This window comes from Hypanus sabinus, chromosome 10 (genome assembly GCF_030144855.1).
Source record: "Hypanus sabinus isolate sHypSab1 chromosome 10, sHypSab1.hap1, whole genome shotgun sequence".
Lineage (NCBI taxonomy): Eukaryota > Metazoa > Chordata > Chondrichthyes > Myliobatiformes > Dasyatidae > Hypanus > Hypanus sabinus.
The window spans coordinates 145,964,980-146,253,337 of record NC_082715.1 but is presented as its reverse complement, the minus strand read 5'-3'; the positions used below and the strand labels follow the sequence as shown (position 1 = coordinate 146,253,337).

At 41.0% G+C, this 288,358-nt stretch overlaps 7 protein-coding genes across 8 annotated transcripts; 2 read left to right on the top strand and 5 right to left on the bottom strand.

Annotated features, from left to right (window-relative positions):
* Positions 1-3,030: 3,030 nt before the first annotated feature.
* LOC132401208 (immunoglobulin lambda-1 light chain-like) lies at positions 3,031-8,711 on the bottom strand. Its single transcript, XM_059983195.1, has 3 exons — positions 8,608-8,711; positions 8,156-8,506; positions 3,031-3,555 (listed from the first exon to the last, which is right to left on the bottom strand). Exons 1-3 carry the CDS (start codon positions 8,648-8,650, stop codon positions 3,227-3,229), a joined length of 723 nt encoding a protein of 240 aa, XP_059839178.1. The 5' UTR covers positions 8,651-8,711; the 3' UTR covers positions 3,031-3,226.
* Positions 8,712-36,033: 27,322 nt separating this feature from the next.
* LOC132401207 (immunoglobulin lambda-1 light chain-like) lies at positions 36,034-41,713 on the bottom strand. The gene is made up of 3 exons (XM_059983194.1): positions 41,610-41,713; positions 41,158-41,508; positions 36,034-36,558 (listed from the first exon to the last, which is right to left on the bottom strand). Exons 1-3 carry the CDS (start codon positions 41,650-41,652, stop codon positions 36,230-36,232), a joined length of 723 nt encoding a protein of 240 aa, XP_059839177.1. The 5' UTR covers positions 41,653-41,713; the 3' UTR covers positions 36,034-36,229.
* A 16,627-nt stretch (positions 41,714-58,340) lies between these two features.
* On the bottom strand, positions 58,341-63,870 carry LOC132401371 (immunoglobulin lambda-1 light chain-like). The gene is made up of 3 exons (XM_059983498.1): positions 63,812-63,870; positions 63,468-63,710; positions 58,341-58,753 (listed from the first exon to the last, which is right to left on the bottom strand). Exons 1-3 carry the CDS (start codon positions 63,852-63,854, stop codon positions 58,437-58,439), a joined length of 603 nt encoding a protein of 200 aa, XP_059839481.1. The 5' UTR covers positions 63,855-63,870; the 3' UTR covers positions 58,341-58,436.
* Positions 63,871-77,960: 14,090 nt separating this feature from the next.
* On the top strand, positions 77,961-82,651 carry LOC132400384 (immunoglobulin lambda-1 light chain-like). Its single transcript, XM_059981329.1, has 3 exons — positions 77,961-78,072; positions 78,182-78,541; positions 82,141-82,651. Exons 1-3 carry the CDS (start codon positions 77,991-77,993, stop codon positions 82,473-82,475), a joined length of 777 nt encoding a protein of 258 aa, XP_059837312.1. The 5' UTR covers positions 77,961-77,990; the 3' UTR covers positions 82,476-82,651.
* A 25,476-nt stretch (positions 82,652-108,127) lies between these two features.
* Positions 108,128-248,096, bottom strand: LOC132401206 (protein HIRA). Its single transcript, XM_059983193.1, has 25 exons — positions 247,947-248,096; positions 204,952-205,014; positions 201,567-201,677; positions 199,375-199,465; positions 198,571-198,665; positions 189,686-189,781; positions 188,706-188,866; positions 178,525-178,692; positions 170,446-170,559; positions 169,397-169,467; positions 163,393-163,498; positions 161,410-161,622; positions 157,441-157,526; positions 147,194-147,385; positions 137,387-137,557; positions 135,808-136,012; positions 132,738-132,836; positions 132,142-132,290; positions 127,350-127,511; positions 124,208-124,266; positions 119,003-119,108; positions 114,682-114,804; positions 111,103-111,266; positions 110,934-111,022; positions 108,128-109,018 (listed from the first exon to the last, which is right to left on the bottom strand). Exons 1-25 carry the CDS (start codon positions 247,981-247,983, stop codon positions 108,902-108,904), a joined length of 3,048 nt encoding a protein of 1,015 aa, XP_059839176.1. The 5' UTR covers positions 247,984-248,096; the 3' UTR covers positions 108,128-108,901.
* Positions 248,097-249,296: 1,200 nt separating this feature from the next.
* Positions 249,297-261,016, top strand: mrpl40 (mitochondrial ribosomal protein L40). The gene is made up of 4 exons (XM_059983190.1): positions 249,297-249,438; positions 252,175-252,258; positions 257,719-257,874; positions 260,629-261,016. The coding sequence occupies exons 1-4, from the start codon at positions 249,404-249,406 to the stop codon at positions 260,936-260,938; spliced, it is 585 nt and encodes a 194-aa protein (XP_059839173.1). The 5' UTR covers positions 249,297-249,403; the 3' UTR covers positions 260,939-261,016.
* A 1,463-nt stretch (positions 261,017-262,479) lies between these two features.
* Positions 262,480-276,284, bottom strand: c10h22orf39 (chromosome 10 C22orf39 homolog). Of its 2 annotated transcripts, none has more exons than XM_059983191.1 (3): positions 276,088-276,284; positions 266,671-266,838; positions 262,480-262,881 (listed from the first exon to the last, which is right to left on the bottom strand). In XM_059983191.1, the coding sequence occupies exons 1-3, from the start codon at positions 276,256-276,258 to the stop codon at positions 262,756-262,758; spliced, it is 465 nt and encodes a 154-aa protein (XP_059839174.1). In that variant the 5' UTR covers positions 276,259-276,284; the 3' UTR covers positions 262,480-262,755. The 2 variants fall into 2 exon arrangements, with proteins under 2 accessions (XP_059839174.1, XP_059839175.1); XM_059983192.1 differs by lacking the exon at positions 276,088-276,284 and adding an exon at positions 275,522-275,622.
* Positions 276,285-288,358: the final 12,074 nt, after the last annotated feature.

The following is a 288,358-nucleotide window of genomic DNA, read 5'->3' as shown; positions in this document are numbered from 1 at the left end:
CTAAGGTGAAAACAATTTCCATTAAACAGATATTTAAGAAAACTGGAGGAAGGTTACTGTAGTTTCACAGTATGTGAGATGATCTCTGTTAAAATTCCTCAATTGGTTTGAGAAACCAGATATTGGGAAACCTTTTCTCTAGCTGTCAAAACTAGGTCTGGAGTCAACCGTCTTTGAGTGAAGATTTGGATAATCTTAGAACTGAAATGTTTCTTTTTATATGAAGCATTCCCAACTTTCTCCTCAGAGATCAGACATATATGGTGTTCGTCGGTGACACTGATAGGATTTTAGAACACCTCGTAAAGCACGGTGTACGAGGATTAGCAGTACAATGGGTAAGAGACGTGGTCCTACTGGAGCAGGGATAGGCGGTCGGTGGAGCTAGGTGGTCCAATGTTGGTACTGCTGCATCTTTCTTCCGTCCTTGATTTGTTAGATGCGACCAAATTGTTACTAATTTACAGCAAGGATCCTATAATATAATCAGATATTTAATCAAATCAAATATTGCATGCTTACAGAAATGCTGATTTGTGTCAGCTTACTTTTATTTCAAAGATGACTGCAAATATCTGCAGAAATATTAAACCTAAGAACAGACAAAGGTGGTCATTGGAGAATTGACTGGGATTACCTTCGGGGAATTCTTATAGACTTCGCTTTATTATGCATTATCAGAAGAGCCACGTTTAAGCAAAGCCTAACAGGCAAGCATAAAATGGACATTTAAATGAGGATTGCTTTGGCAATGACGGGGAGGTGGGCGAGATGAATTCAATAGGCCTGGGCCAAGGAATCCATTCAGGTTACTGAAAGTACCAGTCTCAAACTATTGATGATGATCTCAGTGACAAGGAGGAAACATCCTACATTTAAATACACTGTTGAGAAATATTTACTCGCCTCACAGGCATTCTCAGGATCGATAAACAGCTGGACAAATCCAAACTCTAAATAATCCCAAAATGAGCACAATTAATGTCTTCTCGTTACGTACATTGATCACTGCTCTCATAAGAATCCTTGTCAACGATTACTTCTACCTAATATCGTCACACCCCAGCAATGGTAGCCCGAGTGCGACAACCACCAGAACATCTGACGCCTTGTATCTTCGTCCACTAATCAAACATAGCAATCGTTGATCCAAAGCGCAATATGCTTATATTCTATTAAAAAGTCGAACGTCGGTGGAAAAAATGGTTTATTTTTAGCGATTTTCAGTATATATAATCGTATGTTAACAGTTGTACGGAAAATTTCTGACTAGATCAGCACTGCCTTTTTGATTAAGTTTTCTTTCGACCACATGGAATTGGTAATTCTTTGTACAGTGCGCAGTTTCAAGCTTTGAGGACGATTTATTGAAAACTATCTGCATGCTGGTCAGTTTTTGTTGCTATACCAAATGCTGCGCTGTAGTAGAACCGAAAAGACAGGACCCAGCATTGCACTGTTATTGACACTTGTATCTTGGGCCAGGTTCACACTTCAATCCATAAGAGACAGCATTGCTTGTGGGGTGTAGCGAACAGGACAGTTGTATAAAAAGAAAGATAGATTGTTTAAATCTGGCTTATTTTCATGTATTATTTTAACTATTTGTGTATCTGTTTCACGAACTAATCTTGATTAAAACTTTAGTTTAATTGTCTGATAACCCGTTCCAAATTTAAAATATTTTACAAATATCTCAATATCAGAGTATATTACATTCACGGTGGTGCTGCTAAATAGGTTTCGGCTTCCTGAGCGCCGAAGTGCCGGAAGAACAGACCACGTGGAAGACAAATGTTATTTTAGCCTTTGTCATGACAGAGATTTATGTACACGAATAGTGACGTCATTGACTAGTTTTGATATCACCGCTTAAAGAGATGAAGGAGTTGCAACAAATATTCACCAAACTAGTTCCAGTGACAGTGGACTCACTGAGAATAATATGGGAATAATTTGCATAGTTTGGTCTGTTTTTTCGAGAACTTACGAGTATGAGGGGAGATTTCAATGAAATTAAAAATCCCAACAGATCTTAACACGCTGCATGAAAACAAGAGACTTTCCAAGATGAGGAGTCCACTATCATGGCTCCAGTCTCAGACGAAGCGGTTGTTACTTGAAAATGAAGTGAGAAGCACTCCCGGCCTTTTCGCGGAATTCTGACTTTGGGGCGTTCCGTCTTGTTCCCGTAAATGGCAACATGGCACAACCTGCTCCTCAGTCAAGAACACGCACTTAATGTGCATTCGGTGGTGGAATTCTCCACCCTTTCAAGGGACAGTTATTAAAATCGACGCATATCTGCATATTAAGGCAGAGTCAGGAACATGGTGCTGAGGTCGAATATTAACTACAACTTGATTATATATATCTGAACATGTTAGGAGGATAAAATGCCCTTTTCCTCATTCCAGTTTTATGGTTAATAACCGACACAACCAGAGTCACATCATCAGCTGTCAAAGAATTTTGACAGCAGTTCATGATGGAACTTTCTTACTGCTCTGCTTGCATTGGAAAAAATGCCGAGCAGTTCTGAGATGGTGTTTTGTGGTACCGTTCCGAGTCTACGAAGCGAGCTAAAGGATATAACAGCAAACATAGCCTTTACAAATTTTTGCCTTCTTTCTCTGAGATTGCATGAGTGCGAATTCCATCTGTACCGAACTACTGCTGCTCATTTCTGACTGTGGGCATTAACATACGGAGCGGAATAGGATCTGATTGTCCCTTTTTTGTATTCCCTGTTAACATATGTTACCTTCGTTAGCTAGTGACTACAGGAATCGCTGCTATAAATCAACGCCCGTAGCCGCTGTTTTTGTACCGCGGCATCTCCACTCATGTGATAACCTGTAACCTCATGTCCGCTCATGTGATAACCTGTAACCTCATGTCCGCTTTTAGTATCCCAAGCTGTTTTACGCACAAAGACGACGTTAAAAGATGGCGTTCGTCATCTCAATGAATTTAGCGATTTACAGGCCTATGGTTATACTCAATTGCTGACATACAAAATATACAGGCTGCCAGAAGAAACATCTTTTACTTTATTTAAACAAACGATTGTAGGACTCAATTACAAAGTGAATTTTTGTTGTAATGTAAATATTGTTAAAGTTCTACTTTTCGGGATCCGCTCGCCAATAGAAAGGAAACAATCATAGAACGTTGCTGTCCCCGACCACAAGTAACACCACGCACCCAGCCTGCCGGCTCTCTCTTACGCACAGCCCGATTTCTGGATGCTTCGCTTCAGTGGAGACCCGAGAGACTGGTGTGTCACCCCGCAAGTGTACTCTTCGTGTGAGTTCCACTCCGAGGCGGTCAGGGTGAGGTAACTGCTGAGGCTGTAGGTCTGGTCGCTATTCTGGACGGTTCGAGTTGTCAGGACACCAGCCTTCACGGTTTTGCCGTCCATTTCCCAGGAAACCTCCGCCGATCTAGGGGAAAAGTTATTGACCAGACACACCAGAGTCGCCTTCTGTCCTTCACTGATCTGTTTTGACGCGGGTGGAAGAAGAGTAATCGAAGGACGGGTCAGTTTTCCACCTGGAATGAAATAAAATGTCCATATTAAAGAACGATAACAAATCGTGTGTGAATCAATTAATACTTAGTGACGTAGTGACTCAGATGGCAAGTTGCGGTTCAAGTTCAACACCAACGACGAGCGGAAAAAGTGGACAGACTTTGTACAACGGTGCCGAATGCGTGTTAAGCAATCGGCAATAGGTCGGTGCGGTGACTGGAAACGACCGGTGAGGTTATTTTCAAGAGCATCAGGACTCAAAAATATCGCAATTACATTGCCGCAATGCAATTACTCCCGTGCTAGAATAGGCTGCGCAGTTCCAATTATAGTTCGATTATTTCTTTTGTCCATAAATGCTCATATATCTGAGGGTGATTTATTTTATCCGTTGCAGAGCGTCTACCTCGCGGTCTTCACAGAGAGATGTCATGCTCTAAATGCGTGACTATGCAAGAAGACTGAGGATCGCTCTGCTGCATGGGTTTTAAACAAATCACCCAGGATACCTGAGTAAACATGGAGCGCTACTCGCACACTTCCAAATTCTAGCGGCATCTTCTCCACTTTCCACCTTCAGCTTTCTCCGCATCCAATGCGATGAAGGCAGAAATGGAGACTTTCATACAATCTCCCTCTGCTGTGCAGTCCTGAGTTATGAGCCACTGATGCAATAACTGATCCATAAACACATTTACTACTCTAAGGCGATCAATACTCTATGGAAATACGAGCCACACACTGGAGTCACAGAATTATGCAACAAGAAAACAAGTTCTTCGTCGATGCCGAATAAGGCGTCTTCTTCAGCTGGACCCATTCACCTGCATTTGCTCCGTATCTCTTTGAACATTACCTCTCCGTGTACATCTCTAAACGTATTTTAAACTTAATAACAGTTGCAACACCTGACAGGTGTTTCGTCTGGCACGTGTTGCCATATAACCACCCACTTTGTGGAAATAAATATAACCTTCAATTTTCCTCCATCTCCCTAAATCCATGCCCTCCAGTTTTAAGAACCGTGACAATTGGGAATAGACTTTGACCAAAGAGAATCTGGTGCGTTCCCGGCGTATATGCCGAAAAAACACTTCTCGGGTTTCCTGCCAGGTACAGTGATCTATTTTAACCGACGCTTCGATGACAGACTCCACCTTCATGATAAAGATGGCAGAGTTTGTCATCGAAACGTCGGTTAAAAGTGATACACGTACCCGTCTGGAAGCCCGAGAGGGGTTAATTATAGACTTTGACCATTCATCCTAATGTCACCCTTCAGCCTCTATGCGTTCAAAGAAAAGCAATCCCAGTTTATCCCAGCCGTTCATTATAATCCACGATGTCCCTTCCATGTGGTCAACTACGGCCCTACCCATGTCATTTGCTTTGGTCGCCTTTTCAAAACAGCCAAGAAAATTTCGGAGACGTGATTTCTCACACACAAAATCATGGTGACTATTCCTAATCTCTTGCCTTTCCAAATGTTTCTAGAGCTTGTCTCGCAGAATCGCCTGTAGTACCCCTCGACTAATGTTAGGCTCGTCAACCTGTAGTTCCTTAGTTTATCCTTGCAGTCTCTCAAGTAAAAATGATACATTAGCCAAACTTTAGATTTCCAAGAACTTGCGTGTGGCTAACAAAGATACAAAAGTCTCGGCAAAGATCCCCGCAAATTGTTCCCAAGCTTGCTACACATTTGGGGATATAGAGAGCAAGTCCTCGAGATTTATCAACTGTTACTCTCCTCAAAAATCCCAACAGCCCATTTTACATAATATCATTATGCTTCAGGGCATCGCATTGTTTGTCTCTGAATTTCCTAGCTTCTGTGACTTTTCCACTGTAAAGTAGATTGGAAGTATCGATTTCATTCCACGTCAGTCTCCTGAGGCTCCACACATCCTCTATCAAACTAATCCTTACGTGGACCTTTTCTCTCCCTCGCTGCTCTTAATATATTCAAAGAATCTCTTCGGATCAACTTATCTGCTAAGGATATGTCCACAATTGTTCCTACCTTCTTCATCAACTGAATTGCAAAATTCCATTTAATGTGTGTTGTTTGAATTTCCAGCATCTGCAGATTTCCTCGTGTTTGCCCCAAAACTCCTTATTCTCTCAACAGATTTTGCTTGATCCCAATTAGCTCTACATCACATTTTCTGTATCCTGAGCAGAACCTCTGTACATTTCCATCAGGAAGCGCTCCTCAATCCTACCTACCTTGCCGTTAACTCTGACAGAAACATATTTGCCCTGAATTCTCTGCATCACACTTTCAAAAGCTTCCGACTTGCCAAACGTCACTGCACCTGCTAACAGCTTCTCCGAATCAATCCTTGAGAGTTCTGGTCTAATCCCATCAAATTTTGCTTTATTCCAATTTAGGCTCCAACTTGCGAACTAATCCTATTTGTTTTTCAAAACTTACTTAAAAACTAATAGATTTATGATGACTGGAACCAAAACACCCATTCAATCGCTTGCCAAGCCTCATGTCCTAAATAGAGATTGATCCTGAGGCTGGAGATGAAACAGTGGATCTCTTTAACTAAATTCTATATATTGTTCCATGGTACGGTTCTACTGCAAAATTCCCATAACCTGTTGAGGGTTAATACGAACGGATAGGCAGTGTAGGAGCTTTTTTTCTATCTAACTCATGATGTCCTGGCCTTGCCACTGTTTATCGCGATATTGTAAGTGAAATCAATTTGTTTTTAACTCATCATACTCATACCCTTGAAGGGTTTGAAAGGAGAACGTACGGGAATGAATTTTACTATCGCAAACCCAGCGAGATAATAACGGAATGAAGTCAATTAGCTTAACTCTGTGTTTAATTCATGTACTAACTTCTTTCGTGTCGCATGAAACATTTTCAGCAACGTACACAATTCGGTCAAATATTCCCAGGTCAGAAACGGTCCAGTATAGAAAAAGTAACCTGAACCCTGCAGCATCGATTACTTGAGGAACCCATTCTGATCATACAGAGCAGAGGGAGGAGCTACCAGCCATGTAAACTCAATGCAGCAGTTAATGTGCATAGAAATAGCCCAAATCAGGTCATTTGCGCTTTCAAGATAACTGCAGAATGATTGCTACAAATACAAATTAGGTTACTGCCAACCATTTAATCTTGTTGCCGGTTATGCTCATTAACGTTACTGTAAAAACAAAGAGAATTCGCAGCATGTAAGCTTTTCAGTGTTTGCAGTGTTCATGCAATCTATGGTAGGGTTATAGAAAGCTCCGTGAAAAGTCAATCGTTTTTGGGTTCATCATCCTAATACATGATTGCAATTGTTCACTTCAAACCGTTTTGTAACAACGATGTTCTTATTTCCACTAGCGCTCTGGGTTAAAATATGGCTGTTGTTTTCGTATCTGATGTTACGTTAAGGTGGCTATAGATGGAACTAAGTTTCAAGCAATAAATCCCAGTAGACTTAAGTTTAGAAAATAACGAAAGCATGCTGGTGATAGATTATTCCAAAAGAGTTCTGCTTCTATTCTATTGTTCGAATTAGTTCATTGACTCCCTTTCTCATGTAAAAATCTGATGCAACGAGGACGTGAATTTCTAGCGTTCGAAACTAATCCTTAAATTCTGTGTTGGTTTGGGAGATTTGGGGGAGATTCTGGTTATCAGACTCAAATTCTCGGTCCAAAAGGAATTGAGAGATATTTCCTTATCACAGGGTCCCTCCAGTGTTATAACTACAATAGCGCATACACAAACCACTGGAGGAACTCGGCAGACCATGCAGCAACTATTCTAACCGTTCCTTTCAATTTCTTTGAGTCAAACAGGCTCTTCTTTCCACCCCCCCCCCCCCCAAGTGACACAGGTTTACAGAATTTGGCCTCATATGCTTTAAAGAATAAGTGAACCCCTAAATAGGACAATAACACTCATGGATCAAATATTTTAACTAAAATTACTTTTCCTGCTAATACCTCCTCACGTCTCTAAGTTAAATATTTCGTAATTTACCATGTGCGATGTTTTGCCTATTAGTGAAAGCTGGGAATTATTCTCTCTGTTTACTCCTTTTGCATGAACCGTGAGACGAATAAAAGTTGTAGCTTTTACGTCCAGAATGCTGCTGAATGCGGGCAAACGCATGATCGGCGTTATGTGCAAAGCTGTTATGACGCGGGCAATGACCATGATTGCTCTTGGCAAATATTTCTACAGAAGTAGTCTGCCATTGCCTTCTTCTTGGCAGTGCCTTCACAAGCCATTATCAATACACTTCAGAGATCAGCTGTCTGGCGTCAGTGGTCGCATAATCAGAAATTCTGATTGTACGTCCATGCACCACTTGCTCACATGGTTTCAAGTAACCCTGATCAGGGAGCTGAGACGGTAATATACCTTGCTCAAGGGTAACATGCAGGCTACATAGGGAAGCAACGTATTATACCTCCACTGGTAGAGATGTATCTCCACCCTACCACCCAAATACAATCACAAAATAGATTAAATTCCATTTTTAAAGTGCCATCTTCACATAATTGTTGCAGCTATAATCCAATTGACTTTTAAAAATTAGATCAATAAAATGATAAAGAAATTCAACTGCACAAAATACAATAAGCGCTGCTTACCTGTTACAGTTAACTGGGTGCCTCCGCCGAAGTGCAACGCGTCTGATTTCCACCAGCCACAGTAGTAATCGGCGTCGTCCTCCAGTTGAACATTGCTAATAGTTAAAAATGCGGCGTTACTCGAAGACTGAGACCTTCCAGAGAATCTATCGGGAATGCCAGTACCCTTTGAGTCCCGGTTGAGATCATGATAGAGGAGAAATCGGGGAGCGCCATCAGGTTTCTGCTGATACCATGCTATATCAGAATTTCCCAAGCTGGTGCCCGACACTCTACAGCCGATCTTCACAGTTCCTCTCGGCTGAACGGACAACGATCCCTCCTGATTTAATGTGATCTCTGCATTTGAATCTAGAAAAATAAAACAATATGTGATGGCAGACTTCATGTGATTAATTATCTGCAACATAAAAGCGCTCTAAAAATCCAAATAACTGTTCTTAGATACTTACAGGCTACGCAAATTATCAAGATGACTCCCACCCTCCCGGACATGGTGAATTCGGATGAGTTCTGCAAAGTGCACGGTTTGCAAACAGAGTATAACGCTGGCCGGCTCTCCTTGCCTTATCAGTGCAACGAAGAGGACCACGTGATTATGTGCTCTACATTTATGCAAATTAACGCTGAGATTCCGAGACTGAATGGAGCAGCTGTGTTCAGGTTGCCATCTCGTAAGATTTCCCAGCTCGAAATGGCGACATTGACGAACTATCCGATAGTGATTTTGCACGTTATACGTGTTCACAAATTTTTATCTGTAACCGCATAAACGTCGCAGTATCTGTCAGTTAATCTGTCTAAATGTTTAACCTTCCCTTTACACGTATCAGAAATCAGAAAATCAATCACCTTACTAACCTTGCAACAAACCCGATACTCTTCAATAAAGAAACCTATCCATGAGTTTCAGCTATGTGTACCGTGCATCGTGATCATGCGTGATCCTCACAATTAGTAGATTTTTAATGAAAACTCCAAAAATCCTTGAATATCTCGGTTACTTTGAGATGTATCCAAGCGCCACGAGTAAGCGAGAAATTAACAGAATAAATCAAAAGTGTACGACCTGCTAAAAATGCTATATTCGGTGATGACATTGGGTGATTCAACATGCAAAATCAAATATATCGATCATGATTGTGTTTATTACTTTAACTAGGTTGCCAGGCACATAGCATATGTACGGATTCGGAATACAGTATTGTCAGGACACAAATACTTACGTCAGCTGAGAGACTATATAAAAATTATTGATCAGCTGAAAGAGTGACTTTGACAGTAAGCTTGACAAAGACATTAAACGTTTTGAATTTAATTTTATTATAGGCATCTGTTAGTTTCGATAGCCCATGGATTTCCGCCTTGGAAAGTTTCCAGGGTGCAGGCTGGATAGGTTTGTATGGAAGACCGGCAGTTGCCCATGCTGCAAGTATCCCCTCTCCACGCGACCGATGTTGTCCAAAGGAAGGGCAAGGGCCGATACAGATTGGCACAGGTGTCGTCGCAGAGCAATGTGTGGTGACGACCCTTGCTCAAGGGCACAATACGGTGCCTTGGTTGATTTTATTTTAGCTTTGTATATAAAGAAAAATATTTATGGCAAAGTATTTGTACCCATAAAACACTAACATAAGTAGTTGGCGAAACAAGACAGCAATAAAGAATAACACTGCAGAAATTTGTTGTGGAATATTTTGCAGGAGATGGTGTTGGGGAAAAAAAGACTTTTTAAAATACTAGATAAATAATTGAAAAAGATAAAGCTGTGAACTCCTTCTCAATTTGATGATCCTCCAAACCACGGAAACTTTTGCGTAGAAATATGCAATCTATTCCCCTCGTTAAAGTAACTTAAACGATCGATTCACTCTTAAACGGGAATAACTCTTGGCAATCAACGATTGAACGCAAAGCGACATGCAGTCCGCCCATCGGGTTCTTTTAACTTCCTCTTATTCACGTCATTACAGTTAGTTAGGTATGTATATCTAAATTGGAAAAGACCAATTTTAATGGCATCAGAAAGGATCTGGCAAGTGTGGATTGGGACAGGCTGCCTTCTGGTAAGGGTGTACTTGATAAGTAGGAGGCCTTCAAGCGTGAAAATCTGAGAGTAAAAGCCTTGTATGTGCCTGTCGAAACAAAAGTTAAAGAAAACGTGTTCAGGGTTTTCAAGAGATATTGAGGCCATGTCTAAGGAGAAAAAGGAAGAGCATCGCAGGTGCTGGCAGGTAGGGACAAATGAGGTACTTCTAGAGTATATGAATTGCAAGAGGACACATAAGGAAGAAATCAGGAGGGCAAAAGGAAGGTCTGATGTTTGCAAAGTGAATGAGAATCCTAAGGGTGACTAGAGATATATTGCGATCAAAAGGATTGCAAGGGACAGAAGTGGTCCTATGGAAGATCAGAATGCTAAACTGTGTGTGGAGCCAGAAGAGATGGGAAGATCTTAAATCTTTATTTTTGTTGCAACTCTATTCACTCGAGAGACGGACACAGAATCTATAGAAACGAGGGAAAGAGGAAGCGAGATCGAGGACCCTATGCAGACTTCAGAAGAAGAGGTGTTGCTATCCTGAGGCAAATTAGGGTGATAAATCCCCAGGCCTAACAAAGTGTTCCCTTGAACTCTGTGGAAGGCAATTGCAGAAACTACAGGAGCCCTAACAGCATGATTCTTAAGGACAGGAGAAGTACCGGAATATTACAGGATAGCCAATGTTCTCCCGCTGTTTAAGAAAAGCTCTAAACATGCACCAGGTAATTGAAGGCGAGTGAACCTGACATCAGTGTTGGGAGGTATTCTAAGAGATAGGATCGATGAGTATTTGGATAGAGAGAGATTGATCAGGGATGATCAGCATGGCTTTCTGCTTGGTAAGTCGAGACGAACCAAGTTTTTCGAGGAAATTACCAGGAAAGTGGATGAAGGCAACGTAGTGGATGGTGTCTACATGGACTTCAGCAAGGCATTTGAAAAGGTCCCACATGGGAGGCTGGTCAAGAAGTTTAAGTTGCTCAGCATGAAAGTTGAGGTCATCAAATAGCTCAGACATAGGCTTTGGGGGAGAAACCAGAGAATGACAGGAGATGGTTAGCTCTCTTACTGGAGGCCTGTAACTGGTGGAGTGTCCGTGCGAGCCGACCTGGGTTCGTTGTTGTTTGTCATCTATATCATTGATCTGGTTGATAACCTGGTTACCTAGATCAGCACCTTTCTGGTTGACACCAAGATTGGGGGTATAGTGGACAGCGAGGAAGACTATCAGTCCTTCTGGGGCGATCTGGCCCAGTTCGAAATCTAGGCTGAAAAATGACAGATGGAATTTAATGCTGACAAGTGCAAGCTGTTCACCTTTGGTAGGGCCAATCAGGGCAGGTGTTACACAGTGAACGGAAGGGCACTGAATAATGTCGGGATTGCTATTGACAACCCTTACCCTTCTTTCAAAGTTCAAAGTACATTTATGTCAGTGTTTACTATATACAACATTGATATCCTTCTCCTGACAAGCAGCTACCCAATAGAACCCATTAAAAAGGAAGATCGTCAAACATCCAATGTGCATGAAAAAACACAAGTCCTACAAACAATAAAAGTACGTAAGTTGCATTCAATACTGAAGTCGAGGAACAGCCACAAAGCCAGTCAGAAAGCTATAGCTGCAAGCCCAACGGTCTCCTGTGTCGTTTCTAACCATCTACATGAACTGAAAATGAAAGCAATAGATTAAATAGTAATGTCAGTATTAGAAGACAACGTAGTTTCTATAAGTAAATCACAGCGAGTCAGTGTGAGTGAACAACAGTCAGCTGGGAAGGCAAGAGGCTTTGTTTATATTGGTAAGTAAACCAATAGTGTACTCACATCCAATCTTAATAATCTTAATTTTTGATTTATTTACATGGCCCTTCCGACCCAAAGAGCCGCACAGCCCAGAAACCCACTTATTTATCCTATCCTAATTACAGGACAAATTATAATATGGATCTTTGGAACGTGGGAGGAAATCGTACCACCGGGTAGAAACTCGCGCTTCACGGGAAGAATGTTTAAATTTTTTACGGAGGACGTCAAGATTGACATCCGAACTCCGCTGCCGCGAGCTGTAGTTATTTCATTTTAGCAGTTCTGTAAGAGCAGTCTGTTCTGCTTTCAGCTTGTTTCGGTTTGAGCTAAGATAAAGGGCTGTTATTCAACTTGGGAATAAGCTACCAGCTAATCAGGATAGTGGAATTGGGGGAAGGAACTGACAAACGCTGGGTTGGCGGGAGCCAGAAGAAGACAATGGCCAAAGATGGCTGAGGATGCTCTACCTGTTGCACAAGGTGCTTTGTGTAGATGAAATGACTTCAAAAGGAAGAACCAATACTCCCGTGGGAGACCCGTTTGTTCGAAATGGATTTCAAGCGATGTTCAGATGGTGGTGTGTGCTTTCACGCAGACGGAGGGTCCAGCGCATGAGTGGCAGACAAGTTCAAGATAAGCTCCAACCTAACTGCACATTTGACTGTTTAAGAGTAATGGGCCCTTTTTTGTTTTTTTTTTCTTACTTTCATTTAATAACAGTTTGCTTAAATTAACATTCTTAAATATACTTTATAAATTGTATATTCATTTACGATCTGTTATTTCCTGCCGTAGGCAATAAATTACAAAGCATTCGCAAAACCAGTGTTTGGCTGGGCCAGCATTGCAGACACCGGAGATGCACGAAGCTGGAGAAAGGAGGTTTATCACCGCGGAATCCAATGGCTGTTAGCGAGGTGCTAACAAGCCCGTTTTCCAGAGACGGCCAGAAAATGCGGTTTTCTCAAGAGAAAGGAAAGATCTCATAGAACCAACCATTGATGGGGCACCGTCAGTACTGATGTCAACACAGTTCCTCCAAGACAGACACTTTTTTCCAATATGAAGATCAAACATCAGATCTATCTTGGCCTGTTCTTGTTTCGGGAAGCTCTTTGCAACGCAAAAAGTTTTCTTGGATTTCACCATCACTTATAAATTTTACAAATACCACAACATGACATTTATTGGTCAATTTTTTGACTCGTCAACCTGGATAGAGAAGCTGTTGTTTTTCAGCTTATCACACAAAATCTTTTCAGCATCCTGTGACTTGTCATCAATACATCGATTATCGTAATTTTGTGGGTGAAATCTTTGCAATTTCTCGTACTGAATCTTGTCCTAGCAATTCACCCATGATAATTTTACATGCTGGCATTGTTAGGTCCTCAACAACTGTGTGATATTTTCGTTTCAGGATAATAGCTTAATTCTGAATCTTTTACTGACTGTGACTTTATTAACCAAAGCTTTAGTCTGTTTTGAGATTCCAATAGCCGATTAGAATAATCAACATTATTACATGTCTAATGACTGTGATTAGTAGTTAGGTGCCTTTTCAATTTTGCTGGAGACATTGCTGGATTTCTACGTTGTTTGCCACAGACTGGACACAATGGAATAGGACAACCTGAATCACCAGACCATGTAAAACCCACTGAAAAGTTGCTTCCTTTGCAAAGACGGACTGTATGCGAAGAACGGCTTAATAAATAACTGAACCAGAAAACCGAAATCTAGACTAGACTTCTAGGCTAGAAAACTAGACTTCCTGACTGGGAGACCTCAGTCAGTCCGGATCGGAGCCAGCATCTCCAACACCATCACACTGCGCACGCGGGCCCCCATGGCTGTGTGTTCAGTCCACTGCTGTTCACTCTGCTGACCCATAACTACGCTGCAACACACAGCTGCAACCATATCATCAATTTCGCCGATGGCACGACCGTGCTGGGTCTCATCTGCAAGAACGACGAGTCAGCTTACAGAGAGGAGGTGCAGCGGCTAACGGACTGGTTCAGAGCCAACAACCTGTCTCTGAATGTGAAGAAAACAAAAGAGATGGTTGTTGACTTCAGGATGGCACGAAGCGACCACTCCCCGCTAGTCATTGACGGCTCCTGAGTATAAATCGTTAAGAGCACCAAATCTCTTGGTGTTCACCTGGCGGAGAATCTCACCTGGTCCCTCAACACCAGCTCCATAGCAAATAAAGCCCAATAGCGTCTTTACTTTCTGCGAAGGTTGAGGAAAATCCATCTCCCACCCCCTATCCTCATCACATTCTGCAGGAGTTGTATTGAGAGCATCCTGGGCAGCTGCATCACTATCTGATTCGGAAATTGCACCATCTTGGATCGCAAGACCCTGCAGCGGATAGTGAGGTCAGCTGAGAAGATCATCGGTGTCCCTCTTACCGCCATTACGGACATTTTCGCTACACGCTCCATCCGCAAGGCAAGCCGCATCATGAAGGATCCCACGCACCCCTCATATAAACTCTTCTCCCTCCTGCCATCTGGGAAAAGGCCCCGTAGCTTTCTCGCTCTCACGACCAGACTATATAACAGTTTCTTCCCGCAAGCTATCAGACTCCTCAATACCCAGAGCCTGGACTGCACCGGCATACTGCCCTCTACTGTGCCTATTGCCTTGTTTATTATTTATTGTTATGCCTGCACTGTTTTGTGCACTTTATGCGGTCCTGGGTAGGCCTGTAGTCTAGTGTAGTTTTTTATCTGTGTTTTTTTTTACGTAGTTCAGTGTAGTTTTTGTACAATTTTATTTAGTATCATGATCCTGAAAAACGTTGTCTCGTTTTTACTGTGTAGTGTACCAGCAGTTATGGTCGAAATGACAATAAAAAGTGATTTGACTTGAAATAAGATATGAAAATTTCGCAACACACGAACCAGACAAAATCTGAGCAACACACACAAAATACTGGAGGAACTCATCAGGCCGGGCAGCATCTGTGGAAAAAAGTACAGTCGATGAGCCGAAACCCTTCAGCAGGACGGTTCACAATGCAATTCACTTCTAATCTACCCAATCCACCTTTTCCAACGTTTACCACAACAGCAAAGCAAGTAGCTGAGACTCAATTTTCCTTCTTTACAAAGAAAAGTTATCTCCAATTGCCTCTACACTCGTAGTTTGTTCGCTCCCGTCGGTAAAGGGAAGTTGGGGGAGTTAATTCGTAAGGAAGAGACTGGCGTCACAACCCAAGTTGGGTGAATCCCATTCAATACTCGGAAAACGCACTTCGCGTTCCTCATCAGTCAGCCGTCGTCCCTCCGTGTAATACAGCACTCACCAATTATCAGCCTACAGTCCTCCCGTCCGTGTAATACAGTGATCACCAATTGTCAGCCTACCATCCTCCGCTCCGTGTAATACAGTGATCATCAATTGGCAGCCTACCATCCTCCGCTCTGTGTAATACAGTGATCATCAATTATCAGCCTACCGTCCTCTCGTCTGTGGAATACAGCGTTCACAAATAATCAACGCCCCCCACCCATTTCGCGTCAAAAACTGAGAAAAGCCTCAATATATTAAACATGGCCCTGCTGCGCACTGCCATACTGGAGTATGTGTATGGAGAAAGTGTATGGGACACTGGAAAAATGATGAATTTCCCCTTGGGGATGAATAATTTATCTATCTATCTATCTATCTATCTATCTATCTATCTATCTATCTATCTATCTATCTATCTATCTATCTATCTATCTATCTATCTATCTATCTATCTATCTATCTACCTATCTATCTATCTATCTATCTATCTATCTAAATAAAGCAATAACTAACTATAATTATTGAACAAGGAAGAAGGCCCTTGGAAAGTAATTATGGAAATGGGCAGTATCAGCAAGTATTTATAAATGGGAATTAACATTGAGCTGGCTTATTCATGGCTGTTAGCAGCAGAATACAGAAGATATAATCGGTGTCATTGTGTATATGAACTTCCAGAAGGCCTTCGAATGGAAGCATAACAACGGGCTAATTTATATAGGCATCCGTTAGTCCGTGAGACCAGGGATTTGCGCCTTGGAAGGTTTCTTTTTCCAGGGCGTAGGCCTGAGCAGGGCTGTATGGGTGACCGGCAGTTGCCCATGCTGCAAGTCACACTTCTCTACGCCACCGATGTTGTCCAAGGGAAGGGCACTAAGACCCAAACAGCTTGACACCGGTGTCATCGCAGAGCAATGTGTTGTTAAGTGCCTTGCTCAAGGACACAACGCTCTGCCTCAGCTGAGGCTCGAACTAGTGACCTTCAGATCACAAGACCGATGCCTTATACACTTGCCCACGCGCCAAAGCAACGGGTTAATAGTCAAGATTTTTTAAAATAACACCGTATTAGAAACAATATTTTGACAGGGGCTAAGGGTTAAAGGCTCGTTTTGTTTGGGTAATTGTGATATTCAGATAGTTTCAGAGAAACCACGACTGCTGTTCACAATCTACGTCAATGATCTGTATACAGAGTCCAAATGCAGCACTTCCAAATTGTTTGCTTTGTGGATTCCGAGGAAGAGACAGTAAAGTGCCGGGTGAATATACAAGTCTGGTGGAAATAAGCCTATGAGAAATCTCTCCTTATCTGATAGATGGAAACGGAGGATGACTAACTTAACAGACTCCTAGAGAATATCATGGAACTAATGAAATTGGCAACATTGGAAATATGGTGATTCCAAACCCTTCCTTCGCTCTTCTGATATTTATCACTCGTTTCCAATTTCTGGGCATTTATTAGTTTCTGCATAAACCTGAACTGATTTTGAAAACCTGAATCAGAATATGGTGGATCCTGGAGCCCAAAACGCTCAAAATACTGAATAGCTATTGAAGAATGAATATCATTTGATGTTAGTGATTTTACGAATTATTTCAGCATTCACAATTGCGTTAAGGCACCCATTCCTTCTGTATTGCTAATCTAGAGAAGTTAGCCTTACATGGAAGACAGGATAAATATTGTGATATTGCAAAGTTGAATGTTAATGTGTGACATTTCAAATTAAAAGTCGATATTCTGACATCTTCTCCGATGCGCTTTTTTGCTCTTCCCTCTTTAGTTTAACAGCAAGCATATTCAATATTTAATACGAAGGGTCTCGGCCCGAAACGTCCACAGTGTTTCTCCCTATTGATGCTGCCTGGCCTGCTGCGTTCCACCAGCGTTTTGTATGTGTTGCTTCAATTTCTGACATCTGCAGATTTCCTCGTGTTTGATATTTAATATTAATTTGGCTCATATTATTTAATGTTCCGTTGTTTATATTGACCATTGCTCCAGGTGTTGCTGAAATTCTACAGGCTGCTCCTACGGTACATGTGGAATACTGATTGCAGTCTGTTTCTCTTTCCACAGTATAGCTTACACATGATTTGGAATGAATAAAACATAATTTTACTGGTGTTCTTCTGTAGCGATGACCCATTATAAGACACTTAATAAGTCTGGTGTAAAGTTACCGGATTTCAGCAAAATGAGAGATGATCTTATTGCGACATGCAAAATATATAGGTCTGACAAGATGAATTTTAGAATACATTTCATCTTGTTCATTCGGATCTATAAATGATTCACCGAAAATTAATGGAAACAATCTGCGGGAAGAGCAGTAGGACATGATTATAATGGTAAAATAGCATAGTGGATTCGCAGTCGAACTTTAACAGGACGGAAACTGAAGATTTTATTTACTTATTTAGAGACATAGCGTGGAAAACCACCTTCCGACCCAATGAGCCTCACAGCCGAGCAGCACCCTCCCCGCACACCCCCGCTATGAGCCCTACCCTAAGCATAGGACAACATGCAATACATATCTTTAGAATCTGGCAGGAAACCGGAACACCCGGAGGAAACCCACGAGATCAAGGGGAGGAACATAGAAACTCCTTACGAATTACGTAGGGATTCAACTCCGAACTCCGGTACCGCTCAGGTTCACGCTACTATCGTTGAAATTGAATTTCACTCTCCAAGGAGAGGTTAATTCCATGTGGAGAGTTGTGAATGTTATATCAAAATTCTCCACTGTTCAGAACAGAGGGGTCATCTCATTGAAATAGTGAACACCCTTACAACACTGTGAACGTGTGAATGTAATATTGAAGTAGTTTCCGACGAGAGCGGATAAATCGAACGGAAATGGGGAAACCTGGAGTGGTGATATTTCATAAAATATATTGCGCCATACGTTGAGGTGTTGCAGAGCAATAAGTCAGAAGTAATGTTTTGACAATTATTATTAATTAACAGTAAGTGATGAGCCCATATTTTGATGCTTTCATGACCTTTTGTTTCTGATCTTTCAGTTTTGATTTGCCAAATGCAATAGAAAGTGTTTACAATATTACTTTTACGCATTATAGTTTGGCTTAGTATAGTGGAGGTAAGTGGTATGCTTAAATGACTTCTTCATATTTTACAGGAAGTTTCAGAGACCACGATTTTTTCTACCTAGTCCATATTTTCTGTGTCTAAGACACGATATATTTGCTTGGTGTCAGTGCAGCATAGTAGACTGAATTAATTCCTAAGGAGAAAACAATATCCATTCAACAGATATTTAAGAAAACTGGAGTAAATTTATTATAGTTTAACAGAATGTGAAGCAATCTCTGTGCAAAATCATCAATTGTTTTGATAAACCAAACATTGGGACGCCTTTTCCGTAGCTGTTAAAACTTGATCTGGAGTCAACCGTCTTTGACTGAAGATTTGCATAAAATGAGGACTAAAAGCTTCTTTTTATATGAAGCATTCCCAACTTTCTCCTCAAAGATCAGTCATATACGGTATTCATCGGTGCCTCTGCTGGGCGTTAGAAGACCTTATGAAGCACAGCGTATGAGGAATAGCAGAACAACGGGTCAGGACATGGAGCAGTGATAGGTAGTGGGTGGAGTTAGGTTGTCCTGTGTTGGTAATGCTGCAGCTTTCTTCGGTCTTTGACTTTTTAGATGCCAACAAAATATTACTAATTTACAACAAGGATATAATCAGATATTTCATAAAATCAAAGGTTGCATGCTTACGGAAATGCTGAACTGTGTCAGCTAACTTTTATCTCAAAGATGATTATAAATTCCTGGAGAAATATTAAACCTAGGACTGAGCGAAGGTGGTGATTAGAGATTTGACTTGGATTCACTTCGGAGAGTACTTATTGACGTCATTTTCCGGTGGAATTTTAATGCACCATAGGATGGACCAAGTTTAAGCAAAGCATAACATGCAAGCATAAAATGGACGTTTATTTAAGAATTGCTTCGACAATGAGGGGGAGATGGGCTGGAGGGATTCTGTATGCCTGGACCACGGAATCTATGCAGGTTACACAAAGTACCAGTCTCACACTATTGTGGATGATCTCAGTGGTAGGGAGGAAACATCCGCCACTTAAATGCACTGTTGAGAAATATTACTGGTCTCAGCCTCACACGCATGCTCCGGATCAATAAACACCTGGACAAATCCTAACTCGAAGTCATCCCAAAATGAGCATAATTAATGTCTTCTCGTCACGCATATTGATCACTGCTCTAATAAGAATCCTTGCTAACGATGATTTCTACCTAATATTGTCACACCCCAGCAACGTTACCCCGACTGCAACAACCAACAGAATATCCGACACCTTGTACCTTCGTTCGCTAATCAAACATTAAAATCGTTCATACAACGGGCAATCTGTTTACTTTCAGTAAAAAGGTGGAACAGAGGTTGAAAAGATGGTTTTTTATCTATTAATCAATGCATATAATCCGAAACGTTAGCAGTTAAAAGCAAATTCAATGACGAGATCAGCACTCCCTGTTTTCATTAAATCTTCTTTCGACCAGATGGAATTGGTCATTCTTTGGAAGGTGCGCATTTTCAAGCTCTGAGAACGATTTTTTGAAAACTATCTGCATGCCGGTCAGTTTTTGTTGTGGAGTACCAAATACTGCGCTGTAGCAGAACCGAAAGGACCCCACCCAGCATTGCACTGTTATTCACCCTTGTGCCTTGGGCCATGTTCACCACCTCAAACCACTGGAAACACCATTGTTGCAAGAGTGTAGGGAAAAGATGAGTTGTATGAAAAGAAAGACAGATTGTAAAGATTGATTGATAGATTGTAAGATCGGCTTAAGTTAATTTATTACTTTAACTATTTGTGTATTTATCAGTTTCACGAACTATTTTTAGTTTGAACGCTAGTTTAGTTGTTTAATATCATGTTCCAATTTGAATATATTTTACAAATATTTCAATGTCAGAGTACTGTATATTACTTTCATGGTAGTGTTGTTTCAAGCTTAACGGGTTTCGGGTTTCTGAAATCGGAAGAGCCAGAACAACAGACCACAAGGAGGGCAAATGTTATTTTAGCCTTTGTAATGATAGAGATCTAAGTAGACGAATGGTGACGTCATTTTGTAGTTTTGATATCGCCGCTTAAAAAGATGGAGGGGTTTCAACAAACATTCACCAGGCTAGTTCCAGGGACGGTGGACTCACTATATGAGAATAATTTACGTAGTCTGGGCCTGTTTTCTCCAGAACTTACGAGAGTAAGGGGAGACCTCGATGAAGTTTAAAATTCCAACGGAGTTTAACACGCTGCGTGAAGACAAGAGACTTTCCAATATGTTGGTCCACAGCCACGGCTCCAGTCTCAGACTGAGCGGTTGCTATTAGGAACTGAAGTGAGAAGCACTCCGTGCTTTTTTCGCGGAATTCTGACTAGGGGTGTTCCGTCACGTTCCCGTCAATGGCAACTTGGCACAACCTGCTCCTCAGTCAAGAACACGCACTTACTGTGTACTCGGTGGTGCAATTCTCCACCCTTTCAAAGCACAGTTATTAAATTCGGTCATAAAATCGACGGGTTTCTGAATATTAAGGCATAAGGCAGTAACATGACGCTACGCTCGAATCTCAACTACAACTTGATGAATGTCTGAACATGTTGGGAGGACAAAATGCCCTTTTCCTCGTCTCAATTATATGGTTAATAACGATACAACCAGGGTCGCATCATCAGCTGTCAAAGAATTTTGACGACATTTCAGGACGTAACTTTCTTACTGCTCCGCCTGCATTGGGAAAAGTGCAGAGCAGTTCTGGGATGGTATTTTGCGGTACCATTCCGAGTCTAGGTCGAGACCTAAATGAAATAGCTGCAATCATAGCCTTTATAGCCTTTTGGTTTCTTAATCTGGATTCCATGAGTACAAATTCCATCTGTAGCGAATTACTGCTGTTCATTTCCGACCATGGTTATCAACAAACGGATCGGAGTAGGAACTGTCCCTTTTTTTGTATCCCCAACATCGCTCCTGCAAATCAACGTCCGTAGCTGTTGTTTTTGTACAGCGGCATCTCCACTCAACGCATTCTGTTAATGTGAAAACCTGTAACGATATCGCCGCTTTTCGAATTCCGGGCGGTGTTGCATTAAAAAACTGGCGATGTTGGGACTGAGTTTAAGAGCTGAGAGGACCCTGGTCAGACCCCACTTGGACAACTGTGCTCAATTCTGGTCGCCTCACTACAGCAAGGACGTGGACACCATAGAAAGGGTGCAGAGCAGATTTACAAGGATGTTGTTTGGATTGGAGAGCATACCTTATGAGAATAGGTTGAGTAAACTCAGCTTTTTCTGCTTGTAGCGACGGTGGATGAGAGGTGACCTGATAAACGTTGTCAGGATAATGAAACTCATTGATCGTACGGCTAGTCAGAGGCTTTTTCCCAGGGCTGAAATGGCTTACACGAGAGGGCATAGTTTTACGGTGCTTGGAAGGAGGTACAGGGGAGATGTCAAGGGTAAGTTTTTTTTTTACGCAGGAAGTGGTGATGGCGTGGAATGGGCGGCCGGCGGCGGTGGTGGAGGAGGAACCGATAGGGTCTTTTAGGAGACTCCTGGATAACTACATGGAGCTTAGAAGAATGGAGTGCCATGGGTAACCCCAGGTAATTTCTAAAATTAGGACATGATCGACACAGCTTTGCGGCCGAAAGGGCTTATATTGTGCTGCCGGTTTTTCTGTGTTTCTATGTTAAAAGATGGCGTACGTAATCTCAATGTATTTAGGGATTTATAGGCCCCACTCCTCTGTTTATACTCAACTATTGACATACAAGATTTACAGGTTGCCAGAAGAAAATGTGTTTTATTTTATTTAAACAAAGGATTCAATGACTCAATTACAAAGTGATAATTTTCTCATAATGTAAATATTGTTGAAGTTCTGCTTTTCGAAAGCCGCTCGCCAATAGAAAGGAAACAATCATAGAACGTTGCTGTCCCCGACCACAAGTAACACCACGCACCCAGCCTGCCGGCTCTGTCTTACGCACAGCCGGATTTCTGAATGCTTCGCTTCAGTGGAGACCCGAGAGACTGGTGTGCAACCCCGCAAGTGTACTCTTCGTGGGAGTTCCACTCCGAGGCGGTCAGGGTGAGGCATTGATTGTGTGGACAGTCAGAGGCTTTTTCTCAGGACAGAAATGGTTGCCACAAGAGGATACAGGTTTAAGGTGCTGGGGAGTGGATACAGGGGAGATGTCAAGGAAAGGTTTTTTACTCAGAAGGTGGTGAGTGCGTGGAATGAGCTCCCAGCAACTGTGGTGAGGGGGATACGCTAGGGTCTTTTAAGAGTCTTTTAGATAGGTACATGAAGCTTAGTAAAATAGAGGGCTACACGTAAGCCTAGTAATTTCTAAGATACAACTTTGTGGGCCGAAAGGCCTGTATTGGGCTGTAGGTTTTCTACATTTCCATGTAAATGCAGCTCTATTGATGTCTATTGATCTATGTTGAACATTCTCAACCTTTGAGCACCTGACCCATCTTGGATAGAGAATTCCTAAAATCCATTGTCCACTGAGTAAAGAAAATTGTCCTCACGTCAACACTGAATCGTAGATCCTTACACTTCAGACAATAGCCCTAAAATATTCGCCCAGATGTACGGTTGAAAGGGTGACTATTTATACAGCCATGGTATCTGAAGACAACACCGAATTGCGAGACGCTATTATATTTCCCGTTTTATTACATCCATTAACTTTACATCTTGCCCATCGCGACCGGAATCGGCCTTAAAAGGCAGAACGAATCTATAACTCCACCGACTGCTACCAATTCTACACAAAAGGGAGGATTTATGAAGAAATGGAATTGCTTTAAAGTAAATGTTCTGCCCTGTTAATTTCTACGGATAGTAATTGCTATATTTTCATTCATATTGACTAATAGAATACAGAGCTTCCTTCCAGCGTGTCAACCCCTGACCTAAAATGATGGAGTCTTGTTGCATTTGCTCAACGTTTCCATAGCGTCTTGTTATACCAACATTAAACAAAAATATATGCAGTGTTTTGTATTGGTGCCCTTTTCGCATGTGTAAGAATTGGAATAGATATTGAACTTGACAAAGTAGACTTCATCTGCACTGTTAGTCTGGATTATTTTGTGATCCTTTCAGGTGAATCGAGCTGATCGATCTGCACTTTTTGCCCCAGCCCTTCGGTTTGACCGATAATATTGAACTCTAAATGGTATTCGAGGACAAAATAGTTATGTGAATTTCATATTGCTAATGTTCAGCTCACAATGTTGCCAACCAATTAATAACAACATGAACATAATTGTATTTAATTGTCTTCTGTCATTTTACATTTTTCTACGATTGCAAAATAGGTGAAACACAGTTGCCGCCGCTTCTGGGAGTTGGCAAAAACTACTGTGATCTGTGGTTGAAACATCCCCGGTAGATAACTGCAGTTCAGCTTACTTGGGCTCAGAGGTGAGAGGTTGAAACCGGGGATTCAAATGCAGTGTTACAGGTGGCGGTTTTGCTCCCAGAGATTCTCATGGCTATTAGATTTAAGCGTTGCAGAAATAGACGAGAAATATTTGACTATCTGTGAGGCAGTTGCAAATGTCAGGCAAGTTGTGCTACTGAGATCCTGTAATTAAATTTAACAGTTGTGATATCCTTACTATCTATGTGGATAGAATTAGCAAACGGGCCAGGGCACTGTTATACAGGCTTCATACTACTTCGGGAAGTGTAGAGGCATAGAGGCATGAGGATGCGTGCGGTAGGAATTTGCAACTCAGACGCAAGTCCCCACATAAATGCGGCCTATGTTAAAAGCGTCTATGTCGTCTGAAGGGCATTTAAGTGTCAAGGAGACATAAACAAACCGCCGGCCCACCGTCCACCCCGTCATACAACCACACACTTTTGTTAATTTTACATTGGCCCTATCTTCATTCTTCGCACAGCTTCCGTACATACTATCACCCACCAACACATTTGGTGCAATTTACGGAGCCCTAGTAAACTACAGGTAACGCACGTCTTTGGCGTAAGGCGGAAAACCGATGTGCCTTAAGAAAACTCACGCGATCATAAGGAGACATTGCAAACTCCACATAGATAGCAGTGGCTTTCATCTCCGGGGTCACTGGTATCAGTACAAGGAAAGGAGAGAGCGGTCGCCGTCCTCTGTAAGAAGTTTCTACGTCCTCCCCGAAGAATGTGTGGCTATCCCCTGGATGCTCCGGAATTAAATCAGGATTGTCAGAGGATACTGGATGGTACGGCTCGAAGAGGCAGAGGGGTCTATTCTGCACTGAATCAATTAATTTATCAATCAATCAATCAATTGATTAATTAATGGATATAGATTGATAGATAGATGGACAGATAAATGAATGAGCTTGAATCGGGCTATCATCTTTTTCTTAGTAAATTAAGTAACAAGAACTCTAGATAATGCTGTAAATTAAATATTTGTAGTAGTGCTGGTGGCGGGGATGGAGTGGGTGGCAATAAGTTTTTGAATGGGGGTCTTATTTTGCTGCAAGTACTGAAGGAACAGATCTAGGACAGCGGTATAGTTATATCCGCACCGGACTTCAGAACACGAGGAGCCGGTGTCGAAATCGGCGGGCCCTTTACACGCTTTCCATCCGTGCGGAGTTGAGCGTTGAGTAAGTAACTTAGCCTCATAAACCAGACAACTGCTAAAGAAACGGCAAGGTTGCCGCCCGATGAGCCAAACAAGGAGCGGGGAGGATACTTAACCTTTTTTTTTTCCTTTTATTGAAGGAAAAGTAGTCATTGGTTCAGGTTGTGATGTAATGATAACAGGAACATAGGAATATAGTCAGAAACGGAGAGAGCATAGCAAGCCAATACTATTCACTTGAATGCACGCAACATTTGTAATAAGATAGATGATTTCATGACAGTTTTATACATAAACTGATACAAACTACCTAACATGACTGGAAGCTTATTAGTAAATTTAACAGAAAGTTTAGAAAATTGCAGAGCATTGGAACATGTTAGTACTATATATCTATATAATATAATGAATATATAATAATATATTTCATTTAATATACAATGTGAAGCGTGCTCTACATACAATAAAATTTTATTTTAAAAGTTTAAGGCAACTTATTCAATTTCACATCAGTGTATGAACGAAATCTGAAATCTGAAATCTCCATGGAAATTTGGGAAACGGCACCGAAAAGTATAACAGGGGGGTGGAGTTTCAAGATGGCGACGTAAGCATCTGCCTTTTAGGCGCTCTTTATTTTTTCAACTATAATCACCCTTTAATTAGATCTTTTCGAACTTAATCATATGAGTTGCTACCTTTGATTGACCCTTTTTTCCTAAAATAATAGTTGATCTAATCTTGTCAAACCTAAAATGGCTACAAGTAAGAAATCGGCTAAGGATCCTGTATCCATCGACGCAATTTCTGGTCTTTTGGACATTAAACTGGATGTTAAATTTGCGGGTATGGAAGGTAAATTGGACAGTAAACTGGATGCTAAATTTGCGGGTCTGGAAGGCAGACTAGAAGGTAAATTGGACAGTAAACTGTTAAGTTTGGAAAGGAGGATTACTACGAAAATATCCGATCTTGAAGGAGTTGTTAAATCGCTTGAAACTAAGTTTCAGTCGCAGGCGTTAGAGGTTCAACAGCATGGAAATAAGATCACGACTCTTGAACAATCAATTTGTGAAAAAGCACGTACAATTGAAGTGTTAGAGAAGAAGATAGAGTCGACTGCTAAAACTTTAGATCAGTATAAGTTTAAAATTACTGATCTTGAAAATCGTTCTCGCAGACAGAATTTGCGCATCATCGGAATTCCCGAAAAAGTTGAGTCCGGTGATTTAACTGAATTTTTCTCTAAATTACTGTGGGAAATTTTCGGTGGTGAAGGTTTGAAAAATGAACCTGTTATCGACCGTGCTCATAGAGTTGCGAGGTTTTCGTCTGTGTCTGATAAACCACGAGCGGTGATTGTTCGCCTTCATTATCCTCGTGAGAAAGAGCTTCTAATTCGATTAGTTCGTAAAAAAGGTATGATCTCCTACAAAAATTACTCATTTCGAATTGTTGAGGATTATTCGTATGAAGTAATGAAAGCCAGGATCGCTTTTAAATCAGTGATGGCAGAGATTCATTCGATTGGATTTAAACAAGCTTTAATGTATCCAGCGAAGCTTAGAATTGTGCTGCCCGACAACAGTCTACGGTTTTTTAACACTCCGGAAGAAGCGAAGAAATTTGTTGAAGAATATCGATCCTCTAGTGCAACTTGAACTATGAGTTACATTGAAGATTTTTTTTTGGAGAGAGGATGCCATTTCATTTTAAGTTTTAACCCTGGAAGTTGGGTTATAACTTTTTATTTTGAACTATGGGTCTGGGTCTTTTTTTTACTACTATTATTATTGCTTATAGATGCTGTTTTAATTTTTATAATATCCTTTTTTATACACGTTTGTATTTTGTAATAATGAATTATTTTTTCAAAATGTCGTTTCTTCTTCCCATAAGTCTTTACTTTTTATAAGCGTTTATTTGCTTGCCTGTATTTAGAAATGGAACAAAGGTTTTGAATTCTTTTTTTTAGTCTTTTTTTATATATGTTGTAGTGTCTATTAAATCTTTTTTTTAAAAAAAAATTCTATTTTGATAACTTTTTTTACTAAATTTTCTTATTAGATTGCTGAATTTATATTCATATTTTGTAATATGGCTTTCTCAAAATGTCGTTTCTTCTTCCCATAAGTCTTGGCTTGTGAAACGTCATCTTTGTATCTGAATATGGAATTTCTTTTTTAAAGGTGTATTACATTTTTAAACTTTAATGTTCATTTTTTTTTATTAATGATTTTTCTGGTTTTACTATTTTAGTTTTTTTTTGACTTGTCTGATGTGTGTGTGTATGTGTATGTATATATATATATATATGTAGGTATATATATATATATTTTTTTTTTTGCAACTCTTCATTTTAATTAGGGTGTTATATAGTTTTTTCTTAAAAACATTTTCTTATGGAGCTGCCATCTTGAAATGGGGGTAATATTAGTATTAGTTTATGCGCCTGCCGCTTGGCTTTCTTTCAAAGGGTCGGGGGAGGGGGGAGGGATCTTTTTTCACGCTTTTGCTTTTTATTTTTTTGCTTTTAGTTTATGGGCTGACTTTAAATTGTTAATATTGTTGAGGTGTCAGGATCTCCGGTTGCTCCTGAATCAATTTTCCTTCTTCCTAAATTGTGGGTTATGTGTCTTTTTAACCTTTTATGATACACACAATTAATATTGGTATGATGGATAAATCTATTAACTTTATCTCGTGGAATACTAATGGTTTAAATCATCCGATTAAACGTAAAAAAATATTTAAAGTATTCCATAGATTGAACGCTAATATTATTTTTGCACAGGAGACCCATATTAGGAGGGAGGATAATCAACATTTTTTTAGGTTCTGGAAAGGTCAACAATTTCACTCAATTTGTACCGCTAAAATTAGGGGTGTGTCTATTTTTATAGACGCCTCAATTTCGTTTACACATTATGAAATTATTTCGGATCCACAGGGTAGATTTTTATTGATAACTGGTTCACTTTTTAATCGGAAAGTTGTTTTAGTTAATATTTATGCTCCAAACTTTGATTGTCCTGAATTTTTTAAACGTTTATTTACTTCTCTTCCTAATTTGAATGAATATATGTTGATTATGGGTGGAGACTTTAATTGTTGTTTGAATCCTTCGATGGATAGATCTAAACCTATTCGAACTCTTCCGAATAGATCAGCTTTACTTATTAATTCTTTTATGGTTGATTCTGGAATTACTGAAATATGGCGGTTTTTGAACCCTAAAGATAAAGAATTTTCATTTTTTTCACATGTATATCATAGTTATTCTAGAATTGATTATTTCCTTATTGATCATCGTTTATTAACAGATGTTATTGATTGTAAATACGATTCTATTGCTATTTCGGATCATGCGCCTTTGAAGTTATCTATCAAGATTCCGGACTCTTCTATCAATACTAGATCTTGGAGACTTAATGCTACTTTGCTTCAAGATCCAGAATTTATTACCTTCATAAAACAACAAATTGACTTATTTTTTTCAACAAACTATAATGAAGAGATTGATAAAGGAATACTTTGGGACTCTTTCAAGGCTTTTATTCGTGGACAAATTATTTCATATTCCGCTGGTAAAAGAAAACAAAGATATTCAGATATAGCTTTATTGGTGGAAAAAATTAAAGAAATTGATAAGATTTATTCCGTTACTCCTACCAAAGAACTTTATAAGAAGAGAGTTGAGCTTCAAATGGAACATAGTTTATTATTATCTTCTTCAATTGAGAATCAATTAATTAAGACTAGGGCTCAATTTTATATTCATAGTGATCGAACTGGTAAATTGTTAGCTAATCAATTAAAAGCTATTTCGACTAAGCGACAAATTATTAAAATTCGTAAACAAGACGGTAATTTAACTACTGATTATAAAGAAATCAATAACACTTTTCAAGATTTTTATAAATCTTTATATCAATCAGAATTTGACGGTGACCGGTTTACGATGGATAATTTTTTTAATAACTTGAATATTCCTAAACTGATAGATGAAGATTGTAGCTTGCTTGATGCTCCTATTTCTATGGATGAAATAAGAGAGGCTATCTCATCAATGAATTCAGGGAAAGCTCCTGGTCCTGATGGTTTTATTGTAGAATTTTTTAAAACTTTTTCTTTATTGCTTTCTCCTTGGCTATGTGAAATTTTTAATGATGCGTTTGTTAAGAAGAGACTACCTCAATCGTTTTATGAAGCTACTATCTCTCTAATTCTTAAAAAAGATAAAGATCCTACTTTATGTGCATCTTATCGCCCTATATCATTATTAAATGTAGACTCTAAGATTCTTACAAAAATTTTAGCCATTAGATTAGAAAAGGTATTACCACAGATTATTTCAGAAGATCAAACTGGTTTTATTAGAATCGGTATTCCTTTTTTAATATTAGAAAATTGATTAACATAATTTATACTTCATCACCTACAACCCCAGAATGTGTTATCTCATTAGATGCTGAAAAAGCCTTTGATAGAGTTGAATGGATATATTTATTTAATGCATTGAGAAACTTTAATTTTAGTCCTAATTTTATATCATGGATTAAATTAATATATTATAAACCTGTTGCTTCTGTTCTTACAAATAATTATAGATCCTCTTTTTTTCAATTATCTCGTGGTACGAGACAAGGTTGTCCTTTAAGTCCTTTATTATTTAATATTGCATTAGAACCTTTAGCTATTGCTATTCGTGAGTCTCCTAATATTTTTGGTATTACCCGTAATGAGAAGTTATACAAATTATCGCTTTATGCTGATGATTTGTTGTTATATATTTCTAATCCTAGTAGGTCTATTCCTGCTATTTTATCCTTGTTGGCTCAATTTGGTAGCTTTTCTGGTTATAAGTTAAACTTAGATAAGAGTGAGTTATTCCCTTTAAACGCGCAAACTTTATTGAGTGATAGGATGCCATTTAAAGTTGTTACTGATAACTTTATCTATTTAGGTATAAAAATCACCAAGAAATATAAAGATTTATTTGGACTGAATTTTTTACCTATGCTTCATCAAATTCAGCAACTTACTACAAGATGGTCTCCCATATTTTTATCATTAGTTGGTCGGATTAATGCTATTAAAATGATGATTTTACCGAAATTTTTATATTTATTCCAAGCTTTACCAATTTTTATTCCTAAATTTTTTTTTGATAATATTGATTCAAAAATTTCCTCATTTGTGTGGCAAAATAAAAATCCTAGGTTAAGCAAAAGGCAATTACAAAAGTCTAAAAAAGATGGTGGTCTAGCTTTACCTAACTTTAGATTTTATTATTGGGCGAATAATATTCGTAACCTAATGTACTGGAAACTAGATTTGGATTCACCTGTGTGCCCACAGTGGGTAAATTTGGAATGTAGTGAGGTTAAGGGATATTCTATATTTTCCGTTCTTGGTTCTTTTCTTCCTATTGATTTAGCCAAATTCAATAAACAGATATCTAACCCTGTTGTTAAACATACACTACGAATTTGGTTTCAATTTCGCAAATTCTTTAATCTGAAAAACTTTGCTCTGGACAGCCCTATTTTATGTAATTTCTTTTTCAAACCTTCATTGACAGATCAAGCTTTTAGTATATGGAAAAGGAAAGGTATAAATTGTTTTCGTGATCTTTTTTTTGAAGGTACTTTGATGTCTTTTGATCAACTATCCAACAAATTTGAATTACCTAAATCTAATTTTTTTAGATACTTACAAATTAGAAATTTCTTACATAAAATTCTTCCATCTTTTCCTAATTCAACTCCATCGGATTTTTCAGATTTGATTTTTACTTTTAATCCTTGTCAGAAGGGATTAGTAGCTTTTATTTATAACATGATTATGAAGATACAGCCAGAAATGTCGGATAGAATTAGACAAGAATGGGAAAAAGAACTTCGATGTAATATATCAACAGATAAATGGGAAAAAATTTTACAAATGGTTAATTCCTCCTCTATTTGTGCTAAACATGCTTTAATACAATTTAAAATTGTACATAGAGCTTATATGTCTAAAGATAAGCTTGCCCGATTTTACTCGCATATTAATCCTCAATGTGACAGATGTCACTTAGAAGTGGCTTCATTGACCCACATGTTTTGGACATGTCCCACTTTACATAACTATTGGAAGGACATTTTTGATGTCATTTCCTCAGTATGGAATATCGATTTACAACCCCATTTTATTACTGCAATTTTCGGTATACCAAATGAAGATGGCAATCAGCTTTCCCCTTCAATCAGACGAATGATTGCCTTTGTAACATTAATTGCCAGAAGGTCTATATTACAAAACTGGAAAGAAGTAAATCCTCCTACTACATTTCAGTGGTTCTCCCAAACTATTTCTTATTTGAGTTTGGAAAAAATCAGAAGCACTATCTTTGATTCTTCAATTAAATTTGAAGAAACCTGGGGACCATTTATTCGACACTTTCATATGAATTAATTTGGCCTATTTCAGATCCTTTTCTCTACTTATCCTTGTTCAGGTATGGAGTTCCGGAGTTCTTTTCTTGACACCTTCATATATTTATAAAGTGCTATTATTGCCCATGTTAGTTTTAGTTTAGTATTTTTTTTCAATATATATTTTTTCTCATATATAATTTCAATTTTTTTTTCTTTTTTCGATGATTATTTTTGTTTTTTTTTCATATATATTTATATAGACTTGATTGATTTATGTACCTTTTGTTGATGGACGTTTTAATAGGATATTATTATCCTATTACTAATGTAATCTCAAGTTTATTGAATTTGTAATCTATTCATTATTATGTGTTGTTTTTTTTTATATATATGAAATTCAATAAAAAGATTGAAAAAGAAAGAAAAGGAAAAGTATAACATTAAACAAGTTGATTGTCCTTTAGGAACATGAAGTAACCATCTATACGAATTGAAAATCAAAGCAATAGATTACAACGTCAGTATTAGAAGACAATTTAGGATCTACAAATGAATCACCTAAAGTCGATGTAAATGAAAGCAATCAGCGGGAAGGGCAATAGGACATGATTATAATGGTAAAATAGCATAGTGGGCTCACAGACCCACCTTAACGGGACGGCATCAGAAGATTTTATTTATTTATTTCGAGACAGAGCGTGGAACAGGCCCTTCCGACCCAATGAACCTCACAGCCCAGCAACCCACCTATGAATCCTAGCCTTATCACAGGACAACTTACAATACAGATCTTTGGAACGTGCGAGGAAAACGGAACACCCGGAGGAAACCCGCGAGTTCACGGGGAGGAGTATACAAACTACTGACGAAAGACGTCGGGATTGAACTCCGGTACCCCTCCGGCTCGTACTGCTACCGTGCTGTCCAATTTGAAGAGGTTGTAATTCTCTCACCAAGGATGGATACGAATGCGAAGAAATGAAGAGGATTCGCCCGTTTAGCATGCAGGAGTAGGGGTTAATTCTATGTGGAGAGTTATAAATACTATACCTTAATTCTCCAGTGTTTAGAAGAGTGGCACCTCACTGAAATACTGAAAGCCCCTACTGCACTTGTCGATGTGGCTGTGTGAAACTAATATAGAAGTAGTTTCCGACGAGATCGGATAAGTCAAACGGAAATGGGGAAAACTGGAGTGATGATATTTCATACAACATATTGCGCCGTAGGTTGCGGTGTTGCAGAGCAATACGTCAAAAGTGATGACTTTTATAATTAATTAGCGGGAAGTGATGAGTCCATATTTTGATGCTTTGCTGACCTTTTGTTTCTGATCTTTTAGTTTTGATTTTCAAATGGAATGGAAAGTGTTTACAATATTACTTTCACGCATTATCATTTGGCTTCGCATTGAGGAGGTAGGTTGTATATATAACTGACTTGTTCATATTTTACAGGAAGTTCCAGAGACCACAATTTTTGTTCTACCTAGTGTGCATTTTCAATGTCTAAGACACGATATATTTGCTTGTAGTCAGTGCGGCATAGTGGACAGAATCAATTCCTAAGGTGAAAACAATTTCCATTAAACAGATATTTAAGAAAACTGGAGGAAGGTTACTGTAGTTTCACAGTATGTGAGATGATCTCTGTTAAAATTCCTCAATTGGTTTGAGATACCAGATATTGGGAAACCTTTTCTCTAGCTGTCAAAACTAGGTCTGGAGTCAACCGTCTTTGAGTGAAGATTTGGATAATCTTAGAACTGAAATGTTTCTTTTTATATGAAGCATTCCCAACTTTCTCCTCAGAGATCAGACATATATGGTGTTCGTCGGTGACACTGATAGGATTTTAGAACACCTCGTAAAGCACGGTGTACGAGGATTAGCAGTACAATGGGTAAGAGACGTGGTCCTACTGGAGCAGGGATAGGCGGTCGGTGGAGCTAGGTGGTCCAATGTTGGTACTGCTGCATCTTTCTTCCGTCCTTGATTTGTTAGATGCGACCAAATTGTTACTAATTTACAGCAAGGATCCTATAATATAATCAGATATTTAATCAAATCAAATATTGCATGCTTACAGAAATGCTGATTTGTGTCAGCTTACTTTTATTTCAAAGATGACTGCAAATATCTGCAGAAATATTAAACCTAAGAACAGACAAAGGTGGTCATTGGAGAATTGACTGGGATTACCTTCGGGGAATTCTTATAGACTTCGCTTTATTATGCATTATCAGAAGAGCCACGTTTAAGCAAAGCCTAACAGGCAAGCATAAAATGGACATTTAAATGAGGATTGCTTTGGCAATGACGGGGAGGTGGGCGAGATGAATTCAATAGGCCTGGGCCAAGGAATCCATTCAGGTTACTGAAAGTACCAGTCTCAAACTATTGATGATGATCTCAGTGACAAGGAGGAAACATCCTACATTTAAATACACTGTTGAGAAATATTTACTCGCCTCACAGGCATTCTCAGGATCGATAAACAGCTGGACAAATCCAAACTCTAAATAATCCCAAAATGAGCACAATTAATGTCTTCTCGTTACGTACATTGATCACTGCTCTCATAAGAATCCTTGTCAACGATTACTTCTACCTAATATCGTCACACCCCAGCAATGGTAGCCCGAGTGCGACAACCACCAGAACATCTGACGCCTTGTATCTTCGTCCACTAATCAAACATAGCAATCGTTGATCCAAAGCGCAATATGCTTATATTCTATTAAAAAGTCGAACGTCGGTGGAAAAAATGGTTTATTTTTAGCGATTTTCAGTATATATAATCGTATGTTAACAGTTGTACGGAAAATTTCTGACTAGATCAGCACTGCCTTTTTGATTAAGTTTTCTTTCGACCACATGGAATTGGTAATTCTTTGTACAGTGCGCAGTTTCAAGCTTTGAGGACGATTTATTGAAAACTATCTGCATGCTGGTCAGTTTTTGTTGCTATACCAAATGCTGCGCTGTAGTAGAACCGAAAAGACAGGACCCAGCATTGCACTGTTATTGACACTTGTATCTTGGGCCAGGTTCACACTTCAATCCATAAGAGACAGCATTGCTTGTGGGGTGTAGCGAACAGGACAGTTGTATAAAAAGAAAGATAGATTGTTTAAATCTGGCTTATTTTCATGTATTATTTTAACTATTTGTGTATCTGTTTCACGAACTAATCTTGATTAAAACTTTAGTTTAATTGTCTGATAACCCGTTCCAAATTTAAAATATTTTACAAATATCTCAATATCAGAGTATATTACATTCACGGTGGTGCTGCTAAATAGGTTTCGGCTTCCTGAGCGCCGAAGTGCCGGAAGAACAGACCACGTGGAAGACAAATGTTATTTTAGCCTTTGTCATGACAGAGATTTATGTACACGAATAGTGACGTCATTGACTAGTTTTGATATCACCGCTTAAAGAGATGAAGGAGTTGCAACAAATATTCACCAAACTAGTTCCAGTGACAGTGGACTCACTGAGAATAATATGGGAATAATTTGCATAGTTTGGTCTGTTTTTTCGAGAACTTACGAGTATGAGGGGAGATTTCAATGAAATTAAAAATCCCAACAGATCTTAACACGCTGCATGAAAACAAGAGACTTTCCAAGATGAGGAGTCCACTATCATGGCTCCAGTCTCAGACGAAGCGGTTGTTACTTGAAAATGAAGTGAGAAGCACTCCCGGCCTTTTCGCGGAATTCTGACTTTGGGGCGTTCCGTCTTGTTCCCGTAAATGGCAACATGGCACAACCTGCTCCTCAGTCAAGAACACGCACTTAATGTGCATTCGGTGGTGGAATTCTCCACCCTTTCAAGGGACAGTTATTAAAATCGACGCATATCTGCATATTAAGGCAGAGTCAGGAACATGGTGCTGAGGTCGAATATTAACTACAACTTGATTATATATATCTGAACATGTTAGGAGGATAAAATGCCCTTTTCCTCATTCCAGTTTTATGGTTAATAACCGACACAACCAGAGTCACATCATCAGCTGTCAAAGAATTTTGACAGCAGTTCATGATGGAACTTTCTTACTGCTCTGCTTGCATTGGAAAAAATGCCGAGCAGTTCTGAGATGGTGTTTTGTGGTACCGTTCCGAGTCTACGAAGCGAGCTAAAGGATATAACAGCAAACATAGCCTTTACAAATTTTTGCCTTCTTTCTCTGAGATTGCATGAGTGCGAATTCCATCTGTACCGAACTACTGCTGCTCATTTCTGACTGTGGGCATTAACATACGGAGCGGAATAGGATCTGATTGTCCCTTTTTTGTATTCCCTGTTAACATATGTTACCTTCGTTAGCTAGTGACTACAGGAATCGCTGCTATAAATCAACGCCCGTAGCCGCTGTTTTTGTACCGCGGCATCTCCACTCATGTGATAACCTGTAACCTCATGTCCGCTCATGTGATAACCTGTAACCTCATGTCCGCTTTTAGTATCCCAAGCTGTTTTACGCACAAAGACGACGTTAAAAGATGGCGTTCGTCATCTCAATGAATTTAGCTATTTACAGGCCTATGGTTATACTCAATTGCTGACATACAAAATATACAGGCTGCCAGAAGAAACATCTTTTACTTTATTTAAACAAACGATTGTAGGACTCAATTACAAAGTGAATTTTTGTTGTAATGTAAATATTGTTAAAGTTCTACTTTTCGGGATCCGCTCGCCAATAGAAAGGAAACAATCATAGAACGTTGCTGTCCCCGACCACAAGTAACACCACGCACCCAGCCTGCCGGCTCTCTCTTACGCACAGCCCGATTTCTGGATGCTTCGCTTCAGTGGAGACCCGAGAGACTGGTGTGTCACCCCGCAAGTGTACTCTTCGTGTGAGTTCCACTCCGAGGCGGTCAGGGTGAGGTAACTGCTGAGGCTGTAGGTCTGGTCGCTATTCTGGACGGTTCGAGTTGTCAGGACACCAGCCTTCACGGTTTTGCCGTCCATTTCCCAGGAAACCTCCGCCGATCTAGGGGAAAAGTTATTGACCAGACACACCAGAGTCGCCTTCTGTCCTTCACTGATCTGTTTTGACGCGGGTGGAAGAAGAGTAATCGAAGGACGGGTCAGTTTTCCACCTGGAATGAAATAAAATGTCCATATTAAAGAACGATAACAAATCGTGTGTGAATCAATTAATACTTAGTGACGTAGTGACTCAGATGGCAAGTTGCGGTTCAAGTTCAACACCAACGACGAGCGGAAAAAGTGGACAGACTTTGTACAACGGTGCCGAATGCGTGTTAAGCAATCGGCAATAGGTCGGTGCGGTGACTGGAAACGACCGGTGAGGTTATTTTCAAGAGCATCAGGACTCAAAAATATCGCAATTACATTGCCGCAATGCAATTACTCCCGTGCTAGAATAGGCTGCGCAGTTCCAATTATAGTTCGATTATTTCTTTTGTCCATAAATGCTCATATATCTGAGGGTGATTTATTTTATCCGTTGCAGAGCGTCTACCTCGCGGTCTTCACAGAGAGATGTCATGCTCTAAATGCGTGACTATGCAAGAAGACTGAGGATCGCTCTGCTGCATGGGTTTTAAACAAATCACCCAGGATACCTGAGTAAACATGGAGCGCTACTCGCACACTTCCAAATTCTAGCGGCATCTTCTCCACTTTCCACCTTCAGCTTTCTCCGCATCCAATGCGATGAAGGCAGAAATGGAGACTTTCATACAATCTCCCTCTGCTGTGCAGTCCTGAGTTATGAGCCACTGATGCAATAACTGATCCATAAACACATTTACTACTCTAAGGCGATCAATACTCTATGGAAATACGAGCCACACACTGGAGTCACAGAATTATGCAACAAGAAAACAAGTTCTTCGTCGATGCCGAATAAGGCGTCTTCTTCAGCTGGACCCATTCACCTGCATTTGCTCCGTATCTCTTTGAACATTACCTCTCCGTGTACATCTCTAAACGTATTTTAAACTTAATAACAGTTGCAACACCTGACAGGTGTTTCGTCTGGCACGTGTTGCCATATAACCACCCACTTTGTGGAAATAAATATAACCTTCAATTTTCCTCCATCTCCCTAAATCCATGCCCTCCAGTTTTAAGAACCGTGACAATTGGGAATAGACTTTGACCAAAGAGAATCTGGTGCGTTCCCGGCGTATATGCCGAAAAAACACTTCTCGGGTTTCCTGCCAGGTACAGTGATCTATTTTAACCGACGCTTCGATGACAGACTCCACCTTCATGATAAAGATGGCAGAGTTTGTCATCGAAACGTCGGTTAAAAGTGATACACGTACCCGTCTGGAAGCCCGAGAGGGGTTAATTATAGACTTTGACCATTCATCCTAATGTCACCCTTCAGCCTCTATGCGTTCAAAGAAAAGCAATCCCAGTTTATCCCAGCCGTTCATTATAATCCACGATGTCCCTTCCATGTGGTCAACTACGGCCCTACCCATGTCATTTGCTTTGGTCGCCTTTTCAAAACAGCCAAGAAAATTTCGGAGACGTGATTTCTCACACACAAAATCATGGTGACTATTCCTAATCTCTTGCCTTTCCAAATGTTTCTAGAGCTTGTCTCGCAGAATCGCCTGTAGTACCCCTCGACTAATGTTAGGCTCGTCAACCTGTAGTTCCTTAGTTTATCCTTGCAGTCTCTCAAGTAAAAATGATACATTAGCCAAACTTTAGATTTCCAAGAACTTGCGTGTGGCTAACAAAGATACAAAAGTCTCGGCAAAGATCCCCGCAAATTGTTCCCAAGCTTGCTACACATTTGGGGATATAGAGAGCAAGTCCTCGAGATTTATCAACTGTTACTCTCCTCAAAAATCCCAACAGCCCATTTTACATAATATCATTATGCTTCAGGGCATCGCATTGTTTGTCTCTGAATTTCCTAGCTTCTGTGACTTTTCCACTGTAAAGTAGATTGGAAGTATCGATTTCATTCCACGTCAGTCTCCTGAGGCTCCACACATCCTCTATCAAACTAATCCTTACGTGGACCTTTTCTCTCCCTCGCTGCTCTTAATATATTCAAAGAATCTCTTCGGATCAACTTATCTGCTAAGGATATGTCCACAATTGTTCCTACCTTCTTCATCAACTGAATTGCAAAATTCCATTTAATGTGTGTTGTTTGAATTTCCAGCATCTGCAGATTTCCTCGTGTTTGCCCCAAAACTCCTTATTCTCTCAACAGATTTTGCTTGATCCCAATTAGCTCTACATCACATTTTCTGTATCCTGAGCAGAACCTCTGTACATTTCCATCAGGAAGCGCTCCTCAATCCTACCTACCTTGCCGTTAACTCTGACAGAAACATATTTGCCCTGAATTCTCTGCATCACACTTTCAAAAGCTTCCGACTTGCCAAACGTCACTGCACCTGCTAACAGCTTCTCCGAATCAATCCTTGAGAGTTCTGGTCTAATCCCATCAAATTTTGCTTTATTCCAATTTAGGCTCCAACTTGCGAACTAATCCTATTTGTTTTTCAAAACTTCCTTAAAAACTAATAGATTTATGATGACTGGAACCAAAACACCCATTCAATCGCTTGCCAAGCCTCATGTCCTAAATAGAGATTGATCCTGAGGCTGGAGATGAAACAGTGGATCTCTTTAACTAAATTCTATATATTGTTCCATGGTACGGTTCTACTGCAAAATTCCCATAACCTGTTGAGGGTTAATACGAACGGATAGGCAGTGTAGGAGCTTTTTTTCTATCTAACTCATGATGTCCTGGCCTTGCCACTGTTTATCGCGATATTGTAAGTGAAATCAATTTGTTTTTAACTCATCATACTCATACCCTTGAAGGGTTTGAAAGGAGAACGTACGGGAATGAATTTTACTATCGCAAACCCAGCGAGATAATAACGGAATGAAGTCAATTAGCTTAACTCTGTGTTTAATTCATGTACTAACTTCTTTCGTGTCGCATGAAACATTTTCAGCAACGTACACAATTCGGTCAAATATTCCCAGGTCAGAAACGGTCCAGTATAGAAAAAGTAACCTGAACCCTGCAGCATCGATTACTTGAGGAACCCATTCTGATCATACAGAGCAGAGGGAGGAGCTACCAGCCATGTAAACTCAATGCAGCAGTTAATGTGCATAGAAATAGCCCAAATCAGGTCATTTGCGCTTTCAAGATAACTGCAGAATGATTGCTACAAATACAAATTAGGTTACTGCCAACCATTTAATCTTGTTGCCGGTTATGCTCATTAACGTTACTGTAAAAACAAAGAGAATTCGCAGCATGTAAGCTTTTCAGTGTTTGCAGTGTTCATGCAATCTATGGTAGGGTTATAGAAAGCTCCGTGAAAAGTCAATCGTTTTTGGGTTCATCATCCTAATACATGATTGCAATTGTTCACTTCAAACCGTTTTGTAACAACGATGTTCTTATTTCCACTAGCGCTCTGGGTTAAAATATGGCTGTTGTTTTCGTATCTGATGTTACGTTAAGGTGGCTATAGATGGAACTAAGTTTCAAGCAATAAATCCCAGTAGACTTAAGTTTAGAAAATAACGAAAGCATGCTGGTGATAGATTATTCCAAAAGAGTTCTGCTTCTATTCTATTGTTCGAATTAGTTCATTGACTCCCTTTCTCATGTAAAAATCTGATGCAACGAGGACGTGAATTTCTAGCGTTCGAAACTAATCCTTAAATTCTGTGTTGGTTTGGGAGATTTGGGGGAGATTCTGGTTATCAGACTCAAATTCTCGGTCCAAAAGGAATTGAGAGATATTTCCTTATCACAGGGTCCCTCCAGTGTTATAACTACAATAGCGCATACACAAACCACTGGAGGAACTCGGCAGACCATGCAGCAACTATTCTAACCGTTCCTTTCAATTTCTTTGAGTCAAACAGGCTCTTCTTTCCACCCCCCCCCCCCCAAGTGACACAGGTTTACAGAATTTGGCCTCATATGCTTTAAAGAATAAGTGAACCCCTAAATAGGACAATAACACTCATGGATCAAATATTTTAACTAAAATTACTTTTCCTGCTAATACCTCCTCACGTCTCTAAGTTAAATATTTCGTAATTTACCATGTGCGATGTTTTGCCTATTAGTGAAAGCTGGGAATTATTCTCTCTGTTTACTCCTTTTGCATGAACCGTGAGACGAATAAAAGTTGTAGCTTTTACGTCCAGAATGCTGCTGAATGCGGGCAAACGCATGATCGGCGTTATGTGCAAAGCTGTTATGACGCGGGCAATGACCATGATTGCTCTTGGCAAATATTTCTACAGAAGTAGTCTGCCATTGCCTTCTTCTTGGCAGTGCCTTCACAAGCCATTATCAATACACTTCAGAGATCAGCTGTCTGGCGTCAGTGGTCGCATAATCAGAAATTCTGATTGTACGTCCATGCACCACTTGCTCACATGGTTTCAAGTAACCCTGATCAGGGAGCTGAGACGGTAATATACCTTGCTCAAGGGTAACATGCAGGCTACATAGGGAAGCAACGTATTATACCTCCACTGGTAGAGATGTATCTCCACCCTACCACCCAAATACAATCACAAAATAGATTAAATTCCATTTTTAAAGTGCCATCTTCACATAATTGTTGCAGCTATAATCCAATTGACTTTTAAAAATTAGATCAATAAAATGATAAAGAAATTCAACTGCACAAAATACAATAAGCGCTGCTTACCTGTTACAGTTAACTGGGTGCCTCCGCCGAAGTGCAACGCGTCTGATTTCCACCAGCCACAGTAGTAATCGGCGTCGTCCTCCAGTTGAACATTGCTAATAGTTAAAAATGCGGCGTTACTCGAAGACTGAGACCTTCCAGAGAATCTATCGGGAATGCCAGTACCCTTTGAGTCCCGGTTGAGATCATGATAGAGGAGAAATCGGGGAGCGCCATCAGGTTTCTGCTGATACCATGCTATATCAGAATTTCCCAAGCTGGTGCCCGACACTCTACAGCCGATCTTCACAGTTCCTCTCGGCTGAACGGACAACGATCCCTCCTGATTTAATGTGATCTCTGCATTTGAATCTAGAAAAATAAAACAATATGTGATGGCAGACTTCATGTGATTAATTATCTGCAACATAAAAGCGCTCTAAAAATCCAAATAACTGTTCTTAGATACTTACAGGCTACGCAAATTATCAAGATGACTCCCACCCTCCCGGACATGGTGAATTCGGATGAGTTCTGCAAAGTGCACGGTTTGCAAACAGAGTATAACGCTGGCCGGCTCTCCTTGCCTTATCAGTGCAACGAAGAGGACCACGTGATTATGTGCTCTACATTTATGCAAATTAACGCTGAGATTCCGAGACTGAATGGAGCAGCTGTGTTCAGGTTGCCATCTCGTAAGATTTCCCAGCTCGAAATGGCGACATTGACGAACTATCCGATAGTGATTTTGCACGTTATACGTGTTCACAAATTTTTATCTGTAACCGCATAAACGTCGCAGTATCTGTCAGTTAATCTGTCTAAATGTTTAACCTTCCCTTTACACGTATCAGAAATCAGAAAATCAATCACCTTACTAACCTTGCAACAAACCCGATACTCTTCAATAAAGAAACCTATCCATGAGTTTCAGCTATGTGTACCGTGCATCGTGATCATGCGTGATCCTCACAATTAGTAGATTTTTAATGAAAACTCCAAAAATCCTTGAATATCTCGGTTACTTTGAGATGTATCCAAGCGCCACGAGTAAGCGAGAAATTAACAGAATAAATCAAAAGTGTACGACCTGCTAAAAATGCTATATTCGGTGATGACATTGGGTGATTCAACATGCAAAATCAAATATATCGATCATGATTGTGTTTATTACTTTAACTAGGTTGCCAGGCACATAGCATATGTACGGATTCGGAATACAGTATTGTCAGGACACAAATACTTACGTCAGCTGAGAGACTATATAAAAATTATTGATCAGCTGAAAGAGTGACTTTGACAGTAAGCTTGACAAAGACATTAAACGTTTTGAATTTAATTTTATTATAGGCATCTGTTAGTTTCGATAGCCCATGGATTTCCGCCTTGGAAAGTTTCCAGGGTGCAGGCTGGATAGGTTTGTATGGAAGACCGGCAGTTGCCCATGCTGCAAGTATCCCCTCTCCACGCGACCGATGTTGTCCAAAGGAAGGGCAAGGGCCGATACAGATTGGCACAGGTGTCGTCGCAGAGCAATGTGTGGTGACGACCCTTGCTCAAGGGCACAATACGGTGCCTTGGTTGATTTTATTTTAGCTTTGTATATAAAGAAAAATATTTATGGCAAAGTATTTGTACCCATAAAACACTAACATAAGTAGTTGGCGAAACAAGACAGCAATAAAGAATAACACTGCAGAAATTTGTTGTGGAATATTTTGCAGGAGATGGTGTTGGGGAAAAAAAGACTTTTTAAAATACTAGATAAATAATTGAAAAAGATAAAGCTGTGAACTCCTTCTCAATTTGATGATCCTCCAAACCACGGAAACTTTTGCGTAGAAATATGCAATCTATTCCCCTCGTTAAAGTAACTTAAACGATCGATTCACTCTTAAACGGGAATAACTCTTGGCAATCAACGATTGAACGCAAAGCGACATGCAGTCCGCCCATCGGGTTCTTTTAACTTCCTCTTATTCACGTCATTACAGTTAGTTAGGTATGTATATCTAAATTGGAAAAGACCAATTTTAATGGCATCAGAAAGGATCTGGCAAGTGTGGATTGGGACAGGCTGCCTTCTGGTAAGGGTGTACTTGATAAGTAGGAGGCCTTCAAGCGTGAAAATCTGAGAGTAAAAGCCTTGTATGTGCCTGTCGAAACAAAAGTTAAAGAAAACGTGTTCAGGGTTTTCAAGAGATATTGAGGCCATGTCTAAGGAGAAAAAGGAAGAGCATCGCAGGTGCTGGCAGGTAGGGACAAATGAGGTACTTCTAGAGTATATGAATTGCAAGAGGACACATAAGGAAGAAATCAGGAGGGCAAAAGGAAGGTCTGATGTTTGCAAAGTGAATGAGAATCCTAAGGGTGACTAGAGATATATTGCGATCAAAAGGATTGCAAGGGACAGAAGTGGTCCTATGGAAGATCAGAATGCTAAACTGTGTGTGGAGCCAGAAGAGATGGGAAGATCTTAAATCTTTATTTTTGTTGCAACTCTATTCACTCGAGAGACGGACACAGAATCTATAGAAACGAGGGAAAGAGGAAGCGAGATCGAGGACCCTATGCAGACTTCAGAAGAAGAGGTGTTGCTATCCTGAGGCAAATTAGGGTGATAAATCCCCAGGCCTAACAAAGTGTTCCCTTGAACTCTGTGGAAGGCAATTGCAGAAACTACAGGAGCCCTAACAGCATGATTCTTAAGGACAGGAGAAGTACCGGAATATTACAGGATAGCCAATGTTCTCCCGCTGTTTAAGAAAAGCTCTAAACATGCACCAGGTAATTGAAGGCGAGTGAACCTGACATCAGTGTTGGGAGGTATTCTAAGAGATAGGATCGATGAGTATTTGGATAGAGAGAGATTGATCAGGGATGATCAGCATGGCTTTCTGCTTGGTAAGTCGAGACGAACCAAGTTTTTCGAGGAAATTACCAGGAAAGTGGATGAAGGCAACGTAGTGGATGGTGTCTACATGGACTTCAGCAAGGCATTTGAAAAGGTCCCACATGGGAGGCTGGTCAAGAAGTTTAAGTTGCTCAGCATGAAAGTTGAGGTCATCAAATAGCTCAGACATAGGCTTTGGGGGAGAAACCAGAGAATGACAGGAGATGGTTAGCTCTCTTACTGGAGGCCTGTAACTGGTGGAGTGTCCGTGCGAGCCGACCTGGGTTCGTTGTTGTTTGTCATCTATATCATTGATCTGGTTGATAACCTGGTTACCTAGATCAGCACCTTTCTGGTTGACACCAAGATTGGGGGTATAGTGGACAGCGAGGAAGACTATCAGTCCTTCTGGGGCGATCTGGCCCAGTTCGAAATCTAGGCTGAAAAATGACAGATGGAATTTAATGCTGACAAGTGCAAGCTGTTCACCTTTGGTAGGGCCAATCAGGGCAGGTGTTACACAGTGAACGGAAGGGCACTGAATAATGTCGGGATTGCTATTGACAACCCTTACCCTTCTTTCAAAGTTCAAAGTACATTTATGTCAGTGTTTACTATATACAACATTGATATCCTTCTCCTGACAAGCAGCTACCCAATAGAACCCATTAAAAAGGAAGATCGTCAAACATCCAATGTGCATGAAAAAACACAAGTCCTACAAACAATAAAAGTACGTAAGTTGCATTCAATACTGAAGTCGAGGAACAGCCACAAAGCCAGTCAGAAAGCTATAGCTGCAAGCCCAACGGTCTCCTGTGTCGTTTCTAACCATCTACATGAACTGAAAATGAAAGCAATAGATTAAATAGTAATGTCAGTATTAGAAGACAACGTAGTTTCTATAAGTAAATCACAGCGAGTCAGTGTGAGTGAACAACAGTCAGCTGGGAAGGCAAGAGGCTTTGTTTATATTGGTAAGTAAACCAATAGTGTACTCACATCCAATCTTAATAATCTTAATTTTTGATTTATTTACATGGCCCTTCCGACCCAAAGAGCCGCACAGCCCAGAAACCCACTTATTTATCCTATCCTAATTACAGGACAAATTATAATATGGATCTTTGGAACGTGGGAGGAAATCGTACCACCGGGTAGAAACTCGCGCTTCACGGGAAGAATGTTTAAATTTTTTACGGAGGACGTCAAGATTGACATCCGAACTCCGCTGCCGCGAGCTGTAGTTATTTCATTTTAGCAGTTCTGTAAGAGCAGTCTGTTCTGCTTTCAGCTTGTTTCGGTTTGAGCTAAGATAAAGGGCTGTTATTCAACTTGGGAATAAGCTACCAGCTAATCAGGATAGTGGAATTGGGGGAAGGAACTGACAAACGCTGGGTTGGCGGGAGCCAGAAGAAGACAATGGCCAAAGATGGCTGAGGATGCTCTACCTGTTGCACAAGGTGCTTTGTGTAGATGAAATGACTTCAAAAGGAAGAACCAATACTCCCGTGGGAGACCCGTTTGTTCGAAATGGATTTCAAGCGATGTTCAGATGGTGGTGTGTGCTTTCACGCAGACGGAGGGTCCAGCGCATGAGTGGCAGACAAGTTCAAGATAAGCTCCAACCTAACTGCACATTTGACTGTTTAAGAGTAATGGGCCCTTTTTTGTTTTTTTTTTCTTACTTTCATTTAATAACAGTTTGCTTAAATTAACATTCTTAAATATACTTTATAAATTGTATATTCATTTACGATCTGTTATTTCCTGCCGTAGGCAATAAATTACAAAGCATTCGCAAAACCAGTGTTTGGCTGGGCCAGCATTGCAGACACCGGAGATGCACGAAGCTGGAGAAAGGAGGTTTATCACCGCGGAATCCAATGGCTGTTAGCGAGGTGCTAACAAGCCCGTTTTCCAGAGACGGCCAGAAAATGCGGTTTTCTCAAGAGAAAGGAAAGATCTCATAGAACCAACCATTGATGGGGCACCGTCAGTACTGATGTCAACACAGTTCCTCCAAGACAGACACTTTTTTCCAATATGAAGATCAAACATCAGATCTATCTTGGCCTGTTCTTGTTTCGGGAAGCTCTTTGCAACGCAAAAAGTTTTCTTGGATTTCACCATCACTTATAAATTTTACAAATACCACAACATGACATTTATTGGTCAATTTTTTGACTCGTCAACCTGGATAGAGAAGCTGTTGTTTTTCAGCTTATCACACAAAATCTTTTCAGCATCCTGTGACTTGTCATCAATACATCGATTATCGTAATTTTGTGGGTGAAATCTTTGCAATTTCTCGTACTGAATCTTGTCCTAGCAATTCACCCATGATAATTTTACATGCTGGCATTGTTAGGTCCTCAACAACTGTGTGATATTTTCGTTTCAGGATAATAGCTTAATTCTGAATCTTTTACTGACTGTGACTTTATTAACCAAAGCTTTAGTCTGTTTTGAGATTCCAATAGCCGATTAGAATAATCAACATTATTACATGTCTAATGACTGTGATTAGTAGTTAGGTGCCTTTTCAATTTTGCTGGAGACATTGCTGGATTTCTACGTTGTTTGCCACAGACTGGACACAATGGAATAGGACAACCTGAATCACCAGACCATGTAAAACCCACTGAAAAGTTGCTTCCTTTGCAAAGACGGACTGTATGCGAAGAACGGCTTAATAAATAACTGAACCAGAAAACCGAAATCTAGACTAGACTTCTAGGCTAGAAAACTAGACTTCCTGACTGGGAGACCTCAGTCAGTCCGGATCGGAGCCAGCATCTCCAACACCATCACACTGCGCACGCGGGCCCCCATGGCTGTGTGTTCAGTCCACTGCTGTTCACTCTGCTGACCCATAACTACGCTGCAACACACAGCCGCAACCATATCATCAATTTCGCCGATGGCACGACCGTGCTGGGTCTCATCTGCAAGAAAGACGAGTCAGCTTACAGAGAGGAGGTGCAGCGGCTAACGGACTGGTTCAGAGCCAACAACCTGTCTCTGAATGTGAAGGAAACAAAAGAGATGGTTGTTGACCTCAGAATGGCACGAAGCGACCACTCCCCGCTAGTCTTTGACGGCTCCTGAGTATAAATCGTTAAGAGCACCAAATCTGTTGGTGTTCACCTGGCGGAGAATCTCACCTGGTCCCTCAACACCAGCTCCATAGCAAATAAAGCCCAACAGTGTCTTTACTTTCTGCGAAGGTGGAGAAAAATCCATCTCCCAACCCCTATCCTCATCACATTCTGCAGGAGTTGTATTGAGAGCATCCTGGGCAGCTGCATCACTATCTGGTTCGGAAATTGCACCATTTCGGATCGCAAGTCCCTGCAGCGGATAGTGAGGTCAGCTGAGAAGATCATCGGGGTCCCTCTTACCGCCATTACGGACATTTTCACTACACGCTCCATCCGCAAAGCAAGCCGCATCATGAAGGATCCCACGCACCCCTCATATAAACTCTTCTCCCTCCTGCCATCTGGGAAAGGGCACCGTAGCATTCTCGCTCTCACGACCAGACTATGTAACAGTTTCTTCCCCCAAGGTATCAGACTCCTCAATACCTAGAGCCTGGACTGCACCGACTTACTGCCCTCTACTGTGCCGATTCCCTTGTTTATTATTTATTGTAATGCCTGCACTGTTTTGTGCACTTTATGCGGTCCTGGGTAGGCCTGTAGTCTAGTGTAGTTTTTTATCTGTGTTTTTTTTTACGTAGTTCAGTATAGTTTTTGTATAATTTCATTTAGTATCATGGTCCTGAAAAACGTTGTCTCGTTTTTACTGCGTAGTGTACCAGCAGTTATGGTCGAAATGAGAATAAAAAGTGATTTGACTTGAAAAAAGATATGAAAATTTCGCAACACACGAACCAGACAAAATCTGAGCAACACACACAAAATACTGGAGGACCTCAGCAGACCAGGCAGCATCTGTGGAAAAAAGTACAGTCGATGAGCCGAAACCCTTCAGCAGGACGGTTCACAATGCAATTCACTTCTAATCTACCCAATCCACCTTTTCCAACGTTTACCACAACAGCAAAGCAAGTAGCTGAGTCTCAATTTTCCTTCTTTACAAAGAAAAGTTATCTCCAATTGTCTCTACACTCGTAGTTTGTTCGCTCCCATAGGTCAGTCCACGCGCGTAAAGGGAAGTTGGGGGAGTTAATTCGTAAGGAAGAGACTGGCGTCACAACCCAAGTTGGGTGAATCCCATTCAATACTCGGAAAACGCACTTCGCGTTCCTCATCAGTCAGCCGTCGTCCCTCCGTGTAATACAGCACTCACCAATTATCAGCCTACAGTCCTCCCGTCCGTGTAATACAGTGATCACCAATTGTCAGCCTACCATCCTCCGCTCCGTGTAATACAGTGATCATCAATTGTCAGCCTACCATCCTCCCGACTGTGGAATACAGCGTTCACAAATTATCAACGACCCCCACCCATTTCGCGTCAAAAACTGAGAAAAGCCTCAATGTATTAAATATGCCCCTGCTGCGCACTGCCATACTGGACTGTGCGAACACGAACGAAATTACTCATAGGCTGCTCGATCACTGCCCACCACTGCAAGAGCTAGAACCGCGAATTGCTCGAAGTTTAAAAAAACGATGCTTTTGTTTGAAATCACGATCTCTCAAAAGAACTCCTGGCGACCACTCGCGGAACCGTAGGTTTCTGCGGAACCCCGGTTGAGAAATCCTGTTCCAAAGTTTATAGCGTTTCTTATTCATTCGAAGGTGGCTATTTGAACCCCATCATTTACAGAAGGAAGGGGAGGGCGTACGCTGCCAACTAAAAACAATTCAACTGATGATCAACAGGAGGTAAATAACGTACTTGCTGCACAAATCCCTCTCTCACCTGGACAGGGTCAGTGGTGCTGTGAGGATTACATTCCTGGACTTCTCTAGTGCCTTTAACACCATCCAGCCCAGGATCTTAAGGCACAAACTAACGGAGATGGGAGTAGACGCACACATGGTGGCTTGGACAACGGATTACTGGAAAGACAGACCTCAGTATGTGCTGTTGGGAGACTGTAGGTCTGACACAGTGGTCAGCAGCACAGGAGTGCCGCAGGGGACCGTGCTCTCTCCGGTCCTGTTCACCCTGTACACATCAGACTTCCAATATAACTCGGAGTCCTGCCATGTGCAGAAGTCCGCTGATGACACGGCCATAGTGGGGTGTGTCAGGAATGGTCAGGAGGAACAGTATAGGAAACTGATACAGGAATTTGTGATATGGTGCAACTCAAACTACCTGCGTCTCAATATCACCAAGGAGATGGTGGTGGACTTTAGGAGACCTCGGCCTCATATGGAGCCAGTGATCATTAATGGAGAATGTGTGGAGCAGGTTAAGACCTACAAGTATCTGGGAGTGCAGTTAGACGAGAAGCTAGACTGGACTGCCAACACTGATGCCCTGTGCAGGAAAGTGCAGAGTCGACTGTACTTCCTCAGAAGGCTGGCGTCATTCAATGTTTGTAGTAGGACCCTGAAGATGTTCTATCGGTCAGTTGTGGAGAGCGCCCTGTTCTTTGTGGTGGCGTGCTGGGGAGGTCAGCATTAAGAAGAGGGACGTCTCACGTCTTAATAAGCTGGTAAGGAAGGCGGTCTCTGTCGTGGGCACAGAACTGGAGAGTATGACATCGGTGGTAGAGCGGAGGGCGCTGAGTAGGCTACGGTCAATCATGGAAAACCCTGAACATCCTCTGCACAGCACCATCCAGAGACAGAGAAGCAGCTTCAGCGGCAGGTTGCTGTCAATGCAATGCTCCTCAGACAGGATGAAGAGATCATTACTCCCCAACGCCATTCGGCTCTACAATTCAACCACCAGGGGCAAGACATGTTAAAGTGCCGGGGTTAGGACTGAGCTTAAGTTACCACTCAATGCACTTTAGTAAACTATATGAGAACTTTTTAAAAGCTATTTATTAATGCTTTTTGGGAGGGGATTTTAGATGCATATCATATTTATACCTAGTTAAATACTGTATGTAATTAGTTTTGCTACAATGTGTATGGGACACTGGAAAAATGTTGAATTTCCCCTTGGGGATGAATGAAGTATCTATCTATCTATCTATCTATCTATCTAAATAAATAAATAAAGCAATAACTAACGATAATTATTGAACAAGGAAGAAGGCACTTGGAAAGTAATTATGGGAATGGACAGTATCAGCAAGTATTTATAAATGGGAATTAACTTTGAGCTGGCTTATTGATGGCTGTTAGTAGCAGAATACAGAAGGTATAATCAGTGTCGTTGTGTATATGGACTTCCAGAAGGCCTTCGAATGGAAGCATAACAACGGACTAATTTATAAAGGCATCCGTTAGTCCGTGAGAACAGGGATTTGCGCCTTGGAAGGTTTCTTTTTCCAGGGCACAGGCCTGAGCAGGGCTGTATGGGAGACCGGCAGTTGCCCGAGCTGCAAGTCACCCTTCTCCACGCCACCGATGTTGTCCAAGGGAAGGGCACGAAGACCCAAACAGCTCGACACCGATGTCGTCGCAGAGCAATGTGTTGTTAAGTGCCTTGCTCAAGGACACAACGCTCTGCCTCAGCTGAGGCTCGAACTAGTGACCTTCAGATCACAAGACCGATGCCTTATACACTTGGCCACGCGCCAAAGCAACGGGTTAATAGTCAAGATTTTTTAAAATAACACCGTATTAGAGACTATTTTGACAGGGGCTAAGGGTTAAAGGCTCGTTTTGTTTGGATAATTGTGATATTCAGATAGTTTCAGAGAAACCACGACTGCTGTTCACAATCTACGTCAATGATCTGTATACAGAGTCCAAATGCAGCACATCCAAATTGTTTGCATTGTGGATTCCGAGGAAGAGACAGTAAAGTGCCGGGTGAATATACAGGTCTGGTGGAAATAAGCCTATGAGAAATCTCTCCTTATCTGATAGATGAAAACGGAGGATGACTAACTTAACAGTCTCCTAGAGAATATCATGGAACTAATGAAATTGGCAACATTGGAAATATGGTGATTCCAAACCCTTCCTTCGCTCTTCTGATGTTTATCACTCGTTTCCAATTTCTGGGCATAAAACGTTTCTGCATAAAACTTAACTCATTCTGAAAAACTGATTCAGAATATGGTGGATCCTGGAGCCAAAAACGCTCAAAATACTGAATAGCTATTGAAGAATGAATATCATTTGATGTTAGTGATTTTACGAATTATTTCAGCATTCACAATTGCGTTAAGGCACCCATTCCTTCTGTATTGCTAATCTAGAGAAGTTAGCCTTACATGGAAGACAGGATAAATATTGTGATAATTCAAAGTTGAATATTAATGTGTGACATTTCAAATTAAAAGTCAATATTCTGACATCTTCTCCGATGCGCTTATTTGCTCTTCCCTCTTTAGTTTAACAGCAGGCATATTTAATATTTAATACGAAAGGTCTCGGCCCGAAACGTCGACAGTGCTTCTCTCCATAGATGCTGCCTGGCCTGCTGTATTCCACCAGCATTTTGCATGTGTTGCTTCAATTTCTGGCATCTGCAGATTTCCTCGTGTTTGATATTTATTATTAATTTGGCTCATGTTATTTCATGGTCTATTATGTATACTGAACATTACACCAGGTATTGCTGAAATTGTACAGCTGCTCCCGAGAATATTGTACATGTAGAATACTGATTGCTGTCTGTTTCTCTTTCCACAGTATAGCTTACACATGATTTGGAATGAATAAAACATAATTTTACTGGAGTACTTCTGTAGTGATGACCCATTATAAGGCACTTAATAAGATTGGTGTAAAGTTACCGGATTTCAGCAAAATGAGAGATGATCTTACTGCGCCATGTAAAATATATAGGTCTGACAAGATGAATTTTAGAATACATTTGATCTTGCTGTTTAGGATCTATAAATGATTCACCGAAAATTAATGGAAACAATCTGCGGGAAGAGCAGTGGGACATGATTATAATAGTAAAATAGCATAGTGGATTCGCAGTCGAACTTTAACAGGACGGAACCTGAAGATTTTATTTACGTATTTAGAGACATAGCGTGGAACACCACCTTCCGACCCAATGAGCCTCACAGCCGAGCAGCACCCTCCCCGCACACCCCCGCTATGAGCCCTACCCTAAGCATAGGACAATATACAATACACATTTTTAGAATGTGGCAGGAAACCGGAACACCCGGAGGAAACTCACGAGATCACGGGGAGGAACATAGAAACTCCTTACGAATTACGTAGGGATTCAACTCCGAACTCCGGTACCGCTCAGGTTCGCGCTACTATCGTTGAAATTGAAATTCACTCTCCAAGAGGGGTTAATTCTATGTGAAGAGTTGTGAATATTATACCTGAATTCTCCACTGTTCAGAACAGAGTGGTCATCTCATTGAAATAGTGAACACCCTTACAACACTGTGAATGTGTGAATGTAATATTGAAGTAGTTTCCGACGAGATCGGATAAATCGATCGGAAATGGGGAAATCTGGAGTGGTGATATTTCATAAAATATATTGTCCCATACGTTGAGATGTTGCAGAGCAATAAATCAAAAGTAATGTTTTGACATTTATTATTGATTAACAGTAAGTGATGTTCATATTTCGACGACCTTGCTGAGCTTTTGTTTCTGATCTTTCAATTTTGATTTGCCAAATGCAATATAAAGTATTTACAATATTACTTTTACGCATTATATTTTGGCTTCGCATACAGGAGGTAAGTGGTATATTTAAATGATTTGATTTAAATGACTTGTTCATATTTTACAGGAATTTTCAGAAACCACGATTTTTTTCTACCTAGTCCATATTTTCTGTGTCTTAGTCACGATATATTTGCTTGGAGTCAGTGCAGCTTAGTAGACTGCATTAATTCCTAAGGTGAAAACAATATCCATTCAACAGATTTTTAAGAAAACTAGAGTAAAGTTATTGTAGTTTAACAGAATGTGAGGCAATCACTGTGCAAAATCATCAATTGTTTTGATAAACCAAACATTGGGAAGCCTTTTAAGTAGTTGTTAAAACTTGATCTAGAGTCAGCTGTCTTTGAGTGAAGGTTTGCATAATACGAGGACAAAAATCTTCTTTTTATATGAAGCATTCCCAACTTTCTCCTCTTAGATCAGACATATACGGTATCCATCGGTGAATCTGCTGGAAGTTAGAAGACCTTGTGAAGCGCAGTGTACGAGGAATAGCAAGATAATGGTTAAGGACATGGTCGTGCTGCAACAGGGATAGGCAGTGGGTGGAGTTAGGTGGTCCTATTTTGATAATGCAGCAACTTTCTTCGATATTTGACTTGTTAGATGCCACCAAAATATTACTAATTTACAACAAGGAACCTATAATATAATCAGATATCCAATAAAATCAAAGATGGCATGCTTACAGAAATGCTGAACTGTGTCAGCTAACTTTTATTTCAAAGATGACTACAAATTCCTGGAGAAATATTAAACCTGAGAACAGAACGATGGTGGTGATTAGAGATTTGACTCGGATTCACTTCGGAGAGTACTTATTGACGTCATTTTCCGGAGAAATTTTAATGCACCGCAAGAAGAGCCAAGTTTAAACAAAGCATAACATGCAAGCATACAATGGGCGTTTATTTAAGAACTGCTTCGACAATGAGGGGGAGATGGGCTAGAGGGATTCTGTATGCCTGGACCACGGAATCGATATAGGTTACTCAAAGTACCAGTCTCATGCTATTGTTAATGATCTCAGTGATAGGGAGGAAACATCCGCCATTTAAATGCTCAGTTCAGAAATATTTCTGGTCTCAGCCTCACACGCATGCTCAGGATCAATAATCACCTGGACAATCCTAACTCTAATGTTACGTACTCGTGACACATGACAGTGGAGCCCTTGTCATGTGACTGGGGTTGAAGCTGTACTGGACTTGAGGTGATGGTCTTGTGATGGTGGAATGACGTCATTTTCCCGCCAGTAGAGATCACGTGACGGTTTTTTTTTACAGGTTATAAAAGGTAGACCCCACCCTGTGAGGAGGGGCAGTTCGTGGCTGGATTTGCCAGGTTGACTTCATGCCACTGCGTGTTTGAAGAGATGACGCAGTTTAGTTGAAGGATGAAGTTTTTATTTAATGCCTAAAGTTTAAGAGGTCATTGCCAGCAGGTTCTTTAGGATTCTGTTAGTTCGAGGAAATTAGTGGAGAGTGAAGATTCGAAGTTGGAAGTTAAAGATCGAGGAGAATCGCTTTCTACGGTGAAATGGGGGCGACCTTTGTTTGATCCTTATTTGGAAGGATTTCGTTGACTATCTTCGTGTTAATCCCTAGGTTTACCTAGAAAGGATTGAAGGTAGTGGAGAAGGAAAGGTCAGTGCCTTTAAGCCGTTCTGTTTCGTGAATTCTTCGTGGGAAGTTCGATGTCGGGGATCGAAGCAAGCGACGTGAAAGAGAACCTAAATCGTCCCATAAAGTCTCTCCTTTTAAATGGACTGTGAGCATATCGAACTTTTGGCAATACCACTTTAAAGAACTGTTCTTGGAATATCACTTTACGAACTGTTTGGGCTGCCGCTCAGCAGCTGTTTCCGGTTACGGTAGTGTTTGTTTACTTTTGGGGGGTTTGTTTTCTGTGTTTAATAAACGTGTTGTTTGTTATAAGAAACCCTTGCCGATCTCATATATTTATTGTTGCCTGAATACGTAACACTAAATAATCCCAAAATGAGCATAATTAATGTCTTCTCGTTATGCACATTGATTACTGCTCTAATAAGAATCATTGCCAACAATATTGTCACACCCCAGCAATGGTATCCCGACTGCGACAACCAGCAGAACATCTGACACCTTGTACCTTCGTCCACTAATCAAACATAGCATTCGCTCATCCAAGGCGTTATGTTTACTTGCAGTAAAAAGGTGGAACAGATTGAAAAGATGGGTTCTTTTTACCTTTTATCAATGCATATAATCTAAATAGTAAACAGTTATACGGAAACTCTCTGACCAGATTCAACATTAGCGGAATGTGTTGAGTGGAGATGCCGCGGTACAAACACCGCAACTACGAGCGTTGATTTGCAGGAGCGATGTTGGGAATACAAAAGAAAGGACAGTTTGAGCGAGCCTACTCCGCTCCGTTTGTTGATACCCACAGTCAGAAATTAAAGGCAGTAATTCGCTAAAGATGGAATTTGTACTCATGGCATCTCAGAGAAAGAAGCCAGCAGTCTTTACAGGCTATGTTTGCAGCTATTTCCTGTATCTCTCGACCTAAACTCGGAATGGTACCGCAAAATACCATCCCTGAACTGCTCTGCACTTTTCCCAATGCAGGCGGAGCAGTAAGAAAGTTACGTCCTGAAATGTTGAAAAGGTTTTTTGACAGCTGATGACGTGACCCTGGTTGTATCGGTTATTACCCAGAAAACTGAGACGAGGAATAGGACATTTTGACCTCCCAGTATGTTCAGACATTCATCAAGTTGTAGTTGAGATTCGACCTCAGCGTCATGTTCGTGCCTTCTGCCTTAATATTCAGAAATCCGTCGATTTTATGAATGAATTTAATAACTATGCATTGAAAGGGTGAAAAATTCCACCACCGAGAACGCCCCTTGTCAGAATTCCGCCAAAAGTCCCGGAGTGCTTCTCACTTCAGTTTCTACTAGCAACTGCCCAGTCTGAGACTGGAGCTGTGGTTGTGGAGCAACATCTTGAAAAGTCGCTTGTGTTCATGCAGCGTGTTAAGATCTGTTGGAATTTTAAACATCATTGAGATCTCCCTTTATACTCGTAAACTCTGGAGAAAAAAGGCCCAGACTACGCAAATTATTCTCATACGATGAGTCTACTGTCCCTGGAACTAGTCTTGTGAACGTTTGTTGAAACCCCTCCATCTTTTTAAGCGGTGACTTCGAAACTAAAGAATGACGTCACTATTCGTGTACTTAGATCTCTATCATGACAAAGGCTGAAATAACATTTATCTTCCTTGTGGTCTGTTGTTCGGCACTTCCGCTTTCAGAAAGCCGAAACACGTTTAGCTTTAAACAGCACTATCATGAAAGTTATATACAGTACTCTGATCTGAAATATTTGTAAAATATATTAAAATTGGAACATGATATTAAACAAACTAACTAACCCTGTTAATTAAAATTAGTTCGTGAAACAGATAAATACACCAATAGTTAAAATAATAAATAAATTTAAGCCAATCTTACAATCTATCATTACAATTTATCTTTCTTTTTATACAACTCATTTTTTCCGTACACTCCTCAAACAATGGTGTCTCCAATGGTTTGAAGTGTGAACCTGGCCCAAGTCACAGGGGTCAATAACAGTGCAATGTGGGTGCTGCCTTGTCGGTATTTGGTACAGCAACACAAACTGACCGGCATGCAGACAGTTTTCAAAAGATCGTTCTCAGAGCTTGAAAATGCGCACTTTACAAAGTGGTCGAAAGAATATTTAATCAAAATAGGGAGTGCTGTTCTAGTCAGAGAGTTTCCGTACAACTGTTAACTCTTTAGATTATATGCATTGATAATAGATAAAGAGAACCCATCTTTTCAACTTCTGTTCCACCTTTTTACTGCAAGTAAAAATAGCGCGTTCGATGAGTGAATGCTATGTTTGATTAGTGGACGAAGGTACAAGGTGTCAGATGTTCTGATGGTTGTCGCAGTTGGGGTAACATTGCTGGGGTGTGACAACATTGTTGGCAATGATTCTTATTAGAGCAGTAATCAATGTACATAACGAGAAGACATTAATTATGCTCATTTTGGGATTATTTAGAGTTAGGATTGTCCAGGTGATTATTGATCCTGAGCATGCGTGTGAGGCTGAGACCTGAAATATTTCTGAACTGAGCATTTAAATGGCGGATGTTTCCTCCCTATCACTGAGATCATTAACAATAGCATGAGACTGGTACTTTGAGTAACCTATATCGATTCCGTGGTCCAGGCATACAGAATCCCTCTAGCCCACCTCCCCCTCATTGTCGAAGCAGTTCTTAAATAAACGCCCATTGTATGCTTGCATGTTTGGCTTTGTTTAAACTTGGCTCTTCTTGCGGTACATTAAAATTCCACCGGAAAATGACGTCAATAAGTACTCTCCGAAGTGAATCCGAGTCAAATCTCTAATCACCACCATCGTTCTGTTCTCAGGTCTAATATTTCTCCAGGAATTTGTAGTCATCTTTGAAATAAAAGTTAGCTGACACAGTTCAGCATTTCCGGAAGCATGCCATCTTTGATTTTATTAGATATCTGATTATATTATAGGTTCCTTGTTGTAAATTAGTAATATTTTGGTGGCATCTAACAAGTCAAATATCGAAGAAAGTTGCAGCATTACCAAAATAGGACCACCTAACTCCACCCACTGCCTATCCCTGCTCCAGAACGACCATGTCCTTAACCATTGTCCTGCTATTCCTCGTACACTGTGCTTCATAAGGCGTTCTAACGTCTAGCAGAGTCACCAGTAACAGTATCCCCGAGTTTAAGAGCCGAGATGACCCTGGCCAGACCCCACTAGAGTACTGTTCTCAATTCCGGTCGCCTCACTACAGCAAGAGCGTAGAAACCATAGAAAGGCTGCAGAGATGGTTTACATGAATGTTGCCTGGATTGGGAAGAATGTCTTATGAGAATAGGTTGGGTAAACTCAGCTTTTTCCCCTTGGAGCGACGGAGGATGAGAGGTGTCCTGATAGAGGTGTATAGAATGATGGAAGTCGTTGATCGTCTGGGTAGTCAAAGGCTTTTTCCCCAGGGATGAAATGGCTAACACGAGATTGAATAGTTTTAATGTGCTTGGAAGGAGGTGCAGGGGAGATGACAAGATGGTCCAAAAGGCCCGTTTCTGTGCTGTAATGTTCTATAGTTCTATGGTATGTCTTTTTACGCAGAAGGCTCCTGCGTAACTACATGCAGCTTAGAAGAATAGAGGGCTATGGATAACCCTCGGTAATTTCTAAGGTGAAGACATGTTCGTCACAGCTTTGTGGACCGAAAGGCCTGTATTGTGCTGTAGCTTTTTCTATGTTTCTATGTTAAAAGATGGCGTTCGTGATCTCAATGTACTTAGGGATTTACAGGCGCCCCTCCACTGTTTATGCTCAACTGTTGACATACAAAATATACAGGTTGCCAGAAGAAAAATATTATATTATATTTTATTTTATTTAAACAAAAGATTCTATGACTCCAAAGTGATTATTTTCTTGAAATGTAAATATTGTTGAAGTTCTACTTTTCGAAAGCCGCTCGCCAATAGAAAGGAAACAATCATAGAACGCTGCTGTCCCCGACCACAAGTAACACCACGCACCCAGCCTGCCGGCTCTCTCTTACGTACAGCCCGATTTCTGAATGCTTCGCTTCAGTGGAGACCCGAGAGACTGGTGTGTCACCCCGCAAGTGTACTCCTCGTGTGAGTTCCACTCCGAGGCGGTCAGGGTGAGATAACTTTTGAGGTCGCTATTCTGGACGGTTCGAGTTGTCAGGACACCAGCCTTCACGGCATTGCCGTCCATTTCCCAGGAACCCTCCGCCGATCTAGGGGAAAAATTATTGACCAGACACACCAGAGTCGCCCTCTGTCCTACGGTGATCTGTTTTGACGCGGGTGGAAGAAGAGTAATCGTAGGACGGGTCAACTTTCCACCTGGAATGAAAAAAAAGTCCATATTAAAGAACGATAACAAATCGTATCTGAATCATTTAGTACTTAGTGGCTTGACGTGCGGCCTCTCAGATGGCAAATTGAGTGTTCAAGTCCAACACAGAAGACGAGTGGGAAAAAATAGATTGACATTGTACAACGGTGGCGAATGCGTGTTCACCCATCGGCATCAGGTTGGTGCGGTGACTGAATACGACCTGTGAGGTTATTTCAAGAGGAAAATGTTTCTTACTCAGTAATATTTCAATTACATAGCTGCACTGCAATTGCTGAATTACTGACACGCTCCCACACTAGAATAGGCTGCGCAGTTCCAGTTACAATTCCTAATATTTTTGTCCACGTCAACGAATGTCCATATATCTGAGAGTGATTCACTTTATCCGCTGCAGAGCTGCTACCTCGCGGTCTTCACAGAGAGATGTCATGATCTAAATGCATGACGATACAAGAAGACTGGGGGTCGCTCTGCTGCAAGGGTCTTAAATAAATCACCCAGGATACCTGAGTAAACATGGAGCGCTATTCGCACACTTCCAAGTTCGCGCGGCATCACATACACTTTCCAGCTTCAGCTCTCTCCCCATCCCATGCGATGAACGCAGAAATGGAAACTTTCGAACAATCTCCCTCTGCTGTGCAATCCGGAGTTAAGAGCCACTGATGCAATAACTGATCCATAAACACATTTACAACTCTATGGCGATCAACACCCTATAGAAACACGAGCCACATCTTGGAGTCACAGTTATACAACAAGAAAACAAGTTCTTCTCCGACTTCGTCGATACCGAGTAAGGCGTCTTCTTGAGCTGGACCCACCACCTGCATTTGCTCTGTATCTCATTAAACATTACCTATCCGTGTACATCTCTAAACGTATTTTAAGCTTCGTAACTGTTGCAAAACTTATCGTTTCATCTGGCACGTGTTGCCATTTAACCACCACCTTTGCGAAAAAAACACTTATCCTTTAATTTTCCTCCGTCTTCTTAAACCCATGCCCTCTAGTATTAAGCACCGTGACGATGGGAAATAGACTTTGACCAAAAAGGATCTGGTGCTTCCCCGGCGTATATGACGAGTACACCCTTCTCGGGTTTCCTGCCGGGTACCGGTATCCATTTTAACCGACACTTCATGAAGATGGCAGAGTTTGTCATCGAAACGTCGGTTAAAAGCGATACCTATACCCGTCTGGAAGTCTGGGAGGGGTTATTTAGACGTTCACCGTTCACCCTATGTATTCTCGTCACGATTTAATATTCTTCTAATGTCACTCTTCAGCCCCTTTGCGTTGAAAGGACAGCAATCCCGGTTTATCCCAGTCGTTCATTATAATTCACGGCGTCCATTCCATGTGGTCAGCAACTACAGCACTGCCCACGTCAATTGTTTTGGTCACCTTTTCAATACAGCGAAATAAGTTTCGGAAACGTGATTTCTCACACACAAAATCATGCTGACCATTCCTAATTTTTTGCCTTTCCAAATGTATATAGAGCTTGTCTCGCAGAATCACCTGTAGTACCCCTCGAGTAATGTTAGGGTCGCCGGTTTGTAGTTCCTTAGCTTATCCGTGCAGTTTCTCAAGTAAAAATAATACATTAGCCAAACTTTAGATTTCTGAAAACATGCGTGTGGCTAACAAAGATACAAAAGTCTCTGCAAAGATCTCAGCAACTTATTTCCAAGCTTTCTACATGATTAAGGGTACAGAGAGCAAAGTCCTGAGATTTATCAACTGTTACGCTCCTCAAAACCGTGAACAGTCCATTTTCCATAATATCATTATGCTTCAGGACGTCGCATTATTCGTCGCTGAATTTCCTCGCTTCTATGACTTCTCCATGTTAAAGAACTATACATTGTAAGTATTCATTTCATTCCATGTCAGTATTCTGAGGCTCCACATATCGACGATCAAACGAATCCTTACGTGGACCTTTTCTCTCCTTAGCTGCCTTTCTGCTCTTAATATATTTAAACAATCTCTTCGGATCAACTTATCTGCTAATGATCTGTCCAAATTTGCTCCTATTTTCTTCATTAACTGGATTCCTAAATTCTTTATTTTCCCAACAGCTTTTGCTTGATCCAATTGGCTTCACATCGCCTTTTCTGTGTCCTGGGCAGAACCTCAATACTCTGACAGGAATATATTTGTCCTGAATTCTCCGTATGTCACTTTCAAAAGCCTCAGACTTGCCGAACTTCACTGTACCTGCTAATGGCTTCTCCGAATCAATTCTTGAAGAGTCCCGGCCCAATCCCATCAAATTTTACTTTGATCCCTGTGAACTGCTCACATCTGTTTTTTTTTCAAAAATACTTTATAAACTAATAGATTCATGATGACTGGTCCCAAAGCGCTCCTTCAATCGCTTGCCAAGCCTCATGTCCTAAAAGGAGATTGATTCTGAGGCTGGAGATGAAACAGTGAAGCACTTAACTAAATTCTATATATAGTTTCAGTGTCCGGTGCTACTGCAGAATTCCCATAACCTGTTGAGGATTGATACGAACGGACGGGCAGTCTAGGAGCGTTTCTTTCTATCTAACTCGTGATATCCCGGCCTTACCAGTATTTATCAGGATATTATGTGAAATGAAGTTGTTTTTAACTCATCATACTCGTTTCCTTGGAGGTTTGAGAAGAGAACGTACGGGAATGAATTTTAGTTCTTGCAAATATGGAGAGCTAATAATGGAGGGTAGTTAATTGGCTTTACTCTGTATTTTATTCATGCACTAACTTCTTCTGTGTCGCATGAAACATTTTTAGCAAAGTACCTCAAGATTCAGATGCAAACTAAATCTCCCTCCGCACAACTCGGTCAAATACTCCCAGGTCAGAAACGGTGCCGTGTAAATATAGGGAATGTAACCTGAACCCTGTGGCATTGATTACTTGAGAAACCCATTCTGATCATACAAAGCAGAGGGAGGAGGTGGCAGCCATGAAAACCCAATGCAGCAGTCAATGTCTGCAAAAATAGCCCAAATCCGGGAGCTTGCCCTTTCAAGATAACTGCTGAATGATTGCTACAAATGTACATTGCCTTAATGCAAATAATTTAATGTTCGTGCAGGCTATTTTGATTAATATTAACGCAACAACAAAGAAAATTCGCGTCATGTAAGCTTTTCAATGTTTGCATTGTTTATGACAACCATACCGCAGGACTCTATGGTAAGATGATAGAAAGCTCCGTGGAAAGTCAATGGTTTCTGTGTTCATCATCCGAATACATGATAGAAACTTGCAATTGTTCGCTTCAAACCATTTTGTAACAATAATGTACTTACTTCCATCAGTGCTCAGTGTTTAACTGTAGGTGTTGATTTCAAACTAACCATGGTATCCAGTGTTATGTTAAAGTAGGTATAGATGGAATTAAGTTGCAAGAAATAAATCTCAGTAGTCTTATGCTTAAAATTAATGAACATATGCTGGTGTTAGATTATTCCGAAAGAGTTCTGCCTCTTTTCTACTGATGGAATTAAGTCATTGACTCCCTTTCTTATGTTAAAATCTGATGCAAAGCCGACATGAATTTCGAGCGTTCGAAATTCATCCTTAAGTTCTGAATTGGTTTGGGAGATTTGGGGGAGATTTTGGTTGCCGGACTCTAATTCTCAGCCGGACAGGAATTGGTGGATATCCCCTTATCCTAGGGTACCTCCCCTGCTCTAACTACAGTGGCACATACACAAACCACTGGAGAATCTCAGCAAGCCAGGTAGCATCTGTTCTCGCTATCCCTTTCAATTTCATTGAATCAAACAGCCTCTTCTTTCCACCACTAACTGTCCCCTTCCCCGAAAATAACACAAATTCACAGAGCCTCTTGTGCTTTGAGGATTCAAGGAATTCCCTAAAATTAACACGCATCACTTAAATATTTTATCTAAAATTACTTTTCCTGCTAGAAGTTCCTCATGTCCCTAACTTAAATATTTTCTCATTTTGCCATGTGCGATGCTTTGATATTATTAAGAGCTGCAAATTATTCTGTTGACAGCTTCTGCATGAAACGTGAGACTAATAGAAAATAAAGCTTTTACTCCCAGAATGCTGCGTAATGCAGGCAAACGCATCATCGGCATTATGTGCAATGCTGTATGTCATGGGCAATCATGGTCTTATCCTTGATCATGATTGCTCTTGGCAAATATTTCTACAGAAGTAGTTTACCATTGCCCCTTCTTCTTGGCAGTATCTTCACAAGCCAAGAGATTATCTGTCTGGCGTCAGTGGTCGCATAATCAGAAATTCTGATTATACGTCCATCCACCACTTGCACTCATGGCTTCACGTAACCCTGATCAGGGAGCTGAGTCGGTAATATACCTTGCTCAAGGGTAACGTGCAGGCTAGCAGAGGGAAGAAACGCATTATTCCTCCTTTGGTAGAGACGTATCTCCACCGTACCAACCAAATAAAATCACAAAATAGTTTAAATTCTAAGTGCCATCTTCACCTAATAGTTGCACCAATAATCGAATTGACTTCATGACTTTTAAAAATAGGATCCATTAAATAATAAAGAAATTCAACTGCACCAAATACAATAAGCGCTGCTTACTGTTACAGTCAACTTGGTGCCTCCGCCGAAGTGCAACGCGCTTGACTTCCACCAGCCACAGTAGTAATCGGCGTCGTCCTCCGGTTGAACATTGCTAATAGTTTAAAATGAGGCGTTGCTCGAAGACTGAGAGCTTCCAGAGAATCTATCGGGACTGCCAGTACCCTTTACGTCCCGGCTGAGATCATGATAGAGGAGAAATCGGGGAGCGCCATCAGGTTTCTGCTGATACCATCCTATGTCATCATTTCCCAAGTTGGCGCCCGACACTCTACAGCCGATCTTCACAGTTCCTCTCGGCTGAACGGACAGCGATCCCTCCTGATTTAATGTGATCTCTGCATTTGAATCTAGAAAAATAAAACAATATTAGATGGCAGGCTTCATGTGATTAATTTTCTGTAACATGAAAGCGCTCGGAAAATCCAAATAACTTTTATTAGGTACTTACAGGCTGCGCAAATTATCAAGATGACACCCACCCTCCCGGACATCGTGAACTCGGATGCGTTCTGGTATATGACGGTTTGCAGCCAGAATATATCGCTGGCCGGCTCTCCTTGCCTTATCAGTGCAACGAAGAGGACCACGTGATTATGTGCTCTACATTTATGCAAATTAACCCTGATATTACGAGACGTAATTGAGCAGCTGTATTCAGGTTGCCATCTCGTATGATTTCCCAGATGCAAATGGCGGCATTGACTGACAAACCGACAGTAATTTTGCACGTTATACGTGGAGTTCTTCAGAAGTAGCTTCACTAACTTGCATCTGTAACTGCATAAACACCTCAAGAACTCCATGCTACAAATCAATTAATCTGTATAAATTTCTAGCCTCCCTTTTACACGTGCCAGTCTAAATCACCTTACTAACTTTGCAACGACCCCGATATCCTTCAATAAAGGGACCTATCCATTAGCTCCAGCTGTCTGTACCGCACACTGTGATCATGCGTGATCGTTACAATTAAGTAGATTTTTAACGAAAAATCCAAAAATGCTTGAATGTCTCAGTTATTTTGAGATGTTTCCAAGCGCCACGAGTAAGCGAGAAAGTAACAGAATAAATCAAAAATATACGACCTGCTGAAAATACTATACTGTATTCGGTGATGACAACAGGTGATTTAACCTACAGAATCAAATATATTGATCATGCATTTGTGTTTATTACTTTAACTAGGTTGCCAGGCACACAGCATATATTCGGATTCGTAATATTGTCAAGACACAAATACTTATGTTAGCTAAGGGACTAGTTAAAAAGTGATTCGCTCAGAGAAGGGCTTTGAGGGTAAGCTTGACAAAGACATTTACTTTCTGAATTGTCCTTTATTATAAATTTAAATATAAGGCGAAATATTTATGGCATAATTATTTGTACCCGTAAGACACTAACGTAAGTAACAGGCGAAGCAAGGCGCCAATAAAGAATAACTCTGCATAACTTGATCGTGGAATACTTTGCAGGAGATGGTGTTGGGAAAAAAGACTGTAAAATACAAGGTAAATAATTGAAATACACAGAGCTGTAAACCACGGAAAACTCTGCATACAAATATTATTGACGCCAGTCTATTTCCTCGTTAAAGTAACTTAGACTATTGATTCACTGTTAATGGGGAATAACTCATGGCAATCAACGATTGAATGCAAGGTGACATCCACTGCATACATCGGTTTCTTTTTACTTCCTCTTATTCGCATCTTTACAGTTTGTTGGTTATGTCTATCTAAATTGGAAAAAGGTCAATTTTGATGGTATCAGAAAGGATCTGGAAAATGTGGATTGGGTCAGGCCGTCTTCTGGTAAATGTGTACCTGGTAAGTAGGAGGCCTTCAAAAGTTGAAATTTGAGAGTAAAAATCTTGAATATTAAAGATAACAAGTTCAGGGAACCTCTGTTACCAAGAGATATTGAGGCCCTAGCGAAGGAGAAAAAGGAAGATCATCGCAGCTATAGGCAGGTAGGAACCAATGAGGCACATCTGGAGTAAGTGAAATGCAAAAGAACACTTAAGAAAGAAGTCAGGAAGCCATAAGAAGGTCTGAGGTTTGTAAAGTGAGTGAGGCTTCTACGGATATATTATGAGAAAAGGATTGCAAGGGACAAAACTGGTCCTCTGGAAGATCAGAATGCTAATCTGTGCGTGGAGCCAGAAGAGATGGGGAGACCTTCAATCTTTATTTTTGTTGCAACTCTATTCACTCCAGAGACGGACACAAAACCTATAGAAATGAGGCAAAACGAAAGCGAGGTCGTGGACCCAATGCAGATTTCAGAAGAAGAGGTGTTTGTTATCTTGAGGCAAATTATGGAGGATAAATCCTCAGGTTTAACACAGTGTTCCCTTGAACTCTATGAGAGGTAATTGCAGAAATTGCAGGGGCCCGAACATAATCATCCTCAACAACACGAGAAGGACCAGAGCATTTGAACTTCCAAAGTTCAAAGTATTTTGATGATCAGCGTTTACTATATACAACATTGATATCCATTTCCTGACAAGCAGCCACAAAACAAAGAGATCCAATAGAAGCATAGAAACATAGAAAACCTACTGCACAATAGAGGCCCTTCGGCCCACAAAGTTGTGTCGAATATGTCCCTACCTTAGAAACTCCTAGGCTTCCCTATAGCCCTGTACTTTTCTAAGCTCCATGTACCTATCCAAAAGTCTCTTAAAAGACCCTATCGTATCAGCCTCCGCCACCGTTCCCAGCAGCACATTCCACGCACTCACGACTCTCTGCACAAAAAACTTCCCCCTGACATCTCCTCTGTACCTACTCCCCAGCACCTTAAACCTGTGTCCACTTGTGGCAACCATTTCAGCCCTGGGGGAAAAAGCCTCTGACTATCCACACGATCAATGCCTCTCATCATCTTATACAACTCTATCAGGTCGCCTCTCATCCTCCGGTGCTCCAGGGAGAAAGAACCGAGTTCAGTCAATCTATTCTCATAAGGCATGCTCCACAATCCAGGCAACATTCTTCTACATCTCTTCTGCACCCTTTCTATGGCTTCCACATCCTTCCTCGAGTGTGGCGACCGGAACTGAGCACAGTACTCCAAGTGGGGTCCAACCAGGGTCCTATATAACTGCAACATTACCTTTCGGCTCCTAAATTTAATTCCATGATTGATGAAGGCCTTCTTATGCCTTCACCGTATGCCTTCTTAACCACAGAGTCAACCTGCTCAGCTGCTTTGAGCGTCCTATGGACTCGAACCCCAAGAACCCTCTGATTCTCCACAAGGCCGAGAGTCTTACCATTAACACTAAAATCTGCCATCATTTTTGACCTACCAAAACGAACCACCTCACACTTATTTGGGATTAACTCCATCTGCTATTTCTCAGCCCAGTTTTGCATCCTATCAATGTCCCGCTGTAACCTCTGACAGCCCTCCACACTATCCACAACACTATCCACTATACACTGACTAACCCATCCCTTCAGATCATTGATAAAAATTACGAAGAGTAAGGGTCCGAGATCAGATTCTTGAGGCACCTCTATGACCCGTCTACAACCACTCTTTGCCTTCTGTAGGCAAGCCAGTTCTGGATCCACAAGGCAATGTCTTCTTGGATCCCATGCCTCCTTACTTTTTCAATAAGCCTTGCATGGGGTACCTTATCAAATACCTTGCTGAAATCTATATACACTACATCTACTACTCTTCTTTCATCAATGTGTTTAGTCACATCCTCAAAAAATTCAATCAGTCTCGTAAGGTACCACCTCCCCTTGACAAAGCCATGCTGACTTTTCCTAGTCATATTATACCTCTCCAAATGTTCATAAAACCTCTCAGGATCTTCTCCATCAACTTACCGACCATTGAGGTAAGACTCACTGGGCTATCTCCACTACATTTCTTGAATAAAGGAACAACATCGGCAACTCTTCAATCCTCCAGAATCTCTCCCGTCCCCTTTGATGATGTAAAGATCAGCGCCAGAGACTCAGCAATCTCCTCCCTCATTTCCCACAGTAGATTGGGGTACATTTCATCTGGTCCCGTCGACTTATCCAACTTGGTGCTTTCCAAAAGCTCCAGTACATCCTCTTTCTTACTATCTACATGCTCAAGCTTTACAGTCTGCTGCAAGTCATCACTACAATGAGATCTTTTTCCATAGTGAATACTGAAGTAAAGTATACATTAAGTACCTCTGTTTTTTCCTCCGGTTCCCTGCACACTTTCCCACTGTCACACTTGATGGGTCCTATTCTTTCACGTCTTATTCTCTTACTCTTCACATACTCGTAGAATGTGAAGAGTACAAGTATGTGAAGAGTTAGAGGATTTTCTTGGGATTTTCCTTTATCCTGCCCGCCAAGGCCTTCTCATTACCTCTTCTGGTTCTTCTGATTTGTCTTTTAAGTTTCTTCCTATTAGTCTTATAATCTTCTAGATCTATGACATTTCCTAGCTCTCTGAACCTTTTGTAAGCTTTTCTTTTCTTCTTGACTAGATTTATTGCAGCCTTTGTACACCACTGTTCCTCTACCCTACCATAACTTCCCTGTCTCATTGGAACGTACCCATGCAGAACTCCACACAAATATCCCCTGAACATATGCCACATTTCTTCCGAACTTTTCTCTGAGAACATCAGTTTCCAATTTAAGCTTCCAATTTCCTGCCTGATGAGCCTGATAGCCTCATAATTCCTCTTACTCCAATTAAACGTTTTTCTAACTTATTTGTTTTCTCCAATGCTTTTGTAAAGGAGATAGAATTATGATCACTATCTCCAAAATCCTCTGCCACTGAGAGATCTGACACATGACCAGGCTTATTTCCCAATACCAAATCAAGTACAGCCTCTCCTCTTGTAGGTTCATCTACATATTGTGTCAAGAAACCTTCCTGAACACACCTAACAAACTCTACCCCATCTAAACCCCTTGCTCTAGGAAAATAGAACCCATTAAAAAGGAAAACCGTTGAACACCCGTTGTGCATTTAAAAAAAAACAAATCGTGCAGGCAATAAAAATACAAACGTTTGTACGTAAATAGCATTCAATACTGAAGTTCACGGACAGCCTCAAAGCCAGTTAGAAAGCTATAGAAGCAGGCCCTGCGGTCCCTTTTGTCGTTTCTAACCATCTACATGAAATGAAAGTTAAAGCAATCGATTAAAACAATAAATTAAAGCAAGAGGCTTTGATTATATTGGTAAATAAATCAATAGTGCACGCACACCCCATGTTAGCAAGACAGCACCTGAAATTTTTATTTATTTTTTATGTATTAACATGCCCTTCCGACCCAATAAGCCGCAAAGCCAGGCAACCTACCTGTTAATCCTAGACTAATCGCAGGGCAAATTATAATATGAATCTTTGGAAAGTGGGGGAATACCGTAGCACCTGGTGGAAACCCACGCGTTCACGTAGAGGAAGATACACATTCTTTACAGAGGACGTCGAGATTGAATTCCGAACTCCACTACCGCGAGCTGTGAGAGTGTCGCTCTAACTGTTAGACTATCGAGGCGCTCAATTGGAACAGGTTCTGAATCCCTTTCAAAGGATGGATGCGAATGCGTTGACATGAAAAGGATTCGTTCGTTTTGCATCTGGACGTAGTGGATAATTCTATGTGGACAGGTTAAACAGAAAATACCTAAACTCTCTAGAGCAGCCTTTCTCAACTTTTTTACCCTGAAGGAAATACACGTCAGGTCTGCATAAAAATTATTATATTTACAGCAGACGGTACGTTAGCGTGATCAGTAAGTTGTCAATATAAAAATCCAAGAATAATTGTCAATACTTTTTTGAGAAGAGTACGAATTTTTAGCCAACTTTTCTTGGGCTTCCAGAAGGCCTTCGAATGGAAGCATAACAACGGGTGAATACTCGAGATTTTAAAAGAATCACTGCATTATAGGAAATATATTGAGAGGGACTAAGGGTTAAGTGCTCGTTTGACTTGGGGAAACGTGGTATTCATGCAGTTTCAGAGCTACCGCCACTGCTGTTCATAATTTACGTCAATGATCTGTATACGGAGACCAAATGCAGCACATCCAAATTGTTTGTATTGTGGGTTCTGAGGAGAAGACAGTAAAGTGCAATGTGAATATACAGGTGTGGTGGAAAAAAGCACCTTATCTAATAATTAATTAACATGGTTACTGGAAACGGAGGAGAATTACCTTAACAGATTCTTAGAGGATATAATGGAACTAATGAAATTGGCAACATTTGATATATTGCGACTCCTAACCCCTCCTTCACCCTTCTGATGTTTCTGATAATACCTCTGGCGTCGTCGAGACAGTCTATAAAAGAAGAGGCTGAAAAGTAGAGGCGAGACAAAGCTCGATCATCCATGATCTTCCTGGATATTAGAATGGGTTCGATGGACGAGATTTTCCGCCTCCTGCTGCTTGCGTTCTGTTCTAATATTTGTCAGTTGTTTGTCAGATGTTTATCATTGGTTTCTAATACGCCTGCCACTCTAAACTCCCAACCTTATGGTCAAATAAATCCACATTGCTTGTGCCCTGACTTGGCCTAAATCCCGTTTCTGTGCGCTCCAGGTATATATCCGTTTCTGCATAAAACATAACTCAAGTTGAAAATCTGAATCAGAATATAGTGGATCCCGGAACCAAAAACGCTCAGCAGAAGGAACAGCTTCTGAGGAGTGAATATCAATGCTATCATTTGAAGTTAGCGATCTTAGGAATTGTTTCACCTTTCACACGCATTAAGGCATCCATTCCTTCTGTATTTCAAATCTAGAGAAGTTAGCTTTACATAGCAGATAGGATCGATTTTGCGATGTTGCAGAATTGAATATGAAGTCGTGACATTCAAAATTTAAAAGTCGATATTCCGACATCTTCCCAGATGTTGCAAATTTAAGCAACGCACACAAAATGCTGGTGGAACACCGCAGGCCAGGCAGCATCTATAGGGAGAAGCACTGTCGATGTTTCGGGCCAAGACCCTTCGTCAGGACTATCTGAAAGGAAAGATAAGAGATATTTGAAAGTAGGAGGGGGAGAGGGAAATGCGAAATGATAGAAGACCGGAGGGGGTGGGATGAAGCTAAGAGCTGGAAAGATGATTGGCAAAAGGGATACAGAGCTCGAGAATGGAAATGATCATGGGACGGGAGGCCTAGGAAGATAGAAAGGGGGAAGGAAGCACCAGAGGGAGATGGAGAACAGTCAGAATGATGGGCAGAGAGAGAGAGAGAGAAAAGAGGAGGGGGAAAAACTAAATATATCAGGGATGGGGTAAGAAGGGGAGGAGGGGCATTAACGGAAGTTAGAGAAGTCAATGTTCATGCCATCACGTTGCAGGCTATCCAGCCGGTATATAAGGTGTTGTTCCTCCAACCTGAGTGTGACAGTAGAGGAGGCCATGGATAGACATATCAGAATGGGAATGGGACGTGGAATTAAAATGTGTGGCCAGTATTAATTTGGTTGATATTATTTCATGTTCCATTAGGTATATTGACAATTATTCCAAGGTGTTGCTGAAATTGTACAGGGTGCTCCCGAGAATACAGTACACATGGAATACTGATTGCTGTTTGTTTTTCTTTATCCAGGATAGTTTATACATGCTTTGAAATTAATAACGCATCATGATACTGGTGTACTTATGTAGTGCAGTCCGATTATCAGACATTAAGAAGACTGATATGACGTTACCGGATTTCAGCAAAATGTGAGATGATTTTATTGCGACAAGCAAATAAAAATTAGGTGAATAACATGAATTTTAGAAGACCTTTCCTTTTGCTGTTAAATCCAGAACGAGAGAGAGTGCTCCCGGGATAAGATCCACTATTTTAGAAGCGGAAAATCAGAGTATCCCTTTGTATCGATTATTTCAAATTTTCTCGCTCAAAGAGCTGAGGTTAATCCGTCAGTGGGTGCAATCAGTGGTTTGGAACACAGTGGGGATAATCGATATAAGGATCAGCAAGAAAACAAGCAAGTGATCGAGTAAAATATGATTTAATTTGAGGCAGGAATGGGCAGTGTAATTGGGGGTTACTACGGTCCTACAGCGCTATTCCAGTCTATTTATGTTCGTATGCTGTTAATTGCGAATAAGACTTTATAAAGTCTAATAAAGTACCATAAGCATCCGAACAAAAAAAAAAATATGACGTGAGTACAGACCTGCTAAGCTATGTTGGAATATATTTTACTTCAATCCTGTCTTTTCAAATCAATGCAAAACTGACAAATATAAGAACAGAACGCAAGCCGCTGTAGGCGGAAAATCTCGTCCATCGAACCCATTCTAATGTCCAGGAAGGTCATGGATGATCGAGCTTTGCCTCGCATCTACTTTTCAGCCTCTTCCTTTATAGACTGTCTGGCCGACGCCAAAGATTCACTTTGGCTTTGAATAAAGACATTGATTACGCCTCCACAATTCTCAAGGCTAGAGAATTCGAATTTCGCTATGTGAGGTGTGAAGAAATTCGTCCTCGCCTTCTTGCAGTTGTCCATTTGTTCTTAATTCTACCAAGAGGATCACATCCTCAACGCAACTTTTCTGTCACGTTCTCTTGGAACTTAATATTCTTCAGAAGGATGGTTTTCGTTCTACTAATCTCCAAGAAATAATGATCAAAATGGCCCCATAAACCAGTGGCTTTTAAAAAATAATCCAGAGTTAACAACGTGATTCACAAGATTCAACAGCATGGATTAAATAGACGTATCCATTAGCTACTCATTTCAGTTAATTTCCTTTTCCCCGTGTTTCACTGGGCTCCTTGATTAGGTCAGCTGCTCCTCCTTCGAACCGGCAGTGTATATCTCGAGCTTAGATCTACTCGCGCCTGGTTCGTCACCTCAGCAGGGTTCCGAGCTGCCGAGAATGGGTCCAGTCGAGAGCCTGTCATCCGCTATTCCTGGGTCCAGTCGAGAGCCTGTCATCCGCTATTCCTGGGTCAAGTCAACAGCCTGTTGTCGGCAGTTCCTGTGTCGAGCCGAGGGCCTGACGTCGGCAGTTCCTGGGTCGAATCGCGAGTCTCGTGTCCAGCTGTTTTGCGCTGCTCTGAGCCGGGATACGAGCGGCCTGTCGTTTTTTTTGGTTTAGTCATCTCGTTTCCAGCTGAGTAGGTCCGGCCGTTTGCTGCTACTCAGAGTTGAGTATTCTGCTCTCTGTGTTCCACTCGAGTCCAAGTCTAGTTTCAAGCTCCGAGTTCCGTCCAAGCCAAGGCTCTGTGTCCAGTTAAGGTTTCGTGTCCAGGTGAAGTCCAAGTTCTGGCTGCATGTCCAAGTCATGTCCAAATCCGTCTCCGTGCCTGTGTCTTGCGCTTGGGTCGCCTCCCTACGCACATTGCAACAATGGGTACAGTTGGGAAACAAAACAGCCCAAATTTGACCTGTCTCTACTTGCTTGCATTTGGCCCACCTCGCTCTAAATAAATCCACGAACCTGTTCAAGTGTTCCTTAATCGTTGTAATTGTACCATCCTCTATCAATTAGTCTGTCAGCTTGTTCCATGTATCTATCACATTCTGTGTAATAATCTTGCCCTTCAGATCCCCTTTTCCCCCTCTTATGTTGTACCTCTGTATTCTAGTTTTAGGCTCCCCTATCCTGGGAAAACGACTGACCATCCACCTTATGAATGCCCTTCATTATTTTATAGCCGTTTGGAGGGTCACACTTAGTATCCTTCGCTCCAGGGAAAATAGTCCCAAACTAGTCAGTCCCTAACTCAAGCCCTCCAGTCCTAGCAACTTCCCTTCTTCTCTGTTATACTCTTACCATTGAATACTTATTGTATGGTGAACGGAAACGCACACAATATTCCAGATGTTATATGACATCTGAACTGTTGTGCTCAAGTGCCCCACCCGAAGAAGGCAAGCATGCCTCAGGACGACATCACCAACTAGTTTATCTGTTTCGTGACTCTCAGGGATCTGTTCTTGCACTGCACGTCTTCCCGTTCACCACCACTCCTCTGGGCTCTAAGTTCCGACCTGGAATAACTTTTCAAAATGTATCACATTTCTCTTCTCTGAGTTAACTTCCATCTGCCATTCATTTGCTCGCCATTCCAGTTAAAATACACCATGCTGTTAAATTAGGCAACCTACTTCATTATCTACCATGCCATGAATTTTAGTGTCATCTTTCATTGTAATAATCTTGCCACCTGGATTCTCATCCACATCAATAATATATATAAACACACAACAGGGGACCCAGTGCCGATCCCTGCGTCATACTAATTGTCACACGCCTCCAAACTGAAAACCAATCCTCCGCTACTAGCCTCTACTGCCTTCCACCAAGCCACTTCATTATGCACCTGGCAATTGAACCCCCGATCCCTTGTGATTCTCCTTCTGGAGCAGTCCGCCATGAGGGACCTTGTCGAAAACCATTCTAAAATCCATTAGGTAGCTTCCACCGCTTGCTCTCGTCAAGATTCTTGGTCATACCTTCAAACTACCAAATTAAATTCGTACGACTACATTCCTTGATCAGTCTTAGCAATACAAACACAGATAGATCCTACCTCTTAGAAATACCTTCCTAACTTTATGCTTTTACAAATTAAGTGCATCAGAATAAAATCCTCATTTGTTTCTATGGATTCAAACTTAATCTAGTTTTACCAAAATATAAGCGCTGTTTTGCTTGGTTCCCACTGTTATGTAATTATAATACTATGTTCTGTTATTTGTTGTGGCCTTTAAGTGTATTAACCTAGGAAATTAACAATGAGTCCTGTTGATGCCAGAGCATTGCACAGGTTGTCCCTGTTTCCCGGCTGTCTTTATCTTAACAAATTAAATGTAGAGAAAGATCAATATATGCTAGTACTTTAATGAATGAGTAGCCCATGATCATTTTGTTCATGTTTCATCTTGTCCCCTCAATATTGTGTTCGTGACCAACGATTTAACATTTTTTTTCTTATTCTCTGGATTCAGTTTTGAGAGTAGCTCCCACCAGCTGAAGGCAGTGCTCAGAGATTTCACTATATCTCAGAGAGGAAAGTGTTCAATAACTTCAGTTGTTTTTGTGCTTAATTTTCATATTTGCAATCCATGCATAAAACGTAGACCATGTAGAAAATGAAGAGCATAAAACGCCAGCCTTTATTTCTTCACGACTACTGTGTAGAGGTGCAGAAGGGAAATGGATCACTGGCACAGGAATCCACCCAGATTACCATGAGACAGTATTGGCGAAGGTCAATAACATCAGTATGTCATGGTCCGGTCCATGAAGACCGCATTCCGGTTCACAGTCTGGTCCATCGTTCCTTATTCAACATCGTTCCTGTTCTCTCAAGACCAACGCTCCGTGTTCAGTTGTCCCAAGATCGAGTCAAGGCTTCGTGTTCTTGTCCTGTCCATGTGCCTCGTCCTGTGCAGGAGTTCCATGTCTAGTCCTGCAGCCAAGCCTCGAAGAACCCAAGCCATGTCCAGCCCTATAGCCATGTCATGTCTTCGCCTAGTTCCGGAGTCCGAGCCCGAGTCAAGACCTAGGTTCTGTGTCCTTGTCCAGTCTCTGGTTTGAAGTCCAACTCCAAACTCCTAGTTCCTAGTTCATGTTTCCTCAGTCCGTGTTCCTGTCCCAGCTCCTAGTCTGTGTCCTATCCCGACCCTAACTCTAGTCCAGTCCAGTTCCCAGTACTTCAGTGTCTGTGTCTTGCATTTGGGTCCACTCCTAGTGCCCCCTGTATGGCAGAACAGTCCAGCAAAGCATAGACCGAGTGACACAGACACTGTTGTGTCTTCCACCCTGGGTTCTGCACTGTTGAATGCCTCCCTACCACCCGCCAGTGTCGACATAGTCTGGGAAAGACTTGGGTTGCCATGAGGCTCCCATAGAGGGGGGGGGGGGGGCGCGGGAGCTACTGTCATAGTCCGGTCCGTGAAGTCTGCAGTCCGGTTCACGATCCCGTCCATTGTTCCTAATTCCAGGTTTTCCGGTTTCCCCTTGTTCTGTTGGGTGCTCTAATTGAGGCAGCGGATTCTCATTTTGGGCTGGCTACATAAATAGCTCCTGGGTTCAGCATCATTTGCGGGACTGTTCCCTTCACCTTTCTCTTCCTCCTGAAGCCTTTGCCTGCGTCCTTGCCTGTATCGCTGTCAAGTTCCACCGTCGGAGAAAGACCGGAGCCTTGGTCTGTCCAGATAAGGAACTGACTATCGTTATTTGGAACCATCTCTGTGTCCACGCATTCGCTTGGTAGGTCCGGACGTTTGCCGCTACCATGTGTAGAGAACTGTCTCTCTGTGTTCTGTGTACGAGTCCCGGCCCCAAGTCCTGTTCCCAAGGAGGGGTCCCGGCTCTGTGTTCCTGTCTCTCTCAAGACCAAGGCTCTGTGTTCCTGTCTCTCTCAAGAACGAGGCCCGTGTTCCTGTCTCTCAAGAACGAGGCCCGTGTTCCTGTTCTCTCAAGAACGAGGCCCGTGTTCCTGTTCTCTCAAGAACGAGGCCCGTGTTCCTGTTCTCTCAAGAACGAGGCCCGTGTTCCTGTTCTCTCAAGAACGAGGCCCGTGTTCCTGTTCTCTCAAGAACGAGGCTCTGTGTTCCTGTTCTCTCAAGGTCAAGGCTCTGTGTTCCTGTTCTCTCAAGGTCAAGGCTCCGTGTTCAGTTGTCCCAAGATCGAGTCAAGGCTTCGGGTTCTTGTCCTGTCCATGTGCCTCGTCCTGTGCAGGAGTTCCATGTCTAGTCCTACAACCAAGCCTCAAAGAACCCAAGCCCCGCCTAATCCTGCAGCCAAGCCTCGTCTCGTCCTGTAACCTAATTCCGGGGTCCGAGCCCCAGTCAAGACCCAGGTTCTGGTCCAGTCTCTGGCTCGGAGTCCAAGCCCAGGCTCCTAGTTCCCAGTTCCATGCCCTGGTCCCGCTTTCCGAGCCAAAGTCCTAGCCCAAGTCTGTGTTCCTGCCCCTCTCCTGGTCTGTGTCCCGTCCCGTCCCAAACTTTAGTTCAGTCCAGTTCTTAGTACTTCAGTGTCTGTATCTTGCAATTGTGTCCGCTCCCGGCGCCCACCTTATGACACAGTGTTAATGATAAAAATCATTGATTGATGACATAGGTCCATTGCTGGGAAAACATTTGCTGTTATCACGTGCACGCTTGTGATGAATACACACATTGACAAATGCCAATAAGCAGTGAACGATAATCCTAAACGGTTCTGTGCTTTGCACATAGATCACTGCTATAGCAATAACTCTCATGAACTGTCACTTACACTTGTTACGCTGCTGCAACTCTCAGCCCACATCTCACAGTCATGGCAGCCTTTCACTGTTTTCAGGACAAGGTGGAACACAGTTTCCATCAACAATACCGCAAAGCCACTTGCACTCAGTGGTCTCTACTTCATCTCGGATGGGCCCCTGGTATTGAGGATCACTTTGTCTAGTCCGGTTCTGGGATAGCTACTGGGGCCAACGTAAAATCTAAAACCTTTCGATCAGTTGGGGCAACAATTGCTCAAAAGCGGGAAGTAATGGATCGCTGGTAATTTGGTGGAGGTTTACTACTTTCGCTATTGATACGGGGCGTCAATGAGCACCCATTGAATGGATTTGAAGTTCCCAATACAACCCATATCTTTATTTTCCAGGTTATGTGATTTTTCAACTTTCTTTCAACATCGTATTGTCAATTTTCCCTTGCCGTCAATGTATTCAGAGATTAAGCCTCCACATGTCTCTTGGGTAGATAATTACTAAAATATTTAACTTCTGAGTGAAGATATTTCTCATCACCGTTATCTTGAAAAGCCAAGCATTCGTTTTGAAACTAAAATATGGCAAACCACTTCCAGCCCAGTGAGAATATTTCGTCCGTGTTAACTTGCAGTAACAAATATTAGACCGATTTTAAATAATAATAATATTGAGTATAGAATGCAGTGCTTTCGTCTCGGTACCTCTACTTCAGCGATAAATTAATGCGGTGGAATAGCATTTGCCCCGAATGCTCAAAGAAAACCGTAGTCAGTTAATAAAATACTTTTTACGTTGGTATTGTGCAGGTCGTCAACAGACTGGAATGGGCTGCAACTGAACAAACCACTCCCCAGCTGCTCTGTTAATGAGACTGATCCCGCAAGACAAAAATACATATTAAATATGCTTCAATCTCCACCGAGATAATCTGCCCTGTTGTGCACTGTTGATCACAACTCTTCAAATTGAACATAATATTCTTAATCGCAATTGAAAATAGAATACAGCGCTGTTAATATCATATGATTGAACGAACAGCGCAAACATAGCGTTTGCATATTCAAAACTATTTTATTTGAAATTCATGACATTGGATTCGCTTTGAACACGTGACTTATTTATTCGTTATTAATATACAATTTGATTTTGTAACTAGCAATTGATTGTCATCCTAGAACATGTAATATGGTATAGCCCCTCTCAGCAGGAAGTGAGTATTCCGTATTCAGAATTCTATAGCTCCTTGTGCATGACCCACTAACGTCACTCCTTCCAGTTCAGATGCTCCAATCGTGTTCTGCCCTTTGGTTAAGGATTTGCATAAATTTGGATCCTTCTTCATAAGGCTGATAAAAGGAGACTAGGACACGGATAATCGATTAATTTCCGAGACGTGTCATGAGCAGTTCTGGGTTTATCACATTCTTCACCATGTGTAAGCATCTCGGTGCTGTCATTCTGATAGTACTTCTGGTCTCAGGTAAGTCTGTCGTTAGCGTTTCCCTCCTTGTTGAGCGCACCGTGACTAAGGTTAAAGAACTATATTAAATATTCTGAGATATTTCAAAATTGCCTGTCTTCCCTCTTAGAATCAAAGGCACAAGTTATTCTAAGCCAGCCACCATCTGTTTCTACTGAACCGGGAGGAAATGTCGAAATTTACTGTACAGTGAAAGGCGTCGGCATGGGAAACGCTTTAATAGCCTGGTACCAGCAAAGGACTGAAAATGCTCCTCCTCGGTATCTCCTGCGCCATGATTCTCAAGATCTAGTCAGGGCATCAGGTACTCCAGATCGTTTCTCCGGTAGAAGTTCCTCGTCACTCAACTCCAGATATTTAACCATCACCGGAGTTCAAAAAGAAGATCAAGCGAACTACTATTGCGGTGTGTGGGTAACCTCCAGCAGCACATACATCTTCGGAACTGGAACGAAGCTAACGCTGTTGTGTAAGTAACCTTAATCCGTTGGCTAGATGCAGGATTGAATATTTGGTACCGTGGATTAATATTTTGTCATATATATCTACAATATGGTGACGTTTTTAAAGGTATCCCGTGTATATAAATCTTGTTGTTTTGATGAGAACTCGATTGGTTTCCAGCGCCATGGGTTATGTCTTAATCATTCGAACCATTCAATGAAAATAGTTAACTTTGAGACCTTTCTATTCGGGACTCCATCTGAGATGCAAAGTTTAAATATTACCCTTCTTCCTTCCCCCATACTGCCACCCCCCCCTCCCCCAGACCTGTCCTACTTTGTTTTCCTATATTAGACATTGCAAGAAGACACAGCTTCAGTGTCTACATGGTTCTCCCACATTTCTCCGTGGAGGTCCATACACTTTTTTGTTTAAAGGAGTCAGGTAACAAGAGATAAAATTTACCATGCAGTTTGAGAAGTTCAAATCAGATATATTAGTACTACAATGAAGTAAAAGCATTTACAGAGACATGATAGAGGAATATGCCAAAATTGATTGGAACTGGATACTAGCAGGAATGACGGAGAAAAGCAGTTTCGGGAACAGTTCGGAAGGCACTAGATACATCCCAAAGATGAAAAAGTAGTCTGAAGGGAGGATAATGCAACCATGGCCGACAAAATAAAAGTCAAGGACAGCATAAGAACAAAATAGAGTGCATAAAATACAGCAGAAATCAGTACTAAATTGGCGGATTCGCAAACTTTTAAAACCCAACAGAAGGAAACTTTGAAAAAGCCACAGGAGAAAAAAGAAGTAAAAAGAAGGTAAGCTCGCGAATAAAATAAACAGAGGTTACCAGAATTCTTTTCAGATATACGCAGCGTAAAAGAAAGGCGAGAGTGGATATTGGACTGCTTGGAAATTACGCTGGTGTGGAGGGGGAGTAAATAAATTACAGTTGAACTTAATAAATACTTTGCGTCAGCCTTTACTGTGGAAGATATCGGCAGAATGCTAGAACTGCAAGAGTGTCAGGGGCCAGAAGAGATTATACTCATTATTACTAAGGAGACGGAGGCAGAAAGGTCTAAAGTTAGATAGTTCACCTGGACCAAATGGGCTACACCCCAGGGTTCTGAAGGAGGCAGCTGAAAAGATTGTGGCGGCTTTACAATTGAGTTTTCAAGATCCACTGGATTCTGGAATGCTTCTGGAGAACTGGAAAATTGTAAATGGCTCTCCTTTATTTTATGGGGAGCGTGGCAGAAGAAAGGAAATTATAGACTCTTTACTCTTTCTTCAGTGGTTGATAAGATGTTGGAGTCCAGTATTTAGAATAAGGTTTCGGGGTACTTAGAGCCACATGATAAAATAAGCCGAAGTCAGCATACTTTCCTTCTGCGAATCGCTGTTGGAATCCTTTGAGAATAACAGGCGGGATAGACAAAGGAAAGTCAGGGCTATCGTTTCCTTGGGTTTTCAGAAGGCCTTTGACAACATGCCGTAGACGAGACTGCTTAACAGGACAAGAACCCGCTGTACTTACAGGAAAGGTACTAGCAGAGATAGAACACTGGCTTACTGGTAAGGAGTGCGAATAGAGTGCGGTGGTTCTGGTTGGCTACTGGTGACTAGTCACGTTCTGCAGGATGTCAGTGTTGGGACTGCTTCTTGTCACATTATATGTCAATGATTTAGATGGCGGAATTGATGGTTTTCTGGCCAAGTTTGCGGACTATACGATAATAGATGGCCGGGCAGGTAGTATTGAGGAAGCAGTGTCTCTCAACGATATGTAGACAGATTGGCAGAATGGGCAAAGAAGTGGCAGATGGAAAATAATGGAGGGAAGTGTATGGTCATGCAGTTTGATTGAAGGAATAAACGTTTGACCATTTCCTAAACGAGGGAAATTTTCACATATCGGCGGTATAACGCGACATTGGAGTCTTTCTGCATTATCCCCTAAAGGTTAACTTGTACGCTGAGTTGGTAAAGAAAGGAAAAGCAATGTTGGTATTCATTTCGAGCTGATTAGAATGTAAAAAGAAGAATGTAATACTGAGGCTTTATAAGCATTGTTCAGACCTCCTTGAGAGTGTTGTGAGCAAATTTGGGCCCTTTATCTTAAAAACAATATGTGCTGCATTGGAGAAGGTTCAAAAGAGTTTCATAAGAATGATGCCGGGAATGAAAGGAATAACTTTTGAGGAGCGTTTGATGGCACTTGATCTGTACCTGCTGGAGTTTAGAAGAATGACAGGGGATCTCATTGAAACCTGTCGAGTATTGAAGGACAGAGTGAATTTGGAGAGGATGTTTCCTTTCGATTCTGAATCTAGACCAAGAGGGTGCAGGCTTGGAAAAGAGGGACGACAATTTCGAACAGAGATGAGGATGAATCCTTTGAGCCAGAGGATATTGATTCTACAGAATTCATTGCCACAGACGTCTGTGGAGGCAAAATTGTTTAGTATGTTTAAAGTGGAGCTTGATAGGTTCTTGCATAGTCAGGGCGTCAAAGGTTACGCGGAATCGGTAGGAGAATGGGATTGAGAAGGATATTAACTCAGCCATGAACGAATGGCGGAGCAGGGTCGAGGGTCTGATGGTCTGCTGGTCTAAGAGAGTACAAACTGATCCTTAGTTCATAGACCCCGCTACACTTTCACAATCCTGCACTGAATTAATGGCCTATAGTATTTGAACTTGCGCCAGGATGTTAGTCTGGTTATGTTATTCGCATGAAAGCAAATCGGCAGAACGTTTAACCAGATATTATTCCCAAAAATACATTTAATTCAATTCTGTGCAGTGCCAAGCCAAGACGAACATCACTGTGATCAAAGAGGGACGTACTCCCAAATATTTGGATTAGGTGGGTAGACAGGGGTGTTTTTAAAAAGCAGAAAGACGTAAGAACACAGTATTAAGGAGATATGAAAGACGGCTTGCATTGAGAGCTCGTGCTCGCTTGCCGATCTCTGAATTTGGTGATAAAGATGAAATGTTGCTTAAATTTGTGAAAATATCCAATGTAAGAATCATATTCACAAAGTGTGTTATCTTCGTAATAGACAGCTAGTTTATCAGAGGCCAGACAAGATAGTCTATGGAGCATTTTTATGGGAGCACATCAAACACAACGAAGGCAGAGTGAACATGGAATGAGATTTTTATTTTTATTTAAATTTCAACTAGATCTTTAAATGGAATGACCAGGGCGGGACACTTATCCCGCGCTATAATGTCGGCCCAATTACCGTAACGGACGTTTTATATGTTGGTTATAATTTCTTCGTTCGATACAGTCCACTATTTTACATTTATGGTGGCCGAATGACGGAAAGCAAATCTCAACAAGACTGTGGTTATGCGGTGATATAAGTGAAAGTTAACTTTCTGGAAAATTTCTAGGCCGTGCCCCAAGGAAACTCTATCAGTGATACTTGATTCTCAAAATCTTGGGTACATTAACAAATTATTTAGAGAATATTCCACCGTCGGTCCTGAGACATTGGTAACTGCTAAGGATCTCCTCTCACACAATTTTTTTCTTTCCGTTGTAAATGAACACTCTCATTATCTAGTTCCTCTAAATGTCTTTTTTTTTTACAGCCCAAGGATTGTCCAGCCCTAAGGTCTCCCTTCTCCTGCCGGCGTCTGATCAGATCACTAAAGGAAAGATGGCGACTCTGGTGTGCCTAGTCGATAATTTTTACCCTGAAGGGGTAGAGGTCTCCTGGAGCACCGACGGCACAGTAGTCAACGCCGGTGTTAAGACATCCCGAGCCGTGCAGGGCAGCGACCAGACCTACAGCCTGAGCAGTTACCTTACCCTGACCGCCATGGAGTGGAACTCACACGAAGAGTACACTTGCGGGGTTACACACGCGTCTCTCGTGTCTCAGTTGAAGCGAAGCATCCGGAGATCGGAGTGTACGCCATCTTAGTGGCCGCGGAAATTTACCATCGGCGACGATGAAACATTATTCTCAATAGATACTTTCAGTCGTTCTCGAGCAAAAGTCGGGACTCTTTGTTTTTTTACCTTTCGCTGTAAGCATGTTTAATGACATAAGCATGCCCCTCTTTCACGTTGTATAATATAATCACATTTCATGAGCTATTACGTTGTTGTTATTCTTTAATCAACTCAGCGGTTCCGAGGCTGGCCCTTATATTGCTCAACCAAAGGGCCGCTATACTTAAAAGCGTTAAAATTATTTCTGAGACAAAGTCTGCCAATGCCGGAATCTGGAACAAAAAGAAACAAATTACTGGGTAAACTCGGGGGGTCAGTGGAGTCAAATGGTAGCAATCAAATTGTAGGGTATCGAACCCAAACCTCGACCGCCCATTGCGCTCCATCTGACCCTCCGAGTTTCCCCCCTGAACTCTGGTCTATGAATCCGCCAGTCCGCGTTCACACTCGGTGGAACCTTTCGCTCCTATTCTATTGAATCTATCGTCAAATGCACCACAGATCATGTAGAACATTAGATTTAAAGCTGTGGTTACTGACACCGGTATAGAACCCGTCACTGTTCAATATTTGAGTCAAACAGGGCTGTCTCATAACATCTTGGTTTTTTTCTGTTTCAAAATTATTTCGTTCAACATTGATCGACTTTCCAGACCTGCGGGTCATATTAATTAGAAGTAAATATTTTTCAATCGGAACTTTTCAGAAGTTTGGGTAGAACACCTTGGCTGCCCTGTCTATTTCCTACCCCGGATATATTTCAGAAGACTGATGAATAATGCACAGTTCTAGCACCAGGAGCCACTTGTCTGTATTTCACTCAATCCTTCCCGCAGAGCCGAGGAGAAAATTGTGTGGAGGCGGGGGAAATGGGACATTCTCAAAGTTCTACACACCTCATCAGTTATATGTCGCGTTAACCTGCTTTACTACAGAGAAAACAGGCCCAGCCAGTCCATATTTTCCGCGTAAATAAAATGCTCCACCTCCAGCAAAATCCTAGCGACTGTTCTCTGCAACCTCGCCAGCACTACCACATTTGTTCTATTTCGCGATAACCAGAACTGCATGCTGTACTCTAGCTGGGATGTGACCTAATATTTAATGTCGGAGCAGAACCTCTTTGCTCTTGCATTTGATGCCCCGAATACTGTAATGAAGTCTAGCACCTCATATGTCTTTTTTGCCCAGGTTATTATTAGGGGCGCTCTGTAGCGCAGCAGTTAGCGTGAAACTTTACAGCAGCAGCGACCAGCGATCAGCGATGGTGGTTCTGTCTGTAAGGAGTTTTTACATCCTCCCCCACCCCCAGGTGAACGTGTGGGCTTCCCCCGGGTGCTCCGGTTACCTAGGACATTCCAAAGACATACTGGTTAAGTTTAGTAAGTTGTGGGAACGCTGTTCTGGCGCTAGAAGCGTCGTGACAATCACCACGTCCCCCAAACACGTATTCGGACTATGCTGGTCGTTTGTGCAAAAACCGACGCATTTCGTATGTCCCGTTATGATTGTTCCAAATAAGAATAATCTCTTATCGCTCTCTCTTTATCTGCCTGGACTGAAATCTTTGCACTTGGGCATTAAGTCACTGTTTCTCAATATTCCCATAGCATGATTGAACGCATCACACCATATTTATCAGAATTCAACTCCATTTGCCATTTAATACCCCATAGCAGCCTGGGGGTACCACCACCCACTCGCCACACCAATAAATCAATCAGCCTTCTCATCATCCACAAACATATTGTTCACGCCTTCTCAGTCGCATCAAAATCATTCACAGATAGTCCCAGCCCAATCCCTGTGGAACACTACTATTCACAGGCATCCAGCCACAAAAGCAAACCTCTACCATCATCCTCCATCTCCCATTGCCGTTTTAATTTTGGATCCAATTTGCCAACTAGAAGCTTATCTTTTTAGTTATCTCCGTGCGTGACCTTACCAAAGATGTAGTATTACCTTTGAACCAAATCTGCTGCCCTGTCCTCATCAGTACACTTTATTATGTCTTCAATATTTTCTAACAGATTGGTCAGTCGACATCTTCTCTTGACTTATATGAATATCACCGATTCGTTCCTACCTTTCTAAGTGAATATGAAATCTGACACTTAAAATGCTTACCAATAGGTTCACAGCCATAAATAACAGGCTCAAGGGTCTGTGTTTAGCACGCATTTTCCTACTGTCATTATTACAAAGAGACCCTTTTGCCATATCCCGGTCAGGTGATCATCGGCTACTTTAACTGCGACCAGGTAATGATTAAAACTTTCATCTAGATCCCTAGTAATCCCCTTCCTTCCGCTCACACCCACCCCCATCCATAGCAGCCTAGGATAAATCGCTTCCAGCCCTGGGAATTTATTCACCTGTAACTCCGCTAAACCTTCAAGTGCCTCCCCTGTTTTAATGGAAACCGGCACTGGACTTTCATATACCTCTTCATTGCCGTCGCCATCTACAAAGTCATATCTTTAGCTAATACCAATGAGTAGTATTAATTTCGGACCTAGCAGATACGTTCTGGCTTCACTCACAGATTATCACGATGGATTGTCAGTAGACTCTTTTTCTGGTTATTCGTTTGTTCGTAATTAAACTGACTTCCGTTTTATTATATCAGATCAATATGTTTGTCGTACATCCTCTTTGGCTTTCAAATTTCCTTTTTAAGCACACTCTACACTTTCTAAACTCCTGCTGGACTTCTCCTGCCTGTAGGTGGCACGAGCTTCCTTTTTTGTCTTTATCCAATCCTCGAAATCCCTCCAGACCCCTGCATGTGTTACACCCAGCTTTCACTCAGGAATATACTGGTGTGGAAATGTCGTTCTATTGGACAGATTAACGGAATGGGAATGCAATTAATTTCCTATTCATCTACATCTCAGTCTTTTGAGGGAGTTGACGATGGAGAGGATGTTTTGCTGAAGCTGCGCATTTTCTAACATTCCCAAGAATCAAAAAGCGAAGATAGTGTCTAGAACCCTAACTAAGAAGAGGAGGGCAAACTGGCAAAAGGCAACAGGAGAGGGAAAATATAATTACATTCTATTGCGAAGTCAGCTGGAAAAGATAATGGGTTTATCGCAGAATAGGCATAAAGTTACGAAAAGGAAATGATGTTTGACAGATCTATTAGAGTTTGCTTGAGTGTTCTACAAATGGAATACGAAGGACAGAATCGATGGATGTGGTGTGTTCGGACTTTCGAAAGGTTGCATAACAAGAGATTATTAAACAAGCATTAAAATATCCTTAACAGGAATAAAATCCTGACTGAAGTGAAGATTGGGTATCTATTTATTTAGGAATACAACGTGGAACAGGCCCTTCTGGCCCTTCCTAGCCTAACCACGGGGCAATTTACAATGACCAATCTACCTACTGACATGTTTGTCTTTCGACGGTGGGAGGAAACTGGAGCACCCAGAGGAAACCCTCGCGTTTCAGGGGCAGAACGTACAGGCTCCTTACAGACGACATTGGAATTGAACTCTGAACTCCAGAACACCCTGAGCTGTAGTAGCGTCGCAATAACGTCTACGCTACGGCGGCATGTGAACACCAGGGAAATAGAAAATAGGATTAAAAGTTTCTTTCAGTTGCAAGATTTCTCTAGTCAGGCGCCTCAGGGATCGGACTGCAACCCCGGCCGTTCAAAATCTACATTAATGATTTAGATGAGGAGACGTTGTGTAATATTTTAGGGATAATGAAAAACGGTTGCCAGTATGAGAGACAAAGTTGTCAGTGTTTAGAAACACTTGAAACCTTAGGATGAATGAAAGTTAAAGTGTATGGAAAGCAAGTAATTATAAAGTCATTACGACGTGTTCATAACAGGACTTTTGTCGCAAATTTACATCTATAGGAAAGATGTTCAGGCTTTGGAGAGGGTGCAGAAGTTTATTGAGATGCTGCCAGAATGCATGTGCTATTGCGAGAAGCTTGTTAAACTTGAGTTGGTTTCTCTACAGCATCGGAGGTTGGAAGGAGATCTGACAATAATCTGACAGAGCTTTACAAGATTATGAGACTCATAGACAGAGAGGACAGAGAGTATCTCTTTCCCAGGGTTAAAATATATAATAGTAGAGGGCAAGCACTGATGAGAGGGGGTAGACTCAGGAGGGATGTGAAGAGTAAGTTTTTTACTCAAAGAATTGTGGTTGCTCAGAATGCACTTCCTAAGGTGGTGATATTATAAGCTTTTTAAGAGACATTTGGGTAAGTATATAGATGTATGGAAGACGGGGGTTATGAACATGGTAAGAAGGATTGGGTTTGGGTGTTTTTATTTTTTTATTTAGGTGGTCCGGCACAAGATTGTGAGCCGAATGGATGTTCTTGTGCTGTACTCTTCTGTGCCTTATGTTCTATGTTTTAACCCTGCACCGAGAATATAGTTCACAAATCCTAAATCCTCTCGAAGATAGGCTATACTTTATTCTGACAGATGAAAGCTGATTTGCAAAGAACATTCACCAGATTGGTTCCTGGGATTTTGGTTCCTGGGATTTCGGTTCATCCTTCAAATAAAGAAAGTTGACAATTTTCCATTTCCCTTTTATTCACACTAATTATTGTTATATTTCCATATTTCTATATTCCATCTCTTTCTAACCAACTTTAGGTATTAATACGAAATGTTCTACTATGCACTCTGCCTTCTCCCACTTCCTTAACATTTCCATCCGGACCACATTCTTAACCTCCCTGACCCGGCATCCACCGCAGCTATTTAGTCATTCATCAATGTGGTAATTGTTTAATTCACCAGGACGCTACGGCCCCAGCCTGATTCAAGTGAAAACCATCTCAATAGAGCAGCTCCCTCTTTCCTGTCACTGGTGACAATCCCACGGATTGAAACTCATTTCTCCCGCACAGAAAGTTGTTCATTCACTTCTAGCAGCTACTTGGTCTTATATCGATTTGCATGTGGTTTTGGCACTAATCCATTAGCTTTCGAGATCTTCCTTTTTAATATGTGTCTTTGGAACACCTAACGTTCCTTGGAGTTATGTTGTTAAAGCAGATGACCTGGACCACCAACACCTCGCTGACATGGACCACCAACACCTCGCTGACATGGACCACCAACACCTCGCTGACATGGACCACCAACACCTCGCTGCTTGTAAAAAAGGCACAACAAAGACTCTTCTTCCTCAGGAAGCTGAAACAGGTCAAACTCCCACAAAAGCTGTTGCTTAACTTCTGCAGAAGCAGAACTGAAACCATCCTGACCAACAGCGCCGCAGTGCGGTATGCCAGCTGCACAGCCGCTGAGCGACAAGACCTGCATCGCGCGGTAAAGGCGGCTCAGAGAATTGTCAGGATGGAGCTCCCAGGACTGGACACCGTCTATTCCAGCAGACTCAGGAGGAAAGCAATCAGCATAACCAGAGACACCACACACCCCGGCCACTCCCTGTTTGACCCGCTGCCGTCCAGCAAAAGGTTCAGGAAACTAAAAACCAGAACAAATAGACTGAGGAACAGCTTCTACCCCAAAGCTACGGCCTTCATCACACCACTCCCACAGAACAATGACTGAAACTGTGAGCACACACAACGACTCAAATACTTGCACCAATGTCACTTTGTGCATTACTGTGATATTCTGATACTGCAGTAACTTATTTTCTGCTATTTATCTATTTAATACCGTTTTTCTATTACTGTCTTGTTTTTATCTACCGCTTCGTTTGCTTGCCTGAGAGGAAGCCAAACCGAGTTTCATTGTGCCTATGTATAATGACAATACAGATCATTCAGTTCTTTGTTGCTCACACTTTCCTAATAAGTGTGGGTGTGGGATGTCCTTTTATGGGGATAGAAGCAAGCAATACGGGCAAGAACAATCTTCAGACTGTGCATAAGTAACCAGATACGGTTGTTTGCAATGATCGCAGACTATTGGTTCATAACGGCAGATCACCAAAGAAGTGTGCTTTGGAAACTGATAAAAATGCCTTCTGTCTTTTGTTAGTTGTACAAAGTTACTCTGTTAAATTTCATAACTCTCATCGACCACCATCACAGCACGAAATGCAACCATCGGGCATGGAGCATCCTGAGTTTGCACCGTTGTAAATTAACTAATAAAAATAATAGATAAATACCTACTATTTAATCAGACTAATTTGAAACCCCTAGTTAATTTCAAGGAAGGGGTCCTTCCACACAACACGTGGTCAGGAACAAATTTGGGGTGTATGTACAGTATATCCAGAGAGACATCGTTAAAACACTGTTAAAAGGATTCTGGTTTGCCAAAGATTGTTTGAATGTTCAGACATGCCTCTCAACTGAGATGTATTCCCATTGAAAGTATGAGACTCTGTGGAACTGCTTGCCCACACCTGCACCTGAGGTAAACTATGCAAATGTAATTGTTACAATTCTATGTAATTAGCAGTTGTTATCTTGGCACATGAAGAGAATAAAACATATTTTAAATCCAGAAAGATTCTTCCAAGAGGGTCTTCGACCAGGTTTCTCCCTAGATATTGTATTGTACTAAGTCACCGTACTCTTAACATTTTGCTCATCCTTTACTCCTGAAGCTCCAGTCTCCGTGTGGATGCAACTCATTGCGTATTCCATCAGCAGTTTTTCTTTTCTTTGTCCGGCATGAAACATGACCAGGAAGTCTGTTCTCTTTCACTCCAACTGCCTTTTAACCAAAGGAGATGCATTTAAACCTGGCAGCGTAATGTTTGGGACAAACGTACGGCTGCAAACATTTATTCCTCTTGACGTATTACTATCTCACGAAGTTATTGTCATACAGCAAGGAAACTGGCCCTACGGCCCAACTTGTCCACGTTGACCATGGTGCTCACCTGAGCTAAGCCTTTGTTTTCTATCTGTGTCCTATACTCCTCTAAGCATTTTCTATTTATGAATCTATCTGTGTCTTTTAGCTATTATAATTGTACCCGCTTCTCTCAGTCCTTCTGGCCGCCGATTCCACATATTCATCAGGGAGTGGAAATAGGCATCAGTGGAATCTCATTTAAATCTTCCCCCTCTCGTATTAAATCTACACCTTACATTTTTAGATTCAATTACCGTAGGAAAACGACTGTGATAATTTACCCTATCCATGTACCTGCACCTTACTGGAAACACAGATGTCTACCCCTTCTCTTCACCTCACCTACCTATCTCTTCACTCTGGTGCCCCTCCACTTTGCTTTTCTCCCACGGTCCATTCTCCTCTCCTAATAGGCTCCTTTTTGTTCACTCGTTTGAGTTTTCTAGCTCCACCCGACTTCCTATTCTGACTTCTTACCATTTCCTTTCCAGTGCCGAAACCCGAAACGTCAACTCTTTATTCTGCTCCATAGATACTGCCTGGCTTGATGAGTTCCTTCAGAGTTTTCTGTATTACTCTGGATTTCCAGCATTTAGAGAATCTCTTATGGTTACCTTATCTATGGCCCTCGTGAATTTATAAACCCTTCGGCTTCTAAGATATAACAGTCCCAGCCTAACCATTCTCACCTGATAACTCAAGCCATTTAGTCACAGTAACATGCTTGGATTTTTTCCCTGAGAAATCGCTCCTGTTATACATGCTTTCTTGATCCACATTCATTAACCCTCCTGTAGTTTGAAAGTCCGGTGCCATGGAACAGCGAGCAGTTTATTTACAGTTCGATCGTTGTTCAGCCGTCGATCTCCCTTCTCTTGTACATTTCTTGGCCTGTCTTTCCTCTTTAACCTGTGTTGCAGTTCCCGGGGACACCTGCAATTACCCTTCCACTGCCGGCACCTGCTGAGGACCGGTAAAAACAAGGCCGCTTCCACTCTCACTTCTCTCTCTCTCATTCTTCAGCCACACATAACACCCTTTTTCCCATTACCTTAACCTTAATTTGATAAATGTCTTTTGTTTGAAATTTCTTTTGTGGCCTGACTCCTTTCTGTTACTTATTGAGAGCTGACATTGTAACATAATGGGTCCGTCTTTTTTTTTTATTTTGAAAGGGTGGACCTGTTGAGTTTGCCCCTAGATTTCTGTGTGGTGCACAGGCCTTTTGTGTGGTTCTTACATTGTTTCATGATGTGCTATTGCTTCGCCATTTATCTCCCTTTTGGTACAACCGTTGTTGGGTGAGTACGGTTGTTTGAGTGCCATTAAATTAACTAGTGCATGAGTACCCCGGTTAGATAGGGGAGTGTTCCAGATGGACTGAGTAATCTGTTCTTCCTACGGTTCACTCCATCGTTGTTTTTCCTTTATTGTTATGGTAGAGACTTGCTCGCTGGCGGAGGTAAGCGTTTCAATACTGCATGGCCATTCGCCTAATGGCCTTTGCTCCTGAATGTTTGCTGTTAAAGTCATCTCTTCTCCGGTACACCTCAGGAGATAGGTGGGATAGAAGTAAAGCTAGGCAGGTTGCTCATCTGCATTTATTGCGTATTGTTCAGATTAGTGCTCAATGGCTATACTCGCCTTGCAGTGGTGGTGGGAGTGGGGGTAATGTTCTTTACGGTCCTGAGTTCCGTATTCATGAACATACACTTTCCGATCTTCCATCCTCGTAAACTAACAATCCCTTTTCCTCATAAAGAGCTTCTACAAATAACCTTCCAAACCTTGGCAAAACCTGTAATACTGTCACTAACATTCCAGTCATGACGTCCCGGCGGTATCAAACCCCTCTCCATACGTTTTCCTTGAAGCAGCTCTGACCGAAGTCACCAATGACGTGGCACATGATGCTCTCACGGGCAATGTACCCAGCATCTTCCTCGGACTGTTTCAACCTTTAACGGGGTTGGCCACGCCGTCTTCTGGGTCAAAATTGAAACTGCACGGCACTGGACTCACTGGATTTTGTCCGTGGTTTATTCAATCGCGGCCTTAGTGTCACCACGGCAGTCTTTCTCCGCTCGCTCCATTTTACTCCTCATGTTGTCCAAGGGTGTAGCCGACGCCCCTTATAATTCTCATAATGTCTGCTGGCTGTCAGCAACATTATCCTAGTCACATATTTACCACACCCCTCATATTTACCAGTCCTCATCACCCTCCCCCTACCGCTGTCTCTGAAGCGCTGCCTGGTTGTCCGAACAGAAATGTTCACACAATTCTGTATCTACATCCTGACATTGATCTACCTGCGCCTTTCTTTTCATATGTAGCCTTGCTTGGCCTGTGTTTTGGACAAAATATCATCAAGCCAAAGCTTTTAACTCTGTTTCTCTCTCCACAGATGCTGCCTGAACTGCGGGGCAATATTTCACTTTGCATCACTATTCACTGCGCCAGCACGTCTCCTCTGGGAGCTTTCACCCTGAAGGAGCTCGCTCCTCCTCCCGACAGGATTTCCGTTTCTCTCCGTTACCTTCTTCACCTTTACTGCTGGAAAACAGAGAACAGAGGGAAAACGCAGCACGGAAAGAGAATTAAATCCGCTGGAGCTGACTTCACATGCTACGACAGATAGATTCCTATCTCACCAGTTTATGAGGCCCGCCAGCTACCCTGACCCGGTTTATGCGGTGGACCGGGGTGTCTCCGCTGTTGTATGCAAACACCTACTTGGAGCCACAACTGAGAGCTGATATCCCGTGGCGCCGAAAGATGAGTGAGCTGCCCCAGAATGGACAAAACAAGTTCTTTATTAGAAGTGCTATCCCTCCCCGGACACCCTCATTTTTGTTGCTGTTTCCTATAGCATGGCCCGGCCCCAGACGGGCAGGCACGATTCCGTTCGTACGGGTCCTCATTTCTAGCGTGCAAATAAGTTTAATGTGGCTATAAATAAGCTTATAAGCAAGAAAACCGGTAATTCTGAGATCTTCCGTCAAGTTATTCTGAAGTGATTTTTTTTCCAATTCTACGAATACATGAAACATGCGTCCACGTTCCCTTGAGCTGAGCAGAGGGATAATGACACTGACAGTTTTTCGTCTAGTTCAGTGTCCTCAAGCACATACTGTGCATCAATGGTACATTTTGCATTTTTGTATACGCACTATAATTGACCCACTTCTCCACTAATGTCGTGCTTTTCCTAATATAATCTACAGGAAATTTGCCAGAAGTATGATGACTGCTTGCAATTAAATTGATTTTTCAATATTTTTATTAATTTCCACATAGAAGAATACAGAGTTCAAGAAAAAAGAAATATATCAAATATATTATACCGAATTGCACATACAAACTCCTTAATCTATATTCATACAAATTGATTAATTCATAATATTGAAATATAGTAAATTTATTATATGAAAAAATAATCTAACCCACTAGCAAGATCGAATCTGATTAATAAAGAAGAAAAAAGAAAAAAAAAGTTTATTAGCCATCATCTGTGCTGTAACGGCAAATCAAAGGTTTTGAAAATAGTTCAAAAAAGGCTCCCACGGTGTTTGAAAGTCTTGATTAGATTCAGAAATTGAACACCGAATCTTCTCTGTTTAAACATATCACATCATACAACCGTTGAACGTGAGAGGGCGGGACCGCATCTTCCCATTTAAGCAAGAGCGCCCTCCTAGCCGTCAGAGAAATAAGGGCTAAATAAACAGCTGTTGGGAAAGACTCCCCGCGTGATCCCGGATTGATTGATCTTGGCGGGTAACATTTGGGAGCACAATAAAATCACAGGAGCTTAATGCAATGGTGCCAACAGCAAAATCTCCTTCTTCGCCTTGCTGCCGGCAATAAGATCTGGAACGTTCTGCAATGAACAATGGATTAGGCTTGAACGGTTTTGCTCTGTGTTGCTCATAAAGCATAGAAACAGGCCCTCCGGTCCATGTAATCTGTGACACACTATTATACTGAGTAGCAGTATCGACCTACACCTGACCCATAGCACTCCATACCTCTCCCATCCATGTACTTACAGGAATTTCTCTCAAATGCTGAAATTGAACCCGCACCCATCACTTGCAGCAACCTGCCAGTTACTGGCCTATCAAATCCTAGTATGGAACAGAAAACAATATTGTGATGTTTCTGTCCTCGCTGCAATTTTCAGTGTTATGTTCTTGCTAGTGTCAATTCTAGTTAGTTTCAGTCCTCATGATATTAACTTCTGTGGCATTTAGATAAATTATTACGAGAGGTCGAAGTTTAAAACTAGGGAAACTTTATGCAAATGTAGAGAGAGCTGATAAGGTCATTCCTGGGGTATTGTGCTAAGTTTTAACTTTCTAACCTAAAAGATAGACATTAACGCATTGGAAGCAGTCAAAAAAAGATTCACCAGGCCAATTTCTGGATGTCCTAAAAAATGAGGTTAAATAGTTTGGGCCCATAAACCCTGAATTTAGAAGAATGGGAGGTGACCTTATTGTTCTGAGATATTGATAGGACACCACAGAGTAAATCGTGAAACATTTCCATTAGTGGGAGAGGCTTGAATAAGTGAATATGGTCTACATGAGGTGCTGGCTCAAGAAGTGAACATCTGTCATCCAAGATTCCTACCATCCGACTATGTCATCTTTTCACAGCCTCCATAGGTACAGAAGTCCTATACCAACAGATTCAAGAATATCTACTTAGCTTCAATCAGTTGGTCCTTGAAACAATGTGCACAACCTTAATCCTCAGTATAACAACATTTTGACCACTTTGTAACAGTTTTTATTCTATTTGTGTTCTTCCGTATAATTTTGTATGTTATATTCAAAGTATATTTTTTATGAATGTTGTGTTTCTAATTTCATCTGCCTGTGAGAGTGATGCAAGCAAGAATTTCATTGCACACGTGTATACGTGTACTTGTGCATCTGACAATAAACTTGGCAAAATAAAGGTCTGATCATTTAAAATGGAGGTACATAAAAGTATTTTTGCTTTGGGTGGAAAATACCTGGAATTCTATATTCCAGGCGATTAGGTTATTACATGTACTTTATGTACAAGAGGATAAACTGAGATCTTGTAATTGAGAGATATGGGAACTATCATGGCAGAGAAATTGAGGCCAGCGTAGACCAGCTGAACAGCATGAGCATACTGAATAGCAGGACAGGTTTGAGCAGTCCCCTTCCTATTGTGTTCTTGTGGCATCTTTTTTTGTTGTAAGGGCTGGAGCCAAATTATTTTCCAAAGTATGGCATGTCTAATCGTGCCCATCTGTTTTAAAAGAACTGCATTAACCTTTACTGGTCAGTTTTGAACACAATTGCAAAGTGATTACAGCTATTTCGTTTCACATGTGTTTCTATTCTCTTTCTGGAGCTCTTTCTGACTTTTATGGCTTCTGTTGTGTTCGTGCGCACGTAACTACTGATGAGATCCGAAGCCAATCAATAGAACAAGCTGGATTTCGAAATTACCGTTTATTCGGTAAAACACCAGTCTGAAAACTCAAATCGTTGTACTGGAGAGTGTGAGTTGAGTTCTTTGGTTTACCCCAGAACAATTGAAACCCTTGATTGGGACAACGACCAATCAGTGAAGGTTATTCTAGGATTGATCACTGGATGCTGATTGTTCCCTTGCTGTTTCCTTATCATGATTAATTTTCCCCAGTCTCTTGGAGTAAGAATACTCTCTTTTACGCTGCAACAATTTGTGCTGCATTATATTCCAAAGTTTATGTTATGTTTATTTGGAAAGTATTTCACTTTATCACCAGAGATATAACATATAAATGTTATCATGTAATTAATTATTGCTAATTAACACTAAATTTCCAGTAATTATTCGTGACCTGAATATGGAAGAGTTTGCTGCAGAAAACTTTCTTGAATATGCACAAATTACTTTCCTCGACAGGTACTCTGCTTTTCCGAGTGCATGTATAAAATATAAAATCCCCTACTAAAGCAACGTTATGTTTGCTGCATCGTTTTGCTAAACTCTGCAGTTAACCATACTGCCATAGCACTCCCATCAGAACAGTGATCTGGCAGAATGCATTAATTCATTTGATAGAGATACCTCTATTCAGGCTTGCCTTATCCTCAATTTTAACCACAGGTCTCCGATGATTTTGATTACTTATATTCTCCTGACAAGCAATTAAAGGCCACCCTTCCTAGGTGCAGTTGCCCAATCATTTCTAAATATCTGATAAACGGGAATACTATTTTCTAATTCTAACCAATTCTGATTAACAGATTACCGTAAGGAGACACACCTCCACCACAATTATTCTAAACCCTAGTACTCTACAAGATTTCGTCCTCAGTCCCCTACTCTACCCCCTGTATGCTGATGGCCTGAGGGTCAGAATTTGTCCAAACAGGTTGGTAGATGGTAGATGGTAGACGCCATAGTGGGCTGTATCTCAGACAACAATGAGTCCAAGTACAGGAACAATATAGAGAGCTCAAGAACATGATATCATAACAACAATCAGAGAAATGAAAGAATTCGTCATTGACTACAGGAAGTGAAGGCGGTGCACATCTCCTGCCTTCATCAACGGTGTTGAGGTTGAAAGGTTGACAGCTTTCCAACTTCAATTTCCTGGGAGTGAACATCACCAAGCTCCTATCTTAGTGCATCCACGTGGACTTCATGGCCAAGGGAGCTCACCAGCATCTCTGCTTCCTCTGGAGGGTAAATAAATTTCGTATGTCTCCAATGACCTTTAACGATTTTTATCAATGCACCATAAAATGCATCCTATCTGGATGCATTACGGCTTGGTATGACAATTGCTCTGCCGGTGACCAGAAGAAATCTCAGAGAATCCTGGCTACAGTTCAGCACTTGATAGAAACCAACCTCCCCTCCGTGGACTCTGTTTACAATTCTCACTGCCCTAGCAAAGCAGCCGGTATATTCACCCACCCCAGATGTTCACTCATCTCCATCTCCTTAGGCAGAAGACACAAAAGCCTGGATACAGGTACCACCTGCTCAAAGTCAACTCCTACCACACTGTTACAACACTATTAAATGGTTCCTTAGAAGAACTCTTCACCTCGCAATCTATTTCGTTGTTACTTTCACCGTATTGCCTACCCACATTGCATTTTCTCTGTGGTTCTCTCTCACTCACTGTGGTACTATGACTTAACTGGAGTTTCTCCAGAAAAAGACATTTCTACATATTTTGGATTATTTCAATGTCCAAAACCTTCTATCTTTTATTTTTCTGATACAGAGTTTGAACTGATTATTCATTTATTACTTGTTCAGTTGGCAAGTTTATTTCAGAAACAATAAATTTGCAAGAACTCTCTTGAATATTTCGTTTTAAACATTATCTGCTCACCTATTGCGCCCTAGTTTAAATTATTCGCCAGTTCTTCCATTTTCCCCATTACCACCAGCTGCACATAACTTAACTATCTAAAATATAGTGAACGAGCCGAGGTGAAATTTTTTCAGGTCCAGGTTTTTCCAAGTCCTAGTTTTGAAAAGAGCTTGAAGATGGCAGAATAATTAAAGAGAACGCATTGGATGAAAATTAGGTATCAGAGGGTGATAATGATAAAATGCCTAACGAGAAGCTGCAAAGGGTTGTAAACTTAGTCGGCTCTGTCTTGTGTACAAACCTACAAAATACCCAGGACATCTTCAAGGAGCGGTGTCTCAGAAAGGCAGCGTCCATTATTAAGGACCTCCAGCACCCAGGGCATACCCTTTTCTCATTGTTACCATCAGGTAGGAGGTACAGAAGCCTCCTGGGTACACACTCAGGGATTCAGGAACAGCTTCTTCCCCTCTGCCATCTGATTCCTAAATGGACATTGAACCCGTGAACACTACCTCGCTTTTTTAATATGCATTATTTTTGTTTTTGCACTATTTTAATCTGTTATTGAATAGATTATGGAATACATATACAGTAATTGATTTACTTATTTATTTTTTCTTCTTCTTCTGTATTATGCATTGCATTGAACTGCTGCTGCTAAGTTAAATTTCATGACACATGTCGGTGATAATAAACATGACTCTGAGGCTCAAAAGTTGAAAAGGCATTTGATAAGGTACCCCATGCAAGGCTTACTTAGAAAGAAAGGAGGCATGGGATCCAAGGGGACATTGCTTTATAGATCCAGAAATGGCTTGACCACAGAAGGCAAAGAGTGGTTGTAGACGGGTCACGCAGAGAGTGGTGAGTGCGTGGAATCGGCTGCCGACAATGGTGGTGGAGGCGGTTACGATAGGGTCTTTTAAGGGACTTTTGGATACGTAATGGAGCTTAGAAAAATAGAGGGCAATGGGTAAGCCCAGTAATTTCTAAGGTAGGGACATGTTCGGCACAACTTTGTGGGCAGAAGGGCCTGTATTGTGCTGTAGGTTTTCTGTTTCTAGGAACAACTAAACAATAATCTCCAAACCAGCTTTGACACGTTTATGCTTCTATTCTGAGCATTAAAAGCACCCACAATTATTCTTATAGTTTTCTTTCATCCCTATGTGATTTCTTGCTTTACAGCAGCCTACAATGGAGCTGCCACTAGGCAAGACTACCAGTGACTTCCTTGCTATGTTGTTTATTTCCAGCCAAACTAATTCTACTTTTTCATCATCTGAGTCAAATAATTTGTTATGCCTGATATATTTTTTCTGGGTGCACCGCATTGTATATATGTACAGTCAGAGGACAATAAACTTGAAGTTGAACTTGCCTTCAACTCATTTACTTTTCTTTTTTCCCTATCCTTCTGCATTCAGTTTGAACATTTGGTTTGCAGGCCTGGTCACTACCGCTGTTGTATTCATCATGTCACATTTTTTTCTTTAACTTTGCTGAACATTCTTAGCATCTAATTAGAGATAAATCCCATGCTGGTCTGATTCTGTCCTTGCCTACGTTATAGTTGGTGTAAAGTGGAAACCTTTCAATGAAAGCAAATTAAGATGTCAATAAAATAGCATTACTCTGTTTGCAGCCTAAGTACTTCAACTTCTAAACAAAGGTGCACAATTTCTCTATCTTTATTTCCTTTGAATTTATAGGAAGGTTTCAAAGAAGGGGTGGGAAGGAATGTAACTATCCAAAGTTTCCAAAAATAGAATCCAACATTTTAAAGGGGCAGAAATGATTACTTCTCAAAACAAAACAAAATTATATTTGTAGCAATAATGTATTATAAAATAAACTAATCTCGTGGAGTCATAGAAAGATACAGCAGGGTCATGCCCATCAACCATCTCATATTAATCCTATTTATTATTCTTCCCACATTTTAATCAACCCTCCAACACTCACCCCCCCAACCCTAAATTCTACCACCCACTCACACTCACGTGGTGATCTTACAGTGGCCAATTAACCTAACAAGTCACACAATTTTGGAATGTGAGAGCACCCAGAGGAATCCCACACTGTCGCATGGGAATTGAGCAAACCTGACACAGGGGTAGCATCCATTGAACTGGGGCCTCTGGTACTGAGGCAACAGCGCTTCCAGATGCACCATCGCAATGTCTGCATCAAGACTTAAATGTGAAGATCACTGGCTTCTTTTACTTCTTCCATCTTCGAATGGGTCTGTGCTGTGAAATTATATTAGAATGGAATCCATGCACAGTGTCATCATTGGCAGCAACTTAGCTGAAGACACTGAAATTGTCTGTAAGTTATATGATGTCATGTCTATGGAAAGCAACATGCTGCCTCATCAATAGCCATTGCTTAACAATTCAAAACTCAGTAGAGGTATGGAAGCTGCACCCTCTATGTAATTTTAATTTTTCTAACATTTGAAAAGCAAGAAAGTAGAATTGATCTGACCAGATCTCAAAAACAACTCATTGAGACTTTAACACAGTAGAGTGTTATGATGACTTTCAATGGAGTGTTATTTAACAAAAAAAAATGTCACCAAGCCTCGTGGAAGGTATATCAGAATAGGCAGGCAAACCAGGACGTCAGACGCTTGAAACAATTGGGAGAGAGCTTCACTTTGCATTTAATCACTATTATTCCTGGCCTTCCTGGAATTCTGAATAAAGCACTGCTTCTCTGTTACAGCGGATTGCTGCCATCGAGTGGATAGCTAGAGACCTTTCTCCACCACTGTGTAAAAAAAACCTACCTAACCCACTCCCCATGCTTTCCTCCAATCACCTTAAAAATATGCCCCCTTTATTGATCATTTCCAAGCTGGGAAAATGTCTATGGCTGCCCACTTAATCTGTATCTCTCATCCTCCTTCAGTCCAAAGAGAAAAACTCCGGTTTGCTCAACCAGAAGCCAAAGCTGCCATAAGCTAGCATGTCTCATAAGACATGCTCTCTAGTCCAGGTAGTATCCAAGGAAATCTCATATACACCTTTCACATCATTTTTATAATGCCTTAAACTAACTTACCCTCATCCTGTTGTGAGATCACCTAGCAGATGACATCTAAGCCGCTGAGTATTTCTAGCATGTTTTGTTTTGGTTTCAGATTCTCAGCATCTGCATTTAGCATCTTTTCCATTTCAATACCAGCCATCTTAAACATGATTAAATACACGGAGTGTCCATTTCTAAATCAAGCTGGAGGGGCTGCAAAGGAGACCAGCATGGCTGGGAAAGAAGGCAGAAGCTGGCATAAACTATCAAGGGTTGGGGAGATTTTTAGAACCTAGCAAGTGGGGAGAAGAACGATGGCTGAAGAAGGACGTCAGATGCTTGAAACAGTTGCGAGAGAGATTCACTTTGTATCTAATCACCATTATTACTGTGCCAGAATTTGTTAAGTATTTAAATGTACAGTATATACACAGAACATTTACCCCTTACTGAACACGCATGAAGGTGATACACTGAATAGTAATCCCGTACATTTATCTACAGCTAGTAGATTGCATTTGTGGTAAACTATATTTAATCTTTCTTTGACAAGCTGCGGAACTGCGGAACATCTGCTGCCACAGAGTGCGAACTCCAAAACTGAATAATTGCTGCCCTCTGGTGGATGAAGTGTCAAGACCTTTTACTCCCGTCAGTCAGAACCACTTTCAGTGCTTTGAATTGCTAAAATTGACTCCAAACACTTTAAGAAAACTCTACATCAATTATTATTCTCAACTCAGAATGGGCGAATTTTCCATTATGTTGCAATGTTTGAAATGCATTATATTGTACATAAAAATGGAATATACCGAGTCAAAGGAAAAAATGGGCCCTTTCACCCACTCCACCAACCTTCAGCAGCACTGCGAAGGATGAGAATCTTCGATCCCAAATGTTAATTCGATTTCTTTTCCCACCCTTGGAACCTGCCAAGCTGAGATTGTTCAGCGGTTTGTTTTATGCTAGATTTCCAGCATTTGCGTGTTGTTTTTTTTTTAAACTTAATGTTTCAGGATGATGGCCATTAAACAGAATTTCATCACTCTTTAAGAATTCAAAATTTTATTTCCTTGGTTCCTGCCGCCTGGATTCACTGCCTGCTTCCCAGACGAGTCCACTCCCCTTCCCCCGCCACACGAACTCCTTTCCAGGTAGACACCCCACTCTACCCCCTCCCGATCCATATTCCCTTATGACATAGAAGGACGCCCGACTGGCCGCCGAGTGCACAGTTTCTCAGAATATTCTTATTCCAACTACCCGTGCCCCCTCACACACGCAAATTTCCCTACAGCATCTGCCTCACACATTCAACTCAACTACTTCACCACACACACACCCCCCCCCCCGCCCATTCTACAAATTACCCACGCTCTAGGGGCAATTTACTGCAACCAACTCGCACGTTATTGGGATGTAGGTGGGAACTCAAGCACCAGCATCTCATGGACCACAGGCAACCTCCACTCCAGAAAGCGGCCAGTGAGTGAGTGGACCAGTGAAGGAGTGGAGATTTGAAGCTTTGACTCGAGAGATTCTGGCAGTTTTGGCAGTTGGACTGTGCAATCAAGTCAACCAAGATTTGAATAGCTCAGACTCAGCAGAAAGCAGCTGATTGGGCAATCGAGGTCAGGTGACCAAGCAGTTTGAAAAGCTCAAATAAATAGAGGGTTACCTCAAGCGGAGCGGCCAGTGAGTGAGTGGGCCAGTGAAGGAGTGGAGATTTGAGGCTTTGACTCGAGAGGCTTCGACGAGAAGAGGCTGAGGACGAGCTTCACTCCAAGTGAGGTAAGGCCGGGTAAGTTCCTTTCAAAGGAGAAAGTTTCAAAAGTTGAGGCAAGTATCAGGTAGGTCATGGCAGCTGAGATCAGCCCTGGGGTTTGTTCATCCTGCGGCATGTGGGAAATCAGGGATACTTCCAGTGTCCCTGATGACTATGTGTGCAGGAAGTGTGTCCAACTGCAGCTTCTGGCAGACCGCATTGAGCATCCAGAGCTGCGATTGGATTCATACTGGAGCATCCCCAAATGCTGAAAAAGTCATGAATAGCACGTTCAGTGAGTTGACCACACCACAGGTAAAGGCTACACAGGCAGAAAGGGAAAGGGTGGCCACTAGACAGCATAGCAGTAGGCAGGTAGTGCAGGAGTTCCCTGGGGTCATCTCCCTCCTAAACAGATATACTGTTTTGGATACTGTTGGGGGAGATGTCTCATCAGGGGAAGGCAGCAGCAACCGAGTTCATTGCACCGTGGGTGGCTCTGCAGCACAGGAGGGAAGGAAAAGGAGTGGGAGAGCTATAGTGATAGGGGATTATTATCTGAACGGTGGCGGATTAGGAAAAGGGGAGATGCAATGAGACCTGGGTGTCATTGTACACCAGTCATTGAAGGTGGGCATGCAGGTACAGCAGGCGGTGAAAAAGGCAAATGGTATGTTGGCATTCATAGCAAAAGGATTTGAGTACAGGAGCAGGGAGGTTCTACTGCAGTTGTACAAGGCCTTGGTGAGACCGCACCTATAATATTGTGTGCAGTTTGGGTCCCCTAATCTGAGGAAAGACATTCTTGGCATAGATGGAGTACAGAGAAGGTTCACCAGATTGATTCCTGGGATGGCAGGATGTTCGTATGAAGAAAGACTGGATCGACTAGGCTTATACTCACTGGAATTTAGAAGATTGAGGGGGGATCTTATTGAAACGTATAAAATTCTAAATGGATTGGACAGGCTAGATGCAGGAAGATTGTTTCCAATGTTGGGGAAGTCCAGAACAAGGGGTCACAGTTTAAGGATAAAGGGGAAGCCTTTTAGGATCGAGATGAGGAAAAACTTCTTCACACAGAGACTGGTGAATCTGCGGAATTCTCTGCCACAGGAAACAGTTGAGGCCAGTTCATTGGCTATATTTAAGTTAGATATGGCCCTTGTGGCTAAAGAGATCGGGGGTATGGAGAGAAAGCAGGTACAGGGTTCTGAGTTGGATGATCAGCTATGATCATACTGAATGGTGGTGCAGGCTCGTAGGGCCAAAAGGCCTACTCCTGCACCTATTTTCTATGTTTAACCGTTTGCGGTCAGAATTGAACCTGAAATCTCCGGGTGCTTTGAGCAGCCAATAGACAGTAGGTGCAAGAGTAGGCCATTCAGCCCTTCTAGCCAGCACCACCATTCACTGTGATCATGGATGATCATACACAATCAGTACCCTGTTCCTGCCCTCTCCCCATATCCCTTGACCCCGCTATCTATAAGAGCTCTGTCTAATTCTCTCTTGAATGCATCCAGAGACTTGGCCTCCACTGCCTTCTGGGGCAGAGCATTGCACATATCCACCACTCTCTGGGTGAAAATGTTTTTCCGCATCTCTGTTCTAAATGGCCTACCCCTTATTCTTAAACTGTGGCCTCTAGTTCTGGACTCAACCATCAGCGGGAACAGGCTTCCTGCCTCCAGTGTGTCCAATCCCTTAATAATCTTATGTTTCAACCAGATCCCCTCTCATCCTTCTAAATTCCAGTGTATACAAGCCCAGTCACTCCAATCTTTCAACATATGACAGTCCTGCCATTCCAGGAATTAACCTTGTGAACCTATGCTGCACTCCCTCAATAGCAAGAATGTTCTTCATCAAATTTGGAGACCAAAACTGCACACAGTACTCCAGGTGGGGTCTCACCAGGGCCCTGTACAGCTGCAGAAGGACCTCTTTACTCCTATACTCAATTCCTCGTTATAAAGGCCAGCATGCCATTAGCTTTCTTTACTGCCTGCTGTACCTGCATGCTTGCTTTCATTGACTGATGTACAAGAACACCTAGATCTCGTTGTACTTCCCCTTTTCCTAACTTGAGTCCATTTAGATAGTAATCTGCCTTCCTGTTCTTGCCACCGAAGTGGATAACCTCACATTTATCCACATTAAACTGCATCTGCCATACATTTGCCCACTCATCCAACCTGTCCAAGTCACCCTGCATCCTCCTGACATTTCACACTGCCACCCAGCTTTATCATCAGCAAATTTGCTAATGTTACTTTTAATCCCTTCATCTAAATCATTAATGTATATTGTAAACAGCTGCAGTCCCAGCACTGAACCTTGCAGTACCCCACTGGTCACAGCCTGCCATTCCGAAAGGGACCTGTTAATCGCTACTCTTTGTTTCCTGTCAGCCAGCCAATTTTCAACCCATGTCAGTACTTTGCCCCCAATACCATGTGCCCTAATTTTGCCCACTAATCTCCTATGTGGGACTTTATCAAAAGCTTTATCACAGCCGGTCTGTGAGCGGCGGCACTCTGCTGCCCTCGTCTGACAGGAATCTAGTAAGACAGATCAGACCATGCCAGGCAGTTTGTTCCAAGGTTCCAGTCTCAGAACAGCCCGACATTCTTCCAGCGATCAAAATTTGTAAAAGTCATTTTAACACTTTTTAGAATTACCTTTTTAAAATTAAATGTACACTAAAACACCAAAAAATTGAAATTAAGCTAAGAAAGCTTACATCTTTCCCACAAAGTCAGATGCCTTATGCAAGTGAATGGGATCACTATTTCCACGTTAGATCTTCCCAGTGTAGCGCAAGGGCAGAATGCAAAGTGCATCTGGAATCACTCCTCTGTACTTCCCTTTTCAATCTTTAGGCTCAAAAAACCAACCAAAACCTCTGGAGCTACCAGCTATCAACCAGACCAACATGGTTAATGTTTTCCAAACCCAGTCCGTAATGCCCTTATCGTACCTTCACCTGTTGATCCAAACTTGGCACTAACTTGACATGCAAGCAGAAAGAGGACAAAGATACTCGATTTGTATAAATATTATAACCTCACAGACCCCTTATTCCAAGCAGGCAGAAGACAACAGAACTCGTGGATATTGCACTTGAATATAATCACACTTTTCCCCTTAGAATGCCCATGAAACAAATTCAATATAGTCACTTGTATTTGTCAAGTTAATTTTGGATATCAATTTACAATGCAAGTTGACAGCCCTGTGCAGTGCAGACAGAAGCTACATGAGCAGAAGTGCTGGTTTTTTGATTGGATATTAAATCTGCATCCTCAGGTGCTTATAAAAGACCGGGGTTTCAGGATACTAGGAGACATGTGATACAATAGGCCATAGTCAGCATGCTTTCCTTAAGGGAAAATCTTTGAAGAAATAACAAGCAGAGGAGAATTGGATATTGTGCAGATTTTAAGAAGGCCTTTGACAAGGTGCCACACAAGGCTGCTTAACAAGTTAAGTGCCCATGTATTACAGGAAAGATTCTAACATGTGCCAGATTGACAGGAGGCAAAGAGTGGGAATAAAGGGAGCCTTTTCTGTCTGTTTTGGGATCACTTCTTTTTACATTATATGTCAATAACTTGGATGATGGAATTGATGGTTTTGGGGACAATTTGGCAGAGAATACGAAAATAGGTGGTGGGACAGGTAGTTTTGAGGAAGGACAGAGACTACAGAATGACTTTGACAGATTATAAGTGGCAGATGGAATACGGTGTCGTAAAGTGTATGGTCATGCAGTAGAAGGGTAGACTATTTTCTAAATGGAAATTTAAAAATCTGAGGTGCAAAGGGTGTTGGAAGCCCTCATACTGGATTCCCTAAAGATTAATTTTCAGGTTCAGTCAGTGGTGACCAAGGCAAATGTGATGTTAGCATTAATTTTGAGAGGACTAGAATATAAAAGCAAGGATGTAACACTGAGGGTTTACAAAGCACTGGTGAGACCTCACTTTGACTATTGTGAGCAGTTTCAGGCCCCTTATCTAAAAAAATGTGCTGACATTGGAAAGGGTTTAAAGGAGTTTCATAAAAATGATTCCAGGATTGAAAGGATTTTCACAAGGAGTGTTTGATGCCTCTGGGCCTCTACTCACCGGAACTTAGAATAATGAGGGTGACCTCATTGAAACCCATCAAATATTGAAAGACCCCAATAGAGTATATGCGGAGAAGAAGTTTCTTATGCTGTGGGCGTCTAAAACACGAGCACAGGCTCAGAATAGAGGGACATCCTTTTACAACAGAGATGGGGAGGAATTTCTTTAGCCAAAGTGGTGAATCTGTGGAATTTGCTGCCATTGCGGATGCCAAGTCATTGGATATATTTCAGGCAGAGGTAGATGGATTCTTGTTGAGTCAGGGCATGAAGGGATAAATGGAGAAGGCAGTAGCTTGGAGCTGAGAAGGAAAAGTGATGAACCACGATGAAATGACAGAGCAGACTCAAAGGGACAAATGGCCTAATTCTGCTCCTATATCTTACGGTCCTAATTACTTAGAGAAAAGCAGGGAAAACATTCTTGGCGTGAGGAGCAATTTTACGCTAAACAAACTTCAATAAAAGTTTGTGAAAAAAAAAATTGTTATAAGAACTCATTCGGTGAAGCAGGATCTGTGGAGACAAACAGGTAATTCATGTTTCAGGTAGAGACCCTGCATCAGCCACCTGTTGGGTCTCAACCTGAAATGTAGACTATCCTGTCTCCACTGATGCTGCTCGACCTGCTGGGTTCTTCCACAATATTTTTATTTGCTCCAGACTATAACATCTACATTCTTCTGTGTCTCACTAAAATTTCCCATCTGGTAATCATTTTATTACATCATGGGATCTTCTTATGCCCAAGTTAAACGGCATTCCTTGCCTTCAACATTGGCTGCTTTTAGGAGTACTTCATTGGTCATAAAGAACTAAAGATGCGAAAGTGTTCTATAAATTTTTATTTCCATTTGACACACTGATTTCTTGTCTCCTATTTCAGTACAGGTAATAGAGATTCCCAGCAACGTGCGAGGAGAAACTACTCCAGTATTTTTCCATCAAATCCATCACCAATTTCCCTTTTGCTATCATAACTTCATCCAAATCTATGTTAAATCATCAGTCACACCCTGCCTGCAACTTGCTGTAATCACTGAAGTGCTCTCAACAGGAACAGCCAAAATGTTTCCACTCCACAATGTAGGGATGCAGAGGCCAACTAATATGCTCATATTTGTATCCACATGCTCATGTGTCCGTGTTAGTTCCAACATAACAAGGACTCCTTTTATTCTGACATTTTTCAGTCGTATACAGGACATTCGGCCTTCTAATGCACAAAACCTCTGACCCTGACACACCACCAGTAGGGGAGCACTTACACTTTTTTGGAAAAGCAGTTAATGCTCCTTTATTCTCTATACAGGTGCCCAATTTGCACTAATTCTGTTCCCTTTCCTCAGAATAAGGCATAATCAGAAGATTGAATCCCGAAGTGAAGAACAAAGCCCATGGCAGAGCCCATGGTTGGTGACCACATCGACCTGCATACAGTTAAAAGTCAGGATTCTTAACCATATTGATGTGCAGGAGGATCTTGGGCTCCAACTCCATGGTTCCTGAAAGAGGATCCACTAGAAAAAGGCAGCAGATGGTAGGTTTGCCCTCATTGACTGAGACATTAAGTATAAGAGCAAGGAAGCATGTTACAGCTCTACAAAACTTTGGTCAGTCCACAGCTGGGAGGACTGTGTGCATTTCTGGTACTCACAATAAAAGGATGTGGAGAAGACACAAACTGCCTGGACTGGAGAGAGTATTAGCTTTAAGGAGAGACTGAACAAACTTGGGTTGTCTTCTTTGGAACAGCGGAGGCCTTCCTTTCATTTTTCTAACTACTGTAAGATTATCTAGGAGCTACTTTTTCCCCAGGATAGAAATGTGAAATACCCGAGGACATGAAAGGGGCAAAGTTTAAAGGAAATGTATGGGGCAAGTGATGGTTTTACAGAGAGTGGTCGGCGCCTGGAAGGGGCTGCCATGGGTGCTGGTGGAAACAGACACCATAGTGGCAGCTTAGAGGCTTTTAAACAGACACATGAATATGCAGGGAATACAGGCATACAGATGTACAGGGAGAAGCAATTCAGTTTCATTCAACATTGTGTTTGGCACAGATATCATGAAGCCTGTTCCCATCTATACTGGTTTATGTGCACAGCAGCTTAGCTTTATTCTATTTCCACACAAAGGTATCAGAGTACCATGCTGATCATCAGGGCCCCAGTGGGAAGCCAAAAGAGATCCTACTGATTTCACACTTGGGTTTCAGGCCAGTTATAATTATTGCAATGGAATTTTAATCCTGTAGCTTCATGTAGCTGATCTACTGTGATGGTAAAGTTGTAAGAGTCCAGCATTTTCCAATCCAGCTGGAACAATCCGCTCCCTCCATATAATTCAGCAGCATGCTGCAATTTACCTGCACCTCTCTGCCAGGGAAGTGCAATCTCTCAGTGCCTGACACACAGTGTTTTACCTGAAAATCAAAGAGGCTTTACTGTATACCTAGAAGGGAGAAACAGGGATGCAATATTCTATCTTTATTTTATTAAAAAAAAGACGAAAAATTTGCCTGTATAAAGTTAAACGGTACCAAAGGGCGAATTAGGTTTCTGTACATCTCTGCCGTGCCCATGGTGGCTCATTAGAATTCTTTTCTCCCCATTCACACATCTAACAAGGACATACATTAAACAAGTATGTAATTTAGTAACATCAGGCAAACAGAAAACTAACACCATGAAAAGTCTGAACTCAGCAGTTCATCTTCTAACCAAGAAGGTCTGAAGACTGACAGCTTTCAGTTGTGCTGTCCCTGCCTCTCCAAGGCAAGGAACAGCAGTAAACTTCTGAGTGTTGAACAGTATTGGACTTGACAGTTTATAAAATGAGCAAGGACTGAGAAGTCAATATCTGGCAAGTAGGGAGGCCAGTGTTTGTCACACAGTGGCTAGAGATGTTAAAGCTTGGTTGCTTGTAACCATTCTCTGGGTGCAGTACTGGCTCCCTGCTCACCAATGTCCCCCAGTACAGTTGCAAATCATCTCTCCCGTGCACTGCACGGCCGCTTGTTGTGAAGTGATGCATTAAGACCAGCACCGTCTGTTGCGCTGTTTCTGTGAGCATGTCATCCACTGCAGTGGGCCAGCCTAGTGTCGCTGAATACGGACTCTTCTCTCAGATTGAAACCCAAACCTTCTAAAGTCCATCGCTCCCAGGTAGGGTCACCCGCCGGCCGCAGCAAATCTCCCAGAGAGCGTTCGCGGTCAGATCCTCATCAAGCACCCACTAGGGCAGTGTTACTTGTCCCTCAGGAGATCCAGCTGGTCCTGATACTCTGTGAAGAGCCTCTGGAACCGAAGGTTCTGGCCAATCACTGGAAGCATCTCCTTCAGTAGCTCCCTCTTCCGAAGACCCTGGCAAAGGAAGAAGGAGATTTTATAACTACAACATAGTTCTGTCATGCAAGCAAGAGGGGAGAAAGGTTATGAAGTATTTTAAGGGAGAGATTTCCACATACTAAATTCACGCTCACTGAGATGTAGAGGTAGACTTTTGAGCATCAATACTTACTCCCATTAACACAGCCACGTGTGGCATCTGCCCTCCCAGTTCAGTCCCTCATTCACATCTCACACTGAAGCCTACAGACCCAATGTCTCACTTTAACAAAGCAGCAAATCTAACAGCCAGACTCTCAAATAGCATTAGGTCCTTCCCTGTTTCTTTCACCTTCCTGAATAATTAGGTAATGTATAGCCATAAAATCATTAGACAGGGAGACGGGGCCTCTAGTCCAGTACATCCAATCCCTACACTAATTCCATGTTACTCTCCCCACTCCACTCCTCCCAGATTCTTCCCTTCAACTCCATTCCAGGAGTAATTTACAGTGGAAGACTAACCTCTGAACATGCACATGCTTGGGACATCGGAATAAATTGGAGAAACTGGAGGAAATCAACATTATCACAGAGAGAACATGCAAACTCCACACAGGCAGCAGCAGATGTCAGGATTGAACCCACTTCCCTGAAGTTGTGAGCGAACAGCTTTACCCACCGTGTCACAGAGCCACCCAGGTAAATTTAGTATCATGGCAAATATTTGTACATGACAAATACACCACACGTGAACACAGATAAATGGAATAACTTAATTCATGCTGTTTTTGTAGCGAAACAATTTGGTACATTTCACTGCGAGGATTAATTACACTGAATGTAACATGTATTACTTTGCAATACATGTAATATTTGCCAACTGTTGGCCAATATACATTACAGCCTATAAAGAAAATACACACATTAATAAGCCCAAGCTTCCAGAGGAAAAGGATAAAACAGGCGTCATTTTCCTTCCTCTCCAGTGCTACAGACAGCATCATGTCCTGAAGCACAGTTCCATGTCCATGATTCGAAAAGCACAGGGAAACTCAAGGGATTTCAGTCTTGTCTTCAATGTCCATACACTTGTTAGCAGGGTTGCAGAGAGGGACACTTTTGCTCTTTTTTCTCAACAAGATAACTTGTATTAGACCCTACAGTCAGCTACCCCAGTACAAGCACAAGTGCTTTCTGATCGGTCCTGTGCATCTGCCAACTACACAAGGCATGATAAAATCCAAGGGACTATATAAGAAAGCACTCTTAAGATCAAACAGGAAAACAGCAGGCGTGAACTGCAGCTACTGTATATTAGATGAATCGCAGTATATTCTGGTACACTGGGCCAGATCATGCTAAATGGGCTTGTCATCCATGGTTCTTGCACTGTTTAACTGAGCTAAACAGAGCACAAGCTCTCTGCACCTTCAAGGCCTGAATGGCTGCTGGACCTCAGGTCAGAGGACACAAGAGACAAGCCCTCTGGAATTTACTGACAGTCTTAATCAAAAGCAAAGCTGGTCAAAGTCAAAATTTATTATCAATGTATTTATATGTAACCACATACTACATTGAGATTCATTTTCTTGCAGGCAATTACAGGAAAAGAAAGAAATATCATAGAATTTATGAGAACTATACTTGAACAAAAGACAAATCAGACAGATAGATAGATTCTGAGCACAGAGTCCTTGAAAGTAAATCTGTAGGTTTGCGCTCAGTTCAGTGTTGAGGTGAGTGAAATTATCAATGCTAGTTCAGCAGCTTTCTGTACAATTTCTGTAGACTTTTCTGTCCCAGGGCATTGGTATTTTCATACCAGCCTATGATGCAATGCATTGATGGTTTGTGCTTGAAGGATTAACTTTAATTTCTCTAAACTGTCAACTCTATCACATTATAAATGTTTTCATTAAGTGTTTCTTTAAAAAAAATAACTGCCTACCAAAACAGTCGATTCCCACTGGCTACTGGAAGAGTTGTGAACTGGGCCAAGCAAATCTTTGCAGAGTTCCCTTAAGCGCGGTTCAAATCCTGCAATTACAAGTAAATGTCAGTGGAGTGTATGCTTGTGATTCAAATCACCAAGTCAAAGCAACAAGAAACTCCCTCACCTTCATTTACTAAATAACGGGTGTAGATGAGAAGCCAGTGACGATATTCCTGGCTAGATTTTAGCGTCATTGCAGCTGCAACCTGGTTCTCGAGATAAGCCAGTGTGGTCCCTCGCTGTAAAACATGAGGCATCGAAGAGAGTCTGGCAGCCTGACGTCCAGCACTGGAAAACAGATCATTCAGCACGTCACCAATGAAAACACAACACAATAAAATAACCTACAACAGAGACAGTTAACTCCTTCACAAAAAAATTACTGACTTTTGTGTGTGAAAACAGTTGATTCAACTCAAGTTGACTATGACAGCGTTTACAGGAACCTCCTCCACACTACTCCAACAGTACAAACCATACATACAGTAGATTCTCCATTATACACCAATGTTATTTGCTCCAATGTCTCCATGTATTAGCGACCTTCACACCATTGTCTGGATAAAGTGTTCAGGAAGGGCTTTCCCTCCATAATCAGCAGGAACAGAGCAAAAGCAATGCAAGTTCATCAACTGGGGGAGTCTAGGACCAGAAGGCACAGCCTCAGAATACAAGGACCTTCCTTTAGAACAGAGATGAAGAGACATTTCTTTAGTCAAGGGGTGGTGAATCTGTGGAATTCATTGCCACAGACAGCTGTGGAGGTCAAGTCACTGGATATATTTAAAGTGCAGGTTAATAGAATCCTGATTAGTAAATTAATCCATGGCCATTCTTGATTTTCCCTATTCCCTTCTCAAAGATTACGGGGAGTAGGAGGGAGAATGGTGTTGAGAGGGAATGATAAACCAACCATGATGGAATGTGGAGCAGACTTGATGGACCAAATGGCCTAATTCTGCTCCTATATCTAATGGTCTTATGAAAAGGTTTGAGGTAGAGTACAGAAAGTAAAGGCTCTGTGCCACCTATACAGTGTGCTTCTGTATTTGGATTAAGCTTTGGGATTTGGATAAGTCATATCAGTCAAACTGAGAAGCATTTCAATCAATGAACTGAACAAAGGGGAATAAAATGTGTTCACCTTACAGAAAACATTATGGGAAAATTTAACGTTTATATTCAAACCATGAAAATCATCTCTCTATCCTATGCACATAAAACATGTAATACAACACAGGAACAGGCTATTCGGCCCATAATGCTCTGCTGACCAGCTAAAATGCAATTCAAAACATCCAAACATCAATCCCTCTACCTACACAATGTCCATACCCTTCCATTTACCTTATACCCATGCGTCTAGCCAAACATCTGCTAAAAGTCTCTGCCTCCATACCACGCAGCACCTTTCAGGCATCCATGATTCTCAGAGTAAGAAAACTTATCCCTCACATCCCCCTTGAACCCACCCCTTTAACATTCAATGCATTCCCTCTGGTATTAGACATTGCAACCTATTTATGCCCTATCATAATCTTGTAAACCTCTATTAGATCTCCCCTCAGCCTCTGCCACTCCAGAGAAAACAGCCCAAACCCAAGTTTATCCGGCTTCTCCTGACAGCACATGCCCTTTAAACCAGGCAGCATCTTCTTCAAAGACTCAACATGCTTCCTACAGTGGGGCGACCACAACTGTATGCATTACTCCAAATGCGGCCTAACCAGAGTTCTACAAAATTACAACATAACCTTTTGACTTTTGAACTGAATGCCTCAACTAATAAAACCAAGCATTCCATAAGCCTTCTTATCCACCTTATCGGCCTATGTAGCCACTCTCAAGGAGCTATGAACTTGGGCCCCAAGATCTCTCTGCTCAGCAACACTGTTAAGGGTCTTGCATTTGCCCTACCAAGGTGAAATTCCTCACATTTATCGGTGTTAAATTCCATCTGCCATTTCTCTGCCCACATCATCAAATGATCTACATCACACTGTACTCTTTGCCAGACTCCTACACTATCCATAGCTCCACCAATCTTTGTATCATCAGGAAACTTACTATCCCTCCCATCTACATTTTCATCCAGGTCATTTACAGACATCACAAACAGAAGAGATCACTGTGGAACACCACTAATCACAGATCTCCAGCTAAAATAAGTCCCTTCTACCACTACTCTGTCTTCTACGAGCAAACCAGTTCTGAATCCAAACAGCCAATTCACCATGGATCTTCTGGATTAGTCCTCCATGAGGGATTTTGTCAAATGCCGTACTAAAATCTATATAGACAATATCCATACTCTACTTTCATCAATCTCTCCCATCACCTTGTCAAAAAATTCAATCAGATTAGTAAGACACAACATATTGGCTTTCCCTAATTAGGCCATGAGCTTCCAAATGCTCATATATCCTATCCCTAAGAATTTTCTCTGCAATTTCCCTACAACTAACATGAGACTCACTACCTATAGTTCCCAGGATTTTCCCTTGTTCCCTTCATAAATAGAGGTACAATATTAGCCACTCGCCAGTCCTCCAGGGCCTGACCTGTGGCTAGAGAGGGCATGAAGATACTGGTCAAGGGCCCAGCAATCTCGTCCCTTGCCTTCTTCAATAACCTGGGGGTAAATCCCATCAGGCCATGAGGACATCCACCTTAATACTCATTAGGAGGTCCAACACTTCCTCCTCCTTGACCTCTAAATGTCCTAACATACTTATACACTCAGCATTGATCTCCTGGTTCTCCGTATCCTTAAAACATACTGAAGCAAACTTCTCATTAAGTACCTCACTCACATTCTCTGCATCCAAGCAAATTCTCCTCCCTTTATCCTTGGGTGGTCCCTCCATCTCCCTAGTTATCCTCTTGCTCATGAGGTATGTATGGAATGCCTTGCGATTCACCTTAATCCTGCTTGCCAAGGATGTTTCCTGGCCACTCCTGGCTTTCCTAATTCCCTTCTTTAGTTCTTTTTTTTTGGTTTCTTTACATCCATGTGCTTCATTTGATCCTAACTTCCAAAGTTCTTCCTTTTTCTTCTTGAATAAATCCATCACCTCTATGGACATCCAAAGTTTGCTCATCTTTCCATCCCCGTCCTTCCTTCTAACAGGAACATACTTTCCTGTGCTCTGTGCAATTGATCTTTAAACAACCTCCACATGTCTGATGTGGACTTGCCATAAAAAAAGTGTTTCCAATTAACCCTTCTTAATTCTACACCCATCTAACCCCCTTGCAGTAAGGAGGATCCAGTTTATATAAGGGATGTTGAAATCCCCCATGACAACAACCCCATTACTTTTACACATTTCCTTAATCTGATGCTCAGTGTCCTGGTGACTGCTGGGGGAGTCTGCAGTACAATCCTATCTGTGTGATTGCACCCTTCTTATTCCTGAGTTCTACTGAAATTCATAGTGACTGATCCCTCTGTTACTTCTCTCCGGAGTGCAGCTGTGATGTTTTCTTTGATTAGTCAGGTACTTCCCATAACACCACCCCCCCCCCCCCCCAAACTTTTACTCCTCCTCTATCTTCTCTAAAGCTTTGAAAATCTGGTAAATTCATCACCCATTCCTGCTCCTCTCTCCACCAAGTTTCAGGTACTGATCTATGCTGTAAGTTCATCATCCATAACCATAATACTCCTGGCATTAAAATATACACGAAACTTATTACTCACTTTATTCCACATCCCTGCACAGTAGCCAAGGGTCCAGAACACAACATGGCCTCCTGAGAAGTTAAGCAGCTACGATAGTCTGCACACTGAACCAGTGAGTCCTGCTTATCTGAGATCAAATTCCTGTAAAATAAAACAATTAAATGAGATAATAGGCTTAGAATAGGTTGACACAGGTCAATTTTACTGGATTACTACTTCATCCCTCATTGGAAACAGATCATTATATATTAATAATGCCTTTGGAAAGTCACCCACAAGGATTAGAAGTATTAGTCACCTTCACAGAGTACTGGATGGGAATCTGCACATCATCTGTATAATGAGGTCATATTATTCTTCCAGTAATGAAGAATTGGGCTGTAACAGTAATTGAGTCACCCGTGTGTGTAAGTACATCATATAATAAGTCTATGCTGGATTGCCTCCAAGGACATCTGACAGCACCAAGCCCATCAGGATCCATGGACTTACTGACAGCCTACCAAAGAAACAGGCTGTAACAAAGTACACTGCATCCTGGAGCGGCAGCCGAACAGAAATTTTCATTAAGATTTCTGACCAAGGACGATGGCCAATTTCAACTGCTCTTTTTTTTTATTATTATTTTTTTCAAGTTTGGGCGTAATACAACAACTCAGTTTAGACAGAACACCTCCCACACACGCGTAAAGTAATCTGCTCCCTGAACCCTCACTGATCGGATGAATCGGTTAGCTCCATTTCAAGCTCATATTGGCAAATATTTCATGGTAGCTATCAGATGCTTTTACGGCATGGTTGGTTTTAAGAGACACTTTCCACGCAGTGTTTTTGACAAAAACATAAAAATTACATTAATGCTCCCAATTACGATCTTGGGCCACTGCGAGAAACTCAACTCGAGCTATTCTCAAATATTAATAATTATTTTTAACTGCCTGGTACACACGTTGCACTTAATCACAACAGATTTCAAAATGTACAGAGTTTAATATATTTGCATGTGGTAGTTGAGCAGTGTTCACAGAGACAATTTTGTAAGAAGCCACAATGTAAATGTGCACCTGTGCAGCATGGGATCTATGCAGACCAACTGAATGCTGGTCCTTCCTCTGTGGGTGTCCAATGCAAAGCAACGTAACTGAAAGATCAGTTTGTTATCTTTACGTACAGCACTAGTGCGGTGCACACAAATAGTTTGTTTATACCAAGGGGAAATCCCAAGAACACAAAATATCTAAATCTGACTGAAGAAACAATCCCGAGCACTATTTATGCATTATCTGACTACTGAGTTTGATCTATTTGGAAGTACAGGCATCTCCCTAGTTAGTCAAATCAGTTAACTGTTATCAGTTACAGATTTTTAGATTTATTAATCTCCTGGCATACAAAGCAACTGACTATAGTGGCTGTAAAAATAATGCATCAAAAAGCTTCCAAGTATAACTTGTTTCAACCATTCTGAGGCTACTCAAGAATTAAACTGTAATAAGATTGTCATGTAATAGTTATATACATCAATGAGCCGTATCGTAAAGCCTTCTGAAAATGAAGGTTTGGGCTGATGTTGAGAGGATAATGACTGGGACTACCAACCTGTCAATCATGCAATATTTGGCAGGCTCTGAAAGACACACTGCTTTAATCCACTTTGAAATTCCAAACACACAAATTCAAAAATGTAAAGTACATTAATGTATACAGAATACAACTCTGAGATTCATTCTCCAGCGGGCAGCCACAAAACAAAGAAGCATGATGGAACCCATTCAGGAAAACATCAATCACCATCATGTAAAAAAAACAAATAGCACAAATATAATTTAATTATAAATGTAAAATTACATATAATAAAAATAAGAATTTGGAAAGAAAGAGTAGCATTGTTAATTATGAAGTGAAAGGGTATTCTTGGATTATATGACTGTGATACTTATAAAGCGTAGTGTCCCAATACTAAACCCTCAATGTCACTCGCCCTAACGCAACTTTGGCAAAGTAGAGTATACCTTTCTCTGTTCACTAAATCATATCAAGAGCTGCTGCACTCACCATTGTACATCATGGCATTACAGACATCGCTAAGCAAAGGCAGTCCAGTATTTCACTTGCAGATTAATAATGGGAATCAGTGCACCAGAAACAAATTTCAATGATATGCAGTTAATAGTAACCGTATCATTCCTAATTACTACTGTTAATTGCTGAAATTACAGCAGGGAAGAGTTGATTCAGTGCATCATGCTAGATATATCCAAAGAAAAGTTGCTAACCATACTATCTCTTTCAAAGGTTCATTTATTATCAAAATATACAACTCTAAAATTCTTTTTCTTCAGAAAGCCACAGAACCAGGAAAAGAATGGCAGCAGGATCATCAACCCTGAAATCCCTCCTGTCTGCACAAAAAAAAAGAACAAGAATGGAACAGGCACATCAATCCCCTTTATGATTTGAGCACTCTTCCTCAGTTTATGCCTTGCTGCTAATAAGCATCCACACAAACAACTTGACCCTATTTAATCCTTTCCACTCTGTTACCTGCAGACACAGATCTTCTAGACCCTTATGTCTGATACTTTAGTAAAACCAGCACAACCTCTCCTCCATGACGAATTACTGTCATGTCAGTAGCCAACACCTACCTGGTGATAGCTTGCAGAAATTGCATTATACACCTAACTTGACCTGCCAGCTAGGTGTTTAGCACCACAGGGTTTCATTTGAACACAACTACTGAATTTCATGAGAAACATGCCTTTTGATTCTGACATCAGCTGCTGTGCTACCTACATCTTTATGATGCGTTTAATGCAACAAGAACATTGACTTATGAAAAATAATTTATGAAGTTAACAATTGGATACTATCCAATCACAGAATGGGGAACATTTGTGAAGGAGAGGACGAGGGGTTTGTATCCATGTATATTTATCCATAGCATGGAGCAGATTAATCAAGACAGTGTTGGCTATGAAGGTGGGTATGGAAAAGCTAGTGTCAAATGAACACAGACAGGTTACTGACATATCATAATGAACAACGGTGGAAGATGATTGATTTAAAAATCCATGGAGGATTTTCAAATAGCAAGAGGGAACTTTGAATTGTTTCACAGCACAGCTCCAACAAACTGGCGTCCTGATGGTTCAGCAATTAGCTCACTCGTTAGTTTAGAACATGAGCAACAAGCCCTGCAAACAAGCAAAGTATATGACCAGAGTCAAAGGTCTAGGACACCAGGGATCAGAAATGGGGGTAATTTATCAGCTAGAAGTGCAGTCTGCAGCACTTGTAAACATTCTTTTAAATTCACAGGTATACTGGAAATATTATTTTACTGCTTTGTAATGTGTAAAACAAAAAAAAACAAAAGTAAGCTGCGTTTATGTCTTAATAAGAACAACATACATTTGTCCAAAAAAAATCTGTAAGTCCAGTACTACCAAAGGTCAAAGGATGCTGGATTACCAGAGTTCTACTGCAAAATGTGAATTATTCTTTTCCACATTTCACACACTTTGCAAGCATATGCCACTTGAAGATTCAATACATTGTGACACCATTCACCTACTGGGAAACTAAAAGAAAAGCACATAAAACCAGTAACAGGCAACACTCAGTATGGATACTTCAGTGTTAATATCTAGAGCAGAGGTTCCCAACCTTTTTATGCCACAGACCAATTCTATTAAGCAAGGGGCCCATGGACCCCAGGTTGGGAACCTCTGATCTAGAGCTAACAACGGCATAAATATAGGTCTTGAGATGTTAGGAGAAAAGAGATGGCAAAGGCTGGTGACACCTTAAGGAACAGGAGATCAGATGATGAAGTGAGCTTGAAATTCAGCTGTCTTAAAAAAATGCCGAGGCTGTTCAATGTCTGCCTCACCCGTATCATCGGGAAAGGAAGATAAATGCTGAAGGTGAAGAATATTTTGCTGCAGACAAACAAGTTGATTTCAATCCAAGGACACAGTGAGGAAAATGGCTTACAACTGGAGTAGCCACAATGTGTGCTCTGAGGTCTTGGAACAGCATTCATGCGAATGTTCACTCCATTCCCAGGAACAACCCAAAATGAACAGAATGTCAAACCTTGCACATGGGGTGGGTATCATATCAGTGACAATGGCTATGTGGTACATCAGGTAACATGACAAATGGTAAGGTACAAGAGTGAGATACAACTACAGAAGCACATTGGATGGAATCTCTAACATAAAGCTCTCTGAATCCTACCCTGCGGTTTGTTCCACTAATTAAAAAATACACTTTCCATTTGCACATTTTTATACAAGGCTCTACATTGGACCATAAAACTTCAATTTCTTACCACGTGCAGAGGGACGTGTTGAAGCAGTACGACTTGCCATTGGACAAAGTGACGACCGGGACACCATGGTGTGTAAGTAGTGATTGGGTTATAGTGATATCATTACCTGTGGACAAAATGCAAGAGTGCCTTAAAGCTTAGCCTAAAGATCACGTCACATTATTTAGTTTTCAATATTGAGAACTCCATCATATCTCTTACCAGCACATCTTTTTGAAAGGTCAGGGAAGGCAATGCCTTCTGCAACATGACAGCTTAAAAGTGGGATTACAATGAGTTGTTTAACACAAACTGGACAAAGCATAATGGTTTGATGTTACAGTGTAATACAGCCACCTTATTCAGTGATTGCAATACACTAATGCAGCATATTGTGTCAAAGGCTGCATAGTATTTAATAATATGGTATTGTCAGGGCAATAATTTTAAATGGGACCTTGTTTATTTAGCAAGTGCAACAAGAAGTCTACAATGGTTCAAATTCACACACCACTTCCTCATGCCAATTTTCCCTAGCTGGTTCTATGACAGTCTCACTTTTATAACTAAGAGTCTTAGTGGGTTGTGATCTCATTCCAGACAAGAGGCAACTGTAAGAACTCAGACCTAGTAAACAAATTTGTGGAGAAGCATGTGGTATTTAAAAATGAACTGCAGATCAAACACTTTGTATTTGGAAAAAGTGCAGCATTCAGCTAGTTGCAGTCATCGAATTTCACAGTATTCACATCTGTGCCCAATTTCTGAAAGTACTGGCTACGCAGTCCCACTTTTCCCACATTTTTTCCTGAATTCTACAAATTCATTTTACATACCCAGAAGTTGATACCCAGAAGTTAGAAGTTGATACACAATCTGCTTCCATTATTCACTTAAGCAATGCACTCAGATCATCATAATTCAAAGTAAAAACAAAAGTTTTCATCCTCCCCCAAGTTCTTTCATTTTAACTTGTCTGACTCCCCTGGTTATGAAGTGACCTGCCAATAGAATCAATCCTTCATTCTCCTCTTAAGTAAACTGCACAAGTCCAAACTCTAATAAATTCCCCATTAACCTTACTTGCTCCAAAGAAAACAATCCTTTTGATCTGGATAATTAATTCAGGTATACAGTATATAGGACTACAGATAGAGAAAATGCAAGCAGGCTTTTTCCACTAAGGCTGGGGGAGACTAGATCTACAGGTCATAGGTTAAGGGTGAAAGGTGAAATATTTAAGGGGAACACGAGGAGAAACTTCTTCACTCCGAGGGTGCTGAGGGCGTTGTACGATCTGTCAGCCAAAGTGGTGGATGCAGGTTTGATTTCAACATTTAAGAGAACATTGGATAAGTAAATGGATGGGAGAGGCATGGAGGACTATGGTCCAGTTGCAGGTGGATGGGACAATGCACAATCATGGCTCAGCCTGGACTGGATGGGACAAAGGGCCTGTTTCTGTACTGTAATGTTTTATGACCCTATACACCTGAAATGACATTGTTGATGTTCTGTTGGATGAGCTTCTGGAAAATTGCTTCTCAAGTAACTGAAGAGCAAGAGGCAAGGATTTGATACACACAAGAGATTCTGCAGATGCTGAAAATCCACAGTAACACACATAGAATGCTAGAGGAACTTAGCAGATCAAGCAGCATCTATGGAGAGGAATAAAGAGTCAACATTTCAGGCTGAGACATTTCATCAAGACAGGTCTTGGCCCGAAATGTAACACTATTCCTCTCTGTAGATCTCACTTGACTTACTGAATTCCTCCAGCATTTTATGTGTGTCACTCAGCAAGGATTGGAAGATCACATAATGGCAAATAATTATTGATCAGGACACCAAGCACAACCCTGTTTGTTGCACCACTGGAATTTTCCTGCTCTTCTACAACAAAACCTCATTTAGATGTGCCTAGTAAAAATTCCATCTGGCAATAGTTGGGAACAATATGCCACAGTAGGTACTGATTGAAAAGAAAACTTGAGAATCTGTTTAACAATTCACAATTCGCATGTCTGTTGATTCATTATGATGGTAGTTTTGGTGAGTGGAAGAGGAAGGGCTTGTTTATCACAAGCTAATTTGACTATAAGGAAACAGATGTACAGGAAAAAGCAGAAAAGAACTAAGGCTGCACTGACAAAACATGAAGCACAGTCATTTTATTTTAGTTTACCAAAGTCACCAGCCAAGTTTCAGCAGAGCAGGTGCAGCTGACAAACAACTTAGGGAAGGTCCAATGATCATGTGTTGGCATTTTACAGCAGTGTTTGAGAAATTTACAGAAATCAGCAAGTATAATAAAATAAGTAGATTTATGGTTACAGAAAAACAATATTCTGTTTATTTATGGTTACCAGAAAATGGATGAGTGACTAATAGGAGCACACACTGCCCAATTCATCCCTATCACATGGTATTTTAAATCACTCAATCCATGATTACAGCAGAACATTCCAAAGCAAGAAAATGAAGGTGAATTGCCAAATTTTGGATACTGGGGAATTTCTAGAATTTCCCCCCAACACCATAAATCACCATTAACTGACAAAAGAATGAACTGTTAGGAGAGCTGACTCAGAGCTGTGTATTTTCTGGTGTTTCGACTAACACCCCAAAGCTTTACTATCATCTACAATGCACAGTCATGAGTTTGACTAAATTCTCTTCAGTTGTCTGGAGGAATGCAGCTTCAATGCCATTTGACGTTTAATACCATCAAAATCAATAACTACTGATTAGCAGATCAACCATAACAGCAAACACCACAATTGTGCTATTGTTACAATGTCCTGCGAATACAAAGTACACCACAGTTGTTTACCCAAGTAATTTTGACAGCAACAGATACATAGGAAAAGCACTGCCAGGAATTGTGACTCCAAGTTCCACACCATCTTAACTGGAAAATTTATTGCTTTTCATTCATCGCCCTCGGGGCTGAATACTTCAACCCTGCCCATAACGCTTTTGAGTGAGCAACTTCATCAGGATGACTGCAGTCATTCAAAGTGGTGGTTCACAAGGGTTGTTAAGAACACTAACACTGCTAGCTATGCCAATTTTGAAATATAAATAAAATGTAAAATTCAAGATTGCATCTGACAGAAAGTAAATAGCTGCTAGCTTTTCCAACCAAGGATTGCTAATCATTAATATTAATAATTAATCATCATTAATAATTTTCAAATTGGACAATTTCCTAGATGTTCTGGTACAAGCCATTCAACTCTGTCAACTCCCAAAGAAATACAATGGCAGGTCTATTGAATTACACAGTTGTACCAAGGCAAAAAGAACAAGTTGTTTCTTTCTGAAATAGCTGGCTATTTTTCCTGTTAGCATCTTTTAATATAGTAACTTTATGTACGGAAGCACAGATTACACTTTGTTATTGATAGCATGTAGGACAGAAATGCCATTTTAACATCAGGTGATAGACCGGTGCAAACAAGCTCAACTGCAAATCTATCTTCACTAAAAGGCTGACAGTTTGATATCCCACAAAAGTAATTGAGGCAACTGATTTGGGGAAGGAAAGATTACTTGTGACAATTTGCAAATATATTTGATTTTCCTCAAATTTCTGGTGTTAGATCAAAACCTCTCTCATTAAATTATAAAATGATAGACAATTTTATAGAAAATGCATAAAGCAAACAAAAATAATCAGTATTATAACTGCAGTATCATGTTAAAAAGGAACCTTGTTTTAATCAACAAGGGACTATGAGACTCAAATGCTTGACATTTCATGCATTTTCTACAGCAAATAACACTTACTTCCACTTCTGCAAATTAACCACATTTGTCCCTACCCCTTACTTTATTCGTTTCTTAGCCTCGTGAATACTTAGATCATCTTTAGACTTGACCACTTCAATGATTCCTCTATAAATTTCTCTAGGATGCCACGCACATCCTAGTCCACATTACCCTTTGGCCTAACAACTGCCCTGTTAATCTTACTCTTAACAACCTCCCCCCCCCCACCCCCGCCACCCATCAGAACATTAATATTAAAGTCCTAATCTTGGATTTGTGCCTCACACCAAAATCAAGTTCACCCTCCAGATCTGGCACTTGCTTCAGCCAGAACTGCAAACCAAGCTTCCTCAATCCTAACTTTTTATGATCCACACTTTTTCTTGCTGTTCAGCCTTTTTGACTCTAAAACTCCTCCTCTCAACCTCATACTACTTTAACCTCTTTCTACTTCAAAACTTAATAAAACCCAATTGTTCAACAACATTCTCCTGAAAGCACCCTTTCTGGTTCAATGTCTACTTCCTTTCTGTTGGTGGACTGCACATATTTTGTTCATCAAAACCCAACATAACACAATATATTGGTATCATTACTGACAGAGATTAAGGCTGTCGAGTCAATAAGATGGCTGGAAGTGTCAACAAGAATGAGAGCATTTATGAGAAGAAAGGGTACTAAAACAGCAGTTAGCGCTATGCTTTACAGTGTCAGTTGGAAGATCGGGGTTCGATTCTCACTGCTGTCAATAAGGAGATTGTACATCCCCATGACTGCGAGGACTCCTCCAGGTACTCCCACATTCCAAAGATGTACAGTTAGGGTTAGTGAGTCGTGCACATTCTGTGTTGGTGCTAGAAGCATGAGAAGATTAGCAGGCTACTCAGCAAATCTCATGAATTTGATCTGACATAAATAATGCATTTCACCATATGTTTTGATGTACATGTGACAAATAAAGTAAAACTTTAAACTTTAAAACAAAGAGGAAATCTGTGATTTAAAAACATGAAAAATAGCTGTGGCTGACAAAAGGATGAAGAAGATGGATGAAATAGTAAAGTCTTGTCACTTTCATGCTACAATTTTGCATTGGCTATGAGTTTTGTATGGTATGGGTCACTAACAACATCAGGCTGGGTCGAGAACAGGAACTCTTCATTCACCTTAGCTTTACACTAAATGTATGCAGCCACTAGAAAATTGTGGCTGACATCCAAATATCTGTTCAATCTGATAAGAAAATTAAAATAAACCAAAACTAGTACGAAAATATGAAAGCAATGTGCCAGTTGTAATCAAAGCTTTACAAAATTTGGATAGTTGAGGGAAACCATAACTGGTTATAGAAGCAGTATGAGAGTGATCTTTACCAGAGTTTCCAGATTCAACTCTCACCCAGTTAGTACATTCATATTAGTTTCCAGCTACACAGTTAAAGTCCAGTACCTGATAATATAGTGATCAGCGACTCATCCTTCACCAACACAGTCTGTTTCTTGGCATCCCTGGAATAAGAAGGAAACATGAAATACAACCTAGTTCCCAATTTGCACTCACTGAAAAACAAACGTTTTCCAGATCTGCAGTAACTCGACCCTCAGAGCTGTTCCAATCCCAAATTGCAAGCAATGCCAACAATATTTCTCCTCAACCATTTCCGGTCTAAGATATAGTACTGCCTTCTCATCCTTTTCCTACAGATTATTCCCATTTCTTTTAATAGATTTCACTCTTTGACACTGCTCTCTCTAAGCTGAATGGGTTGTGGCTGCACAGTAACTGAAATGCTCCTGCGTACATAGCCTTTGATGCCATGCAGTTAGATTTTTTTTAAATACAATTTTAATATAATTTTGAAATTATGTTAATATATGTCTAAAGATTTTGACCAACCCACAATATCAAGTAGCATTCATTAACTGTCCTTGACAATGTTTTAGAAGATTTGGCATCTCTTTATAAATTCCTTCAGAAAAATTGTTTAAATACAACTGAAGCACTGCAGTGTGCAAAAGCAAAAATTAACAAGTTATTGTCACGGTACTTGGCAATACCATTTACCGGAGTGACAAAGTGGAAGATCCGCTTGCGTCTACAAATTCTGTTGTTCATACTGAGCCTATTATTCAAATCATTCAAGTGTATAATATCTTGGATAATAGATTTACTGATGTTAAGAAAATGGCAAGCTTTTGACGTTGCTATTATAAATACTGCCAATTTTAAATTTGGAAAAGAGAATGTTGTGTGACTGACAAAAAGATGTTACAAACTATGAAAGTCTTGCCTCAGAAATATTGCAGCAATACTGTGATTTCAATTTGTAATTTCTGAGAAAGTTAAGACAAGTTTAATTAATGTGTTCACTTCCGCATTGAACTACGTGCTGAGAAGTGAAGAATTTCAAGAACTGTCAATTCTTGTTGATCATTGGACCATTAACAAACAGTGCTGACTGCAAATGTGGTTTCAGCCTTAAGAGTTCAACCAAATGTAAATCCAGAAACAGACAAGGAGTAGAAGATTTGGATAATCTAATGAATTTCAAGGTGCATCTTTCATCTGGATGCAAACTTAATCTGGACAATGGATTTGTAATAAAGACTGATGAGAAAAAGTTCATGAAACGTGAAAGATTTGCTTTGCTGCACAGAATTTCATTATATCCTTCATGTAACAAATAAATTCAAAAGTATGTGGTTTTTCAATTTTCATTCTAAATACTCATAGTATGCATATTTTCAAAAAAAAACATTTGAGATGCCACGCAGTTTTCAGGCCATATAAAAATTTGCTGCTCAGAGCAATGGCTGGTCCGCACAGCTATTAAAGAAATTAGAGGGAAAGTTGCTTTGATATATCGTCAATTTAAAAGTAAATTTCTCTGCTGTTGAAAAATAGACAGCAGATATATATCCGTGAAATGGATACAGCAGAGCATCAAACCCCGCCCCCCCACCAATGATCCAGATCACTCTAATCAGACTTTTGAAAAAAAAATTACACAATTTAAAATTAATGTTAAAACACATAAAATATTTCAAACTAAATTACTATTTCATAATAGATTAAACTTCAATGAATTATAACCAGAAACACACATTACCAATATGAAAGATAAGCAAAAAAAAATTCTAAAACCTGTCAATAATTTACTAAAAATGAAAAAAACAATATTGTGAGGCTGAAAAGTATTTAACCCCTTTGTAATTTTTACACCAACTTTCCTCAGCTGCAATATGGTATATTACCTTATCAATTCACCCAATTTATTGATGTATAAATTTGGAGGATCGCCTGAATAAATAGCAACTCTCTCTGTAAGGTCCAACGGTATGGTAGATTTTCAACAGAAAAAGCAAAATGAGGACAAAAGAGCATTCAAGACAAGTCAGGGAAATGATAACAGAGAAGCACAAATCTGGGGAAAGATACAAGACCACCTCAAAGACAGAGTTTAGTGCAGTCCAGTGTGAAAAAGTGGAAAAAAATATGAAACCCAGCCATACTGCCTAGGTCAGGCCGCCCTTCTAAACTTGGTCACCAAAGAATGATACTTGTAAGGGAGCCTACTGTGACCCCAACAGTTACTCTAAGTGTTCTGCAGAAGTCAGTGGCTGCAACTGAGGTCTGTAGACCTTGCACAAAAAGAGTATTTATGGAAGAGTGGCAAGGAAGAAGCCCTGGCTAAAAAGAAAAAAAACATCTTTGCCTGTAAAGACTTTGCAAAGTGCCACTTAGAAGACACTGCAAAGATATGGAAGATGTTCTTGTGGTCAGATGAGACAAAAGTGAAAGTTATCGGTACCTGTGGTGTAAATCTAATACTGCATATCAGCCCAGTAACATTATCCCTACTATAAAGTATGGTGGAGGTAGCATCATGCTAAGGAGATGATTTTCAGCAAAAGGGACTGGAAATCTGGTCAGGATTGATGTAAAGATGCATGTTGATAAATACAGAGTCTACCAGAAGGCTTAAACTGAGGAGGAAGTTTGCCTTTCAGCAGGACAACAACACAGACTGCCACAGCAACCATGAAATGGCTTCAAATGAAGAAAATTGATGCCCGAGAGGCCCAGTTAGAGTCCTGACCTTAACTCGATCAAACATCTCTGGCAAGACCTCAAGACTGCTGTCTACTGCCGCTCCCCATCTAACCCGGCACAGCTTGAGCAAGTTTGCAAGGAGGAATGGGCAAATCTTACTCAATTACACTGTGCAAAGCTAATAGAGGCTCACCCATAAATCTACTGGCTGTAGTAGCTGCAAGAGGTGGTTCAACTAAAACCTTTGAATTGGTGACATGTCGGTTATTAAAATCTTAGTTTACGTTTTACAATTTTCCCTGTTTTTTGTGCTCTAGTATGAAAATACAGCATGTGATAGACAATTTTTTTTAGTTAAATGCATCAAAATCCCTGACGGTAATACTCATTTACGTGAACGAAAGGTTTGTGGGCTGAATACTTCTACAAGTCATAGTGCAGGAGTGTGATGTAGTGTGATGGAGTGTGAGTCTTATCCCACCTGCAACTCACACAAATGGGCATTTTTCCAATCATTTTCCCCGTGTTGCACACTTACCAAACAGAGAGTGTAGCAGTAGCCATCAGAGCCATCACAAAGTGACTGGCACAATGCAACGTGGAGATGGGTGACTGGAGGAGTATGGCAGGCAGCAGACGTCGCCCACTTGCCGAAAATACAGACACCATCCGCTCCTCACAGGCAACGCTGACCAGGTCACTGCAAAAAAAAAATGAGGAATTATGATGAACCTGGCTGAAACTGCATCAACTAGTGATGACATCCACATCAACAGAGCTAGTGGAGCCTCCGACTGGCAGCCGTGCAGGGGCAGGGGGACCTGAGGTTTTGTAGGGAGAAAGAGAATAGTGAGCTAGTATCCAGGGACGAGAAGTCTGATGTGGCAGCAGGAAGAGGAAGATGAGAGCAGCAAATGCAATGAAAGGAAACAGAACAGAACAAAATAATTTAAAACAGAAGTGCTTTAAGGATCACAAGGATATCAAGAGCAATAAATACAATTTTTTTTTTTAGCAATTATGTTAAGGTTAAGTGGTCAGGAGAAATTCAAGGCTTCTGAATTGCTGAAGTAAAGAAAACTGAAAATAAGTTAAATGCCACACACATTTACGGAAGATACATTTGTCTTGCAGACAGTACTCTCAAGAAACTCAGCACCCTACAGGGCATAATGGGTAATCTGACTGGCATCCATCCATTACCCTGTAGATATTCTCTGTACCACCATTTCACAATGACTGCAACACATGCCATCTACATGCCTAGAGAGACTTGCAGCACGGAAACAGGTCCTTTGGTCCAAAGAGTCCACTTCAACCATTAATGACCCATTTTACACTAACTTCATACTTCCTAAATCCTTGATATCTACACCCAGGTAGAGGATTCAGCAGCAGATGAACACCACCGCCTAGTTTAAGTGACACTATCCTCAATTAACATGCATATATTCCCATACCTTCAAAATGGCCTCATTATAGGTTATCTATAATAGAAATTCCTCTTTGGTTTAATTAATCTAAGCCACAATTTTGGCTTTTAAGGTTCGCAATGACTCTATGGGGTCTGTGCATACCCCTAACGTTTATAGGTTTTGTTTTTGGTGTTGCTTCCCCAAATTTTTTTATTTAATTCTGTGAAACAACTTTAGCCTTAATTTAGAAATTATTTTTAATCTAACTTAAAACATTGTAGGGGCAAGCTCTACCAGTAAGACAGAGAACAATTCACCACCAACCTCTGGCAGTTTGGGGTGGGCAATATATGCTGACAACTACATCCTAAAAAGAAGGAACTACAACAATGTGCAATTAATTAGAACATAGAACAGTACAGCACAGGTCAAGTCTTTGGGCCATGATATTGTGTCCAACTCACGAAGCCAATGACTCCTAACATCGGACAACAAAAATGTTGCTTCCTGAATACTTTTGGGTGCATCTTACAATTTGGAGCTGCTGATCATGAAAGTCACCATGAAATTTCCCTATCACTTCACCTTTTTTGTTTTAAATCTCCTATATTTGTAACTTCAATTCATAATATAAGACAATGAAAACGTTGCCCGCAATGTAAGCTCAAAAGTTCCCTATCTTCTCCAGGCATACCTGGGCATGCTTAGGCAGGACGGATGCTGCATGCCAGAACAAGTTTTAGAAAGGTTGTAAATTTCCATGAAGGATTTTGATATTTCAGACAGATGTTTCCCAAAATAACTGATGCCAAGATTAAGAAAGGCTTTTTCACTGGTCCACAGATCAAACAGGTCATCAATGACAGGCAATTCGAGGAACTAGTGGAAACAGAGAAATCCATATGGAAGTCTTTCACGCATACTGTTGAAAATTTTCTTGGCACCCAAAGAACACCAAACTATGTGCAGCTGGTTGACATGTTCCAAAGCATAAAAAACCATGAAATGCCACATGTCACTAAAGATTCATTCCTATTTGGACTTTGTCCCTGTAAATCTTGGCGCTGTCAGGGGCCTGCATGGTGAAAGGTTTCACCATGACGTTGCAGTCATGGAGAAACAGTTATCAGGACAACCGAAATCTATCAATGCTGTCTGTTATTGTTGGACACTTAAGCAAGAAGCCTCAGACACTAAGTACAGATGAAAATCATCAACAAAATAGCTTTAGCTTAGTTGAACTACTGCAAAGCATCGGTACTGTTATGCAATTAAAGTATTGTTTCTCCAAATTCCTTCTTCCAAGTCGTCTGAAATTATACTTGTGTTCAGCTTCAAGTGGTCTACCATAAACAAAAAAAAATTCTGAGGAATCAACACTTTTGAAGAAATGTGTTGTATAGTGCAATTAATCTGGTCCCTTTTCTCTACACATTGACCATATCCTGAACTCAGTTATATTTATTAGAGAAATTCTTCAACGCTCCTATGCTATCTTCCTCAAGACTCCACTATTCTCTGTGTGATCACACATCTCCATTGTACTTTCCCCTTCTTACCTTTAATACTTGCTAACTAGTACTAGACATTTCGAGTGTGCAAAAAGATACTGGCCATTTATCTCTGCCCCAATTTTATAAACTATCAAATCTCTCCTCGGCATCTCTAGAGAAAACAGCCCTGGTTCATAGGCAAAAGACCTCAATCCAGAAAGCAGTTGAAAATGATCTGGCCCAATAAACTGCCCAAGGAACTCCTGTAGTTGCTTTGAAGCTATTGAAAATAGATCTATCATCAACTTTTATGTTTGGTATGATGAGATGGCCTTCTCATTCAACATCTATAATCCCATTGACTACAGTGGAGAGAAACTACTTCACCAGTGAAGTCTGGGACTGGGAATGAAATTAACAATCTATTTTACACATCAAGTGGAGCAGGAGGTATGAACTCCCTTCTACAAACCAGAATGAAGGCTAAATCTGTAATCTATGTTAACCAGAGACTGAAAAATACCACCAAAGATGAGTACAGAGAGTCAAGTTAGTCAAATTAGCTGAGTAAAGGCTTTTGTTTAAAGAATACCTGAACAGTGTTCTGAAACTAATTCTGGATACTGCAGGCCCAAGAAAATTATACTGGATTTTTCGAGTGAAGTATAACGTATGAGAAGTGAAATACTTTCCACCTGACCTACTAATAAAGTCCTACAGTTTCTGTCCCACATTAAAAGCCAACAATTAGTCTAAATGGTCTTATCCTTAGCATATCATGCATGAGTCTGCTGTCAACAGCTTGTGTTTTAATAGAGCCAAGCTCCAAAGGTCCAGGATTTGGACCCCACAGGACACACAATGCACTCTCACCTGAAACCTCTGTACCAAACTGACAAGTGTAGTTCAATATGCAAGAGAGTTTCTGTTCTTTTGGATTTTCTGCATATAGGTTGGTTAGTCATTATATGTCTATTTATATCACATCTGGAAAGTGACCGCACTAATTCCCATAATACATCAGAGCTGAAAGAAATCTAAGAAGAAATACCTAGAAAACTCAAGTTAGGTATAATTCTGTTGAATAATGGATGGTCACAGTAGTGATCACTGTGAATCATTGCCTGGAAACCCTAAGATGGCCATCTGTAGATCTGTAGATAGGATTTTAATAAATTGCAGCAGCTCAGCAAGTTTTCCTTGAAACCAATTTAATTTCTGAGAAACACTATTTAGTGGATCAGCTTTCTCTTCTAATATTTAAAGCGTGCATCTCAAAAGGCCAGTGTAAACAGTAAAATATTCATGAATAAATCACACCAATCCCAGAATCTTAGAGCACTAAGAGAGGTTTTTCATTCATGGTCCCAGCATTTCTGGCAAGGTGCTGATCAGAAAACATAAAGGTCTTTCCATTAAAAAACTTTAATCTTCCCCCTTTAAACTGAGTTGATATCATTCTTCCTCATTCACCACACAGCTATGTTTAAATGTTGTGTCTCAAATGAAGCATGTGCTAAACATACCAGGGGGTGAATGAGAACACAGACCAGCTGCATCTCTTCACAACTTGGAAGAGTACCAGTGTTTAAAGTTTATTTTTCTTACTGCAGTTCACTTCTATCTTTGCCCAGGGCCTGGCAGCAAGAATTTCTATTATGCACAAGAAAAATAGTTGCCCCATTTGAGGTTCACTTGGAACTGTTTTGAAAGAAATCATAGTTTAAGGATGTTTATTGTCATTAGGGAAAAAAAAATCATAAAGCTATTGGCTGCACTACTTGAGTCTTAATACTATTCTTCATTGTTTTTTCCTCCCTTGCACTATCTCCTGGAATGTGAGTGGGGTGAGTGAGAGTAAGCGTTCGGCACGGACTAGAAGGGCCGAGATGGCCTGTTTCCGTGCTGTAATTGTTATATGGCTGGAGGTGGGGGAGGTTATGACCATCAAACTGACAAAGTGACCTTTTTAAATACTTCTGTAAAACTGTATTAGCAACATGCAGCCAGTCACATTACATTAATTTAAAACTTTAAACTATAATTGCACCAAAACTGCATACCTTTAGCAGCCTACAAGAAAGTAAAGCAGAGGAGACTGCAGCAATTACTGTATTTAATTTAATTACTAAATCATATAAAAATTAATGGATCATACATACAAACCTCACACAGACATGAAGCTGATATACTACCGGTCTTAACACCATAGGTACAGATTGTATGCACCTCCATGATAAAATTAAAAGCTCAACTACTTTAGAGAACTACAAATTCTTCCCTCTTTCAGTTCCATGTACAAATTGAATGGATGACAAGATCAGGGATACACACAGTCATTCAGTTTCTCCCAGAATTAACACCCAGCAGTTCTGTAAATCAACTAAGAATTACCACCATCAGACCTTTTCTCAATACTCACCAGCTTCCAGCAGCAGCAAGGATTCGACTTGTCAGTAGTGTGTCCCACTCTTTGCCTTCTCTCATGCACTTTAGCCGGCTGAGCTTCCACCCTGTGACTGTTGGAACCTCATTTTCCACTTCTATGTACATGGCTGGCTCAGTGCTCACCTGGAGTTGAGCCAGGAGAACACACACACACACAAAGACAGAAAGAAGACATAAATTCTCTTAGACTGCCAACTTACGTAGATTTAAACATTGTTCTAAATTAACTTTGCATTCCCCCTTTTGACTTTTTGCAGTTATAATATATCCCAAAGACTGTTTATGGAGTTTGTAACAGGGTGGATGTTATATTCTTTATGGTAACACTCTACAAGACTAAAATATTTCTTGAGGATAAATAGACTAACAACGACACCACACCCTTCCACCTCCAGGAGGCTCCACTCCTCCAGAAAGTTCAGTATTTTGGTAAGCAGGGTATTCCCAAGGAGACTTTGGGAATTTAATGTTAACTCATGCCATTACTGCTTACACATCGTTCTTGTAAAGCCTTGCAAAGACCTGAAGGAGGATTAAGAAGCACTGTTCCCAGACAGTGCTACTTCTTACCTGTATGTTAAATGCTTTCTTTGGAGCCGGTGTTGGGAGTTTAAATACAATGACGGGGGCTGAGACTCGCGATACCTCTTTTTCTGTTGAGGGAGTAGGCTGAAATAGAAGTGTAATAATTAGTGCAACTTCATTCAGCACCTGACTTCTCACGACCCTTTATGTAAATGGTCAGTACAAACCAGTGGAAGGATGGTAATGGCACAGCCCTCATAGCATTGTCTTCATCCCAAGATCACAGAACTAGTCTTCAGCCAGTTCAGTTCACTTCAGATGACAGAAAACAGAGCCACAGACAGCACAAATTACAGCAAAGGTACGGAACCAGACAATTCATCTTCAGAATTAGCCGCATCTCCAGCCAGGTTGTTACGATACTGTTACGATTCCAGAATAAACCTGACACATGGAACAGGATTAATCTGATCTAGTTAATCACCATCTAGACAGTCCACTCAGTCATCAACAAAATAATGAAAGGTATCATCAACAGTGCTCAAAAGCACCACTCATTCTCCAGGAACCCACTCATCAATACACAGTCTGGATTTTGCCTGGATCGTATAATACAGAACTAATTGCAGACTTTGGCCCAAACTCAGTCAAAGAGCTGAATTCCAAAAGAGTTGAGAAGGAAGAACACTCTAATGAGTTAGGTCATTTTGCAACATTGCTGTTCGCGGTCACCCGTCCCAATCCCGCAGATCTCCTGAGCCTGTGCCCATGACCGCCATTTTCTGCTGCTTCAATACCGACCTTCCTTCCATTATGAGGTCAGAAATGATGGCATTCATTGATTACTGCACATTAAGTGACTCATCAATAAGTGAAGCAATATATGCCTTTGAGCAGCAAGACCTGAGCAACATTCAGGCCAAGTACAACTGTACGTTAGATATCCTATTGCTTTCAGTCATTAAATTCCACAACATCAACGTCCTGGGGGTGTCGCCATTGACCAGAAATTCAACCAAATTAGCTGCAACTGAAAGAATGCGATAGAGGCTAGCTACACACAGAAAATACTGGAGGAACTCAGCAGGCCAGGCAGCATCTATGGAAAAGAGTATAGTCAACATTTGGGCCAAGACCCTTCACCAGGACTGGAGAAAAAAAGATGAGGAGTCAAGAGTTAGAATGTGGGGGTAGGGCCTGATGAAGGGTCTCAGCCTGAAAAAACAACTATACTCTTTTTCCATAGTTGCTGCCTGGCCTACTGAGTTTCTCTAGCATTTTGTGTGTGTTGCTTGGATTTCCAGCATCTGCAGATGATTACAGACTGTATGATTACAGACTGTACTTCTGACTGCCTGTGATTTTCTCCTGACACCCCAGAGACTTTATCCCATCTGCAAGACACACTGGGAGGTATGGGAGAGGGGGAAGGTCACAGAATTCTCTTCACTGATCCAAAGGCTTCAGCTCCATAATACTCAAACAACTCCACATCACCCAGAACAAAGAAGCCCACCTGTCTAGGACTCCAAGTAAACATTCACCTCTCCAGCACTGGCACACAGTAGCTGCAAAGTATATCATTAATTTAACTTCAACAGCTCTCCCAACCCAGAACCACTCATTACTACTCGCTCCAAATCCGAGAACTCCCTAACCAACTGCAATTTGGGAGTGGTTTCACCAGATGGACGACAGTGGCTCAAGAAGGTGGCTCATCGCCATCTTCTCAAATTTATTAGGGACGGGCAAAAATTACTGGCTTGTCAGTGCCGCCAACTTAGCAAAAAGTATGACAAAGTTTGCTGTTCACAGGACATAGATATGACAATGTTGCAAAGAACATTAACAGCCAGAATATTGTATATACAGTGTAAAGTAAGCCACGATGAATGCATAACAGAGGTAATGAGCTCATAGTGGTCCAAGTATAAATGTTTTCTTACTTGATTTGTTTGATTAGTTTACCCAACAGAAGCTGCATAAAACCCACAAAGCAAGAAGATACAGTAGAATTATGCAACACCCTCTAGCTAAAGAAATTCCTCCTCATCTCTGCTCTAAAGAAACAGGCTTCTATTCAGAAGCTGTGCCTCCTGGTCTAAGACTTCCCCCACTATAGGAAACATCCTCTCCATGTCTAGTCTATCTAGGCCTTTCAATATTTGATAGGTTTCAAGATCACCCCTCCTCCCCATTCTTCTAAACTCCAGCAAGTACAGGCCCAGAGTCATCAAATGCTCATCCTACATCAATACTTTTATTTTGGACCATACACCAGCCCCACTTTTTAACATAATCTTTACTACATGTGCATTTAGAAAAACATAAAAGATACCCATGATTAAACTGCCATTTCAATTGCCTTACGAAATTTTGACATGGAGGTAAAGTCCTGGTTCCCATTTCTTTCACAACATACAAGCAGCAGATATGGATATTACTGTTCAAACCAAGCAAAAACAAAAAGGACTGAAAATTTAAATTTTTATCCTTCTTCAGGCTACTAATTACAAGTTACAGCAGCTGATGTGCTTTCTGTCTTCTTTCCACAGGAAGTACATGAAACAGGAGTATTCATAATAAGAAACTTACAAACCTGAACAGTGCAAGTAAAGCTTTGTTAAAATTTAACTTGGAGCTGAAGTTTGAACATTGTAGATACTGCCAGAAGATAAAATATGAAGATACACCTTTACAGTCAGCACTATCAGCACCTTGTCCTGTTACAGTTTTATTCAAAAAGTGTTTCCTTATTTTCCCTGAAGGCTGAAATTTATATGAAGAAATACTTCCTTAATACTAACAGCTCTGCACGTAAGGAGCCACATTTTATATGAAATTAAAAGTGGCTGTCAACGGGTTATATGGTTTTGGAGTATCACAGTTGAGCTCAGTTCTTTTGCCCAAAAGATACCTGTGCATTGTTTGGAAAAGATTACACCAGCAGATTTTCAACTCCATTAGGAAGGAACAATGAGGCCAAATGCAGCATTGCCACCAAACTTTGGCAACGACAGTTAGCATATAGACAAATACAGAGACGAAGAAACAGTAGTTATCCACATAAGAAAATTTACCGACACCTTTAGGACACCAGTTATTTCACCCATACCTGAGATGTTAAGGCTACAGGCATATGTTTAGTTTCTTTCCTTGGTCGACCTTTCTTTTTCTTTTCCACAACTTCTCCCTCGGTGTCATTCTTGCGCTTGGACAGTGCTGAGATTTTAGAAGCTGGAATCTTCTCTTCACTGTCACTGCTGCTCTCTTGAATTTCTCTAGCTTTGAAGTCTTTGGACAGGCCCAGCTCTTTACCCCTGGAAAGAAAACCACAGCGATTATAAGACCATATGATACAGGAGCAAAATTAAGCCACTCAGCCCCATCAAGTCTGGTCCGCCATTCCATCACAACTGACATATTATCCCTCTCAACTGTATTCCATTCCTCCTGAATCATTCCAGAATCTAGTGATTCCTGAAAGATCATTACTAATATCTCCACAATATCTCAAGAACCCCGGGTCCAGGTGACTTACCTACTTTCACAACTTTCAGCTTCCCATGCATTTTCTCCTTAGTAATAGCATCTACTCACTTCCCAACACACTCGCATTTCTGGCATACCGCTAGTATCTTTTGTAGTGAAGACTGATGCAAAATACTTATTAAGTTCTTCCTGCACTATCCCATTACCACCTCTCCAGCATCACTTTCCAGTGGGCTTATATAGATTCTCACTTCTCTTTTGCTCTTTATATCTATATTTGGAAAAACTTACGGTATCCTCTTCGATATTACTGGCGAGCTTACCTTCATATTTCATCTTTTCTCTCATGGTTTTTTTTTTAAGTTGCCATCTCTGTTGGTTCCCTTGTCAGTCATGGTTGTCTCATCTTGCTTTAAAATACCTTATTTTTAGGATGTATCTATTCTGTATCTTCCAAATTGCCCCCCAGAAACTCCTGCCCTTGCTGTTCTGTCGTCATCACTGATAGTGTCCCCTTCCAACCACCTTTGGCCAGCTCCTCTCTCACGCCTCTGTAATTCCCTTTACTCCACTGTAATGATGATACACTCGACTTTATCTTTACCCTCTCAAACTGTCGGATGAATTCTATCACATTATGAGCACTGCCTCCTTAGGGTTCCTTTACATTAAGCTCCCTAATCAAATCGGTTTTACTGCACAACACCCAATTCAGAATTGCCTTTCCCCTAGTGCGTTCAACAACAAGCTACTCTAGAAACCGTCCCTTAGGCACTCTGCAAATTCCCTCTCCTGGGATCCATCACCAACCTAATTTTCCCCAATCCACTGCATATTCAAATCTCCCATGACTACATTGCCTTTTTAGCCTTAACCTATTAACAATATGAGCCTTTCTCAATCACCTTGGATGAACAAATGAAGTCCCAATTGTTAACTGAAGCATGCCTTGAGAAAATATCCTCTTGAACTCCTTTTAAAACATCAAGAATAAATAAGATCACCTACAAATAACTTCGCAGAATGTGATTCCCCATAAAATATCTGTTTCCTTGTTATCAATGTTCCTGAGAAGTTACACATCTGGGAATATCTTATGGTGACATGTTGTTTCCAGTTAATTGATTGTAATATTTTGTCATTGGTCTGTTAAGTTAATCAAAATAGACTCAACTGACAGCCTCGTGTTTCCGTGCCCATACCTGTCCAAGTCACTCTGCCTGGCAACAGAAGAGATGGGAGTTGTTCCTGGAGTGGATTTGGATCGTTCAGTGAACCTAGAGTCTAGAGCTTTCATCGGCTCAATCCGTGAAGGAGAAGTCAAAAGTTGAGTGCTTGTAGGTAGAGCAGTAGGTGTACTAGTGACTGTAGGCCTGGGAAATAAAGACATGACTTTAATGAACAGTTGACTCTCCCACCTACTTCACATCTATAGTGTATCTGTAAACATCTGCAATATGCTCAACTACGCACAGGAGTCTGTCTCACATCACATCATTAAGTACAAGCTACCAGCATAGTCACCTCCACTATGACTGAATGCTTTTAAGTAGCAGTAATAAACACTAACTGCTTGCAATTTGGCAATGACTTTTGCTTTAATGGGGTAATAATACCACAAAATGGGGTATTTTATATGCTGTCGGAGATTTTAGGTTCATATGTTATTTTACTTTTTCTTATTCCTCAACTTGAACATGCAGACGCTCCAGTGATTTTGTTCACTTGGCTTATGTATAGCCTGCACACATGAACAAGCATATGGGAGACCGGCTGGATAAATTTTCCGGTTGCAAGTATCTTCTATCAGTTAGAAACTTGGTTTGCACCTCATTTCCAACTTACGAACTGTCTGGGTTATGAAGCGTTCACAGGAACAGAACCCTGTCGTAACCTTGGAAGAACCTATATTAATATACTGAGATATAACACAGGTATTGTGTAAATAACAACCCTTCATAATGAAGTCTTGATAATGAGCGTTTACAAGTTTGTCATTTGCAGCAACCTAAAACGAAACCTCATCCCAGTATAGTGACATGAAATACTAAAGGCAAAATAATAGTCAGGCTGAATTCCTACTCTGAGCCCAGAAATGCTCTGGAAAATTTAGAACTTTGATGCACATGAATAGAAATAATCCCATTTAAGAGTAAAAATTCTACTGTCTCATTAAATGTTTAAACAATTCAGAGCTTATGTCTCTATTACCAGCACTCTGCTTAATATCTTCCTTGGTAGCTTCATAAATAAAAAAAATACAGTACAAAGAGGGCCAAGATAGAATTTCTGACATGGACCCTATGTTTGATTTTTTTCCAGTATGAACGCAAAACTTTTTCTTATTCTTTAATTTCAAGGATTCCTTCGGGTCCACCTGTTCTGCATCACTGTCCTCCCAGAGTCAACATGTTGTGAACTTAATGCTATGAGCCCATGATTTTTTATGCTTGAGGACTGCATCCTTTCCATTCCTCGCCTGATGACAAGCAAACCATAACATGCAGAACCCTGGCTGCCTTCCAGTTCTAAATGAAGCAGAGAAAATGCAAAAGCCATGGCAGCATTCCAAACTTTGAATGAAGATGGCCATGTGTTCAGGCCCTTCTTCAAAGGTTTCAGCACCTAATCCATGCTGGCACTACAGAACAATATCGAGCATCTTCTTTTGGGGAAGATACTGGGCACATGTACAGGTAAACACCCATAATAAAGAAAAGCTGTTAAATTCTCCCTTTTGCTCTCTTGATACCTATCCTTACCTGCTCACTGCTTGCTGCGCCATTTGCATTGTTTACATTGGTTCCTGCTTTTACTTTCAACCCTGATCACGTATCAAGGGTACATAATCACAAAGTATTCAGGACATTAGCCTAAATATAAATGGAATTAATTTACAATTATTTTTAATTCTTGTACGTCTCAGCCCACCGACACAAAAACAATTTGGAGCCAAGACTTTGGCAATCTATTTGGGATGGACATTAATGTTGAAAATTAATTCCCATCATGGATCCTCACTGCAGACTCAGACTGGGAATGGTGGCTGAGGAAGTAAATTATCTGTATGGTATTCCTCACTCCCCTAACCCAGTATTTCAAACATCAGACAGCAGCAAGAACTTAAGTGTTTTGGATCAGTCAGCTCTGCTAATACCAAATTGGAGAAGTAAGCTTGATTGAAAGATTAAGCAGCTACACCTATTTGTGGAGCAAAGCAGGAGCCTGATGAAATGTGATTAACAGCATGCAGAGAATGATAAACTCAATGACCTACATGTGGTTCAAGCTGATTGAGTTAATTAAATGGAAGAATAATTCCACAGAACCTGGGACCTCCACAGGCAATTTCTCGTTGATTCCTCTCAACGAAAGCCTCGGATTAATATTCTCAACCATAATTTGTGATTAATATAAGAAAACACAGGAATATAGAAACTGAAACTACCTATAGAAACTACCTAAAAATGTATTTAGTTAGACTGTCAAGGAAAAAAGTGCCTATACATGTGGCTGATGAAGAAACTTCATTAGTCTATATTGGCAATATAAATGTGATAAGCAAAATAAACTATTATGAATACATGGAGCAATCTGTTCAGGTGAGGTCACTTGGTTGTGATTATACATTCAGTGGCATCTTTATTAGTTACACCTGTACACCTGCTCATTAATGCAAATATCTAATCAACCAATCATGTGGCAGCAACTCAATGCATAAAAGCATAGCGGTGCAGTTGGTTTACAGAGCAAACATCATGGCAGTCAAGTGAATGGACAGTAAATCCTGAAGATGGCAGTAATGCAACAATCTGGATGCCAACTGCTGTAAAAACTCAAGGAAGACAGACCAAACATCAGAATAGGAAAGAAATGTGATCTAAGTGATTTTGAGCCACAGACTGATTGTTGGTGCCAGACAAGGTGGTTTGAGTATCTCAGGAACTGCTGATCTCCCGGGATTTTCATACACAACAGTTTACAGAGAATCGTGCAAACACAAAAACAACAAATGAATGGCAATTCTGTGGGTGAAAATGCCTTGATCAGAGAAAAAAGACCAGACTGTCTCAAGCTGACAGGGATGCCACAGTAACTCAAATAACCATGCCTCACAACAGTGCTGTGCAGAGGAGCATCTCAATGCACAGTGCATTGAACCTTGAAGTGCATAGGCTAAAGCAACAGAAGACCACACCAGATTCCACTCCTGTAACTAAAAAAGTGGCCACAGAGAGTTTATCAATTTCATGGGGATAACAGCAAAAATTGCTAATGTCATTCCACTCTTTAAGAAGGGAGTGAGGCAAAAGAAAGAAAATTACAAGACAGATAGCTTGGCTTCAATGATTGAAAAGATGTTGAAATCCATTATTAAGGATGAGGTTTTGGAGTACATGGAGGCACATGATAAAATAGGCCAAAGTCTGTGAGGTTTTAAAAAGAGGAAATTTTATCTGACAAATCTGTTGGAATTCTTTTGAGGAAATAACAGGCAGCATAGACAAAGGAGAGTCAGGGGATGTTGTTCATTTAGATTTTCAGAAGGCCTCTGACAAGTGAGGCTGCTTAACAAGATAAGAGCATATGATACTACAGGAAATGTACTAGCATGGATAGCTGATTGGCAGGATGCAAAGAGTGGGAATAAAGGAAGCCTTTTCTGGTTGGCTGCCAGCGACCACTGGTCTGCTACAGGGACCTGTAGTATTGGGACCTCTTCTATTCATGTTATATGGCACTGAATTGGACGAAAGAATTAATGGCCAAGTTTGCGGACAAATCAAAGATAGGCGGAGGGACAGGTAGTGTTGAGGAAGCAGGAACTCTGCAGAAAGACAGACAGATGAGGAGAATGGACAAAGAACACAGCTCTTTTGTCTCTTCCTCTCTCCTCCTCCTCCTGTGCCTGTTGTCGTCGTTTTGGAGACGTACTTGCCTCTCCTCCTCTCTCTCTCCTTCTCTCATCTTTTTTTGTCCTGACTCTTTGATCCTGGAGTTGTGCGGCCCTGGCCTCATCCGATTCTTGTTCTCTTCCTCTCCTTGAGACTTCCCAACGACATTTGGCTTCATCTCCTGACCATAATGTCCCCCCTCTTTCCACATGGCATAATTAGGCTGACCATATTTTTTTTACCCTAATGCTGGATGGAAGATATAAAGCAGTAATACCAAAGGAAACTAATTATTCTCGATGAAGTGGTTGGCGCTCTCCTAAATGGACGTGATATAGTCACCGCTGTCTTTTGACTGCAGCAAAGGGTTTTATGGATGTCTCAAAGTACATGATTATGGGTTATGGGATGTTATGTCATGCTTAAATTTACAGAAGATCCGATGTTCAGTTTTTGAATCTAGTGAAGACTTTTATACATTGTGGGGACCATTTTTGAGTTATTTTCAAAACCTTTGATTTGTTGTAAAAGTACAGATGGCGGGTAATATTTTATGATAAGGGGTTTTTTTTCCTGCTTTTCCTAACAGCTCCTACTTTGGTAGTGGGTTTAGATTTTTTTCTGTATAACAATATTATATTTCAATATTACTGTTTAAGTTATATGAATACAGGGTTTTGTGACTATAACTATTTTTAATACAGTATATTTGGTACTAGTTTTTTTTTTAATTTATAATATATCTTGTACTCAGTTTCTGCAAAAAGGAATACAAATAAAAATATTGAAAGAGAAGTACAATGTTACAGTAAGATTGAATGATCTTTTATTGATGGGTGGCAGTTAGATCTGTCCCAATCCTGTATATGCTGGTGATCAGCAGTATGTGACCGCTTGAAATTGAGCTGCCCTGCCCTTTTTGCTCCAGTTGGTGTCGCTGCTGAGGTTGGCCGTGCACATGCGTTGTGGTGTGGCGTCCCGATTTCCATGATGGCGGATCGGCTCTCAGGTGAAAGTGGGGCTGTTGATTTTGGCGAATGAACAATTTTATACCAATATATGACCCTGAACTTTGCCTACATTCTGTAAGTTAGTGCATTTTAAGTCGATTTAGCCGAAAATAGTGCCACTGTAATGCACCATTTGGAGGTCACAAACAGACAGACAGAGCATGAGTTTTAGTAGTATATAGATCTAGTGGGTAATGCTGCCATCTAGTGGAACTCTGAACAATTCTAATAAAAGAAATCAAAACCACATTTGGTTGAATATTGTAGCTTCAGGTTTCAGTTTGGGTGGTGGAAGACAGATGCACATCATGTAATAATAACATGTTGTCACTCCCACTGAGAACACTCCACCTGGAAACAAACAGACTGACAAAACAACTGACCCATAATAAAAATGATCACTTGAAGTTCAAAGTAATTTTTTTTTAATCAAACTACTTACATGTCACCATATACAAACCTGAGATTTGTTTGTTGCGGGCATACTCAGTAAATCCAAGGAAGACTGCACCCAACAGGGTGGACAAAACAACAATCAAAAGACAACTAACTATGCTAAGTATTAAAGAGAGGAAAAAAACAAATAAATAAGAGATGAAGAATCCTTGGTTGTGGGAGCAATTCAGTGATGGGGGAGGACAAGTGAAGTTGAATGAAGTTATCCCCACTAGTTCGAGAGTTTGAAAGCTGAAGGATAATAAATGTTCTCGTGGGTCCAAAGGCTTCTGTACCTTCTTCCTGATGGCAGCAGCAAGTAGAGAGCATGAACAGGGTGTCGAAGTCCTTTGTGATGGATGCCTCTCACCCACAACAGTGCTCCATGTGGATGGAGGGGGCAGGCTTTACCCATGACAAACTGGGCCATATCCACCACTTCTATTAGGATTTTCTATTTTAGGGCATTGGCATTTCCATACTGAGCGGTGATGCAACCTGTCAATATACTTTCCACCACACAACTATGGGAGTTTGTCAAAGTATTAGATGACATCTTCGCAAATGTTTAAGGAAGTCGAGGCGTTGCCATGCTTTCTTCAAAATTGTACCTATATGTTGGGCTCAGGACAAGTCCTCTAAAATGATAACACCAAGGAATTTAAAGTTGCTGACCCTCCACACACACCAGATCTTCCTCCTCTGGAAGTCAATCATCAGCTCCTTGGTCTTCCTGGCATTGAGTGAGAGGTGGTTGTTGTGGTACCATTCAACCAGATTTTTGATCTCTGTTCTATAAGCTGGTTCATCTCCAACTTTGATTCAGCCTACAACATTGGTGTCATCAGCAAATGTAAACACAGCACTGGAACTATGCTTATCCTCACAGTCTTAAGTGTAAAGCGAGTAGAGCAGGGGGCTAAGCACACATCCTCAGAAGGCAGAGTTAGATAGAGCTCTTAAAGATAGTGGAGTCAAGGGATATGGGGAGAAGGCAGGAACAGGGTACTGACTGTGGATGATCAGTCATAATCACAGTGAATGGCTGTGCTGGCCCGAAGGGCCGAATGGCCTACTCCTGCGCCTATTGTCCATTGTCTTTGCTGATGGAGATTGTTACTAATCTGAACTGACTGGGTCTGCAAATGAGAAAATCAAGGATCCAATTGCCCAAGAAGGTATTCAGGGCAAAGTCTGAAGCTTATTGATTAGTTTTGAAATGATGATAATATTGAATGCCAAGCTGTAGTCGACAAAGAACATCCTACTGTCTGCACTTTTGCTGTCCAGATGTTCCATAGTTAAATAAAGAGCTAATGAAATGCCATCTACTCTGGACCAGTTGTGATGGTAGGAAAATTGGAGTATATCCAAGTCACTTCTCAGACTGGAGTTGATGTATTTCATCACCAACCTCTCAAAACACTTCATCACAGTGGATGTAAGTGCTACTGGATTATAGTCACTGAGGCAGGATACCACATTCTTCTTAGGCTTGAGGACTTTTTGAAGCAGGTGGGTACTTCAAACTGCCAAAGCAAGAGGTTAAAGATATCAGTGAACACTCCAGCCAGTTCATTAGCACAGGTCCAGTACTCAACCAAGTACCCCAACTAGACCGGATACCATGGGTTCACTGTCATGCATCTTTCATTGATTCAAGTTCAGTTGGAATTGCCGATTTGCCCTGAGGTGGCTTTTGAGAGATCGTACCGGGACCTCTTGTATCTTATTTGGTTGCCAAACCTGAATGACTCTGATCTTGCTTTTGCCAGATTACAAATCTCCTGATTCATCTGTGGCTTCTGATTGGAGAAGACTAGGAATGATTTTATGGGGACACACTTGTCTATGACAACTGTGGTGTGTTCATTCACATCCACTGATGAGCCCTTGAACATAGCCTCATCCACTGACTTGAAGCAATCCTGTTGCCGCTCCTCTGCCTCCTGTGACCACCTCTTTGTTGACCTTATCTCTGAAGCCTTGCTCTTTAACCTCTGCCTGTACGCAGGTAGGAGAAGGACAGCCAAGTGATCAGATTTCCTGAAATGTGGTCTGGGCATGGAACAGTAGGCATTCATTATTGTAGTATAGCAGTAGTCTACTATGTTGGGATCTCTGGATCCCAAAGTGGCCACCTCTTCCTCAATCTTCATCTTCTTCAACTTCTGTTCTTCGCTCTGGTGCTAAAGATTATTTGCTGATGTTAATTGGGCAGAGATTTCTTCAATCATGCCTGGCTGAAGTCTCCAACTTTGATTTAAAATGTGTCAGTGTGGACTGTTCGTTGTTTGGTGATGGCAGCATATAGAAATGCCTGATTTCATTTGGCCAATAGTGGTCTGTAACCTGCAGTCAGGATCACGGAGGAGAATTCACTTGATAAATAGAAAGGTCGGCATTTGACCGTTAGGTGATCCAGGTCGGGAGGAACAGGAGTATGACAAAACCGCCTTATCAAAACACCACAGAGAGTTTATCATGAAATACACCTTTTTGCTTTTTTTGAATCAGCAATTTGGTCCATCCTACGTATAGAGATGCCTTGATTATCAAATCTGCCGTACTGAGAGTAAGCCACATAATACAACAATTTCTTATTTCCCTTCGATACAGCAAACTTGCCTTCACATCCTCAATCTTATTCCCATTTGCTAACAAGATGCTGAGTAAAGGGGACGCATCCCTCTGCTTTTCAGTCTGTTTAGAGTTCCCTGCCTCACTTCCGGCCATGGCAGTGAACCTTCATCCACTTGGAGGTGCCCTACCTACCTGCTTGCGAGTTAAGACTGCCGAGCCCTTCAGAAGATCTTGAAATCTGTAGTTAATCAGTTCAAAATTACGTTGCTTAAATGGGAATTATAGTACATGCTGAAGATTGTAGTGACAGTAATTCAAGAGAGATATATTTAGAAGCTTTGTAAGCAGCCCGCAGAACATCGCCATGGTTCACCAGCACCATCTTGGTCACAGACTTAACAAATGATTGAGAAACCTGGGGTATTTCCCGATTAAAATTGAGTCAGGTTAATTATCAGTTAGCTCATGGAAAATCATTTTGCATGGTGACAGTTCAGTTTCATTTGTTCAGGCAGAGCTTGTTTCTGTTCATTGATTCCTCTTGCCACTCTAACAAATGTAACTGAAAAGATCAATTATAAATATATTTATGCATGTGTTTCTGAATTTGAACCCAGACCCTGGATAGTTGCACAATGCCCCCTTTCCTCTCACTTTTTTAATACTGTACCATTCATTCCCTTGCCCTTTACCTCAGCTTCGTCTCTTTTTATGATTGTACCTTTCACCTCCAACTTCACCTCTCACTGCAGAACAGCCTTACTGAACATCCACAAGAGATGCAAAGCCTGTCCTTTTATCTCCCCCTTCCCACCTCCAGGTTCCGAGGTGAAATAGTGAGGCATTTTATTCACTGTATTCACGGCGCATCATGCAAAATGGGGAGTCTAGAAAGACACGCTTTGAAGAAAACACCGATTTATTCTTTTGTTCTCCTGTCAACAAATCTCTTCACTCTACTCTCTGTTCCCCAATTTCCATACATGCTTCAGTAGAAATTAAGTTCCAGAAAGACCAGCTAATCTTTTTCCACAATGAATATACAACCTTTAAGACTCCAAATTCAACAAATTTAGATAAAGATGCTGAAATTCCACTTCACACTTACTGAGTCATGTTTTGTTTTTTCCCTTGTCCCATAACCACAGTCTTTCTTCTTACACCATCTTTCTTTTATTCATAGATTAATGGAGGCAGGCTCTTCAACTGTTCATGGCAACCAAGATTCTGAGCTGGTACTATTTGCCTGCCTTTAGTATCCCTCACAACCCTCCTATCCACATACCAATGTTAATGTATGTGCCTCAATCACTTCCTCTGGTAGCTCATCCCATATACCCTCCTGGTGAAAAGGTTGCAAATCAGCTTCCTATTAAATCTCTGGATCTAATCTCATGCCCTCTAGTCCTCAACCCTAGGAAAAAGAATGAGTGCATTTAACCCTATCTATGCCCCTCACAATTTTACACATCTCTGAAAGGTCATTCCTCATTCTCCAACACTCCAATGAATGAAGCCTCTCTCCATAACTCATTCAGTTTCTCCAGTTTGTCACCTTTACCTTTTTGTCCTCTCACCCCACTGTTGAAACCTTAATGGCTTCCTTCCTCCCACAGATGTTGCCTGACCTGTTATTTTCTTACTTTCTATTTCAGTTCTGCAGTACAGTTGTTGTTTCTCTGTTGAAGTGAAAGAGGCTTTCTTCGGTTCCCTTTTGTTGCTTTAGTACTGTCTCGCTGCCAATAGGTGGCAATGTCGCTCCACTAAAACCACAAGAGTTCACTGCACCTGCTTTACTCCTTCCTCCAAGTGGGGGAGGGGAAGCATCTTTTGTTCTGTACTTTTTGCAGAAACCTACGCCTGCAAACTCAAATCAAACAAATCTGTTTTGATTTTGCTCGGCACCAATCAAATATCCAATAAGGAATTGAACAAACATTCTCACACTTGAATTTGCACTGCATCTGAACAAACTGGGTTATAAACGACAGCATTCTGCTCAGCGGCAGATGAGAAGTGGGTTTAATGTCCATGTACGTTTGCACCAATATTCAAATCAAGTTGTACTTAGCACTGTGCACCTTACCCGTCTTTGCTGGGGATGTCTTCTGGTGGCTTTGCAGTGACTGGTGTGGGGTCCTGAGATAGTTTAGCAGAGACAGATTTGGCAGCATTAGAGTCGGAGGAAGGCTGTTGCTGGCTGATCTGTGAAGGCAGCACTGACCCTGGAAGTGCCCCTGTGATGGGGACACTATTAAAAAAAGCAGTTGAAAAATCCCTAATAATAAAAAGAAAAATAAGTAAGCTATGAAAGAAGCCATTTCATGGTATTACTAGATTCTTACACCATTGCTCTTAGACCACAAGATATAGGAGCAGAATTATTTCATTTGGCCTATTGAGTCTGCTCTGCCATTCAATTGTGGCTTTTTTTTGCCATTCAATCATGGCCCTTTTTTCTCCCCCCAATAATCATTCTCCTGTCTTCTCCCTGTAACCTTTAACCCTTTACCAGTCAAGAATCTGTCAATCTTTGCCTTAATGCACCCAGTGATTTGGCCTCCACTGTCCTCTGTAGCAAAGAATTCTAAAGTTTCACCAGCCTACGGCTGAAAAAAAAAACACCTCCTCGTCTCATTTCTAAAGGAACTGTCCCATTATTCTGTGCTCTCAGATCCTGGACTTTCCTACTAAGGGCAAAGCCTCTCCATATCCACTCTATCCTGCCTTTTTAATATTTACTAGCTTTCAATGAGATCTCCTCATTCTTCCAAATTCCCTTGAGTGCAAGACTAGAAACATCAAACTTCTCATGGAACAGTACAGCACATGACAGGCCCTTTGGCCCACAATGTTATGCCAACCTTTTAACATACCGCAGGAACAATCTAACCCTTCCGTCCCACAGATATCCCTGGTTTACTTTCATCCACATGCCAATCTAAGAGTCTCTTGAAAGTCCTTAATGTCTCAGCTTCTAACACCTCACCCAGCAATATGTTTCATGTGCTTACCACAACCTACGTAAAACACCTACCTCTGACATTCCCCTATACCTTCCTCCAATCACTATCAAAGTATGTCCTATTGTATTAGCCATTGCCACGCTGGGAAAAAAAGCCACTGGCTGTTCACCCAATCTATGCTTCCTATCATCTTACATACCTCTGTCAAGTTACCTCCGATCCTTCTTTGTTCCAAACAAAAAAGCTCAAACTTGCTCACCCTTTCCTCATAAGACATGCTCTGTAATCCAGGCAGTATCATGGTAAATCTACTGCATCCTCTTTAAAGATGCCATACCCTTCCTACAATGAGGTGACCAAAACGAAGTACGATACTCCAAACGTGGTACAGTTTTATAGAGTTGCAACATTACCTCACAGCCCTTGAATGAGCTCAGTTCTCTGGTGATTGAAGGCCAATACACCATACACCTTCTTAACCACCCTGTCAACTTGCAGGCATCTTTGAGGGATCTACTGTATGGAATACATGCTCTCCTTGAGAATTAACCATTGCATTAAAGTCACTCAAGTGAAAACAATTTTGTGGAATTCAGGAGATGCACACAACACTATAACCAACCTCTATGAAGCTGGGCAACAGTGCACAATCGCAATCTTACAGACACACCGAGTCACACAAAGCAACCCCAACAAGGAGGAGTATTAGGAGCATGCAAGTTCTGGCTGGGACAGTTCATACAATCTCACATCACTTAGGACATAAAGGCAAGAGTCTACAATGAATAAGTCCACTGGAGTATGCAGAGTGACAGGGATAGAACACTTCATGATAGGTATTAATTTGTTACTGCTAGACATACTGTACTTTATCGTGAGTTGGGAGGGCTGAACAAGTTACTGCTTCTGTTTGGTTCTCTGCTAATCCAAAAGTTCCTCACCACTAGCAGCTATAATCAAGTTAAACCATTATCTGGATGGTTCAAGACTCAGACCACCCCAGTTTCTCAAAACTCTACATTCACAAGGCATAGAACTTTACAAACATCTCACAATATTCAGATATGGGATGGGTAGTAACATACAAGTGGGAGACTATGATTGGCACCAACATCAAAGTGTTTTTAAATCACATTCTGTTCACTAACACCTCAACTAATCCTTTAACCACATCGTCAGACAGGAGGTCACCAATGATAGAAACATGACCAGGTTAGGCACATAAATATGTGTACCCTTTGGCAAGTGATTCACCTCTTTTCTTCTTAACGTCCACTATCTGCAAAGAACATGTCAGATGTGTAAACTGCCCAGAATAATGTAGCAGCTGGACAAAGCAGCTCAATTGATTTAGACCCACCCAGCTAAAACTTTGCTCCCTCCACCACTGGCATATCAAAGCTGCACTGAGCATGGCATTCACAATGCACAGCAGCAAACGATCAGAGCTTCTCCAAATTCTCCAACCCAAGCCTTCTATTGCTGGATGCCAAATGGTTCACAGCGCCTATCACCAATTCTTCACCACTGCTGGTCTAACTACTATGATTTCCAGTTGAAAAGCACAGCCCAAATCGTTAAACTTAGATGACAGGAAGTGACCACCCACTCAATGATGTGGTGACATTTACTGTAGGCCTTGCCAATGGATTCCACACTTTAACTATCAGAGTATATTTCTGAGTAAAAAGATCAGTAGCAATTTAAATCATAATGCAGCTTTCTTCAGGAAACTACCTGCTACCTATCTGTATTATATGCCTATTATTTCTCCTGTACAGGTAGTAGATTCCTTCTCTATATATCCATCCCAAACACCTCTGTGAAAATGAACTTTGGCATGTTTGTTTCAACAAATATAAAAGGTTCAGACTGCATTGCCACACACGGGTATTGGGTATATTGAAAGCAGAGGTTGATGGGTTCCTGTTTAAGGCTGTCAAAGGGCATGGGGAAAAGGCAGGAGAATGGGACTGAGAGGGACAATAATTCAGCCATGATTGAATAGTGGAGCACATCGATGAGCAATATGACCTAATACTCTTCCTATGTCTTATGGTTTTATTATTTGGATTAACTACAAGTAATAAAAAGAATGAGAATTGCATATAAAGAAAGGATAATATCTGTGAATAAATGGAACAGCTTAATATCTGGTTCTTAATGCTTGATACATAAATAGTTGTAATACAAAATCTAATTCCTAGAAGCCCAAATTCATGTGCATCTGGGTATACTGATGATAATAGCACCATCTCCAATGCACTGAGCTCAGTGAGGAGATTTCTGAAGACTTGCAGGATACAAGAAGTCATGGATCAAATCAAAAAGCTATTATGAAAATCAGCCCCTGGGAAATTCTACACTATTGGATATTACACAAATAAATCATAAATCACATTGTAACTGGGTGTCTGCATACAGCTTAGCACTGGAATAATTTTAAAACACAAGAAAATTTGCCTCTTCAACAGTAGCACATCTAACATCTGAGTTAGGCCAAGGATCTGTGAACCTGATAATTTATTAACAAGCACCACAAAGCTATACACACTGAATTGCAGAAAGCTTGGAAGCTTTAGTCTGTAAGCTAGGAAGAAAAAGTATCCAATCAAGTTTCTGAAAAGTTTTCAATAGAGGTCTGATAATTAGAAACAATCAAGTTCAAATTTCCATTGAAGCAAAATGTAATTTGGAAGAAGACTTAATAATCTATTTCTAGACTCAAAAACTATAATACACATAACACCCCAGCAGTGCAGAAAATTTCTGGCCGATGTAAGTACATTCAAAAGTATTAGGAATCAAACTAAATGAACAAAACTTTTGTTTTTCCTATAGAAGTCCTCATCTTATAACATACAGTATGCACAATAAAGTTAAACATGTAATTGTTGCGCTGTGGCTAATTTCCACTGATGGCATAATTTTTGGAAGTGAGAATTTGTTTAATTAGTCAATGAGGTTTTGTATTATTTCCATCTGAAATTGCAGCCAATTTCCATTACACCCTCAGCAAATTCTCCATCAAAATACTGAATTCAAGAACCAAGATGTTGCAGCTCTATAATACCCTGGTTAGACCACACTTTATTGCATTCAGTTCTGGTTGACTCATTACAAGAATGATGTGAAAGCTTTAGAGAGGATGCAGAGGAGGTTTAACCACGATTCTGCCTGGATCAGGGAACATGATAAGTTAAGCAAGCTAGGGCTTTTCTCTTTGGAGCAAAGGGGGTTGAGAGATGACATGACAGAGGTGTACATTGTGGTAAGAGACATACATCAAGCGGATAGACAGAGATTTTTTCCCAGGGTGGAAACAGCTAACATGAGGGGGAATAATTTCAAGGTGATTGAAAAAAAAGTACAGGGGACATCAAAAGTGATATTTTTTTTAAACATTTACAATGATGGGTATGAATAGCACTGCCAGGGGTGGTAGTACAAGGCAGATACATTAGGGACTCTTAGATAGGCACATGAATGATAGCTGAAAGAAAAATGGAAGGATCTGTAGAAAGGAAGAGCTAGATTGATCGTAGAATAGGTTAAAAGTTCGGCACAACTTCATAAACTGAAGAGCCTGCAATGTGCTGTAATGTTCTATGTTCTAAATAGAAGCATTTAATGCAAGTAATATTCCATGAGATTACAGAACTATCTCTGGTGCCCTCTCAGCTTCCTTACAGAGCAGAGGAAATACAGTAAACTGTTGAAAGATGATCTTCGTATGGTTGCCTTATTCTGGTCCAAGCGGTTCCTTTCATGGTGATATTTGAAGTTTCTTATTAAGTAGTGAATAAACATAAGGCCATAAAATACTGAAGCAGAATTAGGCAATTTAGCCCATCAGGTCTGCTCCGCCATTTCATCACGGTTGATCCAATTTTCCTTTCAAACCCAGTCTCCTGCCTTCTCCCATATCCCTTGATGCCCTGACCAATCAACAATCTATCAACCTCTGCTTTAAATATACATAAAGACTTGGCCTCTACAGCTGCCCATGGCAAAGAATTCCACAGATTTACCACTCTCTGACTAAAGAAATTTCTCCTCATCATTCTAAAAGGATGTCCATCTATTCTGAGGCTGTACCCTCCGGTCTTACACTTCCTCACCTTAAGGAACATCCTCTCCACATCCATTCGATCAAGGCCTTTCACTGTTCGATAGGTCTCACCTCATTCTTCTGAATTCCAGTGATTACAGGCCCAGAGCTATCAAATGCTCTACATCTGACAAAACATTCAATCCTGGAATTATTTCTGTGAACCTCCTTTGAATCCTCTCCAGTTGCAGCACATCCTTTCTAAGCTAAGTGGCCCAAAACTGCACACAATACTCGAAGTGAGGCCTCACCAGATTGTTTTTTATTATAAAGTCCTTGCTTTATTATAAAGTCCTTGCTTTTATATTTTAGTCCTCTTGAAATGAATGCCAACATCACATCTGCCATCCTCACCACAGACTCAACCCGCAAATTAACCTTCAAGGTATCCTGCACAAGGACTCCCAAGTCCCTTTGCACCTCAACTTTTTGTATTTTCTGTCCATTTAGAAAATAATTAACCTTTTCATATCTTCCACCGAAGTTCATGACCATACACTTCCCAACACTGTATTCCATCTGCTACTTCTTTGCCCATTCACCTAATCTGTCTGTCCTTTTGTAGCTTCTCTCAATAACACCTGCCCCCTCCTCCTACCTTCATATTGTCTGCAAACTTTGCAAAAAAGCCATTAATTCCATCATCCAAATCACTGATATATAATGGAAAAAGAATTGGTCCCAACACAGATCCCTTTGGAACACCACTAGTCACCAGCAGCCAATCAGAAAAGGCTCCCTTTATTCCTACTCTTTGCCTCCTCCCGATCAGCTACTGCTTTATCCAAGCTACAATCTTTCCTGTAATACCATGGGCTTTAGGGTAATACCATTGAGCAGCCTCATGTGGCACCTTGTCAAAGGCCTTCTGAAAATCCAAGTACACAACACCAACCGATTCTCCTTTGTCTATCCTGCTTGTTATTTCTTCAAAGGATTCCAACAGATTTGTCAGTCAAGATTTTCCCCGAGGGAAACCATGCTATGACCTATTTTATCAGGTGCTTCCAAGTTCACTGAGACCTCATCCTTAATAATCGACTCCAACATCTTCCCAACCACTGAGGGTAGACTAACTGGCCTATAGTTTCCTTTCTTCAGCCTCACTCCCTTCTTGAAGAGCAGAGTGACATTTGCAATTTTGCAGTCTTCCAGAATCTAGTGATTCTTGAAAGATCATTACTAATGCCTCAACAATCTAATCAGCCACCTCTTTCAGAACTCTGGGGTGTACACCATCTAATCCAGGTGACTTGGCTACCTTCAGACCTTTCAGTTTCCCCAAGCACCATCTCTCCAGCTGTGGTAACTTCACACACCTCATGAACCAACACCAGGAACTTCCACCAAACAGCTAGTGTTTTCCACAATGAAGACTGATGCAAAATACTTAATCAGTTAATTTGCCATTTCCTTGTTCCCCATTACTGCCTCTCAGCATCGTTTTCCAGTGGTCCAATATCCACTCACGTGACTCTTTTACATTTTATGTATCTCAAGAAACTTTGGGTATCCTCTAATATTAGTGGCTAGCTTACTTTCGCATTTTATCATTACCTTCTTAATGACTTTTTTAAGTTGCCTTCTGGTGATATTTAAAACCTTCCCAATCCTCTAACTTCCCACAAATTTTTGCTCTATCATCTTTGGAGATCACTTGTAGATGGAACACACAGATTTGCTATTTTAACAGTGAATGTAAAACCCTCTTTTTGTTCCAATTTAAACTGAGTTCTTCTAACTCTCATACAATTTGATGAAGTCACTATCATTCACAAAGTTAACGGAGGCCTGTTAACTTGAATGAATAGCAAAAACAGAATATAATACACAGGCCCCAAATTCAGCAGGAACACCCTCTCAGGAGACAGCAACCACAACACATGCATACACCATTAAGGTTGACTACAGCCATCAGTCCCATAACAATCCAAATAGAGCCTGCTCCATGGCCTAACTGCAAAGGTTAAAGCTCGCTGTTCACCATAAATCGTATTGCCCCTCAAATATGAATCTGAAGTTATAAAAGAGAATGTTTGTGTTGAATATCAGAGCAACACCTGAATCATAATGGAGCCACATGCAGCTCACGACTCGTAGCTTGGACAACCACGCACAATGCATGTTATGTTCAGGATTGCTAACTTTGACAGATGGTACAAGTTCAGAGACATTTACCAATGATCAATGAAAGCATCAGAAAGTGATTTCAGTATTATGTAGTTCATCTGTCAACTACTGACTGAACTGCTGGAACACTATCTAAGTATGGTTTAAAACAAAGTTGTATTTACATCACACCAGTCATGCCCAGTCCAGAATGTGCAAAAAAGGCTGGGAGATACCAGCAGTCATGAAATGGGTGGATAAACTACCCAATTCATCCGAGCCCCCCTACATGCCATAAAGGAAGCAAAGTTCAGCCTGAAACCACTACAAACATTTTACTACAATTTCTTTCGCAGTGTAGTCACAGGTTGCTTATTTCGTACCAGAGCCACTTCCTTTCAAAGCTTCTGACTGAAGCTTGATGTCTCTCCCATCATTTGTTACCTAATAATGTTGTTAATTCCCTATTCTCCACTTCCTTGTTTGTTGGAGCACTTGTTGGTACGGTTGGGGATAGAACAACGATAATGACATGAGCTGTGGGGCAGAGGCGTGATCTAACTGAAGAGCTGGTCAGGCTTGAGGGGCTAAAGGAGAGAGTTGAGTTCTGATACTGTGCCAATAGAAGAAAACTAATTCCAACAAAGAGTGCTATCTTATTGTCCAGAACAGCTGTCGACTTCCTATCCAGTGTGCTGCAGAAAAGGCACAGCCAGCCGAGGCACTAGACTTGGTGACTTTAAAAATTGCTCCATAGAGATTATATGTCCTACATTTCTTCTGTAATTATTCCATTTTCTTCTATACATTTCTATATATTTGTCCCTATGTATTTCTCCTTCCATAAAGATTACATCCGAAAGGGAGAGCTGCTCGTTACAAGTCCAAGAGTAGCAATGTACAGTATTTCTGACCAATCTTATGGTCCCATTTCCTCACATTTTCATTCCCTGTAGTGTTCTTGAGGCTGCTCCATGATCCATATTGAATCAATTTTTTTGTTATTTTATTTATTTACAGATACATTATGGTTGCAGGCCCTTCAAGCCCAATGAGCCCACCCAACTAAACCAATGTAAACAATTAACCTACTAACCCATATGTCTTTGGAATGTGGGGGGACACTGGAGCACCCAGAGGAAACCACACAGTCACAGGGAGAATGCAGAAACTCCTTACAGAGAGCAGTAGGAATTGAACCCTGGTTGCTGGTGCTGCAGTAATGTTACACTGATCACTGAACGACCGTACTGCCAAGTAATATCATGGTAGAAATAAATTACCCTGAACTTTCTCCAGCTCCACATATACAAGACAAAGCCTCAATTCTAACTCCATCCAATTTCAGCCCCACCAATAACCAAGGCACATGTTTCTTCCGCAGCTTCATTTTTCTCACCCGCCTTGCCCAGGCACCATACTATCAGGTACTTGATCAACAGTTCTTTCATGCGATGCGTGTTGCGATAAATATATCTCATTGATATGTATCATAAAACACAAGGACCAGGTATGTGTCTAAGAAGGCAACATAACCTCAAGAAAATAAACTTGCAGCACAGTAAAGGGAGAAGCACTGTACATCAGACAACTATTCACTGTTTCTGGAGTTCGAGCCTATTGTTTGGGGTGCCATCATTGGCGAGTCTGGAGTTTGAGGCCTGGTGTTCAGTGGGTTCTGGGTTTTGATGCTGAGGACTGAGGCCAGAGGGTTGACTTGGAAGTTGGGGTAGTCAAAGGCTGAATCAGAGTCCAAATCCGAGTCAGCTGAGGAAAAGATGCCCCATCCTGGGGTTAGAGGACTGTGTGTGTGCGTGTGTGCGTGCGTGGCTGGGTGGGAGGAACAGGGCTTACTTTGCTGTTGTTGCTTGTTTTGTTCTGCTTTGTTGTGTTCTGTGTTGCATTGCCAAGTATTGTCAACACGTTTTGTGGGCACCAAAATGTGTGGTGACACTTGCAGGCTGCCCCCAGCACTTCCTCAGGTGCATTGGTTGTTAATACAAATGATGTTTTTCATTATGTTTCAGAGAACGTTGATAAATAAACTTAAATCTTGAAGCAGTCAATGAAAGAGAACATTTCTTGACAAGAAACGCCCTTACTAGAGAACAGCGTTAAATTTAACTTCTTCTTTAGACTGCAGACAAGTTAACAATTTCGACCTGAACAGGCGTTGAAGATCTTCCAAACTGTACAGTGCCCAAAGATGAGTCATGCAAATGTATGCCAGTCAATGAAACAATACCTCTACAACAGACATTCTGATAGACTGTTCTTAATTTTAAGAATACTCAAACATGAATTGCCAACAAGAAGTTCAGAGTATTCCAGCCTCTTCGAGCGGCAGGCATATTATGACCTCCTCTGTCTAACCAAAATGAGCTTTACCAGTGATCATACAAATCTACTCAGCCATGACAAGCCTCTCAATGTGGCCTGACAACCTCCAGTGGCCATAAACACAGCACAGCTGCCTCCTTACACTCCCTGGAGTTCTGAAATTTCTGGAAAATCAATCACTTCAGAGTCAGTGCTGAACACTTCCTGCCTGCAGTGCTTGCAGATACCACACCACAGCCCAAACACTCAGATACGGCGACAAATTCTCTGACCACATCCTCTTCACCTTCATCCAAGATATCGGTACCCCCAAGACCAATGGAACAAAACTTTTGTTCCTCTATACTGCAGCAATCTCAGGATAACCACTGAGCAAACAATCTGCTGTGTTCAGGCCTGCCTGCTATACGTGAAGTTTATAAAGGACTCTGATGATCCGCCCATAATGCACAAAGAAACAGAGCAGTGAAAGTAGTTGGCTGGAGAGTTACAAATCTGTAAATCAATGACTGACAATCAAATGACACCAAGCCATCGGCATGTGATAACCATCTAAACAAAACAAATTAAACTAACTGCCCCTCTCAGCTTTATATTAAGGATTAAATGCACATGGGTCTGAGAGCGACTTCTTCTTGAAACCGTCAGTGATTACACAGCAAACCGGCATCATAGAAGCCTGACGTAGTGCCATGATGCTCTGAGGGCAGCAATAAGATCTTGAACATACATTTGTTTCTTTGTGGGTTCCTTACTGTGTAACACACATTGCAAAACTTTTCAAAGGGTACAGAAATGACCTCTTACCCGGTGTCTAACTGAGCAATACAAAAAGGAGTGATTCTTCTCCGTCCATCAGCTGTCCTAGTTTCAATCTGCTTCTTTAATAAATTCTATAAAGGAGAACAAGAGAGAAAGAAAATTCACGTTATTATCCAGCACAATATTTGCTTCCCATTGAAGCTCTCCGTAATGTGGCCAAGGCTATTAATTGTTTTTTAAGGCTCACAGTTATTCAAACTGCTCAGAGACCACAGACAGCAGCGCACTTCAGAGGAGCTTTCATTCAGAAGATGAATCCTCTGAAACAAAGACCCAATGTGATGGGAGTGAAATACCTACACAAAACACAACAGGCTGCTACAATTGCCATGCGAACGATTCTTAGAACGACGCTCTTGCCATCTTTCAGGGAATGTTTGAAACCCAACACCTCTTGGAAACGAGCTGCATTGTATTACACTATACACTAGACCAGCATAAAAGCTTTGGCACAATCAAGACCATGTCTCGGCACAGGATGGCAATTAAGTTATTAAAAAGTGACAATTCTTCATTACAAAAATTCCGATTTGAGTACAACTCATTAATGCTTGTACTCGGAAATATTTTGGTCCATGCTCTGGACAAATGTACCAGGTAGTCTCCTGACATACACCAGAGTTTAAAACAAAACAAATTATCATGTTCTGCCTAATGTTATCAGTAATAGGAGCAGTTATAGCCCTCACCGCGGGCAATTACATTAAAAGTAAAGCAGATTCTTGGTCAGATAGAACATGATCACATAAATTCAAGCTACGTGAATCCACCAAAAATGTACCCAACCTGTTTTATTTGATTTTTGCATGGAATTAGCCAAAGGGCTAACTGTCTGATAGGTTATGGCAACAGCCAAACATCTTACAAGGACAGTTAGGACCAAGGAAGGAGGTTTCTTTAAGTTTCCACATGAACAAAATTCAAGGATCCTACTATTTGAAAGGAAAGATAGTGAGAGATTTGAAAGTAGTGGGGTGAGAGGGAAATGCGAAATGATAGAAGACCAGAGAAATGAGAAATCGTCAGGACTGACGAAGAGTCTCGGCCCGAAACGTCAACAGTGTTTCATCCTATAGATGCTGCCTGGCCTACTGTGTTCCACCAGCATTTTGTGAAGATCAAACTTGGGCTGCTTAAATGCAGACCTCTCTATCTGGTATAAATAATTTAAGTCAAGATTAAGTTAAAGAAGAAAAATAACAGGCACCTGCTACCAGATTTTTCTCCAATTTGGTCTTTCAACATGATACACGTCATCGATTGAACAACTGCTTGTCTAGAACACTTGCTGCTCAAATGTCATGATGGCCGACTAAATCATTCTAAACTTGCTGCAACAAATTGGTTTTCATCCAAATTGTCAAAGTAATTATCAAAGTATGTACACTATATGTCATTTATCTTAAGATTCATTTTAATAGAAATATAGAAAATCTACAGCACAATACAGGCCCTTCAGCCCACAAAGTTGTTATGAACATGTCCCTACATTTTCCAGCAGTATTTTAAAATCAAGAAATGCAATAGAATATATGGAAAAAAAACTATGCATAAACAAAGAGTGACAAACAACCAATGTGAAAAAGTAGAAAAAATGTGCAAATAAAATGAAATAAATAATACTAAGAACATGAGTAGTAGAGTCCTTAAAAGTGAGTCTGTAGGTTGCAGAATCAGTTCAAAGTTGTGCTGAGCAATTATCCACACTAGTTCTGGAGCTTGATGATTGTAATAACTGTTCCTGAGCCTGTTGGTGTGGGACCTAAAGATCCTGTACCTCCAGCCTGACAGCAGTAGCAAGAAGAGAGCATGGCCTAGATAGTGGGGTCCTTGATAATGAACGCTGTTTTTTTACGGCAGCATTTCTTGTAAATGTGTTCAGTGGTGGGGAGGGCAATGCCTGTGATGGACGGGGCTGTATCCACCTCGCTCTGTTGTCTAACAGTTCCCTCCTATTAAAATTATTATGTTTAGGATCTGGGTGTTACTAGCAAAGACAGTACTTATAGCCCATCTTTATTTGCCCTGGAGCAAGGGTTCCCAACCTGGGGTCCATGGACCCTTTAGTTAATAGTAGGGATCCATGGTATATAAAAAAAATGTTGGGAGCCCCTGCCTTGGAGAGATTATCAATGAATTACCTTCTTGAACCCTGTGGTTAATCTGAAGATACCCCCATAATGCAGGTCTAAGATTTTGAGAAGTCAGATAGGATAAATCTAGTAAAGAGTGGAGCATTGAGGAATGTTGATGAATAGAGAGAGCCAAAGATCCTAAAAGTGGAAACACATGTGGATAGGTGGTGAAGGCTTGCCTTCATGGGGCAAAGAAATTAAGAGCTGTGATGTTTATGGTGCTACTTCACAAAACACAGTTTAAGCTGAATTTGAAGTACATAAGATTACGAGAGGCATAAAAAAGTCAACTTTCTTTCCCTATAGTTGGGGAAATCAAAATATTATAGGACATAGTCTTAAGATGAGAGGTAGGAAATTTAAAGGGGATCTTAGAAGTTTTTTACATTGGAAACAGTTGAGCAAATGGTAAAATCAGGCACAACTATTGATATTTAGAAAGACACACTTAAATAGGCGAGGCATAAAAGAATATGGTTATAATGTGAGCACATGGGATTAGTGTAGATGGGTAAAAAGGTCAGCATGAGCATTCTGGACCATAGGAGGTACAGAAGCCTGACGGCACACAGTCAACGATTCAGGAACAGCTTTCTCCCCTCAGCTGTGCATATACTTTTTTCTTATTTGCACAGGTCGCCTTCATTTGCACATAGGTTGTCTGTAAGTCTTTCTATGTATTTCACAACAGAAACAGTATGTTGGATGTTTCTACTGGATCTTTCAAGACCTACAGTCCCAAGTACTTCACAGTCAATCAAAGATCTCTGAGTATTATCATCACGGCTAACATGAAGGAAGCATAGTAACTAATTTGCACTCTTTAAAAACAAAAATACAAGAGATAACCTGTTTCAACAATATCAATGGACATGTGGGAGGATGAAAGGACTAAAAATTCCTCCTCAAAGGAAAATATACCTGAATGAACATGTCATTTGGCCAAAAGCAATATGTCTGAGATATAGTGCGATGTACTGCAAAGAAAAAGGCTGTCTTCCTCTTACATGCCACTTGAGCAGAGAGATATTGCAAGTTATATCAAACAGTACAAGACACTTAGTTAATATTACAAAACAATAATTACAATCCATCCGCAATATTAATGAAAAGGTTTTTTAAAAATCACAGAGTTTGAAAGTATGATTGAAACAGGCTATTAACAAGAAGTGCATATTTGGAAGCTCCTCTCATTTAATTCAGGTCTAATTTTCCTAAAATGGTTCTAAATATTGCACAAATATAAACTGAAATTCTAAATCAATTGAAGCCATATTAAAATGCTATTTCGAATTTCTCACTTTTAGGTTGGTGTGTCAACTAATGTGGCCATCGAAAAGAGCACAAAAGGTTTTTGCTAAACCAGAATTTTTTTTAGCACAAAAATATTGCAGGTTCTGAAAGAGCAGAAGTGAACACCAACTGTACGCATGAAACATTTGAGTGTATTTCAGTGAATCACAAACAGCAATGAGTAATAAAAACACATCTGCTTCAGACCCCATAACTGATAGTCTCCCTGGGTACCAGCTGTAACCATCCCTGCAATATTCAAAAACACAAGAGACTCTGCAGATGCCGGTAATCCACAGAAACATATAAAATACTGAAGGGAACTCAGCAGAATAGGCAGCATCTATGATGGGGAACAAACAGTCAACATTTCAAGCTGAGACCCTTCATCAAGACTGGTGGCCTATTCTACTGAGTTCCTCAAGCACTTTTTACACTGCACTGCAATATTCAAACCCGTGGCACAAAAGCAAAAGCAGGATTAATTAAAATTTCAATTCTCAAGAGGCGATTTCTCATCCATTACCTTTCGAATGTCCTCCAAGCTCTCTCCATTCAGCATATTCGGCACTTTGGGAGCCATCAGCTCCCTGGAACCCAATGCATTTTTCTGTTCCTGTAACTGCTTCTGTTGCTGTTGGTACTTCAACATCTCTGGATTCTCGATGATAGTGGTGGACAGCTGCTGCTCTGTTGTAATTGCTAAGCTTTTGCCATAAGTCTTCTGGTGAATCATGTTCTGTAAGGCAGAGGAAAAATAATAAAATATTTGGGTCACCAAGCAGGTGAAGAGTTATAATATGCCTTAAAGGGGAATCTTTAATATTCTAATAACCAGATTTATTACTGCTCCCATTGAGTTATGTTCTCTCGACAACATGAAGCAATCTTAAGTAGGCAAGTGCGACATCAGTGTGCACTTACGCTCTTTTATGGAAACTGTGATCTTAATTCAAAATAATGTTACAGCTTGCATTGAAATGGATGAAAAGCAATGCATAACATGTGAATATTAAATTTTGCCCTCGTTAACTTTACTAGTGAGAAAAGTATGATAAACAAGAATGTGTACGAGTTTAACTTCAGTCATCCAGTAGCATTGTTGAGCTCTCTCCCCCACATCACCCCCACTAAGATTTCATAAGTAGGACAAAAATTCAACTCCAACCACATATTCCAGTAACATATATTAAAAGTATTTGGTATTCCGTAGTTGTACAGTTTGGTATGGCCATTGCTTTGCTCAAGGCCACAAGAAATTGCAGAGAGTTGTGAATGAAGCCAAGTGTATCACATAAACAGCCCTCCTCTCCATTGACTCCACCTACACAGCTCATTCCCTTCAGGCAGAAGATACAAAAGCCTTAACTGGCATACCAGCAGACTCAAGGACAGCTTCCACTCCACTTCTATAAGACTACTGAACAGACTTTTTGAACAATAAAATGGATTCTTGACCTACTTCATCATGGCTTGCATCTTATCGTCTGCCTGCACTGCACTTTCTCTGGAACTGTAACTATACATTCTGCATTCTCTTATCGCTTTTACCTCAATGTATTGATGTAATGAAATGATCTGTGATGGACGGCATGCAAACCAAAAGCTTTTCACTATATCTCCTTACATGTGACAATAATAAACCAATTATCAATGCTGTTAACAAATCATCCAGTGTAATTCACGCCTCAGGTATAAACGACAAAATTTTAAAACCGAAATGTCCAGATGAAATGACACCCAACGTGCACATTACTAACTGCAATATAAGCAGTGTTGAGCCTAGTCTGAATTAACAGCAGAAGTGTTGACGGTCGTAGAGGTAGGCAGCTTGAATGATCCATAATTTTAGCACAAAATGTGAGAGCTGGGCATCAGTGAATACTGCACTATAAAGCTCTATATGAGGCCTTTGGCACCATTTGACTGCATTTGTCTAAGCATTTAACTTGCTCTTTGCCTTTGGACATGGTTGACTAAGACAGCATTGGAGATTAATTGCTTGCATACAGCTTTGTGGAAAATGATGATCTACAACTTGTCCAATAACAAGCAACTCCACATAAGGGGACCCAAAAATACCTACTCCTGTCAAAATTTCAGTGATCCATCATAAAAGAACATCATTCATTAGGAAACAAGCACATTTGGAGAAATGTTACATTTATTTTATTCTAAAAGCTTCTTTTCATGTTGTCACTCTAAGAGAAGGGATATAAGCTGTTGTTAATATCTTTTATCTTCCACCTTTTAGTTTACTTTCAGGTTTATCTTCCACCTTTTACTTTATGTTTATCATTCACTTTCTTCTCTGATTGCTTCAAAATTCAAGAGAAACATTATTAGTTTCAGAAAGTTAGATCACTATTATTACATCTTTGCTTGAAGATTATTCTCTCTGACGTAAGTAACACGACCACTTTACAAGCAATTTTGTCATTTGCATCCAATTGAGACAGCAAGCACACATTTGATGCTTCTGCACAGCTGGAGAACCAGCTTTTATTACCTTCTCCTCCTCAGTCAGTGGATCACCCAGTTCTTCCTGTGAGAAATCCAGAAATGCCACTGTTCCATCCATTGAGCACACCAGCAATCCCAAACCTGTTAAAGTCCTGGTGTAAAAAGACATATCTACATATTTAACACTTTCAAAGTCAACATTTTGCACCCAAATTACCAACTAACTGCCAACTTCCCCGATCAATGCAGAATATCTGCAAAGTAGGCATTCTTCCCTTTGGGTCATCTACAAACACAAGCAAAATTAATTCATGGATGCAAAAGGGATGTTCTTATCAATTTGTAATGAATGCAAACATGATGTAAAAAGAAATTGAGATTGACATGAAAGCAGTACCAGGAGAGCTGGAAAACTGGAGGTAGCATTTCAGTACAGGGAGTAAAATGGATCATAAAAGGCAACAGTGTAGGAAAGAAAGGTAGTCATACTTATCAGGAACTAGAATCTGAAATGTTAGAAATAGTGGGATAAGGAAGGACAAAAGAGTCTGTAGGAGCACTTTATTACTTTGTTACAATCAATCATGAAATAACAGCCTTTAAAAAGGAAATGTGAACGTCCTGGGAGTTACAATTTTCATATAAACTGGATAAATTGATGTGGCAAAATTGAACAATTCACAGAATTTATTTGAAACAGTTTCCTGGTGCAATACACAATGGAATCAAATGATTTTAATTTTTCCCTTAATGAGATTAGTAATTAGTAATATCTATTAATTGGTGATTGCATAGTAAGAGACTCTTGAGGAAGAGGCAACCACAGTACGATTGCATGCAAGAGTAGCATACTTTCAGACATCTTGAAGCAAAATCAAACCACAAAAGTATAGGAGCTGGCTTGTAGAGTCAAGGGGTATTATTGCAGTGAAACAAATCCTTAAATGCGAACTATCAAGCACCCAAATACACTAAAGCCTGTTTTAGTTTCACAAGTTCTGCCACACATGGAGATTGCACCGCAGAGTAACAGTCATGTCTTTCTGGTTGAATAAAGATTAAAGTAAACTTATTATCAATGTATACCATATACAACCTTAAAGATTCATCTTTTTGCAGGCAGTCACAAAACAAACACGGTAAGATCCACGATAAACCCCACACAACAAAGACCATCAAATACCCAATTTATGGGGAAAAAATCATGGAAGCAAAACAAATGTAAACAAATAATACACAAGACATGAACTAGAGTTCTCGAAAGAAATGGAGCCAGTTTAGCGCTGAGGCAAGTGCAACTAGTCCAGGAACCCAATGGCTGCAGGCCAGAGCTGCAGAATCAGTTCAGTGCTGAGGTAACTAAGACATAGAGTAGTGAACTGAACAGCAGTTCCTCCTCTGCCCTCGACCTTGATCTTTTTAATCTGGTTCAGCACTTAAATCAGCTAAACATCAGTTTGTATCTCACTCTCAGGCCCTGGCCCCACCACTTCAACGGGGCCCAAATTTCAATCCAGCCTGAAGTCTGCTGCAGCAATGGCCACAGCCGAAGCTGCATTCTCAAGAGTCCAGTTCGCCAAATCCTTCAGGATACCATAAAAACCCCAGATCGTTCAGACTGTTCAGAAGCACAGATCCCAAAGGGAAATTACAGACTGGGTACTGCAGTGATCGTAGTCCAGAAAAAGTACATTTAGTAAAATAGTCACTCAAATTGCTAGCTGCCTGCTAAACGTTGCTGAATATCGCCAGACCCATCTTAATATGATAGAATCAAGGAACCTGGATGATAAGAAGGTGGCTGTGCTAGTGAAAGTGTTTATTAATAATTCCAAGTGCAGGTGCCACAGTAGCGTAGAGGCTTTACAATCCCAGTGATCAGGGTTCAATTCTGGCCGCCGCCAGTACGGAGTTTATATGTTCTCCCATGGCTTTCCTCCAGGTACTCTGGTTTCCTCCCACATTCCAAAGACGTTTGGACTAGGGTTATTAAGTTGTGGACATGCTACTATGGTACCAGAAACATGACTATATTTGTGGGCTGCCCTAACACATCCTCGGACTGTGTCGGGCGTTGACGTAGTCACTGTATGTTTTTTAATATTTTGATGTACTATACATGTGACTTATTTCTTTAAATTTGAACCATTAAGTTGATTCCACTCTCTCAGCTTACTCCAGTACAATTTGAATATCACATAAAAACATAAGTACCTAGGAACATAGGAGCAGGTATACGCCACTCAGACCCTCAACCCCTCCAAGTAATCATGACTGATCCGCCTCAGGCCAAATCTTTTCCATACTAGTTCGCAATCTTTGGAAAAAAAATGCATCCAGTGGCTAAGACGCTAAAGCCCTCTGGGGTAGAAAATACCAGCAATTTAACACCATCTGTGAGAAAAATTGCTATGCATTTAATTTTTAAATAACCACCGCCAAATCAATAAACACAGCCGCTGAGAAAGGATCCAGTGCTTTTGCAGCGTGTATCACACACACAAACTCTTCTCGGGCTTCCAGCTGGGTTCAGGTGTCGATTTTAACCAATGTTTTGATGACAAACCAGCGACAAGCTCCTTCTCGGCGGTGGGTTTCCTGGTTTTTCCGTCTGCCCATCTTCCATACATTTCCACAGCTTCTGGAAGGATCACCAAGATCCTGAAGAAATACAAGATAAATACCATCCTCCAATCCCAGTTAACATGGATCAATGAGCTGGGTCTCAGGATGGTTGCCATTCACAGGATTCCCTGTGAGTGCAGAGCAGTGTATATCGACCAGACGGGACACACAGTGTAATGCCGCGTCAAGGAGCATAGAAGGCTTATCTGTGTGGATCACCCAGACAAATCGTGAGTAGCAGAACATTGCATGTGCAATGACCACAGGATTGACTTTGATGGTGCAAGACTACTGTGCCACACCAATGGCTTTTGGGACCACTTGGTGAAGGAAGCCATTTAAATAAGATGAGAGAACAATTTCAACAAAGACGAAGGTCTCACTCTAAGTAAGAACTAGAGTACGATTTTAAACAAGGTGGGACAGCAGAAACCTGTTTGGTTGAGATGTAACCAATCAGAAGGATGGACGACGGGAGTTGAGTTTATATACCGCCGTACTCAACATGCCTAGGCTTCATCCTTGATGAAGATGGTGGAGTATGCCATAAAATTTAGTTAAAATCAACACCTGGACCTGGCTGGAAGCCGAAAAGAGTTTATGCAACACATCCCCTCATTTGAGCTTCTTCCTTTAGTGAGACCACCACAACAACTACCCAATTCATGCCTTCTTTGGATATTGTACATTTCATTCCTCCAGACTCCAAAGAATACAGATCTAACTTATTTTGCTGCTCAAGACAACAAAACTTTCATTCCCAGGAAAACAGCTGAGTGAATTTCTTTTGGACTGTCTCCAATATCCTTTCTCAAGTAAGGGGATCAGAACTGTACAGTACTACAGGTGTTAGCCTCACCAACACACTCTACAGTTGTGGCCATACTGCTCTACCTCTAAACTCCAACCCTCTTGCAACCCTCTTAATAATATGCCATCTGCCTTCTTAACCGCATCCCATTTGACCCCCCAGTCTGTATGGCCCATGACTGATCAAAGTGGAGCTATTAAGAACCTCAAGGTGTTGCATCAGGAGCACACAGAAGCCCCACATACAGTAAACTGTGAAAGGAATGAACAATGTCACAAACTTCCTCCTCCTGCCCATCTGTAGCTCCCATACTGACATCAGCCACCTCAGAATCCACGAAACCAGGGCATGGTCCAGAGCGATTGCAGAACCAAAGCAGTAGAAGATTTCATCAAGCAATTAACTTGTTTACCTCACCCTCTCATCAGACACTTTTCGTTAGTCAAATTCCTCCTTACCAGCTAAGGCACACCAGCAGTACCTGAGGCACATGATACTGTTCCTGCCACAAATCTAATTATAGGGATGGGGAAAGGAAATCTGATAAGATTGCTTCCCACGCGAGATAGGTTCCAAATATTCCCAATGTATCTTTAAAATCAGATTAGCTTTATTTGTCACATGCACTGCTGAGCATTTTAGAAAGGTATGTTTTACAGCCATATTATGCTGATAGCGAGCAGAGTAAATATCTAGGTTAACACACACAAAATGATAGAGGAACTCAGCAGGCCAGGCAGCATCTATGGAAAGGAATAAACTATAAACGTTTCAGACTGAGACCCTTCTCAGGACTGGAAAGGAAGGGGAAGGATCCAGAATAAGAAAGTGGGGGGAGAGGAAGGAGTACAAGCTAGAAGATGATAGATGAGGCCAGGTAGGTGGGAGAGGGGGATGAAGTACGAAGTTGGGAAGCGGGATGAAGCTGGGTGAAGAGGTGAAGAAGAACGAATGTGATAGGAGGAGAGCTGACAGTGGGAGAAAGGGAAGTGGGAGGCACCAAGGGGAAATAATAGGCAAGTGACAAGAAGAGAAGAGGTAAGAAGGGAGCCAGAGTAGGCATGGGAAGGGGCAGGGGGAAAATTACTGTAAGTTAGAGAAACCAATGCTCAAGTCATCAATAAGCAACATTGCTTTAAGATGATTTTTAAAATCTACTATCCTTAGAGATGTCCTCCTCTTTCAAAGGACAGGACTTCCCTTCCTCCACCATTGATGCTGCCCTCACCTGCATCTCCTCCATTTCCCAGACATTCACTCTCACCTCATCTTACCGCTGCCATAATAGGCATTGTTCCTCTTCTCCTTACCCAACACTCATGAGCCTATGCATCCAGCACATCACTCTCCACAACTTCCACAGGGCACCTATTGATTCTTCAACAGGATCCTCCCCACCAGACACATTTTCATCTCCCCCTCCGCTTTCCACAGGGATACTCCCTCTGTCAGTCCCACGTCCAAACTTCCATCTGGCACTTATCCCTGCAAGCAATAGAAATGCTTCATCTCTACCCTCACCTCCATCCATGGCCCCAAACAGTCCTTCCAGATGAGGCAACACATAATCTGCAATCTGTTGGGGTCACCTACTGTATCCAGTGCTCTGACGTTGTCTCGTCTGCAACGCTGGGACCTGATGTACACTGGAGGAATGGTTGCTCCATCCACAACAAGCAAGATTTCCCAATGGTCAACCATTTTAATTCCAATCTCCACTCCCATTCTGACATGGTGGTTCACAACCTCCTCTACTGCAACAACGAGGTCACTCTCAGGTTGGAGGAACAACCCCTCATATTCCATCTGGGAATCCTGCAACCTGATGGCATGAACACTGACTTCTCGAACTTCCAGTAATCCTCCCCCTCCCACTTTTCCCTATTTTATTCCCCATTTTAGCTCCTTTATTCTCCTCTACTCACTTATCAACAATACCTGCTGCCCATCCTCCTTCCCTTTTTCCCCACGGTCCCCTCTCCTCCCCTAGCAGATTCCTTTTTCTTCAGCCCTTTACCTGTTCCACCTATCACCTCCCAGCTTCTCACCATTCCCCCTCTCCCACCTACCTGGCCTCAACTATCAGCTTGTACTCCTTCCCCTCCTTCCATCTTCTTATTGAGGCTCCTTCTCTCTTCCTTTCCAGTCCTGATGACAGGTCTCAGTCTGAAACATCAACTGTTAATTCCTTTCCATTGATGCTCTGTGGCCTGCTGAGTTACTCCAGCATTTCATGTGTATCACTCTAGATTCTGAGCTGCATAGAGCCTCGTGTTTTAAATATGTAGCTTGGTAGATTAGGCACAAGCCAAGTGTGATGCTTTCAAAATCAAACGGCTTGCAAAAGTTCAAAATGACCAGTTTCTAGATTATGTCATACTGACTGAAGAACAGATCAGCTGACATCTTATTCTGATCCAGAAGCAATTAAGCATGCAAAAAGAACACATGATTGATTCTAAAATAAAATTGAAATCTTACAAAATGATTTTTCCTCTAATTATTGAATTAATTCAGTTAATTTTCTATTGCAATACTACTATCAATTTCGCTCTCATATAATTAAATACATATGAAATGGAGCACTATTAGAGCAATCCAATGTGACCCTTACCAGGAAATATCCATAATTGATTTGTCAAATAATTCATGAATCACCACCAGGGGGCGTTTCAGGCACGTCAGCTGCAGAAACAAAGCAACAAATGAACACAAACTGCAACCTGGTGTTTCTTTCAGATACCTAATCCATTTAAGACAGGCAAAAGCAAATCACAAAAAAATGCCCAAGCACAAAGGAAACCAATTCCAACTGAAAGTAAAAAGCTTAGTCAAAGGGATCGGTTATAGGGCATGCCTTAAAGGGAAGAGATAATAATCCAGGAAACAATGAGAGAACTTCAGGATTTAGTGCCTGGACTACGGCAGACCAATAGTAGAATGAAGGAAGTCAGCTCCCCAGTGCTGGAGAAATGCAGTTCCTGGACTGCTGTCAAATATGAAATGTCTGAAGAAATGCAAACAGAAGGACATTAGGGATCTGGGAACCAATACAACTTAGCAAGTGCAGAGGAGACTCAGCGAGCTGGATTTTGTGTTGGTTAGGAATTGAGCAGTAACACTTTGAATGAGCTGCAGCTTGCAGAGGATTGTGAAGAACGTAGAATCTGGAGGTGGCAACAATGTTGATGAAAATATTCATCAGTACATGGATAGAGCAGGGAGATGTTACAGAGAAAGAAACACACACTATGACTGGGGTGGAAAGCACAGTGTCAACTAAAAAGTCAACAGTCTGATTCAGCATGTGGGGAAGATATGGGGCTGGAATCAAGGACAGTGTTTATGGCAGAGGCTCACACTAAGCACAACTAAAAGTAGGTTTGTGTAATCCAGGAAGATCCAATGTACTGGATCACACAAATCACTGCAGGTGCTCTAAATCTGAAGTTAAAACAAAGGATGGAAATTGTAGGCAGATCATGCAACAGCTGTAGTAAAAGAAATTAGGAAAATATTTCAGGTCAAATATTCCTTAGTAAAATTGCAAAATGTTAAGTGATAAATCATGTTCATGAAACAGAAAAACTATTATGTATGTAAGAGGGAGAAAGTGAAAGAAAGGAAGGCAGAAGTAAAGCATGTCTAGGTCTCAGAGCTTACCCAAACTGAGAGGGACCGGTCTTTACTCCCCACCGCACAACAACAGTAAGGACAGCTGGGTTTATTAGAGCTTCCATTCCGCGGCTTCTTCTTGAAGATCTTAGGGTTAAATTTCTAAAGATGGAAAAAGAAGAAAGCTATCAACATCGTGCAGCTTTACGTCCAATGTATAACGAAGCTACTAATTCACTCTGTCTACTGATCAGCACATGCAGGCACATAGCAGGTTTGAGTACGTAACACTGGTAGATTTCAATGCTAGTGACATTCAAAATTTTCAAGCCTAAAGAATTCACTCACTCACTCCTCTCATAAGATAGCGATAGTTGGGCCATGTTCTAATCTACTCCAATTGATCAGAAGCACAAAGAACAGAACAAGGCATTCATCACAATTTGTCTGTGTCAGTCAAAACAAACTAATTATGCTAATCCCAAATCCCAGCTCTCAGGCCAGAGCATTGAAAGTTCAAACTCTTCAAGTGCTCATTTGTGATGAGAGTTTCTCCCCGTATCACAAAAGACTGACAGTCACCATTTTGGGAAAGAAAATCTTTACTTCACTAATTTTACCAATTACCTTGAACCCAAAGTTTAAAGTTCTTGAACACATTCCTAAAGGAAAGTGCTCAATTAATTTCTATAAGCTTTTAACTGGCAGGCTGTTGAAATGTTTGAGATCAAAATGGGCATTTTTTTGCTCTGCAGAACATCCGGGATACATGCAATCAGACCACCCAATCTTGTAAACAATTCCCCGGTCAAATCAGAAAAAATATCTGATCAAGACATGCAAATTGGAATATTGAAGTGTTGAGCTACAACCAGGATATATGTTTGAAACGGCACTTAGAAAATGTTACATCCACTTCAATAGCAAGTTATAAGACCATAAGATACAGTATAGGAGCAGAATTAAGCGATTTGGCCCATTGAGTCCACTCAACCATTTTATCATAGCTGATCCAATTTTCTCTCATCCCCAATCTCCTGTCTTCTCCTGCCAGGCATTCAGGTCCTGACCAATTAAGAATCTATCAACCTCTGCCTTAAATATACATAAAGACTTAGCACTACCAGCTGCCTGTGGCAAAGAATTCCAGATTCACCACTCACTGCCTAAAGAAATTCCTTCTCACATCGATTCTAAAAGGATAGCCCTCTCTCTATTCTGTGGCTGTGTACTCTGGTCTTAGATTTTCCCACCGTAGGAAACATCCTCTCCACATCTGCTCTATCAACACCTTTTACCACTCGATAGGTTTCAATTAGGTTATCCCTCACTTCTCAGTTCTAGTGAGTACAGGCCCAGAGCCAATAAACACTCTTCATATGACAAGCCATTCAATTCTGGAATCATTTTCGTGAATCTCCTTTGAACCTGCTTTCAGCACATCCTTTCTTACATACCCAAGCCAGCTCACAATACTTCAAGCAGGTCTCACCAGTGCTTTATGAAGTTTCAGCATTACATCCTTGCTTTTATGTTTTAGTTCTCTTGAAATGAATGCTAACAATGCATTTGCCTTTCTCACCACAGACTCAGCCTGCAAATTATCATACAGGGAATCCTGCACAAGGAGTCCCAAGTCCCTTTGTGCCTGGATTTTTGTATTTTCTATCCATTTAGAAAAGTCAACCCTTTCATTTCTTCTACCAAAGTGCATGACCATACACCTCCCGACACTATTCCATCTGCCACATCTTTGCCATTCTCCTTCTTAATCTTCTGTAGCCTCTCTACATTCTCAAAACTACCTGCCCCTCCACCTATCTTCATATCGTTTGCAAACATTTCAACAAAACCATCAATTCAATCATCCAAATCATTGACATATAACGTAAAAGGAATTGGTCCCAACACTGACCCCTGTGGAACACCACTAGTGACTGGCAGCAGGCCAGCAAAGGCTCCCTCTATTCCCACTCTTTGCCTCCTGCCAGTCAGTCACTGCTTTAACCATGCTAGAATCTACCCTTAATACCATTGGCTCGCAGCTTGTTAAGCAACCACATGTGTGGCACCTTGGCAAAGGCCTCTGAAAATCCACATACATAACATTCAACCAATTCTCCTTTGTCTATCCTGCTTATTTCTTCAAAGAATTCCAACAGATCTGTCAGGCAAAATTTTGCTCAGGAAACCATGCTGACAATATCCTATTTTATCATGTGCCTCCAAGAAACCCGAGATCTCATCCTTAATAATCTCCAACATCTTCCCAACCACTGAGGTCAGACTGTAGTTTCCTTTCTTCTGCCCCTCTCCCTTCTTGAATAGTAGAGTGTAATTTGCAACTATCCAGTCTTCAGGAACCATTCCAGAATCTAGTGATTCTTGAAATATCATTACTAATGTCTCCCCGATCTCTTCAGCCACCTCTTTCAACATTCTGAGGTGTACACCATCTGGTCCAGGTGACTAAGCTATCTTCAGATCTTTCAGTTTCCCAAGAACCTTCTGTCTAGGTTTGGTAACTTCATGCAATTCATGCACCCTGACACCTGTTACTTCCTCCGTACTGCTAATCAATATATTGGCCATTTCGTTGTCCCATTACTATCTCTCCAGCATCGTTTTGCAATGGTCCGATATTCACTCTCACAGTTCTTTTATATGTAACACACTGTAAGGTTTCACTGCTAATGTAACAGCTCCTCCGTAATGTTCCACTGCTGAGGTAATGGTTTCTCTGTAGCAGCAATGTTTGGGTTATGACTATAGATAACAGGGCATGTTAGCCAATAAGCAAGATGTTTTTCTTTCTTGTGTGTCTGGGAGCCAGGAATTCGCAGTCTTTTGCCGGGGAGAGATGAGGAGAGAAGACACAAATAAGAGAGTGTTGCTAGACCACTGATGGAGTGGTCTTGGTGCGAAGGTCCGAAGGTCAGCAACAATCAGAGTATGTCACTGGTGGACAAATGGCCTTATCAGTGAGCTCCAACGTTTGCGCGTTAGACTGTTTCATGAGAATGGGCCCTTTTTTTTGTTTCTTTACTAACTATATAGTCAAATTAAGAATTACAAAGCTCAATCATTTAATCGCAAATTGTGTACTGTTTGTTAATGCCCTTCCTTTGGACAACATCAGTGGCATGGAGAGGGAATAGACAATAGACAATAGGTGCAGAAGTAGACCATTTGGCCCCTCGAGTCTGCACCGCCATTCTGAGATCATGGCTGATCATTCCCCATCAATACCCAGTCCCTGCCTTGTCCCCATATCCCTTGATTCCCCTATCCATCAGATATCTATCTAGCTCCTTCTTGAAAGCATCCAGAGAATTGGCCTCCACCGTCTTCCGAGGCAGTGCATTCCACACCTCCACAACTCTCTGGGAGAAGTAGTTCTTCCTCAACTCTGTTTTAAATAACTGACCACTTATTCTCAATCCATGCCCTCTGGTACTGGACTCTCCCAACATCTGGAACATATTTCCTGCCTCAATCCTATCAAATCCTTTAATTATCTTAAACGTTTCAATCAGATCCCCTCTCAATCTCCTCAATTCCAGCGTGTACAAGCCCAATCTCTCCAATCTCTCTGCGTAAGACAGCCCTGCCATCCCAGGAATCAACCTAGTGAATCTACGCTGCACTTCCTCAATTGCCAGAATGTCCTTCCTTAAACCTGGAGACCAAAACTGTACACAATATTCCAGGTGTAGTCTCACCAGGGCCCTGTACAAATGCAAAAGGACATCCTTGCTCTTGTACTCAATTCCCCTTGTAATGAAGGCCAACATTCCATTTGCCCTCTTCACTGCCTGTTGCACTTGCTCATTCACCTTCATTGACTGATGAACTAGGACTCCTAGGTCTCTTTGCATTTCTCCCTTAACTAACTCTACACCATTCAGACAATACTCTGCCCTCTTGTTCCTGCTTCCAAAGTGGATAACTTCACATTTATTCACATTGAATGACATCTGCCAAGTATCTGCCCACTCACCCAGCCTATCCAAGTCTCCATGTATTCTCCTAACGTCCTCTTCGCATGTCACACTGCCACCCAGTTTAGTATCGTCAGCAAACTTGCTGATATAGTTTTCAATGCCCTCATCTAAATCGTTGACATAAATCGTAAAGAGCTGTGGTCCCAATACAGAGCCCTGTGGTACCCCACTGGTCAGTCCAAGAAACACCCATTCACTGCTACCCTTTGCTTTCTATCTGCCAACCAGTTTTCTATCCATGTTGAAACCCTGCCCCCAATGCCATGAGCTCTGATTTTACTCACCAATCTCCTATGTGGCACCTTATCGAATGCCTTCTGAAAATCTAGGTACACAACATCCACTGGCTTACCCTCGTCTAACATCCTTGTTACACCCTGCATATACCTGCAGCTTCGGCAACTGCCAGTCTTCCATTAAAAAAAGACCTCGTCCAACTTTCCAAGGCGCAAATCCATGGCCTATCCAGACTAACAGAGGCCTACACTGTTTGTTATTTTGTGGTACTGACCTTTAACAGGGGACACATCACGCAGCATCCACCCAAATGAGATTTCTTAAGTTTGGCTAGGCCAGAGATTATCATTCCTATATTAAGCTGCTAGCCGAACAGAGTTACAACTGTGGGGACTCGTCTGGGATTGATTCCATTGGATGCTGTGTGATTACCCTGAGCACTGAACCAGTGGGGTAGATATTCGACTGTTAAATACTGTTAAAGTTGCGACTGTGGACTTTAGGACTCTGAACAGGTGCTCCATCCCTGACCAGTATACAATCCTGAATACTGAAGACACACTGGCCTGCTCGAGTGGTGCGGTGGTTCAGTGTGCTGGACTTGAGGAGTGGATATTACCAGATCCCCATGAGTGAGGCCAATAAACAGAAAACGGCATTTCTATGTCCCCTGGGATTTTTCCAGTTCGAAAGGATGCCCCAGGATATCTCAGGAGTTCCTGCAACCTTCCAGCAGGTCATGGAGAAGACTATGGGGGATATGAACCTGCTTGAGGTATCTGTATATCTGGATGACCTCATAGTATTTGGATCCACCTTGGAAGAACATGAAGCCAGGCTGCTGAAGGTGCTGGACTATGTTGGGCACATAGTCTCCAGGATGGAGTAACTACAGATCCGGCTAAGACAGAGGAGGTTACTACTTGGCCAAGACCCCAGACTGTGAGCGCTTTGCACACCTTCCTCGGGTTCTGTGGTTACTATTGGAGCTTCATGTAAGGCTACGCAAGAGTGAGTGACTCATTGAATTAGCTTCTGTGCATTTACCCTCCCTTGGGGAAGAAAGGAAGAGGGAGAAAAGGACAGGAGGGTGGAGAGTATCTTAGCCCGTCTGAGCCCTTTGGACTGAGGTGGGATGCAAAATGTGAAGAGGCCTTTCAGTCGCTGAAGAAGCTGCTGACCCAGGTGCCGGTGCTGGCTTTTGCGGACCCCCAATTACCGTATGTACTGCACATGGATGACAGCCGAGAGGGTTTGGGGGCATCCTGTATCAGGATCAGGGCACCGGGTTGAGGTCCATTGCGTTTGTTGGTCAGAGTCTGTCACCCTCCGAGAAAAACTATCCCATGCCCAAGTTGGAACTTCTGGCGTTGAATGGGCGATGGTGGATAAGCTAAGTGACTAAGGGGCCAAGTTTGAGGTGAGGACCTGAATGCGTGCTATATGCTGCCTTTCGCTAACTCCCCATTGACTGAGGAAAAGACTCCTGGCCTTTCTCCCGCTGAGTCAGGTGAAGTGAGGGGTGGCTACCTGTGGGTAGCCTGGGTTGCAGCGTGATTCTGCAGGGGATGAAGCGGGGCTTGGCCACAGGACAGAGGGGTCCGAGTTTCAGGTGGGCACGAGTGATAGGTCGGGGGAGGACTCACCAGGGTAGACTGGAAGTATCCCCAGTAGTGTCTGAACCGGAGGAGTTAGGTGAGGGGTACAGAGGTCTCAGAAAACTAGGAGAGCACCAGATAGGCTGGTCTACATAGCACCAGGGGAGCAGAGTTGGGGAGCTATGTCGTTGCCTTGTACACCTGGATTGGACTTCTGTGTTTTACAGGCAGGGCTGGCAAATTATTGCAACATAATGAGGACATGACTAAATTTGGTGAGGGGGGGTTGTGTAACACGTTGTAAGGTTTCATTGCTAATGTAATGGTTTCTCTGTCTTTTGCCAGGGAGAGATGAGGAGAGAAGATGTGAATGGAGAGAGTTGGTAGACTGCCGGACGGGGTGGACTTGGAGCGAGGGTCCCTAGGTCAGCAACGATCAGAGGAGGTTGATGATAACGAATGGCCTTATCAGCGAGCTCCAATGTTTGCGCATTAGACCGATTCATGAGAATGAGCCTTTTTTTTTGTTTCTTCACTAACCATATAGTCAAATTAAGTATTATAAAGCTCAGTTGTTTAATCGGATATATTGTGCATTGTTTGTTATTTTGTGGTACTGATTTGCAACAGGACACATCATGCAACAATCACCCAAACTAGATTTCTTAAATTCGGCCAGGCACTATCATCCCCTATATTAAGCCACTAGCCAAACTGAGAGTTACATATATTTTATGTACCTGAAGAAACTTTTGGTATCTTTAATATTATTGGCCAGCTTATTCCATCTTTCTCTTCTTAATGACATTTTTTAGTTGTTTTCTGTTGGTTTTTAAAAATCTCCCAATCTTCTAACTTCCCACTACTTTTTGTTCTAATATATACCCTCTCTTTGGTTTTTATGTTTGCTTTAACTTCTCTTGTTAGCCATGGTTGTGTCAATACTTCTTCCTCTTTGGGATGTATGTATCATGTGCCATCCAAATTGCTTCCAGAAATTCGAGCCTTCACTGCTCCACCATCATCTCTGCCAGGATTGTTTACCAATCAATTCAGGCCAACTCCTCTCTCATTCCTATGTAATTCCCTTTACTTCACTGTAAAACCGATACATCCGACTTTAGCTTCTCCTTCTCAAATTTCAGGGTGAATTCGATATATTATTATCACTTTCCACGAAGGGTTCTTCTACCTTAGGCTCTCTAATCAATTCTGTTTCATTGCACAACACCCAATCCAGAATAGCTGATCCCCTGGTGGGCTCAGCCATGAGCTGATCTAAAAAGCCATCTCGTAGGTATTCTAGGAATTCCCCCTCCTGTAATCCACCACAAATCTGATTTTCCCAATCTACCTGTATATTGAAATCCCCCATGACTACTGTAACATTGCCCTTTTGGCATGCACTTCCTATCTCCCATTGTATTTGTACTGTTTGGGGGTCTGTATATAACTCCCATCAGCATCTTTTTACCCTTGCAGTTCCTTAGCTCTATCCACAATGATTCAATACCTCCCAACCCTATGTCACCTCTTTCTAATGATTTGATTTCATTTTTTTACCCGAGCAATGCCGTCCCCTCTGCCTTCCTGCCTGTCCTTTCAATAGAATGCTTATCCTTGGACGTTAAGCTCCCAGCTATAATCTTGCTGCCATGATTCAGTGACATCATACCTGCCAATCTGCAACTGTGCTGCATTCATCTAATTTATTTTGTCTATGGCGCGCATTCAGATATAACACCTTATGTTCTGCAGCAAGACACCATTTTCTATAAGAAAATGGCAGGGAGGTACATCTTCAACAATAACTTCAAGGTTTTCATATTTACTTGGGCATCTGCTCTTGCCTGAAATTGCTGTACAATGTGTGGATAATCAACCAAGTCCGTTGAAGGCGAGGCCTGTCCTGGGGTGAAAGGATCGTGCAAGTTCGTGGATGGGAGGGCTTCTTATACTGTTGTTTCCTTGCTTGTTACATTCTGTGTTGTTCATCTGAGCACTGTGGTCATGCTATGTTGGTGCAGGAACGCGTGGCAACACCTGCAGGCTGTCCCCAGCACACCTTTGGGGTGTGTTAGTGCCATATTTCACTGTAGGCTTCGATGCACATGTGATACGTAATCGTGAAGAGTGAATGGCATTAGCCTCATCATTATTTTAACAGAAAATCCATGCTCTCTCTACCTCCTACACTTTTTTCACTTCTGTAAAATCAAGAGCACTTATTTATAAATCACATTCTGCCAAATGCTATTCCACAGGATTTATAGAGGCAGATCACTTACCACCACAGTAACTGCCTTTCGATGGCCAACAAAGTCCATGTTTGTCTTCCAGCCATCCCGTTCAATAATCTGGGCTGTGGGGCCTGAGTTATTCATAGCATGCGCAGATACAAGATAATGGCCGTCTGGGGACCAGCTTAAACGCAGTACATGTGTTGTGCCTGCACACTAAAGAGAGAACAAAAATAATTAAGAAGTCTGACCAACATATACCAAGTCAAGATCAGTTACACCAAATTCCATACCAAATAATGGAACTTACATCTTGCAAATTTAAAATCCCTTCTGAAACACAAGTATAATTTTTCTTGTTCTTTCAAAAAAAAGCATCGAAAACATAAAGTAATGATGAACAGGTATTATGCTGACTGGATGTCTGTGACCAGTGGTGTTCCACATGGAGAAATGCTTGGACCTCTCTGTTGCTGGTGATAATTATAAATGATCTGAATGAAAATGTACGTGGTCTGATTAAGAACAAGAAAACTGGAGGAGCTGAGGGCAGTGAAGAAAGTTGTCAAAGGATTCAGCAGGACATAGATTATGCAGAAGTTTGAGCAGAAAATAGCAAGTGGAGTTTAATCCAGACAAGTGTACGGAACTGTATTTTGGGACAAAATGCAAGAGGAAAATGTACAGAAATGGCAGGACCCTTAGGAAAAGTGATATACAGAAGAATTTGGTGCTTAAGTGCATAACTCCATGAAACTGGCAATAAAAATGGATAGCGTGGTAAGGGTGGCATGCAGCATGCTTGTCTTCATTGCTCAGGGCATCGAGTATAAAAGTAGTAAAGTCATGCAACAGCCGTATAAAATTTTGGTTGGGCAACTGTTGAACTAGAGTGTAAAATTGTTATTTTTCTTCTAATGTAACTTTCCTATGCTGCTTTAGATTTTTATGTAATCATCTGTATGTGAGTAATTGTTCAGAGAATCTTCCAGTAATTGTAATGTAGCTGATTCTGCATCTTAAGACAAAATAATTGATGATGATATCTCAAGAGAGATAGCAACCAGGGCTCTAGAATAGAGCTGATCTCCACTCCACACCCTCCTTGCTTCTCCACCTTCACCAATGCAGAAAGCTTCTGCATTTTCATTTGTCAAAATTAGAACAGTTAGTTCATTTGACAGTCATTTTTCTCCCTCTCCTGATGAATTCTTCATGGATGAGCTACATTCCAAACATTGAAACCACATGCTTCCCTAGATTCTATATCTACTGACTGGCTTTCTCAAAGCCCACTTTGTCCACCTCCTTGAAAACAACTGCGATTCCGTCAGTCCAAATCCTTTTATTCCCATGATGCATATTAACTGATACATTAATGCTTCTCTTAAAATCTGTCTCACTCCCCCATTAACATGAAGTCCCTGCTCAAACGCCCACCCATTTTCTGTATCTTTGCAAACTAGCAGCCCATTTCCAGTTGCTCCTTCCTTTACAAAGTCCTCCACTGCTCCCAATAATGAGCCCACCATATTTGTACAACGGAACACCTAAATACATTCAATAACATTTCGTACACTGCCACATAACTGTGAAAGATACTCTTTCAATTAGTGATCTGGAGACTTTGACCTAGATGAGCACATCATCATTCAAAATATTTCCTCTTATAGAATTGCCTTTGTTTGACTCTATTATTATGTTTCAAATCTCTGTGAAACAATTATCCACAAGGGTTCCTCTCCTCATAGCCCTACCTGCCTGTGGACCAACTCAAGAATCTGTCTTTGGTCCTCTTCTATTTCGCATCTACTTCCCAGCTCTTGGTGGTATCATCAGGAAGCAAGACATACAGCAACATCTCACCACCATCTTTCAGGATCCCTCCCACTTTGAATATCACAAAACATCTGCTTGCAATCCAGCTATGGATGAGCAAAGATTTGCTCAGTAAACATGAACACCACTGTCTTTACTTCTGACCAGTCAGTTTGGTTTGGTAAAAATATTCTAACTCTAACCCTCCACCATCTCCATCAGCATAGGGATGTGTATTTAACCCCCTGCTCTCCTTTCTTTATACAGTCGGCCCTCCTTATCTGTGAATTCTGCATGCGCAAATTCAACCAACCGCAAATCGCGAAAACCCAGAAGTGCTCTTCCAGCTCTTGTTGTTCGAGCATGCACAGACTTTTTTTTCTTGTCATTATTCCCTAAACAATGCAGTATAACAACCATTTTACATAGCATTTACATTGTATTGGGTACTATTAGTAATCTAGAGATGACTTAAAGTATACGGGAGGATGTGTGTGGGTTATCGTGGATCGGGATCAAAAAAAATTGGAAGTTCTCTTACTAAGTAAGTCGAAACAGGTTCATCCGATATTATTTAGCGTCAGTTAGTCAAACGTTTGCCTTAGTCTGTATAGTATATATTTTACCTTTCTATGCATATAAAACACTTAAGAACTTATGTTTCAGCGCCGGGCTCAGGAACGAAATTTCTCAGGACTCAGGACAGATTGCTCCTGAGTGCACTCTCCGCCATGCCGGGTTGATGTGGAAGATCAAAAACCCAAAACCCCAAAACCCAATAATTAAACCACTGCATTGCTTAGTAATAATTGTAGCTTTCATCGGGGCACAGCGTTTCTCACTTTATCCTTTAGAATTGCTCCCATCGTTGACCAGCGTAGCCTAACACCTTTCCAATGACCGAAGGCGTTTCACCTCTTGCCGATCGCTTTATTATTTCCACTTTATTTTCAATCGTGATCATGATTATTTTCGCGAACAGAAACACTGCGGATTCAGATCTCTACCACCAAGTCTTAATGTCCACCGCACTGAGACAAGTTAAAATAAGGCCTGGGGTTCCACTGTGAGACAGGTTGAATAAGGAACTTGAGCATCCGCGAATTTTGGTATCCGCGAGATCAATCCCCCATGGATAAGGAGGGCTGACTATACCAACAATTGTGTGCCTAAGTACAGCTCCAACACCATATACAAGTTCGCTGATGATACCACTGCCGTTGGCTGTATCAGAGGTAGTGATGAATCAGCATACAGAAGGGAGATTGAGAAATTTGGCTGAATGGTGTAGTAACAACAACTTCTCACTCAATGTCAATAAGACCAAGGGACTGACAGTAAACCAGGAGGGGAAAACTAGAGGTTCACGAGTCAGTAATCATTGGAGGATCAGAAGTGGTGAGGGTCAGTAACTTTAAATTCCTGGGTGTCACTATCTCAGAGGACCTGTCCTAGATCCATCATATAAATGTAATTATGAAGAAAATGTGACAGTGCCTCCACTTTAACCATAACCATATAACAATCACAGCATGGAAACTGGCCATCTTGGCCCTCCTAGTCCGTGCCGAACCCTTAATCTCATCTGGTCACACCTACCCGCACTCAGCCCAAAACCCTCCACTCCTTTCCTGTCCATATACCTATCCAATTTTACCTTAAATGACACAACTGAACTGGCCTCTACTACTTCTACAGGAAGCTCATTCCACACAGCTATCACTCTTTGAGTAAAGAAATACCCCCTCGTGTTTCCCTTAAACTTCTGCCCCCTAACTCTCAAATCATGTCCTCTAGTTTGAATCTCCCCTACTCTCAATGGAAACAGCCTGTTCACGTCAACTCTATCTATCCCTCTCAAAATTTTAAATACCTCGATCAAATCCCCCCTCAACCTTCTACGCTCCAATGAATAGAGACCTAACTAGTTCAACCTTTCTCTGTAACTTAATTGCTGAAACCCAGGTAACGTCCTAGTAAATCATCTCTGCACTCTCTCTAATTTATTGATATCTTTCCTATAATTCGGTGACCAGAACTGCACACAATATTCCAAATTTGGCCTTACCAATGCCTTGTACAACTTTAGCATTACATCCCAACTTCTGTACTCAATGCTTTGATTTATAAAGGCCAGCGTTCCAAAAGCCCTCTTCACCACCCTATCTGCATGAGACTCCACTTTCAGGGAACTATGCACAGTTATTCCTAGATCTCTCTGTTCTTCTGCATTCCTCAATGCCCTACCATTTACTCTGTATGTTCTATTTGGATTATTCCTGCCAAAATGTAGAACCTCACACTTCTCAGCATTAAACTCCATCTGCCAACGTTCAGCCCATTCTTCTAACCGGTATAAATCTCCCTGCAAGCTTTGAAAATCCACCTCATTATCCACAACACCTCCTACCTTAGTATCATCGGCATACTTACTAATCCAATTTACCACCCCATCATCCAGATCATTTATGTATATTACAAACAACATTGGGCCCAAAACAGATCCCTGAGGCACCCCGCTAGTCACCGGCCTCCATCCCGATAAACAATTATCCACCACTACTCTCTGGCATCTCCCATCTAGCCACTGTTGAATCCATTTTATTACTCCAGCATTAATACCTAACGACTGAACCTTCTTAACTAACCTTCCATGTGGAACTTTGTCAAAGGTTTTGCTGAAGTCCATATAGACTACATCCACTGCCTTACCCTCGTCAACATTCCTCGTAACTTCTTCAAAAAATTCAATAAGGTTTGTCAAACATGACCTTCCACGCACAAATCCATGCTGGCTACTTCTAATCAGACCCCGTCTATCCAGATAATTATAAATACTATCTCTAAGAATACTTTCCATTAATTTACCCACCACTGATGTCAAACTGACAGGTCTATAATTGCTAGGCTTCCTTCTAGAACCCTTTTTAAACAATGGAACCACATGAGCAATACGCCAATCCTCCGGCGCAATCCCCGTTTCTAATGACATATTAAAGATCTCCGTCAGAGCTCCTGCTATTTCTACACAAACTTCCCTCAAGGTCCTGGGGAATATCCTGTCAGGACCCGGAGATTTATCCACTTTTAAATTTCTTAAAAGCGCCAGTACCTCCACCTCTTTAATTGTCATAGGTTCCATAACTTCCTTACTTGTTTCCCACACCTTAGACAATTCAATATCCTTCTCCTTAGTGAATACCGAAGAGAAGAAATCATTCAAAATCTCTCCCATCTCCTTCGGTTCCACACATAGCTGACCATTCTGATTCTCTAAGGGGCCAATTTTATCCCTCACTATCCTCTTGCTTTTAATATAACTGTAGAAACCTTTCGGATTTACTTTCACCTTATTTGCCAAACCAACCTCGTATCTTCTTTTAGCTTTTCTAATCTCTTTCTTAAGATTCCTTTTACATTCTTTACATTCCTCGAGCAATTCCTTTACTCCATTCTGCCCATATCTATTGTAGACATTCCTCTTTTTCTGAACCAAATTTCTAATATCCCTTGAAAACCATGGTGCTCTCAAACCTTTAACCTTTCCTTTCACCCTAACAGGAACATAAAGATTCTGTACCCTCATAATTTCACCCTTAAATGACCTCCATTTCTCTATTACATCCTTCCCATAAAACAACTTGACCCAATCCACTCTCTCTAAATCCCTTCGCATCCCCTCAAAGTTAGCCTTTCTCCAATCAAAAATCTCAACTCTAGGTCCAGTCCTGTCCTTCTCCATAATTATATTGAAGCTAATGCTATTGTGATCACTGGACCCGAAGTGCTCCCCAACACATACATCTGTCAGCTGACCTATCGCATTCCCTAACAGGAGATCCAACACTGCCCCATCTCTAGTCGGTACTTCTATGTATTGTTGCAAAAAACTATCCTGCATACATTTCACAAACTCTAAACCATCCAGCCCTTTTACAGAATGAGCTTCCCAGTCTACGTGTGGAAAATTAAAATCTCCCACAATCACCACCTTGTGTTTACTACAAATATCTGCTATCTCCTTACACATTTGCTCTTCCAACTCACGCGCCCCATTAGGTGGCCTATAATACACTCCTATCAGTGTTACTGCACCTTTCCCATTCTTCAATTCCACCCAAATGGCCTCCCTAGAGGAGCTCTCTAATCTATCCTTCCAAAGCACCGCCATAAGATTTTCTCGGACAAGCAATGCAACACCTCCTCCTCTGGCCCCTCCTACTCTATCACACCTGAAGCAACTAAATCCAGGAATATTTAGTTGCCAATCACACCCTTCCTGCAACCATGTTTCACTAATAGCTACAACATCATAATTCCAGGTATCAATCCACGCTTTAAGCTCATCCACCTTTCTTACAATGCTCCTAGCATTAAAATAGATACATTTAAGATACTCTCCATCTCCTCCTCTCTTTCCATCCCTAACAATGCAAATTTATTATCCTTTTCTTTCTTCTCCCCTACATCCTCGGGCTGAGCGCATCCCTTCTCCATCACCTACCTTTCTTCCCTCACACACTGTCTATTTACTTGCTCCACTGGTGAACTAACCTCCTCTCCCATAGTCTCCTCAAATAGTCTCCCGCCCCCCCATCTTACTAGTTTAAAGTCCGCCCTGTAGCCCTAGCAAACCTCCCCGCTAGGATATTGGTCCCCCCACGATTCAAGTGTAACCCGTCCTTCTTGAACAGGTCACTCCTGCCCCAGAAGAGGTCCCAATGATCCAGAAACTTGAATCCCTGCCCCCTGCTCCAATCCCACAGCCACGCATTCATCCTCCACCTAATTCTATTCCTACTCTCACTGTCGCGTGGCACAGGCAGTAATCCCGAGATTACTACCTTTGCAGTCCTTCTTCTTAACTGCTTTCCTAACTTCCTATACTCTCGTTTCAGGACCTCTTCCCCTTTCCTTCCTATGTCATTGGTACCTACATGTACCACGACCTCTGGCTCTTCACCCTCCCACTTCAGGATATCTTGGACGCGATCAGAAACTTCCCGAACCCTGGCACCAGGGAGGCAAATTACCATCCGGGACTCCCGGTCACCTCCACAGAAACGCCTGTCTGAGCCCCTGACTATTGAGTCCCCTATTACAATGGACCTCTTTCTTCTAACCCTACCCTTCTGAGCTACAGGGCCGTCCTCTGTGCTGCAGGCTCGGCCACTGTCACTCCCACGAGGTAGGCTGTCCCCCCCAACAGTACTCAAACATGAGTACTTATTGTCAAGGGGTACAGCCACTGGGGTACTCTCTAGTACCTGCCTCTTCCCCTTCCTGACTGTAACCCACCTATCTGCCTCCCGTGGTCCCGGAGTGACCACCTGCCTGTAACTCCTCTCTATCACCTCCTCACTCTCCCTGACCAGGCGAAGGTCATCGAGCTGCAGCTCCAGTTCCCTAACTCGGTCCCTCAGGAGCTGCAGTTCGGCGCACCTGGCGCAGATGTGGACGTCCGGGAGGCTCGGAGACTCCAGGATCTCCCACATCCGACACCGAGAACAACAAGCTGCCCTCACACTCATACCTCCCAAATAATTGAAAATACAAGAACTAAAAGATAAGCCTACGGTGCCCTCTTCCGACTAAGCCCCCTGAGCCCAAGCCCTACACTCTGCGCCCGGCTCACTCCGCTGCCCGCTTCTTAAGGCGGCGTTCTTTATATATCTTCCCTCCTTCTCAGGCCTCCTTCACGCGCCTGCGCAGTCCCGGCTCTCAGAACTCCGATCTGAGAAGCAATTGAACAATTTGAAAATGGCCACCGCCGCACTTCCTCTCAAGCCTCGCTGTCCTCTTCCAAAAGAGAACTACCTCACTCAGTATCTCCTTTATATATCTTCCCTCCTTCCCGGGCCTCCTTCACGCGCCTGCGCAGTCCCGGCTCTCAGAACTCCGATCTGAGAAGCAATTGAACAATTTGAAAATGGCCACCGCCGCACTTCCTCTCAAGCCTCGCTGTCCTCTTCCAAAAGAGAACTACCTCACTCAGTATCTCCTTTATATATCTTCCCTCCTTCCCGGGCCTCCTTCACGCGCCTGCGCAGTCCCGCCTCTCAGAACTCCGATCTGAGAAGCAATTGGACAATTTGAAAATGGCCACCACCACACTTCCTCTCAAGCCTCGCTGTCCTCTTTCTCAGGAGCTTGTGGAGATTCAGCATGTCATTAAAAACCTGGCAAATTCCTACAGCTATGTGGCGGAAAGTGTGCTGACTGGCTGCATTACGGCCTGGTATGGGAACCCCAATGCCTTTGAGTGGAAAGTACTACAAAAGCTAGTGGATTTGGCCCAGTACATCACAGGCAAAACCCTCCCAACCATTGAGCACATCTACATGAAATGCTACCATAGAAAAGCAGCATCCATCAAAGATCCTCACCACCTAAGCCATGCTCTTTTTTCGCTGCTGCCATCAAGAAGGTGGCACAGATGCCTCAGGACACACACCACCAAGTTCAAGAACAGTCACTACCCCTCAATTATTTACGAACGTTTGTATTTATTATCTGCATTTGCACAGCTTGTTTACAGTTCACAGATCCTGTTTACAGTTAGTGTTCTACAGATTTGCTAAGTATGCCCGCAGAAAAAGAATCGCAGGGTTGTATGTGGTGACATGTATATACTCTGATAATAAATTTTACTTTGAACACAATGCTGTTCTCCTGCTACCTATCTGAAGAGGTGCAAGGAAATGTACAACCCTCTCTGCATTCCACCCCCACATGATCTTACTTCCACTGCTGTAACGCTGCTTAATGCTAATGGGTGGCCTAGTTCAGCACATTGACTGCTGAGACCATTCATGTCTTTATGATTTCTACAACTGGGCATACCAATGCCACTCTAGTAACACTCTGTCTTCTGGTCTGTAGAACAGTGCTTGCCTAAAATTCTATAGGAAGAAGCACTGTCGACGTTTCAAGCCAAGACCCTTTGTCCTGACGAAGGGTCTCGGCCCAAAACGTCGACAGTGCTTCTTCCTGTAGATGCTGCCCGGCCTGCTGCGTTCCACCAGTGTTTTGTGTGTGTGGCTTGAATTTCCAGCATCTGCAGGTTTCCTTGTGTTTGCCTAAAACTCTGTTGTCTAATATTAAATTAATTGTGAAGAACATTTGCCTTGACTCCATACTTGCTGATTTACATTGGCTCCCAATCCAAAACTGCTTCCATTTTAAAAACCTTATCCATATTTACAAGTTTTCTTCTGTTTTTTTTTAAATCTTTCTTCTCCCAAAATCTTCTCCAGGCTGCAAATGTTTTGCAATTTCTGAGCTCCTCCAAATCTGACCTCTTTCAAATCCTATAAACGTTGCACCAACAGTTAACATGCTCTCAAAGGCCTTACCCACAAGCTTTAGAATTCCCTGCTTAAATCCATCCTCATACATACCTTTCACTCATGCCTCAAGATAGTTCTTAAAACATAGTTTTAGATCGAATGTTTGGCTATCTGCTCTGATGATCCATCTCCGTACTTCAATATTGGAAACGTGTTTATTGTTATCACTTGCTTGTAATATTCTGGAATCTTATAATATTACAGCTCCTACATAAATCCATAATCAGAATCAGGTTTATTATCACTGGCATATGTCATAAAATTTGTTGTTTCCAAGTTATTGTTCCTGCAACCCTGATGTTATTATTGTGCGCAAAGCTGCTGGAGAGCGATTGGGCAATAATTCTTTGCCTACTCCATAAGGTTTTCTTTCAAAATCTGTAAAACACCTCTTTCTGAATGGCTTGCCATGATCGCAATAACATCACAAGGTGTCAATAGATTGGGCACATGTAAGTATAGAAGTGCAAATATACGCCACCTATCACAACAGGGGGGGATGGGAGAGTGTGAGGACATACCATGCTCATCTATTTTAGATAACATACAGTGAAAACACTATTCCAAGAAAAAAACAGGTGTGGTAACTTTACTGCATTCTCAATCAAACCAGGTGACCACATTCCTGTAAATGGTCAAGATTAAACTGAAGCTCTCCACCCTCTACGCTCTGTATTTCTGGATAAGTAATGACAAATACTGCAGTAGCGCCTTTCACAAGTTCTATTTCATTAATTGTTTAAACATATTTTTCTGAATAAATTGATGTTATCCACTGCAGTTGACTGCTGTAAGCTATAGTTCCATCTCACATCCAATTTATGAGTTGACATAGTGTTGAAACCTTAATCTTAAATAGACTCATGGTACTGAAGAAATAAATTAAAAAGACAGCAGCTCATACTGAGTTGAAGCATGAGTGAACAGGGAGGAAGGGATGCATGGTGACTATACCGATAGCTCCAGGGGTATCTTAATGGATAGGTCTTCCCTGAGTGAGAAAAATCAGCCAGGAATTACAGACCCTGGACAACTGTTCAGATATTTGTTTCACATACATACTTCATCAAAGGGTTTAGTTATGTTGGTCTCCAGCTGCCAATCCATGGTTCTCCACACTTTTAAGCTCCGGTCGTCAGCTTGGGATGCAATGTACTTTCCAACAGGATCCCAGGTAAGACCCTTTACCAGGCCGGAGTGACCCCGTAATGTTGCAATGATTTCTGTAAGAAAGCATTGAAAAGCATTCACAGTTTATTCATGTTTGAAGCTTATAACATTCTCAACTATCAATAACCAGTGCAACATCCACAACCTGTATAACCAACCATAGAGCTGTTTTATTTGGAAGTCCAAACATCATGACTGCAATCGAAACACATTCTGCACGAGTTGGAGACAAAAAATATATTTGCTGAAAATGAGCTTTCAACATTGCTTTGTGGATGATTCCCGTTTACACCTGGTCCAGTCCTGCCTTTATCAGTATCAGGTTTATTATCACCGGCATGTGAAGTGAATTTTGTTAACATAGCAGCAGCAGTTCAATGAAATACATAATCTAGCCGAGAGAAAAAATAATAATAATAATAATAATAAACAAGTCAATTACATATATTGAACAGATTTTTTTAAATGGCAAATACAGAAATATCGTACATTAAAAAAACAAGTGAGATGGTGTTCAAAGCTTCAATGTCCATTTAGGAATCGGATGGCAGAGGGGAAGAAACTGTTCCTGAATAGCTGAGCATGTGCCTTCAGGCTTCTGTACCTCCTACCTGATGGTAACAGTGAAAAAAGTGTATGCCCTGGGTGCTGGAGACCCTTAATAATGGATGCTGCCTTTACTGCTCCCTGAAGATGCCCTGGGTACTTTGTAGGCTAGTACCCAAGATGGAGCTGACTAGATTTACAACCTTCTACAGCTTCTTTCAGACCTGTGCAGTAGCCCCTCCCCCCACCCCCAACATACCAGACAATGATGCAGCCTGTCAGAATGCTCTCCACGGTACAACTATAGAAGTGAACATCAAATTTACCTGGAAATTTCAGAGCATTCCAGATAACAACAGTGTTATCAATACTGCAGGATGAGAGCCAAGCATCATGGGGTGACCAGGCCAGGTCCATTACATCTAGAATATAAAGACATAATCCCTCACTTAGTATACTGTACATTAGAACAGCTATGCATACATGTATCTGCAACACCTAGGCAGTTGCACAATGGAAAGACATTTTAACCTTTATAGCAAGCAAGTTTATTTGTACAGTATAGCACTTTTCAAGCACAAGGCAATTCAAAATGCTTTACATAGAACACGATATAAAAATCAAACATCAAATTTCAGACAATACATAAGGGAGAATAAAATCACACTAACAATAGATATGATAAAGAGAAGTTACAATGCAGGAGATTCTAATTAAAAGCTATAGTGAAAGAAAAGTTTCAAGCCTTGATTTAAAAGAACTTAAAGCTGAGGCAGACTTCAGATCCTCTGAAAGGTTATTCCAGATGTGTGCAGCATAGTAGCTAAAAGTGCTTCACCATGCTTAGTTTTGACCCTGGGGACACTAAGCAGACCTGACTGACCCCAGATGACCTGAGAGCTCAGGAAGGTTCATAAGGCAGCAAGAGATCGGAGATGTATTTTGGCCCTAGACCACGCAGTACTTTATAAACCAGTAGTAATACTTTAAAGTCAATCCTCTGATGGACAGGAAGCCAGTGTAATGATCTGAGAACTGGAGTGATTTGCTCTACATTCTTGGTCTTAGTGAGGACTCCAGCAGCAGCATTTTGAATGAGCTATAGCTGTCTGAGGGATTTTTTTTGTTTTTTGTTTTTTTTAAAAACACAGAAACCTGTGAAAACAGAATTATAGTAGTCAAGCCTACCAAAAATAAATGCATGGACGCGATTTTCTAAATCTTGCTGAGACATAAACCCTTTAATTCTCACAATTTTTTTTTTAATGATTAGTAGGATGACTTTGTAATTGTCTTAATATGGCAGTTAATATTTAAGACAGCCTCCATTACCACAACACCAAGGTTTCTGGTTTGGTTTTGTGGTCTGTAACAACAGGGATTCTAAGTGAATACTGACTTTTAATTGTTCTTTTCTGACGCCATAAACAATTAGCTCAGTTTTCTCTTTCTTTGACAGGAGGAAAATTGTGGCTTATCCAATCAGTGATTTGTTTAATACAGTCTTTTTGTGATTATATGGGACCATAGTCACTTGATGACACACATAAATCTGAGAGTCATCTGCACGATTAAAGTAAGATATTTTGTTGCTTACCATGATTTTTCAGAGCAAAGGGAGTTTTTACTACTCAGGTTAAAGAGAGGTAAGACTGCAGGCACGTGACGTCAGCCAGTAGAGTGCGAAAGGTTTAAAAAGAAGACCGCCGTATCCAGCGGGCAGTGTCAGAACAGGCAGCGGATTGAGAGGCAGCAGAGTGGTAAGACTTTGGCTCAATGGGCTTAGGCAGTAACGGGACGAGACGAGGTAGACAGTATTTGTGAGAGGCCAGTTTTCTGTGCTCGGTGTCAGATGCAGGCAATCCTGGAGTCCCCCAGCCTCCCGGACGGCCATATCTGCACCAGGTGTGTCGAGCTGCAGCTCCTGAAGGACCGAGTTAGGTTGCTGGAGATGCAGTTCGATGACCTTCACGTAGTCAGGGAGAGTGAGGAGGTGACAGAGAGGAATTACAGGAGACAAACAAGTGGGTCACAGCCAGGAGGGGGAAGGGGAAGAGTCAGGTACTACTGAGTACCCCTGTGGCTGTACCCCTGACAATAAGTACTCTTGTTTGAGTACTGTTGGGGGGGGGGGGGGTGGAGACAGCCTACCTGGGGGAAGCAGCAGTGGCCATGCCTCTGGCACAGAGCCTGGCCCTGTGGCTCAGAAGGGTAGGGAAGGGAAGAGGAAGGCAGTAGTGATAGGGGACTCTATAGTTAGGGGGTCAGACAGGTGATTCTGTGGACGCAGGAAAGAAACTTGGATGGTAGTTTGCCTCTCAGGTGCCAGGTTCCGGGATGTTTCAGATCGCGTCCAAGATATCCTGCAGTGGGAGGGAGAACAGCCAGAGGTCGTGGTACATATTGGTACCAATGACATAGGTAGGAAAAGGGAAGAGGTTCTGAAAAAAGACTACAGAGAGTTAGGAAGGAAGTTGAGAAGCAAGACCGCAAAGGTAGTAATCTCGGGATTACAGCCTGTGTCACGTGACAATGAGTATAGCAATAGAATGAGGTGGAGGATAAATGCGTGGCTGAGGGATTGGAACAGGGGGCAGGGATTCAGATTTCTGGATCATTGGGACCTCTTTTGGGGCAGGTGTGACCTGTACAAAAAAGATAGGTTGCACTTGAATCCCAGAGGGTCCAATATCCTGGTGGGGAGGTTTGCTAAGGCTACTGGGGAGAGTTTAAACCATAATTGTTGGGGGGGGAGGTGGGAACCGAACTCAAGAGACTGGGGAAGAGGAGGTTGGCTGACAAATACAGAAAGCTTGTAGACAGTGCGAGAGGGAGGATAGGCAGGTGATAGAGAAGGGACGCGCTCAGACCGAACGTTTCAGATGTGTCTATTTTAAAGCAAGGAGTGTTGTGAACAAAGTGGGTGAGCTTAGAGCAGGCATGGGCAAACTACGGCCCGCGGGCCATATGTGGCCCGTTAAGCTTTTTAATCCGGCCCGCAGAACTTGATGAAATTATATTAATAAACCTTGTTAACGTTTTTTCTCTGCAATTCTGGCGTTTCCCCAATAGATGACGCACTCTATATACATTGACCTTTGTTGAGGTGCAGCGTATTACTCCACATTTGCGCTTTACTTTGTGACCTTGTGGCGACCCATTTCCTGGCACATCCGAACCGGCTCACAATTAGCCAGCGTTCCGGCTAAGGGAGATAGCCTGCGGGGATTTGCGAGCACAGAGCTCCGCATACTGGCGCGCTCTCACTGTTCTGTCATTGTGCGGGTCGTTGTTGAGTTTTGGCACAGGGGACAATTGAATAAGAAGGAGCAGGACAAGTAGACCTGCATCTCCTACCGTTTTTGAAATAAAGACAGTCAGGAGGAGAGTGATGATGATAATATCTTGAAGGATAACAGAATTTTCAGTGCTTTAAAATAATAACTGTTACTATTAAAAAAAGCTGTATTTAATTCATTTAATTTTCAGTGTTTTAAAAGTCATTTCAATAAATAGCTAAATACCATGGGACTTCAAAGACAGATATTTTGTTGTAATGCATTTGTTCATTTTCAATTGAAATTAAAGCACATGTTTTCTACATATCCCATGATATTTCATTTTCTCTTATAAGGTGTATTACCAAAACACTCCATCCATCTGCTCCTGGTCCGGCCCCCCTGTCAAATTTTAGAACCCTTTGTGGCCCTCAAGTCAAAAAGTTTGCCCACCCCTGGCTTAGAGTGTGGATCAGTACTTGGAGATATGATGTGGTGACCATTACAGAGACTTGGATGGCTCAGGGACAGAAATGGCTACTTCAAGTGCCGGGTTTTAGATGTTTCAGAAAGGACAGGGAGGTCGGCAAAAGAGGCGGGGGCATGGCTCTGTTGATCAGAGATAGTGTCACGGCTGCAGTAAATGTGGACAGCATGGAAGGATTGCCTACAGAGTCTCTGTGGGTGGAAGACAGGAACAGGAAGAAGTCAGTAACTTTACTGGGTGTTTTTTATAGGCTGCCTAATAGTAACAGGAATATCCAGGAGCAGATAGGGAAACAGATCCTGGAAAGGTGTAATAATAACAAGAATTGTCATGATGGGAGATTTTAATTTCCCAAATATCAATTGCCATCTCCCTAGAGCAAAGGGTTTAGATGGGGTGGAGTTTGTTAGGTATGTTCAGGAAGGGTTCCTGACACAGTATGTGGATAAGCCTACAAGAGGAGAGGCTGTATTTGATTTGGTTTTGGGAAATGAACCTGGTCAGGTGTCAGATCTCTCAGTGGGAGAGCATTTTGGAGATAGTGATCATACTTCTATCTCCTTTACAATAGCATTGGAGAGAGATAGGAACAGACAAGTTAGAAAAGCATTTACTTGGAGTAAGAGGAATTATGAGGCTATCAGGCAGGAAATTGGAGGCTTAAATTGGAAACAGATGTTCACAGGGAAAGGTATGGAAGAAATGTGGCAAATGTTCAGGGGATATTTGTGTAGAGTTCTGTATAGGTAGGTTCCAATGAGATAGGGAAGTTATGGTAGGGTACTGGAACCGTGGTGGACAAAGGCTGAAATAAATCCAGTCAAGAAGAAAAGAAAACCGTACAAAACATTCAGAGAGCTAGGTAATGTTGGAAATCTAGAAGATTATAAGACTAATGGGAAGGAGCTTAAGAAGGAAATTAGGAGAGCCAGAAGGGGCCATGAGAAGGCCTTGGAGGGCAAAATTAAGGAAAACCCCAAGGCATTCTACAAGTATGTGAAGAGCAAGAGGAAAAGACGTGAAAGAATAGGACCTATCAAGTATGACAGTGGGAAAGTGTGTATGGAACCGGAGGAAATAGCAGAGATACTCAATGAATACTTTACTTCAGTATTCACTATCGAAAAGGATCTTAGTGATTGTAGTGATGAGTTGCAGCGGACTGAAAAGCTCGAGCATGTGGATATTAAGAAAGAGGATGTGCTGAAGCTTTTGGAAAGCATTAAGTTGGGGTACAGACAAAATGTACCCCAGGCTACTGGAGGAGGCGAGGGAGGAGATTGCTGAGCCCCTGGTGATGATCTTTGCATCATCAATGGGGATGGTAGAGGTTCCAGAGGATTGGAGGGTTGCGGATGTTGCTCCTCTGTTCAACAAAGGGAGTGGAGATAACCCAGGAAATTATAGACCATTGAGTCTTACCTCAGTGGTTGGTAAGCTGATGGAGAAGATTCTGAGAGGCAGGATTTATGAAAGTTTGGAGAGGTATAATATGATTAGGAGTAGTCAGCATTGCTTTGTCAAGGGCAGGTTGTGCCTTACAAGCCTGATGGAATTTTTTGAGGATATGACTAGACACATTGATGAAGGAAGAACAGTAGATGTAGGGTATATGGATTTCAGCAAGACATTTGATAAGGTACCCCATGCAAGGCTTATTGAGAAAGAAAGGAGGCATGGGATCCAAGGGGATATTGCATTGTGGATCCAGATCTGGTTTGCCCACAGAAGGCAAAGAGTGGTTGTAGACATCACCAGTGGAGTGCCTCAGGGATCTGTTTTGAGACCCTTATTCTTCGTGATTTTTAAAAAAGTGACCTGGATGAGGAAGTAGAGGGATGGGTTAGTAAGTTTGCTGATGACACAAAGGTTAGAGGTGTTGTGGATAGTGTGAAGAGCTGTCAGAGGTTACAGCGGACATTGATAGGATGCAAAACTTGACTAAGAAGTGACAGATTGAGTTCAACCCAGATAAGTGTGAAGTCATTCATTTTGGTAGGTCAAATATGATGGCAGAATATAGTATTAATGGTAAGACTCTTGGCAGTGTGGAGGATCAGAGGGATCTTGGGGTCTGAATCCATAGGATGCTCAAAGCTGCTGCACAAGTTGACTCTGTGGTTAAGAAGGCATATGGTGTAATTGGCCTTCATCAAACGTGGAATTGAATTTAGGAGCCGAGAGGTAATGTTGCAGCTATATAGGACCCTGGTCAGACCCCACTGTGCTCAGTTCTGGTCACCTCACTACAGGAAGGATGTGGAAAGCATAGAAAGGGTGCAGAGATTTACAAGGATGGTGCCTGGATTGGGGAGCATGCCTTATGAAAACAGGTTGAGTGAACTCGGCCTTTTCTCCTTGGAGCAAAGGAGCATGAGAGGTGACCTGAAAGAGTTGTACAAGACAATGAGAGGTTATTGATCGTGTGGATAGTTAGAGGCTTTTTCCCAGGGCTAAAATGGTTGCCATAAGCGGGCACAGTTTAAGATGCTGGGGAGTAGGTACACAGGAGATGTCACCGGTAAGTTTTTTTACTCACAGAGTGGTGAGTGCGTGGAATGGGCTGCCGGCAACGGTGGTGGAGGCGGATACGATAGGGTCTTCTAAGAGACTTTTAGATCGGTACATGGAGCTTAGTAAAATAGAGGGCTATAGGTAAGGCTAGTAATTTCTGAGGTAGGGACATGTTCAGCACAACTTTGTGGGCCGACGGTTTTCTATGTTTCTATGATTTGAGCCAGAGGGAGCATGGTTATGTTAAACAGAAGAGGCCCTTGTATGAACATTTGAGGAACTCCACGTCATTTTTGTTTAGTCAGATATGCAGCTACTGATCATTACAAAGTAGTCCCTGTCCTGTAAATACGATTTAAAACACTTTAGGACAGTACTGGAAAGTCCCAGCCAGTCTTCCAGTCTGTCCAGTGATATGCCACAGTCAACTGTGTCAAAAGCTGCACTAAGATCCAGTAAAACCAAAACTGATATTATATCATCATCATTGTTTAAACAGATGTCATTTTAAACCTTGACCAGAACAGTCACAGTGCTATTCTGTTGTCGAAATCCAGACTGGAAAACACCCATACAGTTAGTTGCTTCCTGCCAAAAAGCTATCAATGATTTTACTTCAACATGATCATTTTGATAAAGGCCTGTGGTTATTAATTACTGAGGCATCTAGGTTGTTATTTTACTCAAATTGCTGAGAATGGGATTTGAATCCATAATCACCTGATTCAGATAACAGTTACAACCAACTGAGTAGCAGCTGAACACAAAGGTAAGGATAAGAACACAAAGCTAGGACCCATAGCACTGTGAACCAAATGGTTACTGTGAAGAATGGGAGGCTGAAGGGAACAGACCGACAAAGCACAGTAAGTAGTGGGTCAATCACTAAAAGACACAAGGCATTTGACCCCGATCAAGAGTCTCACACTCTCAGGTCAGAATGAAAGTCATGGAGCTGCTTTTGCAAATAATGAGTCAACACTTTCATGTTTCTCAATGAATCAGATCAACTCATAACAAAACAGTATGGAAGTGCTTTATGGAAAAGCAGAATATCTAGCATATTAATCCCAATGTTCAGCATTGAAACAAAACTATGTGAATCTTACTGGATTATTTTAGGAGACGTTTTAGTTATTAAGTTGTGGCACAGAAAAATTCTGCCAAATCAACAGGTTTCAGAAAGTTATAAGAGTAACACTATTTTCTTGAAAGAAGTTGCATGGCAGGGTAACAAAAACATTTTGGACAACATTCTTAACCATCTTGCCAAGCTACAAAGAAGAGGTAAAGCACTCAAGGAGAAGGACAAAGCGACAAGTTCTGAAGAGCAAAGTGGGCACTGAGAACTACAAGTGCATTGAGCAGGAAGCAAAGTGAGCTTATCAAAATGAATGGACGTGACAAAATCTGGAGAGAACATGACTTTGGATTGTGCAAGAGTGGTATATATCCAGTGGATCCCAGATTTCAGGAGAGATAGCAAGACAAAAACTGAAAGCAGTAGATACACGCACAAGGTAGATGAGAAGTCACATAACATTTTCTCATTGCAAACTCTATTGGTCTATTGGTCAGTGTCATTTAAAATTACACACTATTGGTCAAACTCTCTGGAAACATAAAAATTGCCACTGTAACCATTTGTACAATTTCACCGGATTCTGCCAAAGTCCTAACAAGCACAAGTTCATCCAAAGAAAGGGAATTCCAACATGATGATTGTGACAATCAAGTTGTGCAATTAGAGTACACTTATAATTAAAGACCACAGAGGAAGACCACTGAATGGAATTCTGAACAGTTTGCACTTGCTAACAGTGCAAATAATGGGACAAGAAAGTGACTTGAAGGGGAAATAGTGACTTCACCTGTCGGTTCACATTGAAAATAGGCAATTATAAAGTCTATGATAAAGACAGTGCACTGGAAATTAGCCAATTTCAATAGGAGGAAAGGGACTGCATCTCAGGTTATAATGAGATTGAGTTCAAAACCCACCAACAGAAGCTCTTTAATAACAACGTGGATACAGTACACATTACATGACTTTCAATAGAATATACCACATGGATTTGTGGATAAAAGGAGAGTGAATCAAAAATCATTTCTTATACAAAAGAGCTATGACAAAGAGGTTATAACACAGACAAAACAAACATAGTTTAAAAGGTTATTGCGAAATAAAGCAAAAAAAAAGGACAAAATTAAGCATGATGCAAATTTGCTATCCATGTGAAAAATCAGTGTCATTGAAAATTACACAATTAAAGAAGATCAACAAAGGATGTGTGGATTCATCTGGACACGAAGAGCCACCTGTACTTGAGAGTGACATTTCTTGCAAATGCTTAGAATTATTTTTATTCTGTAGGAAGCTGATTATCAACTGTAGAAAATGACCAGAATATGGAAGAGTTGCTCATTAAAGTAAATACAATTCACTAGTGTTAATCAAAAGCAACTTAAAGCCATACTATGTTTAAACAATGATATTGTCCTACTTCCTTCTGACTTGAGGAATTGTTTCCTACTTCATCTCAGTTATATTCTACATACAAAAATAACTAGACACATATAACTCTGAAATATGGAGAAGCTACAAATGATAAAACAACTTATAAAATTTAAGGTTTTAATAAGCAGCAGTCATTTGCTTTTAATCAGCAAAATATAATATGAATCAAGAGAAAAGTTTCAATATTTTCATACCTATATCTGTAATAATCTAAACTACTTTACCATTGGTCTTCATCAGGCAGATGCTATTCAGGGTTTAAAAGAAAATTATATACTTGAAAAATTAGAATAATGCACATTAAGGACAAGGAGACCTGCCATATTTCATTGTGCAAAATCTATTTGAAAGGTAAAACAATCTTTCACTTTCCCAACTCACCAGGACACATATAAAGTGAGCTTAAGCTCTTACCTCCTGTATGACTTCTGAGAATAGAAACACACCGCCATTGCTCCACATTAGCTAGCTTGCTACTTGAGCCAAAGACATTGCTTGGCCCAATATACCTGCAGAAAACAGTCACACGGTTATCATAAGTCATAAAATATCATGTCATAAAATATGACTTCTAGTTTCTTTACATCAATAAACTTTCAAAATGTTAAAACATTTCATACATTGATAGGACAATTTATTAAATATGCTATAAACTATGTCCAATCTCATTTCAAACCAATTATATTCGGCAGCCTTGAATGATTTATGTGTTGCAAATATTTACTTTGCCATTTGGTAATAATTCAAAGCAGTACATTTTGGATTGTACTTGATCAATTTGTAATAAACTCACTTTATTAGGTACAGTTGTACATCTGCTCATTAATGCAAACATCTAATCAACTAATCATGTGGCAGCAACTCAATGCATAAAAGCATGCAGGCATAGTCAAGAGATTCAGTGTTGTTCAAAACAAACATCAGAATGGAGAAGAAATGTGATCAACGCAAGTGACTTTGACCACAGAATGATTAGGTACAGGAGGTATCTAATAAAGTGGCCACTGAGTATATAAAGTGTAACAGCTTATGTAAAACAGTTACATCTGTAAGTACTGCACTGTAGTTCAAGACTGATTCACTGGTTACTTATACAAATCCACATTTGTCTTGGTATCATCACTGGAAGTCATTATTTTTCAAAAGCTCAACACAAAAACAGCTACTCAAGTTTATATTCTTGTAAAACTCAGTGACCACATGGACTGAAATACTCACGCTGCTCTCTTCCACAGCATTATCAATTTGTCATCTCCACCCGATGCCAGGTATAAACCATTATTAGACCAACGCACACAATTTACACAGGCTGCAAAAAAAAAAGACTAGATGTGTAATTTAGCATGCAAAAATACATAGCATACTAAATAAAATTTTAATGAAAAGGAGCAAGAGCTCAGCAAGATTAGCCAGTGACATATTCAATAATGTTTACGAAGACTCTCCCACATGAAATCTCATTCCTGTTGAGTTACATGCGGCAAAAGTTGTCCTCTGATTGAGGCGCTGTGTCCAAAGTACGGAGTGTGAAAAAAAAATGGCTTTACAATTAATTAGTATAATTAAAGATATTAATTCATCTAATCAACACAGTCCAAATGAAACTATACAGCAGCAGAAGCAGCAATGTCAAAAAATGTTCATCCTTTTAGTTGGAGAAATGATTAACAGCACCTCATGTAATTCTACTTGAGTAAAAAGCTACTGACATTAAAGTAAGATAAATGAATATGGCTAGTGATACACCTAATTAAAAGCAAAAACTGAACTGCTGGAAGGACTCAGCAGGTCAAGCAGCACCTGCGGAGACAGAGATTTGGTTGACATCTCAGGCAAGACCCTGCATTGGATGAGACCGTAGAGAGAAAATAGCTGGCACAAAGAAGTGAGAGGGACGGGAGACAAAGAGATCAGAAATTGATAGGTGGAACCAGAGAAGAGAGAGATGAAGGACAGATGGAACCATACGTGGGAGGGTGATAAATCAACATAACAAGGGGGTAAGAAATTGAAGAAATCAACAAAGGCAGAGACACCATGGGTGGAACACAGGGGAAGTGGGTAATCTGAAATTGGAAAATTCAGTATTCACTACCTAATTAGTAGGTTTGCTCATATGGAATCTCTATTTTAAATTATATATTGAAGGATTAGCTAACTCACAAAAAGTGAATGTGTTTAGACAAAATCGATCAGCTTGTAACAAGGAGAAGGTACAACCACTCAAGGATAAAGGAGGAAGTTTATGCTATAGCAATTAGCATTCCACATTACAATGACCTGGATTCAATTTCCACCATTATCCGTAAGGATTTTGTGCACTCTCCCATTCCAAAGACACGTGGTTAAGGTTAACAAGTTGTACAAGTGCTATGCTGGCGCCAGAAAGCATAGCTACCCCCAGCACATCCTGGGACTCTGCTGGCTGTTGACACATATGGTGCATTTCACTGTATGTTTTGATGTCTAGGAGTCATGTGACCAATAAAGCTAAACTTTAAATCTTTATCTTTCGAACCACAAGAGGGGGAAGGGGAAAATTAAATAAATATTTCTAAATACTAAATAAGTAATGCTGTTCATCAAGTGGGAGTGGGGGAAATCAAATGCGAGTGGAACGTGTACTGTAAAAGCCAAGACCATTGCAACACTGATTTAGAGGGAACTTGGGGTCCATAGCTCCCTGAAGCTGGCAACACCAGAATAGTGGCCATAAAGATGCACTTGCCTTCATCTTTCATGGCATTCAGCATAATACTGCAGCTGTACCTGACTTTGGGTTAGGCCACATATTTGGTGTTGAGTGCCATTCTGGTCAGTGCATTACAGAAAGCATGTGGAGGCTTTGGAGAGGATGCAGAAGAGGTTCACCGAGATGTTGCCCAGATTAGAGAGTTGTAACTACAAGGAAAATACAGGCAAATTTGGATTGTTTTCTCTGCAGCATCAGAGGCTCAGAGATGTATGTAAAATTATGAAAGACAAAGATATGGTAGATAATATGCTTCCTAGAGTGGAAATGTCAATATTAGAAATACAAGGAGGAAATTTACAAGGCAAATTTGTAAATACTTCATTGCACAGTATATTAAGTACCTGGTACACTCTGCTGGGAAAGTAGAGGCAGCAGGTATGATAGTAGCATTTAAGAAGCAAGTGGACAGGATTATGAACAGGTATAGAATGGATAGATGTGGACCATTGCAGGTAGATGGGATAGCCAAAATTGCTATCATTGACTTGTAGGACCTGTTCTTGTGCTCTACTCTTCTACGGTCAATGTTCTATAATTATATAGAGCCCTCCATATGGAGCCTTCTCTGGGCTAGAATGACTGGAATATTACTGAAATATACAGCAATAACTTTGTGAGACTCTAAAGAAACTTTTCATGTATATTTCACACATACCCAAGTGGTTATCCATTTGGCAGAGCATTTTGGGGATCGCCTCATTCTTCTCATCCTCCTCTCGAACAACTGGGGGCATATTCCATATGACAACTTTCCCTGAATCCTCCCCTGCAGACATAAAAGAAATAATTGATAAGACTTTAATTGATAAGTTAAGGTTTTAGAACAAAATAACTCAAGCAGCAATCTTTCTGGTTCCATAATAACAAGAAAAGGTCTGATTGCATGGCTGAAGGAAACTACCCAAGGAACCAAAACAAATCAAGGGGTAGGAATAGCTGGAACTAACATTCTCCCATTGACTGTGGGTTTCCTCTGAGTGCTCCAGTTTCCTCCCACATTCCAAAAAAGCGTAGTAGGTTAATTGGTCACGTGGGTGGCATGGGCTCATTGAGCCAGAACGGCCTGCTACTGTGCTATATCTCTAAATAAAAGAAGTAAACATGCAGCTATGCTCAAGTGGGGACTTAAAAGCCCAATGCATACAGAAAGATCATATTATTTCTGTAGCAAAGTCAAATATATCTGACATATGGCCAGCAAATTCAGAATCTGTAATCCATGACAGAAAGAACAAAGTGAAAGAAAATAACCTGCTTCCCAATTTAACATGTACATTTGCCAAAATTACAGGAATTTCATCTAACTACAAGTCAAATGATGAAAGGGGACACGCTGAGTCTCTGGCTCTTACCTATATAATACTAAAACTCTCACGCTCTGTCTGTGACCTCCAGTTACGCAAACAGTGCATTACAGTGGCACTATTTTTGGCTAAATTGACTTAAAATGCTCTAACTTAGAGAATGCAGGCAAAGTTCAGGGTTATATATTTGTATAAAATATTTCATTCGCCAAAATGAACAGCCCTGTTTTGACCCAAGAGCCGATCCACCATCATGGAAATCGGGACGCGACGCGACACCATGACGCATGCGCACAGCCAGCCTCAGCAACACCTCACGATGCTCACAGAGCCAATTCCACCTTTGAGTGATCAGGCAATTTTTGCAGTGAATAGAAAAGACGAAATCACACAGTATTTTACAGGCAGATATATCGGGCCCTCTGAAGCTGTCGGATCGATACTTGGATTTCCAGTTCACGAGAGGGTACCCGTCACTGTTCACCTTCAAGTGCACCTTCCCCAACAGCATCGAGTATTCTTTCGAGATAATGCTGCTGTGCAACTGAATAATGATATGGCAAGAACCACTTTAACAGGATTCATGGATCTGCACTCGCGATCCACTTGCAGGAACCCTGTAGGATGCAGATATTCCCGGATTCGACACTTGGACTAATAAGAGATGGGAAAGAAGGAGAATGGGGAAAAGAGTGGAGGAGTACTCCAGGATTTTTGAAGCAAATGTTCTGGGTCGAGTGTATACAGTTTCTCCGCAAAGTGGTGACCTCTACTATTTGAGACTACTTCTTCATGACATAAAGGGACCAGTATCTTTCGATTCATTGAGAATACATGATGGAGATATCCTTCCATCATTCAAAGGTATCTGCAGAGAGAGAAGATTGTTGCAAGCTGACGAGCATTGGCAGCAAACTATGGAAGAAGCAGAGAGAACAAAAATGCCCAGAGCAACGAGAGATTTGTTTGTTGTCTTACTAACAAACACTGAAATCAAAAATCCACAGCAATAATGGAACCGATTCAAGAATGCAATGCTGAAGATTTCTTATAAATGGAGAGGAGAACTATCAATGATCCTAATATCATGATCAATGAGAAGCATCATGGACAAACTCTTCTGTATTTCCAAGAGAAACTTGAGAACTTAGGCAAAGCACTTGAAGAATATAACTTGCCAACAAAAAACGGTACAATTACTCAAAGTGCTGGCAATCTGGAATTATTGCATGAACTGCAATACTACAGAGACGAACAGCAGGAATTTGTTTCACAGAAGGAGCCCTATTAAATAATGAGCAAAGAAAAACATATGAATATGTGTGCAACTGCTTGAAAAGGAATCTCTCTTCAATGATTTTCATTGATGCATCAAGAGGAATGGGCAAGACATTTATCATTAACTTGATCCTCACTAAAATTAGGGGAGATGGGGGTGTTGCTGTTGCTGCAACATCATCAGGTATTGCAACAATATTGATGCCTGGTGGTAGGACAGTGCATTCAAGATTCAAAATACCCCTCAAAGTCAATGAAGATGCCCCTTGTAACATCGATAAAAACACCAATACTGCAAATTTACTCCAAAATGCAAGGCTCATTGTCTGGGATGAGTGCCCAATGATTAGGAGGGAGAGCTTCAAAGCCGTGGACTGGACTCTTCGTGATGTTTGCAGCAAGAACGAGGCCTTTGAGGGTATTTTAACCATTTGCTGTGGTGATTTCCGTCAGCTTCTAGCAGTTGTGAAACGTGGAAATGATGCTGATGTGGAGAATTCATGCATTAAAAAATCCTACTTATGGAAAAGCTTCATCAAGTTTCAATTGAAGAGAAACGTGATTGAGGGAGAAGGATGATATTCTGAGTTCTTAATGGATGTTGGAGAAGACAAGATTGAGAAAAATGAAAATGAGGAAATCGAATTACCTGACGATATGATTCTGCAGAACTATTCTTGAGGAATTCTATCTTGGTTCCTCTCAATGAAATGATGCGAAAAATAAACTTCACATGCATTAGACGCTTGCTTGGAATCATGAAAGAATACTGTTCCTTCAATGCCATAATTGAAGGAGCTAACACCACTCATTTTCCAACAGAATTCCTTGATTTGGTCGAACTCTCTGGAATTGCCACCACATAAACTGGAATTGATGAGGGGATCTCCCATCATTTCAATGACGAACTTAGATCCACCAAGGCTTTGCAATGGAGCGCGAATGATGGTGGAAGAACTGCATGACAATCTCATCGTAGCTAAGATAAACATTGGTGCGTTCAATAATGACATTGTCATGATCCCAAGAATTACTCTCAATTTATCAGAAGGGAAAGATGTCCCTCTTCAGCGGAGCCAGCTCCCAATACATTCATGCTTTGCTACAACTATACATAAGGCGCAAGGCCAAACCATGGAGAATGTGTTGATTTATCTGGAGAAACCGATATTTCAGCATGGTCAGCTGTATGTGGCTTTAAGCCGGGGAAAAACAAATGAAAATGTTCCGAGTATTCTTGAAGGGTGGCAGATCAACCAGAAATGTTGTCATCAAAAGTATCCTTCGTTAAACGAGGAGCTATATTTGTCTTGCTACGCATCTTCATTTGTTAATAAACTGAGTTTTTCTTCTTTAATTTCCGAAGCACATCACATCAAACTGCACTACCTTTCAAAGGGTGCCCCAACAGGTCACCCAGTTACCTCTAAATGGCAGGCAGCTTGTAGTTTAGCTTACCTTGTCCACCTGTAGCAAACTTGGTTCCATCAGGATGAATGTCCACTGAAAATATTGGTTTACCTGGAAAACAAACAGATCATTGATCAGAATATCACATATCAAGCCAATCAAGTTTCAAAACAAAATGAATGGCAAAATTCATCCCAGTTACATCAAAAGCTTGTATTACAGCCTCGCCAGTAACATCCTCAAAATAAGCTGCCTTAGGTTATTAACACTTATTCTTGCCATTTTTAAATTGTACGTCATTCATTCACCAGAAAATTCTTGTGACACTTTATACATTTTTCAATGTTAGATTATTGTTTTTATTTTGCTTACTAGCTCACTTCCTGAATCTTTAATTCAGTTGAATTGAATTTTTAAAGAGAATATGCCTGCATCTTCAGAACTCATTTAGATTTAAACAATTCACAGTCAACCTATACTTTCCATTTTTCCCCCCATCTTGTTAATTTAAGAACTTTTCAGCTTAAAATTATAAATTTTGTGCCTTCGTTTCACCAAAACATTTAAGATTCAAGGTTGTTTAATCATTCTGCAGTACACAAGTGTGGACAGCAAAATGACGGTTACTCTGGATCTCATACAGCATAAAATCAGAATAATATAATGAATACACTTAACATAAATATAAATTCAGATGACTAGCTTATGTACATTAAGTGATGAGCTACAGGAGTGTCTACACACAAGGTGACACTGACAGGAAATGATAAAGTAGTGGTGGTGGGTGGGTTAATGGGTGCAGGTGTTGATCAGCCTGATAACCCTACATGTTCAAGTGTTAACAATAGCAACATTGCAGTCAGCACCTTGCTGGCAAAACAGATCTAGCACAAAATTATCCTCAGTACAATTTAACATCTATGTCAAATATTACACTAGCTCTATGAAGTGAAGATAGTTTCATATAGATCCTAATTGAAATAACAGAAAATTAAGTTATATTTTTCGAATACAAAATTTTATGTTCACTGTTTCACTGCAATCATTCCTTAGAACAGCAAATTTAATCAAACAACACTGTACCAAAAACTATGCGCAAAACCTGAAAAAAATGGAAGTGCTGAAAATTCTAAGTTGATTAAATTACTGGTTTAGATGGATATGTCACATCTAGAGAAAGGAAGCACCACTGCCAAAAAAACAATTAACTCTTTCCATTTTCCCCCACCACAAACACACCATTATATTTTAAAATCGCCTCCAAATAAATAAATGTAATTTCAGTCCCCTTCCCATTCCCTCACTAACCTGCCTGTCCTTGGCCTTTTGCACTGCCAGAGCGAGTCTAAACACAAACCACAGGCATTATGTTCTGCCTGCAATTTCTTCAACCTAATGGTACAAACACCAAATGTTCCCATCACAGATAATGTGCACATTATGTTGCTTTCATACCTCTTCTGATCCACCTAGGTTCTTGTACCCCACCTCCTTTCCAACCGTCTCTCCCAGCACGTCACCCCCTCCCCAATTACCCAGCTTTTTCCCACTCCCCCACATGGTTCCATTTGCCCATCACCTGCAGACAACCTACTGGGCCTCCATTCCCCTCGCCCACTAATTTCAACTGTCTATCATTCCTCACTGATCTGGCTCCACATCATCATCCAGAATTTGCAGCCTTTTAAATGTGTCCACATTCCTTACCAAACACTGTCTCTGCTCCACCTGCCCCTATCTTACCCAATTTTTTATCTTCCCTTATCTGTTAACTGATTTTACCTCTCCCAAAGCTGGCTCCATCTGCCTATTACTTCTCAACTTAGTTGGTTCCAACTTCTGTCTGCCAATCCCTACCTCACCACTCCCCATCACTCTTTGTAGTCTATTTCCCCTCTAGAGGTTCAGTCCTAATGCAGGATCATGACCAAAACATCGACTATCTCTCTGCCTCCACAAATCCTACCTGATCTAGAGCTTCTCCTGCAGTCTACAGATCCTATGATTCCATACAAAATCAATATATATTCAGTGGTCACTTTGGACCAGTGGTACTGGAGTGGAACCAACTGTGCTCCTCAGCTGTTCCTGCCCATCCACTTCAACATTCTACGTGTGTTGAAAGATGCTCCTTTTTCACACCACTTTCGTAACACGAGGTTATCTGAGTTACTGTCAGCTTGAATTAGTCTTGCCATTCTTCTCAGACCTCTCTCATTAACAGGGCATTTTTACCCACACAGCCACTGCTTACTGGATGGTTATTTGTTTCTTAGCAAGGGGTGACTTAGGAACAGGGGAAGTAGAGTCTGTGTGGATTGAGCTGAGGAACAGTAAGGGTAAAAAGGGTGTTGTGTACAGGCCCCCAAACAGTAGCGTGGATATTGGGTACAAGTTGATTAGGGAGTTAACATTGGCATGTGCTACAGGTAATGTAGTCATTATGGGAGATTTCAACATGCAGGTGAACTGGGAGAATCAGGTAGGTGCTGGACCCCAGGATAGGGAGTTTGTGGAGTGTCTAAGGGATGTATTTTTGGAACAGCTTGTGCTTGAGCCAACCAGGAACGAGGCTATTTTGGACTTGGTGATGTGTAATGAACAGGAATTGATAAGTGATCTTGAAGTAAAGGAGCCATTAGGAAGTAGTGATCATAACATGATAAGTTTTTATCTACAATTTGAGAGGGATAAGGGCAGATCAGAGGTGTCAGTGTTACAATTAAATAAAGGAGACTACGGAGCCATGAGGGAAGAGCTGGCCAAAGTTAAATGGGCGGATGCCAAGGCAGGAAAGACAGTGGATCAGCAGTGGCAGATATTCTTGGGGATAATACAAAAGATGCAAATGCAGTTCATTCCAATGAGAAGGAAAGATTCAAAGAGGGGGAAAGGGCCACAGTGGTTGACAAAGGAAGTCAGAGATTGAAAAGCATTAAAGAAAAAGAAGTATGACAGGGCTAAGATGAGTGGGAATACAGATGATTGGGGAAGTTTTAAGGAACAGCAGATCTTAACTAAAAAAGCAATACGGAGAGAAAAAATCAGGTATGAGCTCAGTCTAGTCAGGAATATAAAAGGGGATAGCAAAAGCTTTTTTAGCTATGTGAAGAGAAAGAAGATAGTTAAGAACAATGTTGGCCCCTTGAAGAATGAATTGGGAGAAATTGTTATGGGAAACAGGGAAATGGCAACAGAATTTAATACGTACTTTAGATCTGTCTTCACCAGGGAGGACACAAGCAATCTCCCAGATGTATGGATGGGCCAGGGTCATAAGATATCAGAGGAATTGAAACAGATTGACATTAGGAAAGAAACTGTGATGAGTAGACTGATAGGACTGAAGGCTAATAAATCCCCGGGTCCAGATGGTCTGCATCTGAGGGGGTCTAAAAGAGGTGGCTCAGGAAATTGCGGATGCATTGGTAATCATTTTCCAATGTTCCTTAGATTCAGGATCAGTTCCTGAAGATTGGAGAGTGGCTAATGTTACCCCACTTTTCAAGAAGGGAGGGAAGGAGAAAACGGAGAACTATCGCCCTGTTAGCCTAACATCAGTCGTGGGGAAGATGCTTGAGTCCATTATTAAGGACGAAATAATGGCATATCTTGATGGCAGTAATAGGATTAGGCCGAGCCAGCATGGATTTACCAAGGGCAAATCATGCTTGACTAATCTGTTGGGAGTTTTTTGAGGGTGTAACAAGGATGTTAGACGAGGGTAAGGCAGTGGATGTTGTATACCTAGATTTTCAGAAGGCTTTCGATAAGGTGCCACATTGGTGAGTAAAATCAGAGCTCATGGCATTGGGGGCAGGGTTTCAACATGGATAGAAAACTGGTTGGCAGATAGAAAGCAAAGGGTAGCAGTGAATGGGTGTTTCTCGGACTGACTAGTGGGGTACCACAGGGCTCTGTATTGGGACCACAGCTCTTTACGATTTACGTCAACGATTTAGATGAGGGCATTGAAAACTGTATCAGCAAGTTTGCTGACGATACTAAACTGGGTGGCAGGGTGACATGCGAAGAGGACGTTAGGAGAATACAGGAAGACTTGGATAGGCTGGGTGAGTGGGCAGATACTTGGCAGATGTCATTCAATGTGAATAAATGTGAAGTTATCCACTTCGGAAGCAGGAACAAGAGGGCAGAGTATTGTCTGAACGGTGTAGAGTTAGGTAAGGGAGAAATGCAAAGAGACCTAGGAGTCCTAGTTCATCAGTCAATGAAGGCGAATGAGCAAGTGCAACAGGCAGTGAAGAGGGCAAATGGAATGTTGGCCTTTATTACAAGGGGAATTGAGTACAAGAGCAAGGATGTCCTTTTGCATTTGTACAGGGCCCTGGTGAGACCACACCTGGAATATTGTGTACAGTTTTGGTCTCCAGGTTTAAGGAAGGACATTCTGGCAATTGCGAAAGTGCAGCGTAGATTCACTAGGTTGATTCCTGGGATGGCAGGGCTGTCTTACGCAGAGAGATTGGAGAGATTGGGCTTGTACACGCTGGAATTGAGGAGATTGAGAGGGGATCTGATTGAAACGTTTAAGATAATTAAAGGATTTGATAGGATTGAGGCAGGAAATATGTTCCAGATGTGGGGAGAGTCCAGTACCAGAGGGCATGGATTGAGAATAAGTGGTCAGTTATTTAAAACAGAGTTGAGGAAGAGCTTCTTCTCCCAGAGAGTTGTGGAGGTGTGGAATGCACTGCCTCGGAAGACGGTGGAGGCCAATTCTCTGGATGCTTTCAAGAAGGAGCTAGATAGATATCTGATGGATAGGGGAATCAAGGGATATGGGGACAAGGCAGGGACTGGGTATTGATAGTGAATGATCAGCCATGATCTCAGAATGGCGGTGCAGACTCAATGGGCCGAATGGTCTACTTCTGCACCTATTGTCTATTGTACCATTCTCTGTAAACTCTAGAGACTGTTGTGCATGAAAATCCCAGGAGATAAGCCATCTGAGATACTCAAATCACCCCATCTGGCACCAACAATGATTCCGTTTGTCAAAGAAACTTAGATCATATTTCTTCCCCATTCTGATGCTTGGTTTGACCAACAAATGAATCTCCTGACCATTTTTGCATGCTTTTATGCATGGAGTTGCTGCCGCATGATTGGCTGATTAGATATCTATGTTAAACAAGCAAGTGTATAAGTGTACCTAATAAAGTGGCTATTGAGTATATGGTATTAATGCAATGACAGATTTATTAGACAGAACTCTGCATCGTTATTTTTAACAGAGAGCGAACAGATAAAAATAAAAATACAAAAACATTAGTTTCTGAAAATACTAACACAGAAAATAATTGGTCATGGAACTGATAAGTCTCCAAGACCTGATGTTTCTGACAGTATTAAAGGAAGTAGATTTAGAAAATGCAGACAGGATTGCTGTAATTATTCAGTTTTCAATTTAGGAATTATGCCATTCTTTCCGAATTGCTACATTCACTGTTATTTGTGAAGGCTCTGGGGGAAAACAAGTAACTGCCGGTTTAAAGTGAACTGTTATTGAGCTACTCAAACCTGTCAGTAGAGAAGAGTAATTCAAGTATTTGAGTAAATACAACACACAGCTTTGTCAAGGGCGAGTGACTCACTTATTTAAATTCATTGAAATGATCATTCATAAAGCTGGTAAAGGATACAAGGTTCCACACAAAATAATATCAAAAAAAAAACCAATGGTTTTTTTATTAGACCAACAGCCCCAGCATGAAGATTTTGATCACAGTCAATCAGTTCTGCTATCAGGACCGCTAAGTCCATAAACCTGTCTCCAGCCTGCTTAAACAAGTCCAAAGCCAATGCATCAGCATCTTGTATGGGGGTTGGGGTGGTGATAGCTACTGCACAGGATCGAAATACACAGCAGAAACTGAAAATTAGCTCCAGCATAGACACTAGCCTGCATAGTATTCAGGACATCTTCAAGGAGTGATGCCTCAAAAAGGAAGCATCATTCAGAAACCCAAATCATCCAGGTCATGCCCTTTTCTCACTGTTACCATCAGGAAGGAGGTACAGAAGCCTGAAGGCACACATTCAACAATTCAGGAACAGCTTCTTACCCACTGCCATCAACTACTTACTTAATTTATTTAATATACAGTATACACTTAATGCAATCCACATTTTCTTTTCTATTACATTTTACTGCTGCCACATAGACAACAAATTTCATGACACATGCCAGTGATATTAAACCTGATTCTGATTTGAAGAACAAGAGCTTTGTTGAAGAGTTCTCCAAGACCTCATTAGGAAAACTGCATATGTAAACTAACACAGGGATGTTACAGGCCTGAAAACATTTCAAATGAGAAACACTCTTCAAACCACTCTTAACAAGAGTGCAAGGAAAGCAAACACTATTACTGTAACAGCTCAAACTAAATACCAAAGCCCTTCCTCTCCGCACCTGCTCCCCCAATTCCACTACCTGCCGAAGCAAAGGAAAAGTTGTAAAATCTGGCAAATAACTCATCACCCTCTTCGGGGCCCAAAGATCAAGTGGAAGCATCCGTGTTTATGGACAGCACCTTTTATGGATAATTACAGTAAGGATAACAAAGCAGTAATAATTGTATTTCAAAAAGGCAAGGGTGAAGAAAACTAAACCTTTATAGACCAGTTGAGATTTATTGCCTGCATTTTGTCAGCATGAAGGGCTTTGTGAAGGATAAGCCTTAGGCAAAATAAATTCAAGCTCAGGAACAAGAGCAGCAGAAATTTTCTCAAGGATCATGCATCGGGCAGCGTCAAGCGGGCAGCGGAGTCCGTGGAAGCAGAGTCCTGGGCTTTGGCTAAGTGGGCTTCGGCAAGCTTGTGTGATTGCTCGCTGAGGGGAAGAAGGTAAGGTCGCTAGGTGCTTTTTAGACTTATTCTATTAATCTAGTTCAGGTATGGGGGAGACAGTCAGAGCAGTGGTGTGCTCCTTATGCAGTATGTGGGAGGTCAGGGTCAACACAGTTGTCCCTGATGACCACACCTGCAAAAGGTGCGTCCAGCTGCAGCTCCTATCAGACCGAGTTAGGGAGTTGGAGCGGGAGCTGGATGAACTACGGATCATTCGGGAGGTGGAGGCAGAGATAGATAGGAGTTATCAGGAGTTATCACACCAAAAAACCAAGAAATAGGCAGATGGGTGACGGTCCAGAAAGGCAGGGGGAGCAGGCAGAGAGAGCAGAGCACCCCTGCAGCCATTCCCATTAACAATAAGTATACCGTACTGGATACTGTTGATGGGGATGACCTACCAGGAATGAGTTGTAGTGGTCCTGCCTCTGGCACAGAGGTTGAACCCTCAACTAGAAAGGGGAGGAGGGAAGAGAAGAGAGCGATAGTTTTAGGGGACTCTATAGTTAGGGGGGCAGATAGGAGATTTTGTGGGGCAGATCGGGAGTCTCGGATGGTATGTTGCCTCCCTGGTGCCAGGGTCCGGGACATCTCAGATCGGGTGCAGGCTATTCTTGAGAGTGAGGGCATGAACCCAGATGTAGTGGTCCATGTAGGGACCAATGATGTAGGTAAGGTGAGTGAGGGGGTCCTGCTTAGAGAGTTCAGGGAGTTAGGAGTGAAGCTGAAAGGCAGGACCTCCAGGGTGACAATCTCGGGATTGCTACCTGTGCCACGTGCGAGTGAGGCGAAGAATAGAATGATTATGCACATTAATACGAGGCTGAGAGCATGGTGCAGGAAGGAAGGGTTCAGGTTTTTGGATAATTGGTCTTTGTTCCAGGGACATTGGGATCTGTTTCGAAGGGATGGTCTACATCTGAACCGGAGGGGTACTAACATTCTTGCAGGAGTATTTGCCAGTGCTGCTCGGGGGGGGTTTAAACGAGATGTGCAGGGGGCAGGGATCCAGATCCAGAGGATTGGTCAGAAGGTGCATGGGGTTAAATGTGTACAAGGTTTCGGTGATCTTGAGAAGGTCATCAAAATTCAGGGTGCAATTTGCCCGATGGAAGTTCAAGGAGCTGGGTTAGGTACAGTAGACAGTGTTTTAAGCAAAGCGAGGAGGAATGGGCTAAGAATTCTATACTTGAATGCGCGTAGTGTCAGAAATAAGACAGATGAGCTTGAAGCTCAGATGAAAATGGGGAACTACGATATTGTTGGGATAACGGAGACATGGCTGCAAGGGGATCAGGCCTGGGAATTGAGTGTACCAGGGTATACGTGCTATCGTAGAGACAGAAATATGGGAAGAGGGGGTGGGGTGGCCCTGTTGGTGAGGAATGAGATTCAGTCCTTAGCAAGAGGTGACTTGGGAACAGGGGAAGTAGAGTCTGTGTGGATTGAGCTGAGGAACAGTAAGGGTAAAAAGACCCTAAAGGGTGCTGTGTTCAGGCCCCCAAACAGTAGCGTGGATATTGGGTACAAGTTGATTAGGGAGTTAACATTGGCATGTGCTAAAGGTAATGCAGTCGTTATGGGAGATTTCAACATGCAGGCGGACTGGGAGAATCAGGTAGGTGCTGGACCCCAGGATAGGGAGTTTGTGGAGTGTCTAAGGGAAGTATTTTTGGAACAGCTTGTGCTTGAGCCAACCAGGAACGAGGCTATTTTGGACTTGGTGATGTGTAATGAACAGGAATTGATAAGTGATCTTGAAGTAAAGGAGCCATCAGGAAGTAGTGATCATAACATGATAAGTTTTTATCTACAATTTGAGAGGGATAGGGGCAGATCAGAGGTGTCAGTGTTGCAAGTAAATAAAGGAGACTATGGAGCCATGAGGGATGAGCTGGCCAAAGTTAAATGGGCGGATGCCCTGGCAGGAAAGACAGTGGATCAGCAGTGGCAGATATTCTTGGGCATAATACAAAAGATGCAAATGCAGTTCATTCCAATGAGAAGGAAGGATTCAAAGAGGGGGAAAGGGCCACAGTGGTTGACAAAGGAAGTCAGAGATTGTATAGCATTAAAGAAAAAGAAGTATGACAGGGCTAAGATGAGTGGGAATACAGATGATTGGGAAAGTTTTAAGGAACAGCAGATCTTAACTAAAAAAGCAATACGGAGAGAAAAAATCAGGTATGAGCTCAGTCTAGCCAGGAATATAAAAGGGGATAGCAAAAGCTTTTTTAGCTATGTGAAGAGAAAGAAGATAGTTAAGAACAATGTTGGCCCCTTGAAGAATGAATTGGGAGAAATTGTTATGGGAAACAGGGAAATGGCAACAGAATTTAATGCGTACTTTAGATCTGTCTTCACCAGGGAGGACACAAGCGATCTCCCAGATGTATGGATGGGCCAGGGTCATAAGATATCAGAGGAATTGAAACAGATTGACATTAGGAAAGAAACTGTGATGAGTAGACTGGTAGGACTGAAGGCTAATAAATCCCCGGGTCCAGATGGTCTGCATCCGAGGGTTCTAAAAGAGGTGGCTCAGGAAATTGCGGATGCATTGGTAATCATTTTCCAATGTTCCTTAAATTCAGGATCAGTTCCTGAAGATTGGAGAGTGGCTAATGTTACCCCACTTTTCAAGAAGGGAGGGAAGGAGAAAACGGAGAACTATCGCCCTGTTAGCCTAACGTCAGTCGTGGGGAAGATGCTTGAGTCCATTATTAAGGACGAAATAGTGGCACATCTAGATGGCAGAAATAGGATTAGGCCAAGCCAGCATGGATTTACCAAGGGCAAATCATGCTTGACTAATCTATTGGAGTTTTTTGAGGGTGTAACAAGGATGTTAGACGAGGGTAAGCCAGTAGATGTTGTGTACCTAGATTTTCAGAAGGCATTCGATAAGGTGCCACATAGGAGATTGGTGAGTAAAATCAGAGCTCATGGCATTGGGGGTTTCAACATGGATAGAAAACTGGTTGGCAGATAGAAAGCAAAGGGTAGCAGTAAATGGGTGTTTCTCAGACTGGCTGGAAGTGACTAGTGGGGTACCACAGGGCTCTGTATTGGGACCACAGCTCTTTACGATTTATGTCAATGATTTAGATGAGGGCATTGAAAACTATATCAGCAAGATTGCTGACGATATTAAACTGGGTGGCAGTGTGACATGCGAAGAGGACGTTAGGAGAATACAGGGAGACTTGAATAGGCTGAGTGAGTGGGCAGATACTTGGCAGATGTCATTCAATGTGAATAAATGTGAAGTTATCCACTTCGGAAGCAGGAACAAGAGGGCAGAGTATTGTCTGAACGGTGTAGAGTTAGGTAAGGGAGAAATGCAAAGAGACCTAGGAGTCCTAGTTCACCAGTCTATGAAGGTGAATGAGCAAGTGCAACAGGCAGTGAAGTGGGCAAATGGAATGTTGGCCTTTGTTACAAGGGGAATTGAATACAAGAGCAAGGATGTTCTTTTGCATTTGTACAAGGCCCTGGTGAGACCACACCTGGAATATTGTGTACAGTTTTGGTCTCCAGGTTTAAGGAAGGACATTCTGGCAATTGAGGAAGGGCAGCGTAGATTCACTAGGTTGATTCCTGGGATGGCAGGGCTGTCTTACGCAGAGAGATTGGAGAGATTGGGCTTGTACACGCTGGAATTGAGGAGATTGAGTGGGGATCTGATTGAAACGTTTAAGATAATTAAAGGATTTGATAGGATTGAGGCAGGAAATATGTTCCAGATGTTGGGAGAGTCCAGTACCAGAGGGCATGGATTGAGAATAAGAGGTCAGTTATTTAAAACAGAGTTGAGGAAGAGCTTCTTCTCCCAGAGAGTTGTGGTGGTGCGGAATGCACTGCCTCGGAAGACGGTGGAGGCCAATTCTCTGGATGCTTTCAAGAAGGAGCTGGATAGATATCTGATGGATAGGGGAATCAAGGGATATGGGGACAAGGCAGGGACTGGGTATTGATAGTGAATGATCAGCCATGATCTCAGAATGGCGGTGCAGACTCGAGGGGCCGAATGGTCTACTTCTGCACTTATTGTCTATTGTCTATTATCCCAGAGGTGGCCGTTCCACAACTTAAAGGAGTAGAGGACAATTAGTATTTAGCTGCTCAGAAGGGTAGGAACAGAAGGAATTGACAGGTTTGTGCTACTTCCAAGCCAACATTCAGCTTAAAGAAACAGAAGGGTTGATGACTCCATGAAGGAGTACAGTACAGATTATGGAAACTACAAACAACCGCAGAGGATGAAATACTCCCGAGTTAAAACTGCTCATGGTCAGAAAGTGTTTATGTAACTACAATGATACTTTTCTATGGTGTACTGTCTATCCAAGACCAGACTTCTCCAAGCAAGCGCAGAACATTCTGCAGACAGCAGCCAAAAACCCAGGCTCATGTTAGAATCAACAATATAGAGGAGGAAAAAAATGCAGGTCTCACAATTAATGCTTCAGTAGCAGGAAGGAAATTTAAAAAGCTGGGCCATGTACACAGCAGTCTCTGGATAACTTCCAGTACTAATCATCAGCAAGAAAAAAAATCCCAGGTACCAATTTCTCAACAAAGGTTGAAACCCAACACCAATTCTGGCATGCTACACTTTTGATTTCCTGAGAAGAGGGTTTGAAGGTCATGACCACAAACCAGCATGAAGGTCAGGCTCAATGAGACAGCAGAGATTTCTGTCCTCCAGTGAGCTTCCAAGATGAGGGCTACTTTCAACAGCAGCCACAAAAACTGTCTCTGCAAAATCCTTCAAGTCCATTGGAAGAATAAGTGAACCAGTATCCTCACCCACCAACACCAGGGCTAATCGCTATCACCAACTCCAATGATAGCAGTACCTGAAAGAGTCCATGAAGAATTGATGCAGGAATATGAATACATAGCGAAGTCATCACTGTGTATGATTATGAGGTAGTGCCTATAACCAAATCAAAGCTCAAAAAATACAGGATGACAAAAACCAGAATTTTATTATTCATAGATCCAGGATGTTTAGGAAACATGGGGAAAGGTTAAAGTAATGTAAGGCATCTCTACCAAATGAGAAAGAAGGGAAGTCTTTGAGAGGTCATTCAGAATCCACTTTGTTAAAGTAAACTAGGAGAGACTTACCATGCCACAATGTTACTCTACATGTCAGTAATAGTGAGAGGAAGACACAGCAGCAAATCTGCAGGGATATACAGTATGCAAGTACTGTAGTATTATACTGGGACATTTCAGTAACCTCCAATATTGACTGGAACAATGTTAGCCCTGAGGAAGAGTATGAAGTAAATAAAACTTCGGCAGGATTATGAGTGTAAATAGGAGATGTTCCACTTTGCTAGTAAGAACAGAAACCAGAATAAAGCGGTAAGAGATTACTCTTCTGGGAGAGGCATGACCTGTATAAAAGGAATAGGTTACACTTGAATTTGAGGGGACCAATATCCTTGCAGGCAAAGTTTACTAGACATCTTGGGGAGGATTTAAAAGCATTTGGCAGGGTTATGGGAACCTAACTGATATGTCAGAGAATGGAACAGTTCATGTGAAGGTTGCTGCAATGTGGAGAGGGCATAAATGCAGTCCGTTGCCTGAACGAAAATGTGTATTTTCATGCAAGTACCAGGAACACGGGTAATTCATGTAGAGCACGGATCAGTACATGGAAATACAATGTTGTGGTCATTACACACACTTGACTATCACAAGGGCAGGAATGGCTACTGGACGTTTAGAGGTGGGGGATTGGCACTGCTAATCAAGAATAGTATCACAGCCCCAGAAAAGGAGGACATTGTGGAAGGATCATCTACCGAGTCAGTGTGGGGGGGGGGGGGGGGGGGGGGGGTACTTTCAGAAACCAGAATGGAGCAATCTCTATATTAAGAGTAATCTATAGACTACCCAATAGAAACAGACTATGAGGAGCAGATCAGCAGGCAGATTTTGAAAAGCTACAGAAATAACAGAGTTGTTATCATGGGTGACTTCAAATTCCCTAATATTGATTGGCATCTTCTTAGTTTAGATGGGACAGAATGTATTAGGTGCATCCAGGAGAAATTCCTGGGACAATATGTGAACAGGTCAACAAAAGGAGAGGCCATACTAGATTTGGTGCTAGGCAATGAACTCGGTCAGGTGACAGATCACACAACTCCCTAACCTTTACCATAGCCTTGGACAGGGATAGGTGCAGATGGTATGGGAAAGTAATTAACTGGGAGAGGGTGAACTACGATGCTAGTTGGCAGAAACTTGTGAGTGTCAATTGGGAACAGATATACTGAAGGAAATGCACAATGGAAATGTGGAGGTTGGCTTGGAAGCACTTGCATGGGATTCTGGATAGGTTTGTCCCACTGAGGCAGGGAAAGGATTGTAGGGTGAAGGAACCATGATTGAAAAGAAAAGTGGAACATTTAGTCAAGAAGGAAGCATACTTAAAGTTTATAAAGTAAGGATCAAACTGGGCTCTTGAGTTATAAGGTAGCTAGTAAGGAGCTGAAGAATGTACTTGGGAGAGCTAGAAGGGAACATAAGAAGACCCTGGCAAGTAGTATTAAGGAAATCCCTAAGCCATTCTACATAAACATCAAGATCAGGAGAATGAATAGAGTGAGGATTCGACGATTGGAGATAAACGAGGAAAGATGCCTGGAGTCAAAGGCGATGAGGAGGTCCTTAATAAATATATTCCTTTAGTTTTCATCAGTGAGAGGGACTTGGATGAATGTAAGAACAGTGTAGAAGTCACCAGGAGACGCTCATGGAGTGAGCACTGTTTTAGATTCGCTCCATAACCTTTACTTTTTTAACCAATGATCACCCTTATTTAACATATTTTTACCTACACCAGAAGATTCTTGTTACTTTTTTGGACTTATCTTTAAGAGTGTACTGTGAATTTTGAAGAAATGAGTACAGAAATGGCTTTAAGATCTAAAGGGCGAGACCCTGGGTAAGATTCTAACGGCAATGGAAAGAAAAAAAAGACTAATCCTAAGCATACTGAATTGACTTATGATACGTTATTGGAGCTCTTAAATGAAAAATTTGAAGAACAACAACAAACTTTCAAAGAAAATTTAAAGGCTTTCCAGGATTCTCTGGATAAGATTGATCATGAAGTTAAACAGCGTCAAACTCTAATCGCAACCCTGCAAGAGGACGCTCAGAAGCAAGACTTGAAAATCGAGAAACTGGAGCAGAAATTATCTTCGGCGATTAAACAGGTGGAAATACTTAAAGCCAAGAGTGTCGATTTTGAAAAACAATCTAGAAGACAGAACTTACACATACTTGGTCTCCCAGAAGGTATCGAATAAGAGGACCCCTCGAAGTTTTTCGCTCAACTTTTAAAGGATGCGTTCCCTTCTGTATTCCCAGATAGTCCTCCGTTATTTGATCGTGCCCATAGAATTATGCGCCAATCACCAAGTTCTTCATCTAAACCACCTGCTATAATTGTTCGATTTCATTATGTGCATGTTGAAGAGCACCTTATTCGTTTTGCTCGGCATTTAGGGATGGTTAAATTGAGATAATTCCAATTCCAGCTTGTGGAGGACTTTAGCCCAGAAGTGATAAAGGCACGGCTTGCTTTTAAACCTTTGATGTCCGAATGTTATGAGAAAAACCTAAAACCAGCGCTTTTATACCCTGCGAAACTTAGAAACTCACCTTCGAATGCACCACGGCGTGTTTTTCTCTCTACATCTGATGCTCAAAGCTTTCTGGATGAGAATTATCCTACTGCTTCAGATTCTCATCTCTAATAAATGTATGGTTTTGATCGTTACAAGATAATTTTTGTTTCCAAAAGCAGATTTTGTTTCTGGCTATTGGTGTAGGTTTATTTTACATTTTATATTCCAATTAAAGATTTTCTTTATCGACGTACTAATCTTTTTGATTTACTTACTTTAACCATTGTATTTTATTTTTGGTCATTATTATTAATCCTTTGAAGGTGAATTTTTTTAACGTTTTGATATATATCTTTTTCATGTTTTGTGTAACTAAGATGGCGGTTTCTTTTCTAAAATATTTCTTGCTTTTTTTTGATTTCGCCTTTTTTTTGTCTTCTTCTTCCTATAATGCCTTTCTTATCACATCCTAACCTTTATTTGTTTGGGTTTTAACCCAATTTATAAGTTACCAGTGTGTATATTCTTTTTGTTTTCTTTTTACTAGCAATTATATTAAGAAGTCTGTTTTAGCATAGTATTAATTACTTTTTTGGATTTTGGGTGGATCTTTTTTTCCTCCTTTATATATTTGGAGTTGCCTTCTGGAGACATGGGGGTAGATTTAGTATCATACTTTTTTCTGGCTTCTTTTAGGCTCAGGAGGGTTTCTTTTTCGTGGGTGGTGGGCGGGGGGGGGGTTCTTACTAATTCTTTTGGTCTTTTTACTAGTTTTTCTACTTTTTTCATTTGGGCTGATTTCAAACTACTAAAATGTCTGCTGTGTTGTCATTTCCAGGTCCTCCCCTTATTTTTGTTCCTCTTCCGGGTGCACGAGTTCATATTTTGGTTAACTCTTTATATACCAAAGGATTGATTTTAGAAATATGGCTCAGACCATGAATTTTGTCTCTTGTAATACTAATGGCTTAAGCCATCCAATTAAACGGAATTTTTTTTTAAGTATTCCAAAGACTGAACGCGAATATTATTTTTGCACAAGAAACTCATGAGGAAAGAGGATAATCAATGTAGTTTTAGGTTTTGGAGGGGTCAACAGTACCATTCGAATTCGAATGCCAAAGTAAAAGGAGTTTCAATTTTTATTGACTCCTCTATTACATTTGTTCAACATGATATTATTTCGGATCCGAGTGGTAGATTTTTGTTAATTACTGGGTTACTTTTTAATTGCTATGGTTAATGTTTATGCTCCAAATGTGGATTATCCTGATTTCTTTAAGTCTTTATTTACTTCTCTACCTAATCTAAATGAATATATGTTAACAATGGGTGGTGAATACTTAAGTATAGATCGTTGGATGAATGAAATTTCTAGCTGTATTCCACTTCAAAAAATTACTTATAATTTAAGAGATAAATACGAAACATTTTTGAAAATTTGGCGCCCTTATTTACAAAAGACAGGATTAAACATATAGGTGCTCTGAAGATAAAATAATTGGCTATTTGGGGAAAGAAATAAATATATATACTAAAGTTATTACAAACTCCGTGGAGCATGTGGGGATCTTCCGATATCCAGGCACTCTTTCTTTCTTTTTTTTCTATAGGGATGTTAAGGGGGAGGGGGAAGGGTATTTTTTTTCTTTCTGTAATCATCTGAAAACTTAATAAAAAAAGTTTTTAAAAAAAAACAATGGGTGGTGACTTCAACTGTTGTTTAAATCCTTTGCTGGATAGATCTATATCCATTCAGACTTTACCAAATAAGTCGGCCACTTACATCAATTCTTTTTTGACCGATAATGGAATTTTTGATATTTGGAGATTTCTGCATCCTAAGGACAAAGAGTTTTCATTTTTCTCACATGTTTATCATTCTTACTCGAGAACTGACTATTTTTTCATTGACTCTCATTTTATTCCATCTGTAATTGGTTGTAATTATGACATTATAGCCATCTCTGATCATGCTACAATTAAACTTTCTATTAAATTAATGGACACAGCTTCCAGTACTAAGCAATGGCAATTTGATGTCACCTTACTGCAAGATCCGGATTTCATTAAATTTATGAAGGAATAGATTGATTTCTTCTTTTCATCTAATTCCACGGATGAAATTTCCTGCGGAACACTTCCCCACACTCTTAAAGCATATATACGTGGACAGATTATCTCCTATTCTGTTGGTTTGAGAAAACGTATTAAGAAGGAAGCTCTTTTATTGGTTGATAAGATTAAAGAAATTGACAAGAAATATTCGATTGCTCCTAGTAAGGAGCTTTACAAACAAAGGGTTGAGTTTCAAATGGAACACAGTTTATTACTTACATCTTCGATTGAAAATCAATTAATGAAAACCAGAAGTGATTTTTATATACATAGTGATAAATCGGGTAAACTGTTAGCTAACCAATTGAAGAATGCCTCGGTTAAACGTCAAATTATTAAGATTTGTCAACAGAATGGTGAACTGACAGTTAACCATGATGAGATAAACAAATCTTTTCAAGATTTTTATACCTTCCTGTATCATTCTGAATTTCCTCATGATCATAATACCATGCATGATTTTTTTGGAAAATTGAATTTTCCAAAATCATCATCAGAAGAACTTTTAATATTAGAAACTCCTATTACGGATGCAGAAATTAAAGGTGTTATTTCCTCTATGAATTCTGGGAAAGCACCAGGTCCAGATGGGTATACAGTGGAATTTTTAAAGTTTTTTTCCTCTACTCTTTCTCCTTGGTTATGCAGGGTTTTTGAAGAAGCAATTAGACTAGGTAAATTGCCACAACCTTTTTATACAGCTTCCATTTCTTTAACATTGAAAAAAGATAAAGACCCTGCTGATTGTGCATCCTATAGACCAATATCCTTATTGAATGTAGATTCCAAAATCTTTTCCAAGTTACTGGCGACCAGGCTGGACAAGGTATTACCTCAAATTATCTCGGAGGATCAAACGGGTTTTATTAAAAATCGCTATCCTTTTTTCAATATTAGATTATTGAATATTGTTTATACTCCTTCATGCAACATCTCAGAATGTGTCATTTCATTAGATGCGGAGAAAGCATTTGATAGAGTTGAATGGCCATGCTTATTTACTGTGCTTGAGAAGTTTAATTTTAGTCCGACATTTATATCCTGGATTAAATTGATATATCATACTCCAGTAGCCTCGGTTTTTACTATCAAAGATCTCCCTTTTATCGTTCATTTTGGGGTACCAGGCAAGGCTGTCCTCTTAGTCCATTATTATTTGATATTGCTTTGGAACCTTTGGCAATTGCTATTAGAGAATCACCTAACATTTTTGGCATTACTCGCAGGATGGATATACCCAAGTTATCATTATATGCACATGACTTGTTATTATACATTTCTGATCCTGAAAAATCCATTCCTGCATTGTTGGCTCAATTTAGTAATTTTTCTGGGTATAAATTGAATCTTAATAAGAGTGAATTGTTCCCCTTAAATAGACAGGTTCCAATTTATGGAAATTTACCTTTTAAATTAGTTAACGACTTTTTTTATATACTTAGGGATTAAACTTACAAAAAATCATAAGGAGTTACTCAAAGTTAATTTTTTACCCTTAATTCATCAGATTAAATGTTTGTTCACTAAATGATCACCATTGTCTTCATCTCTGATAGGTCAGATTAATGCTATTAAGATGATTATTTTACCCAAGTTCTTATATATATTTCAAGCGGTACCAATTTTTATTCCAAAATCCTTTTCTATGTTGATTCAAAACTTTCCTCATATATAAGGCAGAATAAAAATCCTTGATTAGGTAAAAGATACTTACAGAAGTCAAGGAAGGAAGGTAGATAGGCATCGCCTAATTTTAGATTTTATTATTGGGCAATTAATATTCGATATTTGAAATGTTGGTTAAGGGACTGGGATTTATCTCCTAGCCCTCATTGGGTAAATCTGGAAACTAAATCTGTACAAGGATTTTCATTGGGTTCTATTTTAGGGACTTCTCGTCCCTTTGCTCTTTCTAAATTGCATAAACAAATTGACAATCCGATAGTCAAACACACTTTACGTATATGGTTTCAATTTCGGAAATTTTTTGGGTTGAATCAATTTGTTTTAACTATTCCCATTCTATCCAATTTCTTTTTTCATCCCTCTATTATGGACCAAGCTTATTCAGCTTGGAAGACTAAAGGTATACTACGATTTTCTGATTTATTTTTGGATAATTGTTTCATGTCTTTTGAACAATTATCTAATAAATATAATTTGCCTAGATCTTGTTTCTTTTTTTTAAAAGGTATTAACAGATTAGGTATTTCTTAAACACTGTACTTCCTACCTTTCCAAATCTTGATTCTTCAGGTATTTTGGAGAAATTGTTAGAACTAGATCCTTTTCAGAAAGGTGTAATATCAAATGTTTACAATATAATTATGAAAATACATTCAGAGGCCTTTTATAAGATTAAAACTGATTGGGAAAGAGAACCTAACTTTACTATCACTATTGAGAATTGGGATAAAATTCTTCAATTAGTTAATTTATCCTCTATATGTGCTAAACATTCATTGATACAGTTTAAAGTTGTGCACAGGGCTCATATGCCCAAGGATAAATTGGCTTGTTTTTATTCCCATATAAATCCTATATGTGACAGATGTCATTCTGAGATAGCTTCTTTAACTCATATGTTTTGGTCATGTCCGCTTTTAAAAGAAATATTGGAAAGACATTTTTTATATTATTTCCACGGTATTGAACATTGATTTACAACCTCATCCTATTACTGCAATCTTTGGTTTACTAATGATGGAGTCAATCCATTTATCTTCTTCTGCTTGTCGGATGATTGCATTTCTTACATTAATGGCTAGAAGATCTATTTTGTTGAATTGGAAAGAAATTAATCCCCCTACCATATTTCATTGGTTTTCTCAAACTATGTTATGTCTAAATTTTGATGGAGTCAATCCATTTATCTTCTTCTGCTTGTCGGATGATTGCATTTCTTACATTAATGGCTAGAAGATCTATTTTGTTGAATTGGAAAGAAATTAATCCCCCTACCATATTTCATTGGTTTTCTCAAACTATGTTATGTCTAAATTTGGAAAAAAATTTAGAAGTGTCATATATGACCTTTCTATTAAATTTGAAAAGATTTGGAGGCCATTTATTCAATATTTTCACATGATGTAATTTGACCCTGTTCCAATCCTATTTGTTTTTCCGGTTTTGATTATATATATGTTGAGAGGATCGGAGTTGGGGACACTGATGATTTTGTATCTTTTTATAGATACTATAAACAGCCCTTTTTTTTCTTTTTTTTTTCTTTATTAGTTAGTGGTTAGTTTGTTAGATTAGTTTTTCTCAGGGTAATAATTTTTTTTTCTTTTTCTCTTTTCTGTTTTTTTTTCCAACATGATATACCTAGTTTTTTTTTGTTTCGTTTATATATTTGTATCATTCATGATTTGGGAAGACTTAATTATATTGTACTTATTGCTTGTGTATCCTTTTATGTTCATTTTAATTTTGTAAGTTTGTAATCCCATTATCTATGTATTAATCTTATCATGTTGATATTAATAAAAATATTGAAAAAGAAAGAACAGTGTAGAACAGGCTGATGTGCTGGAACAAGTCAACATTAAGAAAGAGGATGTGCTGAAATTATTGAAAAACATTTGGATATATACAAGTCCCCAGAGCTAGATGGGATATACCCCAGGTTACCGTGGGAAGTGAGGGAAGAGACTGTTGTGCCTTTTGCGTTGAGCCTTCCACAGCAGTATCAGAAAATTGGAGAGTGGCAGTAAATATCATTCCATTGTCCAAGAAAAGTAACGGGATAACACTAGGATTGATAGACTAGCGAGTCTCAATAGGCAAACTATTGGAGAGGATTCTTAGAGCAAGGTTTACAGGCATAGTCTTATTTGGGAGGGTCAACATGGCTTTGTAAGGGGCAGGTCGTGCCTTATGAGACCAATTTTATTCTTTAACGAAGTGACAAAACAAGTTGATGAAAGTAGGGCAGTGGATTTGACGCATACGGATTTCAGTAAGGTGTTTAACAAGGTTTCCATCGTCAGCACATTCAGAAATTTGGGGTAGGTTAGTAAGTTTGTAGGTGACATGACATTGGTGATGTTGTGGATGGTGTAGAAGGTTGTCATGGATTACAATGGGACATTATTAGGATACTGAACTGGAATGAGAAGGGGCAGATGGAATTCAATGAAGAAAAGTGTAAAGTGATTCACTTTTGAAAGTCGAATTTGAAGGCAGAATACAAAATTAATGGCAGCATTCTTAGCAGTGTGGAAGAACAAAAGGATCTTGGTGTCCACTTACACGGATCCCTCAAAATTGCCTGCTCCTAAACCTGAACATGACCCTCGTCTCCTTTCTGCCCTCAAAACTACTAAGAACTTTAAAAAAAACCAAGTCTGAGCCATGACCTTGAAAGAAACCACAGCTAGACACCATCTTGATAGAGGTGTGTGTACAAAGTGAGGGCCAGAGACTTTTTCCCCAATTCAGAAATGGCTAACATGAGGGTGGGGGGCACATAATTTTAAGGTAATTGAAAGAAAGTATGGGTAAGGGATGTCAGAGATAAGATTTTACACAAAGTGTGTATCCAATGTGCTGCCGGTGTGGTGGTCGAGGCAGATACATTAGCGGCATTTAGGAGATACTTAGATATACGCATGGTGAAACAAAAATGTTGGGCTATGTAGGAGGGAAAGTTAGATGGACGTTAGGGTAGGTTAAAAGATCGGCACAACATCATTGACCAAAGGCCTGGACTGTGCTGTAATGTTTTATAAGGCCATGAAGAGCTATCCTCATAAATGAAATACAGAAAGTTGACATGGGGGGAGGAGGCAGCAAAAGATCTGGAATGCAAACAGAATACAGTGGATTCTGGTTAACTGGGCCATCGGTTAATTAGGGCAGCCATTTACTTAGAGCAACTCAAAGTACAACAGCTAATCGAGAAAATAGCCGGGAAGGTTCCCTTCGTTTATTTGGGACACTATGCCATTTCATTGGGACAGGAGATTGTTGCCAGAAGGTTTCTGACTGGCGTCAGTCCATAGGACACAACACCATACACCATGCTTCAAGCAAACAGTTTTTAAACAGCATCAGCTGAGTATGTTTGTGCTCAAAAAAAGTGATTTTTGTTACTGATGGCTGCTGAGAACTAAGCAGCACACAATTCAGAAATGTTTTGCTCAATGCCATTTCAATTCAGACTTGTAGAAATCAGAAACGGCAGGGAGTGAAAATGAAACTATTTTGCTACTTCAACAAGTTAGGAACTACAAAAAATCTGAAGGTATTAACAATCATCTTGAATGTTACAATAAAAACGAAGATTATTAGGATGCATTGTATGAAGTCCATTATCTGCACTAAGTGTCTGCAATGATTTTGTTCATTTACAGTTAAAAGAACACAGGTGAATTCTTCCATTGATAAGTATTAAGAGTAAGTAACAGGAAATTACACAGATTTATAGTACTCCAATAGCATTCCAATTTGTTGCTCTGTATTTATTTAAATACATGTTACACAGTTTATCTTGTTATATTTCTATGAAACATTGACTAATTGGGACAGCTGCTTAATTGAGCCAAATCTACTGATGCCAATGTGTCCCAATTAATCAGAATCTACTGCATTGGTTATCTTGCAAAGTGAATGGATTCTAAGTAGAGATCAGTGGCTGCAAAACCACACCTGAAGTGAAACCACACCCTGAGTACTGTACCCTGCTGGTTCAATAGGTTGACTATGGGAATAAAGAAACTAACCTTTTCTCATGAGAGTTTATAAGTGATTTTATTGAAACATACAAGGTTCTGAGGGGGGCTTGTAAAGGTTTCTCCTCCATAGGGAGTCAACAATTAGTAGACATAGTTTCAGAATAAGGGAATACCCACGAATTTCCCTTCTTCTCTTTCTTTTAGCATGTCACAGATCTTTGCCCTCCTTTACTCCCATGTAGCAGTTGACACATGAACATATCCAAGCCTGAAACAGACGTACTTTTAGTCGATTGAAGAATCAAGGGTTAAAGGGCAAGAGCAGGAAAGTAGAAATGAAGTCACGGTCAGATCATCTTATCTTCTCCGATTGCAGAGTAGATGCTCGGGACTTTATGGCTTATTTCTGCTCACAGTCCTTAAATTGCACTCATGTGCAAAATAACATTGTCCAGCCGATAGAAAATGCAAAATTAGACCATGACTGACATACTGTATCCAATATGGATCATTCACTGCACTTCAGAAAGGATTTAAGAATCCTGGAGAAGATGCAGAAAACTTGGTTTCAGGGATGGAGGGTATGAACTGCCAAGTTAGACTGAAGAAACTGGGACTTTGCTCCTTGGAGCAAAGAAGGTTGACAATGGATAGTTAAGAACCAGGTTGCACAAATTTTAGGTCCAGGCAAAAGATTCAAGGAGAATGCGTAGGGCAGCTATTTGTGGTTTGCATAGAGAGCAGTAATCTGAAACTTGTCTTGGATAGAATCAGGGTGTTATCATGGAAGAAGAATTAAGGGCATTCAAAAGGGAACTGGATTTGCACTTGAGGAAAAGTAATTTGGAAGCTCACTTGCAAAACAAAGGAACAGAAGTGACAGGATTAACTTACCAGAGCTTGGTTGGAAGCATTTTGGCCAGTAATCATTCCACTATTGTATTTGTTTTTAAAAAGAGACTGACTGGGACTCCTGCTTTTCTTCAAGCACTGCCACTGGATGTTTTACATCAAGCCGAGGAGCTGAATACATCATCCAGTAAACATTCATCTGCACCACTTGTGTATTTGAATATGCATTAATATTACAATGAACAAATCAGAGCAGAACTAATTTTAGAAATAAACATTCTGCTTTAAAAAGTAAAACTAAGCAATTGTTCATCAAGAAGCTACGCCCTAGTAAATCATGAATCTTTAAAAATAAAACACGTATGAAATTCTGTGGAGCACATCACACCCAACAGAGACGTCATTATCACCTATTATTACAGATTTTTCGCAACGTGGCATATCAGGTGGCAATTTTTGCCATTTCCTTAGCATCTGTCTGTTCTTTTTCTATGAGGCCAAGTTTTGATGCTCAACCCAACACAAATGGAAAAGTTGCAAGGAGCCAGCCAGATTTGAAGCCAGGACTATTCACCTCGCAGTCCAGTACTGATGCTACTACACCACAGGCCAGTAATCCAAAAGTAGTACAATAGTCAGGCTCCTCTCACTGAAAGGAGGGCAGCAAATTTACAACAGAGTATTTGGCACATTGTGTATGTGCCCATTGAAAAGAAGCTACCCACCAGCACCAGATCAATAGCAATGATAATAGCTCACGCAAGTACTTTTTACTGCAGTAAGGCTTTCTACCACAACCACCCATTAAGACAGTGAGTTCTACATTCTTACCACTCTCTGGGTGAAGAGGTGTTCTTGATATCCCAACTAATCCTTCCACAAGTTTAAATCTATATCCCGTGCTTTTTAACATCTTCGTTAAGATTTTTTTTTAAAACACCTTAATAAAGCCTGTCCTCAATCTGCTTAAAAAAAAACTCTTCTCCCACTTTTTCTGAGTTAGCTTTCAAGTCTTGTCTAGAACTTTTTAAAATTTCCTCTGCAATACTGCCAGTGCATCACACCTTCTCTGTAATTCCATGACCAGAAAAGTACGCAGAATTCAAGCCGCAAGCTAACCAACACGACAGGCATTTCTCAATTTCGCTTCTTTGCCACTGTAAATACACATATTGTTGTGAATAAAACAAAGGTCAGTATCTACAGCTTCTCTCACAAACAAGACGTCACTTACAGGTTCAAGAGGAATAGGTTAAATAAACCAATTTCCATTTACAATTTAGTCAAAACTAAGAAATATTACTCACAGCTGCCTGTGCAATAATGTAGATTAACACTCTCATATAATATTAATTGATTGATTGGATGTCCATTATATCCAACCATGACAGTTATCTGAAACCTGTGTGGGAGAGTTTTTAAAGTGGAAAAGCCATTGTACTGGGGGCAGTTCCACTCCCTTGACCTCTGAAGTCTAGGTCCAGTAGTGCAAGTAGTCATCACAACTGGGGTCTTCCTTGGTTGCTGTGACTCCTGTGCCTTGCAATGCCCTGTGCTGTACAACCACCTTCCTGACAGTTGGAACTAATAATATTTTACAGGCTCTCAAATATCAGCATAAATTCCCTACTGGCAAATCTAAAGCAACCACTTCCAATTTCAGATGACATCAGCTCCACTCAAGAAAAAACATGTCATTATTTTAGGAAGGTAATAAAAACAGATTCCGATGACCCAATGGAGTCCTGGCTAGGTTTCAAGCTGTGGCAGAATAGTAATACACTAAATCAATCTTCTGACAGATCATACAAAATTCACACATGCATTTTCAACACTGTGATTATAAACTGGCCAAAGGTCAAAATAACTGCAGATACTAACATTCAGATGAGAGGAGGCAATAAATTTTGCCATAGGTGAGCACCTAGAAATTTGCCACTCAAACAAGTTCCAACATGGCCACTTGGAGTTTATACAATCAAACAGCTAACCAATCAAAACTACAGTTTTGCATAACATACATCAATGCAAACAAATGTATGTGAAGTATAGTGACACTGCTTGAAAATCTACAGCAAAATCAAGACGTCAGATATAGTTAAGGAATGACCTGACATGAACCTAAAAATATCTTTAAACTAACAGCAAAGCATTAAGCATTATTTCAAGATTCAGAAATAAATGTTATTCCAACAGGCTTTACTGTAAGCAAGCAAAAACTTACATTTTAGCTGATTCATACAAATACAAAAACGAAATCTAAATACAGTCAATTCTGGTTAATTGGTCTATCATTTAATTGGGGCAGCTGCTTATTTGGGACAACTCTTAAAGAACAAAAATAAATAAAATATCCAGGATTCCCTTCATTTATTTCAGACACCGTGCCACTTAATTGGGAAGGAGACTGTTGCTTAACAGTTTCTAACTCACATCACTCGAGTAAACTTGTGTGCCTGTTAGACACTACACCATGCTTAGAGCATAGTTTTTAAATAGCATCAGTTGTGTGAGTTTGTGTTCAACCAGCAGTGATTTTTGTCACTGATAATTGGCAAAAAATGAGCAGTAAGACAATTTCAAATTGTTTTGCTCCCTGTGGTTTCAAGCATTCAAGCTTGGAGATACCAGAAACAGCAGGGAGTGAAAATTAAACAATTTCACTACTTCAACAAGTTAGGGACTGCAAAGAATTGCTAATGACAATCATCTTGAATGTTACAGTCAAAATTGATTGACTTAGAAATGAAGATTTGGTGGGTGCAATCATCGAAAGCATTGTATGAAGGCAGTCCACTATCTGCACGAGGTGTCTGCAATGGTTTTGTTCATTTACAGTCCATCAAAAGTACATGGCAGCATGCTGGTGTCTGTCATACTCAACAATGACAGCGAAACTTGTGTGGGAGAGTTGTTAAAGTGTTATACCTTTGAATTGGGACAGTTCCACTTTGGAAATCATAATCAGATTCATTATCACCAGCATGTGAAATGAAATCTGTTAACTTAACAGTAGCAGTTGAATGTAATAAATCATATAGATGAAAAAATAAATTACAGTATATGTACATTGAATAGATTAATAATCATGCAAAAACAGAAATAGCATATATTTTTAAAATGAGGTCGTGTTCAAGGGCTCAATGTCCATTTTGGAATTGGTAGGCAGAGGGGAAGAAGCTGTTCCTGAATCATTGAGTGTGTGCCTTCAGACTTCTGTACCTCCTACCTGATGGTAACAGTGAGAAAAGGGCATGCCCTGGGTGATGGAGGTCCTTAATAATGGATGCTGCCTTTCTGAGACGCCGCTCCTTGAAGGTATTCTGGGTACATTGTAAGCTAGTACCCAAGATGGAGCCGACTAAATTTACAACCCTCTGCAGCTTCTTTCGGTCTGTGCAGTAGGCTAACCATATCCGACAGTGATGCAGCCTGCTTTACATGGTACATCTATAGGAGCTCTTGAGTGTTTTTATTGACATACCAAATCTCTTCAAACTCCTAATGAAAGTATAGCCACTGTCTTGCCTTCTTTATGACTGATTCAATATGTTGGGACCAGGTTAGGTCCTCAGAGATCTTGACACCCAGGAAATTGAAGCTGCTCACTCTCTCCACTTCTGATCCCTCTATGAGGATGGGCTCCATCTTACCCTTCCTGAAGTCCACAATCAGCTCTTTCGTCTTCCTGACGTTGAGTACAAGGTTGTTACTATGACGCTACTCCACTAGTTGGTATATCTCGCTCCTGTACGTCCTCTTGTCACCATCTGAGATTCTACCAACAATGGTTGTGTCATCAACAAATTTATAGATGTTATTTGAGCTATGCCTAGCCATGCAGTCATGGGTACAGAGACAGTAGAGCAGTGGTCTAAGCATTCCCCCCTGAGGTGCATTAGTCTTTATCATCAGTGAGAAGATATTGACACCAATCTGCAATATTGTAGTCTTCTGGTTAGGAAGTCGAGGATCCAATTGCAGAGGGAGGTACTGAGGCCCAGGTTCTGTAACTTCCCAATCAGAATTGTGGGAATGGTGGTGTTAAATGAACAACATACTGACATAAATGTTTGTGTTGTCCAGGTGGCCCAAGGCCATGTGAAGAGCCATTGAGATTGCGTCTGCCATTGACCTATTATGGCAACATCCAAATTGCAATGGGTCCAGGTCCTTGCTGAGGCAGGAGTTCAGTCTAGTCATGATCATTTCATCACTGCCGATGTGAGCGCTACTGGAAGATATTCATTAAGGCAGCTTACATTCTTCTTCTTAGGCACTGGTATAATTGTTGCTTTTTTGAAGCAAGTGGGAACTTCTACCCATAACAGTGAGAGGTTGAAAATGTCCTTGAATACTCCTGCCAGTTGGTTGGCAAAAGTTTCCCGAGCCTTTCCAGGTACTTCGTCGGGGTCTTCCTCCTTGCGAGGGTTCTGCCTCTTTAAAGAGAGCCTAACACCAACCTCTGAGACAGAGATCACAGGGTCACCGGGTGCTGCAGGGATTTTCACAGCTGTAATTATATTCTCCCTTTCAAAGCAGGCATAGAAGGCAGTTCCAGTTAGAGTTGTTGTCACCAACCAGTGTATTCTTTAGTTGCAGGGATTCATTCTGCACAAAGTGTTGCAGTGCTGCCTCTTGCCCATTGAATCTCACTGCTAATCTAATCTGCCCAGTCTGCCAGAGCTGACTTCACATGCAAGAACGGGCATGTTCCTATTTCTCTGGAGGTATGAGGCCTACCGGCTACCCCACATAAATTAGCCCACCTGTCAAAGCGATGTACCAGGGTGCGGCTGCAGTCTCATGCAAACAGCTACTTGAAGCCACAGGTAAGAGACCAGTGTCCGGTAAGGACCGAAAGTGAGTGAGCTGCCCCAGACAGGACATAACACCTCCTTCGCCAGAGGTGCTAACCCTCCCTGGACAACCCATACACAGCAGTGTATACTGAATCTGAATAAATTATTAGGAGCTAATACAGTTTTACAGTCCTGTAATAGCATTAGTAGTGTTCTAATTTGTTCTGTATTTTGTTTAAATACATAATTTGTAACTCAGTTTGTCTTTTTTTTAACCTTCTAATCATTCTTCAGCTAACTGGCCCTGCCTCTTAATTGGGCCAAAATGTACTGATCCCAATGTGTCCCAATGCACCAGAACCTACTGTTCTACGAACATGAAATTAGTAAACAGTGACGGTATCTACAGGGTGGAAGTACTCAAAATGCCTATCCTCTTTTACCCATAGCTCACCCACAACTGCAGCTACTCGCTGGGATATATCCCAATTTGCAAACCATTTATTATCTCTGAACATGACCCTCAACAGTTAACCTGGAAAGATGTTCCATCAAGGTTACTGGGGAGATAAGAAATCCCATTTTCTGCTGATTATAAAGACATTTTTTGGCAAAAAGTTACTGATAACCTGAATTAGGGTATTGGAACAATATTCTTATTGCCTCCTGTATGGTATTTATATACAGGTTTCCCCCGCTGTTCAAAGATAGAGTGTTCCTATGAAATGGTTCATAAGCCGGAATGTCGTAAAGTGAAGAAGCAATTACCATTTATTTATATGGGAAAAATTAGTGAGCGTTCGCAGACCCAAAAAATAACCTACCAAATCATGCCAAATAACACATAAACCCTAAAATAACAGTAACATATAGTAAAAGTAGGAATGATATGATAAATACACAGCCTATATAATGTAGGAATACTTTTCCACAATTATTGCAGCACTGTCCACCGCAGCTAAAGTTTCATGCAAGCACTCTCAGCAGCACTCGCGGCAGAAACACTTTTTCCAGTAACCTTTAAGCTACGAAGCTACCGAATAACACATAAAAATACACAGCCTATATAAAGTAGAAAGAATGTACGCCCAGTGTAGTTTCATTTACCGGAATCGGGAAGACAGTGAGGACACTGATGAAGCTGAGTCATCAGAGGTTGGGGTGGTGGGACACTGGGGTGTCATCTCATCGTCATCTGTTTTCATCCGGGCAGGCAGGTCACCTTCTTCTATGTTTGCCTACCTCAATGGCGAAGGTCGAGTTTCGTCATCTGCTGTGGCTGATGTGGAAGGCTTGAAAAACGACAGTATGCTTGACTCACGCATTTTTCTATCATACAGTTCTTTGTAAGCACTCAAAACCATCCTGCAAACCTGCCCTAAACCTACATACCCTTTCAAGATTAAAGTCATACTTTTCTGCAATCATTGCAGCATTGTCAATCGCAGTGAAAATCTCATGCAATTGCTTCATGTTCAGTTCCTAGACATCTTCACTTTCGGGCTGTTTGCTACTGCATTCAGCTTCAATTGTTATCTTTTCCTCTTCATCAGCTCTTCATCTGTCAGTTCTTGGTCATGGGATACCAAAACCTCTTCAATATCATCTTTGTCAACTTCCACAAACCCAGCCTCCTTAGCCAAACTCACTATATCCTTACTTCATTCACCACGCTCGAAACGCTTTATTATGTCTAGTTTCATGCTAAGTGTAACACCCTTACGCGCTCTTTTAGGCTTTTCCAATACCTTAGAACTCATCTTGCTAACAGATGCACAAAGTAAATTGACATAAAGCACAGATGCTCACAGGCATGTGTTTAAGCAATGCTGGCTGGAATGCAGTTCCGAGGGAGGAGCTCGGCTGCTCAGGGCGCGCTGCCTTTTTTCACACACTGCCTTTTTTCGTAACAGTGAAAACACCTTCTGTTAGCGAAAACAGGTAACTAATGTAGGTCTTTCGTAACAGCAAGTTGACGTGAAGTGAACATTCAAAAAACAGGGAATACCTGTATTCTAAATTTCAAAATCTGTCCAAACATTCTGACATAAAGTTAAATAATTCTATAAATCCATAAGGCCACAAGGCGTAGGAGCAGAATCCAGCCATCCAGCCTATCGAGTCTCCTCCACCATTCCATCTTGGCAGATTTACTGTCCCTCTCAACCCCATTCTTCTGCCTTTTCCCCACAAACTTTCATGCCCTTCAAAATAAAGAATCTATCAACCGCCTCTAAATATATCCAATGGTGCCTTCCACAGACATCTCTTGTCAATAAATTCCACAGATTCTCCACCCTCTTGCTAAAGAAACTTCTCCTCATCTCTGTTCTAAAGAGACATCCTTCTGTGGTGAGACTGTGTCTGTTGGTCCAAGACTCCTCAACTTTAGGAACTATCCTCTCCATGTCCACTCTATCTAGGCCTTTCGATAAGTTTCAAAGAGACGGCCCCTCATTCTTCTAAACTCCAGCAAATACAGGCGCAGAGCCATCAAATTCTCCTCATACATTAACCCTTGCATTCTCAGGATCAATCTCATGTACCTCTTCTGGACACTGTCCAACACCAGCACATTCTTTCTTAGATAAGGGGCCCAAAACTGCTCTTAATAATCCAACTGTGGTCTGACCAATGTCTTATGAAGCCTCAGCATTACATCCTTGCTTTTATATTCTACCCCACTGTAAATGAAAGCTAATATTGTATTTGCTTTCCTTACCACTGACTAAGGCTGCAAGTTAGGGGATCCTGCACAAGGACTCCCAACCCTGATCATTGAATTTTCTCCTCATTTAGAAAATAGTCTACACCTTTATGCCTTCTACCAAAGTGTATGATTATATACTTCCCTACCCTATATTCCATCTGCTACTTCTTTGCCTATTCTCCTAATCTGTCCAAGTCTTTCTGCAGACTTCATGCTTCCTCAACACAACCAGCTGTTCCACCACTTCGTATCGTCCGTAACCTTGGCCACGGAGCCATCTATTCCACCACGCGAATCATTTACATATGCCAGGAAAAGAAGCGGTGCCAAAACTGACCGCTGCTGAACACCTCTAATCACTGGCAGCCAACCAGAATAGGCCCCCTTGAAAGCCACTCTTTGCATCCTGCCAGTCAGCCAATATTCTATCCATGCTAGTATCTTTCCTGTAATACCATGGACTCTTATCATGTTTAACAGCTTCTTGTGAGGTACCTTGTCAAAGGTCTTCTGAAAATCCAAGTACGCAACATCCATTGATGCTTGTTTGTCTATCTTGCCTGTCATTTCCACAAAGAATTCCAACACATCAGTTAGGCAAGATTTCTCCTTAAGGAAACCATGCTGATTTCATCCTATTTTATCATGTGCCTGCAAGTACCTTGAAGCCTCATCCTTAATAATGCACTCCAACATTTTCCCAACCTGTGAAGTCAGGCTATCTGGTCTACATTTTCCTTCCTTTTGCTTCCCTTCCTCCTTAAAGAGTGGAGTAATTTTCCAGTCCAGAACTATTCTAGAATTTAGTGATTCTTCAAAGATCACTACTAGTACCTCCACAATCCCTTCAGCTACCTCTTTCAGAACCTTGAGTAGTCCAACTGTTCCAGGTGACTCACCTACCTCAGACCTTTCAGTTTCCCAAGCACTTTCTCCTTAGTAATAGCAACTATACTCACTTCCACCCCCTGACACACTAATTTCTGAAATGATGCTGGGGTCTTCCACAGTGAAGACTGATGCAAAATACATATTGAATTTATATGCTATTTCTGTGTCCTCCATTACTCCCTCTCCAGCAGTCCGATATCCACTCTCGCCCCTCTTTTACTTTTTATATATTTGAAGTCTTTCGAATCCCCTTTTATTTTATTGACTAGCTTACCTTCATATTTCATCTTTTCTCCTCTTATTGCTTTTTTAGTTGCTTTCTGTTGTTTTTTTTAAGCTTCACAATCCATCTTCCCACTACTTTTTCCTACATTATCTGCCGCTTCTTTTTGCTTTTATGACTTCTCTTGTCACCCACAGTTGCCTCATCCTCCCTTCTGAATACTACTTCCATTTTGGGACATACCTGTCCTGTGCCTTCAAGTTGCCTTCTGCTGTAACCCCTGCTAGTGAGCCCTTCCAATCAACTTTGACCAGTTCCTCTCTCATGACACTATAGCTCCCTTTATCCCAATGTAATATTGATACATCTGATTTTAGCTTCTCTCTTTCAAAATGCAGGATGAATTCTATCACTTTCTCCAAAGGGTTCCTTTACCTTAAGATCCATAATCATGTCTGGTTCATTGCACAACACCCAATCCAGAACTACCTTTCCCTAGTGGTTCAATCACAAGCTAGGCTTTCTTCAAATTCCTTCTCTTGATATCTAGCACCAATCTGATTTTCCTAATAAACCTGCATATTAAAATTCCCCATGACTGTCATAACTTTGCTCTTTTTATATGCCCTTTCTATCTCCTGTTGTAATCTGTACCCCACATCCTGGCGACTGTTCAGTGGTTTGTCTATCTCCCATCAGGAACGACTTACTCTTGTAATTTCTTAACTTTTCCCACAAGGATTCTACATCTTCTGATCCCATGCCTTCTCTTTCTAAGGATTTTATTTATTTTTGTTTAGCAACAGAGCCACACCACTTCCTCTGCCTACTTGCTTGTCCTTTTGATAAAATGTATATCCTTGGATGTTAAGCTCCCTATGATCCTCTTTCAACCAGGACTTAGTGATGCCCTCACTGTCATATCTGCCAATCTCTAGCTGTGCAACAAGATTCCTGAAATTTTATAGTCATAACTCATTCCATGGGACTTGAACTCAGATTACCATACCCAGTAATAAAAGCACTATCACCAGAATACGTCAGCTTGCCTCAGTTGGCAATTTAGGATGTTATTGCAAAATTTTTCCATTACTACTACTGATGGCAAACTCTAACAAATTCTCCAACCCAGGATTGCAAATATCAGGCATGGCAAAAAAAAATTAACTTGAATTTTATAAACTTTATTCAACTTGAAATGCCAGAATATTTTGCCTGACAGACCAGAGAGAGGTTATTCCCATGATTATTAATGAATACAGCTTTTAGAAGCCAATTTGACCAGTGTTTTCCAGATAGCTCCAAGATTATAGAAATTCAGAGGATATTTTAGGAATGTGTTTGTCATCAATTCCAGACAATGGCCTAATGTTGTAACCTCCTTCTGCTCTACATTCCCTGTTCCCAATATTGAGTTCTTGAACGTTCCGCCCACCTTCACCTCGGCACTGGTTACCACGCCTGCAGTTGCCTGCGCCCCGCTCTCTGAAACAAGCCTCCTCAAAATGTCATGGCCTTCCTCGCTCCACATAGCTAAGCATCAGATCAATTTTTGCTCCTCTTTTCTCAATTATCTTTTGACTATATGTCCATATTTATTCCCCTCTTGGATCTGACAAATCTTACATTTGTCATGTTAAGAGGCTCACTATAATGCAAGTACTGTTAATGCAACACAACAATAATAATCTAGCAAAATACATGTATTTTATCCTAAATTAACATTTCTGTTGGAGTTAAACAACAAGTTTGAAGTGAGCCTGTTTTTCAAATAGTTTCAGAAGCTAAGCTATAGTTAACAATAAGGAACAAATTTGATTAAAGTAAATAATTTTAATGGATTATAAAGCACCAATTTTATTCTTTATTGGGATGTGGGCGTCACCAGCTAAGCCAGTATTTATTGCCCACCAAGTGTTTCAAGTGACTTCATAGATCACAAGATTCAAGCTTGGTTCTTGAGCCACCAGGCCCACAAATTGGTGCTTTATTACTCCGTCAGCAAATTTGATGGAGTATCTGGCCTTCAGTTAGTAAGCTTCTCACCTCTCCTTCTAGATTTGGGCGTTACATTTACTGCCTAGATGCAATTGTTTAATGTTAACAATGCCAAATATTAATGAACAGAGCACCATGAATTTCTGTACACTTAGCTCAGCTGTGACAATGAGACTTAATTAGTTCACTCAATCGGTATGTCAGTGCACTACCATGGCTACTTCAGTCACTTTTATCCCATTCTGTGCCAAGTCACTCGTGGCATTGTTTGCCTAACATTGCTTTCAACTCCCTCTGTTTCTAAAGCACTTCCGTTAATCTTAAAATACTTCCGGTGAAAAGGAACTGTGCAGTATTCCAAAAAAAAAATGCTGAGATTGAATTGATATTGAAATTAAGTATTTTGTACTAAAGATAGATTGAGTAAATTTACGATAATCGTTCTGCTTTATTCTAAGTTTTAAGTGTCTCAAGAGTGCAGGAAACTTAAACCCACCAGTTATCTACACAGCAAAAATATCAAAACTTACAAGTAGTAAAACTGGGAGATGGCAATGTATAAAATCAAAATAGTGCTAAACCATTACAACAAAGCATACAAATAAAAAGAGGCACTCAATAAATCAGGTACAGAATACATTATGGTGCATACGTGACAATATGCAAGATGGGAAAGAACTCGAGCTGTCTTAATCATACAATGATACAACTAACATTCCAAGCTCCTCTTAATCGCCACCACGGGGGTTCGCTGTTTCGTTCCAATGCCAGGACCAATCAACCTGAAAGACCAGCTCAGCATCAATTGGGAGGAGTAACACTGGGAGATTTTGTATTAATTCGAGTGTAACAGCACAAATTTACTGAAACCTGCCGACTGCAAACCTCACTCTACTAATAAAATACATAACTTCTCTACGCGGCCGGGGTACTCTGGATGTGAGATCTCCAACAACTATGAGGACAAATGCTCCACAGCAGCAATGCTTAACAAGTTGGACTGCTCGTGAAGAATGCAGCTCCAGAGTAGCTATGGTAGGTGATGAAAGAACCAGCGTGGGATAAAGTTACTCATTCTTTTTCTTAATAATCTACCAATTGCAAAGATACACTACTCCTGATAACACTGGAAGGAACAATTGCTTTACAATCTTTACGGGAACAAAGATCCATATTTCCACTGAAAACTGCCTCCATTATGCTGCCTGTCACAATTTCAGTGCTGAATGAGATGCATTCAGGCAAAGTTCCCTCAAAGGTGTATGCATGCATACATCTTTTGCTACCAGAGCACAAAGGAATTTAAAATGTGCACACAACAACACACACAAAATGCTGGTGGAACACAGCAGGCCAGGCAGCATCTATAGGGAGAAGCGCTGTCGATGTTTCGGGCCGAGACCCTTCGTCAGGACAAAACTGTGCACAAAAGGTTGTCACTCATCACTAACATCATTGGCATGTTAGGTATATTTCACGATAGTACAGAATCACATTTCCATTTCTGGTTACTGATGCAGATGGTATTGACTATGTGGAGTTTGCAATTTGTCGGTAAATTTTAGAACTGGTTTATTTATACTGTTTTTGCTGAAGAAATTATTGATTCACTATGTCGAATTCCAAAGAAACAAAGGGCGTGAAGCGCAGGAGAAATCCTAGATCATTTAAAGTGGAATGCCTTAACGGAACAGTAGAAACTGCTACACTGAAAGCTCACAAGGTTAGGAATGTGCAGCTACGTGAAATATTTATGCAAAATACAGAAACTGGTGTAACCTGCATCTGTTGTCATGATGCAAGAGTTGCTGGAGAATTTGCCAGTGGTAAGAATGGAGTGATACTGGGAAACTTGACTTTTCAAAGTGTCATTTAGCAAGCAAGTCACATATGGACAATGTGAAAAAGCTCCAGCGAGAAAATCCTTCTTTACCAGCTACACGCCTGCTATGTACAGTTTCAAGAAAAAGTTTGTGATCCCTTTGCAATTACCTGGCTTTCTATGTTAATTACTCATAAAATGTGATCTGATTTTCATCTAAATCACAATAACAAACAGAATCTGCCTAAACATATGACACAAACGATTGTACTTCTTCTCGTCAATGCTGAGTACACCTTATAAACAGACTAGTTCAGAAAATTAAGTAAACCTCTGGGTAACACCTTCGACAAAAGCTATTTGGAGTCAAATGTTCCAATCAATCAGACAAAACTGGAGGTGTGAGTTACTCTTCAAAAGACAAAGTCAGGTTACTGACAGAGTCTGTTCTTCTCAAGAAAGACCTGTTCATGTGCATCATGCCTCGATCAAAACAACTTTCAGAGGACCTCAGAAGAACTGTAGAGATACATGAAGCTGAGAAAGCTACGAAAGCATTTCTAAAGATCTGAGTGTTCAACAGTACACAAAAAGAGAAACTGTCTACAAATGGAGGATATTCAGTACTGTTGCTACTCTCCCAAGGAGTGAGCATCCTGCAAAGATCACACCAAGAGCACAATGTGCAATGTTGAAGGAGGTGAAAAAGAACCCAAAGGTAACAGCAAAAATCCTGCAGAAATTTCGAGGACTTGCTAAAGTCTCTGTTCGTGTGTCCACTATAAGAAAAACACTGAACAAGAATGGTGTTCACGGAAGGAAACCACTGCTCTCCAAAAGAAAAAGCATTGCTATATGTCTCAAATTTGCAAGAGACTATCTGGATGTTCCACAATACTTCTGGGTCAATAATCTGTGGACAGATGAGACAAAAATTTAACTTTTAGGCAGAAATGCGCATTGAAATGTTTGGAGGAAAAAGGGCACTGTCAATCAACACCAAAACCTCATTCCAACTGCGAAGCATAGTGGAAGAAGCATCATCGTTTGGGTTTGCTTTTCTGCCTCAGGGCCTGAACAGCTTACAATCATTGCAGGAACAATGAATTCAAAATTATATCAAGACATTTTACAGAACGTCAGGGTAGCAGTCTGTCACCTGAAGCTTAATAGAAGTTGGATGATGCATAAGACAGTGGTTGAAACACAAGAGTAAATCAACAGTATAATGGTTTAAAAGGAAGAAAATTTGTATTTTCGAATAGCCAAGACAGAGTAAAAGACCTTAACCCAATTGAGATGCTGTGGCATGACCTGAAGAGGCCTGTTCATGCGGTATCCCACAAATATTAATGAACTGAAACAGTTTTGTATGGGGGAATGGTCTAAAATTCCTCCTCACTATGGTTTAAGTCTGATCAGCAGCTACAGGAAACGTCTGGTGGAAGTTATTGCTGCAAAAGGAGGTTCTACCAGGATTCACATAATTTTTCCAGCCAAGACTGTAAGCATTTAAATAATGTGTTCAATAAAGACATGAAAAGTACAATTGTTCGTATATTATTAGTTTAAGTAGATTGTGTTTGGCTATGATTGTGACTCAGATGAAGACCAGACCACATTTTATGAGTAATTAATGCAGAAATCTAGGTAATTGCAAAGGGTTCAAACATTTTTTTTGCAACTGTATGTTTTGTGAGAGTGCAGATGAATGGGATTGGAAGCAATCAAACTCAAGAGGAGATCAAAGTTCTTATTGATAGTTATTTTATTTTTTAAAAACAATGAACAACAAACTGGACTTGTTAGTTTACTATCCTTGGTATAGCTTCAGGTCTACTTCTACAAAAATTCAGTGCGCACTGGATTTTGCCCAGTATCTGGGCAAAATATTAGATAGCTCAAGATTTTTGCAAACACTGGTCATTCCAAATTGGAGGGAACATCAGATTCAGGGCAGATACAACAAAACCGATATCTGAAAGACATTGCTAGTTATGAAATTGTATTCCAGATTTATCCTCATTTCCATGACTTTGGTTTATGTTATCAGGCCAGGGAAGCACAATTGGTTGATGAAGAGTGTGCAAGATCACAGGAGGAGTCAGATAAACCCAAAACAGCTAATTGTGAAGTCAAATTGCAAGTATGTTAAACAGAGAAAGCAACACAATGGAGACGGGATAAGTGATTCAACAACCCGGTGATGAGATGAAAGCTCTGCAAACCTAGATACCACTTGCGCTGGATAACCAAAAGGCTATTGGGAACTAAAATCCATCCTCCAACATGGCAAAGCTCAGAAAGAGTACAAACGACAAAGCTGAACTTTCTACAACCAAATTAAACCAGATGAACACCCCCCTTACAGTCTCCAGCACTACTGAGACAGTTTTCGGACAACCCGACTTTCTCCTGGGTATTAGGAAATTAAGACCTTCTCACAAACTTATCTCACCTGCATTGTGTTGCTTTCTCTGTATAACACAACTACCTATTTCACTTTTGTGATGTCCATATTTTCTGTAGGTGTTACTACACAGGATAGAGTATACTTTAAAATCTATGGAATTATGAATGCAACTAAATACTGTACAATCAGCAAGTATCTCTACTTTCAATCTTATGAAAGGAAAACAATTCATAAAACAGCTGTTTATGCCGAATACTACCATTTTGAACTTAAGCTTCAATATCCTGGGACTGAGATGAAAGACCTCCACAAATTTTGTTTTGTGCAATATTTGATTCCAGCCAGTGGAGAAGTTGTCCTGATTTTCTTTGGCTTCAGTTTTACTGATATCAAGGTTAATCACCTTCACCTCATGAATTCCATTAGATGGTTCACTTTTCAAGCATTCAGGTGTGGTGCTGAATGCTTGTTCAAGTGGAGTTCAAAAAGGGGAAAATAGCAAAGATACATTCAGTAAACATCAAAATAGTGGATATGGTCCAGTCCATCATGTGTAATGTCCTCCGCATCATTGAGCACATCTACATGGAGTGCTGTCACAGGAAAGCAGCATCCATCATCAAGGATCCTCCTTCCACCATCCAGGACGCGCTCTCTTCAAATTGCTGCCATCAGGAAGGAAGTACAGGAGCTGCATGACCCACGCCATCAAGTTCAGGAACAATTATTACCCCTCAACCATCAGGCTCTTGAACCAAAGGGGATAACTTCACTTGCCCCATCACTAAACTGTTCCCACAATCTATGGACTCACTGTCAAGGACTCTTCAGCTCTTGTTCTCGATATTTATTATGGTATTTCTTTACCTTTTGTATTTGCAGTTTGTTGCTTTTTTGCACATTGTTTATCTGCCCTATCAGATACAGCCTTTCATTGATTCTATTATGTTTCTTGTATTTAATAAATACGCCACAAAAATACAAATTTCAGGACTGTATATGTTGACATATGTACTTTGCTAATAGATTTTTTTAAGTTTGAAACTTTTTCCTCAGAATGCAAATCAATCAAATCTAATCTTATCAGCCTATAAGCAAAACGATAGAATAAATCTACCTGTTCTTGCAAGTTGTACTTTGAATTCTCTACTCAGTGCTCACAGTAAGCTTTTGCCAGCTCCTTCTAACTTCATGTTCTATGGCAACCTTACTCAAATTATGGGTAAAACAGTTGCATCCCAAAGACAAGAATGGCTATTTTTGACAAATACAGTGCCAAAAAAAAAAGTATTCACCCTGACTTGTGCTTTTCAATAACCTTTTCTTGGGAGTTGCTTGGAGTGTTCTTTTGTGCCCATGGTGGAGTTTCTGCCAGGATCCTGACTCACCAGCAGCTGGAGCTTCCAGACACAGGTGTATTTTTACTCCAATCAACCCTGACTGCACACAGGTGATCTCCATTAACTAATCATGTCACTCTGAAACCAATTGGCTGCACCAGTTATGATCTGGTGTGTTGTATTAAAAGGGGTGAATACTTGTGCAATCAATTATTTTGTGTTTTATATTTGTAATTAATTTAGATCACTTTGTAGAGATCTGTTTTCACTTTGACACAAAAGAGTCTTTTTCTGTTGCTTAGTGTCCAAAAAAGCCAAATTAAATCCACTGTGATTCAAGGTTGTAGAACAATAAAATATGAAAACTTCCAAGGGGAGGGGTGAATACTTTTTATTGGCACTGTAGCGCCAATAAAATTGAAGTTAATGGTGTTAGACAGAAAATCCTCTGAAGGCTGAATCATGGTGGGCACAAAGGCAAACAGTTAAAGCTGATGGTCGTCCATCATTTCAGTATCAGAGTGTTAATCAAAATGTACCACAACCTAATGTCCAAGGTGTGTGCGTCTTTCATTGCTTTATTAGGAACTCCTGTTTTTCACACAACTGAGGTTTTCACCTCCTGTGTGAAAATGTCTTTGTAAAGAATGCATACCAGTCAGTTTAATTCACAGCTCTTCATTATGAAGTGGTTTGTAGCCGGACCTAGCAAGAACTGGAGGCAGACACACTGTATACTACACTTTGGAACAAATCACACAGATTGAAAATCTGTCCTTGAGAAAGAGTAAAGGAAGTAGACACTAAACATACAGCGCAGGTTTTTCATTGCAGAGTTATGGGGCTTGTTCGTTACTGCAGTGTGACTGTGACAGATGAAAGAGATTATCTAGTCATATGAGAAATGAAAAAAGTTGTTATACCAATAACAAGAACTTCACAAATTTACAATTCAGTTACAGGACCCCTTCTAAACACTAGTCTTAATATACAGGCTTGATGTCAAAAACAGGCAGTATCTGAGCCACACAGGGATCAGACAATGACCATCTTCACTGATAGAAAAACTAACAGCTCCCTTGTACAATCAACAGCACTATCATGCTACAATCCATACCAACTGTATTCTTGCTGCTACACAAAACCTTAACTAGACGAGCCACATAACAACTATGGCTCCAAGAACAAATCTGAGGCTATGATTCACCTCCTAACTTGCCAAAGCTTTACCACCATCCAGAAAACAGAACTCAAGAGACTAATGGAACATTGTCTGCTTGCCTGGATGATTGGGGTTCAGACACCCAAGTATCTTCATTGAACAGACATATACAGGTGTTTTCCCCCCCCCCCACCTTTACAAAGGTAGAGCATTCCTATGAAACCTTTCTTAAGCCAGAATAGCGTAAAGCGAAGAACCATTAACTTACATGGGAAAAATTTTCATGAATGCAAAAATCCTCTTTGTAATGCGAAAAAATGTTGTTCTTTTGTAAAAGCGAAGAGGCGTAAAGTGAACATTCATAAAGCGAGGGACGCCTGTTTTCCAAGATGGTGGCTCATTATAACTTTAAGAGTGATTAGCCACAACCGATAAATACTGCATGCCCAGTGACACCATGTCCCATGAATGAATATCAAAAATATACACACAATTTAATGCATATTCCAGACAGAAGACAAATGTCATCTCGGGTTTCCAGTCAGTACAGGTATTGATTTTAACCAAAGTTTCAATTACCAACTCTGCCATTTTCATCAGAGATGGTGCCTGGGTATGCCTAGTCCAGTGGTATTTATACCCCCATCGTCTTTCCCTCCTGATTGGTTAATCTTCATCCAATCAGGTGTCCGCTGTCCCACCTTGTTAATATCGATTTCCAGTTCTTAAGATTAAGACCTTTGTCTTTGCTAAAATTCTTTTACTCTAGTTTGATTTCAATGGCTTCCTTCTCCAAGCTGTCCCAAAAGCCATCGGCATGACATAGTAGTTTTGTGCTGAAGTCTGGCCATCCTGGAGCTCAGGACAGCTTGCATTTACACGATTCCCTGATAGGACGCATGCCGGAAACCTGCATCAAGGAGCACAGGAGGTGTATCCATTTGGATTACCCACAGAATCGACAGTTAACATAGGATTGGCTTCAACAGCACAAAACTACAGTGCTGTGCCAATGCTTTTGGGACTGCTTGGTAAAGGAAGCCATTGATATAAAACTAGAGCAAAAGAATTTCAACAAAATCAAAGGTCTCGCTCTTAAAGAGAAGTGGAAATTGATTGGAAGCAGCAGAAACCTGTTTAGATGAGGACTAATCAATCAGGACAAATAGACGATGGGGGTATAAATACCATCGGACTAGACATACATAGGCATCGTCACTGATGAATACAGCAGAGTTTGTCATTGAAGTGTCAGTTAAAATTGCTAGCCGTACCTGGCTGGAAGCCCAAGAAGAGTTTATTCATCATATACTCCAGGAAAACACTAGATCCTCTTTCGAATGTCCTTATGTCCTGCTCCAACTTAGAAAATAAACAAATATTTGGTCAAAAGTGTACATATTGAGGTAAGAGGTAGAGGGAAGCTTCAAGTCAAAAGCATCGCTTTTTATTATTTCTTAAAACCATACAATCGGTGTATCTGCCTTTGTGAATACCTTGCTGAACATAAATGGCCAGAATTTTTCTTTGCACTTGTGCAAGCCCTTTATTGCAGAGTGACTCTGCCAAGCTATCAAAATTTAGACTCAAGAAATTAAACACTCATCATGCCAAATAAAAGAACTTCCCAATTTCACTCCACACCTGTTGAATTTCTGCTCACCAAAAGCTGTAAATACTTTCCTTCTCTTGAACCTTGTGCAAATAACTCTTGTGCTCTGCACTTGTCATCTGCAAACCTTTCCACGGCTTATTCTTCCATACACAACTATTGTGAATCACCATATCCCAAAAGATGCTAAAGCCTGCAAGCATGCATGACCAGGCTCAAGGACAGTTTCTCTCCTCTGAAACAAAACTATTGAATGCACTTCTTGTATGTTAAAATGGACTCTTGACCGCACATTCTACCTCTTGGCGGTCTTCCACCTTATTGTTCACCTACACTGCATGTTCTCGATCATTGTAACGCTACAGTTTGCATTCTTTTATTGTTTTTCCCTTGTACTATCTCGATGTGGTGCAATGATCCGTGAGGATGACATACAAAACAAAGTTGTCCACTGCACCGTGGTACGTGTGACAATAATAAACCAATTCACAATTAATATTCCTTGAGCTCCATCTTTACACAAGTTGTGGCTCCTCACCAGTACCTCAATGTGTAAAACCCGATCAGCTCTTAGAGACAATTGCCGTCACTCCTCATTCCATTGCTCGCCCTCATGTCCCTTCCCTGAGAATCCGAAGACCCCGCCGTCCACATTCCACTTTCCATCCTTGCCTCCCACATCGCTATTTCAGCCCAGGATCTTGTCTCTGGCGCCATTCTTTGCACCTTCCCACAGGTGGATTCACTCGGAAGGTCCTGCACCTCCGAAATCGTACCGACTCCCTCCCATCCTCCCTCCAACTGACCATTCCCATTCCCAGCCCGCCCACCGGTCACTGCACAGCATCCCCCCTCATTCAGCCCGTCCCCGCACCCACTCACCATTGTGATGGACCCAGGCAGGTTTAAGTAGCTTCATGCTGGGCCGCGGGACCTGGGGCTCAGGCACGAGCCTCTCGGTCTCGGTCTCGGTGTCACTGTCCCAGGGCGGCCCGGCCTCTCGCTCCGCTCCGCCGGAAGGGAGCAACACACTCAGCGCTCCCCACAAACCTCAGTGCCCCGAGCACAACGGCTCGGGAAAAATATCAAGGTCACCATAACCGTTCCGAGTATCAAATAAAGCTCAAAAAGTTAGATTAGGTGTATAATTTTCAATCATATCTCGTTGTAGTTGTGAAATATATACTGAGGCTTGCATATATTAAGGCTTGAGCAAAGACTTCTAATCCCCATTCATTCATTCATTTGGTTGCAACTTGTTCAGCGTTCAACAATACCTCAACCATTCCGACCTGTTCCATTACTACAGAGAAATATTCAATTAATCGCTGACTATATTCAAACAAACATTACATCTACTATAAACTCAGAATATGTATGCACGGAAAGATCCCAGATATTAAAAAAGAAATAATGGCCGAATCACCTGGTTCAGTTGTTTACACTGGGAAATAGATACTGTTTTTTTGTCTGAAAAGTGTCTGGAAACCATTAAGATCATCTGAAAAGTTGAATGTGTCATTGAAAAATATTTATTTCAAAAGTGGAGCATTTCTGAAAGATGTCCAACGTACATATTGTATTCAAGTCACTTAGTAGTTTTTAAAAGGTAACATTAATGGATACGTAATTTGGAATCATATAAGCATATGATTGCATATAAGCATATAAGTACATGATTGTTTGTAGGAACTAGCAAAAGACCTAGGCAAATTACTCACTACAACAAATTACTAGATGTGAAAAAGAAAATAGTTATGCAAAGCAAATTCCTGTTGTATTTGAGAGACAATACTAAATTAGGGTAATGGCAGAAGGCCAGGGCAAAGGATAAACTTGTTTAACACGATCGTGTTTTACTTCACTTCGTCTCAACGCTCAGTTCTTTATGAAAATTCGACAATACACGTTCAGTGCAAATCTATTGTTCAAGTTTTGACAAGTTTTAATATAATGTTTTGGCGAAATCAAATATCTAATTTATAAGGCTTTTCTATTTATTTCAAGACTGAATTTTAGGTGCTCTGACACTGAAAAGTATGCATTTTAGATTGTAGTCGCTCCAGTTGCATGCTTCATAATGATTTTAATATCCTTTAAGAATTTAGAGTAAATGTTCGATTATAAACAGACTGCTGCTGCCGATATTCTGCGATCCTTGATCTTGTAGGTTGGGAAGGGAAGGGAACAATTGTCATGAATTGTGTATCCGAGTCGGATAATATTATGTGGGGAGAAGTGGCTGGTGGCGGTGCACCGCTGGAAGTGGCTCGGGTGATGTGGGCTGGTTGGAGAAAGGAGCTGTGACCGTGTGAAGGTCTCAAGGTGCTGCCGTTAACATGGCGTGGATGGCCCGGCCACTCCTCGGCTTGATGTGAGTATTATAGGAGTGGAGGGGCCATAACTGGCGGCGTCCAGCCTGAGGGAGGCAGAGGCGGTGATGGTGTACGGCCCTGGGGAGTGGCGGCACCCGGCTGTGCGAGTGGATTTGTGGCGATATTAATCTCCTGGGCACGCTTGTTCCTAAAACCATCACAGTACTCCTTGAGACAACGGACTCCCAATAGTTAAATAAAGGTCTTGCATTTATATAAAACACGGTGTCGGGGGAATCTGAATTCGATCAAGTGAATCCATGGAGGAGTATACTTAAAGGAGAACGGAAAGACCAAACGAGTGCGTTGTATAACTTTAACAAAGAAGGTTAACGCGAATCCAAAGACATTTTATAAGTGCATTCGGGGGAGAGAAGGGAGGTTATTAGACAGAATAGTGGAACTGCAGGAATTAGTTGATGAATATTTCTCCTCTTAGCCGTGGAGAAAGACATAAAAATGTTAGTTAATGGAATGCCCTGGTGGTGACTTGCAACACAGCAAAGGAGATGCTGGATGTCCTGAAAACTATTGGGGTGGTTAAATCTCAGGGGCTTGATCGGGTATATCCAAGTACACTCGAAAGCTAGAGAATAAAATGTTGGATCCTTGGTTGATATATGCTCCTCATCGTTAGCGACAGTTGAAGTGCCAGAAGTCTGGAGGGTGGCTAAGGCCATGCCTTTAAATCAGCAAAGGAAAAGCCCAGGACCAGTCGGCCAAACATCTGTGGTAGGTAAGTTACTGGAGGGATTCCGAGGGATACGTTTCATGTGTGTTTGGAAAGACGAGAAGTGGGTGGCAGACTATGTGTCCTATGCTGCAGAAAGACGGGAGGTGAATAAGGATAGTCAGCATAGGTTTGTATATGTGGGAGACTATGCTGCAGTTTCCTAATAAATCTCCTTACTCTCACCTGAAACTTGCACTAGTCCTTGATTCTCCAACCAAGTGGGAAAAATGTGCATTCACTCTATCTCTGCCCCTCATGAGTTTATACATCTCTATAAGGTCACCCTAATCCTGCTCCCTAATGAATAGAGTCCAAACCTGCTGAACCTCTCTCCATAACCCAGTCCCTTGAGTCCTGACAACACACTTGTAAATCTGCTCTGTACATTCTGAACAGTTTAATAGCATCTTTTCTGTGGTAAGGTGATCAAAACTGAAAACCGTATTCCAGTTGTAGCCTCACCAATATCTTGTTCAACAGCAACGTAACCACCCAACTTCCATTTATAACACTCCAAACGATGAAGTCAAGCATGCTAAAAGCCTTGTTCACCACCCTGTGAAACCACTTTTGAGAAACCATGTTGTTCTATTAAGTCTCTCTGTTCTACAACAGTCATGGGCCCAACTATTCACAGTGGAAATCCTACCCTGATATGCCTTCCCAAAATACCCAGCAGTGATCTGAATTTAAATTCCATTTGCCTTTCACCAGCCCTCTTGCCCAACTGCTCAAGATCCCTCTGCCATTCCTGACAACCTCCTGATACCATCTATTTCACTTATCATCTGCAAACCTGCTGACCATGCCTTGTATATTCTCATCCAAATCACTGATACAGATGAAAAATAGCAATATGCGGAACCGTATCAAACTGTACTTGGGATTCCAAATAGACTCCATCTATTGACCTCCCCACTTTGAACTTCTTCATTATTTTTTCAAAAAACACTATTTGGGAGTGAGCTGAAGAGGAAGTGATTGAGACAGGTACATTAACAACATTTAAAATGAACTCAGTCGAGTACATGGATAGGAATGGTTCAGAGTGAACCAGGTCAAACGTCAGCAAATCGCTCTACCTTAGATGGGAAGGCATGGCCCAATTGAGCCAAATGGCCTGTTTCAATCCTGTATGACTATGACTCCCAAAAGGCGTTATCTCAAACAACTGTTGTCTGTGATGTGCACCTATAAGGTAGGAAACGGAGTAGCCAAATTCTTGTTAATTGTAATACCAAACATTCTGACATTGGTCAGTGAATAAACATTGTGTGGTGTGTAGTGAGTTTTCATGAGATCGTCAGCATTCTCTGCCCAAAGGACAGTAGAGGCTTATTAATTGTGTTTATTCAAGAGGCGGTTTGATTTCTTTCATAAATATTTAAGGGAATCAGGGTATTAGCAATGAAAAGAGTGAAACGTTCTCAATGATTTTAATGGATCATGGAGTAGGCATGAGAGACTGAATGACCCATTTGTACTTGCGTCTATTATGTTCTTACCTTCTTATGAGAACAGATTTGTGGACTGAATCTTTTGCTCAAAATATGTCTCTCCTAACAGTGCAGCACTCCACTCTAATATCTAATAGGTTATGGGTTCAGGAAGCAATTTGAAGTCAACACTGGTAACGGATAAAATTTTGATCTTGACTTTGGATTGACTCAAAGAATGCAAGATTTTGCTACAAGAAGATAGCATCCTTTGATGGGATTTGAATGAAGCTAGTCTGAAGAAGGAGACAGTCCCAGTCGGACAGAAATCTCACTTCATCCTGCTGAACGTGAGATCATTATTGCAAACAGAAAACAGGCTGTTTGGATTAGCAGAACTATAGTGTCTGTGTGCATTTCCTGAAAGCGACGTTCTTTCCAGAGTTTCTCACAGCTGACAGTTTGTTTTTCTGTCATTTTTAGAGTCTGAGATGTGAGAAGCTGTTCTGAAAAGGACCTAACTTTGTTAAGGCAACATTACCAACCTTGGGTCTTTTTTCTTCCAGTCCTCGTGCATTGTCGAATGCTTCGGTTCGAGGCAGCCACTGGCATACATCCCTGCTGGCACTCAGAGAATCTTTGCCCACAAGGTACAGTATGTAGTACGAGTTTTGTCCTACCTAAGCAACTGCCTGAATTTATATCAGAAAATAGTCCACTCTGTGCTTTCTCAGCAATCAGATTCTGGTGGACATTTATGTGAAAATCCTTTCAAGTGCCTTACCTCAAGTCCATCTGGCCCAGGGTTCACTTATTTGCAGACAAATATTATAGGAATGTGATTGGCTTATATTTGCAGTTACTATAAAATAAAATGGTGCAATTTAGGATAAATATTCCATTATAGGGAAAATAAGCACAAAGGTAAAGCTGGAAATCTGAAACAAAGAGAAAACTTGTTTAAAAGATGTGCATTTGTCAACCAGAACAAGAGGAGAATGTTCAAATGAAAATCAAAATGAAAACTGCACAGTCTGGAAATCTAAAATAAATCAAGAAATGCTAAAAATACCCATTGAGTCAGGCTGCATCAATGGAAAGAGAAACAGAGAGAGAGATCAAAGGAAAAATGTAACAGCTGTTTCATTAATACAAAATAAGAATTGAGTTTTTAGGTATACTGTCTACTAAATAATATTCAGTATAAGACTCCTTTCCCAAAATATCATCACTACATTTATTCTTATTCCTCTTGGGTTACCTGTGTCATCTGTTGCCAAGTAGAGCCCTATCACGTTCAAGCATCGACCATCTTCCCAGCCTGGTAAAGCATGTAAAGTAGAACCAGCAAGAGGCTGTGAAGTTATTAAGTTGGGAGAAAATACTCCATGAGAAGCAAGTCCAAAATTTGCTAGATTCTCATTTATTTTTCTTTTCCTTCTGTTTCAGTAATTTACAATTTTTGACTAAATTGTACCCTTGTTCCCTCCTTCTCTGGCTAAATACTCCATAGATTTTGATTCAACATCATTAGATCTTTTGGCATTGTCCTTGTTTATCCCTTCAGCTTGATACTTTTCAGGAAACTGATCCTTTCTAAAGTTTTTAAATACAGCCATAATCCTATCCCAAAACTTTTGTCTGTTGGGTTAGTGAGAAGTTTAACTCAAGCATAAGTCAGTGTGATAAGAATGGACGTGGCTGTGCTACAAGTAATCTGGAATCATGCAAAATACCTGAGGAACACTATCCCTGACTGTACCAGTGAATTAACACTCATCACATTGGAGATCATGAATCTTTCCCCCAGTGTGTCTACCACACACTACCTAGATCTACACTGGCAAAATCACTAGGAAGATCAAATGGGAGAAGTTCAAAGTAAGTTTATTATCAATTTTATGACACAATTTTTTTGCAGGTATTTACAGGGAGGTAAATAGAAATACAATGGAATTTAAATTAAAACTATGCATTAGCAGACAAAGTCTGACATCTCTGCCTCCCTGTAAATGGAAACACCAATGTGCAAAAGAAGACAAATTATACAAATAAAAAATTACTGAGAATGTAAGTTATAAAGAGTCTTTGAAAGTGTGTCTGTAGATCGTAGTGGTCGTAGGAGGTCAGAGTGATGGTGAATGAAGTTATCCATGTTGCTTCAGGAGCACCTTGGTTATAAGGTAATAACAGTTCCTGACCTGTGTGCTGTGGGATCTGCGGCTCCTCTACCTTCTTCCTGATGAGAACCCATGGCGAACTGGACCATATCCACTACTTTTTGTAGGATTTTCCATTCAGGGACATTGGTTTTCCATATCAGGCTGTGATGCAAGCAGTCCATATACTGTCCACCACACAACTATAGCAGTTCATCAAAGTATTAAATGTCATGCCAAATCTTTGCAAGCTTCCAAAGAAGTAGAGGCACTGTTGTGCTTTCTTCATATTAATATTTATGTGCTGGGCCCAAGACAGGTCCTCTGAAATGATGACACCAAGAAATTTAAAGTTGTTGACCCTCTCCACCTTTGATCCCCTAATAAGCACTGGCTCATGGACTTCTGGTTTGCTCCTCCTCCTGGTCAGCTCTTTGGTCTTGTTGACATTGAGTGAGAATTTTGAAAATCAACCAGATTTTCAATCTCCCTGTTGAGCTGCATCTAGAGATCACTAATATTGTTAGGAATATTATACTAGGGTCTTGGGGAATATTGAGGGCCTCTTACAAGTCCATAGATCCTTGAAGGTGACAACGCAAGTATACAACATGGTTAGGGAGGCACACAGGATACTGGCCTTCATTTTATCAGGGCCCTGAATACACAAGTAGGGAGGTTTTCTTTTTATAATACCTAGGTCAGACCTCAGCTGGAAGTCTGCATGCGGTTCTGTTCACAACTTATAGGAAGGACGTGATAGTACTGGAGAGGGTGCAGAGAAGATTCACCAGCGTGCTGCATTGGATGGAGCAATTGAGCTATGGGGAGAGACCGGAGAAGCTAAGTCTGCTCTCCCTGGAGCAGAGGAAGTTAAGAGAGGACATAATTGAGATGTATGAAATTAGAGAGGTATAGATGGGGCAACATTTCTCCATATCAGAGCTAGATAAAACAAGAGGACCTAGATTTGGGGTAGGGGAAGAAATGTAGAGTAGATATGAGGGGAGCTTTGTTTACCCAGAGTGTAGCAAGTACTAGGAATGCACTATCTGAGAATGGTTGAAGCGAGGCAACTGCTTCAGTTAAGCAGTTAACAGCACTTAAGAAGTCCAGGAGTCATGTCCAACATGGCATGCACAAACATTTTATTGGCACACAACATGCAATGCTGCCTCAGGGTTGTTTAAATCCCGCTCATAATAAAAAGATAGATAATGACAATCTTCACTGCCAAATTAAGAATTTCTATGTTCAGGTCATTTGAAGAAACTGTAAAATACATCAAATATACAGACAGCGTAACATGAGACAAACTGAATTTGGAAGTGTTGCAGTAGAATGATATGAATAGTTTTGAAATGAACTCAATTTGAAGGCATACATTTGTCAACTTAAGAGTTGAAGTGGAGAATATTGAAAGAGATCAGTTAGTACTAGATCAAAGTTTAAAAATCCAGATAATGGGGTTCTGAAACTCTGGAATTTAATTCCTGAAACTTTTAACTGCCTGAAAAATCTTCCAGTGGCAATATTAACTGTATTGTCATCAACATATTCATGTGAATCTGTGTTTTCAGTGATGTTAAGTCTAATTATAGGAGTAGACTTAGTGATGAAACTAGTCCAACATGCATAGCTCTCAAAACAATCGAATACAAGCCATATATAAAATATTTGTCACCATCAGTGGAGCTACAAAAGTCTCACTGAGAAAGGAAAGTTTCCTTCAAGGGTTCCCAAACTTTTTTTATGCCATGGACCAATATATCATTAAGCAAGCATGGACCCCAGGTTTGGAAACCTCTGCTTTGATCTTTTATGAGTATGCACCGGTTTATAATTTCACGTTCTGATTACTTATGTTATATATGAGGTACAATAACAACACTATGTAGAAATGATGTTACTTTTCAATTCTTATTAAAAGAATAAAATTAATAATTTTGAACGGGTTTTCAAAAATTCATTTATTTCAATCTGTCTCAATTATACTTATTAATAGTAAAACAATGAATAATGTAAACAATTATTTACATGAATACATGTAAATAAGCAACAGGACTAATCTTTTATTGTGAAAGGCCATAATTATTGTTGCTAATTCATTAATCGATGTTAATCTCTACTCAGAATCAGATTCATTTATGTATTACATATACATCAAAACAAGGACCCGCACCATCCAAGCCATGCTCACTTCTCGCTACTACCATCGAGTAGGAAGTGCAGGAGCCTTAGTTCCCACACTACCAGCTTCAGGAACAGGAACAGCATAGATAACTTAACTCACCTCGATTATGAGCTGATTCCATAACCTATGAAATAACTTTCAAGGACACTACAGCTCATGTTCTCAGTAGATTCTGGTTAATTGGGCTATCGGTTAATTGGGGCAGCAGCTTATTATGAAGAAAAACAATAAATCAGGAAAATTGCAGGATTCCTTTCGTTTATTTGGGACATTGGGGCAGGAGATTGTGCTGAACAGTTTCTAACTAGCGTTAGTCGCATGCACTTGTGTGGCCATTAGGCACTACACCATACTTAGAGTGAACAGTTTTTTAAATAGTGTTAGTTCCTTGTGTTTATGTTCAAAAAGCAGTGATATTTGTCAGTGATAATGGTGAGAAATAAGCAGTAAGACAATTCAGAACTGTTTTGCTCACTGTAGTATCAAGCATTCAGGCTTGGAGATGCCAGTAATGGCTGAGAGTGAAAATGAAATGATTTCACTACTTCAGCAACTTAGGATCTATGAAGAATTTGAAGGTAAAGACAATCGTCTTGAATGTTACAGTGAAAATGAAGACTTGGAGGATACAATCGTTGAGAGTATTGCATCAATCTGTCTGCACTGATCTTGTTCATTTACAGTCATTCAAGAAAACACGTCAGCAAAAAATGAATGGATTCTTCTGTCGATAACTGTTAGGAACTAATACACAGTATTATAGTTATGTTGTATTGATAGTGTTCTAATTTACATGTTCTGTGTTTCATGTAAATACACAATGTGTTACTCGGTTGAAGGTTCAATTTGTTCCTGATGAAGGGTCTCAGCCCGAAACATTCGCTACTCTTTTCTCACAGATGCTGCCTGACCTGCTGAGTTCTTCCAGCGTTGTGTACGTGTTACTCAGTTTGTCTTTTCTATACCTTTTTAACTATTTCCATGAAACTTTGACTAATTGGGGCAGCAGCTTATGAAGTGTCCCAATTAACTGGAATCTACTGTGTATGCTTGTTTATATAAAACTTCTTTATTTTCCTGTAATTGCCTGCAAGGCAATGAATCTCAGGGTAGTGTGTGTGTGTTTGATAATAATTTGATTGACTTTGTGATAATTTTAATTACAGTTTTAAAATATAACACAATTAATGCTGTAAATCTAATAATCTAACAAAGCTTATCATTATCTTTGAGCCTGATCTGCTTGCGCTGTGTGAGCCAAATAAAAATTGTCTATCTCTGGAGAGAACATAGAAAATATCAACTAATCTAGCCACTATGCAGCAACTGTTCATACTTTCAGGGGTCAGGAAGAGAGAATATATGGATGAATTAAATTATTCAATTAAATTTTGAGAATAGGAAACACTTAAATAATGAGGTTGCTGTAACTCATTATTAACATCCAACAAATTTATTGACATCTGTAATCAAAACCCTTGCATCGAATTGTGTTATATTATTTTGGTTCAAAATGAATGTCAGTGATTTTCTCGAGGCTTAATTCCGACTTTGATTACTGTTTCTGCTAGGTCAGGGAGTAAACCTGATCAAACGTGTTCATCATCACTGGATTTCTCCTTTGCTAGAGTGGCAACAGTAAAAACTAGGAGCAGATCTCCTTGCCATCATGTTGATAGTGAGGGGAGGCTGGGGAACGAAGATGTGGACAAAATTAATCCACTTATTCAATTTGCATGGGCTAATTTATTTTGCAGAGCTGAGCCTAAGAAAAAGAAAAAAGTGGATCCCAGAAGAGAGCTGGCGGTGAGAGACCGTTTGAGAAAGAAATTGAAGAAATTGGAACGGGTTCCACCAGAGCTGATCCCAATTGAAGACTTTGTCTCGCTCACAAAGTTCTTTGAAGAGTGCAGGTTTGTGTAGTCTGAGAAACTAGATTTCAGGTGGAAATATATGCTTTTCTATTGTTTTCTTTCTTTCTTTCTGTTATGAGATTTCTTCGCAATTATTGCTGTTAAAAGTTTATTTTCCAGCCTGGACTTTATTTTCATGTTATGGAACTGCCTTGGTGTCATCATTATTATTTATCTTCCTTCAAATGGTTATAAGGCCCCAGGTGCAACCTGGAAATGTTAATTGCCTCAGGTAAAGGTGCAGGAAAAGGAAGTTATGGTGAGATACGAGGTATAACCCAAATGGACAGAAGTAGTGAATGCAGTGAAGAGAGCAGAGTATATCTAAATAAAATTTTAAACTAATATATTCTTCAGACAGCTAAAATGTTGATTATATTTATATTAAGCTTGTAACACAAGGTGAATGTGTAAATCTGGTGTGCCAGATTTCAGTCAACCAAAGGCTCTTTGAGCATCAATAAATAAATTAGGAGCAAGAATGAGTTATTGGCCCTTGAAGCAGAGACCAACATTCAATATGGCTTACAGTTTCAAGAAAATGTTTGTGAACCCTTTGCGATTACCTGGTTTTCTGCATTAATTACTCATAAAATGTGGTCTGATCTTCATCTAAGTCACAACAATAGACAAACGCAATCTGCCTAAACTAATAATACACAAACATTTCATATCTTTATTGAGCACATTGTTTAATCATTCACAGTCCAGGCTAGAAAGTATGTGAACTGGCACTTAATAACTGGTAGAACCTCCTTTAGCAGCAATAATCTCCACCTAATGTTTCCTGTTGGTGGTGATCAATGAGGAGAAATTTTAGACCATTCCTCCATACAAAACTGTTTCAGTTCATCAATATTTCTGTGATACCCTGCATGAACAACCCTCTTCAGGTCATGCCACAGCATCTCAATTGGGTTAAGGTCTGGACTCTGACTTGGCTATTCCAAAAGACAAATTTTCTTCTTTTTAACCATTCTTGTTGTTGATTTACTCTTGTCTTTCAGATCACTGTCTTGTTGCATCATCCTACTTCTATTAAGCTTCAGGTGACAGACTGCTACCCTGACATTCTCCTGTAAAATGACTTTGTAAAATACATTGTTCCCGCAACCATTGCAAGCTGTCCAAGGCCTGAGGCAGCAAAGCAGCCCCAAACCATGATGCTCCTTCCACCATGCTTCACACTAGGGATGAGGTTTTGGTGTTGGTGTGCATTTCTGCCAACGAGTTCAACTTTTGTCAGTCTATCCACAGAATTTTATCCAATTAGAATTGTAAAGCCAGGTAGCTTTTTGCAAACTTGAAATGTGTTGCAATTTTTTTTTTGGAGAGCAGTGGTCTTCCATGAACACCATTCTTGTTTTTCTTAAAGTGTCCACCTGAACAGAGACTTTAGCAAGTGCTAGAGATTTCTGCAGGTCTTTCGCTGTTACCCTTGGGTTCTTCCCACACCTCCTTCAGCATTGCACATTGTGCTGTTCGTGTGACTTTTGCAGGACACCCACTCCTTGGGAGAGTTAACAACAGAACTGAATTTCCTCCATTTCTAGATTATTTCTCTTACTGTGGACTGATGAACATTCAGGGCTTTAGAAATGCTTTTGTAGCCTTTTCCAGCTTCATGCATCTCTACAATCCTTATTCTAAGTTCCTCTGAAAATTGTTCTGATCGAGGCTTGGTGCACATAAACAGATCTTTCTTGAGAAGAACAGGCTCTGTCAGTAACCCAGCTTTGTGTATCTTTTATAGAACAGGGCACTTCCACACCCCACATGTCCAATCTCATTGATTGTAACACCTGACTCCAAATAGCTTTTGTAGAAGGCATTATACTCCAGAGGTTCACATACTTTTTTGAACCTAGTTTGTGATTGTAAAAATGGTGCATTCAGTATTGATGAGAAGTACAATTGTTTGTTATTAACTTAGGCAGATTGTGTTTGTCTATTGTTATGACTTAGATGAAGTTAAGACCACATTTACATAACCCTGTTGCTAACAGATTTTGTAATTTTCATAATGCTGTTTATGGGAAATGGCTGTACACAATTGACTACAGCATGTACCTTAGAACTTCCCACTGTCACAAAGATCCACAGATTACCATTTATTTTGTTCTTCTTTCAATTAAAACTTTGAAACAAGATTCCAAATTACTCCCAAGACCTACAGTTTTAAAGTAGTAAATTCTGGCAAACTCCCTTAATTAATATCATTGAAGATTAATTAACTACTCATTCATTTATCATTTGAGTGAATAAAATTCCCTAAACAATCTGTGAAGCATCCTATTATCACTTGAAGAATGACACAGCTGGTTAAACCCAAAACCTGCCAGCAGGAGACCCAAGTTCAGTCCTGATCTTTGTTGCTGTCACTGGGGTGTTTGTATATTCTTGTAGTGACCACAGTACAGTTTCCTTTCACGTGCTAAAGATGTGTAGGTTTACATGTCACTTGTCCATTGAATTTGCCCACACAGTGTTGGTGAGTGGTGGAACTTTGGGGAGTTGATCGGACTGTGGGGATAGTGAAAGTGGGTTACAGTTGGATCAGTGTGGATACATGGTTGATGGTCAGCCTGGACCTGGTGGATTGAGGAGCCTCTTTTTGTGCTGTTTCTGATTATTCTATGACGATCTCCAGTGCAGATTCTGCAAACATAATTTCAGGCCAGAAAGTAGAGTGCTCACCTTGTTTACTAATGACGACCACTGGAACAGCTGAATAACATTATCTATGTTACCTAGAGTTCGAGACCCACCCAAACTGACGGAGGAAGAGAGTGAGCGACGAGCACTTCTTATGAAGGAATGGTCACAATATAAGCAGAAGGAACATGAAAAGGAACAGGAAATAATACAATCCATGATAGATGCACAGCACGAAGCTCTACAAGAACTGCGACTTGAATCAGAGGATTTGTACCAGGCTGCCATTAAACAAGACCAAGGACTTTTCCCATTGGAACTACCAGGATGTAGTTACACTCCTCCTATAACTGACTACCAAGCACCTGATGGAAAATACAGAGATACTACCAAAGTTTATACTCAGTGATGTGTATGAGAACCCTTTATTTTCCACTTGTCCTTTAAAACTCATTTTTCTAAATAAATAGTCATAAAGTGAATGTAATACTGCAGTATTTATGGAATATTTCCAAGTAGCAAGTTTTCAGAAAAGTTGCCATCTCCTTGAATGCTTATCAGTGCTCTTTGAAAACTGTGGTTAAAATACATGTAGAAATTAGTAATAATAATGTTAATTGACTAGCTAACTAAAGAGAAAATGGGGGCAAAAACCCATTTGGAAATCTCAAAATAAAAGCACAAAATACTACAAACAGGTGACATCGGTGGAAAGAGGTTGAAGATCCTTCAGAAGAGAGGGGGCTGGGAAACGAGCTAGTTTTATGCTGCAGAAAAGGTAGAGGTGAGAGGGGTAGGACATATCTACCACAGCAAATTCATTGCTATGGCACAAATTTACAGGTTGTCCAGTTGGGGGAAATGAGAGAGAACATGCAATGAGAGTGAAAGGGTGCAAAGTGCAAGACTGTAGGTCATGTCCAACAGCCAGGCTCTACCAATGCAGTGAAAATAAAAGAAACTCATAACACAAGGTGGATAATTTACAGCAGAAATAGCCATATCTAATGCAGAAATACAGTGATCTGCAGTTCTGGAATTTGATAGCAAGGCTGCAACATGACCAAGTACCAGATGTGTTGCTGTTTGTTAAACTTGTTAAACTTACTGTGTATACTGTTATATCTATGCAGAAGACAGATAGAGTGAATAGAAATAGAAAATTAAAATGGCAAGCAACAGCATTCTCCTGGCAGTACTCCCCATGGCAGACGAACAACCTTTTCTCCAGCACAGAGGAGACCACGTTGACAACTCCTAATGCAGCACATTAGATTGGAAGAAATGCAACTGGGTTGCTGCTTTATTTGGTAGAACTGTTTCGGTCCCTGGATAATAGACAGAAAAACAGGGAAAGAGCAGGTGATCGTGTTTGCCTGAGAATCTACACCAGGAGTAGGTGATGGGGTGGTATTAGAGAAGTGGACCACGATGTCACAAAGGGCAGTCACTGCAAACGTTGAAGGAACGGGATGGGAAAATGTTTCTGTTCGTGGAATCTTGAAGGTGGGTGGAAAAAGTGAAAGATCTGTTAAATGCATTAACAGGTAGGCTGGAAGACTATGTCCAGGGGAACTTTGACCTGTCCAGGAGAATGTGACAGCAGGAAAACAGATGAGATGCAGTGAAGAGTTCTGTCAAATATGTTAGAGGGGAGGCCATGATTCAGGAGATACTTTGGAGGCCCTTCTGGAGAGGGTCTTCATTAGAATATACAGTGAAGATAAAGGAACTGAGAGAATTGAGAAGAGTCTTTACAGGAGACAGAATGCAAGTATTATCACTGTTGGAGGCCATGGGCTTGTTAATACTTGATACTCATTAGTGTACCTGGACAAATGGGGAATTCAAATTAGCTAGTGGCCATCATTCATATTGTATACTTTAAGAGGGTTTGGGTTCAGAGTTTCTACAACCACAAGTAAAAAAGCATTCCAAGAACCCAGCAGATAAAATTAATCAAATATTTATTATTGAACACAATTCCCTAAGGTTGTGTTGCCTTTAAAACATTTCCAGTATCTAGCTATCACGTATCAGCTAGAGTATTTGATCGCAGACGGACATTGTACCATACTCCAAAAGTAAATCAGATTAACTGATGCTATTAAGACCCTGAGAAACTATTTTGAGTGGATTGACCTGAATCCAGTAGATGCACAGCTGAGAAATAATGGGCAGTTATCCAATAGTCTGGTGGTTTAACTCCGGGTGTGAACAATCCCTCTATTTCACTTTTCCATCATTCAGGGGAAGATACCATTCAGCTGGTGGATTCTTCCTCATCTTCCAGACTGGAAGATGCCTCTTTTGTTCTTCTAACCTTTTCTTTTCACTCTCACACAAGGCTTTCTGTGAAATTAAAATAAATTTTTACAGTTAGAGCCATATTTGCTTTCAGCCAGAGGCTGCTGCTACAGCTGTTGTAGAAAGAATATCAAAGTTTTGCATTAAAGAAATACTCTTTTAGGAAGCTCAACAATAAAGAGATAGTGATTCCTGACTGGGATTCTTTTTGGTATTGCCAGTTACTTGTTCAAGAATAGCTCATTCATGCACATATCTCAATTCAAAGGTTCATTTATTATCAAAGTATACAACTCTGAAATACTTCTTCTCCAGATAGCCACGAAACCAAGAAAGAAAAGAATGACAGCACGATCATCAACCCCAAAATCTCTCCTCCCCACACAAAAAAAATGATCAATAATGTCAAAGACTCATTGACCCTTTCTAGGTGACAGCAGGGTATCGGGTTTGCTCATTCACTATACGAGCTCTCAGCCACATATCGATGATGGGCAATCGGAACAAGAGCTGCTGCTGACATTTCCTTCCATCTAACCAATGGCATTAGTTAGCCAGCTGCACCCCAAACTTGTGTCACAGTTCAAATCAAGTTATTACATACACTAAAGATTTGGGATCTTCGCAATCTATATGACCAATTGTGCTTAAGAAGAGAAATGCTTATTTCCAATTAAAACATTTTTGCAATTATCCTGCCAAACTCTCAGATTATTTTTAGACTAATTACTGTTAATTCTTTTTCACAAGGTCATAACATTTAAGAGGTTAAACTGACAAAAGACGATTCAAACATTTTGCCAACTGAAACCAAAATGTTCCTTCCATCTTCCACCAACTTATCGCCACATGTTCAATCATGGCTTCAGAGTTCCCACTGTATCACCACCTTAGTACTATAGGTCTTACATTGTGGTTCTTTCTGATGAATCAACATTCCAGACAAAGTTAACATGTCCTTTACTTTTATACTTGCTACTACCAACTGCATTAAAAATAATATTCAATCAACAGTTCTTCCTGGTACTCCAATTCAGAGACCAACAATACTGCAGAGTGAAAATTTCCAAAATCACTAACTTTACTTACTCCAGCTCTATCACCCCTGTTTCATCCCATTCAATACTCTATCGAAGTCACTAGTCCAACTACCTGCCATTGCTGCAATCACCAGCTACCCTTGCCCATCAAAGTTTAGCAGTGAAATTTTCATTTGACCCAGCATCCACTCCTTGTTGGTAAAGAAAGTTACATACTTAACAATTATTTCTTGTGTGGAAAGTGTTCCTTGATTGAACCTTTAAATGTGTATCCTCTCAGTTTAATGTCCTCAAGGATTCTTTACACTGTAGAAGCTATTATTTTAAAGGCTCTCAACTTTCTAAACTCAAAAGTGTATGTGCGAGGTTTATCGATACCCTCCTTTTTGTGGTAGGACAGTTCTCGAGCTGTATAGATAAATATTTATTCCCCAAATAGAAGTAGATTCAATGGTCAATTACTAAGTTGATGGTTGCAAGTCAAAGAACTCTGTTCACAAGCAGTATGTTATTTTGGAACATACTGAAAAATGTCAGTAAATTAAAAGTTCATTCTCTCTTTACTAACCTATTATTTCAGTCGATGTACTCTAACAAAATAATTCTTCAGCTATTCAGTAACTTCCCATAGATGGCTAAAACTATTTGGGTGTATACACTCTTTATTCAGTACCTCCTGTTCCTAATAAAGTGGCCACTTATGGACTTCTGCTGCTACAGTCCATCTACTTCTAGGTTCAATGTGCGGTGGATTCAGAGATGACCTTCTGAACAACGTTGTAGCGTACGGTTATTTGAGTTACTGTCTCCTTCCTGTTAGCTTGAACCAGTCTGTCTATTCTCCTTTCACCTCTCTCATTAACAAGGCATTTTCGCGCTCAGAACTGCCACTCACTGGATTTTTCACACCATTCTCTGTAAACTCTAGAGAAGGTTGTGCCTGAAAATCCCAGGAGATCGTTAGTTTCTAAGATACCAACAATCCATCCAAAGACACTTAGATCACATATCTTCTCCATTCTTATGTTTGGTCTGAACAACAACTGAATCTCTTAACTATGTCTGCATGCTTTTCTGCTTGAATTGCTGTCATATAATTCGTTGATTAGATATTTCCATTAACAAGCAGGTGTACCTAATAAAGTCACCACTGAAGGTATGTTTTGTATTCCTGGACCAAGACTCTCAAACTAGGGAGACAACCTTGATCCCTAATTCTTGAACTCCAGTTCATCTCTGAAACCATTTGCATTCGAACACCTGCCATTGTGGTTTCAAGTCTAAGACCACACACAGAAATCACGTATCAATGAAGTTTATACAGCAAGTGGTTCAGTTGCTGACAGTTTTGCTTCTGTATGAGAAAACTGTAGATTCAAGTTGGCATTCAAATACGATGTAAAGAAAGGTGCATAAACAAGGGTTAGCCTGACACCCCATCTGTTCTTCTGTGTGAATTTAAATGACATAATTGCAGTATTTTGAAGAAGGCAAGGCCTTAATGATATTTGCCCCAGGAAAAAAAAGATTATGTTGACATTTGCACTTTTATCTCCACAAATTATTGAATGTGTTATAGCAATGGGGCCATACTTGGAAAGTCCTAAATTGGTTGCAAAGTTATTTGGAAATCCAGAGCACATTTAAGGATATACTCGTAACAAAGAGAGTGCAACAGAGTATAAATTACTGGGATTGGGGGGGGGGGGGGGGCAGGGGTAATTGCCTCTAACAAAACATTGGGCAGACCGGGCCTATTCTCATTTGAGTTTAGGGAAGGCAGATAAAAATTTTTAAAGGGTTTGCCAGGGTAGACACTGGCAAACTGTTTCCTGGATTGGGGAGTCTCAGGCTGGAGCACTGGTCTCAAAATAAATGATCATTCAGGAAAGGAATGATAAAAAAAATCATCTTCATCCAGAGGATAATAAGTTTTTAGAATTAGCTAGCCAATGAGGAATGGAGACTTGATCACTGAATTTAGCCAAGAAGGATATCACTAAATTCTTCAATATTAAGGGTCATGGAGTTAGTACTGGGAAGTGATATTGGCATGAAAGAACAGTGACAAACTTAATGAATAGCAGAGTAGCTAGAAGGAGCCAAATGGTCTACTTTTGCTTCTAATTTTTTCTGGGGAATAAATTGATTATGTGTTTAAAAATAATTACCTCAAATGAAGGACAATAACAACATCCAGCACACACAAGAAAAATAATAGACAATACCTTTCAAAATATAACAAGTTCACAAATACGCAAATAGTGGAAATCTGATCCAAAACCATGAAACACTGCAAGTACACAAGAAGTTAGGGAGAATCTGTGGAGAGAAATATTTAGACGGCTTCTATCCTGCTGTTAGAAGACTATTGAGTAGTCCTCTAGTATGACAAGATGGACTCCTGACCTCAGTCTTACCTCATCATTGCCTCACACTGCACTTTCTCCTTAAGTGTTAACACACTTTTTCCTGCTAATACTTTCATATTGCCCTGTTGTAATGAAATAATCTGTATGGATGGTATTGCAAAGTTTTACATGTCAGTACATGGTATAATAATAAACTAAGTTAATGTTAGTCAGAAGCACCCAGATTTGAATTGGGTGCTTCCACAGACACTGCCTACCTAATGAGTGTTTCCAGCATTTGCTGTATCTACTTTAAATTATAAATCTAAGATTAAAATAAGAAAAAGGGCATATTTCCAAAAGAAATCCCAAGAAAAATTAGGGTACTATTTAGCTAAATGCAGAAATACTACATCTATACATGTTTTATTCAGAAATCTCACCTTAGACTCTTCAGACTTATGTTTTTCCCATTCCCTGCAATTGTTGTAATCTATCTTCCACTGCTTACATGACGGGTACTCTCCGTAGGTGTAGTAATGATGGAAGAGATTCCTCACACTCCGACAATGCTTCCATTCACTCCAGTAATCATCACACATTCGAGGAGGCTGTAATGATGATTGGCAATCACAGGTTAGAGACAGAAAGCAGAACACAAACTTTCTGAAGGAAGTCTTATGCCAGGGAGCAAGAATGCTGCCCGATTTTCACTCATACTGCATTCTACTCTTTGATTTATTTATTTAGAGATACAGCATGGAATGGGCGCTCTCTGCCCAGTGAGCCACACCGCCCAGCTACCCAGCAATTTAACCCTAGCCTAATCACAGGACAATTTACAATGACCAACTAACCTAGTAACCGGTATGTATTTGGACCATGGGAGAAAACCGGAGCACCCAGAGGAAACCCATGCGACCACAGGGAGAATGAGCAAACCCCTTACAGATAGCGCCGGAATTGAACTCTGAACTCCAATGCACGAGCTGTAACAGCATCGCACCAACCACTACATGACCGGGCGCCCCAGTCTTGCTCATTTCGACCTAGATTCGGGCATCATCGTCAGGAGCAGGGTTAAGTGCCCACCCATAACTGAGGTGGCTATATTGTACCACCCCGTTAAAGTACCACAGTTCATTTGGTGAAAGACTAGCACGACCCAATGAAGAAATAGTAAAGTACATCCATATCAAATTGGTCTGTTACGTGGAAGTGGTGGTGTTCCCACACATCTCCATTCTTGTCATTCTAAGTGACTGGAATATGGACTTCCATTCCACTGGAGACTGATGGCCAAAGGCAGCTTGTCCTGGGGTTGGACGATTGTTTATGTTCATGGGTGAGCAGATGGGAGGTTTTGCTGTTGTTGTGTTCTGTGTTGTTCTCCCAAGCATGGTGTGATGGTGACACTCCCAAGTTGCCCCCAGCGCATCATCGAGAGTGTTGGTGTTAACACAACCTATGCATTTTCACCATATGTTTTGATGTACATGTGCAAATCAATGTGACTCTTGGATCTTGTGTTTCATACTCTGCACAGGAACACGAACTAATCTGAGACTGACCAGTGTGAATATACAGCAGCACAATGCCACATCTGGCAGTAAAGAATTCTAATTGTCATTATCGGCTGTCTGAGTGGGGAATTGTACCATGAGGGTACACACTTTGTGGATGAAGATTACTGTAACACATGCAGTCAATTATCTAAAATAGCATCTGAGTTCTACAACATCATGAGATTTATTAAAGACCTAGATGATTTCTGTAAACATATGAGACATAATGAGAAATGATGGCAATTCCACACCAAATTGTCACTTTTTTCCTTGCAATTATCAAGACTCCTGCACAAAAGCAGAAATCCAGAACTTGCAGACTGGTTGTCACGGGAATATTGGCAACTGTGCCTCTACTGTTGAACTGCAGGAGAGATCTAGCAGCGGAACATGACTGTCAGCAATTGATCTGCCAGTCCACCAGTCCATGCAGGAATAGCAAGTCCATTTTAATGGAGGGATTTTTGACTTGTTTAATTTAACAACTGTTTAGCTTTGATTGTTTTAATAAATTTAATTACTTTATTATTATTATTATTATTATTATTAAACAACTTTACATGTTTCTTAATGCTTCTGAATGACCATAAGACATTGGGGCAGAAGTAAGCCATTCAGCCTATTGAGTCCGCTCTGCTATTCAATCATAGCTGATTATTTTTTTTCTCAACCCCATTCTCCTGCCTTCTCCCTGTAAACTTTGACGCTCTTATTAATCAAGAAACTATAAACCTCCACTTAAAATATACCCAATAACTTGGTCTCCACAGTCATCTGTGGCAATAAATTCAACAAATTCAGCACCTTCTGGCTTACAAACTTCCTCCTCCTCACTGTTATAAAGGAACATCCTTTTATTCTAAGTTATCAAATGCTCTTCATACATTAACCCATTCATTCTCATAAACCTCCTCTGGACCCTGTCCAACACCAGCACATAGTTATTCTGATAAGGGGCCCAAAACTGCTAACAATAGTCCAAATGTGTACTGACCAATGCCTTAGAAAGGCTCAGCAGTACATCCTTGGTTTTATATTCTAGTTCTCTGGAAATTAATGTTAACATTGCACTTGTCTTCCTTACTATCAAATCAATCTGCATGTTAAGCTTTATGGAATCCTGCACTGGGACTTCCAAATTCCTTTACACCCCCAATTCCTGAATTTTCTCCCTGTTTGAAAAACAGTCCTGCTACCAGAATTCATGACTATACACTTCCCTACAGTGTATTCTAGCTACCACTTCCTTGCCCATTCTCCCAATCTGGCCTATCCCTTCAGCAGACTCCCTGCTTCCTTAACACTACCTGTCCCTCAACCCACCTTTGCACCATCCACAAACTTTGCCACAAAGTCATCAATTCCGTTACCAGATCATTAACATTCAATTTGAAAAGTAGTGGACCAAACATTGAACCCTGCAGAAGGCCATTAGTCATTGGCAGCCACCAAAAACATCCCCCTTTATTCTCACTCTTTGCTTCCTGCCAATCAGCCAATCTTCTGTCCATGCTAGTATCTTTCCTGTAATATCATGGGCTCTTAGCTTGTTTAACAACTTAAAGTGTGTCACCTTGTCAAAGGCTTTCTGAAAATTTACGTTAAAACAACAACCACTGACTTTCCTTTGTCTATCCTGCCTGTCATTTCCTCAAAGAATGCCAACAAATTTTTCAGGCAAGATTTCCTCTTAATAAAACCATGCTGACTTCAGCCTATTCCACCACGTGTCTCCAAATACCCCAAAACCTCATCCTTAACAATGGACTCCAATATCTTGCCAACCTCTAAAGTCAGGCGAACAGCCATATAATTTCCTGTCTTTTGTCACCCTCCCTTCTTAAAGAGTGCAGTGATATTTGCAATTTTCCAGTCCTCTGCAAGCATCCAAGAATCGAGTGATAGTTGAAAGATCACTACTAATGCCTCCACAATCTCTTCAGCTACCTCCTTCAGAATGCTGGAACATAGTATATCTAGTACAGGTGACTTATTAACCTTCAGGCCTTTCAGCATCTTCTCCTTAGTAATAACAATTAACTCACTTCTGTTCCCTGATCTTGAATTTTCGACATTCTGCTTGTGTCGCCCACAGTGAAGACTGACGCAGAATAGTCATTCAGTTTATCCGCCATTCCTTTGTCCCTGTTACTACCTCTTTAGCAGTTCAATTTCCACATTTGCCTCTCTTTTATTTGCAATTGTTTTGAAAAACTAAACTTTTGGTATCCTCTTTTATATTATTGGCTAGCTATCTTCATATTCCATCTTTCATCTTGTTGCTTTTTAGTTGCCTTCCACTGGTGTTTAAACCTTCTCAATCCTTTAGCTTCCCACTAGTTTTTTTTTGCTATTGTATGCTCTCTCTTTTGCTTCTATTCTTTAACTTCCCTTCTCAGCCTCTTTAAAATATTTCTTCTTCTTCGGGATGAACCACTCCTGCGTCTTCTGATTTTCTCCCAGAAACTCCAGCCACTGCTGCTCTGCTATCATCCCTGCTAGTGTCCCCTTACAATCAACACTTGCCAACTCCTCTCTCATGCACCTGTAGTTCCCTTTGTTCCACTGTAATACTGATACATCTGATTTTATCTTCTCCTTCTCAACTGCAGGGTGAATTCTATCCTACAAATTCCCTCTCTCAATTCAGCACCAAACTAATTATCCCAAACTACCTGCACATTGAATTCCCTAATACTGTTCCTTTTACATGCTTTTCTATCTCCCTTTATAATTTAGCCCACATCCTGGCTACTGTTTGCAGGCCTGTAAATCATCAGGGTTTTTTCACACTTGCTGTTTCTTGTCTCTACCCACAATTATTCTACATCTTTTGATCCTATGTCGTTTCTCTCCAAGATTTGAATTCTTTTTAAGCAACAGAGCCACCCCACATCCTCTGCCCACCTGCCTGTCCTTTCAATGTGATGTGGATCCTTGGATGTTAAGCTCCCAGTTATGATCTTATTGCAATCATGACTCAGTGATGCCCACATCATGATGCCTGGCAACTTCTAACAAGATCATCTATCTTCAGAATCAGAATCAGGTTTATCACCGGCATATGTCATAAAATTTGCTAACTTTGCAGCAGCAGTACAATTTAATAATAGTAATACAAAAAAGTACTGAGCAATTATATATAAATCAAATAAGTAGTGCAAAAATATCAATAAAGAAGTAGAGAGGTAGTGTTCATGGATTCAATGTCCATTCAGAAACAGGATGGCAGAGGGGAAAAAGCTGTTTCGGAATCGTTGAATGTGTGCCTTCAGGTTCCTGTACCTCCTTCCTGATGGAGCAATGAGAAGAGGGCATGTCCTGGGTGACGGGGATCCTTCATGACGGACACCGCCTTTCTGAGGCTTCGCTCTTTGAAGGCGTCCTGGATACTACGGAGGTTAATGCCCATGATGGAGCGGACTAAGTTTACAACTCTCTGCAGCTTACTTTCATCCTGTGCGGTAGCCACCCCCCCCATACAGTGATGCAGCCAGTTAGAATGCTCTCCACAGTACATCTGTAGAAATTTGCGAGTGTTTTAGGTGACATACCAAATCTCTTCAGACTCCTAACGAAATATATCTGCAGTCATGCCTTAATTGTAGCTGCATTGACATGTTGGGTGCAGGATTTTTTTACAGAGATATTGACACCAGGAACTTGAAACTGCTCTCTCTTTCCACTTCTGATCCCTCCGTGACAATTTGTGTATTCCTGCATCTTATCCTTTCTGAAGTCTGCAGTCAGTTCTTTGGTCTTACTGACATTGAGTACAAGGGTGTTGCTGCGACACCACTCAACTAGCTGGTAAATCTCACTCCTGTACGCCCTCTGGTCTCCATCTGAGATTCTGCCAACAATGGTTGTATCACCAGCAAATTTATAGATGGCATTTGAGCTGTGCCTAGCCACGCATTCAGGGGTCTTGAGAGAGTAGAGTAGTGGGATAAGCACACATCTCTGAAGTGCGCCAGTATTGATTGTCAGTGAGGTGAAAATGTCATTTCCAATCCGCACAGGTTGTAGTCTTCTGGTTAGGAAGTCAAGGATCCAGTTGCAGAGGGAAGCAGAGACCCAGGTTCTGGAGCTTTCTGATCATAACTGCTGGAATAACCATGTTAAACACTGAGCTGTAGTCAATTACCAGCATCCTGACATTTGTATTGTCCAAGTGATTCAAGGCCTTGTGGAGAGCCAGTGAGATCACGTTCACTGTAGACCTATTGTGGCAATAGGCAAATTGCAGTGGGTCCAGTTCCTTGCTGAGGCAGGAGTTCATCCTGGCCACGACCAACCTCTCAAAGCATTTCATCAACTTACACATAAGTACTACTGGATGATAGTTAAGGCAGCTCTCCCTGCTCTTCTTGGACACTGGTATAATTGCTGTCCTTTTGAAGCAGGTGGGAACTTCCAACTGTAACAATGAGAAATTGAAAATGTCTTTGAACACCCCCGCCAGTTGGTTGGCACAGGTTTTAGAGCCTTACCAGGTACTCCATTGGGCTCTGTCCCCTTGCGAGGGTTCACCCTCTTGAAAGACAGCCTGACATCAGCCTCCAAGACACAGCCACAGTTTTTGATTTGGGAATGTACAGTAAGTTCTTGTAGGCACACAATCATCCACACAGGTTTTAATGAAGTCTGTTACAGCTGTGACGTACTTATTCAGACTCGAAGATGAATCCCTGAATACAGTCCAGTCCACCGACTCAAAGCAGACCTGTAGGCACTCCTCCACCTCCCTTGTCCTCTACAGACTCTGCCTATACCCAGGGAGTAGAAGTACAGCCAAGTGATCAGATTTTCCAAAGTGTGGGCATGGGCGAGCACAGTAAGCACTCATGATGGTGGTGTAACAGCTGTCCAGTGTGTTGGTTCCTCTGGTACTGTAAGTGATTAGTTGGTAATAATTATTTAGAGCCTTTTTCAAGCTGGCAGGTTTAAAATCCCCCAGAACGATGGGGAAGGCAACAGGATGTGCTGTTTCAAACCTGTTGAGCACATTGCTCAGTTCATCTAGAGCCTGTTTCACACTGGCCTGGGGTGGGATGTATACGGCTACCAAGATGATCACTGAAGTCGCCCGTGGCAGATAAAATGGATGACAATTGATCGCGAGGTGTTCCAGGTCAGCTGAATAGGACTAGGACATCACCACCATGTTTGTACACCACGAGGAGTTGATCATAAAGCATACTCCTCCTCCTCCTCCTCCTCTACCTTTGAAAGACTCAGCAGTCTTATCTTGGCGGTATATTGTGAACCCATCTATCTGAATTGCTGCATCCAGAACGGAAGGGGTTAACTAAGATTCTGTGAAACAGAAGGCACAAGTGTTCCTAGTGTTCCTCTGATGCAGCGCTCTGGCTCAGAGATCTTCTGTTTTATTTACCAAAGTCTGTACATTCGCCAGCAAGGGTCTGTGTTGGGAGTCGAAAGCTGCACTTTCTTAAGTGAACTTTTAAACCAGGTTGGCATCCTCTCTTTCACTGTCTTCTCAGGAATCGTGGCAGCAACCAAAATCCGTAAGAATTCCGTTGATTAAAAGTAGCGATAGAGTCTTAATCGCATTAAAACAGCATTACTAACTGTACAAAACTTAGACGTACAGTAGCTGTGGTTCTCAGCCATAGCAGACTGAAATGGAGGATTTGATGGTATCATCAGAGATGGTCATGCAAGTCGCCTTCTTGGTGGTGCCCTGAAATTATATTTCATATACCTCATGCATTCATTTTAGCACGGGAACAGGCCAGCTTATGTCAGACTGGCTAAGCTATTGACAACTAATCCCTTCTTCTCAACATGGACCACATCCAAAATTCAAAGTAAATTTATTATCAAAGCACATAAATGTTACCATATACAAACCTGACATTCATTTTCTCGTGGTCATTCTCAATAAATCTATAATAATAATAATAATAATAACAGAATTAACAAAAGACCGCCCATCTTGGACATTCAACCAGAGAGTAGAAGACAACGAACTGCGCAAATATGAAAAAAGAGAGTGTAATAATAATAATAAATAAATGACAATAAAGATCAAAAACATGAGATGAATAGTCCTCAAAAGTGTTGTGGGAACATCTGAATGAATGGGCAAATAAAGTTACTCCATTGGTTCAAGAACCTGATGGTTGAGGGGTAATCACTGTTCTGGAACCTGATGATGTGAGGCTTCTATACCTTCTTTCCGATGGCAGAAGCAAGAAGAGGGCGTATCCTGGTGGCGGTGGGGTGGGGGGGTGTCCCATATGATGGGAACTGCTTTCCTGCAACAGCATTTCATGTAGATGTGCTTAAAGGTTGGGAGGGCTTTACCCATGATGGACTGGGCCTTATCCACTAGTTTTTGTAGGATTTTCCATTCAAGGGCATTGGTATTTCCAAAAATGTTCAAAGGTTCATGTATTATCAAAGTATACAACTCTGAAACTCTCCTTCTCCAGATAGCCATGAAACCAGGAAAGAAAAGCATGGCAGAACGATCACTGATCCCCAGAATACCTCCTCCCTGCACAAAATATGAACAAAAACAGAACAGGCTCATCAACCCCTCCCCTCACTACAATCCCCTCTCCCACACACAAAAAAAACAAGACCCATACCAGACTGTAACACAGCCAGAGAAGTTTGTCAAAGTTTTAGGTTGCATACTGAATATCCACAAAATCCTGAAGAACTAGAGGTGCTGCCGTGCTGGGCTCAGGCAGGTCCTCCGAAATAATAACACCAAGGAATTTAAAGTTGGTAATCCTCTCCACCTCTGATCCCCCAATGAGGACTGTCTCATGGACCTCTGGTTTCATCCTCCTGATGTCAATAATCAACTCCCTGATTCGGCTGATATCAAATAAGAGGCTATTGTTGTGGCACCACTCAGCCAGATTTTCAATCTCCCCCTATCACCACCTTTGATTCAGCCTACAACAGTGGTGTTACTAGCAAACTTAAATGGGCATTGGAGCTGGACTTGGCCACACTGTCATTTGTGTAAAACGAGTAGAACAGGGAGCTAAGCACGCAACCTTGTGGTGCACCTGTGGTGAGGGAAATCGTGTAGGAAATGTTGTTGCCAATCTGAACTGACTGAGGTCTGCAAGTGAGGAAATCGAGGATCCAATTGCACAAGGAGGTATTGAGGCCAAGGTCTTGGAGCTTATTTATTAGTTTAGAGAGGATGATGGTATTGAATGCTGAGCTGACTCTCTCTCTCTCCATCCTCATGTTCTGCATATTCATGAGCCTCTTAAACGCCTCCATCGCATCTACCTCCATCTCTGGCAGGCGCATTCTAGACACCCACCACTACCTCTGTAAAAAAGTACCCGCCTAGAACATGCCCTTCGAACTAACACCCCCCCCCCCACCCATCTTAAGTTCATGCTTTCCAGTAGGAGACATTTCGACCCTAGCATGAAGATACAGGCTGTCTATTTGTCCATGCTTTTGATGATACATACATTATTACATTAACCTCTCCTGATAGTACATACCCTCTAATCCAGAAGCAAATCCATCTGGAAAGAAAGTGATCAAGACCCAAAACAGACCAATGTTTCCACCAAAACCACGGACCCATTCTTACAGTGGTAATTTGCGTTTGTGGAGGAGTCACATAATTTCAAGTTAACGCCAAGTAAAGCAAAAGCCACGGGGTGTAAGGCTGCGATCTGTACTGCAACCCCAGACGGTACAGCCCCGGGCCCACACTCACCCTCCACAACCCAACATTCGCCATCCTCGTCCCCGTCACCAGGACATCGCTCCGGCAGCCAAACGAGGCCTGACCAATCAGCGTTGTCCATATGACGGAAGCCCCGCCTCCACACTGAAACGTCAGTGTTCAGCCCGACTTGGAATAGATGTGCCTATTCATATCAACGTTCAGCCAATCGGTGCAGTGGGAGGGCGTGGTTTCACCGGGTCGCATCGCGCTGATTGGCTGTGAGCCGGCGATCGTGGGCAGTGCGAGGAGTCGGTACTGATTAATATTTCCACGTTTTATATCAGATTAGGTGGAGTTCAGAAGGAAGCAGTTTGTCGTTGTTTATAGAACATAGGGTACAGCACAGTACAGGCCCTTCGGTCCACAATGTTGTGCCGACCCTTAAACCCTGCCTCCCATATAACCCCCCCCACCTTAAATTCCCCCATATGCCAGTCTAGTAGTCTCTTAAATTTCACTAGTGTATCTGACTCAGGCAGTGCATTCCATGCAACAACCACTCTCTGAGTGAAAAACCTTCCTCTAATATCCCCCTTGAACTTCCCTCCCCTTACCTTAAGGCCATGTTCTCTTGTTTTGAGCTGTGGTGCCCTGGGGAAGAGGCGCTGGCTGTCCACTCTGTCTATTCCTCTTAATATCTTGTATCCCTCTATCATGTCGCATCTCATCCTCCTTCTCTCCAGACAGTAAAGCCCGAGCTCCCTTAATCTCTGAACATAATCCATACTCTAAACCAAGCAGCGTCCTAGCAGATCTCCTCTGTACCCTTTCCAATTCTTCCACATCCTTCCTATAGTGAGGCGACCAGAACTGGACACGGTACTCCAAGTGTGGCCTAACCAGAGTTTTATAGAGCTGCATCTTGTGACTCACCTTGTGAGTCACCAGACTCAAGTCATCTTGAGTCACCTTGTGACTCTTAAACTCTACCCCTTGACTTATGAAAGCTAACACCCCATAAGCTTTCTTAACCACCCTATCTACCTGTGAGGCAACTTTCAGGGATCTGTGGACATGTACCCCCAGATCCCTCTGCTCCTCCACACTACCAAGTATCCTGCCATTTACTTTGTACTGTGCCTCTGAGTTTGTCCTTCCAAAGTGTACCACCTCACACTTCTCTGGGTTAAACTCCATCAGCCACTTCTCAGCCCACTTCTTAATCCTATCAATGTCTCTCTGCAATCTTCGACAATCCTCTACACTATCCACAACACCACCAACCTTTGTGTCATCTGCAAACTTGCCAACCCACCCTTCTACCCCCACATCCAGATCATTAGTAAAAATCACGAAAAGTAGAAGTCCCAGAACTGATCTTTGTGGGATACCACTAGTCACAACCCTCCAATCCGAATGTACTCCCTCCACCACAACACTCTGCTTTCTGAATCCACCTGGCCAAACTTCCCTGGATCCCATGCCTTCTGACTTTCTGAATAAGCCTACCGTATGGTACCTTGTCAAATGCCTTACTAAAATCCATGTAGATCACATCCATTGCACTACCCTCATCTATATGCCTGGTCACCTCCTCAAGGAACTCTATCAGGCTTGTTAGGCACGATCTGCCCTTCACAAAGCCATGCTGACTGTCCCTGATCAGACCATGATTCTCTAAATGCCCATAGATCCTATCCCTAAGAATCTTTTCCAACAGCTTTCCCACCACAGACATAAGGCTCCTGCGAGAAGAATTTTGTAGCCATCCCTTCCTGATGCTCCACCATGTTTCCATTTTTCTTTTGCCCGCCAAATCTGTGATAGGTCAAAGTAAATTTATTATCAAAGCAAGTATATTCATTGTATACTACCCTGAGTTTATTTTTCTTGCAGGCATTCGAAGCAGAAGAAAGAAAGAAATAAGAATTAGTTTTTAAAAATCTGTGCACAAATAAGACTGACCGCATGCAAAAGAAAACAAACTGTACAAATATAAAAAGAACAATAAGTCAATAAATAATACTTAGTTGTAGAGTCATTGAAAGTGAGTCCATACGTTGTAGGATCAATGTTGGGTTAAGTGATATTATCCAGAAGCCTGATGGTTACAGGGTAAGAACTGTTCCTGAACCTGATGGTGTGGGACCAGAGGCTCCACTACCTCCTTCCTGGTGCAGCAAAGAGTAGAGAACATGGTCTGGATGGTGGGTGGTCTTGTTGATGGATGCTGCTTTCTTGTGGCAATGCTCCACGTAGATGTACTTTCTAACAGATTTTCCATTCAAGAGCCTGGTTGCCTCGTAGGCTGTGATGCAACCTGTTTGTATATTCTCCACTGTGCATCTATAGAAGTTTGTCAAGGTTTTAGATGACATGCCAAATATTCACAAACTTATAAGAAAGTAGAGGTGCTGCCATGCCTTCTGTGCAATGTCACTTACATTCTGGTCCCAGGACAAATCCTCTGACATCATAGCATTAATGTGTTTAAAGTTACTCACCCTCTCCTCCTCTGATCCCCTAATGAGGGCTGACTCATGGTCTTCCCGTTTCTTCCTCCTGTAGATAATAATTATTTCTTTGGTTTTTGCTGACATGGAGTGAGAGGTTGTTCTTTAATCATTCAAACAGATTTTTAATTTCCCTCCTAAATATCACCACCTTTGATTCAGCCAGCAACAGTGGTGTCGCCAGCAAACTTAAATATGGCATTAGATCTGTACTTTGCCTCACAGTCATAAGTATACAGTAAAGCAAGTAGAGCAGGGGCTAAGCACACAACCTCACAAAGAACCTGTCCAGATAGTGATTGTGGAGGAGATGTTGCTGCCAAATCCAAACTGGTTAGAATCTGCAGGTGAGGAAATTAAGGATCCAGTTGCACAAAGAGGTACTGAGGCCTAAGTCTTGGAGCTTATTGATTAGCTTGGAGAAGATGATAGTGTTGAATGCTGAGATACAATCAATGCAGAGCATCGCGATGTATTCATCTTCATTGTTCAGATGTTCCAGGGCTGAGTTGTGCCAGTCAGCAAATTGGAGCGGATATATTTCATCAACAACCTCTCAAAGCACTTCATCACAGTGGATATGTGGATGATAGTCGTTGAGGAAAGTTACAATGTTCTTCCCATCTCTGAGGCAGAGCGTTCTGTGCTCAGTAAGGGCCTCACTTTTATCCCCCTCCGTCCACACCTCAGTGAGTTCTGTGCCCGGCATGACGCTGAACTCTTCTTCCGTCGCTTACTTCTCCGAGCCTACTACTTTAACAAGGATTCTCCTCCCCTAATTGATGACCCCTTCTCCCGTCTTCAACCCTCCTCCTCCTCCTCCTGGACACCCCCACCGGGCCTTCTATCTGCACTCAATCTTTTCATCTCCAACTGTCACCGAGACATCAACCGTCTCAACTTCACCACTCCTCTCTCCTGTTCCAACCTCACTCCCTCTGAACGCACTGCCCTCCACTTTCTCTGCACTAATCCTAACCTCACCTTCAAATCCGCAGACAAAGGTGTTGCCATAGTAGTCTGGCAGACGGACCTCTACTTCACTGAGGCCAAATGGCAGCTCTCTGACACCTCCTCTTACTTACCCCTGGAACAGGACCCAACCAAAAATCATCAAACTATTGTCTCCCGTACTATCACTGCTCTTATGAACTCCAGAGACTTTCCATCCTCAGCCAAAAAACTCATTATTCCCACACCCCGCACTGCTCGCTTTTACCTCCTCCCCAAGATCCATAAGCCTGACTGTCCTGGTAGGCCTATAGTTTTGGCCTGCTCCTGTCCCACCGAACTTGTATCTACCTACCTCGACTCCATTATGTCACCCATAGTTCAGTCCCTCCCTACCTACATCCGGGGACTTCCAGTTCCCCAGTCCCGACCACTTCACTTTCACCATGGATATCCAATCCTTATACACTTCAATTCCCCATCAAGAAGGCCTCAAAGCCCTCCGCTACTTTCTGGACAATAGACCTCACCAGTTCCCCAACACCACCACACTCCTCAGGTTGGCGGAACTGGTACTCACACTTAATAACTGCTCTTTTGGCTCTTCCCACTTTCTTCAGACCAAGGGTGCACTCGCATGGGCCCTAGCTATGCCTGCCTCTTCAAGGGTTATGTGGAACAGTCTATGCTCCAAATCTATACTGGTACTCCTCCCCAATTTTCCTTCGATACATTGACGACTACATTGGTGCTGCTTCCTGCACCCATGCTGAGCTCGTCAATTTCATCGACTTTGCCTCTAACTTTCACCCAGCCCTCAAATTCACTTGGTCCATCTCGGACACTTCTCTCCCCTTTCTCGATCTCTCTGTCTCCATCTCTGGAGATAGACTGTCCACTGACATCTTCTATAAACCCACTGACTCCCATAACTACCTTGACTATACCTCTTCCCACCCTGCCCAATGCAACAATTCTATTCCCTATTCCCAGTTCCTCCGTCTCTACTGCATCTGCTCCAAGGATGATGCTTTCCGTTCCAGGACATCCCAAATGTCCTCTTTCTTTAAGAATTGTGGTTTCCCTTCTGTCGTCATCAATGATGCCCTCACCCGCATCTCCTCCATTTCCTGCACTTTGTCCCTCACCCCATCCTCTCGTCACCACAACAGGGACCGTGTTCCTCTTGTCCTCACCTATCACCCCACCAGCCTCCGGATTCAGTATATTATCCTCCGCAACTTCCACCACTTTCAACAGGACCCCACCACTAAGGACATCTTTCCCTCTCTACCCCTCTCTGCTTTTCACAGGAATCGTTCCTCCACACGTCCCTCCCCACAGATCTCCCACCTGGCCCATCGCTGCAAGCATTAATTACCACACCTGTCCCTACACCTCCTCTCTTACCACCATTCAGGGCCCCAAACAGTCCTTCCAGGTGACGCAACACTTCACTTGTGAGTCTGTTGGGGTCATCTATTGCATCCTGTGCTCCCGGTGCGGCCTCCTCTACATTGGCAAGACCCGATGCAGATTGGGGGACCGCTTCGTCGAGCACCTCTGCTCCGTCCGCCACAACAGACAGGATCTCCCGGTTGCCACTCACTTCAACTCTCCTTCACATTCCCATTCGGATATGTCCTTACATGGCCTCCTCTACTGCCATGATGAGGCCAAACTTCGGTTGGAGGAACAACATCTCATATACCGTCTAGGTAGTCTCCAGCCCCTTGGCATGAACATCGAATTCTCCAACTTCCGGTAACTTCCTCCCTCTCCTTTCCCCCATCCCACCTTCACTCTGTCTCCTCTTCTAGCTGCCTATCACCTCTCATGGCTCTGCCTTCTTCTACTACCCATAGTGCTTTCCCCTTAGATTCCTTCTTCACCTCTCCTGCCTATCCCCTCCCTGCTTCCCCTCCCCCACCCCTTGATCTTTCCTCTGACTGGTTTTCCACCCTCCCCCCACCTTCTTTATAGGACCCCTGCCTCCTCCTTCTTTAGTCCTGATGAAGGGTCTTGGCCTGAAACGTCGACAGCACTTCTCCCTATAGATGCCGCCTGGCCTGCTGTATTCCACCAGCATTTTGTGTGTGTTGTTGTCACATATATCACTTGTTTTTGATTTGAAGGAAGTGATAGCATTCAACCCCTGCCTTAGCTGTCAAGCATTCTCCTGTGATTCGGGCTTGGTCCAGAATTGGCACTTCGCATATGAGGTGGCTTGCTGGAAGTCACGCATGGTTGAACCTCTTGTAATTTCCTTGGTCACCACAAAAATGCAATTAATCTAGCCCTCAGCACATTGAGAATTTCTTAGTTCATCCAGAGTTTCAGGTTGGGGAAGAATCTGAATGGTTTTGTGGAGACACACTCATCCACATTTGTCTTTATAGAGTCCGTGACAGGTGTGGTGTTATTCAGGTCCTCTAATGAGATCTTGAACATAGGCCTGTCCACTGACTCAAAGTAATCCCATAACCACTCATCTGTCTCCTGCCACCGCCTCTTTGTTGTCCTTACCTCTGATACCTTTCTCTTTAGTCTTTGCCTGTATGCACGTTGAAGGAGGACAGCCAGATGATCAGATTTTATGAAAAATGCCATCTAGGTTTGGAACTGTCGGAAATCTTGATGGTGGTGTAGCAATGGTCAAGTGTGCTGGGACTCCTGGTGCTGCATGGGACGTGCTGATAGTAACTGGGCAAAGATTTCTTCAAGCTAGAAATCTGAAGTGCCTGGTGAGAATGTGAAAGGCATCAGGCTAAGCTGTTTTTTGTTTGAACATCATGGCACTCAATACATTGAGGGCTAGCTTAATGTCTCCCTTTGGCAATGTATGAAGTGAGGTCAGGATCACAATAGGAAACTCTCTCAGTAAGTTGAGTGGTTGGCACTTAATCATAATGATAATCTTAATGATAACGCTGCCATGGATGATCCCAAGACTGGCTGTGAAAGGAGGGGGGTTGGGCATGGGGCTAGCAATCCCATCCTGTGAAAACTCAATGCTACAAAAATGCCAGTGGAAGCTCCAAATACCTCATTCCTGGGAGAGGGAGGATCTTCACCCAGAAGATGTACGAAATTGTGTGGTGAAAGCCATTTCATGGAACTTTCTATCAACCAGGACCACCGCCAGACTGGGCCAGGACAGAAGACCCTGGCGAGCTGCTGTCGATGGTTTATGTCCCTGTAGGGGCGACAGGCTTAACTAACTAACTCATTTTAATGATAACAGATCTCTTTTACTCTCACTGAATAATGCGATCCAATGGTGCTGTGGTGCTCACTATCTGATTGGTCCTTTGTCGCTAATATTGAATGACATCAACCATACGACATAGGACCAGATTAGGCCACTTGGCCCATCGTGTCTGCTCTGCCATTTGATCATGGCTGATGTATTTTCCCTCATAATCCCATTTTTCTACCTTCTCCCTGTAACTGTTGGCACCCTTACTAATCAAGAACCTCCACTTTAAGTGTACCCAATGACTTTGCCTCCACAGCCAAATATGGCAATGAATTCCCCAGATTAGCCACCCTCTGACTTAAGGAATTCCTCCTCATCTCCGTTCTAAAGGAACATCTTTCTAGTCTGAGGCTGTGCCCTCTAGTCCTAGGCTCTCCCACTAATGGAAACATCCTCTTCATGTCCACCTTATCTTGTCCTTTCAATCTGTTTCCATCAGGTTCACTCCAATAGCCCGGAGTGGTCTGTGAGTTATTGGGTGGGCTGTGGTGAGCAGTGCAACCATTCAATGTAGAGGTGTGTGATTGAGAGCCAGCACAGTCACTGTAGGCTATTGCCTACTTTAAATAACACAATAATTAATACCCTGCCATTGCTACAGGAGGTTTAGGGTCAATCAAGACAGAGTAAGTATGAGAGGAAGAGAGAAATTCAGGAAAGAGCTGTGCAGACAAGAGATCAGTGTTCAGGGGCTGAAGTCAGTTGTTAGAAAGAGGGTCTTGGTTGGACAACCAATTGGGGCCTGGATTGGGATGTGTGGGGGTCAGAGGCAGGGAAGGGATCGGAGCGAAAAAGAAGCAAATCACAAAAGTGCAGCAACCTGGAGGGTCACAAAACTGCCTTGAACCCCTGACAACAAACCACATCAAACACTGAATAAGGCCTCCACCAGTAACTCCCACTGCTGCCCCCACCACGCACACACACACACACACAAACACACACACACACACACACACACACACTCACACACACACACACACACACACACACACACACACACACACACACACACACACACACACACACACAGTGAGTGGTTTGTGCTATCCATTGACCTTGCATACACACAAATACTTTTGAGTAAATGACATCAGAATGTATATTAGTTCTGCTTAATGTTACAACACACATCCCCTGTGTACATGGTACATGGAAGAACAGATCTGCTGACGTCCACTGTCTGTGCACTAAACACTTGATCATAGTCAGAGTTTTGATAGAATTTGATCATAAAGCATGCTAAAACAATATACTGTGTGACAGAATACTTTGGCCACAGGTAGTCACATCTGAGAATTACAAAGGAATATCGGGGTAACGAGGAAAGTAACAGAGATACAAAAGAGAGGAAATCAAGGAAAATGGCAGCATTTAGCCCATATCAAAGCAAACTATCAGCTAGTTACAAAGGAAATTCTAAATTTAAAAAAACGTCTTCTGAGTAAAACTTCTGAACACAGAGTGTAGAGTGCAGCAGAAAAGAAAATATAATTCTGAAGCAAAACAAGAAAGAATAGTAGAACTGGCATAGAAATCCTAATGAGCAGTTAGTGCTCTTGGTTGTAATTGTACAAAAATGCCCAAGGAAGAAACAATTTCTGCCAGATGAAGAATTGGAAGGTGCAATCCCTGTAGGTGCTTTCTCTATAGAATGGCATCTGTGAAGTCGCACGAGAAGGATAATTAATTATGTGCTAGCGGGGGAAAGAAAAATTATGAGGAATAAACAGGTTTTTAAAAGTCTATATTGTATTTTTTCACCTTAAAGCTGGGTCTTCATAAGATTTAAAAAAACACCTTGTGGAAGCATAGTCCTGTAAGATTAAGAACATAAATCTTGCAGCTACAACTGAAAGGTATGATCACAGAAACAATTGATGCTTATTTTGTTAGTGTTGCTTTGGATTTCCAGTACCTGCAGACTTTCCTGTGTTTGTAAATGTTGAAAAGGGACAAAGACACGGTGAACAGTGAGGAGGATTGCAACAGACTCTGTGAAGGTGTACATGGGGCTTTTGGTATAATGAGCAGGTGTATCTTGGTAAGAAGATCGAGAAAGGGCAGGATAATCATTGAGGCCACACGGTCAGAGAGATACAGAATGTGTATGTGGTTTAAGCTTAAAGCACTGAAGATGCTGTATTTAAGTGCACATAGCATTCGGAATAAGGTGAATTAACTGTACTAGCTAACACTGTACTACAGTAGTGCAGGCCTGGAAATAACACAGGTTCTTCAGTCCAGAATTCTCATGATATGCCAGTGACGGAAGTGTCACAAATATAACGTGCTTCAAGCAAAGTCTATGAGGACAGTAGGTTAGCAGGAGATGAGGTGATTACCTGACCATTTTGAAGCACCGAGGACCAAGTACTTATAACAGGTAATTCATTTCTTAAATTAAGACTGTAATTCCTCAGAATCCCCCCTCCCACTAACAAGCGCCCCCAACTGCCTTTTATCTTTATTTCCACATTAGAAACTCCCACCTCCCCCAGGAGTTCAATATCATCCACTTTGGGAACCACTGACATCTACACAAAATCTCTAGCTCTGGGAACAGAGCACTACAGCACAGAAACAGGCCTTCACCCCATCTAGTCTGTGTTAACCTGGTTTTCTGCCTAGTTTCAACAACCTGCAGCCAGACCATGAACATACCCAAACCTCTTAAATGTTACAATTAAATCCACCTCTAACACTTCCACTAGCAACTCCCACCACTCTCTGAGTGAAGAAGTTCCCCTTCAGGTTCCCCTTAAATAAATCATCTTTCACCCTAAACGTATGATGCCTGGTTCTAATCTAGTGTGATATAACATGTTCTACTTACACTCATAGGCACAGTTGGATAACAACTAACAAAATGCATTATCTGGACAGAACAATCTGCTTGGTAGCACCATTGTCACAGCTCAGTCCTCACTCTATGAGAGGCCTCCATTGGTCAGGGTAGAACACAATAGAGAACAAGCTGTTGCTCATGCAGCAGGCTCTCCCCCACCCCCCACCACCCATGCAGCTGAGTAGTCCAAAGGAACGGCAAAGCTCGATATAGTTTGGCAACAGTAGCATTGCAGGAGTTGCCAGTCAGCATTGAACTCAACGTAGAACAACGTTATGGACTCCAGCTCTGGATTTTTCCTCAGGGTTTACTCCCGAAGCCTTCACTATGAGTGGGTATAGCCGCAAAGCAGTGGAAGGTTGAGATCAGAGTTTTCCTTCTCCTAGATGAGCTGCCAACCACAGCTGACAAGCCCCATCTGCCCAAAATGACCATTGATCAAAATGACCACTTTTGCATTTATCACTCCATTGCAATCAACTCTTGAAGAGCCTGGGGCAAATAAACAACTGAAAAATAAACAACTGATTATGACTGTATTTACATCATCCTTTCAACTGCAGTGAAATCTTCCTCTCTATTGCAATAAATCTTGAAACATCTGATAATGAAAGCCTGATTTCACTCGCCTTTTGAATAAAAGTTCTCATTTCCATTCATGTTCCTAAACCTCCAGCACACTTTACCCTGTTATCACCAGAATGCTGTACTCCAAGGAACAGAAAAAAATAGAAAAAGGTTTAATATAACTTCATTACTGTCGAATATACTGTAACATTATAGAAGCAGTGATATTCTAGCTCTAAGATATACAGTGCAATTTTCAAAAATTATATTATCCTTTTGTGCCAACCCAAAGAAAGTTGGCATGTTGCTCAAATTTTAAATTTTAGAAACATAAATTGAGTGCATTACAGTCAAACGTAGTATGTAGAGATCATACACTGAAAGTAGAGGAGTCATGGGCAGGTAATAGGGTTGATGGTTAAGAAGCTCCCAGTTCATTTTGTCTTTCCAGAGGGATGCAGATCAACCTTAGTAATTCCAGTCACCTGAATGTGGATCAGGTGCAGATGGCAGCCTCTTTCAATCTTTGAGTCAATATCATGGGCTCTTCTGGAACTTTACTCACTTTACAGTGCAAATTCTGGAGAAGGCATGAACGTCTGGTTAGATAAACTATAATAAGTTTGCATCTGTGGTGGGCAAATTAGACTAAATGCATGGCGGTAAAAATGACAATTGTGAATCTTAATTCCAGGCATCACCCCAATTTTATCCATGGTACTAGTGCTAAAATAATATTATCCAATGATGAACTATTATTGAAGGAGACCTCTCAGTTCATGTAGATTTATCTGAAGCTATAAAACCTGAACAAATGTTAAACTGAATCTTTCATGAAGTTTCTCCCCCAGAATTTATGCTGCATTAGCATTACTTGAAGTACATTTGAGACTTCAGTGGTGGCAAAACTATGCATGCCCAAAATGGCACTGGGAAAATTTTTTAAACCCCACCTATATTAAAGAAGATACACGAACGATCATCTTTACAGCCAAATGGAGCTGCGAATGTTTTTTTTACAACAAAGTGAGACGTTGTCTTGGCACCAACTAAAGGGTTGCAAGAACAAATGATGTTGGATAATATGTTTTCAAATCCTCGCAGATCTGGTGTACACACGAGTATTTGGATACTAAACAAATGGGCCAGTTGCTATTGGCTTTGCTGTGCTTGTATTTTTTCCTCTGTCATTTGTGTGTGAACAAATAATTCAGTAATAATTCAACAACAAATGTCTCACTGAGAGTAAAGTGTTTCATTTTCCTTTCTTTGAATGTTTATGATTGTGCACCAAAGCTCGTAATTTCATGTTCACATTTCTTATGTTATCGATGAGCTACAATAATATTTGGAAATGATATTATTTTAAATTACCTTTTTAAAAGATTAATATTAATTATTTTTGAACAGGTTTTCTAAAATGCCTTTTATTTCAATCCTTCTGTTAAATTTTTAATAATAGCAGACTATTAGCAAACATCATGGGTGTCAGTGAAAAAAAGAATTTCAGGATGTATATTGTATACATTACTCTGACATTAAATGTACCTATGGAACAAACATACACATAAATAATCAAAGGTGCATAACTATTGTTACTATTTCATTGATCTACTCAAAACTATCAAGGCATGTAAGAGAATTTCTTTAGAAGGTCACTGCCATTTTGGACACAGGCTCTCAAGAAAGTTCACCACTCCTATGTCAATAATCTGCAATAAGACCATTAATAAAATTAAATGTCATATCACTTCAGAGTGATGAAAACAACTGGACTGAAGACTGTGCCAACTTGGTAGTTCTCGAAGGAAAGCAAAAGGGATAGAAATGTAGTCTCATAGAGGGAAAGCTCCCATTGTAAGCTGTGGAGGTAGATGATGAAACAAGAGGATTTGCAGAGGTCAGAGCCTAAAAACGTTAATATGTGTGTTAGAACTATTACATTGGACATTGCTGAAGATAGGAGAAGCCACATAGACTAGGATCAAAAATTTGAAATTAATGTAATTGGAGAGATAAAAGAAATGAAAATTGATAAGTTAGGGAATAATAGGAAAATGTAAGTTAAAGATGGGTGAAATATACGGTAAATGGCAAAGTATGACCAAGTTGAGAAGAACAACTCAGAAGTCTTTGAAGCAACCAATTCTGAAAGCAAAATGCAGTCTTCTCTGTGCTAGATTTTCTGGTGCCAATGACATAGGCATACACCACAAAGTAGAGATATAAAAGTAATTTTTTGATATTTTACATTTAGGACATTCCTCAGTAAACCTTAATTTTAGCAAATAGCTTGAAAACACTTTTGTCCTACTCCTTGTAGAAGTGTCCGCTTTTTGATCTATTTTGTGTTAACATGGAAGGACTAAAATTAGTGTTCTAACACTGTTGAATAGTCACTTGAGGACAACCAAAATTATTTACTACAATCTTTTTATGTAATATATCTATCAGATTTGGTGCAAGAACCAATACATCTATTTATAGCCAGTTCATTTATATACAGTACATATGTACATTCAAGATCTCAAGAAAGCCTCAACATTCATTGCTATTCAACAGAAATGAGCATGTCACTAAGACAATGTATAGAAGATTCAATCATGGCTATCATTTTTTATATATTTGACAATCGCAATGTCACCATTGTGCCAAAGTGAAATAATTCTACAATGTGACATTTTGACAGAGAGCTACGATAGTCATCCAGCTATTCACTGGCTTTGTGGTCTCAAGCTCAGTAAGAT

Coding starts and splice junctions, on each gene's coding strand:
- LOC132400384 (XM_059981329.1), top strand. CDS start 77,991: ATGAGCAGTTCTGGGTTTATCACATTCTTCACCATGTGTAAGCATCTC. Junction 78,073..78,181: donor GATAGTACTTCTGGTCTCAG/GTAAGTCTGTCG, acceptor CTTCCCTCTTAG/AATCAAAGGCACAAGTTATT. Junction 78,542..82,140: donor AACGAAGCTAACGCTGTTGT/GTAAGTAACCTT, acceptor TTTTTTTTACAG/CCCAAGGATTGTCCAGCCCT.
- LOC132401206 (XM_059983193.1), bottom strand. CDS start 247,983: ATGAAGCTACTTAAACCTGCCTGGGTCCATCACAATG. Junction 199,466..201,566: donor CCAAATGGATAACCACTTGG/GTATGTGTGAAA, acceptor TTTTTTTTGCAG/CCTGTGTAAATTGTGTGCGT. Junction 132,291..132,737: donor AGAAAGCATTTAACATACAG/GTAAGAAGTAGC, acceptor GCTCAACTCCAG/GTGAGCACTGAGCCAGCCAT.
- LOC132401208 (XM_059983195.1), bottom strand. CDS start 8,650: ATGTCCGGGAGGGTGGGAGTCATCTTGATAATTTGCGTAGCCT. Junction 8,507..8,607: donor CTTGATAATTTGCGTAGCCT/GTAAGTATCTAA, acceptor TTATTTTTCTAG/ATTCAAATGCAGAGATCACA. Junction 3,556..8,155: donor CACCCAGTTAACTGTAACAG/GTAAGCAGCGCT, acceptor ATTTCATTCCAG/GTGGAAAACTGACCCGTCCT.
- c10h22orf39 (XM_059983191.1), bottom strand. CDS start 276,258: ATGGATTATGTTCAGAGATTAAGGGAGCTCGGGCTTTACTGTCTGGAG. Junction 266,839..276,087: donor CAAGAGAACATGGCCTTAAG/GTAAGGGGAGGG, acceptor TCATCATTACAG/CCTCCTCGAATGTGTGATGA. Junction 262,882..266,670: donor ATAAGTCTGAAGAGTCTAAG/GTGAGATTTCTG, acceptor TTAATTTCACAG/AAAGCCTTGTGTGAGAGTGA.
- LOC132401207 (XM_059983194.1), bottom strand. CDS start 41,652: ATGTCCGGGAGGGTGGGAGTCATCTTGATAATTTGCGTAGCCT. Junction 41,509..41,609: donor CTTGATAATTTGCGTAGCCT/GTAAGTATCTAA, acceptor TTATTTTTCTAG/ATTCAAATGCAGAGATCACA. Junction 36,559..41,157: donor CACCCAGTTAACTGTAACAG/GTAAGCAGCGCT, acceptor ATTTCATTCCAG/GTGGAAAACTGACCCGTCCT.
- LOC132401371 (XM_059983498.1), bottom strand. CDS start 63,854: ATGTCCGGGAGGGTGGGTGTCATCTTGATAATTTGCGCAGCCT. Junction 63,711..63,811: donor CTTGATAATTTGCGCAGCCT/GTAAGTACCTAA, acceptor TTATTTTTCTAG/ATTCAAATGCAGAGATCACA. Junction 58,754..63,467: donor GTCTTCGAGCAACGCCTCAT/TTTAAACTATTA, acceptor TTTTCATTCCAG/GTGGAAAGTTGACCCGTCCT.
- mrpl40 (XM_059983190.1), top strand. CDS start 249,404: ATGGCGTGGATGGCCCGGCCACTCCTCGGCTTGAT. Junction 252,259..257,718: donor AGAGAATCTTTGCCCACAAG/GTACAGTATGTA, acceptor TTTATTTTGCAG/AGCTGAGCCTAAGAAAAAGA. Junction 257,875..260,628: donor AAGTTCTTTGAAGAGTGCAG/GTTTGTGTAGTC, acceptor TATGTTACCTAG/AGTTCGAGACCCACCCAAAC.